The following is a 255,441-nucleotide window of genomic DNA, read 5'->3' on the forward strand; positions in this document are numbered from 1 at the left end:
AGTGGAGTCCCTCTTGGGGAAGGTTTCTTAAGAGAAGACACAAGGAAGTCATACTTTCTTCCTCTGCTTCTTAGTGTCTGAGCATGTGAGCTGGGAATTTCTTCCACCATTGGGCAGCCATGTGGAGAGATCCACTTGAGATACAGAAAAGACGGATGAAAGAAACCTGGGTCTTTGAGGATGTAGTTGATCTGGTGAATTAGCCAGATAGGAACCTCCCTACCTCTAGACTCTGGTTATCAATCAATAAATCCCTTAGGATTTAGGCCATCAGGTCAGTTGTCTTTTATTTGCAGACAAGAGCACTTTCTCTAATGCACCATGCTATTTTTGTTCCCCTGTGTTTTTTTCACACTTGGTCCTAACCATCACTGGGGTGACACAGAGAAACAGGCCAGGTCCCTCTTTCATTTGACCCTAATTTAGATTGGTCAGATCTTCTTTCCTCAAGGCTGAACATCTTCAGGCCCTTCAACTGGACTCATGCGCCATGGTTTTGAGACCTTTATCTACCCCTAACGTGCATGTCTATCCAGATCTCAAACCTTAGCATGCTTCAGAATCATGCTAACATTTGTTAACATTAGCTTGTTAAAGCACACATTTCCAGGTCCTACTCCCAGAGTTTCAGGTTCAGCAGGGCTTGAGTAGGTCCCAATAATTTGTATTTTCCAGCAAATTCCTAGGTGATGCTGATGCTGCTGGCCTTGAAAACCACTGGTCAATGTCGCTACAAAAACACAGCTTTAAAAAATGAAACCACTACTCAAGATGGGGTCTGACTAGTGCTGAGCAGAGCAGGACTGTCGCCTGCCTCAGTATGAATAGCATGCTCCTATTACTGCAGCCCAAATTGCAGACTGCTTTTTCATACTACTGAACTGCCTGTCACCAAAACTTTAAAACCGGTGTCATACGTGTGGCTCCTAAACAATCTCCCTGTTTTTTATTGCATGCTTATTATGTGCCAAGTGCTTTAAGGAGTTAATCTCATTTAATTCTCATGGCAACCCTTGAAATGGGCAGCTATCTCTTTTGGGAAAACTGATGTCTAGAGAAATAAAGAAAAACAATTCCCAAGGTCAGCTAGCTGGTAAATAAATGAAGGACCCAAGATTTGAACCTGGGCTATAGGACTCTACAATTAAGAACTCTGCTCCTGCTTAACAGCATCAATTAATCAGCTGCCCTTCGGGGCCCAAGACAAATTTACCTAATTGTGCCTCATCCAGCTCATTTCTTTGTCTTATCTACAAGGTCATCAAATGTGATTTTTGTCAAATGCCCCAGATTCTTGAGCCTCTTATATCTCCTTCACCCACAACTCAGTCCTTTCACTGCCCCCACTGCTGCCCCTGAGAGGAGGAGGTTAGGCTTGCTGAGCTGCACTCACGGCCACAAGAGTTTGGTTCCTGAAAGCGTTAACTGTGTGCACGTTTTAATAAAGGCCATTTTCTAGGCTACAGCTATAAAAATGTTCCAATTTAATATGCAAATGTACCACAAGTGATTTAGGATGTGCTAAGCCTTTACTGTCCTAGTTGCAGTTATGTTGATTTAGCCCATAGCTTTATAGTTAATAATTTAGTGAGCAACCTTATTTTTTAATCTCCCTTTGTCCTCATGCCTCATCCTTTTTTACATTAAAGGACTTAGGCCTGAGTGAAGATTCAGTTTAATGAACGATCAATCCTTGAGTAAGTGTAGTGGCAAAAGGACTCCCTTGAAATGCTATGAAAAGCTTTTAAGTTCATGAGTTTTCATCTTCTTGGTGAGATTCTTGGTTTCATCATAAATATGATGACTCAGTTTATCCCTAATACTTTTTGTATTATATTCTATTTTGCTTGATGTTAACAATGTTAGGTGAATTTTCTTTGGTTAGTATTTGCCTGGGGTATCTTTTTCTGTTTTCAACACTGCTGTGTCATTGTCTTGGTTATATCTGTTATACACAGCTTATAGAGGGACTTCGATTAAAAAAAAAATCTCATCTGGTAGTCTCTGTCTTTAATAGGTAAGTTTAATCCACTTACATTTATTGTGATCACTGATTTATGTGGACTTATTTTTTACCATCTTATTTTGAATGTATGTGTGTTTTCTGTTACCATGAGTTATTTTTTGTTTTTTTTTTTTTAAGGGGGGATAGCACAGGTGGTTACTTTATGCTTTTTCTTCTTTCTTGACTTTTGATGGATAGCATTCTTTAGCATTCCAAATTCTTTTTGCTCCCCACTGATTTGAAAGCTTTGTATAACATTTCTTTTAGTGGTTTCATTTTACTTTTTAACATACTTAAGTATATATTTTCCTAACAACATAAAGTTTTTCTGTATCTCTACTTTCTTTTCGACAAGGCAATCCCTCGAATGCCATGTAACTACCAACTGAATTGCCTTCTTCTCCATCATATTTGGTTTTAGAATTTTAGTTCCATTGTTTATCACAACATTTAGTATTTATATGTTCAGAAATTAATTAGATTCACCAATGTACTTGACCAATTTCTGTACTTAATATATTCCTTCTTTTATTTTTCCCTTTTGCTGAAGTATTTGCTTTAGTAATCCTTTCAGCGAGGGTACAGGTGGTAAATTCTCTTAGTCTATGAAAGTCTGAAAATACCTGTTATTTGATTTCCTTTGTCAGTGTTCATCCAGCTGTTTGTTGAGGTAGGCTGGTCATATTTTCCCCTTTGCATGATCAGGATATTATTTCTCTGTCTCTGTCATCCATTGCACATTGATGAGAAATCTGCTGTCAGTTCAACTGGATTTCCTTTGTTGTCTTTATTCTCTGTAACTCTTAAGATTTTTCTCTTTATCTTTGACATTCTATTCTATCATTACAATGTGTTTGGTTGAGATTTATTTTTAACTGTTCTATTTAGCACATGGTATATGTGTTTTTCATCTGAGGATTTTCTTTTTGATTCTGAAATATTCTCAGTCACCATTTCTTAAATATTATGTCTCCATTACATCCTTTTCTATCCTTCTGGAATTCCTATTACACATATGTTGGAGTCTTTCTGTCTCCTTGCTGTGTCTAAACTGCTTTTTCATATTTTCTATTTCTTTATCTCTCTGTGCTACTTTCTGGGTAAATTACTCAGAAATATCTTTCAATTCACTAATTGTCTCTTCAACTATGTTTTATTTAGAATTTACCCCATTTGAATTCACTTCAGTAATGATACTTTTCATTTTTAGGATTCCTAATTATTTCTTTTTCACATCAATGGTTAATTCTGCTTGTTTTTGTTTCATAACTTTTTTTTTCTTTTTACAAGTTATTCTTTCCTTTACCTTTGTTAGGATCCTAAAGCTTTAACATAATTTTCATAAGCTCTATTATTTGCACTTACCATGAGCAAATTCATCTGTTAAGAATTGAGTTTGTTGGCTGTCTCTCTGTCAGTTTTCTGCAAGTGATTTAGAATTTTGGTTTCAAGCTTATTTTCAAGAGAAATCTTTCTGTCCATTTTCTTTCTCTGCACTTGTCTAAATACAGATCCTCAGTGCCCTAGTCCCAAACTGGGCTTCCTGTTGGCAGCTCGGGATCCCCAGCTTTGGGTACAATCAGAGATGTCACAGATGCAGTTAGTGAGTCAAGGTGGCATGGTTCAGGTCCCCAGTTACCAGACCTCCATCTACTCCTCTCTGTTACCTGAGATATGGTTTCAAGCAATAAGTCTGATGCTAGACCTCTGCTTCTCGAGGAATCCTTTTGGTCTTGAATTCCTAGTCACTCCTGCCTGTTTCCAGACCCAGAGCTTGGCAGGTCTGAGGCTTCAGCTTCCATTTATCTCTGTGTTTCTGTTTCCTTAAGTTATCGTATTTGTAGGTGTGGCTATTGAGTTTAATCATTTAAAAATACAATTAATCTATTGTTGCAGTGTATAAACAGAGGTTATTTTTCCCCACTAATTCATGGATGGTGTGGTTAAATTTTCTTACATCAGTTTTACTGAGGCACATGTGATTTATAGACAATAAAAGCACTCATTTAAAGTGTATAATTTGATAAAGTCTCGTATAATCACCACTACAATCAAGAAAAGAATACTTTCATCACCCTCCAAACTTCTTTTGTACCCCTTTGCTATCAAGTCCCTTCCCCAAACCCCAGCCACTGGTCTATACTTTCCATAGATTAGTTCTGCCTTTCCTAGAATTTCATATAAATTGAATCAGACAATATATACTCTTTTGTGTTTGGCTTCTCTCACTAAGCATGGTGATTCTGAGATTCACCCATGTTACATGCACCAGTACTTCATTCTTTTGTACTGTTGAGTAGTATTCTGTTGTTTGGATGCATCACAACTTGCTTATCCATTCTGCTATTGGTGGGCATTTAGGCTGTTTCTAGTTGGGGCTATTTTATATAAATCTGCCATGAACATTCCTACGCAAATCTTTGTATGGACATATTTTCATTTCTCTTACATAAATACCTAAGAGTGGGATTGCTGGGCAGCATGGTAAATGTATGTTTAACTTTATAAGAAACTTCCAAACTGTTTTTCAAAGTGGCTACAGCATTTTGCATTTCCATCTGCAATGTATGAGAGTTCTGGTTGAGGAACAGGTTATTTTTAAAGCATGAACTCAACGCCATCTTCACTGTGGGTAACTGTAAAAACACTTTAGAATGCACACTGAGCTATAAAATGCCAGGGATGGTAATGAAGGCTGGGGGAAGGCACAGACTTTCAGGGTCCTGTGTACTGCTGTATCTCCAATGCCGAGCACAGGTCTTGAATCATGGCAAGCACTCAATAAATGAATCAATGAATAAAGATTTGTCACTGACAGGCATTAACAGCTTTTAAGGGTTGGGTCAAAGTTTGGACCTACTGCATCTTATTTAAGCAAAGGAAGTTTTTTAGAGTCCTGTTTTCTCCCTCCCTACATTTCACAAGATGCTTGTTTTGAACCAGTTGGCATTCTACCCCATTACTATGAGATCTACTGTCCCCTTTAGCCAGACTTCTCTTCTCAGCCCAAAACGGCCACTCTGCCTCCCATCACTGGGTCTGCATTCAGCCAGGAGGATGGAGGAAAAGGGAGAGAAGGGCATACACTCTCTTTTTAAGGATACTTGCTTGAAGTTGAAGATTATTTCTGCTTATCTATCATGAGCCAGAATTTAGTCACATAGCCGCATCTAGCGACAAGGGACATGGGAAAGTGTGGCCTTTATTCTGAGCAGCCGTATGCCTAGATAAGCAGCAGTGTTATTTTACTTAGAAGAAGGGGAGAGTAGATATTTATGACTTCTGGCAGGCTCTACCCTGAGCTTGACTTTGTCCTGAACTTTAGGCACTTTGATTTTAATAAACTATATTATTTGAAAAACATGGTTGCTCCTAAACTCCAGGGAGAACCTTTCAACTCACTATACACAAAAAAAGCCAGGCTGGTGGGTAAGGAGGTGTCTCACTCAGCATCTCCAGGCACCAGCTCCTACCACTTAGACCAGCCACCCTGGATTCTCCCTGAAGGTTGTTTGTTACAGCTACAGGGAATGGGGAGCAGTTGAAGGATGATGCATTCAGAGAAGGGGAAGTTAATGATGGAATGTGTAGATGGGTCCACACTGCTGACCTTCCAAGGACCCAAGTGACTGCATTCTGGTGACCTACCTGAGGAAGCTCTGATGGGCCCGATAGCTGAGCTGGCTGCAGAGAGCTGGGTCCACTCAGCTGCCCCTCCCATGGTCCATCAGGCTTAGTGTCCAGGAAACTTGGCAGCCTACAGAGGGCAGGGAATGTCCCAGAGCTGTGTATCCAATACAGTAGCCATTAGCTACATGTATTTTTAAATATAAACTAATAAAATTAAATGTTCCCAAGTTCCCAAGTTGTACTGGCCACATTGCAAGTGCTCAACAGACATCTGTGGCTAGTGGCCACCATATAGAATAAAGCAGACAAAAACACTTCCATCACTGAAGAAAGTTCTATCGGATAGCTGCCCTAGAGAAAAGACATCTCAGGTTGAATTACAGAGGTAGAGCAAGAAAGAGGCAGGTGATGGGGCTGATCTACACTGTGCCAGGCAGACCCCAGCTGGGACCATGGGCCCCACACCCTGCAAAGGAAGCAAATGAGAGAGGAAGGTGTTCAGGCAAGGGGCCAGAGTGGGCAGGAAACGTATCCGTGTCTTGTTTAAAGGATGTTTTAGTAAGGGCTCCTTCAGAAGCAGGTGCTGGGATGAAGATTTAAGGGTAAGTGGTTTACTTGGGAGGTGATCCCAGAAAGCACTAGTAGGGGAGTGGGAAATGAGACAGGGGAAGTGTGCACAGTCGGGCAAGTGTCCACAGTGAGCAGATGGGGCTCCATCCTACTCGGGAACTCTGGCAGCCACTGTAGAGCACACAACTTAAAGCTCCCCAGGGCTCCCAAGGGCTGAGGGAGCTGTGGATTTTATGCATTAACTTCCATCAGTCATTGGCTGAAGGCTGCTCCCAGGGTGTTAACTGGCCAGGACTTCGGGCCTACTAAGTATGGAGACAGAAGGCCTTCCTTACCTGTATAAAGTCCTCAGGCAGAGATGCAAACATGGGGCAGCTGGAAGTTGGTTGGAGAACATTGAGGTGGTAAGATCTGAGGGATGTGGTCTAGGCACTCAGCATGTCTGGTACAAAGAAGACCAAATCCTTAACCTCCAGCCTCATCATACACACACACACACACTCCTTGCACACCTGTCATGCTGGCCTCACCCTTTCCCCTAGAATCACCCTGTTACCTCCCACCACAGTACCTTTGCACATGCTGTAGTGGGAATGTCTGAAGCACTCTTCTACTATTTCCCATCCCTCTTCATCTAGTCAAGTCCTACTTATTCTTCAGATCTTGGCTCAAATGTCCCTTCCTCTAGGTAGCCTTTTCTGAGGGACCCCAGCTTAGCCCAGGACAAGAACAAGTCCTCCTGTTGCACACTGTCCCAGCTCCCTGTCCTTTAAGTGTGTTGTTATATATTTGTGAGGTTAGTTGATCAGCACTGTCTTCCAATCAGACTTAAAGGAAGACTGCTTGCTTTGTTCACAGTGACACATAGTAGGTCCCCAAGAAACATATGTTGAGTGAATGAATGAAAAATGAATGAATGAATTCCAGTCCAATCAACTAAGACTCCCAGTAGCCAGAGAATTTACCAGCTAAAGACCCCAGGAAGAGGAGGCTAATTAGCAATTCATTAGGATCCATTTTCACTTCTGTAGTCAATGCTAATCACTTGTTTGTTTAAAACAGGAAGTTTTGCACTCATTAAATCCATTAGTAAATGAAAATGCTTCTCAGGAAAGTCTGGCCTCCCACACTGGAGTGTAAATTCTAAGGCTGCACCCCCTACTTTGTCTAGACTTCCCAGAAGTTAGGAAAGCAGGTGCTCACAAGCTGGAATTACTCTGGACGAGGATCTGAGTCCCCCTTCACAGTGGGACTTTAGGTACCTACTTCTTCGGCCTTCTAACCTCTGAGTTTCTGCCCCTCTAAAATGGACACAACATTCAATCTCAGGACTAGTTGTGAAGATTAGAGGGAGCTATGTACCAGGAGTGTCAGCTCACAGCTTGGCATTATCCTCCTTGATGGCTGGTAGAGGGTCTAGTTTGAGAATGTAGCCCCACTGTCATGAACTCTTGTTAACAACCAGGCTCCTCTCTACTCCCAAGCAACCCAGCTTAAAGGCTCACAGTCCATGCTGTGCTCACCCTGAGCTTGCATTAGCTCATTTCATCTTCACTGCAAGACCATTATTACCTGCATTTGTGGATGTGGAAACTGAGGCGTGGAGAGAAGAGGCACTTGCCCGTGGCCTTTGCTCCTCCCCTGAGCTGTCTCCTCCAGGAAGCTGTCGCTGATCCTCGAGGCAGAAATGTGGTCTCCCCAGTCTGTGCTCCATCAGGTGGGGCTGCCGGTCCTGGGTCTTACTCATCCTCCAGTTCCCAGGGACCTGGTGCCCTGTAGAAATGGAACAGCTACCTGTGTCCAAGAGTTAACTACATACTAGTCTCAGTGCTCTCCCTGCGTTAAATCACTGAGTCCTCACAAAAATTCTATAGGGGGAGCTATTAACTATTATTCCCACCTTACAGATAAGGAAATTGACGTGTCCAAGGTCACACAGCTGGAAAGTGTCTGCCTTCCGAGCCCACACACAACACCCCTGGAGAAACAGTTCTGCCCCCAAAACAGGCCCCAGGAACGGTGGAGGGGAGGGCTTGGGGTGGCCTGGCAAGGGTGAGCGCTGCCCCTCATCCAGTTAGAGCCCTGCAGAAAGTCACAGAACAACTTCCCTGGGGCCATGCTACCAACTCGGTCCTCAGGCACCTACTGAGTGCCTACTGGTGGGAGAGTCAGGTCTGCCTCTGGGGTATTGAACAGACCAGCCTCCCTTCCTGAAGCTTCACCCTTGCATTCAGCCTTATTGCCTACTGTTCCCACCTCCCATTCACATGAGCCACACTCTGCATTTTCCACACTTACTGTACCCTCTACCCAGAGGGGCCCTTCTCTTTGTGTCTGAGGGACAAGTACTACAAAGCCACCTTGGATGTCCTCTCCTCCATGAAGCCTCCCAATTTCCTTTCAGTTCATCCTCTGTGCTGCCATTAATTCCTCTAAGGTGTCATCATCACCGTGACAACCAACTCCCACAGGACACTGCCGGGGGCCAGGCCCTGACTCTAGCACTTTATTCTCACCATGCTCTATTCTCACCATGCTCTCAGGGAGGTATTATTTCTATTCATCAAGGCCCAAAGTAATGAAGAGACTTACCTAAGGCAGCAGGGTCAGGATTCAAACCCAGGCTGTCTGTGTCCAGAGGCCATGCTCTTAACTGCTGCTCCAGACCGCCTCCCAATCCAGACTTTATCTCTGCCTTTTCATGATGACTGTCTTGTTTAGCTCTCCTCTGAGCCTGGCTCCTAGGAGACAGCACTTATGTCTTTTTGTCTCTGGACCTGGCACATAAAGAGCCTCGAAAAATGCTTATTGAACTGAAGTTTCCAACCTGCAGATTTTGAATTCTGTTGCATAAACCTAATGTAACTGATCATGTAACTCATCAGGTGATGTTAGCAGCCTCAGGTTTGAATCCATCCTTGCCCTTTATTTGGTGCCTTTGGGCCCATCTCTGGATAGCTGTCAACCTAACAATGAGAGGAAGGCACAAACCACAGCCCTGTCCAAGGTGCTGAAGATGCAGTTATGAATGCGATGGGAAATGGCTGCAAGCCAGAGCTGCAGTGGGGGCTGGGGCAGAGGGCAACATGCAATACCCAGAGAGCACCGAGTGTGAGCTCTAAATTCTACCTGGGCAGTCAGGAAAGCTTCTGAGGCTCGACTTCCTTCTCTTGGGGTCCTGGGGGGCTCAGACGGGCTGGGGCGCGGAATGGCAGATGGTCTTCCTACAAGCAAACCTCCTTGCCTCGGGGCACACAATCCATCCATCCCCTGAAGGGATCCTCTCCAAGATCCCTTTGCTTATTTGGCCTGAGCAATACCTCCTCTCCCCCAAGCCTGCTTCCCCATGAGAAATGCAAAGCACAGGAGAGGGAACCCAGATGATGTTAGGCTCCTATCACCAAAATGTGAGTTTACCATAGAATTATAGACTCATAAGTGTCTTTAATTTTAACAACAGATTTTTTTTTTTTTCTGAGTGAGTAAGCTACACATGTATATGGTTAAAAAATGTGAAGAGTATAAAGGGTATAACGTGAAAAGACATGTCATCACTGATCCTGCTACCCTAGAGGCTGCCACTTGGGTGTTCTTGAAGGGAAATTCCACAAAGTACCCCTGTCCCCCATAAATAGTAGCATTGTTCTGCTTGTCTTTTTCTTTAATAATATATCTTGGAGAGGGGAGGGTGTAGCTCAGTGGAAGAGTGCGTGTTTTGCATGCATGAGGTCCTGGGTTCAATCTGCAGTACTCTGTTAAAATAAATAAGTAAAATAATAAACAAATAAAACAAACCTAATTACCTACCCCCCTCTAAAAAAATAAAGTCTTTTAAAATATATATATATATATATCTTGGAGATATACACAGAGAACTAGCTCTTTCTTTCAGTAAGACACTTAGTTAACCAGGGCTCTCTGGATGGACCTTTAGGTTGTTTCCAACCTTTTATAACTGCAAACAATGCTTCATCATCTTTGCATACAGACAAGGAAATTCCTAAAAGCAGGATTGCTGAGTCAAAGGGTATGTGCATTTAAAATTCTGATAGCCATTGCTGTTTTATTCATTTTGTTATATGGATGTACCATAATTCATTTACCCAGTTCATCCCTCCCTGCTTCCCTCCCTCCTTCCTTCCCTCCCTCCCCAACCCCTTGTCCCGCTTTCTTTTCCATTCCATATTTACTTTTAGGAAATAGTTAAGAGTAACATTTCATGACTTCTGATATACCATTGTTCAGTAGAGCTCACTAGAATTTCTGTGTTGGGGGGGTGACGAGGGGGCGTTTCTGTCTCTTCTGGATGGATGTTTAAATCCTATGATTAGGTTATTTCCTATCTTTTGCTCCCAGTCTCTTGAGATATTAATGTAAAGCATTAGGCGTAATGTTTGGTACATACTGGGCATTCAACATTTCTGAGTTTCTATAAGCTAGGAACAACCTTGCAGTGACTTGCCTATGCACGTACACCTTTGTGCAGATGCGTATTAAATTCTTAGAGGCAGAATCACTGGTCAAAAGGTGTGCACATTTAAGTTTCTGAGATACAGCCACAATGACCTCCAGAGAGCTTGTACCATCTTACATACCCGTTTCCCCACATCCTTACCAACACTTTACTATCAAATTGTGATCTGTTTAGGAAGTGGAGCAATGCTGGGAGACTGACTGGTTTAAACCCTTTACCTAACACACAGGGAAACTGAGGCCCTGGGGAGGAGGAGGGACTGCCAAGGTCACCTGTGAACTGGGGCACAGTTCGTTTTTCATTTCTGGACTCTCTGCCATCTTCTAGGGAACTGGGCAGTGGAGTGTGTGAATGGCAGGTGGGGTCCACGAGGTGAGAAATGGGGCAAAGGAGAGATGGGATGCACCAAGGTCGGTGTCCATTCCACACCTCCACCTTGGGAAATGCAACATGTTTTATTTCTTGAAGAGACTTCTGGCTCTACTCCATCACTTCTCCCTGTCCCCACCCCCTCCCCCCAGCATCTTTTCCCTTGGAAATGCCTCAGAGATTCTGAAAGGTGCTTTCCTTCCTTCTGAGCCTGCCTGTGTGGGAGGAAGATGAGGACGTGAGGGTACTGATTGAGAGAGCAGGTTGAGACCCAGGAGCTGTTGTGCAAAAAGAATGGCAAATTATATAAGGAGGGAAAACAGAAGGGGGTGGTGGAGGCAGCCATTCATCTGTGCTTTTTAACCCTTTCCTGCTGCAAAAGCAGGCGGTCCCAGACGCTGGGAGATGGCTGCGGTGAGAGACATTTTCATAAATGGCTTGATCTGAAGGCTTTGAAGGGAGGACAACACCGCTCCCTCCTCGCCCTTTGCAGACGGGTTTTGTACGCTGGGTTAAACTGTTGGAAAAGGTAGAACAGCTCCTAATCTAGCAGATGATTCCTGTGGGAAATCAGGCTGCTTTTCAAGCGTAATTTGAAAAGCCGCTGCCTCCAAACTTCAGTGGTGGTGGGGGGGCAGGGGGGTGGTGCGGAGAGAAGAAGGCCATTTATAAAGCAATCAACGCTTCGACAGAGTCAGCCATCACTCAGAATTATTTTCTGAAATTTGGCCTCTATTCCTTACTCTGGGGGAAAGGCGATACGGGCACTTTGCTTCCAATCAAGCCCAACACAGGGGCTGGGGTGAATCACACAAAGGGAGAGGAGCCCTGCACTGTTCATCACAGCTGGAGCCGTGGAAAATCATTTCTAGGGCTTCTCAACTCTTCCGAACAAGCCGGAGGAAGCCTCATCAGAGGTCCCATTCATCTCACTTCTTACTTTTAAACTTTAAAGCACATATTTATGTGCCTCAAGTTGCCCATGAACCACGGCATGTCAAACAGTTTGGGGTTGATGGAAAAGGTGCATTTTCTCGTCCTGGGACTTTCAGAAACACAATTTCATCGCCAGTCTCTCTCCCTTCCAATTTCTCCTGTATGCTGCTGCGAGATGAATATTCCTAAAACGCTGCTTCTAGTACATTACTCATCCGTTCAAGAACCGTCCAAGGCTGCCTCTTGATCTCTTAAGGCTGGGATCCTCAAGTTGGCAGTCAAGGGCCTTCATAAATGTGGCCTCGGTGACCACAGCCTCCTTGCACACCCCCTCCCCGACTGCCAAGCCACTCCTGTCACCTGCCACAAATGTGGGGCGGTGAATGCCTGTCATTTTTGCCCCCTCCCCACCCCGTATCTCTTTTCCTGGTAACCAAATGCAGCACTTCCTTCTAGGGGGAACCACTCCACTCCAGCTCTCTCCTCATATGGTTTGGGTGAGCTGACCTGACACCTGCCTCCAGGTCTGCCCATGACAAGGTAGATCAGGGGTTGGCAAAATTAGGTCCCAGGGAAAAACAAACAAACAAACAAAAAACCCGGCCTATTCTGAAAGGCTCCTGAGCTAAGACTAATTTTGACATTTGTAAAAGGTTGTAAAAAAAAAAATCAAAGAAGAAGATGCCATAGAGAATATATGCCTGCAAAGTCTAAAATATTCGCCATCTGGCCCTTTACAGAGAAAGTCTGCTGACACCTGCTGGATGCACAATGCTTGGTTTGGGGTGCGGTGGCGGACGGACAGGTGAGCTGAGAAGAGCAGATCCTTGAACTTGAGCTGGATCTGTCAGAAGGAGGTGCACGCTCTTCTAGGTTCGTCCAATGGAAAGAACATAAGCCTGGAACTACCTGCCATCTCTGACACTTGACAGAGAGAGGCTGCTAGAGAAGGAAAGCAACACTGGGGACAGCACTGTGGGGTGGGATCTGGAGCCCAGATCTGGGATCTGTGGGATCTGGGCTTGGTCACGTGAGCCCAGGCATTTCTTTTTGCTCAAGCCAGTTTGAGTTGGGTCTCCTACTAACCGCAATGGAAGGAGTTTTATGATGAGTACATTGGCAGGCACGCCCCGATGCCCTTGGGCGTGGCATTTCCTTGTCTGGAATGCCCTGCATCCTGTCTGCCTGCCAAGTCTGCTTGTCTTACCAGGATCTTACCTCCTCCTCTGCTGTGGTCCCTGGAAGTTCCTGGGTGGTTCTCTCTGAGATACAACCATCTACTTCCTCAGCTATAATCGTCTCTGAGGAGCAGATACTGCATTTCTCACAAAGCCAGGCGCAAAGGGGTGGGGAGAAGGGGAAGGAGAGCACGTTGTCAAGCCCCGGGCACTAAACACCATAAACACAACAGCACTTACTCCTCCTCCACCAAAAGACACAGAGGGAGCAACTCCATTGTAGAGACGGGAAAATGAGGTAAAGGACGCCCCTGAGGTCACACAGTTACTAAGAGAATCAGAAAATCAACCCCACCTCTGATGAACTCAAGATCCATGTTCTTTCCACAATATGGTGCCCCGCAAGGACCACATTCAGCCCTTCACAGGATCCCCTGGATCCAGCTCTACACGTCCCTGAATCCTCCAAGAGCCTCCCACTGCCTGCAGGTCAGAGCTCAAACATCTCAACCCAAAATGCAAGGCCTTTCAGTATCTGCCTATTAACCCCTGACCCACCCCCAACTCCAGCCACCCCAATACTCAAGAGTACTCAGGGTGCACCCTGAATGAGAGGAGAAATCCTCATTGCACCAGCAAGTTTTAACGGGGGGAAGTGATCACTCTGCAAAGCCTCCGTTAACGAGGGCTAGATTGAGTCAGCTGGATGGGTTCAAAATTAAAGTTGCCTGAATTAATAATAACTGGAGAGGCACTCTAATTAGTTTTTTTTTAATCAAATGCAACAATCTGCCTGCAGGAATCCGAAAGCAACTCAGGATGTCTTAACTCCTTGAGGAAGAGGTGGGTTTTTGCAACATCACCACAAATGGTCCTATGCAGAGGGAGGACTACCCTCTGGAGGGCTTCCCCAGGGCCTGAGTTTTATCACGGCACAGATGTGCACGTTCCCCCGCGTGTCAGTGCACTATCACGACTTGCCACACTTGGGTGCTCGGGGAAGGAGGGCAGGCCACTTTAATCTCACTGGGAGCCAGGTCATGCTCAACAAGTCACGCCACCTCTCTGACCTGTTTTCTCATTTGTCAGGACCTACAGATTGAATTAGCCTGTCACTTTGTGTCCCCAGTGGAATTAGGAACAATGCTCTGTGAATCCTTCTACAATCCCCTCAATTAGAGGGCATTTCCTCCCTTTCCCAAAGGAAATCATCCCAGAACTTTAAAACCGGAAGAGAGTTAAATGATTATCTCTCGCTTTCAGTGGTTCTTAACTTGGAGTCCCTGTGGGGTCATAGGTGAAGTCTGAAATTGTAGACAGAATTTGCAAGGTCAGCTAAGCAGACCCAGCGGGAGATAGAGATGTGTGTGACTGCTGTCTTGGAGGATGCAGCGCCCTCCTGTGAGTGACAGGAGAGGAGGACAAACATTTCAGGGGAGAGTGGGTCCTCAGATTTCATCTGATTCCTGGAAGAGTCCAGAATCCCCAGAGATTACGAGCTCGCTCTCTGGCCCATTCCCTCCACTTTACAGGTGGGAAAACTGAGGCCCAAAGGGTGGGGGGGCTCAATGACTCATGGACAGAGCCAGACCAGAAGCCAGGCTGCTGCCACCTAGACCCGAGCTGGACACCCTCTGCCCTTGCAGGGAAGGCCCTAAAAGGAAATGAGTGGGGCCTCTCCAGAACTGGCTGCAGACCCTTGCTCCAACAGGTCCCCATGCCACCCACCTTCTGGGATTCTTCTTAGAGCTTGGGGATTATTTATGTCACTGAAGGAGCTGGAGCCTCACCATGCATCTGGTGAGGAAGCATTTATCACTCCTGGGGTCCTTCAGCACAGGTGCATGCACATGTGTGTGGCTGTGTACCAAAATTTACATAGTCTGTGGGTTGTAAATCCCCCAGCTAGGAAAATCAAGTGTTTATCCTGCCCTTTCTACACACAAACTCCCTCAAGGTTACCACATGGTTGATGAAGGGACGCAAGTCTCTAGCTAAAAGCAAGCCAGCACTGGGGCTGGAACGGCCCTGCTTTGCCATCCCTGATGAGTGGATTCAGGGGAGGCTCACCTATGGCTGCCAACATCACAGGAAGAGATCAGACGTCACATGGAAGGAAAGAATTATCACCGATGGAGGAGTGCTGCCCAAAACAAAAACAAACAAAATCATACCCGATCAAGCCTCTTGTTCTTGCCTCATTTACAGGAAATACAGGTGACAGGAGGAGACCGTGAAATGACCCCCACAGGGATGGAATCAGTAGTAATCCCGACTGTGGGAAATGCTGTAGAATAAATGACCTTGTTTCCTCAATAAGCAACTTACCTGGAAAAGAAAAGAGAAGTGGAGGGGGGAATCTATAAATTAGAAGAGATTTATTAAAGGATGTATCGATAATGGCAATGTGCATACCTTATTTGCATCCTGATTCACACACACTGGGAAAATTTAAACACTGGCCCAATGCAATATTAAAGGAGCATTGTTAAATTTTTTAGGTGTGAAAATACTATTCTGGCTGTACGTTTTTATAAAAAAAAGTTTGGATACGGTACTGGAATTTGCTTCAAAATAATTCAAGGGCCCGGTGGGGGTGCGCGGAGGGAAGGGGCAGTGATGAAGCAATGCTGGTCACGGCTGGTAACTAGTGCGGCTGGGTGATGGGCACATGGGGCTTCAGGATACCATTATCCACGACAGGAAGTTTAAACATACTTAAAAGGTACCCCTTGTCATGAGTGTTTGCCTTCGGAGAGGGAAACCAGGTGTCTGGGGAACGAGGAAGGGGAGACTGACTTTTCACTGTTTGTACTGCTTGGATTTTATACCATGACTGTATTACCCACTCACGAACATAAACTCATTTTTAAAAAAATCACCCAATTTAAATAACAAACTTCAAAGTGAGGTCTTGATCATACTCTTCATCTGAGAAGTGCCTTTATTTCACTTTCTTCCAAAGAACAGGTTAGGTGCAAAGAGTTCATTCCTTATTGGAGATGGAGGCATGTAAATCTGCGTTCCAGGCCAGTGTTCTGAAAACTCTTGGATGCAGGACACTTCCACGCGGTCCTCAGGCACTCAGGACACACACGATGCGTAGTACAGGCCTCTGTCAGAAGTGTCCTCAAGCTCCCCCTCGGGTGTGGGTGTGTGTCAGTCAGAGAGCCGCAGGTGTGTGAGGGGTGGCCTGTGAGGCAGCTGGGCAGCAGAGATGGTAAACTAAGGAGTTAAGCCCTTAGAGCTGCCAGACAATGTCATTTGAAAACACCAGGTATGAAATATAAATAACAGTCAGCCACTTTCCTTCAACCCAATTTCTAAGCAGTTGTGTGATCGATCAATTTATAAATTGATTGGCTGTCTAATCCACCTTTGCAGTCTTCTCTGCTGCTGCTGCCACCGCCCTTGGCCAGGGTGGGGTTGGTCCCAGGTCCTCGTCCTTGGCAGGGGAGGAAGGGGACCTCCTCTGGCATCCACTGCCCACCGGTGGGGGCGGGGGTCACTGTAGCTCCTGGAGCAGGTGGAGCACACTGGCCGTGTATGGGTTCTGCTGCCCAGTGGCCCCCCGCAGCTGCACAGGGTGGAGGCTGGGGTGGGGAGGTATGAAGTCCTCTGGGCAGTAAAGTTCGTTCAGGAGGAACCAGGTGCCGTCTGGGTCTACCTTCATCAAGTGGAGGAAAACGCTGTGGAGAGATGGAAAAGGAGTGTGGGGGGCATGAGGGAGGGATGCTGGTGTTCTACCTGAAAGGCTGCTCACTGGCCTGTTTGAGAAAAAACTGGTACTCACATCACATCACTTTGCACAGCAGAACAAAACCCAGTTTACTTCATAAACAGGGCCATTAGAATGGTCCCAAGACCTAACAGAGATAGAGGAAAGGAGTCTCATATCCGTTGACATAGAGAAGGAAAGTAATTAGTCTGAGCAGAACAATATTGACATCAAGTAAGCTCTTGGCAAAGACACGTGGTTAAGTTCTGGGGTATAAAGCAGGAGTTTTCAGAAGGAAGAAAACAGACAGGGCCCACCCCTCTTGACAGGCTCCATTCAGCTCACAGGACAAGCCCCAGAGCAGGGGCTCCCCGTCCCACTTGGGGAGCCTCAGCAAACCCTTAACTCCCAAGACTCACTCAGTCCTTATCTCTGGCCCTCCAGCTCACTGCTGAACTCGGCAGCCGGCCCCCTTCTGGCCCCCGAGAGCCACGATTCTCGGTGGTCTGGACAGGGATCAGATACAGTTATTCTTCTGTGAAAGGACTGGTGGAGCCCTGCCCCGTGACCTTCAGCAGAGGCAGAGCACAGGTGCCCCACACGCAACATGAAGAGAACTGAAGGGCCTGGACGCTGTACACCCACCATGGCTGACGTTCTTTTTCTTGGTCTGAGCCGTAGGGTCACAACCCTCGCCTCTTGTCTGCTTATATCCCGTTTCTGAATGATGTCCAGGGCCACTGCACTGGGCAATCCAAGTGTACACTTCATACACCCGACTGGCCCAGGGACTCGAAGTCTGGCTTCTCAATCTCAGGAAGGACAAGGCCCTCCCTGAGCTGGGCGGCTCTCTCGCAGTCCCCCTGTCACCTGCACAGAGAGGTCGGCCTTCCCAAACCATCTTGCCTAGGTGGTTGCCCCTTATTTTTCTCTTTCAGGACACCCTTCCCAGCACTTACCAACCGCCTGTTTACTGACCACCTCCCTTCCTCGCAGCACAAGCCCCTGATGGCTGGGACCGTATTTGTTTGGTTCACTCCTGTACCTCAGGCACCTAGCACAGCACTCGGTCAACAACCGATACCTGATCGAACAGGTTCTCATGTTTAATAAGTGACCTACTTCACTGCACACTAATGACTTCAGAAATATTTATATTCTGTAAAATGATCTGAAGGAGAAGTCAGCTGCTTACCACCAAGGGCTGAGGCACGTTACTAACAGGAGTCACGTTACTGCAGATGTCACTAGCTGTGTGGCCCATCTCTGTCTCAGTTTCCTGATTTTTAAAAACTGGGGACGTACTTCACCCAGGGTTCTGCTGAGGTTTCAGTGAGAAGACACAGATACAGCCCTGCACAGGGCCTAGGACAGGCGGTCCCTGCCTACCAACTGACAGCAGATGGAAGCTGTTTGATGGATCAAATTTTCTTCTTGAGGACCATTCCTAGGAGCCTCTCCTGTACTGCTGGGCATCAAATATGAACTTAAATGTTAGCCAAACGGAGCTAAATTCTGGTTTTTAATTTTGTTAATCCGAAAAGCCTGTGCTCTCAGGGGGTTTGGGTTTTACCCTGGCAAAGTCAGTTTTGCTTTCTTCTTTCAGTTTAACAGACATGTATGCTAAGGAGGCAAGGGGGGGCAGGTGGAGTGGGGCACTCTGAAAAATGTTCTGGCCTGTTTCGTGCCTAAACAATTAGAGTTTTCTTTACTTAGGGTAATCTCGAGTTTATAACCTCAGTGGTGGTTCCTGGAGAAGTGATTAGAATACTCTAATTCACTGTTACCACTTCACCGCAGAAAGGAGATGGGGCCTGCGTGGGAGACAATTTTTGTTTAAAAACAAAAATATCTTTGATAATTAGAGTGGCAAGGGAAATTATGGAAAAAAATGCACCAAAAATGGGAAGCGGATTTCTGTTTACACGTGACACAGTTGACAGTTTTCCCTGGTGCCAAAGACTGTTAGAATGCAAATGGTTTCATTTGATTTTTTTTTCCCCCTTCAAGTACTGGAACAATTCCTCAAGCTACAGCATGGGCGCTCTCTCAGCTTCAAGGAGTATTCTGATCTGGGTGACACCCACCAAAGTAGTGTCACAGCCCAGTTCAGTCCTAGCTCTGTTCTGACTTCCATGGCACAGAAACGTTGCAATGTTCATTTTCGAAGCCCTTTTTAACTTGCTAAATGCGGGTGTTGTACTCTTTGGCAGGAGAGGAAAAGGAAGGAAGCCACTCTCTCTGTGCTTTGAGATCCCAAATGAAATGCTAACAGGGAGGCGAAGTTCGCCTTCTTTTATTAAGCAAGAGCCAAACTCTTGGGAGAATTATTTTGGGTCTTTTTAGCTCTTAAAGGGGTTGACCCCCCAGAACGGCAGGTGGCAATGCAATTTATTCTCCCACCTCTGTGGCGGGGAGCAAATTATTTTGCCTCCGTGAACCCGCTTCCTCTTTCTCCAAAGGAAAATGATCATCACACCCTCCCCACCCATCTCACAGGTTTGTTCCAAGGCCCTAAGGAGATGAGGTGCAGGAAAACACTTTGAAGTGTATAATGAAAACACCGTTTCTTCCAGAAAGAGTGTGTGTGTCTGAGGAATAATTATCACTACCAACCTTGGCAGCACCGTCACATCATGAAAAATTCTTAGATATTCTGGAAAGGGCAGAACATTTGTCTTTTGTTTCACTCATAATTTCCTTCATACTGACTAGGTAGGGGTCTCAATTCTGCCCATTATTTTCAGGAAGAAACAAATGCGATACACTCTGCCCTCTGCGTGCCCGAGGTCGGGAGCAACTGCTGTGCCACGCGGCCAGGTGGCTGGCAGGCACAGCTGTGCTTTTGCCTGGCAGAAGGCATGCGACCCGCTGAACTCTAAACACCGACAAATTCTGAACCTGGACTTTTGTTCACTTTGAGGCTCTAGGAGCTGAGCCTGAGACCCAGGAGGTCTTGTCTGAGTATTCGGTGGCCCAGCCCTGCTCCAAACTCTGATACCACTTCATCTTGTGACCAGTTCCTGCCCATCCTGAGCTGGGGAGAGGGGCTCCCAGAAAAGGGGCTCCTTCTTCCCAGCTGAAGACGTCGAAAGCACCCTTTTGCATAATCAAAAGGCAGAAGACAAAGATGGGACCTCTGCTTTGAAGTCATTAGAGTAACTGCCTGGAAAATGTTCCTAATACATCTTGAGACACGGCCGAGATGGCTGTTGAACATGCCAAATGGCCAGCTCCCTTTTTTCAAACCCAACCGAAGAGAAACACTTGAAAAAATATATACGTACACCATTTAACTTCTGAACAGAAATTTCTTTCTCCTTCCCCCAGGCCCAAATCAGTGGCTCCAGGGAGCACAGTTATCAAGAGATGATCTGGTCCCCAGAGTTTTGGGAGGCACTCAGTTGTGCCTCATGCCTCTGAGTGTCCTGAGGCGAGTGATTATCTCTCAATAACCTGTAGGGCCGTGTAGCTTAAATGATAACTTGACTTTAAAAAATTTAGAACTCGCCGTTAGGCAGTTTCTAAGCAACCTCTGTTTCCATGGCAAAGAAGCCTGGTGTTTATACTGATTTTTCACTTAAAATGCGGTTTTATTGAATTTCACTTCATGCAGGCAGCCATTCCCCTGCACTTCAGCCCTATCTACAGTTGACGGGTATCAGTAAGTACCTAATAAACTCCAGACACCAAACCAACAGAAGTGACTCATTCCTTTACGATCAATATCAGGTGCTCCGAGTGACAAAGCTAGGGGTGAGGCAGCCTGGGGTGGGGGGTGGGGGTGGGAAATGTGCTGCTAGAATCCAGCTGGCTGGGTCTGAGTCCCTCTCTGTGTGGTTCACCAAGCATTTGCTAGCACCAGGCCCTGTGTTAGGTGTGTGGGACACAAAGGGACAGAGGCTCTGGCCTCGGGGCTCCCTGTCTGGTGGGGAGGACAGACTGATCAGAGGTGCACAATGCAATGTGGAGAGGGCCAGGCTCAGATCACATGCGGGCCCGAGCCAGGGAAGGATTCCTGGGGAGGGGACGTGGCAAGTCACTTCTCTGTACATCAGATCCAGCCCAAACACTCCCCAGCAGTTCTCAGGCATGGGGGCTGGATCATAGGCCCTTCCACCCCAAAGGTGGCAAAACCAAAAAGACCCTCCTCGGTTGAAGACACAAATATGCCAGAGTACGTCCTCACCATCTCGGGCTAGACAACATCTGCTCAAGGGGAGCTCTAGAAAACTGCTGGCCAACCAAGGCCCAGCAGAGCTAAATAAACTGTAACTGAAATTCAGAACTTCCAGTTCTCCTGGGTGACAGGCTATTCTTTCTCTGTCAATTACTTGCTTGAGGGATCTGCTGCTCCTGGTCTCTATGGATTTATAAAATGCTCTCATGAGCTGTCTGCGTAAATGCCAGTGGTAAAGAGCTTGTGGCTTTGTGATCCATTTATTTATTTATTTATTTATTTATTTATTTATTTATTTATTTATTTAGGGAGTCTAAAGAAGTTATTCAGGGTGTCTTCTTAGGAAAACGACACAGGCTGTCTATACGTTGAGCACGACTAAATGCAATCGGAAAATAAACTCACTTGTTGGAAAGTGAGGCACATCTGCAAAGTTATTTTGGCTTCCCTGTTATTCCCTTTCTGGCAGAACAGCCTCCACGCTCCTCCTTCCTCCAGCCACCTCTTCTCCTGTGGCTCCGAACATGCTGATGCTACAAATGAGGCTGTGTTTCCTTTTAAATAAACGGATGCTCAAGGTGTCGACGTGTCCGAGCCAGCAAGCATTGGGGCGATGCTTCCACACTCGGTAATTCACACTAATGGGCCTCGGTTCATTGGTTAACCAGTATTTCAAGCCTGTCCTTTCTTGCTTTTCAATTTAGCTATCTTCCCCTGCACGGAGGCCGTTTTTTGTTTCTAAATGTTGGAAATGGAGGATTATGACTTGAAGCAACGATTCACTCTCCAAATAAATACCACCAATTACCTCTGCAGCTGTACATACTCGTTCGGCTGTATTTACCTGTTCACAGTCGTTCATCTATCGATCACCAACCCGCACACTCACACAGAGACTGACATTGAGAATATTTAAATGCAACGGGGACAGGATTTAAAACCATAAACACCAGAAGAAGCTTATGATGCTAATCGAGTCCCTAAAGTACCACAAGACAAAGTATCATAGATGCAGTGGAATGACTCCATTGTTTTGTGCATATTTAAAAAGATATGGCACTGAGAGGCCCAATTTGCTACCGACAATACAAAAATAAGCCAGAGCCGAGAAGGGTTTAAATCCCACTGGGGCAAGATTTAAAAGCAGCCCCTTCCATCCAGCCAGCTCTCCCCAATGCAGGCCCCAGCACCGGCCTAGAGCCCACCACCACCACAGCGCTGCCGGCCACACTGTGCCTCCTGGTCCCCCCTGGAAGACTGACACCCTTGAAGATAGACACATTTTCGTGGCAGACTACCTGTTTTGCGTCCCCCTCCCGGCCACCCCGAACTGTTTTCCTGTAACTCACGCTTTGGCACTAAGCCAGCAGCCTCCACTGATGTTGCTGTAAGAAACAGCTCAAGGAAATATACTTCTGCATTTACTGCAAGGACATTAGGGATAATCGGTCACAGTGGTATCCAGTGTTCTAAGATGACCCACAAGGAAATTTTCTTAGGCTTCAGTACCAAGGGAATTTCAGAGCTGTGCTTCCTTCTGAAAAGCTTTCCTTTCTTATTCCAGAAATGACTGGAATTTGCACAGCAGATGCGCTTCCCTCTTTGCCTTGTCTGTTAGGAAACCCAGAGCCGTACTGAAGTTCATCTCCAGCAGGGGTGCAGAGTTCAAAGTCTGCGTTTCATATATCAACCTTAACCCTGGCTTCCCCTTGTTTTCCCTCTGATTTATTTTTCCCTTAAAAAATGTCCTCACTTCCTATTTACTTTGTATACACTTAAGGTTATAAGATTCCCTAGGTCTTTTTTGGAATAAGGAGGAAGTTTAAATAATGATAACTACCACTTATTGACTTTTTACTCTGGGCTGACATTTTGTGCTAAAGACTAATACATATGACTTTACTAAATCTTTGTAATAATTGTATTCGGTGGAAAAAAATAGATATGCTTATTCTAGTCTTGTAGATGAGGAAACTGAGACTTTGAGAAGGAAATTAATTTGCCCAAGACTACAGCGCTCCTAAGCAGTGATGTGAGGCCAACTCTACCCTGGACTTTGAACTGTCAACACCTTTGTTGATATCAACACAGTACCAGGCTTATAGTAAGAGGCTCCAAAAGATCTTTTAAATATATACAGATATAACAAGGCAACTGAAACCATGTCCTTGGCTACTGTACTTGGTACAGAGATCATCACATTCACTCTTGCCTCTTAGGTGTTCAGCACAGACTACAGACCCTGCAAAGGGATGAAATGGCCACCCTGTGGTTGGCCAAGGCTTTTGATATCTGAAATCCACTTTGTGCAGGCGGTCCAGCTACCAGGCTCCATCTCCTGTCAAGAGTATCCTGGTTCCCGACCCAGCACAACATGTACAAGTGCAATGCACATCCCACACTTGGCTTTCCCACTGGGTGGTGAAACGGATGACCCTGGCAGATTATCAATCACATGACAACACCAAGGAAGCAGGGGCAGGATTGGCAGCATTTGATTTAAGTAGCACAGAGGTCCCTGCCTTGAGATCTGAAACCCAGCAACCCACTTTGTTTGTAATCTGCACAGCAGATATCTCTTATCTTTGACACCAGGAAATCATGCCTATATATGCACAGTGAACAGCTTCAGATCTGAGTGTATTTTTAGAACAATCAGCCTTGAAAAGAAAAGCAGCAATGCCTGTCAAAAGATGGATAATAGGAAAGCTAACTACTTGGGTCTGGATTTGTCAACTATTAATCAAATGTCAAAAGGGAAAATATTAAGAGTGCCCTCATTTCCATGCTGGGTGCAATCTGAGGGTTAACAGCTTTGCTTCCCCAGCTCAAACCAACTGCCCACACCATTTGAGAGGATGAGCTACTAATTTCAAGCTCAGCTGAACTAACGGATCACCTCTGTGGCTCCTGATCCATTCAAATATAATAGGCCCACATGTGGGTAAAGAGAGGAGCTGGGGCTCTGACGGGGATGAAATGAATGAGCCTATGCCAGTCTGAGTTTGTCTAGGGTTTGAAAGCAGCGGCTGGGTCTTTGATGGGCTGGGATCCTACTGCTGGAAAGCAAGCAGGGAAGTCAGTCAGTAAATGAACCTTCCAACTTGGTCCTGACTTCCCCTGCAAAAGGCGGTAGGGGGAGGTGGTACAATTAACATGAAAAAGATCCTTCCCTGGTGAAAAGCCCTGCTCAGATTTCAGTAAAGATGAAGCAGGCTTCCAACAAGAAATGCCATGCCCAAGTGTATATGTGTATGTGTAACATATGTACAATACATCATATATTTGGCAGATTTATGTATCTCCCACGTGGGTTTGTATACACACAACTATACCTCCAGAATGGAAGCACCAGGAAGGCAGAGGCCCTCTTGCTCCCCTCTATTTTCAGTGCCTAGAACAGTGCCGGGCATGCAGCAGCCCCTCAGCCAACCAGCAGGATGAATGAACGCCAAGCAGACTCTCTTACATATTAAGGCAATTCACCTGCATGAAGATTCTGGAGGAAGGTGTTAGCACCAAACCCAGTTTATAGAGGAAGGAAACGAGGCGCAAGGAAACTAAGTCATTTGTTCAAGGTCACAGAGCCAGTAAGATGTGAACCTAGGCTTGCCCACCTCCAAGACTGTGCCCTTACCCGTATGTACAATGGCTAGGAGAGGAAGAGTCAAGGGCACTCTCCCTTCCCCGCCACACACATCAAGAACCACAGCATCCAGCATCTACACAACCAGGAGGCGCACGGCCAGTCACTACTACGGGCGCCCTGCATCCCCACCTGGGTTCTGGGGTTGGCAGGTGGAGGTAGGAGTAGGGGGCAGAGACTGAAAGGCCTAAATGCATTGTTCCTCCTTTGTTGGGCATGGACTTCAACTTTTTAAAAATAGGTATTGCCTAGTTTTGTTCCTTTTAGCCCCAGGGTGGAAGACTCATTGAATGATTTAAGACCTCCACGCTAAAGACAGGGTGCCTCAGAGCTGCTCAGAGAAGCTCAAGGAGTGTGGTTTTCATGGAGTTGAGTTGAACCAGGCCGAGCGCATGTAGGAAAAACAGATTTCAGGGCATGTGCTCTCATCTCAAATTCCTTTCATGTGTAGGAAGGAAAAGCTCCATGGCCAGTAAGGCACAGAGCTGCGGAGGCCCACTGCATGCTGGGAGGTATCTCAGAGGCTTCCAGGGCCACTGGAGAATTTACACCAGTTAAGTTTGCCAAGGTGAGATGGGGGTGTGGCTGATATAACCTGTTATTTTGTAATCCAGTGCTTACTCTCAGGAACTCAGCCTTATTTACAACTCATGATATGCTGATCCCTCCTCCCACACCCCAAATATAGATTTCTCACTTGCTTTCCATTGAAGTTATTTAATTGGTGGAACTTGGGGGAGTTGATATTTTTTCTTGCACAGCCAGATAATAGTGACACCTGGTGGTAACAAACAGCAAGGTTATACCCTGCTCTTACCCTCCTCCCCGCACCCCCCCAACCAAGTTGCAAGATTTATGTCCCTCCTTACAAGGCACATTCGCTAGATAAAAGCATTAAACTGGAATGGCATCTCCGTTCTCAGCATTTACAGCCTTGGTTATATCAACCACCCCCTGATCAATTTCCATTTCTAGAGTTTACAGCCTGGATGTAAAAGCCTGCCACAAAGGCTATATTTAATATGACAAATTAAAAAAGCAAACACACGCCTGGTCATTCTTTGGAGCCAGGAAAAGCAAACAGGAGGAAGGAAATACCCGACCGTGATGCACACACAAAGAGGAACTTTTAAGGAGCAGCCAGGTTTGCCTCTATTCCAACCTGAGGGAGGCTGCCCCTCTGAGGTCCCAGCCCCCACCTGCCAGACCTACAGACACAGCTGCTCGTCTACCACCTTTCAGAATGCGGGAGACCTCAAAACAGCCGCGTGCCCTCACAGGTTCCTCACCAGCCCCACCACATCCAAAGCAAGCAGGTTATTGGAAACTCACGACCTCTTAGGGAGTCGGCGGGGAATCTCTGGATGGCTCTGGCTTTTACTGGTTCTTTTGAATACAGAGCTGAAGCTTGAGTTTTTGTAACCCTCCAGCTATAGAACTCCTCCTGGGGCCCCGGCAAAGAACACAGAGCCTTCTCTTCCCCATGAGTGGGTAGCGGGGTGTCACTGACGGGTTGTGTGGGGCACACTGAGGGGCAGGAGTGGAAGCAGGGGGCTGGGGAGGAGGCTCCTGCAGTGATTCAGGTAAGAGATGAGGGTGGCCTGGCCTGGCAGCTTGGAGGTGAGGAGAAACACAGTTTTAAGAGAGATTTCACAGGTTAGGTAGACAGGCTTCACTTCTGGAATGGATGTTGGGGGGATGAAGGAAAGAAAATTAATGACAAACAACTGGATGGATGTACGGCCATTTGCAGAGCTGGGCACTCTGTCTCACTCAGGGAACCTCATTCACTGCTTCCTGTAGGTCTGACTGTTTTAATATTAATCAGCCCACCCATCTCCCTTTCCTCACTTGGTAATGAGACTCACAAAGAGACCAGGTTTCCTACTGTCTCAGGATTCTTCTCCCATTTAGGGAGCTTATTAATTTCTGAATCAAGATGCCAAATCAGCTCCTGATCAAGGACAACTGAATTCTTTTCCCCCTGACTTCAAAATAAGTTTGCAGATGATATGTCTGTGAAGCAATCAACCCTGCACTTCCTCCCCGCCTGCCTGGCAGAGGGAGGTCATCTGATTCAACCCTGAATGGAATGCGGTAGAGCAAACAAAGGCGCTGCAGTCTGGCCATATTCTCCTCCTTCAGAGGCCCCTGGAATTCCAACTCAAGAGTCAGCAATGTCTGATTTGAGTTTAACTGCTTTCAGCGGCAAAAAGGAAAATTAGAAATGAAAAGATAACGTATTGTGACTATTAGCTTGTTTCACGGGTCTCAATTTGAAAGATGGGTATGGGGCGGGTGTGGGAAAAGTAGGAGAGGGCAGGGAATGTGAAAATAAGATCTTTGTGACTCCTGGTTGTTACAGGCACCCAGAAGAATCTGATTCTAGATGGATTCATCATGTTCAAGAGTTGTACTTTAAATCCTGGCACAATTAGCTTCAGGGACACTGCCTGGGGGAGGACCCTTTTCATCCTAAGTTGGTCCTTCAAGGAATAAAAATGTCTGGGGACAAGAAGCTGGTTGGGATGCGCTCCTGTGCTTGAGAAACCATGACTGATTCTGGGCCTAGGGGATGTGACAGGAAAGGGGCAGAAAGAAAAAAGGGACCTGGGGAAATCAACAGTAAAAAATTGCAAAGGATAATAAATCAATTCAAAGAGATACTTCCATCACTCCCAGAGAGCACAGGTTTATAGGGGAGCAAGTCGGCTTTCCTCATTTCTCGGTCGGAGCAGCCTTTCAGTCCTTCAGGGAATGAGATGATTCCTACCCGACCAAGAAAGATCAGGGACACATTCCCAGAAGCCAATGAAGTGGGAGGGACTGTTTCTTTGCCTGGGGATGCGGAGCCGCAGGGTCCAGGGCAGCAGGCAGTGCCAGGCTGGACAGGCCGGCTTCCGCCCTGGCTGCACATGTCCAGGGCTGGCAGTTCCAGGGCGCAAGCTGCTCCCGGCCAGGAGAGCTGGGGGAAGGGGGCTGGGGTGCATTCTGGGTCTCAAGTCTGGGGAGCGCTGCTGTGCTCAGAATTTTAGCTTTTGAGACAAATCCTTTAGGACTCACAGAACCAGACACAGCTTTTTCTGTTAGAGGTCGTACAGCTATTCTCTAATAAGCAGAACTCTTGGAAATTAGAATCATGTAATTTCAGAGTTGGGAAAAGGCCCTTCAAACCATTAGCCCGGTGGTTCTGAACGTTTCTTGGTTCAAAGACTCCTATCATAATCAGATGAATGATATGGACTCTGTCTAGAAAAAGACACCTACGTGTCTGCTTGCACACACGCAATTCTGCATACAATTTGTGAGGGTTCACGGCACCTGACGCCCAGGGTCACTTGGCCACCAGAAGAATAAGGCACAGAAGCAGATCACCCGCCGACCCGGCGAGTGCTTTGTCCCCTCCGGGACACCGTCTTTCCGCTTTTTGCCCCTATGGAATTGTTGCTGACACTGAGGCAGAAGAAAAGGTTACTTGCAAAGAGAAATGCATCTAGTGAAAATACCATCTCTAGATGTTGGCACAGTTAAAGAAATCATCTTAACCTGGCAAGAAGAGAGAGAAGAGAAAAGAGCAGAGATGCCTCGACTCTGCTCGCCATTAGCAAATCATCTATAATTTAGGACAAACGTAAAGAGATGTGGGTGATCAAGCAGACGTACCTCCTGGCAGCCTCTTGTAATTTCACGGGCTGTTTGGCGCTGAGGTAAATCAAGCAGGCATCAGCCACTTTATTCAGGTCACCCTCACCTGCAGAGAGGAAAAACAAAACAAGCACTGGCCCTCAGACTTCACTGGGGACGAGCAGTAACCAACTGCTGTCTGCTGAAACTGGAATGGCTAGGCAAGATGCCGTGGGCTCTATACTCCACCCCCAGGTCTAAAACCACAGCAAGGTAAACTAAGGTTAAATGAGGCCAGAGTAAGATGGAAGGATGTGCACATGGAGAGAGATGAGGAGAGCATGGCTGAGTGAAAAGGAAAACAGTAGGGGTGACAGAACGCACAGTCTGTGTCTGGGTGAGAATGGCTGGTACCTACCTAGGTCCAGTCTCTCACAGAGAGGGCCCAGGCCCTGCAAGACGGCCAGCTGCAACTTGAATGCCAGTGTGTGGGAGTAAACTGGTCCAGCCCTGGCACTGACGGGAGCCTGGCTGACTAAGGAGCCAGCCAGCTTTGGCAAGACATCTTTGCAGAACCGGCTCCTTAGAAAATCGCCACACTTGCCTCCCAGGGTACCCAAAACCTGCGGAGATAGACCCCAACCTGGTGAATGAACATCGCCAAGGCAGCCAGAGTGCTAAAAGAATGACTGGTAATTCAATTTCATCTAGGTCTCTGTTTGGAAAAAAAATTGAATTACTGCTGTTAATCCCCTGCCCACAGTTTGTGATTCTGACAGTTATGAATTTGGAGATCTCAGCTCCCAAGGCATGGCTGTTTTTATCCATAAATACAGATTATATGGAGAATAATTCAAAGGAATCTTGGGTTGGATGAATAATATGGTTTCCCTCCCTTTTTTGTTAAAAAAAAAAATAGAAGAGCTTAAAGCAGTTTGTACAGACCATCTCTTGAATCTTCCTAACATCTCTGAGGAAAGACTTGTGCTTTTAACTCTAGTTAGCTGAACAAAGAGAAACAAGTCCAGCAGCCAAGGCCCAGCTCAGCAGCTGCCACGTATGGGCACTGGGAAGGCAGGGGCTGGCCGAGGTCCCTGGCCTGGGTCAGGGTGGGGCCCCCAGTGGGCAGAGCCGAGTCAGAGTTCCTTCTATCCTACGGCACAATCTCTTATGTGTATCCATCTTCAGTCTTTCACAACAGGCAGTTTCTTTGCATGTCTCGTTTTAAACTTTCTCTAGCAGAACATATTGAAATGTTTTGCCCCGCTGCACAAGACTGAGTATACAGGATAATAGGAATTTCTTTAAAAATTGGTAAGCAAGCCATATCCAGCACAGAGAGTGCTGGTCAACTTTGCGGAGAACAGGGCACTTATTTCAGGGCTCTCAGCTGGACTGCATGAGGCCATACGGACCTCAAGGGTCATCCACATGTCTGGGAGTGGGAAAGCAGCTTGTTACGGTGCACAGATCTTTATATTTTTTCATTTTTCAACACTTGCTGTCATTTCAGATAACCTATTAATTTTCATAAAGGAAAACACATCTGAACAGGACTTAGCAAGACCTCCTCCTTCTCCTCGACCCTAGCTTCCTTCCTTCCCTTTCTCTCTCTCCACACACACGTGTATGTGTGTCATTTTGTGTATTTTGCTCTGGAAAAACAATTAACAATTTTATATGTTTTAAATGTAAGCTTGCATTTTGGTCCAGTGTATGCTGAAGAATCTCACAGAAACCCAAAACACTTTTGCCAAGTAAGATTAGCTGCATTCCTGGCTTCATTTTATATCCCTACACATCTTTTTCCTTTGCCTCATCTTGCTCACCCACATCTAATTTATGTTAGCTTGCCACGGTAAATGTATCTCCATAAGTTGCTTTAAATGTTTTTTAGAGTAAGGAAGGATATAAATAAACAAGCCAAAATATGTGTGCTAATACAAGCCAAACTAAATCAGGGAGAAGAATAGATACACAGAGGGCTTTTAACTTTTCAAAGCATTTCACCAAATAGTCCCATTTTATCCTTGACAATGCAACTATGAAAAAGATGGGAGAGGTGGTCATGGGCCTTGCCCAGAGTTGCTCGGCTGGGCAGAAGATGCCTGTTGCTAGAACCTTGGCCTCTTCACCTTGACTCTTGTGCAGTGCACAGAACATGGGCGTGAACTCACAGATTTGGGTTCTATCACTTACTAGCTGTGTGACCTTGAGAAAGTTCCTTAACTTCTCTGGGGTTGTTTCCTCCTCCTCTGTCAAACATGGGGATAATAGTATCTTCCTTGAAAGGTTGTGGCAAGGAGACGAGCACAGTGTGGGGAAGTGCCAAGCATGCTACCCAGTGCATAGTAGGTGCTCAAAAAATATTGGTGGCTCTCTTCATCTAGTTCACTCTGCTTCAAATTCAAAAGGAAACTGACTTTTATTTCCTTCTTTGTGCTTTTCTTATTTTTCTATACTTTCTTCAGGATGTAGTACATCGCAATCAGATAGAAAGAGAACCAATTCCCAAAGACACTGCTGAGCTCTGTGCTTACTCCCCGCCATCGCCACGACTGACCGTGGTGGGGCATCAGTGTGGTACCTTGAAGGCTCTGAGCACTGCTAGGGGGTCATCATTTGTGAGTCGGTGCACGAGTGAGGGCCAGGCCCGATGAGCCAAGGGAAGGAGCCGGTTCTTGTGGGATTGCAGAACCACTACACACAGATCCAGCACATCCAAGACCTGAAAGGAAAGAGGACATGATTTTGGCAGACAGATACCTGGGACCAAGTCACTGTTTTAAAAGAATAAAACTTAGAAACTCACTAGTGAAATAAGTATTTATGGAGTCCTGACTACATGCCAAGCCCTAGCTAGGTACTGGGTAGGGGGGCACACAGGGACAAAATACATGTTTCCTTGTCTCCATGGGGTTCATGGTCACCTCGGGAAAGTCCGTGGAGAACACTCATGTAAAGGGATGATTACCAGCTGTGACAAGTGCTAGGAAGGAAAGCAAAGGGAAAAATGCACAGAAACTCAAGGGAGGGATCTATACCATACCAGCTCTTGGGAGGGCTTTTCTGAGGAAGCAATTCCTGTAAGGAGACACAAAGGATGAGTAGGAGTTAGTCACTCCTCCTCAGAGTAGAAGAGGGTTCCGAGACCTGGAAACGGTAAGGAGGAAGACCCAGAGGAGGGAGAGCTTGTGGTGCTTAGGAAACTAAAGCAGGGCGGTGTGGAGTGTGACAGACGAAGGGGAAGATGGGGCTGGACCTCAAGGGTGTGACATGAAGGCTTTTTATGTTGTACTCAATGCGGTGGGGAGCCATTGAAATGTTCAGGACAGTAATATGATACAATTCATATTTTTAGAAGGTCATTTTGGCTGCTGAGTGGAGAAGGGACCTGAAGTGAGAAAGAAAAAGTGAGGAGGTCCTTGAGGAAGCCACGGAACACGTCCACGTGAGGGGGAAGAGTTTACACGGCCACACGATGGGGGCAGAGGCAGAGAAGTGAAGGATTTGAGATCTGTTTTGGAGATGAAATGGCTTAAATTGCTGAAGGACTCGCTTTTGGGGAAATGAAGAGAGGCATCAAAAAGAGCTGCTTGGGTTCAGGCTTAGCAACTGAATGGGTGCGGGTGCTGCTTAACGAGACAGAAACGATGAAGAGGAGACTGGGAGGGTGGATGAGGGCAACTTCTGCCACTTCTCAATGGAGAGGTCAAGTGGGCAGCTGGGGTGCAGGTCAATCTCAGAGGAAAGGTCTGGGGTAGCCTACATGTAAATTGGGTTTTTTTTTTAACCTTCCCTGAGAATACATTTCCTGATCTCTCCTGTTTCAATGCTTACTGAAAACAGACAGCCTGCTTCAGTGTCCCAGGCACTGGTCACCACGACGACGCACTGACGGGCCAGCCTTCCCAGGTGAGGGGGCACGTCTGAGTCAGGAAGACAGAGCGAGGTCTGCAGTAAACCTTTACTGGATGCCTACAATGTGCCGGTCACACGGAGACTGGTACAGAAATAAAGAACAGGCCCCGCCCTTGCAGGCTGAAGAGGAAACTCAGCTACGGCGGAGAGCAGAGTCCTAGGGTAGAAATGGTGCTGGTATAGCTGACGGGCTTTGGATTTGAGTTCTGTCACTGATGGGGCAAGTGACGTCATACTTCACTGAATCAAAGACGCACGTTTTCCTCCTCTGCCTGGAATGTTCTCCTCCCTGCCTCTCCCCCCTTCATGGCTGGCTCTTTAAGACTCGGCTTAAACCTTACCACCTGATGACCTGGTCTAAAGCAGAAAGTAAGCTCCCTCTTGTGCAACAGGGTTTGGTGGAGTAGGTCCCCAGTACGTGTTTACCATGTGGGTGAACTGCTATCTTCTACCACAGAACCTGCTGACTCCCTTCACAGCGCTTCCTCCATGTGTATGTGTGTCCTTGTGTGTCACCTCTTTCCTCTCAAGAGACAGGAAGTTCCATGAAGACAGGAATCGTGTCTGCTTTGTTCCTTCAGTGTACCTCTGCCTGACCTGCAGCAGTCCTCAATAAGCATTTAGTGAATAAGTGAAGAAATGAGTGAGTGTGAACACCATACCTGATGCTGTTTTATATTTATAATCAACAACCCAGTGAGGAGGTACCATCATCTCCATTTTACAGATGAAGAAGCTGATGCTCAGAAAGGTGAACTGACTTACTCCAGGTGACATAGCTAGTCAGGGGCAGAGCCAGGATTCGAACCCAGGTATGTAGGTCTGACGCCAGCGTGGATGCTCTCAGTAGCTACAGTGTGTACACAGCTGCTACACAGCTTCGCGAGAGGAAGACACTTCTCTAATGTATCAACCAGATGCCAACAAAAGGCGCCTGAAAAGTGCCTCCAGCATGGAACAACAGATGAACGCAAAGTATCTCTGGGAAGGCTAAACAAATTGCCCAAAACCCAGACGCTGAGGTTTGCGGTCACCAGTGGATCGGGGTTTCCCAGCCCTCCACCCTGCTCAGGGCAAAATGTTCTCATCACTGTCAGTAATTCACGGAGGCAGCTGTGTGTCTCCTGCCTGCTTGTGGGTAGAGAGGGGTAGGCCGTGCTGGGTTTTCCTTTGGGTGTAAGATCTTCCTCCGGGTGAATTCTGAAAGTTGTGTCCCCTGTGCCCTCCCCACCCCACCCCACCGTCCTGCTATTGGAGTCACTACTGTAAAGTTTAGGTCCTGGCTGATGGGGATGCTGCTTGGGAAACAGCCAGCAAATGAGGATGTGAGATTAAGAAAAGCGTTGGAGTTTGGTCCCGGATGAAAATGGGAACAGAGACAGAGATAAGGGCTAGCGTCAGGCTTGGAAGAATGACTACTTTAAAGTATTAAAACCTGTGTCCCGCATGAAGTCAGCTCAGAAAATGATATCCTTTCCAAAGCATGACTTTTTACCCCCTTGGAGATTCAGTGAATTTCCAAAACTTGTGGTTTTTAATTCCACAAAGGGGACTCAGGTCTTTTTTGGCATCTGGGCTGATACAGGAAGACATGAGACCGGCATCCCACGGATAATTCCTCTGATGTCTCCCCTTGGCCACCACGCATGGACCAGGAGATTAGGGCAGCTACTTGCTTGTCCATGTAGTCACAGACCAAACCTCAGTCCTGCCGCCCTGTGAGTGCTGGGAAAGGGCCGCACTGACCTTCAAGCGGATTTTCAGATTTTTATCTGACATCAAGTGGATGCAGCGCTCCATCACGTCCACGGCTATTTGGATCTGCACGGGCAGTGGTGGCTCCACATCGGGACCCGTGTCATCCTCATTCACTCTGGGAGGGTCTGACTGCTCCTCTGGAAAAAGAACGTAACTGGGGCAGTGTTTTATGAGAGATGCCCCATCTCAATTTGATCTCCCAAACTCAGTTCAGGAACAGGGCTTATGAGGGAAAGTGTCTAAGAACTGAACCTAAGGAAACCATGTAAAACTGGGGTCAAGCAGTGAGTCAAAATATTCACCAAAGCATTACCTGTAATAGCTAAAAACTGGGGGAAAGCCCTCCATGTCTACTCAAAGGGGAATGGTTACAGAAACCACGGTACATCCACACAACGAGTGGCACCTTATGAGAACCCGAAAATCTGTGTTTACCAAGGGCTTTAACGACAAGGGAAAATGCTTATAAAATAACATTGTGTTAAAAAGAGAAAAGCAGGAGAGGAAGCTGCAAGCACAGTGTGAACACTATTATATTCAGCTTTATGTAAAGATGGAAGTACAATAAAACATTAACGGAGATGAGGTCATGACACAATAGATGATTTAAATTTTTTTCCCTATACCTTTGGTCTTTTCTAAGTTTCCACTAATAAACATTTGAAATAAAAACATAGGAAGGCAGGTTCTAATTTGGAGCCCTGAGGCTGGGCAGTTCCCTGGCTGGCCTCCGCCCTTTACTCGCCTTTCCTCTTGGTTCATCCTTTGACTAAAGCAGGTACATGTCTGCCTTCTCTACCAGCCTGTAAGCTCTTTTGAAGGCCAAGATCAAGCCTTACTCATTTTGATGAGAAATAATACCAAGACAGCCTGGTGCACAGGGATGGGGTTTGGTCAGAGGACCAGAGTCTGGCCTCTACATCCTATTAGTAACTCCTCTCATCCCATGTTATCTCATCTGAAAAAAAGGGGATAAAGCATGTATATCTCTTTTGCTTGTTGAGAGAATTAAGTGAGATGAATGTCACCAGCTATTATTATCATTCTTTCACTGACTGGAGTGCTGCATTGCATGAGGTAGGGGTTAAGTTTATAAATTTAAACAACAAAAAGACTTGAGAGTTACATAAAACCCAGGCCAAAATCCCTACCCTGAAATTTTTCCTCTATTTGCTTATAGCCTCAGCCTCCCCTCCCCTCCCCCTCAATACCAGCTGTGCTCATTTCCATTGAGCTGAGCACTGCTCCCCTTTTTTCCCATTTCAGTTTCCTTTGCTGGAAAAGCAGAATCTTATAGTAGAGGCCACACCTGTCTCTAACAGATGCTGAAAAGATAAATGAAAATGCACTTATAGAATGCTTGGATTTCTTGGAAAAAGGGACCTCAGATAAACAAGGCACTTTTCTTGTGGTTAAAGTAAAAAACCCAAGTCAAATCAGTATCAATCCAAACATTCCTTATAATGCCAAGTACGTGGTGTGTACTTGATGAACGATAATTATACGAATGATAAGGCTATGCTTTTCTTTCCAGAGGAGGATTTGTTGTTTGAAATTTACCCATTGTAGAATCATTATCTGAAGGATGTGGATTTTTGTTAGCAGAAGAAAGATTTGATTCATACAATCTGCTCCTCGCGAACATTGACTAGAACCAAAAGATCGTAATCGTGAAAGAATGGATTCACTGACAATGCTAGAATTCCAAGCAAGAATGTCAAATCTGGATTACGAGGGATCAAGATGCCTCCTCTTCTTCGGGGTTTCCAGGTTTGGGTGAGGGGTGTAGTTTACAAGAAGGATTGGGTTGGCTCAAGAAACAAAACTGAGAAGAAAAAGCCTGATTGGTTTCTGATCAGAAAATTCTGTTCTTGGGGAGAGTAACAACTCAACTCTACATAAATCGATATTTGGGCCCTGTGATGCTTCCCTGCTCTTTAGAAGGAATTTGTTGCAGTTAGTTGCATTTAACTACTATTTCCTGTTATCCTGAAGTATTGGCTTCAGTTCACAAGAGTCTCAGAGTAGAGACTGCCAAAAAAAAAAAAAAAATCTGCTCAATTCCAACCTAACAAACTAATTTGGGACTAAGTTCGATTTAGGATAGTTCTGAGACCACCAAGCTCATTATGACTTGGCATTTTATATTTGCCGAGGAGATTCTAATAATTTATTAATCCTTCCGTGACCTGAAGCTCCAGATTGAGCTTGTGAATAAAACAACAGGCCAGAGCTTCAACTAGCCTGAACTCCCTTGTCCTTCATCATATAAATTGGTAAGAAAAACAGTGAAATCTCCTCCTACCAATAAACAAAATAAATGGACAAACCATATAGAGTAGACAATGGGCATAAGAAAAAAACTGTTAGGAAAGACGCATATAGAAAGATGTTCAACCTTTCTAGTAATCAAAGAAATGCAAAGTCAAATACCAAGAACCATTTTAATTTAGCGGGAAGTAAAACTGGTAACAGCCAGTGTCGGCAAGGTTGTAGGGAAACCGGTATTAATCCCGTACTGCTGAAGGCAAGGTGGAAACTGACACAGTCTTCCTGGGAGGCAATTTGGCAAACATAAAATAATGTTCATATCCTTGACCCAGAAATCTGGGATTTATAAAGAAATATGCAAAAAGGAGAAGGTCACAAGCACAGAATCATCCACTGCAGACTGTTTATTAGAGTGAAAAGCCAGAAGCAACCTATACTTCCCACAGGGGAATGGATACTTAGCAGCAGCTATTAAAACATTAATTATGAAAACTCCATAGCAACAAGAAGAGCTCCTTATTATGTAACTAAATGCAGAAAGGGTCTAATGCATTTCAGCTGTGGCTGCAACCATATTAAAAACAGGTTTGCAACAGAGAAGAATGGAAAAAGACAACACACAAAGTGAGAAAGTCTGTGTTAGCATGGCGGCGTTATGAGTGGCTTTTCTTATTTCCAAACTTTCTATTATGACGTTTCATCATTTTTATAATAATCTGCTCCAAAAAGAAGAAACAACCAAAACCAAAGTAAATAATAGTTACCTTCTTCACTATCAAAATCTGAGACATTTCCATCTGCCACATCCTTTTCCTTGAGGTAGTTCAGCACAAACTGTTCGATGTCTTCAGCTGTTGTGGTATTCTCAAGTCCTTTCTCAAGAGCTGCTGGTCTTCGGCTCAAATGACTTTCCTTTTCCCCTACACTCTGCTCTTGTAGTTGCCCGAGATTATCTGCATCTGGGAACCATTGGGCTGTAAATAAAATGTCATCATTATAACATTCACCTTGGTCACTGACAACAGGCATTAGTACTTTATAAGTAGAATAAGCTCTTTGCCATGGCCTGAACGGCCCCCACATGATCCAGTCCCTACCTGCCTCTCCAGCATCCTCTTCTAACCACTCCCCACTGCCTGTCAACTGACCATCTTCCAGTTCCTCTAATGCGCCAGGTTATCCTCCTGCCTTAGAAGGTTTGCACATGCTGCTCTTGCTGTCTGGAATGCTCTGGCCCCCAATGTCAAATCTGGCTAATTCTATCTCACTTTTCTTGTCTCAATACAAAGACTCCTTGCCAAGTAAAGCCATCCCTTGACCCCCTAATCTAACTTAGTTCCCTTACATGCTGTCTTACACAGGACCATCTTCTTTCCTTTCATTTCAACTCATCACGATTTGTAATTGCTGTATTTACTTTGTATGTACTGTTTAGTGTCTGTACCTCCCACTAGACACTGTGCTCCACTGATCACCGCTGGAAAGTCAATACGCCCAGCATCAAGTGGCCGCTCGAAACATATGCTGAGTGAATAAATATGCTACAAGTGACAAAATTCTGAGTGTAGGATACACTCACTACTCATTAGCAGAAGAGGGGCACTGCAGAGCCTTGAGCACAGACAGTCTCACATAGGCATTTGATATACAATGCTTCAGAAGGCTGGCATTTTCTCTCTGAAGATTTTCCCTTCTTCAGTGATGTTCCAATACGTCTGATATGTCACCACAGAATAAGTTTTAAACATTACCGAACCAGGGGTTTTCAAACTTGAGAAGCCCTAGGGCTCTGCAGAAATGTCTCGGGTCACAATAGGGAGGGCACCGAGAGACAGCCGGCAAAGGGTGGGAACAGGGTTTCCGTGCCGTCTTTAACCAGCACTGCTCTACTAGCTCTTTCTGTATACTGGGGGTCCCCTAGGGCTTCCTTTCAAAAAATGCTCTTAAAGAATGAAACAACAAGAAAACCTCACAGCCTGAATTTTTGCCTTCCTTCTGCAGACAGCAGGGAAAACAGTGTCTGATGACCTCTGGCACCTGCTAATCTATCTATCACAGAGCATCTGCACCTCCCAACAGACGTGGGCTGTGCTGGGGCCGGGAAATGGGGGGCAGCAGAGAGCAAATGCTGGACATGAGAGCCTTCAGTCGGCTACCTGGAGGTTTCCACATGAAGGGATCAATTATGCCATTTCTTGAACGCCCCATCCTAGACAGAAATCTGTCCTAGTGTACTTTAAGGGACTGCATTCCTTAATGCAGGACCCAGAATTTACAATGCTGTAAGTAGACACGCTGCAAAGATTATTTTCGAGATTTAAGGCTAGTGCCAGACACTAAAAAGTCTTTGCTCACAAATGGCTTTTAAACATATGAAAAGAACCTCACTCTTAACGCAAATTAAACTATAATAGTGTGCAATTTTTCTCCTACTGGATTAGAAAGATCAAAAAGCTAGTTAATACACAGTGTGGGTGAGGGTGTGGCAAAATGGGCAGTCTCTTACATTGCTGACAGGAGTTTAAATTGATACAACCTCTTTCCAGAGCAATTTGAAACTCTCTATCAAAAATTTAAATGTTAACATCCTCTAAGCCAGCAACTGTTTTAGCAATCTACCCTACTGCTATACTTAGACATGTTCAAAATGACCTACAAAGATACTCGCTGCAGCATACTTTGTGGTGGCAAAGGTCAGAAACAACCAAAATGTCCACCAAAAAAGGACTGCTTAAATCATGGTGCAGCCATATCATAGAACACTATGCAGCCATCAAAACAACAAGGCAGCCCTACACGGATGGATGTGGTACCATCTCCAAGTGCTGAGGGATGTGGCATGGATACTTCCTCATTTTCAAAGCTACCAGATTTTTTTGTTGTTATGAATAATCAGCCAGCCAGTAGCTGGTGCTAAGCAGTAATTTAACTAATGGTTCTTGCTTTCACTGTGCTACCTAATGCTTTTTTAGTCAATGATTGTGAAACACCATGTTATGGTAACTCAATTTCCTAAAACACATAGTGGGCTCTCTTAAAACCTTCTAGAAGTTCTCTAAGACTACACTTCCACTCCCATCTTAAGAGTGACCATTAGTTATGCAATTCGATGACAAAAGGAAATGCCAGCATACTTTGGTTCATGCAGGACTGATCCACTCCCCACAGCACTGCTCACCATTCAAAACGCAAGTATACATTCTGAGCTATTTCAAAACTTTTAGAAAAAGCTATCCCTAATTCTGCTTCTTTTCGTAGGGTGCTGTCAAGTCAAGCTTAACCACCCTTATTTTCCTCTCTGCAATTTAAAAAAAAGGTGCTACACAGGATTTCCCCTTTGGAGATGACCAAGAACATCGGCAATCCAAGGCAATTCAATTTTCAAGGCCCAAACTGAGGTATCTCCTGAGAGGTTATATTTAATAGTCCTTTTCTTAATATATTTTTTTAAAACTCAAATCGACATGTAATAGAATAAACAAGTTCATACTGTATAGCATAGGGAACTATATTCAATACTTTGTAGTAACCTATGATGAAAAAAGAATATGAAAAGGAATATATATGTATACGTATGACTGAAACATTATCCCATACACCAGAAATTGATACACTGTAAACTGACTATACCTCAACTAAAATAAATAAATAAATAAATAAACAATTAATTCTGAAACAACAAAAAAAATGACATGTAATAATAGAGTTCCCCAAAGCACTAAAGGTAGAAGTCTGGGGTATATCTGGACCACGGAAGCCACTCATAGTCTAAAATAGAAACACTGTCAGCCAGTCTTAGGGAGTTTCCATAAGGGCAGGGACCAGGTTCTTCTTGGTCACTGCTGGCGTCCCAGAGATTAGTTCAGTACACAGGCTTCCGAGTGGTTGCAAAATACACCCCCAACTCCTTCCCTTGGTCTACAAGGCCCTGTGGGATTCATCTTCACCCACCCTTCCAATTCCATCTGTATCACTCTCTCCACAATGATCTCTCTTTCATTCTCCAAAGACCCCAAATCCTTTCTTCCCTCCAGACCTTTGCACGTGCTGTTCCCTTTGCCTGAATATTCTTAGAAACCATAAAAAGGATGTGACAGGTCAACTTGTACTGATAGGCCCTTCTCAGCCTTCAGGTCTCAGCTCTAGTGTCGCTACTACAGAGGCCCTCCCTGACCACTCTGCTGCTGTCCTGGTCACTCTCCTTGAGTTTATTCGTCTTGTTCACTGCTATATCCTGATTACTTAGCACGGTGTCTGACATTCGGCAGGCATTCCTCATTGAATGAATGAGTAAAAGAACATTTACACTATACGTGAATGTTCATGAATGAATGAATGAATGAACGAACACTGGAAGTGGCATCAGTTACAGGGCAGAGGACTGTCCCCGTTCAGTCATCTTCCGTGAGAAACTTCCTGACACGGTCTTAGCTTTTTCAGCTGGCAAAACAAGGTCAGAGACCCTTCTACCTCTTTTGGCGGCCCATTAGCAGTACTGAAATGAATACTGGAGATATGCTCACCGGATAAAAGGAACTCAGATCTATAGTTCATATATTTCTTTTTTCATTCAAAGAGTGACTACCCAGTTGAGGGATTCTTTTTCTATAGTCTAAAACTTTGCCATTTTACTGGTGGCTGACACCTCTGACAGATACCCAACAGGGTCAAGGGGAAAGAGAAAGATTCAAACCCCCTCATACAATTAAAAGGTTAAAAGAAAGTTTCTAGACCTGCTTGGTCCAATACGACAGTCACTAGTTACACGTGGCTATTTAAACAAAAATGAAAAAGTTCAGTTTCTCAGTTGTACTAGCCACACGTAGCTATTGTTGGACAGAACAGATAAAGACCATTTCCGTCATCACAGAAAGTTCTGTTGTATAGTACTGTTCCGGATTATCTGTGGACTGAATAATTTGTTAGTCTTATTCTCCATTAGCATGAATACTGCTGACAGTAAGTATCATCAGAAGCAGTGTGGTGTATTGAAATTTTGTCATAAATCCTGACTTGACTCCTTATTAATTATGTGACCCTGGCTAAGTATGAACTCATTGAGCCTTAGTTCCCCATATCTGTAAAATAAAAATAATATTTACATTCAGTCTGCAGGGTTTATGTCCCTGGCACAGAAGAGGAGCTCAGCAGATGGCAGAGATTATTAAAAACCATAAAAAAAAATAAGCAATGGAACCCTACCATAACATCTGGGACCAGATAGACAATTACATTGTCCATAGCATAACCACACACAAAGAAAAAAAATAAGGTTAAGCAAACAAGCATACTAGTCCTTCCCCCAAATCAGCATTAAAAAAAGGCTCTCAAAGTACCTAATGCTACCAGCAGGGCGTGCAGTACACTGACAAAGGAAGTAGCTCTCTTATCGTAAAACTGGTCCAGGGTGGCCAAGACGTCTTGAACCACATCTGCCACCAACGGAAGTAGGCTAGCATCTGAGTTCTGCAGCATGACTTCCAAGACCTTTGGCGTATGGGGGTGGAGAGACAGATGACGCAGATTTAAAGAGATCCCATTCACCAAATAGTCTGAGTTTTGATTGATCAGGTGCTGCAGGGACTCGTAGCCACAAGCGTGGCAAATGTCCATCATGGCGCCGGTGGCCGCCTGACTGATGAGCAGTGTCTGGTCTCCAGCTTTCTCCAGTACTGGATAGAGGGCTGACATCAAGAGCAAACGGAAGTCTGTTCCTAGTGCGCGTGCAAAGTGGCCAACCCCTTCCAACTGGATGCATATTTGCCAGATGTTGCTGTTCATGGAGCAGATAGTGGGACTTGGCTGTGAGAAGGCAGGAGAAGAGAGGAGCTGGCGGGTGTGTGCACCAGATGTGAGGGCCTGCAGGCCTGACTGCCTCACCGTCAGCTCCTCTCCCACTTCTTCAGCTTCGATACAAGTGACCAAATACCAGTTTTCTTGGCTTATGTATTCCTCAAGTATAGATGTCACGATCTCTCGCAGGTCCTCCAGGCTTGTTTTAATGTGTCTTTCATGAAGATTCTCCACCTCTAGCCCAGCAGCCCCTACAATCAGTTCATTAAGGATCATGGCAGCCTGCTTCCGGTAAGCCACAGATTCGCGGTACAGTTCCATAAAGTGATCCACAAGCAAATAGAGGTTCCCATAAAAACCAAGGAGCCGACACACCTGCCTCAAGAGCAGGAAAATCCTCTCGTCGGTGAAGAAGCGGAAATACCTCCTCTGGATGCGACTCCACGGCTGGGAGGCTAGAGTCTCTGCAGAAGCACTCAGATGGTCGGAGTTCCAACGCCGCTCTTCAACAATTTTGATGTCGGCCACATCTAATTCCAGGACTTGGGTAAGCGCTTTGGAAAGGCGCTGGAGATGGGCCACAGAGTTGAGGACAAAGTTCACTTTGGGGCCCAAGAGTTTCAGGTACCCGAGTAACAAGGAGAGAGTAGAGAATCTGCCTTGGTCGTCTTGGGAGTTCATCAGGCGGGGAAGGGACGTGGTGAGGGAGTGCAGGTTTTCAGACAAGACGTCGGCAATGGCTCTACTGCCCACCACTACTTTCTCGTCTGCAAAATGTCTCAGGACTTCATTGCACTGGGCTTGGACTTCAGGGCTCTCATCATTTACCAGACTCACCAAAGCCTTCAGAAGGGGACCTGCCGATCCGACCAGTGACTGACTGCACTTCAAAAGGAGGGCCTTGACAAGTTCTATCAGCTCCAGCCTCACCTTCCAGTGTGGGTGAACTGAAACACACTCAATTATCTTTTTAATAAGGACAGTCACCTTGTCACTGGTATTTTTTACCCAATTGGCTTCCCTGTGAACCATCAGCTCCGCTACTCGGTGCTCCACGGCAGGCTTTGCTTGGACCTCTGAGACTCTTCTGAGCTGTTCATCAGCCATAACGAAGCTCACTGTCTCATAAAAGATCTTTAGGGACGTCACGACAATGCTGTGCCCCTGTTTAAAGTCTCCTGTGATGACCCTGGTCAGTGCAGTTGAGATTCCAGGTAAAAAAGAGGCAAACAAGTCCCCCAGCTGCTTCTGCTCAAGCTCATCCAAGGACCTCGGATGGTCTTGACAATCACATTGAAAGAGTAGAACCTGTAAACATTTTAAGGCAGCTGTTTTAATTTGTTTTGATTTTTCCTGTTCTGCTAGGCCTAATAGTAAAGATACAGCAAATCCTAAACGAGGCAGAATGGAGGGCTCATAAAAAGCCAGAACGATGTCCCCATAAGCCGAGTGCATTAATGTGCTGAGGCCCCGGATCACAGCCAACTTCATCTCCTCTGACACAGCTGCAGGTTTTTGGGAGGTGGGTGAATACAGGCAGGCAGAGAGCTCTGAAAAGAGCTCCTGGAGAAGTTCTTGTTCCTTCACGCATGTTGAAGAGAGGACAAACGTGAGGCATTCCACCACACTCTGGATCAAGCGCTCTCTTTTGGGACCCGGGGTCTTCAGGGTAAATCGCAAAGGGAAGAGGATGTACTGCTGAAGCTCCTGCAGGGCAGAGTCACTCACGGCCTGTAACTGTGCCTGCAGACGCTCCACGTTCTCCACTGTCTGGGCCTTGGTGAGTTGAACACAGACAGGACGCAAGACGCCAAAGGCCTCCTCCGGGGTGTCAAAAACTGCCATTGTGCAACAGCCTTCCTCTCACTGAGAAAACATCCTGCTGGCTGGAGGAAGGAAACTTCTGTAAAGAAGGTCAAGCTCAAAGAAAATACAAAGTGAACTTTTACTGATTCATTCAACAGACACTTAGCAGGGGCCCATGTGCCAGTCACCGCACAGAACACTAGGGGAGCAATGGGACGAAGAGCTGGTTCTGAGTCTTAGGGAGCCCCTAGTCCAGGGAGGGAAGCACAGTTAAAACACAGTCTGTTAAGGATGAGAACAGGTCTGTGCTTCCGGTGTGCAAGACCTAGGTGTCAGCACCCTGGAAAAGCCAGGGTGGGTTTCACAGGAGGAGGAGGCTTGAGCCAAGACTCAAGGGAGGAGTGAATAGGAATCTGCGAGCTATTCTAAGGAGTACGGATTTTTAACCTGTGAGAGTGATGGAGACAGAGAGCCACTGAAGGATTTGTGTTTTGTAACCTAAGGTATAACATACATAGAGTGAAATGCACAAGTCTTAACGTACAACTCAGTGAACGTTAATGTATGCAGAGATCCATGGAACCACTACCCAAAACAAGATATAGGGTATTTCCAGCACCCTGGAAGGCTCCCTCACGCCCTTTTGCAATCAGCTCTTCTTTCTCCTGCCCAGAGGTAACAGCTACTCTGACTTCTGTCACCATGGACTAGTTTTGCCTATTCTTGTCATGGAGGGATTTTAAGCAATGGGTGATAGGATCAACCTCATGCATTGAAAACACCCCTGGCAGCCAGTCATATGGGAGAAAAAAATCAGAGCCTAGTAAGACCAAAAGCAAAACAAAATGAAAGGGAATGGCCAGAGAAACAGGAAAACCTGGAGCACACGCTATCACAGAAATCATGGGAGAAGAGAGATTCGAGCCAGACGGAGAGGTGGACAGCAGGCAAGCAGGCAGGCAGGCAGGCAGGCAAGCAGTGAAAGGAGACAGGTTTATAAGTAAGCAAAGGAGCTGAGCAACTTTACATAAGAGAGGTTCTTTTCTCTGTGAGGGGAAATGCAAAGTCACGGGCTGACAGTGAACAAGAAGGAGGGTAAACAGAGGGCTTGAGGAGAGAAATAAAAGTCTCAAATATTCCCTTTGGGAAAGCAGAGCATGCCGGGAAGACATAAAAGTATGGTCCAATAGAGTACTGAGGACTGAGCCAAAGCTGGAGACCATAAATGTGCACAACTGTAAAACGCTGGCACTGGATGGAGGCTTTAAGATCATGTAGTCTGGTAACTGTCAATCTCAATCTCCCTCTCTCTCAGCTCTCCTTGCTGGGGGCTTCGAAACAGATAACAACAAGAAAGTGCCTGCTGCTTCTCCCTGTCCCCAACAGGGCTGGCAGGCAAGTGGTACCTGGTGGGTGTGGGCAAGACCTCCGAGTCCAGTGACAGAGCTGGTGCTGGATTTTTCCCCTCATCAGGAGAGGCCTCCAGGGCAACAATCAGGCTCTAGTACACGGGACAGAGTCCAGACCACAGAGCTCAATGAGAAGGGCAATGCTGATCTGTGAGGTTCTGTGGAGAGATATCGCCTGGTCTCTGTGACCTGCCAAGAAGCCAGGGAAGGGAAGAAGCTCAAATCTTCCTGCTCCAGGCTAGCAAAATGCCAGGTGTGGATGGCAGAAAGCTGGGCCAGGGATGACTGTCACCCCAGCAGCACCGGCTCACACACTGATGACCCGGAGGCTGCTGTGCCATCCTTCCCCTGCCTGAGATACTAGCAGTTGGAACAAAAGAAGGAAAGGAAGTAACCACTTAATAGGACCCAGCAGTCAGAAGTAGGAAAAGCAAACAGAGCTCCCTTGAGGTAGTGAATCTTAGATTAACAGAACCACGAAAGGAGATAGATTAGAATTTGAAAAATAATTAGACTAATAAGGAAATTCAATTACAAGACAAAAGATATTTCTTAGAATTTTAAAAACATGTCTTTCCACTCCAAAAAAGCTCAATTGATGGGGAAAAAAAAAAAGACAGTTAATTGCTTAGACCCCAATTAGTGGCCTGGAAGATCAAGCAGGGCTGTCTTAAAACTCTGAACAGAAATACAAAGAGATGGAAAACATGAGACCTGGAGGACAGATCTGGGAGAAACCACATATAAATAGCTGGGAATTCTGGAAGGAAAACGAGGAACAGATGGAGGAGCTAAAATAAATAAATAACTGAAACATCCCCCTAAGCTGCAAGAAGATTCATCTGGAGGTTGAGAAGACTGAAGGATACATACCTGTCACATTCTGGTAAAATTCCTGTACACTAAAAGATAAAGGGGGATTTACGGTCAACATGGCAGAGTAGTAGGACCAGGAGCTCACCTCTCCTCACGACTACAACAAAACCACAACTGACTGCTAAACAACCATCAAAAACAAAGACCAGAACCTTGCAAAAAAGATCTTCAACTGGAAACATAAAGAGGGAACCACAGCAGGATGGTAGGAGGGGCGTGCTCGCAATATAATCAGGCCCTATACCCACCCCCCAACAGAAAGCTAATGAAGTGGGAACACACAATGTCCCAAACTGAACTTATCTGCCCTTTCTTCTGTATTCCCTCTGTGATTTATGGTCCTCACACCTGACAAAGGTGACACTGAAATGAAGTAGGGGAAAGAATGGTCTTTTCAATGAAAGGTACTGTGTCACTTGGCTATCCATATGAGAAAATATAGGTCTTGCTTATATCTCACACTAGATTTAAAATGTGAGATGTCAAACAATAAAGCTTTCTGAAGAAAACAAAGAACATCTTTGAAATCTTGGAGTAGACAAAGACTTTTTAAACAGGACACAGAAAAGAGCTAACGATAAAAAAAATTGATTAGCTGGACTATATTAAAATTAAGAATTTCTATTCAGCAAAAGATACCATTAAGACAGTGAAGACAACCCACAAAGTGAGAAAAGACACTTGCTATATATCTGACAACACACCCATATTTCTAATATAAGGGATTTTCTATAAATCATTAGCAAAAAGACAATCCAACAGAAACATGGAAAAGAATCTGAACAAGCACACCACAATAAAGGATATCCAAATGGCGAATAAACATACTGAAAGACATTAATCATTTATCAGGAAAATGCTACATAAAACCACAATAAAATACTGTTACACCCTCACCAGAAGTGCTAAGCTGAAAAAAAAGGACAAAAAAAAAAAAAAAAAAAAAGAAGAAAGATAGAAAGAAAAAAAGAAAGAAAGAAAGAAAATACTAGGTGTTGGTCAGGATATGAAGCAACTAGAACTCTCACCCAGTGCTGCGAGGTGCAACCACTTTGAAAAACTTAGGCAGTATCTCTTATTCTAAAGGTAAATACACATATGCTCTATGATGTAGAAATTCCATTCTTGATATATACCCAATAGAAATGCATACATAAATTTACCAACAGATGTGTTTTAGAATACACTAGCCACAAATGCCCCCACATAGAAACTACCCAAATACACATCTACAGTAGAATGAATAAACTGTAGTATATTCTCCCAGTGGAATACTATACAGATGAAGGCTTACCACAACTGGAGACCTTCAAAACAATGTGTTATGGGCTAAGAAATATAGAAACCAGCTTTCTGTAAGGAAGACAGTGTAACAAATTGCTACTTTGGCATGCCTATAAAAGGCAATCATATACCTTTATGGGATAGCCATGAAATCACACTTGTGTGACAATATGTCAATTACCGAAGGAATTGTTTAGAGATTTAGAAGCTTAGGAGTCCTAGATTCTATTCCTATAAAATGCAACCTTGATTATTTAAAGTGTCACTGCCAAGTTTGATGTTTATATAACTGATAGCAACAGGGGCATTCTGGCCCAGAAAGTGGTACTGGGATGAGGTATTCAGAATGAGGTGATTCTCTGGGTGAGCAGGGAAAACAACCCAGAGTTCAACTGTGGCAGACAGTGACTGCATAAACCAGTTCTTGACTCTAAACCTTTCCTGGTTCAGTGTATTCCTACTGCGGTCGTGGAAAGCAGTCACTGGGGGAGGGGGGAGAAGAGATCTGCAATCAAAGTGTCTGAGTGAACCCACTCCCCTGGCAGCCTCTTCTCCTCCTCCCCATCTCCTTCTGCCTTGCCGCAGGGATGGGCTATGTAAGATCCCTGGGCCATGGCGCACAGGTGGTGAAGACAAATGGGATAATCTGTACAGAATAAGGCGCTACACTTTGCAGACACTGAAAGGACAAGATGGTGGACCACAAGGTACTTACTGTATCATACAATCAAGATGTGAAAAAGGGAAGGAAAAAAAGTACAAAAAAAAAGTTGAAAAAGAATGAACACCAACAGGGAAATGTTCATGGAGGGAGGACTTGTGTTGAGGTGAGGGGATTACACACTTGGGGCTACGTGTTCAAGGTACAATGCCCATCACAAGCAAAGGCCGTAAGGCAGAGAAGTTACAGCACCTGATGAAGGCAGAAACAAGACAGAGATGCCATCACGGCAAGTGCGCCATGCCTCACACAGGGGTGACATTCTGATGAGATCACCTGCTTGGGGCCTTTGTGCTTGTGGTTCCATGACATAGCCTCATGGCTTCCTCTCTTACCTTTCAGGGCTTTACTCAAATGTGAATTCTGAGTGAGGCCTTCCCTGATCACCCCTATTTAAAACTGCAACCCATCTTTACTCCTCCTCTGCCTTGCACTCTCTACCTCCTTCCCCTCCCTTTAAAATATTCCTCCATGGCAATCAGTACCATTGGACAACCAGGTGATCTACCTATTTGTTTATTGTCCCTCTCCTCTCACTAGAATACAGGCTCTATAAGGGCAGTGACATTTGACAGGTTTGTTTATCGCTTCTAGCAAAGTGCAGGTATTCAGTAGATGCGTGCTGAGCCAACAGCCGCAGACCAAGGTCTGGCTCTCTCATTGGTAGAGCTTTCATATCAGCTATGTCTGAACTGGATTCTGGGTAAAAAGCATCATATTCTTCTCTTGGGGTGAGTAATTCCTACAGATACTTGGTCTCATCCATTAGGGAAGGATCTTGCTTGATTTATTCTCAGGTGGCAATCACAGTTCTAGATTTCGGCTGTATGCCAGCCCATTTTTAGGCTGTTTCCAGGTAAGGGACGGAATGAGTATGAAAACAGGAATCTGACAATCTGGCTGCTAGTCTTGGCTCTGACAGTTCCTGGCTATATGGTTTCCATGAATTTCAGTTTCTTCAACATAAAATTAACTTGGTGGATGATGATCTCCAAAACTTCTAACTGAATAGCTAGCATATGGTAGGAAGACTGGGTTTAGATCCCAGAGATAGGAGTTTACATGTAAGAATTGCCAACACAAGTTCTTGAATATTAGGAAGAGAATTATTTATTGGAAAAACCCACCATAAGCCAGGCAATGTGCTAGGTATATTATGGACATAAATTCCTCATCCACAGCTGAGTAACAACATAAAACTCAGGGAGATTAAGTGATGCCCAGGGTCCCACAACAAACAGTGCCAGACCTGGGATTCATCTCAAGCCTGTGTGATCCAAAGACCGTATGCACTCTTTCCACTATACCAGAGATTCCCAACCCAAATGTTTATCAGAATCAAGGGGAAACAGCATTAAGTACAGATTCCTGGGCCCCACACCAAATGTACTGAATCAGAATCTATATTGAGGGTGGGGTGGGACAGGTATGCGTGAGAATCTATTTCAAAAGCTCGCAAAATCAGTCTGATGATCCATGAAATTGCTAAGAGTTTAGAGTAGATCTCAAATGTTCTTACCACACTCACAAAAAAGGGTAATTTTGTGAGGTGGTGGAAGTGTTAACTAACCCTATTGTGGTAATCATTTCTCCATGTATATGTGATACATATGTATCAAATAATTGCATTGTACATCTTAAACTTTCACAATGTTGTATGTGAATTCTCTCTCAGTAAAAGACGGGACAAAAAAAAGAGAGAAGGCTAAGCAGGAGCAGGGAGCCAGAACTCCCCTCCTACCCGGCAGCAATGAGGAGCCCTCCCTCAAGCACATCAAAGGAGGCTGAGTGAGGAATGCGGACTTCTACCTGCACTTGGCAGTAACAAGGTGGGTCCCCCAGCCTCCCTTATACTGCCAGAGTGGCTTCAGAGGAAGCCAGCTAGAAAGAAGATTTAAATAAGGTCCAGAGTCTTTGAACAGAATACAAAATGTCCAATCAAAAATCATTCATCATACCCAAGAACCAGGAAGAACTCCAAATTAATAAAAAAAGAAAATCAGTCAATACATGTTAACATTGAGATGATACAGATGTTAGAATTATCGGACAGTTCTTTAAACAGCCATGATGAAAATGCTTCAATGAGCAATTATGAATTTGCTTAAAACAAATGAAAGAACAGAAAACCAAAGCAAAGAAATAGAAGAAATAAATGGAAATCTTAGAACTAAAAAATTCAACAACAAATAAAAAGCTCAGCAGATGAGCTAAACAGTAGAATGGAGGGGATAGAGGAAAGAATCTGTAAACTAGAAGCAAAAATAAGAGAAATTACCCAATTGGAACAACAGAGAGAAAATAGACTGAAAAGAGCCTCAGGGGCCTGTGGGACTATAACAGAAGATTTAAGAGTCCCAGAATGAGAGGAGAAAAAGAGCAGGGCTGAAAAAGTACTCAAAGAACTGAAAAGTCCCCAAATTTGGCAAGAGTCATTAATCTATATACTCAAGAAGCTGAGCGAGCCCCAAATAGGATAAATCCAAAGAAATTTACACCAACTATAATTACATCATAATTAAACTTCTGAAAACTAATGACAAAAAATCTTGAAAGCAGCCAGAGAAAAACAATACCTTGCTGTGGGGAAAAACTATTTGAATGACATTGGATTTTTCATCAGAAACCATCTAGGCCAGAAGGAAGCAGCACAATAATTTTTAGGTTCTGGAAGAAAAGAAAAGAACTGTCAACACAGAATCCTATACCTGGTAAAAATGTCCATTAGGAAAGAAGTAGAAATTAAGACATTCTCAGATGAAGGAAAACTAAAAGAATTTGTCACCAGCAGGCCTACTCTAAAAGAATGACTGAAGGAAATTCTCTAAACAGAAGGGAAATGTTAAAAAAAGGAATCTTGGAACATCAAGGAGGAAGAAAACATGGTAAACAAAAATATGTCTAAATACAATAGGCTTTTCTTATTCTTTTAAATTCTCTAAGTTGTGTTTGACAGTTGAAGCAAATTGTAACACTGACTGATGTGGTTTGAAATGTATCTAGATGAAATTTTTAAGACATTTATGTTATAAACAGGAGAGGGTAAAGAGATAAAGGAAGTAAGGTTCACATACTTCACTAAAACTGGTAAAAATAAGTTACATACATATAATATGACACCTATAAGAACCACTGAAATGGTTATACAAAGAGATACACTCAGAAACACTACAGATAAATCAAATGGTATTCTAAAAAACATTCACGTAACCCATTGGAAGGCTGGAAAAAGAAAATGGAGACCCAAAAAACAGAACAAATAGAAAACAAGAAGTAAAGTGGCAGACTTAAGCACTAACATATCGATAATTATATTAAATGTAAAAGGTCTATTATACCAATGAAAAGACAGAGATTGTCAGAGTAGATGAGAAAGTATGACCTAACTATATACTGTCTACGAGAAACTCACTTCAAACATAACAATACAGGCAAGGGGAAAGTAAACAGATGGAAAAAAACATTATCATGCAAACATTAATCAAAGGAAAGCAAGAGTGGCTATATTTAATATCAGATAAAATAGACTTCAGAGCAAAGAAACTTACCAGGAACAGAGTGGGACATTATATAATGATTAAAGGGTAAATCTATTAAGAAGACATAGCAATTCAAAGTGTGTATGCACAAAATAAGAGATGCGAAATGTGTGAAGCAAAAATGGGTGAAAGGAAAAGTACAGGTGGTCACAAGTAAACGTGATGACTTCAACATTCCTCTTTCAACAACTGATAGAACAACTGTTCAGAAAATAAGCAAGGATAACAGAACTCAACAACATCAACTAATATTTACATAGTCAACATTTACAGAATACTACAAGCCACAACAGCAGGATATACATTCTTTTCAAGTGTCCACTGAACATATGTCAAGACAGACCATATCCTAGGCCATAAATCAAACTTCAACAAGTTTAAAAGAACTGAAATCATACAGAGTGTGTTCCTCAACAACAACAGAATCAAACTAGAAATCACTAACAAGAGAGAGAAAAGCAAGAATCTCCAAACACCTGGAAATTAAGCAACACATTTGTAAGTAATTCATTGATCAAGGAGGAAATATGAAGGGAAATTTTTAAAAAATACATGGAAATGAATGAAAACGAAAATTTAACATACCAAACTTTGTAGCACACAGGTACAGCCATGCTGAGAGAGAAACTTTTACAAAAACTTAGAGGAAACTGAATTCATGTATTAGAAAAAAGGAAAGCTCTCAAATCAGTATCAGTAATCTAGAAGCCCACAAGAACCTAAAAGAAGATGAGCAAAATAAATCCAAAGCAAGCAGAAGGGTAAGGACAGATAAAGCTTATTAAAACTAAGTTACCTCAGTGATAGAATCACATTGATTTAAAATTTTTCTTCTTTATATGTTTTTGTATTTTAGAAGTTTTAACACTGAACATGTATCTAATGCCAATAAAATTTATTATTTAAAAAAAACAAAGCAAGCAGAAGGAAAAAATAATGAGGATCAGAGTAGAAACTGAATTTGAATACAGAAAACAGTAGAGAAAAGTCGCTGAAACAAAGAACTGGTTCTCTGGGAATATCAATAAAATTGTGACTTTCTTTTAAGACTGACAGGGGTGATGAGGGGGAGGGAGAGATAAAGAAATTATTAATTATTGAACAGCCTCATAGAGAAATGGAATTTATCATTTAAAAACTCACAAAATTTAAAAAATAAAAATAAGAGAAAGAAGTAAGAAACCTTCAGGCCCAGATGGTTTCACTGCAAACTTCTACCAACCATTTAAAGGAAGTTAACATCAATTCTATGCAATCTTCTGGAAATGGAAGAGGAAGAAACACTTTCCAATCCATTTTATGAAGCTACTATTATCCTAATACAAAAACCCAACAAAGATGATACTAAAATTTTTTTAAACTGCAGACCAATCTCCCTAATGAATACAGATACCAAAATCCTAAACAAAATATTAGGAAATAAAATTCAGCAGTTTATAAAAAAAATTATACATCATGGCAAAATAGGATTGATTCCAGGGATGTAAGGCTGGTCCAGTATTTGAAAATCAATCAGCATAATTAATATTAACAAGCTAAAGAAGAAAAATCATATGATTATATATCATCCTCATCTTTCTGATCTCTGAATGTATGAAGTGTCCTAGGACTCAGTCACTGGGTTCCTTTTCTCTCTACACCTATTCCCCCTTATGACTCTCCCTTATGACGTATATCTCTACTCCAGATCTCTCCCATGAACTCCAGACCCATAAATCTAATCGCCTATGAGACATCTCTACTTGGATAGGACATATACAAATCAGCTGTTCTCACACTCCAAACCATCTCTTCCCACAATTAAGTACATAAATGCAAATTCCATTCTTATGGTTGCTTAGGCTAAAATCCTTAGGGCCATACAAATTCTTGTTTCCTTTACACCTCCTATCTACTCTGTCAGCAAATCCTGCGATCTCTTCCTCTAAAGATCCCCAGAATCTGACCCTTTCTCTCTACCTGGTCTGAGTATTCCTTTCACCTGGGTTATCACAAGGGCAGCTGAACTGGTTTTCCTGCTCCCACTCTTCTGCTTACCATTTTCTACTTAACAGCCACATGTTCCTCCTTTGCTTAAAACCATCCAGTGGACTTATCTCATTGTAATACCCAGTCCTTACTATTGCCTACAAGTTCCCATGTGATGTGGCCCCTGAGAACTTAGTTTCTGAGCTCATTTCCAGCCTTCCAGTTCACATCTCTCCAGCTGTCCTGGCTGTTCCTTGAAAATGCCAACAATGGTCTAATCTTAGGACTCTGTACTTGGTTTTCCCTCTGCCTGGAACAACATTCCAACACACAGCATAGGGCTTTCTCTCTCATTTCTTTCAAAGCTCTGATCAAATGTCACTGTATCAGTGAGGCCTTCTCTGACCAGACACCTATCTGCCCATACATGCATTCCTCATCCCTCTTACCTTCTTTTATTTTTATTTTTATTCAAGAAAGACCCATAACTTTCCAACTCATTTTACAGTTTGTTTATCTTCCCCTGCAGAAGGTAAGCCTCCAAGAACACAGATTCTGTCTGCTTGCCTAGAATAGTGCTTCGGACATAAGCACTCAAAAATTACTGGCTAAATGAATAAATGAACCACTGGCATGGGAATAAAGGATTTGGACTAAAATAATCTTGATTTGAGTCCTGTTTCTGTCATTTCCTGTGTCCAAGTGACATTTAACAGATCACGAAATCTGAAATACCATGAAATACTGATAATAACCTCCACCCCCATAGGACTGCTGTAAGGATTAAATAAACGAATATATGTAATGTGCTTAATACACAGTGACTTGGTATAAAAGTGCTCAGTATGACACTGTTACTTAATACAGAAAGATGGCCTCAATTTGGACTCAAAGGCCCTAGGTTATAATTATGACTAGATATTTACTAGTGTGATTTTAGGCCATTCACCTCTTTCATATTAATTCAATCAGTTATGAATCAAGTGCTGGAGTAAAAAAGATGGGTAAATAGCCTCTTCTCTCTAACCTTAGTTATGTGATCTTGGGTAGGTCACCTAAGCCTCTCGGCCTGTTTCCTCATTTGCCAAATGGGAATAACATTAATACCTATCTCATAGCTTTGTTGTGAGGATTAAATGAGTTCCTATGTGAAAACAGTGTCTAGCCCATTGTAACTACTCACTACACTGGCTATGATTATGATGATTCTAGTCTGGAGGAGGAGTAAAAGCATCTAAGCAAAGAAAAATAACACAGCGCAGTAAGAGCAAAAATAGGCGTTCTACCACTATGTCTCCTGACTGGAATCTGCTCACAACTGGTCAGTTCCACTATGGTCGGGACATTTTAATTCTGTTAGGTCTACAATAACCTAACTCCCCACCACAACTTAATAGCAGTTAGAAGGACAAATTTCTCTGCTGATTTGATAACTGGAATTTAACTTTTTTTAAAAAACAGGAAAAAGGGAACAGCTTCTCAAATAGTGTTTCTTGACGGTCAATAAACTCATTGACTTCCTTGCCCCCACCCCTCACAAAGCTGACATATTCCTTAAATTTGAGCAACAGTCAAATGGACCCCCGGCGAGCAAGGGCTGCCCGTAATTCCCTGAATACAACAAGCAGGAGCTGAGAGCACAAAGTTTGTGTTTTATAGCGGTGCCGTCACAGACTGGACAGTAAAGGGTGGTCCTGGAGGCCGAGCGGGAGCCCACTCGGTGAAAAGGGGGGAGTGCGTCACCTTTGCAAAAAGAACAGCAAGAGCCAAGGCGTGAAAAGTGCATGTGGGTGGCTTGGCACAATTAAAAGCTTTCTCGGGGGAGGGTTGGGGGTGGACAGAAAGCAAGACATATACGGAGGAAAAGTGTGCCCTGGGGCCTGCCAGGTTGGGGAGAAAGGCCCTGTCCCATTCTCAGGTCAAAATCTCTCAGCCTCAGCGTTCCTTCCGGATCACCCTCTAGGGGCTCGCGGTTGCTGGACTCCCTCTTGCTCGCGCCACTCTTCCCTTACCTCGTCTTCCAGTCTTTCCCTCACTCTCCCGCCTTCTCCGCCCCGCCGGAAGTGACGTACTAACTCGCGCGTCGCACCGCGCCAGAAAGGTTCTGCGAGAGCGGGAGAAAGGGTTCCGGTGAGACTCATTGCGCTTGCGTGCGGGCGCGAGCGGTCAAAGCGCCTTCCGGAGGCCGCCGAACTGCGCTTTTTTCCAGGTTTGTCGCTTTCGGAGTGTCCCGAGCGAGGTTCAGAGAGGCCGCCGCCACTGGAGGGGCGTTTTTCTATAGCTCTGACATCTGGTGCCCCACCACTCCGGCCCTTGCCCTTTGACCCTGCTCTCGCGGCGGGGTGAGAGGTCGGTGGCCATCTTGTGGCGGCGGCGCGGGTGGCTGTTACTGCGGAGACCCATCCCCTCCCCCTCCTGGCCCCCTGGGCTGTCTGACAGTCAGTAGAGAGTCCTGCAGGCGGTCAGGTGAGGCCAGGCCTCGTGCCGACGCTCTTCCCGCCGCACTGGGCGGCCCAGGCCGCTCCCTGCCGGGCCTCACCGCTGCCACCATGTCCTCCTTCTCCGAGTCGGCGCTGGAGAAGAAGCTCTCGGAGCTGAGCAACTCTCAGCAGAGCGTGCAAACCCTCTCCCTGTGGCTCATCCACCACCGCAAGCACGCGGGACCCATCGTCTCGGTGTGGCACCGCGAGCTCCGCAAAGGTAAACACCCTCTCCCACCCCCTTGGTCCTCCTCCCGGTTGCCCTCTCCCACTGTCTATCGAGGCCCCTCTAGCTTCTTAGAAGAACCTTCCTTTCCAGGCCCGGGCCTCTGATTGATTGCACTTCTGTGGTTGGAGATAGTGTTATCCCCATTTCTCGGAGAAGGAAACCGAGGCCCGGGAAGGTTTAAGGTACTTGTCTGGGGTTCTACCGAGCAAAGCTCAGGTGCCTAGACTCCCAGATCATTCAGCCGTTTCCCCCTCCCTCTCCTCCTGATGCTTATGACTATTCTCTCGGAGGTGTTGAGCGCCTTGTGGAGGAGACAGGCCCTAGCCTGTTGTGTGCCAGGCGCCTACTGGGCATTAGGAGTGAGACTGCTGAGATCTAGTTCTGGCCCAACCAGTTGCTAGCTGAGTGATGTCGGCCAAGTTTCTTCTCTCTGTGCCTCTGTTTTTTCATCTGTATAATGAGGACAAGAGTAGCTGCCACTTACAGAGCCTTTATTCTGTACGGTCACCATGCTAAGACCTTATGTATATCCTCACAGTCAATTCTCAGCATTGCTCAGAGAGGAGGGTACAATTACTGTCGTTATAGAGAAGGTAAGGGGCCACATCATCTAGACCTTGCCTCTCAGGCTCCTGTTTTCATGCAACTTTCATTGGTTCTAGATCTTGCTCAGGATCTGACAGCCACTGATTGAGCTCAGCCTGTTATGTGCCAGGCACTGGGTTAGGAGCATGATAGCATGTTGGCTCCCGCGGCCAACTGCCAGGAATTTAAGCCTGACTGTGCCACTCCCTGACCCCCTGCAGCTTAACTTCTCTGTTCCTCAGTTTCCTGATCTGTAAAATGGAGATGATGCTGATATTTACTGTGCCTTTTTTCTGTGCCAAGTACAGTACTGATATCTTTACAGACATTGTCAGTTTTTAACTTTTCAGAGTCCTAAGTAGAAGCTTGGCAGATGAGAAAAAAACTGAGGCTCAAATGACTTATGGTGAAGAAGTAAGCAGGATGACACAAAAGATCGTCTAACATGGTGTCAGGTACAGTGCAGGCATTGGATAAGTAATGGTGAGGTCGAATACTGATTACTCAGTGTGGGGTGTGATCTTTACCTCAAGTTGCTTACAGTCTAATGGGGAAAAATGGGCACCTACCCAACTATCTGATAAACCAGTGCGCTCCATAGCAGAAAGCTGAAGAAATGAAGCTTAGTGCTGCTTTGGACAACCTGTGGGTAGTAGGCCCTTTATAGCATAGGAAGTGCCTTCACATGTATTCTCTGCTGAGGTCAGGATGTCACCTTGTTTTACAGATGAGGAAACTGAAGTGGCTAAATGGTATTTTCAAGGCCTTAGAACCAGTGAGGCTCAGAACATCAAGCTGGCAGACACCAAAATCCAGGATTCTCTCAGGAGACCCAGTTCTAGTCCTCTGGCAGAGACCCCCCAAATATCATGTGCTGTACTGAAATGGGGTCCCCTCAGCCCTCTAGGTAGTTAGGGGATTGAGCCTGGGGCTCCAGAGCCTCCTTCACATACCCCACTGAGCCATTCAGATACTATTTCTATCATTTGAAATGTGGAGGAGAAATCTGAATTGCGTCTACAGGATCCTGTCTGGTAGGATCTCAGAGGCAGGTCAAAATCCCTCTCAAATGTCACTTCTTTTGTGAAGCCTTCTTGATGCCCCACCTCGCCCTATTTGAGTTACCAGGAATAACAATTTAAAGGGTACTTCTATTTAGGAAGCTCCTTTAACCCTAATCTCTTATGATGGAACCTTATGCTGTAAGTAGGCCAGCATTATTATCCCCATTTTATAGATGAGAAGATAAAGGTGTGAAGAGATTAAGTGCTTTGTTAGGGAGTGTACAGTTGGGACATGAGCCCAGAGCTCTCTGTCACCAAAACTTGTTATCAAGTACCAAACTTGTTATCAAGTACCCAGTGCATCAGTGTACTTAATAAGTGAAGGTGATCATCTGACTCCAGCCAAATCTGTAGTGCTTTCATTTATTAGAATTAATCAGCAGTTATTTTATTTTTGCTAGTTCTGTCTCTTTCACTAGATTGTGTTTTGAGGGAGACACTAGGCCTTCTAGTTTGTAATGTCCACAGCATTTAGCATGGTGCCTGTTACACAGTTAAAACATAGTTTAGGAGTTAAATTGTGGTCTCTGGCATCATTTTTATGGCTGAGTAAGGGATCCAAGCAGCACTGTCTAACAGAGCTTTCTGTGATGATAGAAATATTTTATGTCTGTGCTGCCCAGCAAGGTAGCCTCTTGCATGAGCACTTGAAATGTGTGACTAAGGAACTAAAGTTTCAAATAAATACAACTGAAAATTCAGTTCCTGAATTTTGTTAGCCACAGATCAAGTGTCCAATAGCCACGTGTGGCCAGCAGCTGCCATACTGGACAGTGCAGAACTAGAGGATGCTCTTCCAGGCATCAGTGTACAGCTTCCTAATACCCAGACTTCCTTCATGATTTGAAAATGCCCCCATACTAAAGTGGGAAAAGATTTTGTGCCCTAATAATCAAGTTGACTAGCCCCTTAGGTTCTATCCACCCTCTCCAAGTCTTTAAAAGTGAACATTTCTATCTGCAGTCACTTCCCTGAGACATTCACAGTTGTCTCTGAGTTGCCTTCAAAGAATTTAATTTTAAATAAAAGTATTTAAAAGTACTTAAAAATTAAAGCCTTAATTTTTTCTTTTTCTTGCTTAAATACTACTTCTATTCCTGATATGTTACTTTCTTTCCATTTCCTAGGAGTAATTCTTAATTTATCCCTTTGGGCTCTGTTCCAGGTAGAACCTTTCTTTTTGGAGCAGTTTGGGGTAAAATGCTCTTAGATGAACGTTTTTTAGTAATGTTTTTGTACCTTGGCCTGGTTGCAGGTAAACAAGCCTTTTTTAAAAAGAAAAAAAAATTACTTTCTCTAGATGTCAAAACCAGCCAAACAAGTGAGAATTTTTGCTCAATAACTATTTCAGCCAATTTGGAATGGGCCTCTGTAGGGAGAAAAAGGATCTGTAGTGTCATACTGGAAAGACATCTGAACAAGTGAGTTATCACCCAGGGTTGGAGTAGAGGGTATGTGTGTTGTGTGTATTGTGTGATTGTGTGTGTTCAGGTACTTTAGGGCTTTGTTCTATTACCTTCGCACATATGGTGCTTATGTTGACTATGCAGGATGCTGGATGTGGAGGGATAAAGATTTATCCTAAATAAATCCCCATTGTTAAGTTTGAGGGTAATGAAGATTAATTGGCATTGTAGATAGTGAAAACTTTATGACTGTCCTCTTAGCTTGTAATACTGAAAAATGTATCTAGTCTTGAATGGCCAAACTGACGTTTTACAATATAGATTCTGGGTTTTTTAACATGAAGTATATCAAATTTGTAAAGCTTCACTTACTCCAATTTTCTTTGTCGAAGTTCTGTTTTACTTTTGAATCTGCTGACTTTCATAGTGATGTAGACTTGGCAGTTTTACCTGCTGCAACATCCTAGAACAAAATGTGCTTAAAAAAAAAAAAACTTTTGCCATAATTGTACCTTTGTAGCAACAGTGGGATATTGTAACTATTGACACTTTTGTTCTGCATTTGAATAATAACTGAAACAGTTAAAGATAGCTCCAGGTTTTTAATATTCTCATCAGTTGGCCATCTAAACTAGGTTATTACCAGAAGGTTTATACAGTTTAGGATATCCATATTTAATTTTATGAGCACTTTAAGTCATCAGTTTAAACTCTAACATGCTTTCAAAATCTTGTTTTTAACTTGGGTTATTCTCCTGTAGCTACATTTTAAAATGTTGTATCTTATGCCTGTGGTGTCAGAATTTATACATGTTGTGTACATTTCAAAAGAAACAAAAATGGTTTCTGAGCGCAGTGGAGTAAGGACTAGTAATTCAGGTGTGTAAAGGTTGACATAGGGCTTGCTTGAATTTTTCGGGTACTTTAGCATTGGAGAAAACTTAATGTTTTGAACTACCTGATTGTGTTCTTATTTATTTCTTTTAAAAGAAAGCTGAGACCAAAAACAGCAGTGATGTAACTTTACAGTTGAGAAGTTATGTGCATAGAAGCCAGGAAATTCACAAATATTCCCCCAAACAACTGTAACTCAGACATACTGCATGAGGTTTTTATGGTTTAATATGTGATACCGTATAGAGTAATACGAAGTACTACATTTAGAGGTATAAGAGAGAAGAATTATGGCTTTTGTGGGAGCCATAATTTTGCATATACAGATTTCAGACATGTAAATTTTCGATGATGATGTATCATTAATGTATATTTGTATTTGAGATAAATATCATTTGTGCATCTAGAGATTTGTCAGAATTGTAGAGTTGACATCATTGACTGATGATGGTTATTGGAATGTTCAAAGAGAAATTCTTGGTCTAGGAGCATAAATTGCAAGAAGCTATTTTAAAATTGAAACCTAACTCAGCCTTTCATTCTGTGGTATTTGGTAATTAACAGTGAGTTAGAAATGTTCATCTTTGCAATAGAATAAATGAAAACCTTGATTTTAACACATCTTCTATAGAATATTGACTGCTTTTCTTTAAGGAATTTTCTTTGGATTATCTTCATTTTTACTGCCACTTAATTTCCCTACTTAAAATAGCACAGAAATTAAGAGGGCTCATTCTTGTTTATTGTTTTTTATTTTCAAAATTGTATTCTTGAACCTGTTTTATTAGAGACCTCCAGGAGTTCCTTAAATTGTTTTTTCAAACACAGCAGTCTTGACCTCAAGTAGATAATGCTTGTCTTAGTGTTCTTTAGGAGTAGCTTAGGGCAAAAGAATTATGGATTGAGAATTTCCTTTGTGTAAGTTAAATTATCTTCTTTTCTTTTCTTCCAGCCAAATCAAATAGAAAGCTTACTTTTCTGTACTTAGCAAATGATGTCATTCAGAACAGTAAAAGGAAAGGACCTGAATTCACTAGAGAATTTGAATCTGTCCTTGTGGATGCTTTTTCTCATGTTGCCAGGTATGTTTTCTGTTTTTTTGTTTTGTTTTGCTTTGTTTTTAAATGAATTACCTTTTCCTCCTTTTCATTTTCTTTTTTTTGTGTGTGTGATAGCCTTTGTAACTTGACAACTTCATACCTTAAAGAGATGTGCTTTATAGAGAGTATTGCAGAGGCCAAATTATGGTTTTATATTTTGACTGGGCCTGTGAGAACTATCTCAGACATGTAAATATTTTTATGCATTGAAGGGACTCAGTCTAGCACTTAAAGCACATCTTTTGTCTGTGATGTATTCATTATTGAATTCATTGCTTGAATATGGTATTTTTCCTTGGTTTGACTGAGTTGTCTCTTTAGCTTATTGTCTCAAAAAAAAAAAAAAAAGCTAAATAGTACAAGGGAATTTTCCAGTAACAAAACCTTAACAGCAAGAAATTAGTTGCTTGTGCCTTCATTTTTATATACTTCCTTCTTGATGTCTAGATGTCTAACTTGACTTAAAATAGTAGTCATTACTGTAACTGCAAAGATAATAATTATTAATGTGGAAAGTAGAGATTTGCTCTGGCTCTGTCATGTTAAGTCCCTGCCACTGATGTGACACAGGGAGGACAGGGGTGTAGAATATACGTATAGCTGATGTCACAAAAAATATACTTTGGAATTAAGGTTTTATAGATCATTTTTATTGATTTAAAAACAAACTTTTTTGTGGACACAAGTTAGTTGCCCAGGAGGAGCAAAGGAAAACTATTTTTTCAGTAGAGTTTTACTAAGTTAGCATATGAAACTAAACATCTTTGCAAAAGGAAACTGGGAAGGGTGAGAAGGAGACTAGTGGGTTAAACAGAAATTGTTCTAGTGTCTAAAGTGTAAGTGAAAGACCTTAAGTGTGAAAATAAGTCCGACATTCCATGAAAGATTTGAAAAGTTTGAAGGAATGAAATGAAACATCCAAAAGAAAGAAATGACATTTAACTTTATAGAGATGGGAAAAAGACTTGTTTGTCAGCTGGCTCTTTTTTGTGTGTGTGTGAACATGGATACTGAAAAAGCAGAATGTGTTAGGAACTTGGAAAAATACTGAATCCTCATAGCCGAGAGTAAGTTTAGAACAGACGCTAGAGTAGCTGTCTGAAACTGGAGATAGGCATTTTCTTGTTTTGAGGAGATTTAGTTCACAGTTTCTTAGATGTTGGCTGTAGCTCCGCCTCCAGCACTGTCCGGGTGGCCTTGGACATGTTACTTAGCTTTTTGAGCCCAAGTTTCCTAGTTGGTTAAAAGGGGATGTCACCACCTATCTCACTAGAGTTGTTGTGAGGCTAAAGTAAGACAACAGTGCCCAATCCACGCTCTTTGCTTGTCCACGGGAGCATACTAAATTATAAACTTTGAAGAGAAGGACTGTTTCCTTTTGTTTTTTGCTGTATCCCAGGCACCTAGTGGAGTGTCTGGCACAGAGCTACTGGGTTACGTAGCTTAGGGAACACCATTTAGATAGTCTTGATGTGAATGGTGTTCCAGAAGCTGAGCAACATTGTGGTCTGCCCCATCACAGAGTATGGATTCAGTAAATAGTTGCTGAATAAGCTAATCAATTTAGAGTATAGGACATTGACTAAAATAATTTCCTATAGGGATAGTAAGCATAACATTTTTACTTAAAAATTGGACCGTTTGCCCCCAAACCAGAAAAGGGTAATGAGAAGGGGGAATGAGTGATACCAGGATTAAAAATTCCTTTTCTCCTTGATACCATCCTAAAACCTGCCTAGGAGGCATTGTAAAAATGTCTTAGCAAATTCTGTAGCACTGTGGAGAAAATAGACCTGGTCCTTTTAAATAAAAAAAGCCCTGTTACTTTTCTTTTTTGCGTTCTTCTAGTTCTTTTAAGGTCCTGTTTGGTTATTATATTCAAGGTCCCCATGTTTCTAAGCTCCCTCCCTACCCCCACCTCCATTATTAGAAAGTCCAGCCTCTCAACCTGGATCCTGATGCACCTTACCAACAGTAAGAAGTGTTCTCTGTACGGTTTTTTTGTGGCCAATTAATTAACAAAGATAGCGGGCCAGTTAATACTGACCAAAATTGATAAGAAATCTGTTTATGATAATTTCCTACCTCCTTCCTCCAAACCCCTGCCCTGTAGGGAAAAACCAACAAACTGCTCAAGTCAGAGAAAGCTGTCAAGCTCATAGGGTAGATTTAATTTGAGTATCAGGTTAAGTTAGCAGACTTTAAACTTATCTTCCACACAAATGCCTCATTTTTTCTCAGTTGGGAGATAGTTGTACACCTCATTTTTCCTTCAGAATATATTTGAGTGCCTTCTTTGTACAAAGTACTAATCCAGACACTAGGGGAGCAGTGGTGAACAAGGCAGGGAAGGACAGAATGAACAAGATACTTTCAGAGAGTCATATTAGGGACATAATAAAATAGAATGACACTGTGGAGTGATATCTCTTCTAGCGTGGTGAAGGAAGCCTCTCTAAGGAAATGACATTTGAGGTAATCATGCGAAGTAGGAACGGCTATTAAAAAGAACCTAAGGTAGAAATAATCTTGGCATATTAAGAGGGTCAGAATGAAGTCCATTATGGCTAGAACACAGTGAGCAAAGGGAAAGTGACATCCAGATGAGATCAGAGAGACAGGCAGGGGCCAGTCACATATGCCTTGTGAGCCTTGGGAGAGAGGATTTTGTTCTGATGGGATGTCAGTGAGTTTTAAGCAGGGGAATGATATATTTCAAATACCTTGTTAAAAGATTCTTCCAGCTTGGGGTGCAGAATTTGATTATAAAGGCCAAGGGAGGAGGGCCAGAGCCCTGAGTGTGGAGGGTATTGCTCTAGTATAGGCTGGAGATGACAATGGCCAGGACTCAGGAGCACGGAGAAGATAATAGCTTCTGTTTATTGAATGTTTACTTTATGGGTAATTTGTGTGTCCCTTCTCTCCACCCCCACTCCCCCATGTAAAACTGATAGAATTCGAAGAAGTTGAGTGGGAACTGGTAGTGAGGGAAAAGAGAAATCAAAGATTATTTCTGGGTTTTAGACATGAGTAAGAGAATGGCTGATAGTGCTGTTTACTGAAATGGAGATTGGGGGAATGATTTGGTAGAGGAAATCAAGTTTTGTCGTGGCTGTGTTAAGTTCAAGATGGCTAATAGATTTTTCAAGGGATGATGCCAGACAGGCAGATGGATGAAATAGTCTGAAGCTTAGTCGGAAATTAATTCCTCAAGACATGAATTTGAAATTATCACTATATACATATTTGTTTCCTGTTAGATCATGGGTCCCCAGGACCACTTCCACGTTCAGTGACTTGCTCGGAGGACTCACAGGTCTGTCTAGTTGTGTTCATGGCTATGATACAGGATACAAAACAAAATGAGCCAGGGGAAAAGTGCAAGGCATGAAGTCTAAAGGAGACCAGGCATAAGCTTCCAAGAGTCTTCTCACCGTGGAGTCACACAAGACATGCTTAATTCCTCCCACGTTGAATTGTGACAACACATGTGAAGTGTCTACCTGAGAAGCCCATTAGAGATTTAGTGTAGAGGTTTTATTGGGATTGGTCACAGGTACCCTTTGCCAAAATTCTAGACTCCCAGAAGGAAAGCCGGTGTTCAGCATAAATTGTATTTGTACAGACAGTCTAGGCACAGTACACCACCCCTATCAGTTAGGAAATGGTGGGAACACTCCTGAAATCCAGGTTCCCAGATGCCAGTCAAGGGCCAACCTTGTGAGCAGGTTTTTCTCAGGGCAGCAGTCTCAGACCTGCTATGTTAACTCTTTTCTGACAATTGCAAAGGATGGTTTCTGCTCCAGCTTTACATTAAGATGCTCTTGGAAGTGCTAAGGATACTTAGAATTTCTGCCGTGAGTAGGCCTTCCATAGGCCTCCTGTGCATGGGATAAGACAGAAACACACAAATTACAGTGGGTGCACCAAGGCGGTGCCATTAGAACTGCAGAAGGAAAGGCCCCCAGGCTGGCTGGGCACGCCCTCAAGTGTCCCGCTGACGCTTCAGGCATTGGTCCTACGTGTGTGTGATACAGTTTTCACTTCTCAGATCGAGTTTTCAGTGATTGAATTCATAATTAATTAGAATTAAGATACGTACTAAGTTATGTTCTACATAATAAGTTATGTATGTACTTATTTATCATCTTTCAGTTTATTCATTGAGAAGTGGCAAAGATTTTTTGGGGGTATTTTTTCTCTTAAAAGATTTCTCAATTTAGAATGGAGTTAGTGCAACTTGAAAAGGTATCTCCTTCTGTCATAAAATTACTGCTTTAGTTGTATCCAATTCCAGGTACTAAAGTGACTTCCACTTCATTGGAGCTCCTTATGGCAAAACCTCATCAGTAAAAAGATTTCTTGACTCTCGTGTCTGTATCTTTGGAACTTAACTGTCACAACCTTGATTTACTATAGTGCTATAAGAATTAGCCTATCATGGTTAATTACATTCACTAATTAAACTAGAACCCTCTTTTGGCTTTAGCCTTTAGTAGTGAAAACCTGTAGAAAAATGTCTTGGTTATAATGGGTTTGAGCATCAGTATCCACTGTTACAGTAATGTGGATGAGGCTGTTATCACAATCAGGCTTAATCGAGCCCCAGGTAGCCCCAGATAGCCCCAGAAATGGTGAATGGTGGGTGGGTGGGTGCTGTGTCTCTCCCATCCCTTTTAACTAAATCCTTTATAAGAATTTGTTGTCATGATTGATTTCTCTTTTAAGAGAATTTGCAGAGTTTTATGTTAAAAGTACCAACCAGTTGATTAAGTTCTGTGATTAGGTGTGATTTTGTTACAGTAGTTATAATGACTTATTTTTCTAAAGTGGTATGTTTGATCACATTAGAGCCTTCCCATTGCCTTCAGGATAAAGGCCACATGCTTAATATGGCATTCAGGGTCCTCTATCCTCTATAATCTATTTCCACTCTGTCGCTCCAGATTCTTCCCCTGTTTCCACACACTCCCCATATACTCTGGCCACCTTGTTCTGTTTGGGGGCCCCCATTCAAAGGAGAGGAGCTAGCATGAGCCCAGGCATGTGCACTGGTGGCAGCAAGCGCTGAGTAGGAAATACTTCCAGTAGAGCGTTTCTGGAATGTGGCACCTCAGGTAGGGTATGGAAAGGTGAAGGGCTGTGGGTCAAGCGCCAGAGGTCAGGACCTAGGCCTTGTTCTTTGTATTCCAAGCACAGTATTTTGTAAACCTCCGTGAATGAGCAGGTGAGTGCTTAGCTGATGTCTGACACGAATGACCTTGATGTAGTAAAATGATTGTTGAAAATTAACTAATTTGTTTGGCCTACTGAAACCTATCTAAAAATTTTCAAAAAGATTGCAATTAAATATTTGTTGTGCTTGTTCTAAGACATAGCAGTGGGGGAAAAAGACAAATCCCTGCGCTTGTGGAAGTTAAATTCAAGTGGAAAGAAAGTATAAACAGCAGGGAAACCATAGAGCATATCAGAAGACAAATTGTTTGGAGAAAAATTAAGTTGGAGTAGGGGGTGTAATTTTCAGTAGGGAAATTAGGGAAGGATGTGTGAATAACTATACATGTGATGAGGAGAGCAGAAGAGCCTGGCTTGAGCTTTCCTGAGCCTTGAGCCATCTGGGGAAATGTGGTTCCAGACAGTGAATTTTAAGTGCAAAGGCCCTGAGGCAGGAGGGCCAGGGAGCTATTGAGGAGGGAAGGAGAGTGAGGGTAGGAGGTGAGGTCAGAGAAATAATGAGAACTGCTTTGTAGGCTTTATTAGGATTTTCATTCTAAGGGAGAACGAAAAGAACCCTTGGAAGTTTTGAGCAAAGGAGCAATGATCTGCCATGACACAGCAGTTAGAATTGTATTTTTAAAACTTGATAAATAAGTTGTCGGAGGACAGGGAGAAAGCAGGGAGACTAGTAATGAGGCTGTGGCAGTCATCAGGCACGAGATGGTAGCGGCTTGGATCAGGCTGACAGCAGAGAAAGAGGTGAGAAGTAATTTGTTTCTAGGTGTATTTTGAAGGGGGAGTAAAGGTGTTTTTATCACAAATATCAAGCTCATATCTAAACTATCAGTGGAAATTTTTTTCCCTGTTTTTCCTCACCCTTATCTCTGACAAAAAAAAAGCTTTAGCAAAAGAATAATTAGTTTGTATATATCTGGATTTAGTACACTGACTCCAGTTTAGTGAAATTTGCCACTAATAATTCATAAGTAATATAATCTGACAGATAAGGCTGAAACCTCAGCTCACCTTCAGTGTTAACGTAAGTTTTAGAAAAGAGCTGGCAGGGCTGGGAGTGGATGAAATTCCCATCTGAGTTGAATTTGGTGTGGTTTCTTCTTGAGAAACCTATTAAAGATCCTGACTTAGATACTAAGGTGTCAGGGTATCCCTTTGTTTAAAGTTGCTCTGTAAAATCACTGACATCCGGACAGCCCCACAAAACAGAACAATTCATAGTAACACAGTGGATGGTGAGGAAATTTGTTTCTTTTTGGAAAGTCTTTCCCCCACACTTCCACTTGCTGTCTGACGTTCTGTGGTAAGCAACTGGTTCACAATGAGTGCGAATTATAGTCACATCATTGGAAAATACTCTTGTTTTAAGAAAGTAATACGTCAGGGAAAAAACCATCTAGCTTCTTTCAGGTGTAAATTACAAAGGATTGTATCATGCTCGGTGTGTTCTAAGATTATCTACTAGACACCTTTGTTTGAACCTGGAACACAGACCTAGCCCAGAATTAAGATGATTATGAAGTAGTAAATTTAAAGTTGAGATCAGTCTTGGCATATATGTGTGTACAATTGTGTTTATGCATGTTAGAGGTGTTGGTATGTTAGCACCGATGAGTTATTGGGAATTTATTACCCATTTAAACATTTGGTTTTAATCATTCTTTCCCTATCTTTAAAAAGTTTTGGCCTGCTTCAATTTCTGGCAGTATGTCTGGCACTAGATTTCAATTAGTGCCTTCTAAAAAGCAAGCTGTCGCAATTAATATGATTGATTTTTGATAATTCTCTGTAGGTAAAAATCAGCCTTTGGCTTTTTGCTCTGTTTGCCCCATTTTTCAAAGAGGTTAAAAGACACAGATTACTTCCGTAACATAATCCCTCTCTGTTTCCTACACACCACAGGAAGAATGTAGTTTTTGGTCAAATTTTGGTTATCTATTAATTACAATATGTACCTTAATCTTCCTTCTGTTTTTAAATATGTAAACCATTTAGTCAGTTGTTGATTTTTTTTTTTAAAGTAAATCTGTCCTAATTAAAACCAAAAAATCTTAAGCTTATATATATCTTTTCGTCTTTTCTGGGCAGAGAGGCAGATGAAGGCTGTAAAAAACCTTTAGAAAGATTGCTGAACATCTGGCAAGAAAGAAGTGTGTATGGCGGCGAGTTCATACAGCAGCTGAAGCTGTCTATGGAGGACTCCAAGAGCCCTCCCCCCAAAGGTAGAAACATCACCACATGTTTACAGCTCTTGGTCTTTGCCTACTTTCGAATCAAATGTGAAAAGCTGCAGTGGGGGTTGCTGTGAACCACCAGCGATTATATGATTCTTCAGAGAGAGATGATCGTAAATGATGGTGAGAATTTATGTAGTGCTTGCAGCGTGTAAGCCTGGTTCTAGTATTCATGCTGTTCATCATCTCATACCCTACCTTTTGCTCTGTATTCTCCTTGGCTCTTTTCTGCCTTTTGGAGACTTTCCTTGCACAAGGGAAAGGAACAACAAAATTGTTTAGAGTTGTAGGGGACTGGGAAATACCGGGACTAAGATTTTTGTCCCAGCCCTGCCCCTAACTATTATAGGATCTTGGATAAGTCCTTTAGCCCTTATAGAACTTGGTTTCATTAAATATTGATGTGGTCTGGGGACATACTTTTGATGGTTGTCAGCTTGCTGACTGAAATTGATACTGGTCTTTACTAAACCCAGAATCTCCTCAGGTAGTGTGTACGTGTTATGTGTGTGAATTTTACCAAGTCCTTAAGAGCCGTTATTTTTTTTCTTTAAAGAGGAGTAAGATTGAATGTTACTTGGTTCCTTGGCTTCTGGTTAGTTGTGGTTTAATTCGAGTTGGCATGACATGTTTCTAAGCTACAGGTCTGATCTGGCTGCCCACATACTCATTGCCTGGAGGATCAAGTCCAGGTACTAACATAGTATTTAGGACCCTTTATAATGTGAACTAGTTTACTTTTCCAGATTCTTCTGCCATTTCCTCCCATGAACCATATTCTTTGGCCATACCCAACAATTTCCCCTTTGGATGCTCTGCTTTTACTCCATCCTCTGCATCTACTGTTACCTCTGCCTAAAACATCCTTCTGCCCCTTTCACTGTGCACTGAACTCATTCTTCAAGAATGCTGCTCTCATTCTGACATCTTCACTAGCTTGTCTGGGCACATGTAGCCATTCCTTCTATGTTCCTCTGGTACTTGTACATGCCTCTGCTGCAGACTTTAACCATGATTAGCATACGTGATAATATTATTCATTCAGCAGCTCTTTATTATGTAGCTTTCATGGTCTCTTCCAGGTCTAAATTTATATGCATTTTAAGGTGAGGCAACTTTGCTGTGAAACTAGAGGTTAGAGGCTTTCTAAGAATGAATGACATGAGTGCTTTCAGGCTGCAGGTCGTTATTTTACTTGGAGTTGATAGAAAACAATCTTGGGATCACTCTGGTGGTGGCTTCTGAGAAAAAAGGAAGATGTTTCCTACTTTTGATTCTAGCAGTGTTTGTATTGTGTCCTTTGGAGGAATTCTGCACAGTGTTGGGGAATTAGCCAGCATTCTTTTCTCTCTGACTTCAAGTTCATTGGTAAATAGTCCTTATTTTTTAAAAACACCTTTGGGTAAGTAGGAGAGCACTGAAAGATGATGTTTGAAGCCAAGTGCTGAATTTCAGTTCCTTAGGCATTTGCCAGACATGTGCTTTGAGTAAACAGATATGCTAGATGGCACATGAAAGACCAAGAGAGGAGTGAGGAACAGTTCCGCACTCGGAGCAGTTGGACAAATTGGGGGATTTGTGGCGGTGGTAGGTTGGAAAATAGCTCTGTTGTGTTTCTTATTTTTTTTGAGTGTCCAGACATTAACAACAATAGAGGCGGTATTCCTCTAATGTGCAGGATAATGCGGATATAAAGATAATTTCTCTTTCATTCGTCTGGAAAGATGAAAACACGTATTGAAAGTTTCTAGTGTGTGTAGATAGTCTCAGCTAACTCACTCTGTCTTCTGTCTTCTTTGTACCTGATATCAGAATATTTTATACAATCCTTTCAAAATATTGATGAGTTTTCCAGAAGCTTATTTCCAAATTTAAATTGTCCTTTTATACTCCAGCCTTAATTTATGGATAATTCTCTGTTTTCAGACAACTTTATTACCTCTGGAATGAAAATTTTCCTGTGGAACTTAAACAGTTCTAACATTGGAGAATGTGTGAGCTTAGGGATTTTGTTTTAGAACTAGAGTTTGCTTGAGTTTATATACCTGTCTCCCCAGGTACAGGAGCCAGGTATTGTGTGAGGAAACAAAAAAGGGAGTAAAATTAAGACTTATTTAGCATTCTTTAATATAAATTAGAAACATCGTGAATTAAAGTTTTTATTTCTAACAAACTTATCAAGAGTAGTTTGAACAGTTTGTCTTCTTGGATAACTTATGACCTGGAGCAAGCATCTTTTCCATCTCTGGCATACTGCTCCCTAAGTTTGGATTAGCTTCCAACATTTTTCCTTTGTGCTTTTAGGGTAGCGCAGTATCTCTGAGAGTGCTGTTAATATGAAGTTTTGTCAGCTTCACTTCCTCGGGGACATTGTCATCCTTTTCATCACAACCACAACCTTTCTTCACGTCTTTCATTTCTGTTGATGGATTGGCCTTCACTACCGTCTTCTGGCTGTGAGTCCATAGTCTCTGGAAAGGCAGGGCAGCGCCAGCATCCCCGGTGCCAGCTGTTCTTCCACAGCTCCATTTATGTTCCATTTGGATTTCACTTCCAGCATTAGTTTTAAGTTCTTCGTGGCTCTCATTTTTTGTCAGTCATTTCCGTGTTTTGATTATTCGTTTTTATTAAATATCATGTGGGTTTTGTCACTAGCAGACAACACAGCCAAACACTTTGCTATCTGTGTGTGAACTGAATAACAGATGTGCAGTGACCAGTTACTGACCTTGAAAGAAGTGATGTGGTCGCTAATCACGATGCACTTCGATTATTTATGTAGTGATTTGTGGACTGAAGTTAGCAGGGAGGTTTGTTCTTTATGCAATTACTCAGCGTAAATATGCGGTGGTAACTGAAATTTGAACTCTGTTGTTGGGGGAATGATGTCATTTAACCAAACCGAGGTAATAAATCTGTGCATAGTAGAATAGGGCAAAGCCAGGACTGCCAGTAATGCAAATGTTGCTGTTTCTTTTCTTTAGAACAGACAAACAAAAAACAATTAAGAGAAAATAAAACCCACGGTATTGACTTGGCTTTCACGTCAAACGTAGTGTGGTGAGTTAATGTGTAAGGTAGAGAACAGGAACTACATCCTTGGTTACAGAAGAAAACATTTAAGTAAGCAGGAGGAGTACATTATTCTGTTTATAACAGAGTTCTGAGGCAGGTGCATGGTGTCCCCTCATCTGACAGATGAGAGGGAAACTGTGTGGTGCGGTGGAAAGAGCACAGATTTTGAAGTCATACCTTAACATGGGTTACTTAGCCTCTCTGGGTCTTCATTTTCTCACCTGTAAAATGGAGCTACTGCTTCTTAGGATTGTTGGAAGGATGAAATGAAAAGAAACTATTGCAATGCTTGGCACATGTTAGGTGACCAATAGTTTCTTTAAAGTCTTTTAATACTTTCCAAACCTGAATTTGTCATTTAGATTTATGTCTCTCAGTTGTTTGGCATTTATTTTGTATTGTCCAATTTAATGCAAAAGGAATGATTTTGGAATTAACACATCTATCGTAACAATTTAAAAGCATGTGGTACAGATAATAAAAAATGTAACCTGTTAGCCTCAAAAGTGGTTAATTTAAAAATATTGACTTAAGTAATTTCTCTCGGTAGTATCAGTCACATTGTTCAGCAATGGTTATTTAAAATTTTAAAGTAAAACTAAGTGTTTTATTTTTAAAAGGATAGTTTAAAGGATATTTGCTTTATCAATTTTATTGATGGGTTTCTTGCTACTACTTATTTTCTGAAATTATCCTGAAAAGCGTTAAAATATCTCATTTTATACATAATATATCCTCTGCAGACCCTCTCACACACTGGCTTGCTTCATTATATTGGCTGATAAGGTCTCTTACCGTATTACCTTTTGTGTTAACTTTTTTTAAGATAATGAAGTTTTAAATGAAATATGCTGGTTTGGTAAGTTACACTTAAAAATTTTTTTTTTCAGTAGTGTTTTTCCAATGAGTCAATCAGAGATGACAGACCAAGGCGATTTTGACTCTTTTCAGTCATGTAGGGAGTGACCACCAATTGAAAATAGCTGGTGTAAAGGTTAATGTTAAGCCGTTTCTGGAAATGTACACCCCTTTGCCGGTTTTTACATGTGACCCATTGTACATAGCATTTGACTCTCACCTATACAGGCTATGGTGACCCAAGTTTGTCACTTTTTTCTTTCCTCTAGCAACAGAGGAGAAGAAATCTCTGAAGCGAACTTTTCAACAAATACAAGAGGAGGAGGATGACGACTACCCTGGAAGCTACTCTCCCCAAGATCCTTCCGCAGGACCCCTCTTGGTATGTTTTGACCCCCAGAGTGACTTTCATGACCTTTAGTTGAAGATTCTGGCCACAAGGTGGCGCCGATGACCAATAGTATGGACTCACCAGAGGGTTGCTCATGGTACTGGGTGCAAGATCCACCTGGTGGAGCTTGCTAGTCAGCAGGCTTGGTTTTGTCTTTGCATGTCCCGACTCTGGGATAAATTCGTGTTTTACAGAGTACTTGGCTTTGGCTTTTTTTCACTCTAGAAGTTGAAAATGTTCTTTAAAAATACACTTTTGTAAAGAAGTAAATAATGTTACAAAGACATTCAGAAGTCCTCTACTATGGCTTATATCCAATACATGCTTGTTTCTGATAAGTAAACAACGTATTAGCTTCTAAGGACAGTCTGTAACAATAGCAAATTTGCTACAGTATAACCTATTTAAATATTAAAACAGGGAGCTAGCATTTACTAAGTTTTTAGACATATGTTTGCATTGTTTGACCCTTTATGTTAAGTTAGCTCATGAACTCTGTGTGGTTGGTTCATTTTAGCTGTTTGTTTTTTTATTTATTTCTTCATTTACAGTCAAAGCAAGGCTCGAGACACATTAAGTAACTTGTCCAATGTCTTAATTACATCTGTGTCTGACTGACCTCAGAGCCCCATGCTCTTTTCACTGAGTTGGACTCCCTCTCATTTTGCCTAAAATAGCTTTACTTTATTGCGCATGGGTGTGTTTAAGGCCTGTATAAATAGGAAGCATATCTGATTTGTGTTATGTTAAAATGTTGAGTTAGAATGAAAGCAGTGCTAGACCGTGTATCTTTGCATTTAAAAACACAAGAGAACAGCCTGAATTATCAACATTTTCATGCAAGAATATGTATTCTTGGTTTGCTCTTCTTGATTTTCTTCCCTCTTTGTAATTAATGAGTTTGACACATTTCATTTTGGGAGTGGCTGTGAGAATTGAAAATGTCATCTTTGTGACATTCGTTTTGTAGAGCAAATCCAAGGAAGAACCGAAGTAGGTGGTGTCATTTCGTTTAGTCTGTAAACAATTGCCTAGCGTCTGGTATGTGTATCTTTATTTTATACTGGAGGCCATTCTATACTAGAAATCATGCATCCTTTGAAACTAAGCAATATGAACCAGACTCCATTGTCTTAAGTCACCAGAAACATGCTCTTAAAAAAATTTTCTTTCAATAGTTATATAAATTTCATTTTTGTTCTTCTGTGGACATAGAAAAATTAACTATGTACGTTCTTTTAAAATCTGTATCATTGACTTCAGTATATGCTCTAGGGCTAAGACCAATGATTTTTTTTAAATCTCGGGAAAGATCATTTTTAGAATTTACTTCCATCTCATTTAACTCCAACTAATTTTCTTTAAATCCCATAGGTCTTAATGAATAGTGTTGTTTGTGTTTTTACTGTGCAGACTGAGGAACTAATCAAAGCTTTGCAGGACCTGGAAAATGCTGCATCAGGGGATGCTACTGTTCGACAGAAAATTGCTTCTTTACCCCAAGAAGTGCAAGATGTTTCTCTTTTGGAAAAAATAACAGGTGAGAAGGTAGAGTTTGGGTGAAAGATGAGGGAAGAGGGACCTATCTCTAATGCATCAAACACCAGGACATGCTTATGTCTGCAGGTCCAGACTTTCCACGTAGTGTTGGGTTCTCTGTCATCTTGAAATTTGCAAACATAACTCACATACTGAACAATGAAGCTGCTGGAATAGTCCGAGCTTGAATAGTGGCTCTAGGAACTAGTGTAGAAATGCTAGCATGCCACGACCTGTGGGACTCAGTACAAATAAGGTTTGTTGAAAACTGCCAGTTGTGTGTGAGGGGGACCGGGGTTGGGGGACTGGGGAGGCATTTAAACTCATGACCCTCTTATAAAAAGATTATGATTCAGTGCTGTGACTTACACACCACACACTGACACACCTCACAGATGATGGTGTCTTCAGTGCCGGGAACTCCAGGTTTGTGCTGTCAGTCGTGTGATTTGCGCTCTTGATGACCAAACCCAATTAAACAGGGAGGGGCGGTCGGCTCTGTCCCTGCTTTATGCGTGGGCAGTGGAAGGAGTAAAGTGTGAACTTGCATAGAGCGCGCTGTGCTGGGTGCTGCTTCCAGCCCCGGCACGGAGCCTGTGTTCTTTCCATTAGAAAAGCTCAGATTTCTCATTCCATTCTCTTCCGAGGGCCCCTGCTTCCTCCTCCAGTCCGTTGACTTGGCTGCTTCACTAGCTTCCTCCATTTCCGTTTAAAGGAAATCAAGTTTGTCCATTAAATAGTTCCTTCATTCAACTGATAGTTGAAATGCACTGTGTAGTATCTGCTCTTGGTACCCCACCCACATCCCCTCACCCACATCCTCTCTCAGGTTAGATGCCCAATAGAAAAAGAAAGCAGAGGTGTTGTAGGGGTGGAGAGTGACTGAGGGAGATGTGTTATAAAGGTGCGCAAGGCCGGTCTTCCTGATGAGATGGTCTTTGACCAGGGGCCCCCAAAAATTAGGAAGCAAGCTGTGAGGAGCCGTGAGGGAGGGCAGTGTCTCCAGGCAGAGGGAGCAGTACAGGGAAAGACCTTCAGGCAGGGGTAGGCTTAGTTGGAGAACACAACACAGAGGCCTTATTTAAATCGTACAGGAAGCATTTTGGCTCACTCTCTCTACTACCCTCCCCCAGCAGTTAAATCCACTGGATTTATCAGCCTATTGATCTCACAGTCCATTGATCCTCCCACCTTTTCCCAGCCTGTACTCTCCTTACGGCCTTGTCTTCTTTACTCAGCTTAGGGTCTTTATGATCAATCACTCTCTCACATACACCCTCCGTCCCTTTTACTCCCCTTCCCCTTCACTGTAGTCTCCTGGCAAAAACCCATCTTTTCTCCAGGTTAACTCCAATGTTGTTGTTCTTATAAGAACCACCTCATTTATTCTTACTGTCAGAGTCTTAATTTTCAAAATTGGAAGCAAATTAATATAAAACTAGCAGTGTAAGTGATTTCATTTATCTGTTTTCACTCGCCTAAAGGACTTATAGAGCTGTTAAAAATTATTTGTTTATTTTGATTTTTAGTTACAGTGAAATACACCTAACAGTTTACCATCTGAACCATTTTTAAGTGTGCCATTCGGAAGTAACGGGTATATTCACATTGTACAGCTGATTTCCAGAACTCTTTTCATCTTGCAACACTGAAGCTTTATACTATTAAATAACAAAAACTCATTTCCCCCACTTCCCACCTCCTGGCAGCCACCATTCTTAAATCCAGCCTTTTAATCTATTTTTTTCCTGGATCTGCACAGCTGAACGTGCTGGGAAAAACAAACAACAAACAGTGGCTGACTTTTCTTCCTATTTCTGTGGATGAACATGCTGTTTCCTTGACCAGCCTCTCTGTCTGTTAGACCTTTGCCTCCTGACCTGCTGGACGATGCTGCTCTAGCAGGTCTCCCCTCTTCCCCTGCATCTCTGATTTCTTCCCCTTTGCTGGGTCACTCTCCATTGCATAAACACATGTATTATTTTCCCATGTGAGAAAATTTTTTCTTCTTGACCTATATCTTCCTCTAGCTCCTGTCTCATTTCTCTGTTCTTTATAGAAGAACATTCAGAATAGATTGCCTGTGCTCGGCTCTCTCCACACCCAATCCCCCATTCTGTTGCTTCCACTTCACCGACGCCGCTCTCATCAGTGTTGCTGATGACTTCCATGTTGCTCAATTCAGCGGTGAAGTTTTTTTGCCCAATCTTACCTTGAGGTCTTCTTAACTTGATTTCAGTAACATCTGGCCCGATTGGTCATTTCTTCTTCCTGAAAATACTTTCTCACTTGGTGTGGTAGACAGACCCTCCCAAAATGTCCATGTCTTAATCCCCAAAGCCTGGGAATATATTATCTTACGTGGGAAAGGGGACCTTGCGGATGTGATTAAGTTAAGAATCTTGAGATGGGGAGATTATTGTGGATGAGTCAAGTGGGCCCAGTCCTCAGAAGAGAGACATAGCAGGGCAAGAGTCAGAGAGGAGGTGTGACTATGGAAGCAGAAATTGGAGAGATGCATTTGAAGATGGAGGAAGAGGCCATCATAGTAAATAGTAAGAGAATACATTTGTGGTGTTTTATGCCACCAGGTTTGTGGTGATTTGTTACAGCAGCGGGAGGAAACTAGGACCCCATATTCTAGCGTTCCTCTTCTCTCTCGGGCCATGTCTTTTCAGTCTCCTTTTCTGGTTTCTTCCCTTCTCCGTGGCCTCCTAATTTTGAGTACTTAGCCCTCCTCCTTAGTTGGTGTCACTGATAGTTCCTCTCATCCTTTTTGATGGCTTTAAATAATAATCTTAATGATTCCCTAATTCACATCTCTAGTGTTGACCTCTCCCTTGAATTGGAGACCCACACATCGAGCCTCCTGCTCAGTGTTAACTGGTTGGTTATCTTAAAAGGCATTTCAGACTTCACCTGTCCCAAACCAAACTTCTCATCTTCCCTCCAGAATCTCTCTCATGGCCTTCCCCATCTCAGTAAATGACCCCTCGTATTCCTGTGATCTGGGCTAACACCCTGTATCTGATACCTTGTTAGCATCTCTACTGCCGCCACTTGGTGCGAGTCACACCACCTTCACTTGGCTTATTGCAGTAGCTTCCCATGTGTTCTCCCTGCTTCCTCCTTGTCCCCCAGCCATCATCCTGTCCTCAGCATAGTAACCAGAGAGGACCATTAAAATGGAAGTGGATCATTTCCCCCTCTTCTCAGAGCACTTATCATATGGGCTCCTTGCCAGACACTTTCACCTCCAAGGGCCTTTGTCCTTGCCTGTTTCCTCTGCCTGGAATGACCTTCCCCAGATAGTTACATGCGTTGTTCTCACAACCTCCAGCCCTTGGTTTTCATGTCACCTCAGGGAAGCCTACCCTGGCTACCTTATTTGAAATTGCCTTCCTCCCTTGAGTGCCCTATTTTTAATCCTTTGCCCTATTTTTGTCTTGAGTTCTTATCTTCAGCTAATAAATAAGTGAAGTATGGTATATTGTTTTTCTTCCTCCCTGATAATGCAAAGTTGGGGGCAGAGAGTTTTTGTCCTTTGTGTTAACTTGTTGGCCCAAAGCCTAGAAGAGTGTTGGACACACGATAGGAGTCAGGCTAACTGGAAGGCTTGGGGTATAAAAGTCTGATTGGAGTGGGTTTGGTGACAGTGGTGGGAGGGGAGGTGAGTATGCAGAGGACAGACAGCTCTCTTGAGAATTCCTGCTGTGAAGGGAGCCGGGACAAGGGGCCATAGCTGGAGAGGGACACGCTAGAAGACAGGGTGGCATGTGTGGATGCAGGTGGGAGTGCTTCTGGAGGGAGAGAGACATCGATGAGGTGTGGAGAAACACAGGGGACAGTCCCAGAAACTGAATCTTGGAGTAAGCAGGAGGGGTGGGGTGCCCATGCACAAGTGAGGGGTTGGCCGAAGGGGCACACAACCACTCGTCTGCGTAACAGGGAGGGCAGAGCTGTGAGGACAGCCACAGGTCAGTTCTCTAAGTGAGCATCTCACTGCTACATTCTGACTGCATTTTTTCTATTGCTCATGAAACTGTTACAGGGTCTTTTTGTGTAATGTTTTACAGAAATTGTAATTGTGAATGAATTACCTCCCTTATACAATTTCTTAGAATGTGAGAATTGATTTTTTAAAAAATCTCAAAAATTAGTGTTTTCCTTGTCATTTTTTGCACTTAAACATCTTAATGAATTAACCGTTTAAAAACCAGTTAAAAAAATGGTTAAGCAGTGACAAAGCTAAACCAGCCTAAGCACCCCAGCAGCGTGTTCCCAGACTGCACCTCCAAGGTAGAATACGTTTTCCTGTCCTCTTCATCCTTGGCAACTGACATTGTCTCTTTCCTTTGTGTTCTCTTTGGTGCATTCCTCCTCCTCCGCCAAGAACATCCTTTTGTTTCCCTATCCCCAAGGAGCGTAGAAGTACCTGATCTTTGGCATGAGACCTAATTTGGAATCCCTCAACAGTTCATCTTCCAGTATTCATACTAAGAAGGCATCTGAAAGTCAGACAGACTGTTTGCCAGAGAGACTGCGTTGGGAATTCTTAAATTGCAGTGACCTGTGACAGCGCCGGGGTCTCCCACCTCGGATGACCTGTGTGCACAGGAAGCAACATACTGACTTCTAGTTTGTCCCCTAGAACGACTGGAGTCTCCAGTGCTTGGTTTCAAAGCACCGATCTACCCTTTGGATCCTTGAAGGCCTTTTTAAAATGAGGTGTATATATGTAACTTCTAATCTCACCACACCCACATGTAATTAATTATGTCAATTCTTTGAAGTACAAATCATCCTGTCCTTTCTTTCATTTCCTAACTTTGGGCCTTGTCCACTGCTTCTTTCCAAGCCTACCCTTTCTCATAATTGATTCTTCAGCACAGTTTTTCCCCAAACACTGAGTTGCAGCCCATTAATTAGACCTGAAATCAGTCCGGGAGGTAATGACTAACTTTTTTTTTTAATAGAACAGAGGACACTCTGCACAGACTGAGGAAAGCATTGTTTTACGAAATTTCTGTTTCTTTTACTTTTATGTTTATATAAAGTATATTTCTTAGTGTAGATCATATTTAAAAGCATCTGAAAGTGTCTCTTCTTCTCAGACCCTGTGTTTTGCTGAGCAGAAGAGAGCTCATTCCAAGGTTCAAGGCTGGCACAGTTTAAGAGCCGGGTCCTGTGGGTCCAGTTCAGAGACCTGATTTTGAGTCCCAGCTCCTCAGTGAAGCGCATGATACCACACCTATCGTGTAGCTTTTATTTACAAGTCTTAGTTTCCACACCCAAGAAATTAGTGCTTGCTTTTGTATTTCAGAGGAATGTGCAGAGAATATTTGGTGAAATAATATGAATGAAAGCACTTTTGAAATTCTCTTTCTGTTTATTTGTAGGGCTTTTGCAGGAATAGGCATTTCGACATCCTTTGCCAGATTCCCCTCTTTGTACAGCTGCCTCACTTTGGGTAATTCAGAAATGTCCCATCTTGTTGACAGGAGTCAGTACCGTTGGATTTCTTTGTCCATCAGTCCATTGTTTATCTACAGGTTCTGGCGTACTCTTGGACTTAGATGTTAGGGGATAAGCTGCTAACCTCCCCCAGAAATGTTTGCAATCATGCCTGTGTGATTTGTATATCATCTCTCTTTTTTGGTCTCATTTGTACTTAGACAAAGAGGCAGCTGAACGTCTTTCTAAAACAGTAGATGAAGCATGTCTGTTACTCGCGGAATATAACGGGCGCCTGGCAGCAGAACTGGAAGACCGCCGCCAGCTGGCTCGGATGTTGGTGGAGTACACCCAGAACCAGAAAGATGTTTTGTCAGAAAAGGAGAAAAAACTAGAAGTGAGTACATTGCAAGACAGGCCCAGGCTTCCCAAGTTTCCCTTTCTATAGCCCACATTTGGAGGTTCTTATTATGCTTTAATTAATATATTTTTTTCTTTAAAAAAATTCATGGAATGAGAACATCCATCAGATACTGTAATTATTTGAACCTAGTTGAAAATTGAAGTCATGTTTTTATATGTCCAGGAAAGAACAAGTGGGAATGCAGAAAGCAATGAAGTGTTAAATCACAGCATTTAGGGTCATACTGTTGCTTTAGTTTGTACTCACATTTTAAAAAAGAGCAAAAAAACCAGTTGTAATTTGAGGTCCAAGAACAGGTGTTCAGCAAAACCAAAGAATGATTGGTAATATTTGGGAAATGCATAAAATTTTCTTTCTTCTGGGTTATATTGAGATTTATTTCCAACTTGTATCCATGCTAAGGCTAGTAAGTAGTCTGCCTCCAAGCTCTGTCTACAGTCTGTTCTGAAATTTCACATAAGCATAGTCACGTTTATGGAGCCCAGTTCTCAAACCATTGAGAAGGAACTGATTTCTACCCTGAGTTGATGTTGTCTGAGTGCCCTTCGGAAGAGGCTTCAAAACTAGTTTCCTTTCCTGTTTGGTGTCTTCATTAAGTACTTGGTGGTTTAACCTCAGTGCTTAGTCCTTTCGGGTAACAGAACCAACAGTGTGGACATTTGGGAACTTTTACTTGCTTCAAGCTGCTAGGCTTCCTTTTCAGGAATGTCTGCCTTTCTTTTTTTCAAAGAGACATGATGCAAAAGAGTGGCAGCCAGTGGTTTGGGAAGGAAAGACAGTTTTGAGTTGGAGAATCAGTTACATATGACAAGAAACAGCAGAGTAGATCAGAGCAGACCAGCCCTGCACTCAGAAACATGTTTCTCTGGCACAGAGGGAGGGAACGTGAGCCAGCCCTGTGGCTGACATTCCTGCGTTTGCCTTTCAGCACAGTCGTCTGACTTGTGTGGGGAAGTGAAGGATGGGCACTCTTTACCATGTCATTACCTGCAATGATTACGGGAACTGTGATGGGTAGTGGTAGTGAGAACTTCATATTCCTAACCAGCTTGAAAGTGGAAGATAGGAAACAGCTGTAAAAATGGTATGACTTGGATTTAGAAATCGACACTGACCAGAAATCCTGAAGGGAGTTTCACAGGCAGTACCAGACGGTCATTTATCTGAAATGCTCATCTTTCACTGAGGAAGCATTTTCAGCACTGTGCCCCGGGACTAATAAGAGAGTGTAATTAATGATTCTGGTTGTAAGTCACCATGCCATCTGTTGAACTGCCCCTTGGCGACACATTAAGGGCTTTCTCTGATCTGTCAGACATTGATTATCATGAGCAGCTGCTGTTGGGTGGAACGTGGCAAGCTCCCATAGAGGACAGAGTCTTTGAGAAGGAGATTGGGTTGGTAGAGTGGATTAACTCTTTGGTCGTCTCCCTGCCTCATAGTGGTACTTCCCTCCCTCTATTTCTTGGGGGATCATTCTGCTTTCTGTAGAACCAGTGGTTTGCTAGATGCCACAAGAGGTCATTAAGGCAGAAAGATGGATCAGAGATTTGAGTCTGTTCTGTAGCTTTCCAGCCCAAATGTCTTTACTCATCTGGGTATTGGAATTGCATTGCTTAAGAATCAGACCAGGAATGTCCCACCACTGGAAATACATTTTCTGAACTAACAGTTCTTACTCCAAACCATTCCTCTCAGCCACTTGAGAAAACTATTTGTTGTAAAAGTGGAGCTAAATTTGCTGCATTTAAAAAACCAAACTACTGCATACAACGTAAAATATTGAGAGATGGCTTTAATTCTCTCTTTAACCATGTTTGCTAAAAATATGAACGGTCTGCTCCCTAGAATCGGGGATTTTTTCTCACATCCTATAATAGACTGGTCTTAATTCCATTATATCTTTATGGCGATGACAAAACTTGCTAAGTATGTGCCACTTGAAAGATCCATTAGTACTGTGACTTCTGAATCTTCTCACAGTCTCTTATTGATGGAGGACAATACATAAAGTATATGTATCTTTCTAACATTCTTATTTTTTTTTTAATGCTACTGGCCACATCAGAATGCTAATGAAGTCTGCTTTTATTTTTCATTCGTTTCATTGCCTTCAATGTATAAACATGAAATTCTTAGAACTCTGGAAATGTAATTATTTGCTTGAGAGTCTCTTCTTAAAGTTCTCATTTGTTAACGTGTAAGCTTTTTCTTTGAATTTGTATCTTCTTATATAATAAGTATACCTTCTTTTCCTTGAACTTGAGAATTTTATTTTAGATTTCTCAGTGTCTCCTAAACTTTGGGATAAGAGTGTAATGATTCAGACTCTGGGATGTAGAGGACAGAGTTACAGCTCACAGAGAGATTGTGTTTCTGCCCTCAAGGAAATTGTATTCTTGCATAAACAGCGTGGGTGAACATAAAACCAAAGCGAGGGACGATGTGTAATATAGATCAGAGAGACAATTGGCAACTGTGATTGTGGCTTAAGGTTAAGTCCAAACTTCTGGCAGGCAATAAAGGCTGTTTGTAAAAGAAGTCAAAGAAGGGGAATTTATAAGAGCAGACAGATGTGTGAACGAAGACAAAAGACAGAAGGTGTGGGACGGGGTGCCGGAGCCCACCTGTGGGGATTAGGCTGTGTACTCTGTAAGGAGCTACTTATTCACTGGTGACGTCACCAAAGCCCACACCAGCAGGAGGGGTATACGAAGATGAGCAGGAGGTGCTTTCTCCCCTCAACGAGCTCACACTCCAGTCGGGGAGAAACGGCAGCAAACAAGGAGTTAAAGTAGAATGTGAGGGCGGTTATAAGTGAGGGGAACAGCCTACCTCATTGTGCCTAAGCTGAAACAGACCAAGAAAAAACGAAAATGTTACTAATAATATATTAATTTGATTAGAAGTTTATTAAAAATATAAGAGAATTATAAAACGCACAGGCAGTCTCTGAACACCGTAATGCCTTCAGTGGGTCTTCCGAATCCACTAGACTTTGCTCTTTGGCTGCTCGTACAATGTCAGGACCATAATTGTTTCTCAATGTATATTTGTCCTGTGACTGAAATTCATCACCTGATGTAACCTTATTCTATAAAGAGGATGACTTTTGAGATTGCATTAAAAGTGGTTTAACAAATCTGATTAAATTTTGTTGTAAAGAACATATTAGTAAAGAAAGGTGACTATTAGATAGAAAATCCTGTGGGCTTTCTTTTTGTAGTACTTTCCTTTTTTCCTTTAAGTAGAATCATGATTCATTTTGAGATGGTGTTTTTTTTTTTAATCTGTTTTTATGTTTGTTTTGCTTTTGCTTTGGGTGTTACGGTTGACTTTGGCCTCCCACCTTTCCCTTAACCTCTAAGCAAGGTTAGAAGGAAAGCTGCTTAGGGGATGGGTATGGCTCAGTGGTAGAGGGCATGCTTAGCATGCATGAGGTCCTGGGTTTAATCCCCAGTGCCTCCATTTAAAAATAAAAAAGGAGAACTATTCTTGTCGTGCTCTTGTCCTGAACATGAGGAAACATAGAAATGGGAAAGAAGGCATGTAGAAGGAAGCACAGGTAGCAGCCCAGAGGTAAGGTTAAGGAATTTGGAAGATAGAGAAGAAGGTTGATTCAAAAAAGAAAAAGCCAAAGGTACCAGAAAAGCCTCTTAACTTCAGTTCTTAGAGCACAGGGAAGGTCTGTTTCTGGGTGACAGAGGTGACCATTACCCCATGTGACTGGTAGGAGCTGACAAGCCATAGAGTAGAATGGACAGAGTTCCTGTCCTGTCAGTTTGGAGAAAGCACGATGTGGGTGTGTTCCATCTGACTGATCAGGGCGGGTCGCCATAATTCTACCACCTTAATGTGTCAGTTATTTTCATATTTCATGATTTTACATCATGGTGTTTGACTAGCGGTGCTCTAGAATTGAAAGCAGACCGTTCTGTGTGACATACGTGCCACTTGGTGCACACACCGATGATCCACCACACAGGAGGGGACTCTGGGGCAGTGTGTTCCTATCTGCAGGGTTTTTGTTTTTAAATTGAGGTGAAATTTATAGAACATAAAAGTAAATAACGATTTTTTTAACATTTTTTATTGATTTATAATCATTTTACAATGTTGTGTCAAATTCCAGTGTTCAGCGCAATTTTTCAGTCATTCATGGACATATACACACTCATTGTCACATTTTTTTCCTCTGTGAGTTATCATAACATTTTGTGTATATTTCCCTGTGCTATACAGTGTAACCTTGTTTATCTATTCTACAATTTTGAAATCCCAGTCTATCCCTTCCCACCCTCCACCCAATGTTCATAGCAGCACTATTTACAATAGCCAAAACATGGAAACAGCCTAAATGTCCATCAACAGGTGACTGGACAAAGAAGATGTGGTATATTTATACAATGGAATACTACTCAGCCATAAAAACCGAAAACATAATGCCATTTGCAGCAACATGGATGCTCCTGGAGAATGTCATTCTAAGTGAAGTAAGCCAGAAAGAGAAAGAAAAATACAATATGAGATCGCTCATATGTGGAATCTAAAAAACAAAAACAAAAACAAACAAACAAAAACCAAGTGTAAATACAGGACAGAAATAGACTCACAGACAGAGAATAACGATTTTAAGGTGTATGCATTTCAGTGACATTTTTTGTACATCCACAGTATGTGCAGCCACCACCTGTACCAGAGTCCACAGCATTGCACATTTCATCATACCCGAAGGAATCCCTCCCTGTTCCCGTTAGCCAGTCCCTCTCTGTGGGCCCCTCCTCCCAGCTCAGCAACCACCAGTCTGCTTTCTGTCCCTGTGGATTTGCCTGTGCCCATTATTTCATGTAGTTGTGCCTGGCCTCTTTCACTTAGCATGTTTTTGAGGTTCATCCACATTGTAGCATATATTAGTGCTTCATTTCTTTTTATAGCTGAGTTATCTACTGTATGGTTATGCAACAACTTGTCTACCCATCAGTTAATTTGTTGATGGACTTTTGGGTTGTTTCTACCTTTTGGCAAAGTAATGCTGCTATAAACACTTGTGTACAAGTTTTTGTGTTGGACATATGTTTTTACTTCTCTTGGGTTTATGTATACCTACGAGTGGAATTGCTGGGTCATATGGTAATTCTATGTTTAACTTTTTGAGGAGCCATCAAAACTGTTTCCCACAGAGGCTGTACCATTTTACATTCCTACCAGCAGTGTATGAGAGTTCCAGTTTCTCTACATTTCTTGTCAACGCTGTTATTGTCTGACCTTTTGAAAGTTCTAGCCATCCCAGTAGATGGGAAGTGATATCTTGTGGTTTTGATTTGCATTTCCCTGTGAACTAATGGTGATGAGCATCTTAGCATGTGCTTGTTGGCCACGTGTATATTTTTTTGAGCAGTGTTTGTTCAAGTCCTGTGCCTATTTTTGAATTGGGTTGTTTGGTTTTCTTGTTCTTGAATTGTAAGTGTTCTTTGTATGTTCTGGGTATTAGACTCTTATCAGATAACATGGTTTGCAGATATTTTCTTCACTTTCTTTTGCAAATTGTCTTCACTTTCTTCATAATGTCCTTTGAAGCATGTACATTTTTAATTTTGATGAATTCTAATTATTTTTTCTTGTATTGCTTGTGTTTTCATGTCACATTTAAGAATTCATTGGCAAGTCCCAGGTCATAAAGATTTACTCCTGTGTTTTCTAATAGAAATTTTTATATTTTCAGCTGTTACATTTAGGTCATTGATGGAGTTAATTTTTGTATGTGGCCGGAGTGGGGGGCAGCTTCATTATTTGCATATAGATATCCAGTTGTCACAGCACCATTTGTTGAAGAGGTGATTCTTTCCTTCTTGGCACTTTTGTCAAAAATCACTTGGTCATAGATGTATGGGTTTATTTCTGGACTCTATTCTATTCCATTGATATGTCTGTCTATCCTGTGCCAATATCACAACTATTTTGATCACTATAGTTTCATAGTTAAGTTTTAAGATCAGAAAATGTGTCCTCGAACTTTGTTCTTCTTTTTCAATATTGTTTTGGCTGTTTGGGGCTTCTTGCAGTTCTGTGTGAATTGAGGATCAGCTTTTTCATTTCTGCAAAAAAGGCTGTTGGAATTTTAAAAGGAGTTGTATTGAATCTGGAGATTGCTTTGGGGACTATTGCCATCTTAACAGTCTTAAGTCTTTTAAGCCATGAACACAGGATGTCTTTCCATTTATTTAGATATTCTTTCGTTTCTGTTGCAGAATTTTAAAAGGCATACTCGAGTATCACTGATGCATTTGACATTACAGAGGCCCTGTTTAGGTGCCATTGGTGTTGGGGACCACGGTAGAGGTCAGTATGTGCCTCCTTTCAATAGGTAGTGTGTACCCACCTCTAGCAGGTATGCGTATATGTGTGTGTTTGCTCACCAGAATCACCAGGGCACAGTCATGACAGCCAGCTTCCCTCTGCAGAGTAAAGTGGCACATAAGGCCTGGCGGTCTGGGTAAGGTCGTTAAGGATTATTGAGCTGGACAGAACCTTAGAGATCGTGCAGTCTGACTTATGGATTGGTAAAGAAACTCAGGCCCAGAGTGGGGAGTTAGCCTCAGACCAGGCATACAGTTTAAGGCAGACATCTTATAATTTTCCATCCAAAAATTTGTGTTTTTGTTTGTTTGCTGTGGGCTTTTGGTGGTTTATTTCATAAGTTCAAGTGAACAGCACAAAGACATCCTTACACAAGAGAGTAGCCAGAGTTGAATCATTTCAACAATCCCAAGAATCTTGTTTTAGAGGTATGACATCTTATGTAGGGGGATTAAAATGGTTGCATGAAAGTGTTCTAGAGTGGCCCCTGAGAAAATCTTTCTGAGTTTGGGAGAGCCCACTCTGCCACCAAGGTTCTAAGCGCCCTCCTGCCGTAACTGCCTGCTCTTGCTCTGAGGGGAAGGAAGAAGTCAGCTCATTGAACTTGGGCCTGCTGCTCTTTCTCCCTAGCTTGGCACCTCCCCCTTGGCTGTAATGAATACTCAGGAGTACAGCTTTCTGCTTCAGACAGCACAGCTGGGAAGGGGGAAATGGCCCAGGATCCGGCATTGCCTTATGACTCTTCATATATCTGTTTGTAATTTGGTTATAACAACTTGAGAAATTCTTTGGCTATAGCTGAGGGGGTACTAAACCAAACTGATGGCCGTCTGTTGTTTTTGGCAGCATCCCCCACCTCCTACAGGGTGCAGATGGTTAAAAGTGTTCACTTCAGTAATAGGGCAGGCAATAGGTGGGGATAGAGAGCTCCTTTTTTGTCAGCTTTGGAGTAAATTCTCCCCATTCCCCATGGTGATGAAAGCCGGCATCTCATTGTCCATTACAGTAAGGGCAGATGGGAACAGGTAATCTAATCCTCATTTTTAGATGAGAAAACAGTTTAGCGTTTATATGAGCAGTTCAGGGTCGCAGAGGAAGTCAGTGAGAACCAGAACCCCAGTCTCCAGACTCCAGTGATCATCTGCTGTGTTCCCATGGGAGCTGAGAGGCCCTGTCTGAGGCCGCCCCTCACAGCCCTGTCTGGCCCCCTGCCGACTGGTCCTTAGCCTCACTGCCCTTCTTTAGCGTGTAATTCCCTCCTCCCTAGGCTGGCAGCGCTATCAGCACTGCAGGCCATTCTAATGGTTGTTGAAGTGGGTCAGTCTGCTCACACCAAAGAAGTCGTCTCCTTCTTACGGCAGGCCTTGGCTTGTCCGCTGCTTTTCATCCTTGCTTTGATGTCAGAGCCTTTTTTTTTTTTTAAATAGGTTTCCCCCTGGTAGCTGGGGGCTTTTCTTGAGCTGTGTGGTTCTGTGAAGTAATTTGGAGTTTGGAGGCTGTGCGTTAGGTCTTTGGATTCCTTCCATTCATTTCAGGCACTACTGACCCTTATAGCTCATGCTGGATTTGGAGCTTTTATCTGTCAGGATATGTGTGCAGGTGCGTGTGTGTTCTTTCTTTATTAATCTCTTTTCACTCCAGGAAGAAAAAAAAAAGCCACATATAAGGTACTTCACGTACTTGGTGGCCTAAGGGCGTGTTCATCAACAGTTGAGACTTCACTCTGAAAAAGGCAACATGATTTCAAAGCTCCCCAGCTTGAATTCCATACTTTCAGCCATAGCGTTTTTTTCATATTAATAGTTCAACTTTTGATAATTCCTCCTGCTTCCTGAAGCAGCTCCATAGATTTTAGCTAGTGTATGTAGCGCTAACTTTTCATACTTATTTATAAAGTGCATGTACATGTTAAGTCAAACAGCATCTGGGCGCCGTGTCACTGCTTGTCTGCCATTCTTACTCAGCTAAAATTCAGTTCTTTTTCTTTTTCTCTGATTATAAAGGAAGCATGTCATAGGAAACTTAGAAAATAAATGTAAAGAAAAAAATCATAATCTCATTACCCAGAGATAACTACTTTTAATTTTGGTATAGTTCTTTTATTTTTTCCTCCTGTTCTAAAATTAAAATTATCGTAATGTCATGCTTTTTTTAACTTTATGTGATCTCATTTTTCCTTATTAACAAAAACTTTATAAACATTTTGAAAGGCTACTTGAATACCTGTGGTTGAATATTCAGTGATTATTTTTATTGAGCATTTATGTTTCCTTTTCCTCCTTCCTTCGCTTCCTACTTTTCTTTCCTTTGGGCTAACTTTCTGTATTTGGATTATTGTCTTCCTATGAATTTCTAAAAATGGATTCTGTTATGCTACAGATGTCTGCTTATCTTGAAGTATGCTGAAGGTCATATACATTACAAGGCCTTTGCCACCACTGTGCATTTCTGTCTTAGAAGTTCTTGCTCTTTTTCAAAGCATTCTTAAGCAGTCTAGAACTTCATTGAGCTTTATTTACAGTCAGAAGACATATATATCGACAAGTTAAGGATTAATCTATGTTTAATGAAGGAATGAACATTGAATAGTTTAATTAGACAAATGGAGTTCTTGTCTGGGTTTTAAGTTACCCGTTTACATTTGAAACAGCTGTGGGAAAATAGCTACTTCTAACATTGACTTGAGGGAGCATAACTGAGGGCAGAGTTCAGATTACAGAAATTTGAGCACTTGTGTCTAAGTGCCTGTTTGACCCAATGGGTGCATGTTATTTTGAGCAAAGTTCTATTTTAGTCTTTATGAATGTTCCTACTCCTGTTAAGGTGGACTTTCTTCAAGTTGTGATTTTTGAAGAAAGGAAAATTGGATTGTGGCATACTCTGCAACCTTGGAAGTTACACCTTTGACTTCATTTTTCTCTATTAAAATGTAGAACTTGAAATAAGGTCAGAGTGAGTCTTTTTCCATGGTTAGAGCAAAAATGTGCATGATTATAATCAGGAGTTAAAATGAAACCTTTTCAAACAAAGACCCTCATCTCCGAAGGCTTTGTGTGAAGATGTGGTACCAGCCAACTGTCTTTATGACTTGGCAAGCGTCCTTATTTATTCTATTCCTTTTTCAGATTCTTTAGGGAAAAGTGTGGACAATTCCCTTGCTTAATCCTGTCATTGGGTACTTCGAGAATTTTAAGCAAAGTAACTTTGCAAATTTCAGCTCAACAGAAACTTGCCAGCGGCTTTCTGAGCATTCTTGGGGTTTGGCTAATGATTATAAATACACACATCCCATTTTTTCTTCATGATGTCTGGTATGGTGTATTTGGTGCTTTTCCAAGTCCCTTTATTTTACCCACAGTGTTCCTGTTCTGTGGGACATGGGCTTTATTCCCAGAAAGATACCATTTACCCCCGTTAGGATTTTGTGATGAGGATCTTCAGTTTCCATTCTGGGCTCTTTCTGGCTTTCTCTGTTGCGGCCAGTGGTCTTTGTAGCCTCTTATCTTTGGTGTGGTTTTTCATTTATAAAATAACAATTTTACCTTCACCTGGGGCAAACAGGTTCCAACACAGTCAAACCTGAGTTGTTAGTATCTGCCCTTCCTCATCACACAGGACACCCACCTCCACCCCAAAAAGCCAGGTCTCTCCCCCACCCCCCATATACTGTGATAGCTCCCTATCATTTGGCTTCATAGTTTGTCATTCTATTTATGGATTGTTTGGTTATTTCTCTGAGCAGTTTGCAGAATCCTGTCTGTATTGTCACTCTTTCATCTCCAACCCTATCCTGATGCTTGTCTCGGCATCTGACAGCTCAGGTGGCAGGTACGGTTGCAGCTCAGTTCACCTCCAGGCTAGGTCAGAGCATATATTTGATGGGGACTCCTTCTGGTTGAGGATGTTCTCACAAGATCTAGCTTTACTCCTGAGACAAAAGCTTTCCCCTCTGTCAGTCCTTAGATTGATAAGGTAGGACTGTGGTGCCACCTGATTATAAAATTCTGTGACTTTTTTGCCCAAAGTCTTGGAAGTCGAGGGCGCTTTCATTTTCTCAAGCCAGCTTCTAGTAAATATGCTGAAGTTTCAGGACATGCTCAAATGGTTTGTGGGAAGAAGGATTTTGTATTCCATTAATAATTCTCTTTTTCTTCAGTTTTGCACATCTTTTCTTAACATGTAAATCCAGGAGGATTAACTATTGCTTGTAAAATAATAAACATGGGAGAGGGTGATTGTTCTTTTCCCCCTCAAATCTGCTTAATTGACTTTGAGCGATTTAACAAGTGCCTAGTCTTCTTCATATCTTACCATTACCCCAGGACATAGGCACTATTTCCATTCCTATCTGAGCTAGAAGGACACTTAGCCCAGCCAGGTGAAGTCATATATCACACCACAGGCAAGGGATAGAGTAGGATTTTCTGACTCAGTTTTTTCTGTTCTGCCAGAGACCTTCCTCCCTTGGGAGGGATACGACACACCCTCAGTCTTTTGGAGGAGCTAGGAAATGCATTTTCTTCCTTTTTTTGTTTTTAATGGGAAGGAATTGGTCTTTTTATTGCTTGTAGAGAGAACTGTATCCAAACACAGTGCAGTAGCCTACGGGTTGCCTTGTTCCAGGCAGACCTCTTAGTACTTAAAAATGTAATACACATTGCTTAAAATTATTTTCTGTGAAAAATATTCTTTTCCTTTCTACCCTTTGCTTCTCATCTGCCCTCCAGGAATGCTTGACTCCACCAGTATTTGGCTCAAAAGGAGAAACGGTTTAAAGTTCTGCGCCTTTGATGTTTGCACAACATCAGCGACCTGGTTTTTTATTAAAATGGTTGTTAAGGAAGCTTGTGGGGGCTTTGTTATTTGCATAAGGCTTGCATTTTTGATGGTTAACTTAAAAAAAAAGAATTCATTATAAAGAATTCTTCTTGTACATTAGTATTTTGGTTTTACCTGGTTTTATATAATGAGGGACCCATTGCATAAATGGTGTAAGCATTTTTGAAGGTCCAGGTGCATTTTTTAATGTCTCTTTTAAAAGTACTTTTATGGACATCTGTTAAGTTGTAAATTTGAACTTTATAACTACATTAAGGTTTGCAAATTCACCTGCTCCTAAAATTGATTTTATTTTTATTAGTTTCTTTTGTATTAGTTTAGCTACATGGAGACACTAACTTTTCATTCTTCTTCCCTTGCTTTTGCAAATCCCTGCTAGAATGGGGGGTTTTGTTATGGTGGTAGAAGCTCCTAAGCCCTTTGTGTAGAGGGCCCTCTGAGGAGAAAAAAATAACACCGAAAACACTTTGAGGTATGGTTTCAGGCTTCAGAAGACTTCCCATTTGATTCCTCCAGTGGATCGTTGAATTGCTCTGAGACTGTTTCTCTGTGCTCATTTTGTCATTTTCCCTTCTGGGAAGCACTTTGTGTGTCCTGTTGGTGGGAGGCATGAGGAGTTTCCCCCTCAGCCCCTCTTGGGCTCTTGTGGCTGGACAGATAATAAAATTGACAGAAGGCAGATAAATAGGAGAGAAAGAAACAAATTTTAATCATGCACAGGGAGGTCTCACAGAAATGAGACCAAAGAAGTGTCCAAAGCAGGCAGCTTTTATACTTTTTACACAAGCAATAAATTTGTGAGGAATTGACAGAACAAAGAAACTTAGGCTTTGGGTGCTTAACTAGTAAAAAATCTGAACAGAGTTTGGGTTTGGGGTAGTAAATTAAAGAAGCAACAAGGTTTGTTTACACAGGCTTCTCCACTCTGAATTCTCTGACTCTGACAGTAAGGGTGTTCGGCCTCCACGTGCAGGGAGTGAGTCTTTCACATGAGAAATTTATTTCCTGCTTTTCAGAGGAGGGTCGGAGTTTTTTTCTTGCATTGGCTGCTTTGCAGGCAGCTTTAATTCAAAATAATCAATATGTCATTGTGGCATATTTTGGGGTGACCCACTCAGCCCCAGCAGTACCTTTGTTAACTGGCTTTGGTAATGGAGCTCAGAGGCCCTGAGCACTGGGATTGGAGCCACAACTTCCTCTTTTCCTGTATCTTCCCCAGCGTCTTACTCAGCAGCTCCAGCCCTGCTGTGACATCCCAGAATGTATCATTTTGAAATGTGGCAGCTGCCACTAAGTCATATGGATCACGGAGCTGGCTAGGAGAGAGATGCAGGTCAGTGATGGTTTTTTTAACGTTCCTGCATAGATCCTCGAAGAAAAAAGCTGCATTCTTATTTTTAGTCCAAAGATTTATATATTGTGTTTTCCCTTTAAAAAAATAAATGAAAGAAAAATTTAATCAATTAATTAATTGTGGTTTGAGTAGAAGCTGTGATTTCTAAGTGTAGATCTCGTAAGCCTCCTGGCAGGAGGAGGGGGGCTGAGTGGGTGTGTTAAGTAACATTAGGGCGAGGATCAGCTTCCCCTTTGTGCCTGGCTCTCACCCTTCGTGCGATGAAGCCACTCTTTGACTTAAATTCAGTCAAAGAGTGTGACAGGTCACCTTTAAAACGGGGCCCTTTGTAAACCTCTTCGTGCATAATAACCCTGTATGATTCTTAATTAGGAGTAGCTGAGCAGTGAGTGTTTTTTATATACCAGGTCCTATAGCACAACAGGGCAGGGTAAAAGGAAGACGAGAGTCTTGTTACTGGAGAGCTTATCAAATCAAGCCCCTGCCTGTGGTGTTATTTCTAACATAAATTTTTCTTACGTAAATACTTCTTAGCAAGAAAAAAAAGTAGGTTTGACAGTGTTTACATTTTGATTGGTATTTCTTACATGAGTTGCTAGAGGAAATACTTACAATTTTGTTTGTTTTGAAATTGAAATTCCTGTGAAAGGTCATTGCAGTGTCAGCCCCTGTCACTTCTAAGCGCCTTATCCCCGAGCTGGTCTGCAGCATGTCAGGTCTGGCTTACTGCTCTCACCAAAAAAGGCAAAGAATGTGTCGGCCTTGCTTCCTTCAGCCAGTTGTCTCGGTGCTCCATACTGATCTGTGTTCCCACAGCGTCAGCTGGATCCACAGGAAGCAGGGGGATGTTGAACACGTTTTCTCCTGAAGTTCAGAGAGAGTGTGAGGCAAGATTCCAGAGCTTTGCCAGGAGCATAAATCCTGGGCATTATCTCAGAACTACACATTGGGCCTTGAGCCTCCACATGTTACACACTTCTTGGCAGTCAAGTAAACCTAGGCAGTTCATCACAGGAGCCCGCTCTCCCCTCCGTCTCCTCTCCTCAAGGATCCTGACACCGGGCAGCAGTAGCAGCAAGTCTGGTAGAACGCTTACCTGTTCCATGGCTCCCCACGGCCTCTCTGGGGTGAGGTGGGGCTTGCTGCAGTAGGTGCCTGGAGCTGAATGGAGGATTCATCTCAACCCCTCACCTCTGCCACCGCCCTGATAGAAATTACGCATCAGCGGGGAAGGAAAAGGAACAGAACTACCTGGGTTTGCCTTGTCTTTTCTTGTCTAAGATTGGTAGTGGAGGAAAAGGCAAGTGCCTGAAGACGAGAGTGCAGAAAAGAGCCACGTGCAGCGTGGGTGAGGTGAGTCAGCCAGCAGGGAGAGAGGAGTGATGAGCAGGTGCCGTGCAGCGGTGTCATCTGCTGGTACAGACAAGGCGGGATTCCGTACCAGGCAGGGTAGCGTGCGCACTAGATTAAAGGCTAAGCCCTCTCTTACACACGAGAGTAAGGTATTTTAAACAAGGAGCACGTGACTGTCTTGTCACATCATTTCTCTGAGTGGTACTTGGTGTAGGGAAAAGACTGTGGGATGCAGCACACTTAAATGAGTCAAAAGGATCTGAGCGGGTCGCACCAGTTTGAAGTTGGTTTTCATGTTATGAAAAGGAGAAGCCTGGATTCCTGCCGAGCGCGGGAGCAGCTGAGGTTAGGAACCTGACAGCAGCAGAGCTTGGGGCCTGCACTTGACAGAAGGCAGTCTAGTAGATTGAGAGAAAAGATTCTTGGATTCTCCTGAGCTCTGTCTCCTTTGCCCATCCAGACCTAAGAGAATAGCTGGAAAGACAGCTGTGAGGGAGTGACCCGAACGAGGGAGTGTAAAAGGGGGGGGGGGAATTGGAGGCAAGTGAAGGCTGGATTTTGATTTGGGAGAGAGTTTTATTTGGATTCACTCTTAATTTTTTTTGTTGGTCTGTGGCAACATTATAATGACTGTATTTGGGAAAAGACTAAATTTAATTTTTAAAAGTGGGGGAGAAGAGGGGATCACAGGGGCACTGCTGAATCTATTTAGGGGACTCTAAAGTTACTGTAGCTTCAGTTTGACTCAATCAGAACTTGCTGTGAATTCTAACCTGCTCATCTCTCCTCAAGGCATTAAGGTAGGTCATTCAACTGTCCTGGTTAAGCAGGTACGTGTTTTAACAGTTTTAGAGGCAGTCTTTATCTGTATTTGGATATTGAGAGTATGTACCTAGTCACAGATTGAAATGTCTTGGTCCATAGGTCATTTTTTAAAAAAGCTATCTTTAGAGCAGTTTTAGGTTCATAGCAAAATTAAGAGGAAGGTGCAGAGATTTGCCGTATACCCCCATCCCTACACATTATACTGTACATCTCCCCCACTAGCAACACCCTGCAGGTGTGGTACATTTGTTACTGTTGATGAACCCACAGTGACACATCATAATCACCCAGAGTCTAAAGTTTACATTAGGGTTCACTTTGGTGGTGTACATTCTGTGGGTTTGGGCAGATGTATCAGTCTGAGGATCACCCGAGAGCGAGGCGCCTGGGATTCTGATCCCAGGTCAGCTCATTAGAGACTCAGTACTATTTTCAGACTGCTCTTGAGGAATTCCTTCAGCTGAAGTGCTCTGTGGCTGCCAAGAGTGGATGGCTCCAAGTTCAGGTGGCTTTCATTTGTCAGCTTTGGTCAGAGGATTTGGGCGGAGAGCATGGGGGTAATTATTCAGTAATTATTTCACCCTTTTTGTACCTAGAATTCAGAAGAAGTTAGATGAATCCATGTCCTGTAATAGAGAATTGATCTCCTCTATTAATTTCCCATGAGGTCTATAAAGCCAAAGAAGAAAACTGTTTGTAGAGAGGACAGGGAACCTTGAGATTTCAGACCCTCAGATTTGAAATGAGTTTTCAGTTTCAAGAATGAAAGGTGACTACTTCATGTGGTGTACCTGTATGTGATGTTACATTTTATATATTGTTAATTCATCAGGCAGCTGCGTCACACCCACTGTTTACAGGGCACTGCTGGGCATGGTGGATGCTGGGTGAAGCAGATGGGCCTGGGCCTGGCCTCCTCAAGCTTACTAGTTTGATGGGAAGTCACTATTAATGATTTACTTAAGTCATTATTTTAGTTTTATTACATCTACAAATGAAAGAAATGGGATACTAAGAGAGCTTATTACTTTCTTAACTTGTGCCTTGTATCTTCATTTGATGGCTTTTGTGAGCAGCTCTCATTTCAAGTGGAAGGGTGACTGCCTGCAGTGATGTGGGGCAGAGCCTCCCTGCCCATTTCCCTGATACCCCCTCTCCCACTCCTTGCTTGGAATTTTTGTTTACAACTCAGATTAAGTGTTCTTCATTTAACCTATTTCCTCACTTATCACTCTTCCTAGGAGTGCTAAAGCTTGTGCCCTCAAACCCTTTGCCTCCCCAAATATGCATAAGGTATCTGGCATGAGGGAATCTGGAACTTGAAGAAAAATCTTACAGGAGGTCTAATTCCTTCATTTGCAGATAAGGATGGATGAAGGAGGAGAGGGAGCACGTCCACAGTCACACAGCAGCTCAGAGTCAGAGCCAGAACTAAACCCAGAGCTTTGAGAATCAGCCCCGTGCTTTCAGCTACATTCCTGCAGGAGAGGCTATAGTCAGCGAGGGCCCAGCCTCAGAAACCTCCCTGTCTTTGCAGAAACCCCTGCGGGGATGGGGGGTAACAGCGAGAGGAAAAAAAGTCAAACCCCAAGAGAGCCATATACCACAGAACTGACAGGGCCAGGATTATTATTCCATACATTTACCAAGAGGACCTTTAGTTGTGAGCTGAGGAAAGAAAATAGTATATTTATTCCTGTCACCAGGGGAGTCATATTTCAGAGGAACATAGAAATCTAACCTGTATGGAGAGAGCACCTCAGAGCAGCCTGTCAGGGGCGCAGATGCACACTCAGTGTACAGGAGGGCTCCGGGGCCAGCGGAGATGGGGACAGATCTCCTGGATGAGCAGGAAGGACTTTTCTTGAGATGTGGGACTCAGCAGGTAGGCAGAGGAGTGGAGTCAAGACTTTGCTGGGACCAGAAGAAAGACATCCCTCGGGCTTGAGGGGAATTCTGTACAAACGGCCCGTGCAGGCTCTGGCCCTGGGAAGGCTGTGAGAATGCATGTGGGCAGGAGCTAATTTTAGAAGACCTGGACTTCTGAGCAGTGGTGGAGGTAGTGCTGCCATGCCCCACGTTCTCAGAGCAGTGACTTGATGATAGCTGGGCTTGTGGAAGGTAAGTCTGGCACGTTGAGGGGAGACCACTAGAGGGCCTCATCAGGGACTTGCAGTTACTCAGGTGTGGAGTGAGGAGGTTCTGGACACAGGCGGGGATGGTGGGAATTTGAGCTTCCATAGTCCTTGACTGCGAAAACAATAAATCTGGGCTAATCTAAGTTTAACACACAAAATATAACTTCATAGTCATTTTTCTAGCCCTGTCTAGGTAGAGCCTTCAAAATAATTGTAAAGCCTGAGCTTTGCAGTTTTATTTTATAAAGCATTTTGAAATAGATAAGAACCAAAGACACTGCAAATACAAAACGTCACTTTTTTTACTTCCAGATCTCAAGTGCTAAGTTATATACCGTTTAATTCACTGTTGCCGGTATTGAACTCTCGAGTTTCCTTTTTTATATAAAGTTTTGCCTTTTGAGTGTTTGAAAACCCATGGATTATAGTGTAGCTGAATGGGGGAGGGCGATCTGGTGAGGAGCATGTAGGGCAAGAGGGTGAAAGTATCTGTGTTGGCTCCTTAAACCTGACCATCAGCACACGCAGACTTAACTGCATTGTCTTCTCTTTGTCTCCTTAGGAATATAAACAGAAGCTTGCTCGGGTAACCCAGGTCCGCAAGGAACTGAAGTCCCATATTCAGAGCTTGCCAGACCTCTCATTGCTGCCCAACGTCACAGGAGGCTTGGCCCCCCTGCCCTCTGCTGGTGACCTGTTTTCAACTGACTAGGGCAGGTGTCATGCCCCAGATTCCCATCTGTACCAGCAGAAAGAGGGCAAGTCATGGTTGGAAATAACCTAGTAGCCCCTGGTTGTATCACTCTTTCCGCCTGCCCCCCGAGCCTCAAGAAAGAACCACAGATTCTGATTCTCCTCTCCGGCCTCTCCTCTTGAGCACAATTCATAGCAGTGGCAAGTGGAATCCAGTTTAGATTTATATTTGGAAAGAACTGTCTCACTTCATGTTTCCTTGCCCCTGTTGGTTTTCCATTCTTTTCCATTCTCTGTCTACACCCAAGAAGTTATGAAAATCATGTGTACTTCTGGAAGCTTTCAGAAGAATCTTGTCCCTTATGACAACACTGTGTCATGCAAGCAGCCTCTCCTTTCTGAGTGGGGCTTGTTCAAGTTCAGTACAGGCTTCCACTGAGGGACTCAGTCTGGAGCCGTTGGCTTTCCTGGCTGCCACCCCAAAGGTTGGAGTCATGACTGATAAGCAGCTTCGCCAGAAAGACTTTGCCAGGTCTCTGCTTCTCTCTTACCAGGACTTCTAGCAATGCGTAGACGAAGGTTAGGTGCATTTGCTTTGTGAGCAGACTAGAGAATCCAGCGAAAAGATTCAAAGCTGATCTGGGACATCAAGTCACAGTTCAGAGACAGACTAACAGGGATCACAAGCATGAGTTAAACATGAGTTACTTGCTTTGGGTTCCTACTGATGACCCTCCCAGGCTGCACTTATCTAGGGTTCCACCCACTGTCAGAGAGCGCCTTCCTTGAAACATGGTCTTTGCCCAAGTTGGTTGTGAAGGCTGTTGTTAGAAATGGTGCTGGTGGGCCCCCAAAGCTAAAGGCATACTGGGAGCCCGGGCTCTGCATGGGTGTTGCTTTGACCCTTTCCTTTGGGGAGTAGGGTGCACACTAACGTTTAATTTGCGGTGTGGGCACATGTCCACGGCATGGTGACTACACTTGAATCTCCCCTGCAAGTATGACACTGCGCATATGTGTCCTTCAGTTCACACCACTGCACGTGTCCTTGTGCCCACAGCAGGAGGAAAACTTTGCATCAGGTGTTACTGAATGTTCATCTCGGGAAGGGGGAAAGTGAAGGATATTAATTGGGGGTTTTAATTCCATTATCATGCCAGCTGACATTATGACTGTATAAGGTAGTTAGAGAGGATTTTTACCTTGCTTTTAGTAAAGGTTAGACCTGCTGACTATAAATCATTCTAACTGGGCAGGCTTATTTTTGACATTGGAAAGGGCAGAAAACAATTTGCCCCAATAGTGTAATAGGAATTGTAGCCCAGAGGCTGAAGTCCAAAAGCTATAAAAAGGAATTCAGAGGAGGGGGCTTCAGAACTCCATTATTTTGAGTTGCTATTTTCAGGATTACCAATTGGAAAGCCAATTACATGGAATTTTACATATTCAACGTGTTAGAATGGAATGTATGTTTTTAAAAGTGTAACAGACTTCCCTTCAAAAAGCTCTCCTGCCTGCCATGAAGTGAAAATGCTGGAAAGCCCTAGCAGGTATGCAGTTTAACTCTGTGTAGAACCTAGTAGCATTTAAGCTATTTTTCAGATTGAATACAGACTGTGTTTTTTGCGTATTGACACTGCCTATTGTCCTGCCATTATTAAATTAACGAGTCTGGAAGTTTTTCTCCCAGAGGCCATAGGGCAGTAAGTGACTTTACTCAAATTGCAAAATAAATTCCAGTCTTTGCTGTTTCTGTGCAAAAGCCCCCTCCCCACATGGTGTGCTGCTTCAGTCCTGTGAATGAGCTTGCTTCTGAACAGACCCATCCTGGACATTCTCTATGCTTTCTTTCAGCAAGAAAGCAAAATTTTACCAGCCACAAACCAACCAAAAAGGTATACTGGTTATTTGCTCTGATCAGCTAGATGAAAATGTTACATAACATAATGGATTTTGCCCACTGCTGTGTTTTACCTGATTGAGTCTCTGACCAGCAATTGGTGCATAATTATTACAGCAGGAGCAAGAAATGAAACCGTAGCAATTATGTAAATGAATGTGTTGGCTTCTTAACACCTGTTACTTGTGGACTTCCTGTGAGGAAGTTAGTTCTATTTTTGTTTTTCAATGAAATGCTCTTGTTTTTTAGATCTTAATTCTCCCACATCGTCCCCAAGTGTGCTTATTACTTCATTTGTTTAATTTAAATGAACCTTTCTCCTTGTACGTATGAGGCGATCTGGCGGGGTGGGGTGGGTGGTTTTTGTCTTGTGTTTTTTCCTTTATTTAGGGCATCCGTTGGCCTCAAAGACCTTTCCTTTAGGTCATGTTCCTCAGAGAGTCTTCACTCTTCCTTTGTTTTTTGTTTTGTTTTGTTTTCTTAAAGAATATTTTTAAAGCTTAAATTTGTATATTAATTTAGGACTTTATTTAGAAGTATAGGCTGCCATTGGCGGTAGCAGTATATTCTGAAATGTCTCATAGATATATATTTTTGAATAAAGATGGTGTTGCTGAACGACAGCGTGTGCTGTTTCTTTTTCCTCCTGTGTTAGGGAACACCCAGCGCTTTCTTTGTAAGCTGTGGGTAAAGTGACACCCGCAGAGATTGTGCTGTCTGTACAGAATCTCTTAGGAGTTTCTGTGACTGTTAGTGGCCCATAAATAGTATTTTTGGATACTTTCCAGGGGGTTAATTAGCTTAATTGGCCAGTCCACACAGTACTCATAGTTTACCTTATTGTACAGAACTGGGACAAATGGAGAGAGGTTAAATGACTCTTTCCCGAGTACCACACAGTCTCTGACAGATTAAAACTGGGAAGTTCTTTGATTCCAGTGCTTTTGTTCACACCACTAGGCCTTCTGAGAGAGATTTGATTTTGGCAGTACAGTGAAAGCCACTCCGATCAGTAAAAAGAAAAATGTGAGATAATTGCAAACTCAAGTAGTATGTCTTTTAAAAACATTTTTGTGGGTTTCTTTTCTACTTTCTTTTTACCTTTAAATTCAGTTGGTTGCAACTGAGTATTATTGATTACAACTCAAAATAATAGGAAAATGGTTTGAAGTAGCTTCCTTTGAAGCAACTGATGGATTTAGAAGGATGGTTTTAATCTTTCTACTGGGTGAGGGCAGCATTTCTGAGAAGTAGGGTTACCCGTTTATCCTGTTTATCTCATGATGCGAACTGCAGCAGCCGTAGTCCTTCAAGGCTAAATGCAACTCAAGTCAAAGTCCAGATTTGGGAAGTTGAGACTGCATTAAACCAACTTCAGTCTTAAAATATAAAGGTTGAATATAATATGTGAGTCTCAGGAGACTAGTTCTCCTTCTGTGTCCCCAGGTTTCGTGGCCTAGTTAATGTCTTGCCTCCTTCCTATCAATAGTAACTCCGTAACTCCTCTGGTTTAATTAGCACTTCAGGCTACAAAATGTGACTCTGAGGTCCTCAGAGCAGAAGCTAGAACTGCCCAAGGGTTCATGAATCTGTCAAAATGCTTAACTTTTGTGACTAGAGCCATGAACTCTCTGTGTGCCCCTCCTGGGTGAGGTACTTTCTTCTCTGGGCCTCAGTTTGCTTATCTCTGAAATGTGCTGGTCTGAGTTATTTCTAGACACCCTGCCAGCCCTAAAGCATATGGTAGTTGTGTTGCAGAAGAATGCAGGACTGAAATCAGAGTGCTGGATGGCATGTCCTAGGTTCCCAGGAGTGTTTGTTAGATAGATTCATAACGTCATCATTGTGCTGTGTACACTCAACTTTCTTAAAAATATATATGAAATCCTGAAGACTGTAGACCACAAGGATCAGAACGTAAGAGACAGTGCCAAGACTAGGAAGATGAAAGTAAACGCGGTAGTTCACTGTCTGGGCACAGACAATCTACATGTGGTTTAGTTGAACTCAACGAAAAAGCTACTCTTCAGCCTGGCTTGCTATCTTACTTTCTCCTAAGATCATTCATCTAGCTAAACTCATTTCTCATCGCCACCTCCGTGGGATTTTCCATTTAAAAATCATTCTTCCACTCTGAAGCACAGATACAATTAAGAATCCATTCTTCTCCTGTACAGTAGATTGGGACTCACACAGCTTTATCTAGTGTTGAAAGCCCAGTTTGTTCAATTTTTTAAGACTCTGAAATAATTATTTTGCATTAAGAATTCATTTCTACCACTGGTTTGATAAATATTAAAATGAGCAATATGAATCAGAACTTAATACTTTTTATGAATAAGAGGCAGCTGTGGAAAGTGATAACCCCCATCTTCTGATCTCTCACTGTGATGACCTTGGTCAAGTCCCTCAGCCTCTCGGGACCTCAGCTGCTGCTTGAAGGAAATGAGTGAGGTTAACTCACCTCTGAAGTCCTTTCCAGATCGAAAGTTCTGCAACTAGGCTTTCAGAGTGTTTCTTGCTCCTGAGAATCAATAATACTGTACTCTGTAGATTTTTAAATGACAGTCATCTGTATGAACTCTTAAGAAATTGATAAATCAGAGTCGTTACAAACATACCTATTAATAACTTTAAATGATGTTTGTTAAAAGGGCCTAATGCCATGTCTGGGACAGATCGGGCTCAGCAGTAGCTGTTACTATATTCAGTAATGATTGCAGGTATTTAAATGTACATTTAATGAGGTTAAAATGGATGTTTTGGAGAAAGGCGATAATAGATACCACATATCTATATGGTATGCTGTATTTATAATGGAGATGGTCAGAAACCTGTAGCCCTCTTACACTCCCTTACCCACACTGAGGGTATAAAAAAAGTTGAAGGAGAGTTTTGGGTGGGGATTTCTTTAAAGAGAGCCGTTTGTGTGTTTGGAATCTCCTAAGGGAGAGTAGTGGCTGCCAGCTGCCCCTCACCTCACAGATAGAGAAAGGGCCTCAGTGGAGCTTAATTTGCATCCTCTAGAGGGTGACAGTTCCATGGATTAACCAGACCTTGGCCTGGAAAAATCGAAAGGGTGAGATACCAGTGGCTGTCTGCGTACTTTGATGATGGAGCAAAGGAGTGGTGTCTCAGCTGAGTGCAGCCTTCACTTCTGGAGCTGATTGGGGCAGGGGATGCACGCGCACCTCCCGAGGACCAGATGGGGGCTGTGTGCAAGAGAGCTGGCACAGGGTCATCTCAGAGCCTGACCAAGAGGCGAAGTTTTCCTCCAGGAGGTGGACTTAGACTTCCGACTCACAGTGCTGACAGTGGAGCAGAAAGCAGAGCCATGGGGGAAGGCGTCACCCCTGAGATCCCTGGGGGATGAAGGTGGGATGACTGGGAGAAGGGAGAGGATGGATGAGCCATCCTGGGGAGCATCGGAGGAGCCCATGTCGGAGGAGAAAGATGCAGTTAAACTCTTGCCAAGCTAGTGCCCAGTCACCACGTCTCAGCTAAGCATTTTTTTCTTGCTTTGCCTTCCTTTCCTCACTCCCATGTCCCGGTTCCCATGGAACCATCAGAAACCTTAATACACAAGGAAGATCTCACTTCCCTGATGCTGGCTTCCCGTCTGCAGGAGGCCCAGAGAAGCCTCAGCTTCAGATGATAAGCCATTTTGATCATAACCAGGATTGGACATTTAAATTTTTGAACTGAGACTACTGTTTTGCACCTTAACTGTTACCACAGAGTGATATTATTGTTGTTGTTGTTGTTATTAAATAAGATTGACTAGAGAAGTTGTAGAGGCCTGAGTTTGCTTCTAGAGTTAAGGGATACACTTACAAGTTGGATTGCAAGGGACAGTACGAGACAAAAATACAGTTGCTTTGTGATTATAATTCCACAAGCCTCCTTGTTTATCGTAATGGTTACACACATGATTTGTTTTATGGCCTTTAATTCTTGATTCATTGTTTCATTTTTGTTAAAAAGTGCATTTCCACAAGTTCAATTTGTTTCTTAATTAATAGGTTCAAGAATTATGTGTGTATTGAGCACAGTTTTTTAAGTTGTCATAAAATGCATGATATGAATTTACCATTTTAGCCATTTTAAAAGTGTATGACTAGGGGGTCAGTATAACTCGGTGGTAGAGCACATACTTAGCATGAACGAGGTCTTGAGTTTAATCCCTAGTACCTCCACACAAAAAAAGAGAAAAGGGGGAAAAGTGTATGATTCAGTGGTATTTAATACATTTACAGTGTTGTGCAACCATCACAAGCTAGTTTTAGAATATTTTCATCCCCTTAAAAGGAAAAGGAAACCCCATAGTCATTAAGCAATCACTCCTACTCCCACGCCCCTGGGAACCACTAATCTGCTTTGTGTCTTTATGAAATTGCCTATTCTGGATATTTAATATAAATGGAATTATACAATATGTGACTTTTTGTGTCTTTTTGTCCACTCACCATAATGTTATCAATGTTCATTAATGTTGTAGCATTTATCAGGATTTTATTTTTTAATGGTTGAATAATATTCCATTGTATGGATATGCCTTATATCCACCAATATTTATCAGTCAGCTGATGGACATTTGAGTGGCTTTTGCCTTTTTGGCTATTGTCAGTAGTGTTGTTATGAACATTCTTTTTTTTTTTTTTGAACCTAGCCTTAACTACGCACCTAGCCCTAACCCTGAACCTAGCTATGAACATTCTCATACAAATTTTTGTTTGAACACCTGTTTTTTGTTTTTAACAGAGGCACTGGGGATTGAACCCAGGACCTTGTGCATGCCAAGCACACACACTACCACAGAGCTATACCCCACAACCCCAAACACCTGTTTTCAGTTGTTTTAGATATATGCCTTGGAGTGGAAATGCTGGGTCGTATGTTAACTCTATGTTTAACTGATTGTGGAACCACCAAATGATTTTCCACAGTGGCTGCACCATTTACATTTCCATCAGCAATGTACGAGGGTACTAAATTCTCCACTTCTTTCCTCTATTAGTCAGGGCTTTCCAGAGAAACAGAATCAACAAGAGGTTTAGATAGATAGATAGATAGCTAGATAGATGATAGATAGATAATTTCTTTTACAGAATTTGCTCACACAATTGTGGAAGCTTAGTAAGTGTAAAGTCTGCAGAGTAAACAAGCACCTGGAGACCCAAGAAAGACATACAGTTTAAATCCAGAGGCAGTCTGCTGGCAGAATTCTTTCTTACTCAAGAGGAGTATCAGTCTTTGTTTCATTAAGATCGTTGACTGATTAGATGAGACCCACCCACATTGTGGAAGGTAATCTGATCTTCTCAAAAGTCCATCAATTTAAATGTTAATCTCATACTAAAAACAACTTCACAGAAAAATCCAAATTAATGTCTGACCAAATATATGGGCACTGTGGCCCAGCCAAGTAGACACATAAAATTAACCGTCACATTTGCCAACATTTGTTATTTTCCATATCTAAAATTACAGCTGTATTGCTGTCCTAGGGCTCCATAAGAAAGTACCACAAACTCGGTAGCTAAAAACAGCAAATGTATTGTCTCATAGTTCTGGAGGCTAGAAATCCAAAATGACGGTGTTCACAGGGCCACGGTCCCTCCAGATCCCTAGGAGAGGATCCTTCATTGCCTCTTCCAGCTTCTGGTAGCCCCAGGCATTCCTTGGTTTATGGTATCGTAACTCTAATCTCTGCCTCCATCTTCACATGGCCATCTTCCCTCTGTGCCTTTGTCCAAATCTCGCCCTTTTATATGTACCCAGGTCATATTGGATTAAGGTCCACCTTAATGACCTCATCCTCGCTTGATTACATCTGTAAAGATTGTATTTCCAAATAAGTTCACATTCACAGATACTGGAGGTCAGGAACATTTTGGTGGGGAGGGGGACACAATTCAATCCATAACAATAGCTATCCTAGGGGATATGAAGTGATAGCTCATTGTGGTTTTGATTTGCATTTTCCTAATGACATTGAGCATCTTTTCATGTGCTTACTGCCCATTTATAGATCTTCTCTGGAGAAATGTCTATTCAAGTCCTTTGCCCATTTTTGAATTGGGTTACCTCTGTTGTTGTTGAATTGTAAGAGTTCTTTATGTATTTTGGATACTAGATCCTTACCAGATACATAATTTGCAGATATTTTCTCCTATGATATAGGTGTCTTTTCACTCTCTTGATGGTGTCCTTTGATGTACATAAATTTTAATTTTTGATGAATTCTATTACCTGTTTTTTTTCTTGTGCTGCTGGTGCTTTTGTGTCATATCTAAGTAAACACTGCCAAATCCAATGCCATGAAAGTTTATCCCTATGTTTTCTTCTAGGATTTTATAATTTTAGCTCTTACACTGAGGTAACTGGTACATTTTTAAGTTAAGTTTTGCATACGGTGTGATGTAAGGGTTCAGCCTCATGCTTGCACGTGGATATGCAGTTATCTCACCCAGCACCATCTGCTGAAGAGATTACTCTTTCCCCTTGAATGGTCTTGGCACCACTGTCAAAATCTTGAACACTTTTAAAGGTGAATTTAAAGATTAAGTAATGGATTGTGTCTTGATCAATTCGGGTCAACCTTTTCCCAGTTCGACTTTTCATAAAATCTTGACAGAGCCTGACTTCCTGGTAGAACTATAAAACTCAAAAATACTCATGAACTAACGCCAAACACAATTTTCTTAAACTGTCTCTAACAACTTTTAATGAAGTCACCGTCTATTAGTTAAATGATATTTTGAAGTATAAACCAATGGTGAAAACAACTAGGGTAGGGATTTTCAGTTCCACCCAGGAAGGATTAAGTGCTATGGAACTTGCCCTCCATCATAAACAACTAGAAAAGCAGACAAAATATATAAAACAAGTATTTTCAGACATTGGATGTCAGGAAGCACAGGGCTGTGAATCCCTGAGAGAAGGAAACACAGGTAGAGGTGATTGCTCACCTTATTCATTTAGGATGTTTCAAATCTTCAGCACAGAGATGTGGAACCAGAGGCCCACTGTATCACCGAATTGAGGACACAGGGATCAGAGTTCAGGAAGGCTGAGGCAGCTAAAATTTACAGGGAAAAACAACAGAGAGGAGGTAGCTGCACAGAGACAGAGCTCAGAAAATCCGCGAGGGTGCCCTTGACCCTTAGGTGAGTTCTGATCAGGACATGTGTGGGATGAAACTCCATGCAACCAGAGAAAGGAAAAATAGAAAGAAGCAGGTCAAGTAATTCCAAGGGCTCACAGAGGTCTAGGGATAGTTGAAGTGTCTGCTAGCCAGGCTAAAGAGGCCTTGTAACACAGTGTGTTGGATAAAATCTTAAGAAGGTTATGCCTTTGTAGTGACAGGCAGACTAGTCCTAGAGTAAAGACTGCTTTTAGCTTGCCGTAAAACAAGCTTAATATTAATCCTGAAACTGATCTGCAAGTGATGTAACTGCTTGGCAGAACAAAGTCCAGCATCATTTAAAAAAAATACACAAAACTCAGCACTAAACAACATAAAATCTATTATGTTTGGCATCCAACAACAACCACAAAATCACCAGGCATGAAAAGAAGTAGAAAAATATGATCAGAACCAGGAGAAAAATAATTCAATAGATCCAGAATGACACAAACGATAGAATTAGTTGAAAAGACCTTAAATAATATTATAAATACTTAAGGATATAAAGGAAGCCATGAATATAATGAGGAAAGACACATGATACATATTTTTTTTTAAATCCAAATCAAATTTTTGGAGAGGATGCATAGAAATTAAACTGAATGGGATTACCAGCAGAAGAAATGAGAATTTGCAGCAGAACAGATCAGTGAAATTACAGGCATAGAAATAAAACATGATTCAAAATGAAGCACAAAGAGAAAGTGTCAGAAAAGGAATGAACGGTATAGCCTATGAAACAATACCAAGTGTAAAAAATACGTACCAGGAGAGGAAAGAAAGAGACGGAAAAAATATTTGAAGAAATAATGGCCATTCCTCAAATATGATGAAAATGATAGAGGCATGGGTCCAAGAAACTCAGTGTCCTCAAGCAGAATAAACATGGAAAAAAAATTACATCCCAAGACACATCATAGTCAAAATGCTAAACCACTGATAATGAATAAAAAGAAACACATACAGAAGAATACAGATCAGAGTAGCAGCAGACTTCTTGTCATAAACTGTGCAAGCCAAAAAGGAATGGCATAACATCTTTACAGTGTTGAATGGGAAAAGAAAAATATTTAGAATTCTATATTTATCAAAAATGTCTTTCAAAAATGGATAGGGGTGTGGCCAAGATGGCAGAGTAGGAAGACCCTGAGCTCACCTCCTCCCACAGGCAACAAGATGGGTAGGATGGGGTGAAGATGCAGTATAGTCAGGACCCACACCCCCAGGTAGGTGACCCACAATTGGGAGGATAATCACATTTGCAGGGGCTCTTCCTTAGGAGCGAGGGGTCTGAGCCTCACATCAGGCTCCCCAGTCTAGGGGTCCAGCACCAAGAAGATAAGCCACCAGAATGTGTGATTTTGAAGGCCAGCAGGCTTGCATACAGGAGAGCTGGAGGGCTATAGGAAATAGAGTCCTCTCTTAAATGGCTAAACTAAATGAACCCAAAAATTTCCACAAGACACATTATGATTAAACTGGCAAAAAATTAAAGACAAAGAGAGACTCTTAAAAGCAGCAACAGAAAAGCAACAAGTTACATAGAAGGGAACTCCCATTAGACTATCAGCTGACTTTTCAGCAGAAACTTTGCAGGTCAAAAAGAAGTACCATGATATATTTAAAGTGATGAAAGGAAAAAACCTACAAGGAAGAATACTCTACCCAGCAAGGCTGTCATTCAGATTTGAAAGAGCGACCAAGAGTTTCACAGACAAGCAAAAGCTAAAATAGTCCAGCACCACTAAACTGACTTTACAAGAAGTGTTAAAGGGACTTCTCCAAGCAGAAGAGATAATACTACAACTAGACATATGAAAATTACAAAAGGAAAAATCTCATTGGTACAGGAAAACATTCAGTAAAGGTGGTAGATTGATCACTTATAAAGCTAGTGGGAAGGTTAAAAGTCAAAAGTAGTAAATCATCTATATCTACAATAAGTAGTTCAGGGATGCACAAAACAAAAAGGTGTAAAATATGTCAAAAACATTTAACATGGGCTGGGGGAATAAAAATGCTTGGTTGTTAGAATGTGTTTGAACTTAAGAGATCATCAACTTAAAATATACAATATATATGTGTGTGTATATATAGGTATATATAGTTATAAATGAACCACATGGTAGCCACAAGCCAAAAAGCTGTAATAGATACACACACACACACAAAGAGAAAGGAATCCAAACATAGCACTAAAGATAGTCATTAAATCACTAAGGAAGAGAGCAAAAGAAGAAAGGAACAGAAAGGAACTACAGAAACAACCAGAAGACAATGAACAAAATGGCCTCAAGTACATACCTATCAATTACTTTAAATGTAAATGGACTAAATGCTCCAATGAAAAACATAGAGTAGCTGAATGAATTAAAAAAAAAAAAAAGACCCATGTATATACCACCTACAAGACTCACTTTAGATCTAAAGACTCAACACTACTGAAAGTGAGAGGATGAAAAAATGGATTCTATGCAAACAGAAAGTAAAAGAAAGCTTGGGTAGCAATGCTTAGATAAAATAGCCTTTAAAACAAAGTCTGTAACAAGAGACAAAGGACATTATATAATGAAAAAAGGAACAATGAAAAGATATAATGATTTTAAATACATATGCACCTAACATAGGAGTACCTAAATACATACAGCAAATCATAGCAAACAGAAAGGGAGAAATTGACAGTAACACAATAATAGTAGGGGACATTAACACCCCACTTACATCCACGGACAGATCATCCAGACAGAAAATCAGTAAGACACTGTCCTTGACCGACACATTAGACCAGATTAACTTAATAGATATACATAGAGAGAGAATATTCCATCTAAAAGCAGCAAAATAGACATTCTTTTCAAGTGCATATGGAACATTCTTCAGAAGAGAACACATGCTGGGTCACAAACAAGTCTCAGTAAATTTAAATAGATTGAAATCATACCAGGCATCTTTGCTGACCATGATTATGAGACTAGAAATGAACTATAAGGAAAAAGAAAACAACATAAAACACAAACACATGGAGGCTAAACAATATGCTACTAAACAACCAGTGGATTGCTGAGGACATTTTTAAAAATACCTGAATGGAAGAAGATATTTGCAAACATTAGCAAAAAGGGGGTTAATATCCAAAATATACAGCTCAATATAAAAAAAAAACCTATTATAAAATGGGCAGCGGACCTGAATAGATCTTTTTTCCAAAGAAGACACACAATTGGCCAACAGACACATGAAAGACGCTCAACATCACTAATCATCAGGGAAATGCAAATCAAACCACAAGGAGATGTCACCTCACACCTGTCAGAATGGCTGTCATCAAAAGAAAAACAACAACAACAATAAATAACAAAAGTTGGTGAGGAGTCGGAGAAAACAGAACCCTTGTGCCCGGTTGGTGAGAATGTAAACTGGTGCAGCCACCATGGAAAACAGTATGAAGTTTCCTCAAGAAAATAAAGATAGAACTGCCACGTGATCCAGCAATTCTACTTCTGGGTATTTTTCTGAAGAAAACAAAAACACTAATTTGAAAAGATACATGGACCCCTATGCTCATTGCAGCATTATTTACAATAGCCAAGATATAGAAGTAACCTAAGTGACCATCAATGGGTGAATGGATAAAGAAGATGGGATATAGATGTACAATGAAATATTACTCAGCTCTAAAAAAGAACGAGATCTTGCCATTTGTGACAACATGGGTGGACCTAGAGGGTATTATGCTAAGTGAAATAAGTCAGACAGAGAAAGACAAACACATATGATTTCACTTATATGTGGAATTTAAAAAACAAAGCAAGCATAACAAAACAGAAACAGACTCATAGATACAGAGGTCAAACTGGTGGTTGCCAGACGGAAAGGTGGTTGGGGGAATGGATGAAATAGGTGAGGGAGATTAAGAGGAACAAACTTCCAATTATAAATAAGCCATGGGATGTATTGTACAGCATAGGGAGTATAGTCAATAATATCGGAATAACTGTGTGTGGTGACAGGTGGTAACTAGACTTATTGTGATGATCATTTTATAATGTTTAAAAATATTGTCACTATGCTGAAACTAATTTAATTTTGTAAGTCAATTTTACTTTAATTTAAAAAGAGAAGAAGAAAAAAATGAAGGTGAAAGAAAAACTTTCTCAAAGCAACAAAAGCTGAACTAATTCATCACCACTAGACCTGAATTATAAAAAATATTAAAGGAAGTTTTTTAGACTGAAGAAAAATGATATCAAATAGAAATCTGGATCTACACGAAGGAATGGAGAGCACTAAAAATGACTCCACAGGGAAGTATATAATTTTTTCTTATAATTTAAGTGTCTGTAAAAGATTATTGGCTGTTTAAACAAAAATAATAATGTACTGGGGTTTTATAACATACAAAAAAGCAAAATGTATGACAACAATAACAAAGTCAGAAGGGAGAAAAATGGAAGTATTTTATTAAAAGGATCTTATAGTATTTATGAAGTTATAATGTCACTTGAGGGTATAATGTGATAAGGGATAAGGTAAAGATATACACTAAAAAAACTAAAACAACCACTGAAATAACAGAGTTGTAGCTAGTAAGTAAACAATGGAGATGCAATGAAATCATAAAAATTATTCAATTATTCCAAAAGAAGGGAGGAAAAAAATGGAGCCAAGAATAGTTGATGCATGTAGAAAGCAAACAGCAAGATGATACACTAATATCCGATCGTATCAGTCATCACATTAAATATGAATTGTCTAAATGCCTCAATTAAAAGGCAGAGATAGTAAGAAATTTAAAGTGCGTGGTTTCAGGTGTCAGAGTCACCAAGAAAGACATGGGTCACCTAGGCAACTAGGTAGAAAGATGCTTCACTCACAGGGAGAAGAGACCACACAAGATCTGCTTTAATAGTGAGCATTGGTTCCCCAGGGCCAGCAGGTCCTGTCCTGTAGCTGATGCAGGAAGATGATCTGCACGCGCCCCTCTTGTTCTGCAGGAGGAGGACCTCCCACCAGGAGTAGATACAAGCAGTGGGGTTGGCCACGTGCCTTATGATGCACATGCTTAAGCAGAACAAAGACATGCACATCAAGCCTGTTAGCAGGGGAAAGACATTTGCAAACAAGGTGGTATGTCCAGCGTTGGCTGTGAGCATCCTTATCTTCCTGTAAGAAAATGTTTCAGTCTCCGGGACCACCGCCTTTCCCAACATATTTACTATCTGACCCTTTACAAAAGTTTGCCCATCCCCGAATTAATGTAATATACACTTCAGCCCAACAGAGACCATGATGACTTGCACATTATTGGGCTATGAATTAATGTGGTCTCCATGTATCTCCTAACATATGCACTTTCAAACTATCAGATGCCTAGGTTGGGTGGTTCTCTCTCCCTGGCCAGGAACCCAGTGGGTAATTGTGGCCTGTTAGATAAACATGTGGGCTCAAAGCCAGGTTAGAATCCATTTCACTTCCCTGGATAGAATCTTTGTGATGCCACCCTGGAGGATTCCGCTTCAATTAAATCTGATTAGTTCACTTGGCATGCTCTAGGTTAGAGCAAAGAGCCCTAAATTTGGAACCCTGTTGAAGTCCCAACTCCGTCAGTGATGAATGGAGTGACTTCAGACAAGTCTCTTCACATCTCAGGGTGAGGCTGACATATCGGGAACACTTGGTATTTCCAGATCTCCCTGGAGATCTTCATCCTTGTGTTTAACGTTAACAACTGCATGGAGAGGCAGCACGGGGTGGTTGCGAGCACTAGTTCCAGTCTCCAATGATCTGAGTTTAAGTCCCGATCTCCCCACTTAACTGACACTTTGGCCAAGTAACTTTCTTCCCTGTGTCTTGGTTTCATCATCTGTACACCCTGGATGATAATAGGCTCTTAATGCTGAGCATTATGGGGATTTGATAAATATTGCTAAAGTAAGCTGAGCTACATGAGTATTTGTTAAATAAATAAAAGCTGTTTACTGATATGGAGCAATCCGTGCAAACTCTGGGCATGTGAGCCTGGGATGTGGGACAGCTGTCTGGACTCGGCTGTTCTTCTCCGGGAGTCATAGAGCAAGAACTGTGTCCTCTTACAGTCACAGCTGTTGTGAGAAGATACTGAGGAGGGACACCGGCCAGTTGCAGGAGAGTGGCCAAGCCTCAAGATCAAGGCCTCCCAGGAAGGATGACCTGGAACAGTTTAGTCTGCAGACGAGAGAGTAAATGTGGTGGTGCTCAGTGTAGGTAGATGAAGACAGGCAGGAAAAACGGTCCTTAAGTTGAGGATAAAACAGAGGGCGGGAGTTGAAAATGGGGAGAGCTTCTGACCCATTATCCAGAAGACACTGCCCCACCAAGGCTGGCTGACTCTCCTTGTCTGGGGTGCCTTTGGGAGCTTCTTAGTTAAGGCAGAGAGTTAGAGGAGATGAAGTATACAAGGGCCCTCCCAGAAGGAACAGTCCTGGACTCCAATGTTTCCATTGGCTTTGAGATTTGACTACTGATAAGTGTGGTAGGAACAAAGCCATTGCTTTCAAAGTTCCAAAGCCTGAAGCTCGCCAAGAACTCTATAAGAGTGTCTACCCAGATTCCCTGGGTGACCTCCTGATGAGGTACTCAGCGGCCTGAGACGCCTGTAAGACCCCCCACCCCAATGGATGATGAAACATGGGTTGGTGGTGACAGCTCCTGGCAAGGTCATAGGAAGGCAATTTAACTGACAGCTATCATTGCTCAAGAACCTGAAGACAGACCTCCAAACCCTCGTTGGATATCAGCACGGGTTGCCTTTGAAACTTCAAAAGGACCATCCAGACCTGGCCCCTAGTCTGCCTGGAATGCAATGGCATCTGGATTTCATTCTGATGGCCTGGAAATCTATGAAGTCATTCCCAAGAGTGGCTTTCTTATCTGCCTCAGCCAAAACAAGCATGGAGAGTCCTCATTCCAAGGTAATTAAAGTTCATTAGACAGCATGACTTGTTATACATGGATTCAGATAAGCCATGGTTCAAATCAAGCTCTCCCTCCCCACCACCATCCACTTGACCAGCCATGTAACAGACTGGAAGCAAACTCCCTGCCCCTGGAGGCAACAAACAGTGCCTATGCTACCCCTCATCTGGGGAATAGTTACAGAGGGGATTCTCAAATCCAATAGAACAGGGGTGCAAACTCAAATGCCTTCAAGACCTGGGAAGGCAATAGAAAGGACGTAACTTGGCCAGCTGCGGACAGGCGAGTGTGTGACAGCACTGTGCAGTTCAGCCAAGTGTCGCATGCCGTAAGGGAGAATCAGTATTGCCAGGTTGTCCAATTTTTCTAAGAGAATGTGGAAAACTGGATTTGCAAATAAAATATTTTAGTTTTTAAACATTGGCAACTGATTTGGATCCCAATTTTGAATTATTTTTCAATATCAGTTTGTCCTTAGAATGCCACTTTATTTTGGAATGCTATATTGTCATTTTCGCACGTAGAAAATCAGTCTCTGCTGAGGACTTGCAACAGGAGTCTGCAAAGCTGACTATAGTCCGAGGATGAATCCCTGTTCTTAGAAGAATCTTAGCCTCAGACCAGAACTTGCAGGAACCTTGAGGTTAATTCAGTCTGGCTACTTGCAGCCTGCTGTAGAGACAGGAGCACTGGCCAGAGAGTGGAGGGGGCCCAGGTTCTGGTCCCAGCCCTGTCTCTGATTCCCTGGGTGACCTTGGGAAATTCCCTGTCCTTCTCTGGCCTCAGTTTCCCCTTCTGGAATTGGCCCAGAATATCTCAGGGCCCTGCCATCTCAGATGGTCTAGGGCTCTGTTTGGAGGAACCCCAAACGGAGAATTTTCAAAAGCAAGCCTTATTCTTGATATGGGCGAAATGGCTGTTTTCAGAACTGTCTCTGCATTTTTGGAACTGGTAGTTCCAGAGCTAAGAAAAGAGTTTACCTGAAGGGAGGCTTTGCAGCTTCTGGAGTTTTTGTGCCAAGGTTTTAGGGCTGATGGAGATAATCTGTTAGCGTTCATCAGGTGCCAGTGGTGAAGTTTCGGTGGTGACAGAAGGTAAGTGAGTCTTATGACAGATGGGAAATGGCAGGTGAGGGGGTCACACAGGAGACTGGCTCTTGCCCTGTTCCCACTCACTCTGCAGCCCGGACAGTTCTCCCCTTTCTCTGGGCCTCAGTGTCCTCTGAGGAGGTTGGCTGGCTGGTTTCTGAGCCCTTTGCAGCCCTGGAGGTCTGTGATTCTAAAGAATTATGTTTCAAAGTTGTGGTTGTATCATCTGCCCAAGGACTTTAATTTTTTTCTTAATTCAGTATGTGTTTCTTAAACACCCACTGGTGATAGGCACTGTGGATGCAGCTGGCAAAGCCAGATACAGTCCCTGCCATCAAGCATTTAGAATCTCAGGGGAGACAGACAGTGACCAGTCAGGTGAAGGCGCAGTGGGCCTGGCAAAGTGCTGTGACACGAGGATGTGTTTTCAACAGGTGAATTGAACCTAGTTAGGCTTGGATGGGGACAGCTTCTTCAAGGAAGTGACTCTTGAGCCGAGATCCCAAGGGTGATGAGGAGTTAACTAAGTGAAGGGGATGAGAAAAATGTTTCCACAGGAAGCACGTCACATGTGAAGGCCGTGCCGGGAGGGCACAAGGCATGTTCGAGGCACTGAAAGGGGCCAGCACTGCTGTGTGGTGGGGCCGCTGAGGGTCAGGGCGAGCCAGACCCTGCAGAATCTTGTCATCCACGGAGAAGACTTGGGTCTTCATGCTAAGAATCTTGGAAAGCCTCCAAAGGATTCTCAGCAAGGCAAAACCGTGTCAGATCTGTGTTTTGAAAAGACTCCTCTGAATACTATTGGGAAGCAGCAGGTGATGGTGGGAGGGATGGGGGGTACCAAGGGGAGCAGAATAGATGCGAGGGGGACCAGCAAGCAGGTGGTGACGAGTGAGGACATCCTGGTGAGACTTGATGGGGGCCTGGGAGGAGCCATGATGGTCAAGAGATGGCGAGTGCTGAGACTTGAGAGCTAGTTAGGACTTTGAATCAGCAGGGTTTGGCGATAGATGGAATGAGGAGTTGAGGCCAACGCCTGGCTCTCTGGGCAGGAGCACCAGGCCTCTAATCTATGTGTGTGTCCTGGCAGCAGCCCCCTGACATGGGCAGCCTCTGAGATGACCCCCAGGGATCCCCTGCTTCCCGGTTCCCACCCTTGTGTAATTCCCTCCTGAGTGTGGGCTGGACTTACTGACTGACAACTAACAAATTGAAAATGTCAGAAGTGACAGGTAAAAATGTGGGGTTCTGAAAGGACTGTGCCTCCCATCTTGGCTGCTTTCTCCTGCTTCCTCTTCATCGCTTGCCTGGGGAAAGCCAGCTGCCTTGACGTGAGGCAGCTTTGTGGACAGGCCCGTGTGAGTGAGCTTGGACACAGCTGTTTGGAGGCCGGCCAACAGCTGTGCGAGTGAGTTTGGAATCTGATCCTCCCCAAGTCAAGCCTTGACCTGACTGCCACCAAGGCTGACAGCTGGATTGCCACTATCTGGAAAATCTTGAGTTAAGTTAAGCCATTTTCAGACTCCTGAGCCACAGAAACTGAGAGTTAATAGTTATTTTTTATTTCCAGCTGCTGAATTTTGGGGTAACTTGTTAGGCAGCAATAGGTAATCCTATAGCCCTCCCTCACACAAGATGTGCTTTCAGCTTCCCTGGGCCTGGAAAGGGAAGGGTTAACCCCAGGGGCCATGCAGCACGGTTAATGCCTCCCACTTGAGGGACAGTTCATTACAGAGTTATGTAGCAGCTCTGCCAACAGTTGGGTCTGCTGCCAGCTGGGCCTCAGCCCTCCTGCAGTGCCTGTCAGAGCAGGGGCCCCGGACTGTGGATGGAGCGGGATCCTGGAAACTGACAGATTTATTAACAGCCTCATTTCCCGGCATCTGCCCCTGATCCTCCAGCGGCAGGTAGAGCCAATGAGGTTCTATGGCCATGTCCCTGCAGGGGTCAGGGCTGCCTCATTTCCTGGGTGGCAGCACCTTCTGGAGTTCATGGCCCCTAATCTGCTGTGTTGAGAGTCCAGAGAGAGGTGCTGAGGGGCTACCCCAAACCCCAGAGGCTGCCAGTAACCACAGACAACATGTTTGCAGCACCTCCTGGGTGACGAGCCCTACATTCACCGTCTCATTTAATCCTCAAAATAACCCTGCAAAAGTAGGAAAGCCCATGAGCCCCATTTTGCAGGTGAGGAAACTGAGGCCCTAGGTCAGGTAGCTGGAAAGCACAGGGCCGTCTGACGCTAACATCTGCACGCTTATGTGCTCTGCCTCCTGGGCCCCTCTGGTGAGGATTGGGGATCTGGTGGCTTAGTGGTTTGGGAGGAGCTACTTTAGGGGATCAACTGGGAGAGTTGAGGAGTCCAGGCCCCCCTGTAAAAGCATTCCCACTCTTCCATGTTGTGCCTTTAGGGGAGCATGTCAAATTTGACTTGGAAAACAAAGCTACAAAAATCAAACCAAACCAGACCAGGTAGCATGGTGTTTCAGAATATGTGGGCTGAACTGAGAATGTTCCAATCCCAAATCCCCATTTAGTGTGTGACCTGGGGAGCTAATAATAGGTCCTACCTCATGGCAATCATGGGTGTTCAATGAAGTTAAGCCTGTAAAGCCATAGCAGAGGGCTGGGCACATAGTAGATACTCCAGGGTGCTGTTAGCAAGAAGGATTTGCCTTTCTCCAAGGGGTCTGTGTGTTGGAAAAAAACACAAAAAACAAACAAACATCATTCTAGGCAGTAGGGAGCCTTTGAAGGCTTTGAACAGGGTGAACCCTCTCAAGTTTGTTCCTGAAGCTCCAAGGCTAACACCCACCACACTCAGGGGAGCTGTGCGCTCTACCACAGAGCTTGAACTTGGAAGATAAGTTGGTGGGGTGGAGTAGGACAGGAGAGGGCAAGAGAAATACCATTGTGGGTTTTCTCTGAAAGGAGCGCCTAGGAGATAGGGGTGGACAGAGATAAGATTAGGGATTATTACAAACATGTTCCAGAACCTTAAATCCTGGCTTATTTTACCCACTTGACCAGGATTAAATTGATTTTGAGAGGCGCCGAAAGAAAGAAAAGAGGCTGCCTCCCAGGGCTAACTGTGAGAAGAGCTGAGGTCCAGCCTGGGGAGAACAAGCCTCTCACCATGAGTCCAGTTTCCTTCTCCAGCACCGCTGTATGCAGCCCATCCTGTCCTGCCCCTGCTTGAACCCTTCCAGTTATGGGAAGCTCACTCACACACAGAGTAACCCCTTTGCACCCACTGACCTCTGAACGCTCAGAAGATCTTCTTGCCTCTCAAGTGCAAATCTTCCCGGCTTCCCACTGCAGCTTCATTCGATAATTCAGTAGGTCGTTATGTAGAAACATATTTTTAATACGTTTATTTTGTAGTTAATAAAAATGCTAAATTTTCTTGTTAATTTAAATAACACAGTTGTAGATCATTTTGACGTTTCTCTATACATGCTAATCATAGCACCTTTGAAAGATGACTTTTATTTCTTTTCCAAATACAACTTTTCCAAATACAATTTTTCCAGGGATGACTGTTATTTCTTATTTCGCCTCACTACAATGAATAAGACTGCCAGTAAAATGTTGAATAAAATGGGTGCAGTGGGCGTCCTTAACTTCCTGATCTCAAAAGGAAAGCCTGCAATATTTTACCATTCATTATGTTAGCTGCAGACATAATCTTTATCAAAGTATGGAAATTCCTTTCTGTTCATAATTTTGTAGATTATAATTTTTTAGTTTTAAAATCGTGAGTAAATATTAATTTAAAAAAACTTGTTCTCATCACAAATTTTTTTTGCAAGGCCTTTTATTTATTTTTAATTTTTTGTGGGGGGATAGGTAACTAGGTTTATTTTTAATGGAGATACTGGGGACTGAACCCAGGACCTCATGCATGCTAATCATGTGTTCTACCACTGAGCTATACCCTCCCCTCTCCAATATTAATTTTTTTTATCAAGTGGTTTTCTCCATGTAGTTTTTGTCCTTTAATCAGTTTATGTGCTGAATTGCATGAATAGATTTTCTAATGTTAAACCAACCTTGTGTTCCTGGGAATAGCCCCACTTTGGTTGTGATAACCTTTTATATATTGATGGATTTTTATGGCTAATACTTTATTAAGGATTTTTCATTTAGCTTTACAAGTAAAATTGGCCTGTAATTTTCTTTTCTTGCTATGTCTTTGTGCTGTTTTGGTACGCGGGTTATGTTAGTCTTATGAAATGATCTGGGAATTGTTTACTGTTTTTCTATTCTCTGGAAGACCAAAATTGCTTCTTCTCTGAATATTGGATAGAACTTACCAGTGAAGCCATCTAGACTTGAAGTTTTCTTAATGAAAGGGGTTTTCAGTGTTCTTAATTGTTAGAGGATTCTCTAGATTTTCTTTTGTCTTGAGTGAAAATTGGTATATTACACCTTGCTAGGTTGTTGGTTGGTCTCATGTCACTGAAACTTTCAAATGTATTGACTGAAAGTTGTTCAGAATACCCTCTCTTTTCTTTAATATTGGCAGGATCTGCATTGATGTCCCAGTTTTTATTCGTAACTCTTTTTTTTTTTTTTTTTGATGCCAGTTCTGTTTTTCTCTAGAAGAATTTCATTGAAAGATTTGTCCATTTTGCTGTCTTTTCAAAGAACCATCTTCTGGCTCTGTTTTAATCTCTGCTTTCTTATTTTGTTAATTTCTCGTTTTGCCTTTATTGTTTACTTCCTGCTTTTACTGGGTTTGTTTTGACATTCTTTTTATAACTTCTTTGGATGGATATTGATTTTACCAATTTTCAGCTTCTTTTCCTCTCTGACATACGTCAGACTATAAATTTCCCTCTTCATACTGATGTATCTACACTTACAAATTTTGATATGAATTTTCTTTGTTATCAATTGATTCAAAAGATTTTCTAGCCTCCTTTGTCAGTTCTTCTTTAACCCATGGGTTATTTAGAAGTGTATTTTTAAATTTCCTAGCTTATGGAGATTTCTAATTATCTGTCATTATTGATTTATACCTTAGTTATAAGAACTAGATGGTTAGGTAATATGCTCCATATGATTTTAGTTCTTTGAAATTTGGTGAGACTGGCTTTATAGCCCAGGTTGTAGTTACATTCTGTAAATTGTCTTAGGTGTTTGAAAATAAGATGTTGGACACAGAATTAGCTATATGTGTCTATTAGGTCAAATTTGTTCATCGTTTGGTTTAAATCCCCTGCATAGAGACTATAAATGCTCATTCTTACCTGGTTTTCCTCTCTTTTCTGGAAACAAAGGCAGACTATACTTCTCAGTACCCTTAGAATAGGAGAGACCATGTGACCAGTTCTGGCTAAAGAGATATGAGTGGAAGTGATGTGTGTGTAACTTCTGGGCCAAGGCATTTAAGAGCCAGTGTGCTACCTCTACACTCAATCTTCTTGAGATACAGTTGTGGAAACCACACGTTGAGATGGCAGAGGCATGTGATGGGAAAAGACTGGTCTCCGGGCCACTGCCTGGAGGAGAACTGTCCTGAGAACTGCCTGACTCCACTGGACTTTGTGTAAGTGAGAAATAAACCTTTGTTGTACTGAGCCACTGAGACTGGATTTTTTTGTTATTGCAGCACAACCTATCCCTATCTGATAAATCCATCTTCTATATCCATGCTGACTTTTTGTCTCCATGTTCTGTCAAATACTGAGAGAGCTATATTAAAATCTTTCATTATGATTTAAATTTGTATTTTTCTCCTTATTGTTCTCTCAATTTTTGTTTTGTATAGTTTGAAACTGTGTCATTAGGTATATACAAAATTAAAACAGTTATATGCGTTTATAAATTAAAATTACTTTTACCCTTATACAGCACCCTTCTTATCTCTAGTAATATTTTTAATAATACATTTTATTTTATATTAATATAGTTACACCACCATTCTTTTATAAGTTACATAAATCTCTCCATCCTTTTATATCTCTATGTTTCCCATATGCCTCTTACAAACCACATATAGTTGGATTTTTCAAATCCAAGCTATACATCGATCTTTGTATTTTAACTGAAGCATTTAGCTTTTCGATATTTAATAACAATATTGATGTATATGGGTGTAAATCCACTAGCTTATTTTGTGCTTTATCTCACCCTTTCTATGTTATTTTTCTATTCTTTTTGTGCTATTTTAGATTGATTTTTAAAATTCTGTTTCCTCTCTCCACTAGTGTGGAGATTATACATTGTTTCTATTTTTTAAAATATTACCCCTGAAATTACAACATGATTATTTAACTTTATATAGTCAGTACCTTTAATTTTTTTCCAGCCACCAAAATGCTACCTCGATGTGTATGGCATATTTTTCTTGTATTATAAATCTGTCAAATAAAAAAGAGAGAAAGAAATTCTACAAGACATTAATATTACTGTTTGTATAGCTAATGGTCAAATATACCTGCAGATATATTTATCTATTTCTTTGCTCTTCATTCCTTCTTTTGTCTCAAGCCCTCTGTCAGGGTTCATATTCCTACTACATGAAATACATCCTTTAGGATTTTCTTGAATGAGGTTATATGAGCAGAAAGCTCTTATTTTGTTTATCTGAAAATGTCTTCCTTTAAGCCCTGTTCTTCAGGTACTTTTTGGTGAGTATAGAATTTTAGTTGGGTAGATATTTCCTCTTGGCACATCAAAGATACCATTTCACCATCACTTGGCTTCCACTGACTGTTGCTATTTGGAACTCAGCATCACTCAGTCATTCTTTTGAAGGTATTTCTCTTATTCTCTGGATGCTCATTAGATTTTTCTCTTTGTCTTTGATATTCTTTAGCTTTACCATTTTGTGTTTAGACATGGATTTATCTTTATTGTTTAGCTTGGGGTTTGTTGAGATTCCTGAATTTGTGGATTATTAGCTCTCAACAGTTTTGGAGAGCTCTCAGTCATTATCCCTTCAATTATTGTGTCTGCCTCTTATTCTCTTTTGTATCCTTCTGAAATTCCTAATAAAGCTGTTTTACACTTTCTCACCCTATCTTCCATGCCTTCTAATTTCTCTTTTATATTTTACATCTACATATTTCTCTGTGCTATATTCTAGATCATTTATCTTCTGCTTCACTAATTCTCTCTTCAGCTCTGTCTAATCCATGATCAAGCTTAATCATTGAGTTTTAAGATTCAGTTATTATATTTTTATTTCTAGAACTTTTGTTTCATTCTCATTTTAATTCTTCTAGGTATCTCTTATGGTTTCCTGTTCCATGCAGATATTTGCAAGATCACATCCCTTCCTTCCTACTGTTTCCCATTTGGATTTAAAATCCTCACTTATCCCTACACATCCTCCATACATGGATGTAAGTCTCACCTCCTTTCAAAACCTTTCACTGGACAGTTATGATGGAAACTAAAGCCATCTTCATCACTTAGTCATTTTGTGTTTACTAAAAAATATCTACTAAGTACTGGGCTGTTCCTATGGGGAATACAAGGATGCATCAGGCCTGGAACCTTCCATTGAGAAGCTATGTCCTGGAAGGAGGCTGATATGAGAAAAAGGAAATGTAGAAGGAATTCTACATACCTTCCTTGAATGCCTTTTGTGTGCCAGTCACATGGCTGGGTTCTGAGTACACAGAATGGAACAAGATATAATCTCCTCCCTCCAAAAGCTTACAATATAGTAGCAGAGATGAAATCAGGTCTTAAATAATCATGTGAAATATAATAAGTGCCAGCCAGACACATGATAGATGTCTTATAAATCACCTCTGAGTGAATGACTTGAATTAATGTGGGAGTTCAGAGGAGAGAGAAATTGCTTCTAATGAGAATGGATCAAGGAAATCATTGTAATGCACTTGAGTTGGGCCTTAGAAATTGTCTTTTTTGGGGGGCATTCAGATAACTAGAAGGTAGGGGCAATCCAGGAATTGGAACAGCGTGAAAAAAGGCATGGAGTATCTTTTTATTTTTTAACAGCTTTATTGAGATATAATTTACATACCACAAAGTTCATTTATTTAAAGTGTAAAATTCAATGGTTTTTAAGTATATTTACAAGTTATGCAACCATTATCATAATATTATTTTAGAACATTTTCATCATTCCTCCAAAGAAAATACTCATTAGCAGTCACCCCTTGGAGAAGGTGTGGAGAAAAAGGAACTCTCCTACACTCTTGGTGGGAATGTAAATTGATGCAGCCACTATGGAAAACAGTATGGAAGTTCTTTAAAAACTAAAAATAGAGCTACCATATGGTCAAGCAATCCCAATCCTGGGCATATATCTGGAGAAAACTCTAATTTGAAAAGCCATACACACTCCAATGTTCATAGCACATTTTACAATAGCCAAGACATGGAAGCAACCTAAATGTCCATCAACAAATGAATGGATAAAGAAAAGGTGGTATACACACACACACACACACACACACACACACACACACACACACACACAATGGAACACTACTCAGCCATAAAAAAGGATGAAATAATGTCATTTGCAGCAACATGGGTGGATCTAGAGATTATCATACTAAGTGAAGTAAGTCAGTCAGAAGAAAATGACATCACTTATAAGTGGAATCTAAAAAATGACACAAATGAACTTATTTACAAAACAGATAGAGACTCATAGACATAGAAAACAAACATATGGTTACCAGGATGGAAAGGGGGTTAAATTGGGAGTTTGGGATTGGCTGATACAAACTACTATGTACACAGTAGATAAACAACAAGGTCCTACTGTATAGTACAAGGAACTATATTCAATAGCTTATAGTACCCCATAATGAAAAAGAATATATACATGTGTGTGTGTATATACATATATCTATCTATCTATCTATCTATCTATCTATCTATCTATCTATCTATCTATCTATCTATATCTGAATCACTGTGCTGTTCACCAGAAACTAATACAACACCATAAATCAACTATACTTCAATTAAAAATTTTTTTAATAAAAAAAAAGGAAAAGAAAAAAAAGTCACCCTAATCCTCTTGACCTCACCTTCACCCTCCCTCATCTCCTGACTCTAGGTAACCACTAATCTATTTTCTATTTGTTTATTCTGGACATGTCATAAAATTGGAATCATGGAATATGTAGCCTTTTCATTTAGGAAAATGTTTTCAGGTTTCATCCATGTTGTAGCATGTATCAATACTTTATTGCTTTTTAATGCTAAATAATATTCCATTGTACGGATATACCACATTTTATTTATCCATTCATAAGTTGGTGGACATTTAAGTTGTTTCTACTTTTTAGCTACTATGAATAATGCTTCTGTGAGTATTTGTGTTCAACTTTTTGTGTGGACATAATGTGTTTTTTCTCTGATTCCGCTAGGAGTGGAACTGATGAATCAAACAGTAACTCTGTGTTTAACTCTGTGTTTTTGAAGAGCTGTCAAACTGTTTTCCGAAGCAGCTGTATACCATTTTATGTTTCCAGCAGCAATATATGAGGGTTCCAATTTTTCCATATCCTCACCCACACTTGTTATCTGTCTTACTGATCGTAGCTATCTGGTTGCTGGGAAGTGGCATCTCTCTGTGGTTTCTATTTTCATTTCTTAATGGCTAAATATGTTGACCATATCTTCATTTGTTTATTAGCATCTGTATATCTTTTTTGGAGAAATGTATATTCAAGTCCTTTGCCTATTTTAAACTTGGTTACTTGCCTTTTTATTATTGAATTGTAAAGGATCTTTATAGATTCTGGACTTATCAGAGAGATGATTTCAAATATTTTCCCCGTGCTGTGTGTTGTCTTTTCACTTTCTGGATGGTACCCTTTGAAACACAGAAGTAGTAAATGTTTATGAAGCCCAATTTATCAGTCTTCTCTTTTATCACTTATGCTTTTGGTGTTGTATCAATTGTTCTATTTTTTTGAACCTGAGTGCAGGTTTCTTGGGTGAATTCAGTTTGTGGAAACTCATCAGGCTGTTATTTGTGGACTTTTCTGCACAGGCCTGTAAGGCTTCAATAAACAGGTTTTTTTTTAAGGGAGTGATAATAATTGAAGCTCCCTTCCCTGGGTCACAGCGGGGGACCGAATGAACCAATGCATGCACTGCTGCACTGGTTTTGGCACTGCACTGGCACCCCTGCGTGCGAGTACATGGCAGCTATCATTGGCATTATTGCTGACATCTAGCTCTGCCCCCTATTGAGTGGGTAATCTTGGCCCCAAGTCACTTCAGCTTGTCAGAACTCACTTTCCTCATCTGTAAAATGGGTGCCTCCAGGCACCTCAATGAGACAAGATACAACATTGTCAGTCCTGAAGTCTGCCCCAAAGAGGCCCTCACGAAGGCTTGGGTCAATAAAACCAGAAAGAGGAAAAAAAAAAAAAAAAAACCAGTCATGACTGAGGAGAGATAAATTGTCAGCGCTGTGAGGGTCTGGGTGGCCGCCAAGAGCTGGCTGTGGGCCCCTCAAAGTTTCCATTAGAGGGCCTGGCAGGGCCTGGAAAGGGATGAAAAGGGAGTTGGCTGAGAGAGAGTTGGCTTCCGGGTGGTGCCAGGGCTAGAGCTCAAGGCCTGGCTAGGCGGAGGGCAACCAAGCACTTGTGGAATAATCAGAGACCAGACCTCCCTCTGCTCCTCGGACCCCCACACTGGCTGCTCCTGTTGTATTTCAGTCTCCCCCTCTTTGCCCAAACAATCCTCCTCACTCACCTCCACCTCTTCCATGCCAGGCGTGCCCTTGAGGTTCCCCCCCAGGAAGACTTCTCTGCCCCTCTCCCTTCAGTGGCCACCTCTGCAGCCCCTCCCAAGTCTCCCCACTGCCACCCTGGCGCTATCACGCCCTCCCTGGGGTGGCTGGAGGGAGCTTCCTAAAGCATCAAGGAGATTATATCACCTGCTGCTCACAACCCTTCAGTGGGAACCACTGCATGATAATAAATTTCAAACCCTCCTCTAGTCTCAAGGGCGAGGTTTCAAGGGGCTTAAAGCTTATATCGTTAGAGTGGGGGTTCCTTAGAGTACAACATGCATACGGCTGGATGAATTCCCCCAAACTGAACACACCCATACAAACCAGCTCCCAGCTAAAGGATCAGCCCATCATCAGCTCCCCAGACACCTCCCTGGTGCCCCTTTCCAGTTACTACCCATCCCCTAAAAGTTAGCACAATTTGACTTCAAACATCACACATGAGTTTTGCCAAGGTTTGAACTTCACCTGAATAAAATCATTCAGTGTGTACTGTGTGATTGGCATCTTTTGCTTAACATGCTTGTGAGATTCAATTAAGTTGTTGCATGTAGCTGTCATTTATTCTTCCTCATTCATTCCGTTACTTGGAATGACTATACCAATTTGTAACCCGTTCTGCTAGTGTTGGACTTTAAGGCTGTTTTCAGCTTTGGAATACTAGGGGAAAAAAAAGGCTGCTTAGAACATTCTTGCACATGTCTTTCGGGGAATATATGGATTCATTCCTGTTGGGTAAACATCCATGAGAGGAATTGCTGCCTCACAAAGATAAATGAACTTCCATTTAGATACTGCAAATAGTTTTCCAAAGGGGTCATACATATTTACAGGCCCTCACATAGAAAAGTTCCCATTGTTCCATATCTTCACCGACAATTTGAGATAGATATATATATATATTGCATTTTAGCCATTCTGGTGAGAAGCATGTGTTATCACGTTGTGGATTTAGATTTGGGGGTGAAGTGGGTGGGTAATTACGTTTATTCATTCATTTATTTATTTATTTAATGGAGGTACTGGGGATTGAACCCAGAACCATGTGCGTGCTAAGCATGTGCTGTACCACTGAGCTATACCCTCCCCCTGATTTAGTTTTAATTTGGGAGAGTTATCTTTAATAAAAAGAATACAAAATAAAATTATAAATATAAAATTGGGTACAAAAGTGAAAATTTCTGAGCAATGTGAGAAGAAATCATAACAAATTGCTGGAGACTTACAAGCTGCAGATTCCCTTCTTCTGAGTGAGAGTTTTTGAGGCTGTTTCCCAGAAATGTTTACACTGAAATGCTTCCTGATAGCAACCTGGCTTCCCTCCCTGCCTGGAATACTCCACAGCTGCCTGCCATCCTGGTGTCAGCAAGGCCCCACACAAGTGAGGGGCCCAGAACCTAGAGCATCAGCTGTCTGGGGAACGGCCTCTGCCCCGCCCACCCCAACCCTTCCCTGGCCGAGCTCCTCTTCCCTAGGGTCTCAGCTTCTGCATCAGATTCTCAGAAGGTCTTCTCTGACCTCCTTGTCAAAGAAGACCCTCTCGTTTTCTAAGTCTGCATCCCCAGACAGATGATGACAAAGCAAGGGGTTAGGAAAAGTTGCTGTGGACCCAACCTGCCTGGTTGGCATCCTGTCTCCACCGTTTGCTAGCTGTGTGACCTTGGACAAGTCACATAACCACTCTGGGCCTCAGTTTCCTCACCTGTAGAGCAGAGAAAGTAATGCTAGCTCCCACCTCATGGGGTGTTGTGAGGACCCAGCAAGTTAATGCGTGTAATGCTCGGCCCCCTCGCTTCTATCATGGTCCTGGTGGCCCTGTTGTCCCGAGCCTTAGACTATTTTTCTGACACACGTCACTTTACGCTGGTGAGCTGCTTAACTGCTCTGTAGGACAGGCCTGCCGCGCTGACCACTGTCTCCCCAGGGCCTAATGCAGCACCTGGCCCACAGTAGGAGCCAAAAAAGATGTTGAATGAGTGAATCTCCTCTGCATGCCTCAGATCCATTCAGATGACTCCAAGGCAGCCACACCCTGGTCCAGGCCACCAGCATCCCTTCCTGACCCGTAGCAGGCACGGGTTAAACAAATGAGCCTCAGCCAAGACCAGAATTTCTGTTGGCTTCCATGTCTACAGCCCTTTACAATTTACAAGTCCCGTTCCCTTCCATCATTACATCCCTGGGTTGGGTAACAGGGCAGTAATTGAAAGCACCAATGTGACAAAGGCCTCCAGAGGGAGAGTGGCTTCCTCAAAGTCAAACAGCAAGAGAGAAGGGAGAGGGGACACAGGCCCAGGCCTCCCAGGGAGGGGCTGCCCACCCTTGGTCATGGCACCTCTCTCACCATTTCTGGACAACAGCCAGGCTGAGCACATAGTCCGCACTTAGGCTTGTTTGAGACAAGTGGAAAGAGGAAAGTCCTTGGATTCAGCCTTGGCTCTGGGATCGTGGCCCTGCCCCTGCCCCACCAGTGCTGTTTCCCCTTCTGAATGGGGTGAATGGGGTTAACTTACCAAGTGAAGCCAGATCCCTGTCTTACTTGGTCTGGCTGGCATTTCTCCCCGGGCCCTCATCTGTCTGTCTGTCTGTCTACTCCAGATGACTTTGGAATGAGCTAATGGGGAGTTGGGAGCTGACTAAGGGCCTGGAGAGAAACTGGGGTTTTCACCTGTGCCTCTGGTATCCTTGACATGGAGCAGTGGCCGGGAACAATGTTTGGAAAAGCGTCTCTTCTGCCACTTTTAAAGGCCACTGATGAAATGTGGCCTGTTGACTGTGAGTGCAAAGACCTCGATGAACAACTAGGGGTTTACCAGCCCCCGGACGACCCCCGGACTTCACAGGCTGGGCAAGGAGCAGACGTGGTCATGGACAACATGCCCACATCGGTGGCCTTTCTGCTGCAACTCCCTTGTCTCCCCTTTGACAGCAGGGCCAACTAAGGCCCAGAGAAGGGAAGAGCTTTACCCAAGGTCATGCGCACACCCAGGCAGACTTCCTAAGCCTAAATCAAGTCTGAGATTCTGGGGCTCAGCCTTCCTTTTTTTTCCCTGTTGAGTATTATTTATTTTCAAATTGCTTTAATGAGCTATAATACACATTCCTTGCAACTTACCCTTTAAAGATTTTTTTAAACTTTTTTTCAGGGGAGAGTTAATTAGGCTTATTTATTTATTTATTTGGTTTTTCAAATGGAGGTACTAGGGATTGAACCCAAGACCTTGTGCATGCTAAGCATGCACTCTACCACTGAGCTATACCCTACTTGCTGCAACTCACCCTTTTAAAGTGTATAATTCTATGGCTTTTTGGAAAGAATTGTGCATCACAATCAAATTTAGAACATTTTCATTACCCCAAAAAGAAACCCCATGCTTTTGAGCTGTCCCCGTCTCCCAGTCCCTACAACCCCACCCCAGCCCCAGATAATCACTCCATACATTTGCCTTTTCTGGATATTTCATAGAAATGAACTCACAATATGTGGTCTTTTGTAACTGCCTTCTTTTCACTGAGTATGTTTTCAAGGTCCATCCATGTGGAACGTGTATCAGTACCTCATTCCTTTTCATTGCTGAATAATATTCCACTGTGTGGATAGGCCATATTTTGTTTAAACATTCATTGGTTGATGGACATTTAGTTTGTTTCCACTTTTTGGCTATTATGAATAAGGCTGCTATGAACATGTATATGCAACTTCCTGTGTGGTTGTATGTTCTCAGTTCTCTTGGGTTTATACCCAGGTGTGGAAATGCTGGGTCACATGGTAACTACGTTTTTGAGCCCAACCTTCTAGCTCTTGGCTTTCTCTTGACCTTTCCCTGTTGAGGGGAGACATACTACTCCCATTGTCCTAGGTCTATGGATCAAGTTTCCACCCCACTTTGGACTTAATTCTAGAACATTCCAGAACTACATTTTTGAACTTTTATTGAAGTCAACCCTACATATACAAAGAGCACCACTATATGTGTATAGAAGATACATTTTCACAGGCTGATGTACTTGGTAACCCAGCACCCAGATGAAGAAAACCAAAGCCATCCCAAAGCCCCCAAGCCTCCTCGTGCTCCTGTCCAGTCTCTCCCCTGCAGGAAAAACAGCCTTAACTCCTTTTTTTTTCAAAGTGTTAGAAATTTTACTAAAGTCACATTCCACAAGGTCATACTCATTCAAATCCAACTGCAAAAAATTCCAGGCATACAAACTTTCATCTGTTAATGTGCCATCTTTCTTTTCCAACATCAAAAATGTTCTTGTTTTAATGATACAAAAAGTCTTTAGAAAGTCAAATCCACTGTCCATTTGTGTTGAATAAGAAACCTATATCTTCATTCATTTCGTAAAATCCATTTTAAAAGAACCCTGTCTTGGTTGTGTGTTATCACAGCACTTTTGTCTTAATCCATTTTTCTCCATTCACAACACCAGCTTCTGATACTGTCGATGAGTTCATGAACTTCACACAGGTGGAATTATGTGGATCGTGGTCTTTGGTGTCTGCTTCTCTTGCTCAGCTTCGGTCGTTAGGGATCCCTGTTCTCAAGCGTGCATCACCATTGTTTCATTTCTTCTGCTTTTAATGGAACACTTTTGACTTTGCCTCTTGAAACAAAACACAGGGCTTCACGATCTTGTGGGCGGGTGTCTCTGTGCATCTGCTCAGGCCTGTCAGGGAGGGAGGTGGGGAGGCTGGGAAGTGTATGTGCCGACCCAGTCCTGGCCCCAGGGTGCATGTGTTTCTAGGAGGCCCCTGCCTGGCCCTCCCTCTTAAGCCTCGCCTCTAGGACTTGGTCAACATTCTGTTATTCTGGGCTTGGCTTGAGGCCAAGGGGTGAGCTGGCAGGCATCCTAGGTAAACAAGAGCAGCTGGAGAGGAGAGGGACTTTTAGGGGTGGAAAGATGGACCTGATCAGACCTCCCCTCCCCCCTCCACGAGGGCTTTTGTGGAAGCCTCTGCCTTGTGCACCTGGGGACATGGTGGGAAGGGAGGGTCCAGGTAGAAATCAGACCTCCTCTGGGCTAGGCCATGCACTGGAGAGGGCAGGCTGCCTGGGTTCAAATCCCCGCTCTGCACCTTACTGGCTGTGTGACTATCAAATCTGTAAAATGGGGGGGACAGCCTGATAAGATTGTTTGAGGAGTCAGTAACTCAGTGCATGTAAAAGTTCCTGACCTGGAGGAAAGTTGGCTGTTACGATTAGAATGTGCCAAGAGCCAGCTAAATATGTTATGTGCACTGCTTTACTGAACTTGTGCATTGGTCATGAAAGTAAACACCAAATCATCCTTATTCTACAGGTAAGGATGCAAAGGCACAGAGAGGTTGAGAATCTGCCTGAAGCCACACTGTGAATCCGTGGCAGAGCCAGAATTTGATCCAGGGTCTGTTGGACATCAGAACCCAGCATTGGCAGACCTGGCTGGGCCAGCCCTGTCCCTGTTCTTTAGAGGGGAGGCAGTCAGGCTTGGGAGCTAGAGGTGCCAGTCCTGAGTCCACCTGGGGGTCGCCCTGTGGGAGGGGTGCCCTGACCCAGCTCTTGGAGTGCTCCAGAGCGTGAGCCAGGAGTACACCCAGCTGGTCCTGATCCAGGCCAACCTGAGTGTTGCAAAAGTTTCTCTATAATATGCGGAGAGGAGCCAGAGGTTGAAGCAGTTGGCTGTAGTCCAGGAAGGCTTAGCAGAGGAGATGTCTTTGGAGCAGGGTTTTGGAGGCTGAGGAAGAGTTCCTTAGGTGGAGGTGAGGGTAAGTGTGTTCTTCGCAGAGAGAGCAGCAGGTATCAGCTACTCAGCTCCATTCCCCCTGGACCCTTGCCTTGTCATCTCTGTTTTTCAGGGACTGGAAGCCTGAAAATGATATTTGCCAGAGCCCCCGACCAGCTAGTTTCTGGTTAGGGTCTGCCGGGGGGGAGAAGGCAGAACCATGAGAGATACCCCTCTCCCTCTGGCTCCTGCCGGGACCAACTTCAGCAGGATTCATAGATTCAGCAGCATTTTGGTTCCAGGGGTGCAGTGGCAGTGCCTCCAGCAGCTGGATGGTGGGTACCGGCTCCTGGGCTCCTGACCATCCCAGGCAGCAGCTGCTTCCCAATTTCTGGGCAACACTCCTGCTCCCTCTGCTCTTAGCACTTCAGATGCCTTTGGCATCAATTTCCCTTATGAACTCCCTCTCCACCTGAAATAACCAAGTGGTTTTTATTTCCTTGCTGGCCACTAATTGATAAAATGTTCAGGCCATCTAAGCCAGAGTAGTTTTCAAGGGACAGAAGGATTCGGCCCCCAGAAAATGTGATGTCGCACTTTGATTTTGATTTATTTTTTAGGTGCATGTCAGATGTTTCAACATGATTCCCTGAGGGCAGGGATTGCCCTCCATCATCTATTCAATCAACAAACATTTATCTGTGCTTCACTGGTGGGGAATGAGATGAATGACCAAGTCCCCACACTCCTGGAATCAATCTAGACCTGGTGCCGTCCAACTGAAACTGAGTCCCCCTGCCAAGTTTATGATTAACCTCTCCATCCCAAACTTTATTCCCTTCCTTGTCCCACCTCTGTTCCCCTCAGGATTGAGGAATATCAGAGACAAGTGGGGATTGAAACCAAGCAGGACCCTGTGGAGGCTTCTCAGGTAGCCTGTGTCTCCCGTTTCTTGTTTGTTTAAAAAAAGAAAGGCTTTTGTCTCCTAGGCCTTCCTGAGTTCCAAAGAGCAGAATCAAGCAGTTAGTAATGAGGACAACAGAGTCACAGGACACTCCTAGTTCCTCCTGAAGGGATGTAGATAACAATCTGATGTGTATCTTTCAGTCGTTTTGCAGAAACTAAGACCCCCCGCCCAGGTGAAGGAGGGTGACTATGGGCTGACCACAAGCACGTAGACCCCAGACTGGTTGGAACCAGAAGGTTGAGATTCCTGAAACATCACCTGTTACTACACCGCCAACCAGTCCGAAGAAGGTCCATGAGCGGATCGTGCATCCTACAACTTTTAAAACCCTTGTCTGAAAGCCATCGGGGAGTTTGGGTCTTTGGAGACTGAGCTGCCTGTTCTCTTTGCTTGGTGCCCTACAAATAAACCCTTTGCTGCAAACACCCACAGGCAAAGTTTGACTTTCTACACTGTGGGTGCACGAGTCCTTGTTCAGTAACAATGTGGTAGCCAGAGCCCGCCGTGGCCACGGAGCACTTGAAAAGCAGCTAGTCTGAATTGAAACAGGCTGTCAGTGCAAAATATACACCACATTTCAAAGACTTTGTATGAAAACAAGAATGTAAAATATCTCACTAATAATTTTTATGCTAATTCTGTTACAGTAACAGTATTTCAGTCATACTAGGTTAAATGCATTTTACCTGTTTTTTTTTCTCTTTGTAATATGGCCACTGGAATAATTTAAATTTACATATGTGGCTTGCATTTGTGGTTCAAGTTATATTTCTACTGGACAGCACTGGTCTTATGCGAGCTGATTTGAAACACAATGATTTACCAATTCAGCATTTATTAGCATCTGTTTAAGAGATACTTGGTCCCTGGCCTTGAGGACTTCAGACAGGATGGGGAAGGGGATAGATATATCAACATGGAACTGAAAGTCACGGGGATAAATGTTTGAGTTGGTCTGTGTTCCAGAGCTCTAGGGGCCTGAGAAGAAATCTGGGCAGGCTTCCCAGAAGAGGTGACTTTGGTGTTAAGCATTATAGGATGAGTAGGTATTCACAAGATGAGTAAGAAGAGGGGTACTCTAAGCTCAGGGAATTACATACATGCAAAAGCCAAAAGGTTGACGAGTGCACAGGATGTTAGAAGGGAAACAGGAAGTTCATTCAGGCACAAACATGGCTTGTTCAAAGAAGGGGATGAGGATGGAGCTGGACAGTGTAGAGCCTTAAATGCTAGTAAAGTTTAGATCTGAGGGAGGTGCTGAGGCTGGGGAAAGGCTTTAGGCAGGAGGTGGCTGGTCCAATGTAAGTGAGCTCACCCACCCATGCTCCTCAAAAGCATGCAGAGGAATGGACCAGACCTTGTTTGAATGTGAAAAATAAACTCTTTATTTCAGTGCTCGCTCCTTATGGCTCAAAAGCATATCTACTGTTTGGAACCCCAAAGTGTTTATAAAACCATAGAGAAATTGAGCAATATTTATATAGAACATATACACGTCGGCTCATTTTGTGCTTCATCCTGTGCAAAGCAGATAGTTCTAAGTGCATCAGCGTGACTCTCCCCACGTCCCCTTCTGGGATTCTGGGGGCCCAGGAGGCTGTGACCCCTCTCCAGATACAGAACTCTCCCCGCTTCCCTCTTCCAGGCTGAGGGAAGCCCAGGCACATGGAGACAGAGAGGGTTAAAGCCAGAAAAGGCAACTCGTGGGATCCCCGCGCTTGGTTGGGGCAAGGGCTGTGTTCCAGGGCCCTGGCTCCTCAAAGAGGGCGTTGCTGAGATGCAGTCTTGTTGGTGAGTGACCAGCACAGGCAGCTAAGGCTCTTGTGACGTCTAGGCATTGCGGTGGGCAGGCTCATGGGTAGGACAGGGGCCCCTGGGGCTCTTTTCTCCTGAATGGGGCTCTGAAGCAAGGTGCCTGGGCACAGGTGAGGGACTCAGGGTTGGGGCAGGAGGGTGCTCATGGTCATAGTTTCGCACTCAGAATCCGTGGGCCTGTGACCCAAGGCTCTGCGAAGACAGGGAGTAGGACTCCCTGTCACTGGCAAGGCTGGGCCACATAAGGCACTGGAAGTGCAGGGCTGAGAGGGCCTTGGGGATGCGCTTGTGTTCAAGCACTCCTGTGACCAATGAAGAGACCGAGGCCCAGTGAGGGGAAGGCAGTGGCTGGCTGGACTTGGGGCTCCAACCTAGGGCTCTGACCCCTCCGATCCCCGCCCCCACCTCCTCACTGGATCCTTTTCTATCAGGTCGCAAATGGCCTCTCTGACATTCTCAGCTCTGGGCGCCTTAACAGGGCAGTGGACTCAGAGTCAAAAGGCCCGGGCTCCACGCTGGCCCCTTCACATTACCCAGGCCTTGCAAACATCCAGGAGCCCACGGGTGCAGAGTGGGCCTCCTCCCTTCTTCCAGCCACAGTCTCCTCATTGGGAAAGCAGCCCCTCCTCTGCAGTTTCTTGTCATGATGACATGGGCTGGTGGTTGTGTGAGTACCAGTGAGCACAGGAAGCACCTGGCACTTAGTAGGTGCCTCATAACTAGAGGTGGGGGTGGCAGGGAGGACTATGGGGCCAGGGTTGCTGGGATGTTGTGGGGAGCATGGGTCTGGCCTATTCCCGGGACCCTTCCCATCCGCACCTGCTCTGGCTCTGCCAAGGGGCCCTAGGGCCCGGGCACAGTCTGGGGAAGGGGTTCAGGACACTCTAAAGAGTTGCGTTCCTTGATCTGGCTATTGGGCATAATTTTTTTTTGTCTACTCCAAGGGGCCCTGGGGTAGATCAAACAATATGGCGATTGGTCGGTTGGTTTCCAGCAGGCATCTGGGCTGGAAAGGGAGGCAGGAGGCCTGCCTCCCCAGCCCCTCTAACCTCCCCCTGCCCCAGGCCCAGTCAGCCAAGATCAGGACTCCCACGGAGGAAGCACAAAACATCCCTCACAGATGAGGGGGTGGGGAGCCAGGTTCAGGGGAACAAGATAGGAGAGAAAGACATTCCATTCCAAAGACCCCTACCAGCATCCCACCCCTGCCCTGGGGTCTGAGGCCCAGGAAGGGGCAAATTTTGCTCATTAGCTTGGGATAAAGATTGGGGTCAATTTGGGGCCCTCAGCTGGCTGAGGTGGGGCTGGCACGGGGGCCCGTTAGGAAGGGCCGACGATGACGTTCCTGAAGCCCTTCACTGCCTTCAGCCTGTCGCTCTCAAAGTTCACCACCAGCTTGTGGCGGCCCACATTCATGGGCAGCAGGTCCACCCTCACCTTGACTTCCTCCCCTGCCTCCACAGGGTCCGGGCTGTAGGGAGAGAGAGAAAGAACATGAGGAGAGGGGCCCTAGTCTGGTCTGGTCCTCGTGTTGGGGACAGGCCAGGATGACATGTGACTACTGAGATCTTAGCCCACAGCCTCCAGGGATGTATAGCTTAATGCTGACAAGAATAAAATGGGCCCTGCTCACCACTCTCCGCTCTCTGAGGGCCTGGGCAACCTGCCCTTCTATGTGCAGAGGAGCCAGGGTGTGTGTATGTGGGAGTGTGTGTGTGTAAGTGGATGGTGTGCTTGGGGGTAAGAGTGTGGATGCTCACGGGATCACATGCATGACCTTGGACTGTACCTCCGTGATTTTTTACTGTATGTAAATTGCATTACAATGACAAAATGAAAAATAAGAAATGTGTATATAAACATGTACCCACGAGGGAACATCACACGGGCACACAGGGAGACATTCAGTTGTGGACACCTGTGTGTTTGTGAAGACCTCTGTATCCGGAGGTAGTGCTTGGTGATTAAAAGTGTAACTGTTCGGGTTTGTGAAGATGTGTGCACAGAATGCAGTTAACGTGTGGGTATTTGGGAATAGACTCGGGGATATTAGGCAGATGTGCGGGTGGGTGAGTGAGCGATGAGAGGAGGGGGTTACAGACATGGATTTGGGGCCTGAGGGCACCCTACCCCGCACGAGCCTCTGCCCTCTGCTCCCAGGGCCCCCACGCTGGAGGGCCCAGCACTTACATCTCCACCACCTTCTGCTCCTCGGTCAGGCCTGCCCCCTCCACAGTGAAGGCGCAGCCAGATAGGGGCACCGTAAGTGGGTTCCGCAGCGACACCTCAGCCACCAGCTTGCGGTTCTGCTTGGGCTCTCCCAGGATCTGGAAGAGGCACAGGGCAGATGTCAGGGGCAGCATTGAAGGAGAGGGGCCCAGAGCCCCTCGAGGGCAGGCAGGGTCCCGACTGGGCCATCTCTGTCTTTGCTGCACTTTGGCCCAGTGTTTGCCGAGCTCTGCCACAATCACTCCTGCCTCATCCAGGAACACAGATAAGGATACCTGCCCAGGCCTCCTTCATGCAGTGATGCTCTATGCCACCCACGGGATGTGTAAAGTACCTCCTTTGTTCTGGAGTCTGGAGTGGAAAGAGCAAAGGATTTGGAGCCAGGCCGATCTCTTCCCTTTCCTCGCTGTGTGACCTTGGCAAAGTTACTACCCTCTCTGAGCCTCGGTTTCTTCATAGAAGAGAAATGCCTGACTGCAGGGTTCTCATGAGGATTAACTGAGCAAGTTCCCAGCAGACAGTATGGCACACAGCACTCCCTCCCTCCCCCTCCACTCTTTACCAGTTATTTGTAACTGTTGCCTTTGGGGTTCTGGGGCTGTGGCTCTTCCAAGTGAATCACTGTGATGACCATGAAGATGGTGATAAGAATAGTTAGTTTATATTGAGCCCTTAAAATGCACTGGATATGGGTCTATGTGCTTCCTATAGATGCATATTTAATCCTTACAACACCCATTTTCCAGATGAATAAACTGAGGCACTGGGGGCAAAGTAACATGCTAGGGCCACCCAGGCATAAATCCAAGCAGTCAGACTCCAGAGTCCATGCCCTTAACTCTCCCACCGTTTCCTGACCCACCAGGGCCTCAGGGCTTGGGGCTCTAGGCTCAGGAGCTTAGGGTTTAAGAGTCCATGATTCTGAGATCCTTAAATGCCATGACCCTAGCACTCTGGGACTTTAGGATTCATTCCTAGGGGCTTTGAGTCCCAAGTTCTGTCTGCTTCACGATGCTTTTCTTCGGTGAAGCTAGGATCTGAGGAAGTCTGGAGCATCTTGAGGTTGCAGGGATGCAGTGGGGACGTGTCCTGGGATGTGGCCCTTACCCGGATCTTGATTTCTGGATTCTCCAGGTAGATGTCTCTCTCGGCCAGCAGGTAGCTGTTGGCAGCTGGCTCGATGAGAAGGCCCCGCACCTTGATGAGATTTGACTCGGTCAGGCAGTCACAGTACTTTTCGTAGAGGATGCGAAGGGGAATGCTCTTCTCTGCAGGAGGGGAGAAGGGAGAACACTCATGATGTCTGAATCATGGCCCCCACCTCTCCGATGGAATTTCCACGAGGCACAGAGAGGGCAAGGAATGAGCTTGAGGTCACACAGCTGGGGAATGGATGGGCAGGTCCCAAGACTTTCCCTTACCTGCCCTGGCTTCAGGGGTCCCAGGGAGGAAGTGGGGAGGGGAGGCTGGAGCTCTGACAGGCCTTGGCTTTAATCCTACCCCTGCCCTTTGCTAGCCGGTGATACCTAACAAGTCATTCCACCTGTCAGAACCTCCATTTCCCTCCATTAAGTTAGTGGAATTGTACCCATTTTACAGATGAAGAAATACTTCTGCCAGTAAGTGTTCAAATCGGGAAAGCTGGCCCTGCATGGCCACTGACTGGCTGTGCGAGCCTGGGAAGGTGACCTCCCCTCTCTGTTTCTCCTCTGTTCTCCACATCTGGCACCTGCTAGGCAGAGCTAAGACCAGAGGTCATTTCAAAGCAAAAGTGACACAGCAATGGGGTGAGAAAGAGGCCGGGAGAGCCCACTCCTCCCACTGCAGAGAAGCACAGTGTGGATTTTAGCCCCATTTTCCTGACAAGAACACTGAAGCCCTAGGGCACCAGAGGTCAGCTTATAGGAGGCAGAGAGCAATGAAAAGGTCACAGCGCTGAGAATCCACAGGCCTGGGCCAGGCCCTGCTTGTCCACTGGGTCACAGAGAAACCTGGGCAAATTCCTTCTGCTCCTCAGGCCTCCCTGTCAAACGAGAATGTTGGAGGGATGGTCTTGGGGCTCCGTGGAGCCCAGCCAACCTCTCCTTGCCATCCCAGTGCCATGACGGGAGATGCTGGTGCCTCTTTTTTGCCACCCGTCCTCCCTCCCCCAACCAGACCAGCATTTCCCAAACTCCAGCCATTCATGGGATTTTTTAGACATCGGAAAAAATCCTCACGATTTGCTCATTATTTTTCTTTCCGTCCACTCGCTGTGTACTTTTTAACCTTTTTTGCTTAGAGAACCTTTTCATCATTATTTGCTGTAAGTGGAGCTGATAAAAGCAAACATCAGCAAACAAAGTCAAGTTTATTCAGTTTGGGCTGCATATTCTTGTCTGCTGAGGGGCTCCGAGTTTGAGACCCACGCTGACTATGAAACAGGGAGGGTAGCAAGGGTCAGGGGTTCCTAGACCAGTTAGCGCCCACTGAGAGGTCATCTATAAGACCTGGGTAGACAGACAACTTCTCCGTGTGAGTCAAGGTCTAGGTCCTGGACGTGCATGCTGATGTCCCCATCCCGCTCTCTGGAAAATGCGTGCCCACCCTCCTAGCCATTCATTCCCAGGTTGGATCTGCCCCACCTCTGCTCAGAAGACGTGGTGGCGAGGGGAGGGGGGAGGCAAACCAAAGCTTCTGCCAAAGAGGACAAAAAGGAGTGAAAATTCCTAGGTCAGGACCTGGTGGCGCAGAGTGGAAACACTGACCAGCTCCACAGGAAAGAAGGGAAACATTGTCCTCCCGGAGCTGGAGGAGGTGGCCCCAACTGTTCACTTTTCCAAGAGGCTGAGGCCAGGATGGGGCTGGACCTTTGAGAACTGCCATCCACAGCAGGGACCTTGGCCTTCGCCTCGGGCCAGATGCTGGCCGAGAGAAGAAAACGTGTACAGTTGGTCTCACTCATTCCTTAGATGTTTCCTTAAGTAATCACAGAGATGGAGCTGGCTGCCTTCCCAGGGACCCACCTGGAGAGGGGAGGGCACAGAGAAAGCGAAAGGGTGGGGGCAGGAAGGTAGAGAGCAGGACAGCTTGGAGGCAGCGGTGGTTGCGCCTGGATTCCGATCAGCTGTCCTGGGCCTGCCTTCCTGTCGACTAACATGTGGAAATTCCCCAGATCTTATCATCAAAGAATAACTGGCAACTCAGCCAAAGCGCAGGATCTCCAAGGGTGGGAGACTCTGTCTCAGGTTGACCTTGGCCTTGGGGGCCTCAATAGGACATCTGGACTAGCTCCCCTTTCCAGCCTGAGGGCGACACATAGGATCTCTGCCCTCCTCTGGCCTCTCCTGGCAGGCAGGCTGTGCCCCTCCTGGGTCTCCTCAACAGGAGGGACCCCTCTGCTGTGAACACATCCCCGGGGAGATGAGAAACGCTGGTGGGCATGACTGAAGCAAAACAAAGCTCCAAAGAGCCCCCACGCATCTGAGAGGCAAAGGGTGACTCAACCGAGGCCTGGGAGGAAGTTACTCTGGCATCCGAGGCTCAGGGCTAGAGTTCACCTTCTTATCCAGATTCCAGGAAAGACACGTCTTCCCTTTCAAGCAGTTCTGAGCATGAGAAGGAACTGACATGTGTGCATTCGCACAAAGGAGCTGGGAGGGCTCTTCAAAGATGAACCAGCCTTTGTACGAATGGGGAACCCGACGCCTGCAATGGAGAAGAGAAGTAGCCAGGAGCCCACAGCCTCTCGGCAGAATTGCAGGAACTGGGAACTGGGTGTCCCGGCCACTCCACACACCTGTAGGGACAGACCCCCGCCCCTGACTCGGGGCCTGGATGCAGAGGTGAGGGCCGGGGCCTCTGTGTGCCATCAAGATTAGCAGGGTATCAGGATCCACTGAGCCCAGCCCTGAGACCACTGTCTGGGGAGGCAGGTGCTCAGGAAAGGCCCACGGCGCTTCTCAGTCTCCCCACGCTTGTCTGCACTGCTGCTCAGTGAGGAGCGAAGGGCCCCACCCTATCAGTTTCACACTCTCCAGATATTTCCTGAGCACGTATCTCCTTCAGTCCTCACAGCGGCCCATCAGGGGCGTGCTATTGCCCCATTTGAGGGGCGAGATGATTCGAGGCCCAAGTTTGTATATCTAGAAGGTGGGAGAGGCCAGATTTAAAGCCAAGTCTGGCCTCCAAACATGCCTTTTAACAGCTTAAGTGTTGGGGCCCCTGCCCTGGTGTCAAATGGCTCTGTCATGAGAGCTTCACCCCTGCTCAGAGACCCTGACAGAGGGCCTGAGCTGGGCGTGTGGCTCCGGGAGTGCCCATGGTGGCTGAGACAGAGGCCCAGGGTGGACTGATGTTTTATTCACATCACACTGTCCCTGGGTCCTCTCCCAACTCCAAGACCCCTCCGCCCCCCTCACGCCTGCAGGCTCCAAACACAAGAAACAGGATCAGGCTGCTGGGGGGTAGGGACAGGAGACCAAGCTCAATGTGGCCTCACTGAGTGACCTCGGCAGCCACAACCCCTCTCAGGGCCTCCGGCTTAGTTTTAGGGAGGTAACCAGGCATGGAGACAATGCCGGCGGTGAAAGGGATCAAGCGGACAATGACCAGGAAGCTGGGGCGACAGAGGCTCTGCCCAGGGCTGAGGGCTGAGTTAAGTACTTACATTCTTTCAGCCCCAAACAGGGAAGGGGATCTGCTCACAGGGAGGCCAGGCCAGTCGCCGGAGCCATTTAAGAGGAGGCGATCAGGGCTGGATGGAAAGCACTCTCCTCTCCCATCGCTGTTAGAGCTACACGGTCCAACAGGGCAGCTTCTGGCTACGTGCGGCTGTTCAACTTTGTTATTTAATTAAGTTAAGAAATTAGAACTTTAGTTCAGCTGTGGCACTAGCCACATTTCAAGTGCTCAACAGCCACACTGGGCTAGTGGGCACCGCACCAGACAACGCAGACCCAGAACATCTTCACCATCACAGAAAGTTCTCTGGGCAGCGCTGGTCTCGAACCTCTTCTGCCTGAGCCTGAGACCCTCTATAGGAACAGGAGAGGTTCTCAAAGGGGCTCTGGGGAGAGGCTCCTGTGCTGTGAGTTGCTGGAGACAGAGAAAAGGAACTCTCTGGAAGGGGCAGCAGAGAGTCTGGGAAAGCAGTCAGGGGTCACGCGAAGATGAGATGGAACAAATAGTATAGCTGCTAAGCGTACAGATTCAAGTCTCAGTCCTGTCACTCCATGACTGTGTGGCCTTGGGAAAGTTACTTAACCTCTCTATGATCACTCTTTTCATTTGGAAAGTGGGGGCCATAAAAGAATCCACCTCCTACTTTCGTTATAAGAATTAACCGGTTGCTGTTTATAAAGTGCTGAGGACAGGGCCTGACCCAGAGTGAGGGGGATGGACTGTACACGTTCAGTGCTCAGGGCACTACCTTGCACGTCGTCAGTGTGGTCAACAGCTGCCCCAGGAACACAGGGCCTTACCGGAGAAGGGCTCCAGGGAAAAGTTGAGCAGGTCTTTGGTGCCACACTCGGGGCCCAGGATCCCGTTGTAGCTGACAGTGCGGGCACAGAGCAGGAGGCGGCCTGTGTGCTCCTCGGTGGTGTTGTTGGTGACGTGGGCAAAGACGTCAAAGTCGCTGCCCAAGTTCATGTCCTGGCCCACACGGATTCGCATGGCTACCCCCGTCTCCTCTTTATCAGCACGCTTGTTCAGGTGGTTGGCCCTGGTGAAGGCTTCCCTCTCCTCTGGGGATCCTGTGGGGACAGGGAAGAGAGCTTCAGCAGAGCTGGAAGGGGGATCAGCGAGAAGGAGACTGGGGCAGGGCAAGCTGGCTTCTCAGAGTCCTGGTGACTCAGAGCAGCCCTGAAGGAGCCCCTTCTTTACATCACTGTGCCAGGAAGAGGAGAGTATTTGATTTACTTCCCATGCGCAAACTCCTATCATCCTTCAAGACCCAGCCCCAAAGGACCCCTAGTCCAGGAAGCCTTCTGACTCCTCCTTCCCCAAGATGAATGAGTCACAATGTCTTCCGGAGTTTCACAGCTGCCTATTGCCTAACATGTTTGGTTTTTTTTTTTAGCCTACCAGGTTGTTTTCTGTTCATGTGCTTACACTCTGGAATCTTGAGGACTAAGTCATATCCAATGCCTACAACAGTTCTTGGTGCATAGTAGGCACTACTACAATGGAGACTTCATCACCTCCAAGCATTTGCACGGGGACTACTTCTACCTGAAATCCTTTCCCTCCCTTCTCCCTGTTATGCCCTCCAGTAGGAATGGCTGTCCCTTCCTTTACCTTCCGTTTACCTCTCCCCTATGCTCCTTTTTTTTCCCCAGTGTTGTTGGGTACACAGCTATTTTTTCTATCAAACCATCAGCTCTCAGCCTTTCAGGGAATGCACCTTTTCCTTCCGTTTTATCCCTTCCATCTAGAGTATGACCACTTAATACCCAACCCCAGTCAGCCCTGGAAAGTCAGTGGGGGTCAGATGAGGCAGGGGCTCTGGTTTCTTAGTCCCTTCTCTGAATCCCACTGTGCCTGGCACATAGTAGATGCTTAGAAAATAACTGTCATCTTGAATTGGCCATTGGATGTGCTAAAATCCAATTTTTAAAATAAACCACGTCCTTTCCCCCTACTGATTTAACGCTGGTAGCAGAAAGAAGCTTCATCTTTATGTCTGATTGAGCCCATCTTAGTATGAGTTTCTTTTGGCCCATTTCTCTTTAATTTAAACCTTCCCCATCTATCTTCATGCCCGTTTTCCCAGCTGTACATGAAATACTGCAACAATAAACGCTACAGGGTTCCAGGAACCTCTCTTCCATGGCCCTTCTGAACTTTCAAGCCTCTCCACCACAAACACATCACAATAAAAAAGCACAGATGTGCCCATCTATCGCTGTAGCCCCCACTACTGATAAGTTCTGTTAACAAACAACATGGACATTATAATTCTTCTGTCGAGATGCATGCCCCTCGTATGTAACAGCCGTCCCTTTTGGTTTTATTAAGAGTCAAACCCACCAAGAAAGTGAGGCTTAAAAACCAAACGGAATCCTTTTATGGAATACAGAATTCTTTTCCTAAATGAATCATCCTTCACCACTGTCCTCACAGTATGTTTGTCAAGTTTGCACTTGGTTTCCAAAAAATTCCTTAAAATGGAGCGTGATCTACAGGTCGCTGTTGTATGCAGGCTGCTAGATAAAACACACACGCGCCCACGAGCACGTACACACAAGCCCGACGGGCTGGTGAAATCGGCTGCTTATCTGCAAGGCAGAGCTGATGGGCGGCTCTGAGCCTGCAGGCACCTACCCTCCGGGTACTTGTAGGTGTGGGTGATGTCCTCCCTGTCGTCTCTGCCCACACTCTTCGTGCTGATCTTCAGCCCCACGACCAGAGAGTGGTTGATGGACTTGTGCACAGACCCATCATCCTGCCGGATCCAGTCTATCACGTCAGCGTTGACCTCAGCAAAGACGAAAGGGGCGTCGTATTTGGTGCTCAGGTCGCCCTCCTTGATGGCACGAACGGGAACAGGGCCGCAGCAGTATGTCCCTGGTCGGGGGAGGAGGAGGGAGAGATGGACCTGGGCTTTAGGGAGGATGACACCCTCCAAAACCTTCCACAGTTCAACCACACGTAGCAGGAAACCTCGAGATCATTCAGCCCTTCGACTCAGGGACTCCATTTCTAAGAAGGCGACATGGGGCAAGAATTAAGAATGGGGACTCTGGAATGCAGCTTCTGGGGTTCAAATCTGAGCCCAGCCTCTTATGAGCTGTGTGACCTCGGGGAGGCTACTTCACTTCTCTAAGTCCTAGCTTCACATGGGGATATTTGTATCCACCTAATAGAGGATGCACAAAATGCTATCTGTTTGATAGATAAAAAAGTTATCCCAAGGCACTTAAGGAAATGAGGGCGCCAAGCGTTCGCAATACTTTGCAAGGGCGTGTGTCTGTCTGGTTTCCTGCCCAGACTGAGTAGCAGTCAGTGCCCAACACATCGTCAGGGAGTGTGCGCTGACTGCAGGACAGGAGAGCTAGATGTTTATCTTGGTGTGGTTTACGACTGCCTCAAACTGGTCACAGATTTAAATGTTGAGGACTAGCCACTTGGTAGCTCTATTACGGTGCATCCATTTGATGGAATGAGGTAACATTAAATTAAAACGTAAATCACAGAAAAGTATCTGATAAAGACATGCTCGTACTATATGGAGGAGTGACAGGGCCAGAATAAAAGGCCACGTGCGGCCAGAGTTCCTCGCCCGGGGTCCATGGACCGCCCCCGCCCAGGGCGCAGGAAATGGAATTCAAGAGTTCATGAACTCAGATGAGAAAAAAAATGACATCTTTATTTTCACTATATTTTGATAACACTTCCTTTGATTGTGAAAGCAGACCACAAACCACAGTCTTAGGTGCCCTGTTGACGTGTCACTCATAAGAACCACAGATATTTTCGTATCACTCCATAGTGTCACAGATAACCGGAAATAAATAAATAAACAACTGTTCATCTCTACCAGCAAACGAGGGGACTTGTTGACTCCACGACTAGATCTTGTTCTATAAAACATGTATTATTATATCACAAAGTGATTTTTAAAAAGTTCTAATAACAAGATCTCAACATCATTAGAGCCTAGCTATTATATTCTGTGTATATTTAAACTATTATTCTGAGAAAGGATTCATTTGAAATTATTGGAAGCTGTGTGTGAGCATTAATGATACGGACGAGGACAAAGATGTTTGATTTTGGTCTTTATGCTTCTCCATATTTTCTGCTGTGTGTGAATTATTTTTCAAATCATCAAAGAGGCGTATTATAAAATATCAGTGAGGTCCACCTGGCACTCATGTGGACCAGTCGATAGCCTTTGGGTTAGAATCCCAGCTCTGCCCCCTCTCCAGCCGAGGGACCCTGGGTGAGCCTCTGTTTCCTCCTCTGGGTAACGGGGCCATGCCCACCACCCACCTTCACTCTTCTCCTGGGGCGTGGGGTCGAGGGCCTGCCATCCTTCATATCCCGGCTTTAGGTCTGGCCTGTCCATCCACGACTCCACCCAGCAGTGGAAGTTCCTGTCGGGGAGACGAAGCAGAACACGGGTAAGGACTCACACTCTGACTTCCACTGTCACCTCCTGCAGCCAGTCCGTCCACACTTGCCGTGTCCTAAGCTGAGCCCAGCATGTCCCTCGACACCCCTCTTCCCACTTCCCTCCTCTTTGCTCCTCCTCAACTGCTCTCCCCACCTCCCTTCCTCTCTCAGTGGCTCTCAAGTCCAGCTGACCTGACCTTGTAATTTTCTTGACTGTTCTGTCTTTTCCAGCCCACAGGTTCTGTCTGGATTTGGGCCCCATCATCATCCACCTGGACCACACCCCAGCCCCCTTCTTCCAATCTGTTCCCACCAGACCTCCTGCTCCACAGTTGTCAGCATGCCCCTCTCCAGTCGGAAGCCTTTAGAATTAAGCCCAGTCTCCCAGGTTGGCTGTCCAGACTCCGGACAAGGTGCTCTCCCTGACACCCTTTTCAGCACTGTGCCTTGACCTCCCTTCTTCTTAGCCTCCGTTCATGCTCTTCCCATCCCGGCGAGCCTTCCCAGGCACTGTTTCCTTTGGTCTAAACACTGTTCAACTTTGAAACCCAATTCAAATGTGGCCTCCTCTGAGAAATCAACCCACGTGTCCTCTGCAGGGGACCCTCCCCGGGGCCCCGCCTCACCAGATCATCTCGCTCTTGTCACTCTCGATCTCCCCGAACTCGTTGCGGAAGTACTCGATGAGCAGGTTGCTGTTCTGGTCATGGGCCGAGTTATAGTTGGTCACGACGCGAGTCGGGATGCCGAGGCACCGGAGCACTGGGGGCGGTGGGGGAACGTGATGGAGAGAGCTTAGGGGACTGGCTGAGGCCCTAGAGATACCTGTCCTGCTTGGGCCTCCACGTGCCCATCTGTACACCAGGGAGCACTGCACCCATTGTCCAGGTGGTGTGCAAATCCCCTTGCCAAGACAATGGCGTCCACCTCTCTAGCTGCCCCATGTCCACTCTTTCCCCTTCACATCACAGTGAACAGAAGAAGACTCTCAAATGCAAATCTGACATTAACACCCCTCTGCAATGGCTCCCCATGGCCCTCGAAGTCAAGGCCAGACCTCCACTGTGCCCCTTGACCCTGCGGGGTCTGTCCCTTAACCACCTCCTGCACACTTTGCTCCAGCCACATGGCTTCAGTGCTCCTCCAGGACTCCATGCTCCCACCTGCCCCAGGACATTGGCACATGCTGTTCCCACAGCCATGAAGCCAGGTTTAGATTATTCCATCATTTGCATTCATAGCAAGACTGAGGATTCATCCTCATTCTCAATGGATGGGTATGTGAGAGATTCTTTAATTAGTCCTCTGAAGGCAGCAAGGGCTCTGTCTTATTTTAAATCCCCAGAGTCCAGCACAGGCCTGGCACAGACGATTTTGTCAAATGGGGTGAAGGAGTGAGTGAAGTAGAAAGAGAAGAAGGAAGAAAGGAAGAGAAGGAGGAAGGGAAGAAGTGAAGAAATGACAGATTCAGAGGGAGAAGTAAATAGCAGAGCTGGCAGAAGAGGAAACAAGTCAGGACACCTTCTGTTCCAGCCCCAGCTGCTTCAGGCTGGGGCCAGTCCCTTCACCTCTCTGGGCCTTGTTTCCACCTCCTTAGCACGGGGACGGCACAGGTGCAGGGTCCTCGGGTGTGCTGGGACTCCATCGTGAACAAGGAGGACCTGCACTCGTGCTGCAGCCCAGTTTACAGAGAGACCACACTCACTGGGAAAGGGACAGGTGTTGCAGTGATAAGTGACAAAGAAGCAGGATGTCAAGTGGCATCTGCAGCCACAGAGGAGGGACGAAGAGCCCGGGCAAATCCTGCCCGAATGGTGGTGCTGGGTGCTCCTGACAGAGGGGATGCCACTTTTTTTGTGTACTGTAAAAGTAACACATTCTCGGGGTAAGACAGAGGAAGTAAAACCAAAAAAAAAGAAAAGAAAAAAGTGAAACAGAAAGCCCTACTAACTGTAACCTGTAGGAATTTTTTTTACTTTCAGTTTTGACTGAAGTTGAGTCTCAGAGATGAGGGAGGGGCAGGGATGTGACCTTTGCCCCGTGCCCGCCATCAACCAGGGAAGGGATTCCCGGATGGCCCTGGATTCTGGCCAAGAGATGTGAGAGCCAGATGAAGAAACAGCTGTGACCCTCCACCTCCTGCCTGGTGTTCCTGTGCCCTTTGGCCTGGGTAGGGGTCAGATGCTCTGCTGCCCGTGGGAGAGGCTGGTGTCCCAATCCCAGGCCCCATCCCACCGTCCCACCACGTGACAGGCTTCGGAGTAGACACCTGAGGCTTGGGGAGTTCTGTCCCCGCTGTGCAAGAAGCAAGGCTGCACTCCTGTCCCAGGAATGCTGTCCCAGGAGGCCTCATTATCACAGTCCAAGGTCAGGAGGCTGCACCAGATCGGGCCTACCTGGTTCCGAGCCTGGCTGTGCCACACACCAGCTGTGTGACCTTGGGCAAGCCACTTCCCTCTCTGAGCCTCCATTTCCTCCTCCAAGAAGCACTAATAATAGCAGCTTGTCGGGATGCTGTGATGATTCAGAAGGTGGTGGGTGCGGGCAGTCTGGCAGAACAGCAAAGTGTGTCACCATGCCCGTCACTGCCAATGTCCATCCGGTCACTGTCGACTGACTCGTAGACACAGAGAAAATACCCTGCGATCCAGCTGAAGAATCCCAGCTGCCCTCAGAATCCCACAAACCCAGCCTACCCTGAACCAGAGGCCGTGCTAAGTGGCATCACCCCGGGTCCCCAGAGCTCCCTGTGACTCCGGTCAGTCTACACTGTCTCCATGTTACAGGTGACAAAACTGAGGCTTGGAGACACTGGCTCTGTAGCCCAAGTTCACCCAGGGGTTAGCGGCAGAACTGGGATTCAGACCAGGTAGTTCAGCTCGAGTCCCTGGGCCGACCCACCACTTAGCTCCCTGCAGAAACCCTGTGGCCATCGGGGTCTGACGCCGCCTTAATTGACCAAGTTTTTTCCCTGGCTGTGTTACACATCAGGCCTGGGAGAAGGCTGCAGGGACCGGACTCAGCCCCGGGCCTGGAGGGAGGACAACTGAGGGCAGCTTCTGAAACTAAACCTTCAGACGGTCACAGCCCAGAGTGAAGAAGGCATCTGCAAGCGAGTCTGGGGCCATGGGCGGTGAGGTTTCTCCAGAAAACCCACGGGGCTTTAGGCCCATCAGAGGGAAGGGTCTGAGGTGAGGCAGTTTCCATAAGAAAGGGGAATTCAGAGGTCACAGGGAGAGCAGAGAAAGCCCAGCTGGGAACCTCGGCCAGGCTGCCCCCACCCCCAGACTGCTGGTGTGGAGCATAGGTCGACAGGCTCCCCGGGACCCTGCTCTGGGCCTGAGCGCTGGTCTTGGAGTCAAAAAAGCTAGGAACCCAAGATCAGCCTGTTAGATTTCCTGAGCTGAGGGATAATAATAATAACAATAATAGTAGTAACAGTAATAATAGTAAGTGGCAGCACTATACATTTGCTGCTACGCACCTGAAACCATTTTAAGCACTTCACACATGGTAACTCACAACCATCCCAGGATAAAGGCACTGTTATCATGCCCATTTTACATATAACAGCACTGAGGCTCTGAAGAGTTAAGTAACTTCCTCAAAAACACACAGCGAAGACACAGTGGTAAGAAACAGAGCTGGAATTTGAATTCAGGCCTTGATTCCAAAGTCTTTGCTTTTAACGAGCGTATGATACTAGCCTGTTCTCATAAGGGAATTCTCTTCAACGTCTTCTGGGCTCAAATATTCAAGGTTTTTTTTAAAGAAACTTGGTTTGTAGTTTACTTTTTTGGTTTAAAATAGCTTTAGCTTTCCTCCTTTACATTTCAGAAAGCGCCTTCTCTTTCTTGACATCAATAGATATTACTGTTATTATCAAGTTATGAACAGCTAATGTTTCCTGAGAGCTAGCCTGGGGCCAAGTTCTGTGTTGAGCGGCTTTATGTCATCACCCTAGGAGGCAGGTCATGTTGTTGTCCCCATTTTACAGATGCGGAAACTGAGGTTCCAAGAGAAGTCATTTGCACAGGGTCACAGAGCAAGTGAGCGTAACTGGGGATTTTAAATTTAGGTCTGCCTGGCTCTAAAGCCCATATTCTCAACCCTAAGCTTGTGCTGCCTCCTAACATCTCTGGATCTGAACAACCACCTGGTGGGTGGAGGAGGGGAGTTGTTGGAAAAAGGACCAGAGAAGGGCAGCCACCGACTCCAGGCCACACAGTACGTGGGTGGCACTGAACTGGGGTCTCCCAGTTCCCACTCCAGTACTCTCTGGGCCCCACTCCCAGGGTTCCCAGAGCAGGCTCCAGACCTTCCCACAGCCCAGTGCGCAGCTCACCAGTGCAGGCCACGGCAGCGAAGACCCAGCACTGGCCATACTTGACACGCTGGCAGCCGTAGTTCTTCCAGCGCCGCAGGATGTCCACACTGCCAATCCAGAACATGGGGCTGACGCCGTCCCCATAGTTGTTGTCCCAGCGTCCTAGCAGCACACCCTGGTCATCGTTGCAGTTGACCTGCAACCAGTGGGGCATCAGAGGGACCGAGCCTGGGGAGAGGGTGACGACTGGGCTAGGGTGAGTGAGAGTTCAGCATGTGGTGAAAGGCAGGGAAGGGTGTTCCAGGATGAGGGAACAACAGGTGCAAAGATACCAAGGTGTGGCCGACTGGGATGTTGGAGATGGCTGGGGCTGGAGGCTGGGGTGCAGGAGGGAGAAACAGGAAGGAGGTGGAGAGGGGTCAAGGTTGCGAAGGAGATTATGCTGGGGATGTGGATTTGTCCCAGGGTGGCAGGCGAGTGACATGGCGTGATCTGTTTTACAGAGACCCATCCAGATTGTGTCATTCCCCCTATACACCCATAACCTGGAGAACACAAGGCAGCCTCAAGAACCATGGCCCAGGAGACCTGCACAGTCTGGCCCCAGCCCCCTCCACAGCCCGCCCCTCCTGCTTGCGTTTTGCTTCAGCCACACCAGCGTCCCTTCTGCTCCTCCAACTTGCAATAGTCATCCCTCCTGAGAGAGCCTTTGCGCAGGCTGTCCCCTCTGCCTGAGACACTCCTCTCCTCCCAGTTACTACATCAACTCATGAATCATAACTTAGGGAGGTCCCTCAGCCCCACGCTGGGGTTAGTCCTGTAGGAGACACTCATATGCCTGGTTCCTTCGGCGCGTCCATCATGACCTATGACTGTGTGCTCCCATGATATGGTGGTTAATGTCTGTCTCCTCCCATGCATCCACTAGAACGGAAGCTCTAGGAAGTTGGAGACCATTCATGTCTTACACCTGCTTTTCCCTCAGGCCTAGCCCATGGGTACACTTGATAAAAACTTGCTGGATGAGTGAGTGAGTGAATGAATGGATGAATGAATGAACTGCTTTGAGGGACCACATGGCATTACTCTCATTTGTGTAAATCTTGTCTTTCCAAATATAAGCTCTCGTAGCTGAGACTAGCCCAGCTCCTAGGTCCCCTCATTGTACCCAGAACAGGCCCTGACCCCCATCATCACAGGAAGGGAGGGACCCTGGGGTGGGCCTTCCACTCACTCACCATGCCGCTCACCACCCGGCCCACATAGACCGGGCTGCTGCGGCGGGAGCAGTCGCGGCCGGCGTCCTTCAGGAACTTGGGGTTGATGTCCAGGAGCATCAGGCAGATGTCCAGGATCCCGTCTTCAAACTGTGTCAGAGGAAACAAGAGGAGGATGAGGGAGATGAGATGTCACCTCCTCCAGGAAGGCTAACTTGAAGTCCAGCAGCTGTGGGACCTCTCTATTCTGTCTTACACACCAGACCTGGGGGCTCAGGCTGGGTCTGTCACCTCTCTGGGGTGCCAGCTTCACAGGGTGGGATGGGATAATGACAGTGTGAGAGAAAATGGGGGAGGGTGTGCCTGCATCCAGGCTGGGTGTGCCTGCATCCAGGCTGCGGTCCTGGGAATTTGTAGTGGAGACCACAGAGTGAAAGCTCAGCATCCCTGGGGTGTCCCTCAGGAGCCTCAGGGTCACCTCAAGCCATGCCACTGCCCCTTCCCTCTCTGCTCAGCCAAACCTCCACTTCTCTAAAGCCTGACTCATCCTGCAGAGCTGATAAGTGTCCCTCTTCCCCCCACCCCACCCACACACACTGCTCAGATTGGAACCCAAGTAGATTATAAAGATACAAATCTAACCTTATCACTCCTGTTTCACTGCACCCAGAGTAACCTCCAGACGTCTCCCTGTGGCCTGCAGGGCCATTGTGATCTGTGTCCCACCCCCAATTTGACCTCATCTCTCACCACTCTCACTCATACTCATCCTGCCCCAGGCTCATGGCCTCAGAGCCTTTGCACTTGCTATTTCCTTTGCTTAGAATGCTCTTCCTGCCTCTCCCTGTATGACTCACACCTTCTCATCCTTGCAACTCAGAAGTTATCTTTATCAAAATCCGTCCTTGTCACCTTCCATTGGGCCACCCATCTGTCGTGTTCAAAGGCTCTCCTGTCTGCCCCCTGCTCCCCATCTCTGTGGTCTTGTCCCAAACCAGGCCTTGTCTCCATGCTGCAGAACAGTCCTCCCTGGCTTGAACCATTCTGTGGCTCCCTATTGCCATCAGCCTGACATTCAGGGCTGTTCACAACCTAAACACTGCTGACTTCTCCCGCTGTCATCTCCTGGGGCCCCTTCTCTTATAAAGTGCTCCCCAAGCTACAACATACTTCTTAGGTATAATGTAAACTTTCCCACCTCTGAGCTTCTGTACACGCAATTCCCTTTGCCTAGAATACTGTGCACCCACCTTCAAAGCCCAGATGCCTATTTCAGGACCTGCCCTGATGCCCACAGGCAGTCATTCCCCTCCTTCCTTTAGGTCTTATCATCTTGGGTCATGATGACTTCCAGAAGCTTTGCAAAGCCATGTCCCAAGGCTGTGCAGAGACTGGACACAGATCAGGAACTCAGGAAATGAAAGGGAGACTCTTTCCTCAGAAAGGTTTTGTTCTGTTTCTCAGGGGAGAATACAGAGCCCCGGGGAACATGAGCCAATTCCTTTTTGATATATTGCAGTCATGTCACCATTTCATTTACAGCCCACAGCTGGCTCCAGGGTTTTGGCAATTATTTGGGGGAAGATATTTTTGCAATGATTATACCCAATATTCAGAAGAGGAAACTGAGGCCAGAGCCCCAGATCTTAGGGAGGACTTTCCTGTGGTCCCAGGGCAGGATTCCTTAGTCCTGAACACGGACCCTGATCCGGGGGCTGCTGGGAAGTGTCCCAAGGAGAACCTGACCCCCAGGAGGCCAACATCCACTAAAACACCCGGAGGTTGAGAGGCCAAGGGTGTGATGGTTCTTGCTTCATGAGTTTTCTCAGCAATATCTCAAGAATTCTTATGGGATGCTGGATAGTAGAGGAAATAAAAGCACTGGTTTAGAGACCCAGTTCAGGCTGGCCCGCTGGACAAGGAGGAACCATGTGGAACAGAGATGAGCCGTCCAGCTGAGATCAGCCAAGCCCAGCCTAGACAGCCATGTCCTGGCTGCCCCATAGATTTAGGAGAAATAATAAATGATTTTTTTTAAGCCTCCACAGTTTGGGTTTGTTTGTTAGTCAGCAGTAGCTAGCTGATACACCAGACCAGGGATTCTCAAAGTATGGACACTGGATCAGTAGCATCAGCATCAGTTGAGACCTCGCTAAAAATGTAAATTCTCAGCCCACACCCAGATCTACTTCTGATTTAGATCAGAAACTAGGGGCTGGACCCAGTGACCTGTGTTTTAACACTTTTCCAGTGATTCTGATGTATATTTAAGTTTGAGACCACTGATCTAGATAATGTTTTAAAGCCCCTCTCAGCACATGCCTAGCACACAGTAAGCATTCTCCAAGTGCTGCCTATGATTTTGATATATGGCCTTGAATGTTCCCATTCTCCCTCTTAGAGTACCTGTCAGCCCCACAAATCTCAAAGGCTCTCCTGATTCCTTCCCACCCTGAATCCAGAGCTGATGCTCCCATGGTGGGTAGGGCCACCCTTTGCTGTGTGACTTCAGGCCTGGACTGGGCCCTCTCTGAGCCTCCAGCCATTTTGGGGCCCTTGAATCCTTGACAGCATGGGATGGGTGACTCTGCTCACACTTTTGACTTTGACTGCGTCAGACTCAGGGCCCAGCACGCAGTGGGCCCAAGAGGGTTGGAGGGGCAGGGCATGGCCCTACCTGCCCAAAATTCCAAGGTATGTTCTTGATGAACTTGGCTGAGCCCTGGTAGATGAAGCCCTGCTGGGTAAGGACGTACTCCCGCCGCTCCTCTTCCAAGTCCAGGTACACAGCGTCCGCTGCAGGTGGAAAGGAAAGGGCCTCAGCTCTGGGTCTGGCGAGGGGCCAGCTCCCCAGGGCCAGGCTGGCTTCTCAGCAGCCTTTCTCTCTTTTAATCAGAAATACTAATCATTAATTAATAATCCTTTGTCAATGAGACAAGGTGTTATTGGTTAGTGACAACAACAGCTGTCTTTTATCCCATATTTACCCCATGTGGGACCTGTGATAAATGTATGACATACATTAACTTGTTTAATCTCCACAAAAACCCTGTGTGGGAGGGATTCTTGGAGGCCCCATTTCACAGATGGCAAAACTGAGGCTCAGGAAGATTTCACAGATGGGAAAGCTGATGCCAGAACAGGAGACAGAGGCACTCTAGGCCAGAAGTTAGGTAGCCCTGGCTCTGATTCTCTTTTGCTGTGTGACCCTGGGCAGTTCCCTTCTCCTGTCACCTGATTGTCTTCCCTGGGAGTAAAATGTGACCACAGATCTGAACAATGCTTTGCAAAGTGAAGTCCTGAGTCAGCTCAAGGAAGGAGCATGACTCAGGGTGGAGGGAAAGCCGAGAAAGGGTCAGGTGGGGTCCTGTCCAGCTTGGGGGCCAGGTTGTATCTGAAGGTGGCCTTGATGACATTCTAAGCAGAGGACCAGAGAGCACAGAGATGAGGCTGGAAAATGCAGGGCACTTAGTTCTCTGTGACTGATGAGGACAGAAAAGGGCCTGGGGTAGTCAGGCCAGAGGGCAGGAGGTCAAAGGTCAGGCTGGCCTTTCCTGTCCCACTTCACAGGGGAAGAAATTGAAGCTGGGAAGGGGAAATCTAGAGCCACATTCTGACTTTGGGGAGCCCTGGGCATTGTTGCCTCTATGGGACCCTTCCTCCATTTAAAAAAAATTAAAAATGTATTTTATGACTGCGTTGGTATAATGATGATATATGAATATCACATGTTAAAATACATTCTCTAGCCTAAAAGTTCATTTTTTCTCTCTTGATTTTAAAAGAAATGAACACATTTTCATAGGTCCTTAAAAGTACAGCAGGTCCCAGGTGGTGTGCCTACTGAAGTCAGCCCGGGGAAGGAGGTCCAGTGCCTGGTGGAGCGGGGCCCGGATGCAGAGGCCCTGGCCCCTTGGATCCCTGGGGACATCTGCAGCGACCAGCAACCCCCACTCTTGCCGCTCACTTGAAGGAAGCAAATGTGAAAGGTGCCAAGTGCCTTATGCATCTTGCCCTTTGGCTCTGAGACCGTGCGATGAAAATCAGCCTTGAGATCAATGAACTACGTGGCTGTCAATCAGCTGGCAGAGCAGGAGAAAGAATTTAAGAGAAAGAAAAGCCCTTGGTGTTTTCCTTTCGAATGGGAGTGTCAGGACATACGGAACTGTCCCCCCCGCAGCCCAGGAAGCCCAGAATATGATGTCCCTGCTCAAGTCTCTGTCTGGTAAGGGTGGAGGCTCTGGGCATAAGAAGCCTCAAAACTGGCTGTCGATCCTGTCCATGTTGGAGCTCAGAGGCACCTGAAGGACAGGAGGCGCCCCTATCAAGGGCGGATCCGCCCTCTCCCCTCAGAGGGAGAGCCATATACCTCCCCCCCGCACCTCAACCCCCACTGAGCCCAACTCCTCCCTCTGCATCACCAGCTCCCACCCTGGGATGTAGGTCCCTTTAGTCACTGTGCTGCTTGGCTCACCACCACCTCAACCCGCCAGGCAGGGAAGGGGCAGGACTAGAGGACCGGAGAGTCCCCCAACCTCGCTCCCCGTTCCCTGAACTCTGTAACCTTGAGGTGTTGGGGTGGGGGAGGCACACTGCCATGTTCCTGCTTCGTGGTGAAGGTCACCAACTAGCTGTAAGTTCAGATTGACTAAAATCAACATGAATGTACAGCGGGTCCAGCAAGGCCACTTCTGTCCTGAGAAACCATTCCGTGTGGCAATGGGGCCTGTGAGCAAGGGGGCTCCTCCCTGTGATGGGCCACGGGGGACCACCTCATGTCCATGGGTGGGAGCCAAATGAATGAACGGTCCACCTGGCAAGACCCGGCCACTCCCAGCTCTTAAAAAAGATGAGCAGACGTATGCAGACTGATGTGGAAAGAATGTTAAGCTGTACAGAAGAGGTAAGAAAAAAACAACCCAAGATGTCGGCTGCTGTACACCATGGGATCCTTTGATGTTTAAGACAGACAGAGAGACCTGTAATACGCCGATGTCTCATACAACATGATAAATATAATTAAAACTGCTGTATGAACGTTGTTAAGAGAGTATATCCTAAGAGTTCTCACAAGGAGAAAAACTTCTTTTCTATTTCTTAAATTTTGTATCTGTATGAGATGATCTAAGCTTGTAGTCATAATGATTTCATGATGCATGTAAGTCAAATCATGATGCTGTACACTTAACACTTTTGCAGGGCTGTGCGTCAATTACATCTCAATAAAACTGGAAGAAAAAGAAGCACAGCAACGTCTCCAGGCACATACACTCGAATCTACGGAGATGAGCCCCCCAAAGACGGCAAATAATGGGGATTCCCAAGGAGGAAAGCCAAAGAGGGGCTGTGTCTCTGCAGAACTTGAAGGTTTTATAAAGAAGATGTTCTCACGTCTTGCTGTTATAATGAGAAATAGAAGCCAAAGTGTGTAAGAGAGAAAATTAAAAAAAATCTTTCTGTTCAAATATGACATAAAATGTTCCAAAATGGAGAAGAGAATAAACAAATAAAGCATTGGCCCAGGAGGAAACTAGTTGTCCGATGCTGGAGTGGCCAGAATTTCTGCTCTGGGCCTAGGCTTTGAGGAGCAACGCCCATTCCCAGACTGGGCCTGCCCACATGGCCTCTCTCTCTGCCTTGCTGCGTAGGCAGAGAGATTCCACTGGCTTGTGAGTCAGATGGGGAAACTGAGGCCAGGGAAGGAGTGTGGCAGCCCCCGCCTCCTCCCTCCTGCTCCAGACACACTCAGCTCTTTCTTAACCCTCTAGTTTTGTCCCGCACGGTCCACTTGCTTCTTGAAGGAGCTGCCAAAAGTCATTTATCTCTGAGCCTCAGTTTCCTGCCTGTAAAACTAGGATGCCGACCCCCACCAACCCCGGGGACTGCTGAGAGGAATCATGGAGAGCGTGTATAAGGAGGCACTAAGGGGACCCAGCTGCTCCTGCCCACCTCCCCTGGCTACCCACCCCACCACCTCCCTCAGTTTCCCTTCCCCGAGCCAGCCTGGTGAGATTAGAATAGAGCCCTGCAGAACAGAGCCCAGAGTGAAGGTATGGCCCTGGGTGTCTGCTGGGCTGCCCTTTCTTGAATGGGGCTTCTGAACCCACCTCCATGCCCAGCTCACAGTGCCCGGGGCACCTACGGGCCTCAGACAGGGGTGGGGTGGGGGGTGAGATCCCTTGGTCGCTGTGTGACCTGGGGCAAGTCATTTTGCTTCTGTGAGCCTGTCTCTCCTCCGTAAATAGGCATAATGAGAGTCCTGACGTCATGAGGTTTGGCGGAGGAGGCTGGGGCCCGGAGCTGTACGGAGCGGGCCTCACTCAATCCACTTGGAGGTCTCTCCCGCCCCACTCCCCCACCCTAGTGGTTCCCACGGGTGGGTCCTGCCCATCTCCCCACCCTGCCCATAGATGAAGCGCAGCTCACCTGGGCACCAGGTGTTGAAGAGCAGGGTGAAGTGACCTAGCACGAAGCTGGAGCCCTGGTAGCCGGTGGAGGCCTCCAGGCTGAGACGGTACAGACCGATGGGGGCATTGGCCGGGGTGCTGAGCTGCAGCGAGAGGGCGCCGTCTTGCTGGTCCACCACCGCGGCCGCCCAGGCACCCTCTTCTACAGCATCAGACAGCCCGAAGCGGGCCTTGGTCCCGGCCTCCTCGCTGGGGGCTGGGCCTGCAGAGAGAGCAAGCAGGGGCTGTGAGTCAGGGTGGTGAGGGAGGGTGAGAGCCAGGGCTGGCAGGGGCAGAGCACACACCCGGAGGGTCCCTTCGGCCTGGGTTTGAGGCTTCGTTCTGCCACTGACCATTGAGGGAACATTGATGAGAGCTTTCTACTCTCTGAGCCTCAGCTGTCTCATCTGTAAAATGGAAATCAGGGTGGTTTTGTGGGAATGCACAAAAAACTGCAGGCATACAGCACGTCTTCAGTCTCCTGGGAGAGTCCTCTTGGGAGGAGGAACAGCGTGGCCTGGGGCAGGGTCACTGTCACACTGCTTTGGACTGGCGTGACTTTGGCCAAGACCATCCTCCTCTCTCGGCTCAGTCTTCCCATCTGTAGCATGGACAGGAATTAGGCAAGACACTCCCCAAGGGTCCTCTTTTCAGCCTAAATCCTTTACCTGTTAGTATCCTCCACCTGTTAGTATCCTCCTTTCCCTTTCAGTAAAAGAAGCCCAGACTCTGAGTAAAATGGGAACTTGGTCCTCTGATGTCCAGTAGGGCCAGTCTGAAAGCCCGCACGCTGTTGGCTAGCAGAGATGCTGAACAATGCAGGTCTAGGTGTCTGTCTCTCCAGGCCCCCTCCAACATTTGACCTGGGTATCTCCATCGGCAGCTCCAGTGAGATGGTCTGAACCATCTCTCACCTCCCTACAGCCTTTTACACTTCACAAAGTGGCGTGGCACTTCCCCCTTCCCTCAAGACCCCTTATACAGGAGGGAAAACTGAGGCTCCGAGAGAAGGGCTCTCCCAGAATCCCCCAGGGATCTGTGGCAAAGCTAGCATCTGAGTCCAGGTCTCTAGGCTCCGGCTGTCCCCACAGTGCATCTCATTCCCAAAGAGGACGCTCCCTAGCAGGGGTCTCAGGGCTCGGTGTGCTGAAAGCCTGCCCTGAACTGGCTCCTTTTCAGGTGGAGGGGAGGGCCCAGCCCATGCAGGCAGGGCTGAGTCATGGGGAGGGCATGGGTGGGGGCTGTCACTCTTTCTGGACTGGGTGGCGGAGAGAAGAAACAGAAACTTCTCTGCTTGGCTGGGCGGCTGCCCGGGAGGGCTTATGTTTATTCTTCCATCTCCCTCCCTGCAGCTCTGCCCGCCCACTGCTGACAATATGGGGGCCTGCTCACCGAGGGGCTACCTGCCAGCCCCACCCACACCCACACCCAGGCCCAAATATAACCATGAGCTAACAGGCATGACACAGGCTTCTGGGGCCCTGTCTGGGTGCCAGGAGACAGTTGTAAGCCTTTAAACACTGTCTTCCAGAGTCAGTATTTCGAGGAGTTGGACAGCACTGGGGCCCAAGAACCAGCCTGGGTCCGGCTCCTCCACTCAGGCCCTGAGAGATGTGTGACCCGGGCTAAGTCCCCAGGCCTCTCTGATCTGCAGCTTTCTCATCAAAGAAGAAAATAGGCTTAGATCACATGCCTGGAAAGGTCCGATTCTGGGTCCAAAACTGGCTCTGTGACCCTGGACAAGCTATTTGGCTTCTCTGTGCCTCAGTTTCCTCATGTGTAGAATGGAATTGATTGTAGTCCCTCCTCATAAGGTTATCTCGAGGCTTAAAGAAGGTGAGGCTTGTAAAGCACATTACAAAGTGCCTGGCACGTTGTAAGTGCTCAGTAAATGATAGTTACTGTTTATTACTGTCATGACCACCTCCTAATGCTGATCAGAGGAATTAGTGAGAGTTCACAGAAAGCATTTCAGTGACAAGGACGTCGTAATAATGCAGCGAACATGCGCTATCCTCAGTGTCATCAAAAAGGACCATCACAAATCAGAATTCTCAGGGGGGTGGTATAGCTCAGTGGTAGAGCATGTGCTTAGTATGCACGAGGTCCTGGGTTCTATCCCCAGTACCTCCATCAAAAAAAAAAAAAATCAGAATTCTCAGGCCAAATAACAGGTTTTGAGGACTGGAGTGAAATGTAGAAATTGTCTAGTTCAATTGAATCACTTCACAGATATGGGAACTGAGGGCAAGAGGGGTAAAGTTGGCGTGACCGGTATGTCCCAGTTTTCCTAGGACAGTCCTATTTTATGCCTATGGTCCCAGCATAATTCTTAACAGCACCCTTTTCATTCTCAGAAAAGACTATTTGGATGATCAATGATCTGGTCACCATGGTAACAGCCTGGGCCAGGTCCCATAGCCACTGTCACTGTTGACACACCACCCTCGGGGGCAGGTCAGGAAACACATTTCCCTTTCTCTCTGTCCCGGGGCAGCTGTGTACACACACACACACACACACACACACACACCCCTTTCTTCTGAGGGGTCCTGATGGGTGGAATGAGGACAGGCTGTTCCCCTGGCCCCACCACTGCTCACGTAAGCTGGTTTAGAAAATTCCTTGGCTGTGATTCCACACGGTACTCTTTGTGGGGCCAGAGGCACCGCAGAGACCCCTCTAAGACCTAAATGACCCTGGAGATCTGAGGGGTCCTGGCCACTATCCCGACCACAGCAGTGAGGGGCCGGGTGGGGTGGATGAGGGGAACCTTCCAAGGTTAAGCCCTCTATTAGCTGTATAAGGGCTCTTTTCACCGCTTCAGGCTGACCTCATTCTCACCTCACCCACCCTCCAAACCCTTGCCCCCCTTTGGGGAAGCAGAGCTTTATTCTATAACAAGGAGGGTGCTTGTCTGCTGTGGCCTGTACCCCACAACAGAGCCTGTCCGGTCTCCAACTGCCTGGGTAAAATGCACAGCATCCGGATAGGGCTGGGACCAGGCCATTCGGTGAGTGACCTTTGCCAGCTCTCTCCCCTCTCTGGGCCTCAGTTTCCCTGAAGAGATAGGACAGGCTGACTGTAAGCTAGAATGTCCTGACAAGAGCAGTATGCTCAGGCCAGGCCCAGGGCTGGAAGCTGACCCAAGCCAGGCCTTGAGTGGGGGAAGCCTGGCTTCCTGGTATTGTCCCTTAGCTTCCCCAGCCTGCGGGAGGGTCTTGGTAACTCAGGGAAGCCGTGTGCACCCAGAGATACAGTGCCTTCCGTGGCTGCCCCGGGGGCTGTGGGAGTCACCCGGGTGGTTGGCAATGGTTTGAGATAAGTCGGTCGGAGACTGGAGAACAGAGATTAGTTGCTGCCCACTTCCCTTGTGGCCTCAACCCTGAACTTGGGGCCTTATTACCTAGTGCCAGGCGGCCTAGACAAATGGAGAAGAAGGGGGAACACCCTGAGAATGAAAGAAGGAAAAAGAAGGTGAGAAATCCCAAGCTGCCCAGGCCAGCAGCTCATCTACCACCCATTTCACGGAGGAACAAACTGAAGCCCAGCAGGTGGTAAAGAGATAAATGTCCCTGCTGTCAGGTCACAGCACCAGAAAACCTCAACTCTGGGGTCAGGGTTTGAATCTTGCCATGTCCCTAACTCACTGTGTGACCTAGGCAAGTAACTTGACCATTCCGCACCTCAGTGCTCCCATCTGTAAAATGGGGGCTCATTATGCCTCTACAACAGCAGGATTCAGAATGAGCTTGCACACGGTGGGTGCTCAAAGACATTGTAATTTTCTTCAGCCCAAGCCTGGCTCTTCTCAGGGTACCACACCCAGCCCTTCACTGCCATGGATCCAGCCTTCCACTTTACAGAGGGGGAAACTGAGGCTGGAAAGATTAGAGACTTGCTGGAGGCCCTTCAGGGACCACAGGGGTGCTGGGTATGTGTGTGTGTGGGGGTGCCCCTGGCTAGTAGGTGTGCCCCTGCCTGAAGGGAAGCGGTGGGGAGGAGAGGGATGGAGGGGATATCCGGGGCCAGTCTGCAGGCTCTGTGATAAGCCTTATCAAACGGCTTCCCAGGTAAATACGGACCTCAGCCCACTCGCTGCTCTCTCTGACCTCGCAGCCCTCAGAAAGAGCTGGCCTTTCCCACCCTCGGGCCAGAGTCCCAGCCAGGTGGCCCCTCATTGACCTCGAGGGAGTGGTTCCCACCAGAAGCCAAACCCAGAGATTTGGCATTCAAGGCCACTTTCCTGAGAATGGCAAACAAAGAAGATGAGATTTTGGACATCTAGGGATGGGGTGGCTGGGCCCTCATTGTCCCTCCTCCATCACTGGAGTCCCTGGAACAAGACCAGCAACAGCTGCTCACGTTGGCCGGGCACCCTCCCGTGTCAGGCCCTTCTCACCTAACAACCCTGAGCCAGAAGTGCCTTAGCTCAGAAAGGCTAAGCAACTTATCCAAGGTCACACAGCGGGTATGCAGTCTGGGCCACACCAGAACCCAGGTCCATCTGTCCAGCCCCTGAACCTGAGGCAGCCTCCCAAGGCTTAGAGAAGGAACCATGGGAACACAAAACTGCTCACTCAGCAGGCTGGAGCCAGCTGAGTTCTCTCTGCCACCCAGACGCCATTTGGGTCTGATCCCAGAGGACTTGTCAGGTTGTGTGGGCTTGGGGAAGCAGCTGTTGATAAGAACTGTAAAGTTGTTTTGATGTGGGAAAGGGCGGGCAGGGTCTTGATGCATCTGCGAGGAAGGAAACTTCCCCCAGCCCTGGTGCTAACAGGTTGTCAGAAACCCAGGTGTCCAGGAGCACAGCCGTGTCTACAAAGCTGAGTGGCTCACGGTGACATCACTCCACTTCCTGGGCCTCAGGTCCCTCATCTGTAACATGGGGTATTGACTACTGGGAATTTCTCAGGGGGCAAAGAGGAATGGCGTACCCTGTCCCATGGTCCATCAGGGGACCACGAAATCACAGAACAGGGAGGTCGAGAGGAGGGAGGCGGGGGAGGGACTCACCGGTCACAGCACTGAAGGTGAGGCTGTCCACGCTGGCCTCATAGCTCCGGCCCTCGAAGTGCAGCGTCAGCCGGAAGAGCTGGCCACGCCGCACCACCAGCCTCTCCCTGCACAGTTCGGCTGTGTGGTGATCACGGCCATTGGCCTCTAGCTCCAGGTCGCATCTCTCCAGAACCAGATCTGTGGGGACAGTGAGGGGCTTGAGCTGTGGTCCATCCCTCAGCCAGCTGTGAGCCCTGGGATCCCTGAACTTGGGGCATCAGGGCCTCCTGGGAGCCAGTCCTTCCAACCCCTACCCGCCCGGTCACCCAGGGGCTGATGGCCTGACTCAATCACGGGTGGTGCACTGAGGCATGTCGGGAAGGCTCTGCTGCCTCTCAGCCGTGGGACCTCGGGCAGCTCACTTCCCCCATCTGTATCCACAGGTAGGGGACAGCAGGACCCACCTCGCAGGGCTGTGGTGAGTTATTTAGCCTCATGTCTGGTGCATAATAAATGCTCACTAAACACAAGCTAGGCTGTCATGACTGACTTTGCCTTGTACATTCAATTTCCAATTTCCAGGAAATGCAGAGGACTGAGGAACACGTTAAACACAGAACCAGGACGTGATCAACGACATTCCTACTCTGGGAAACTCTAGGTCAAGCATTTGGTTCTTTTAACCAGTAAATTGCAAGAAAAAAAATTGAAAAAAAAGCTGAAGGGAGAACCTAGAGACTAAGAGAAACCGAAGAGACATTTCAGCCCACAGAGCTGTGTGAGCCTTATTTGGATTCTGATTTTAAAAACTATTTTAAACATTTATTACATGCACGAGACCATTGGAAATTTGAAGACTGATGGAATAATGGTGATATTGAGGACTTTTTAATTTGTTTATGTCTAAAAAAAGACCATCTCTTTGGAGAGATACATTGAAATATTTACAGATGAAATGAGGTGATGTCTGGGATTTGCTCCCAAAGAGTGGGTAGGGAGTGGTGAGAGGGGCAGGAGGCAGCAGTAACCGTATGCTGGTGGTGGTCGGGACTGGGTGATGAAAACATAGGCATTTATTATATTATTCTCTCTACTTTTATGTATGTTCAGTATTCTCCATAATAAAGGTTTTTCAAGTGACAGGGGTTTGGAGTCTTCTGGATTTTAGTTCTGCTGTGCTGCTGTGTGATCCTGGGTAGGTGTCTCTCCCTCTCTGTGCCTCCTTTTTTGAAGCTTCAAAGGGCGGCTGTAAGGGCTAGGAGAGGGCACCCTGTCCTCAGGGCCTAACTTAGGGCGAAGAGTTTGATATGGGAAAGTTCTCTTTATAGTTTCAGAGGGAGCTGAAGACCAGGGCAGGAGTGGGGGCGAAGGGAGAGTGAGGGTTTAAGGGAAGCACAAATCTCATAAACCTTGGCAAGCTCAATCTGACCTACTCTAGGTCAAGATTAGTGGGACTGTAGGGTAGGAGGAGCGGGCAAGGCAGACTCTCAGAGTTGTAGGACCTTTGAGAGTATGTGGTCCCCCTGAGGCCCAGGGGCAGGGACTTGCCAAAGTCACCCAGCAAGTAGGTCCTTTCATGGGGACATCCATGCAGGTCTCCTACCTCCTACATGGAACATCTCCCAAATGAGGGGCAAATACATTGCCTAGTGTCTGCCGAGGGCATCTATGTGGATTATCTCTGCCAAACCTCACAACTACCCCGCTTACACAGCTACTCTCGCTATCCCCGTTTTGTAGAAAGACAGCACGCAGCCCTGGGTCTCACAGCCAGCGCCAGCCACGGCTTTGGGGTTTGAATCCAGGGCTGCAGATGCTGGAGCCCACACTGGACACCACCTCATTCACAGTTCAGGATTTGTTCTCCATCCCCTGCCTCCCCCTCCACTCCTCCCCCCGCCCCCCCCCCCCCGCCCAAGTCCTTTGTTGTTTCAAGCCTGGAAGGAGACATGGGGGAAGTTGAGGCCCCTGCAATCATAGCAGGGGAGACCTCCGCTAGCCACAAGGAAGAACTTCCTGCTGACCTGCTGGGGTGAAGAAACAGTCTGGGGAAACTTCAACTCCAGAGAGCTCAGGCAGGAAAGAGGCCACTGTTGTCCCTCTGGGAGACCTTAGAGAGATGGTCAATTCCTGCTCTGGGACAGATGGGGCGCTTTCTCATGCTATTGTCTAAAAAAGGATTTCCAGAAATCTTGCCCAACCCTGGAGGTGCACAAATACTGGGGTCTAGGATCATCAGATTTCTGCACTGAGAAAGGACCGGAGGTCTTCCAGGCCACTGGGACCCTTGTAGGAAGTAGCCACTCTGGCAGTGGGGCAGGGGGTTTATCATAACTGGCATCTCCAGGGTCCTCCAGCCCTACTGAGCCCCACTCTTGGGGATAGGGGTGGGAAACTGCATCGGGCACAAGTGGCCACCTAGGTGACAAGCCACAGCCAGCCTTGAGCTGGTTTTTGATTGCATGTGTTGGGGCACTGGGTCCCAGAGAGGGACAAAGGTGGCCTGAGGTCACACAGCAGGCAGGCAGGGCCACGGTCCCCCTTTCTCGTTCCTGCTCCACCTGCCGCATATCCCTGTCCACATTCCCTCTGCCCACTGTCCTTCCTCGGCGGTGTGTTGCAGGGGCCATCTCTAAATGGACTTGACCCAAAAGTCAGCCAGGATGCTGAGTCCAGAAGTGTTAGTGCAGCGCATCCCCCATCACAGAAATTCCTCCTCCCAGATGGTATCCCTGCCCGTGTGTGTGTGTGTGTGTGTGTGTGTGTGTGTGTGTGTGTGTGTGTGTGTAGGGGGCAAGTAGGAAATGAATTCAGCCCTTCTCCCCTCCTCACAGCCCTCACAGATGTACCAAGGGCTGGCTTGACTGTCCATGTTTTACAGGAGGGGAAACTGACACTCAACAAGCCACCAAGGACGAGGGTTGCAGAACTTGAGGGCAGGGAGGGACCTAGAAGAACAAGCCTGCTCTCAGCGCACTCCCCCATAAGATGCTAGAAGCTCCTCTCCGGCCCCTACAGCCGAGGAATCAGACAGACTTGGTGTACACAGCACCAGGGACAAACCAAAGCTAAGTATCTGAGGCCAGGCCGGCACCCTCTGCACAGCTTCACGTGGGGCGCACAGCAGGGAGCCAGCCCCCACTCACTGACTGAGGACGAGGTGACAGTGGTCCACTAACACGGTGCCTTACAATTACGACACACCTTTGTGTTTCATTGCCTCATCTGATCCAGGGAGTCAGGGGTTAATCATTGTGCCCTGAGGATAGGGAAACTGAGGCCCCAGGCAGAGCCAGCACCCGGAGCCAGAGACCTCTCACCCAGCCCAACCATCTTTCTGTGCTCCAAACGGGGGACTTAGGGATTGGGTCCCAGCCCAGTCCTGACCCCCAGTGCACCAGTGGGACCACTGAAACCAGGGAGGGATGGCCAGACACGGGACCCTGTAAGCGGCAGTGGCGCTGACTCTGATACTCACCCTCGGCCATGGTGAGGTGGTGGCTGTACCTCAGACTGGTGGCAGGACCCTCCAAGTGCGGAACTGCTGGCAGCCGGCAATGCAGAAGCCGAGAGCCACGAGAACTTATAGCTCGTTTAGGGGCGGGCCAGGGGCGGGGCCTCACGGGAAGGCGGGGACCTGGTGAGACCAGCATTGCCCAGTCCGGGGCAGCTCGCTGGGGCGCAGCCGTGGGGGCAGGAGCTCAAGGGAGGAAGTGGCGGCTAGGTAAGGGCGCCCCCTGGGGGAGCGGACAGAGCTCAGGGCTGGGACAGCAGCCATGGAACGCACAGACTAGGATACCCAGACACACCTGGATACACAGAGTTGGATCTTGGGTAACAGAGACACCTGGACACAGAAACACACACACAATTGCACCAGGACACACAGGCGTAATTGGATACATAGATGTGGAGCCATAGTCAGGTCAGACCTGGGAGACAGGTCACACACACACACACACGGAAACAGATACACATGGAGCAGACATAGACACACAACCAGAGACACAGACACACTTTGACAGATACAGGAGATAAACCTGGACACAGAGACATGGTGACATGGACACAAAATCAGATTAAAATCAGAGACGTGCCAGTACATAGACACAACCAGCCATATATGGACAGGTACCACCAAAAGCCACATACAAATATGCAGGTATCCAGATGCACACAGCTCACAGACACACACAGACAACACATCCTCAGATGTGGACATTTACAGATTGGGGCACCTACAGACACACAAAGATGCAGATACTGGAAGACGGACACACATACCAACACAGCCTCACGTACAGACATGCAGACACACCCACAAAGACAGACACATCACACCTGTCGCTGTAGCAAAACTCAGACAATCTTCCTGTCTCATCCGTCCTTTTAGCCATCTAATCATCATCCATCTAATCATTCATCCATCCATCCACTCGCCACCCATCCACTTACTCCCCTTCCCCTTCCTCCTTGCATTGATGAAGTTCCTTGCAGACCCACTGTGTGCCAGAAAGAAACAAAGCCCACCTCCCAGGGACTCAACCTCTGACTTCTTGCTCCTAGCACCGTGGGTGGGGATTCTTACCCACCATGAGTTCAGAGCAGGGAGGGTTCTTGGCGATACAGGGGCCTGTGAGCCTCCCCCCAGCCCTTTTTTTCCAGGATAAGTTCCATATTTAGGATGGATTTGGGCTACAAAATGGGTCCCAGTTTCCATTCCTATGTGACTCAGCACAGGGAATAAACCTGTATTGCTTTAGTGGATGTTTATCCGTGAGTCAAATGGACCCTGCCTGGCATCTTATTGAATAAGCTCACAACAGTTTGGGGCCCTGCTGACCCATAAAAGGGCCCCATGGGTGAACCTTGTAATGGCCCCGTTTTACAGATTTTTTTTTTTAATAGAAACTGTTCCCTGAAGCTGGTGAGAGCTGAGAGGGAGAAGCAGGGGGAGGGGATGGGAGTCAAGAAGCCAGGGTTTGAGTTCCCACTGTGGAGCCATGGGCAGGTATTTTGGCTCTCCGGACCTTAGTTTCCCCATCTGCAAAATGGGAGCAAGAATTTCCTCCCTCATAGGCCTGGGGATAGACTCAACCAGAATGACTCAGGGTGGGCACCGAGGACGTAGTGAGCACTTGGTAACTGGGGTCTCTGAGTTTTGGAGCAAAAATGCCATGTGTCCCAGAACCTGGCCCTGGGGTACAGGGACCTCAAAGAGAAACAGGAGGCCCCAGGGGACAGTCAGGCTTTGCAGAAGGAAGGCTGCAGGCTCTCTGTTTCTACAAGTGTCAGCCCTGCCCCAAAAGAAAGGATGGCTTGGCCTTTGTCCATTCTTCTCCATTTGAAAACTACACATTCTCCTCCACTTGGTACTAATCCCCCATTACAACCCTCGTCTGAGAGCTCCCTGGAGCGCAGGAATCCAGTGGATCTCTGTAGAATACCCCTCAGGGTGCTCCTCACACCCAGCATTGGGCTTGGCCCAGAGTCCCAAACCCTGACTCAGCCAGTGGCCTCCTCTTCCTTTCTCTCCCCGCTTCTGTGGTACTGGAACCACCTAAGGTGACGCAGTGCCTTGAGCAATCCCAAGACAGGACCAGCTGGGACAGGACTACCTTCCAAGAAGTGGCGGATAGAGAACAGACCCCAGGCTGGGCCCAAAAACCAGGCTTCTGGCTGGGTGACCAGGGAGCCCTGGCCTCACTCCGGGCCTCAGTTTTCCCATCTGTTCATAGGGGCCGGGAAACCCTGCCTTGTCTTACCTCTTTGTGCTAGTAAAGACTCAAAATTCTGTTTTGTTGAGGGTGAAACTGAGGCCCAGGGAGGGGAGTCATGGGCTCAAGGTCCCCAGACAGTACAGGAAGGGGCCCTTCCTCACCCCATGCAGGGGGATGATGCGCAGGGCCCAGCTGAGGCCACTCTTGGCTGTGTGATCCTGGGCAAGTTAGTAGACTCCTCCAGGCTTCAATTTCCTTCTCTCTAAAATGGGTATTGTAAGAGTTACCACCTCTGGGAATCAGAGATCATGTCGTGCAGTGGGGGGCACACAGTAAGTGCTCATAAATGTCACCTAAAATCTTTTATAATGATGCTATCAAGTCAGGATTCCCTTTCCCCCACAAAAGGGAAATTTTTACATGAAGGTGAAGCAGGTTGCAAACAATTTAAAATATTTGTTAGGGGGTTGCTTAGAAGAAACACTTGCCTCCCAATAAGTCTTGTACCCAGGGTCATTGACTGATGCCTGAACCCCCCCACCCCCACCCCGCCATCAGAGGGATCTGTCTTTCACTCCATTAGGGCTTCCAGGCCTCAAGGTGGAAATAAAGACGAATTTTTAGAACTTTAGAATGACCCATTACCAGCCAGATAGCCCATTTAAATCTTATAATATGATTTTTGTCGTTTATTAAGTGAGGAACTGGGGTCAGAGAGGTAAAGTGATTTGCCCAAGGTCACACAGTAAGTGGGAACATGGAACCCAGAATTGGTTCAAAAGCCTGTGCTGGCTCTTCCATGGTTCAGAGGTTAGTCCTGTGCTCCTCCTCTCCCCCGCTCCCATCCACCCAGGGTCCTGTCTAGTCATGTAGCCCTTGGCGAGTAAGACCTCCAGGGGCAGTGGTCCATGCTTGTGACCCATGGTGCCTGGTGCACTGTAGACATTCAATAAATGTCTATGGCATGAGAGGGAGGGATGAGTCAGAGAGAGTTAAAGGAAGACTGGAAAAAAGGAAGGAAGGGAGGAAAAGGAGAAGGTTTAAGGTTCAGAGATGTTAGGGAAACTGAGGTCACACAGCACAGCTGGGCTCCCAGGCCCTGACTCGGCTCAGGTATTCCCCAAGGACAAGGGACCCCCACCCCCCAACCAGAGATGGCACCGGATGGCTGAGCTGGGAGGGGAGGGAGGTCTGGGCAGTAGTGGGTGGGACCACGATAGGATTTGGTCTCAGCTTTTCTACCAGCTGGTGACTAATGGCAGATGAGCAGCGTCTAGCATGAAGCCCAGGGAAAGCAGGGCCAGACTCCCCTGAGGTGGGAGTGGCTGAGGTAGGGGGGTTAGGACAGGAGACTTGGGGAAAATGTCAAGGAGTAAGTGTGACCTTTCAGGCCCTTTGAGAGGGGAGTGTGGGTGGTGAGTGGCCTGTCCCAGGCAAGATCTGGGTGTCCCAGGCCACGGGGAGCAGAGAGCAGGGCACCTGATTGGGGAGGGCCCTCCTAATGTGTCCATTTTGCAGATAGGAAAACTGATCTGGCCAGTGTCCTTAGCTCTGCCCTTACAATGTGTCGCTCTCTCCACTGCCCTTTCCCCCAGCATGGGGTCTCTGCCCCAACTCTGCCAGTTAAGCTCTGAGGACTGTGGACACTTGAGTTTACTTCTCCGAAACTTCAGTTTCTGTTTCTGTAAAAGCAGGAATCATGACCCAGACTTCACAGGGCTGCTGTGAGGATAAGAGGAGGAGTGGGGCCGAGAGGAGCCTTCTGAGAAGAGTCTGAGCTTGTCCCTCTTCTGCTGAAACCCCTCAGAGGAAAATTTGAGCTCTTCAGCCACAAATTTTAGGCCCTGCTGGTCTGATCCAACTTCCCTGTTTACTGTGCCTCCCACGTTTGCACCCTTCAGCCTCACTAGACACTCTACCAGCCCCCAAATGCACCTTGCAGTTAGCTACCTCCAGGCTTTTGCTCAAGCTGTGCCCTCTAAGATACCCTCCTGTATTAACCTATCAAAGTTTCACCCAGGCTTTGGGACCCTCCAAAGGCCACCTCCTCCCAGAGGCCATCCAGAGCAGGATTTCCATTCCCTTCCACCCAACACCCACAGGACACAGTCACAGTCTGCCTTGTATAAGGACCAATGTGTGTGTGTCTCTGTCTCTGACCACCTACCTGGCTCTTAGTCACTGCTCAATAAATGTTTGTTGAATGAATAAGTGATGTGACAGAGAGAGACAGAAACAGAGAGATACATTTGTTCAAGCCTTGAGGGAAAAGCCCAGAGCCTTGGTTGGCAGGATCTGTGTGCTGGTTGCCTGGGGCAGGACCAAGAGCCAGGGCATGGTACTGGGGCATCTCTTGTTACCTCCATCAGAGATGAGAGGTCTGGGCCCAATTTACTGCCCAGTCACATCCCAGAGGTAGGAAGAGCCACTGGTGAGCCTCAGAGAGCGCAAACAACTTTCTCCAGATCACACAGCAAGTTCGGGCAGACTCAGGATGGGACCTCCAAACCCCACAGAAAAGTAAGTACTGGCCTGTACCTCTACTCCCAACTTTGAAAAGGTAGAAAGATGCTTTGATTTAACTTGCAGTTGGGCACAGCATTGTAGCAGAGAACGGAGTAGAATATGAGACTTGCATGATGGAACCAGGGTGAGTTGTGGTGGGGGCTGACACGGGGTCTGACAGCTCCTGGCCCCTCTCTCACTGGCTGTGTGGCCTCAAGTCTTAATCTCTTATAAAAAAGGACCCACTGGGCTCAGAGGAGGAGACGCAAAGAAGAAGTGGAAATCCCTCCCAAGGAGAATGAGTTGATTCTATTACTGTTGTCACCAGTAAGTGGTTACTGTTCTTGACTCTCCAGACACCCCAGGGAATGGAGAGCTTTAGGATTTTTGAGAGTAGCGTCCTGACCATTTCAGGCAGTAAGATTTGCTTTACTCATAGGAAAACCCACTTCAGACCCTTACTCACAACCAATGATCACTTACTTGGCATACAGTCCTAAGAAAGATGTAACACCCTAACTGATGTAACAGCCCCTAAAGGTTAGAAGCTGACATTAGGACTGGGGAGAAGAAACGCTAGAGGTGGGAAATGCCGAGAGAGAGAAAGACAGACAGACAGACAGACAGAGAAATGTCAGAAAAACAGCACAAGCAGGCCCAGGGGCTCTGACGTTGGTAAGATGTGGGACCATTTCGAGTTGGGTAAATAGTCCTGCTCACTCTAACCAGCCTTCACAGGGCCGTCATCAGCGGTCATGACAGGGACCCAGAGGCATCCTATGAGTAAAAGGGACTTTGTGATCTGCACATTGAGCCCCTGAGACACTTTTCACTCCCCGCCTGCTTCCTCTAAGCAGTGTAGTTCAGCTATAAGGACACAGTTCAGCTCAACAGATCTGGGTTTAAATCCAGCTCTGCCATTTACTTTCCTGGGTGATCTTGGCAAAGCCCCAGCACTTCCAAGCCCCAGTTTCCTCATCTGTAGAATGAATATGATAATAATAGTGCCTACTGTCTCAGGCTTTTTGTGAGGATTAACAGCATGCCTGGTAGAGAATAAGCATTCAAAAAGAGTGGTTGATTATTTGACAATGGAAAGGAATGAAGTAGTGGGGAGGGTGTAGCTCAATGGTAGAGTGCATGCTTAGCATGCACGAAGTCCTGGGTTCAATCCCCAGTACCTCCATTAAAAAAAAAAAAATGCTACAACATGGATGAATTTCCAAAGAATCCAAGAAGCCAAACACAGAAGACTACTTATAGTATTATTGGATTTATATGAAATGCCCAGAATAGGCAAATCCATAGAGACAGAAAGTAGATTAGTGATTGTCAGGAACTAAAGGGAGAGGCAATGAAAAGTGACTGCTAATGGGTACAGGGTTTCTCTGTGAGGAGAAGAAAATGTTCTGATAGTAGGTTGTGAAGATGGTTGCACAAATCTGTGAATATACTAAAAACTGTTGAATTGTGCATTATACATGGATGAATTCTATGGTGTGTAAGTTATATCTCAATAGCACGGTTTTTGCAATAGTTTTTAAAAATGGCAGTTAACAAAACAAACAAAAAGCCGAGAAATACAGCTCTGAAAGCCTTTGCAAATATGGTCCCATCCTCAAATCAAAAACCTAAAAGAAATACTTGCACTTGTGCCTGAGGGGTGTGTACAGGGAGAGTCTTTAGAGCATTATTTATTACGGCAAAAATTGGCCACAACCTAAGTGCCCAGGAAAGAGGGATGGATAAATAAACCATGCCTGAAAATGTTACACAGCAGTTAAAAAGCAGAAGAGGTCATCCTTTGTGTATGGACATGGAAACAATTCCAAGTCATAATGTTGAGCTAAGAAAGCAAATTGCAGGACATTATGTAAGGGATGATTCCACAAGACTGTTCATTTCCTATGAGAACAAGTAAGTAATTATATGTAAAATGTTTAAATGAACGTATATAGAAGAAGCTTTGGAAAAATCCACTCCAAATTGCTAACAGTGATGGGAGGAGTACTGGGGCCATAATCAGAGGGTGAGTATTGGTGATTAAAGGCGGTTTCAGTATTCCCTAGGTGAGAAAAAAATATTTTTAATTGAAGTATAGTCAATTTACAATGTTGTGTTAATTGCTGGTGTACAACATAGTGATTCATTTTTATATATATATATATATGTATATATATATATATATATACTTTTCATATTCTTTTTCATGAAGGCCGTTACAAGGTATTGAATATAGTTCCCTGTGCTATACAGTAAGACCTTGCTGTTTATCTATTTTATATATAGTAGTTAGTATCCACAAATCTCTGGCTCTCAATTTATCCCTCCCCACCCGTTTTCCCCCCAGTAACCACAAGTTTGTGTTCTATGTCTGTGAGTCTGTCTCTGTTTTGTAAATAAGTTAATCTGTGTTGATTTTTTTTAAGATTCCACATATAAGTGATATCATACGGTATTTTTCTTTCTCTTCCTGGTTTACTTCACTTAGTGTGACAATCTCTGGGTCCACCCATCTTGCTGCAAATGGAATTATTTTATTCTTTTTTATGACTGAGTAGTATTCCATTGTTTATATATACCACAACTTCTTTATCCAGTCATCCATCGATGGACATTTAGGTTGTTTCCAGGTCTTGGCTATCATAAATAGTACTGCTATGAACATTGGAGTGCATGTATCTTTTTGAATTAGAGTTTCCTCTGGATATATGCCCAGGAGTGGGATTGCTGCATTATAGGATAAGTCTATTTTCAGTTTTTTGAGGAATCTCCATACTGTTTTCCATAATGGCTGCAGAGAAAATTTTTAAGTGGGAAAATGTTTTTATGGACCACTTTGATTATTAATGATGAATATTTCAAGAGAAAAAGAATAATCTATTTATATTTAGAATTGGGCTTTTATGAAAATGGAAATACTCCAAAATAAAGAATTTCTGGTGAAGTGGGTAGAAAAAATATAGATGGAGATAAAAGAGAAAATAAATCTACCAAAAAAATCCACAATCATCCCATAAAAAACTTTTGTCAATATTGGCACAATTTTACAAAACCAAACCCACAAGCACTGCACATGAATAAAGAGGAAATTTATGAGCTTTCCTACATCTGAGATTCGGAACTTTGCCAATGGTACACTGAGTTTCTGTTTACTTCACAATCCTATTTTTGCCTTTAAATGCTTCTGGAGCACTTTATTCCAGTAAAATCCAAGGAAGTGCTTGAAAAATCTTTTATTGTGTTAAAAGGATGATCAGAGAGGTGAAGTGACTTGCCCAAGGTCACAAAGCTCAGAAGGGGCAGAGCCAGTGTTCTGAAGTCCATAGTTGTAATTGATCTGCTGGAACTTCATGCCAGGGGAGTTCAGCCTTGAAGTGGGGGCCTGGATAAGCCCCCACGGTCAGTTGGGGCTGCCAGCGACATGGGGGATGAACCATGGATTCTGGATCATTGCCCTGTATCTCCCCCACTTTGGCTGAGTCATTGGTTGGGTCTGCCTGACACACCTCATTCAGTCAATAAGAGTAAAACCCACTTTCTTTCATGGAAATAAATGACCCTCTAGGGCAGTGGCTGAGCACGTCCAGCTAAATTGAACACTTATGTGGCTGTACTAACCACTTGTTTCTTCTGCCTGTTTGATGAACCAGTCGGGCGACTGTCTGAACCCATTATTTGTAGGTCTGAAGCAGCACTCTGCTTGACTCAGTTAGTCTGAAACCCAATTTTCACATTTGAGGGGACTCTGCAGTCAACATGTCCCGTTGTCACAGGAGCTGGAAGGTTTGGCCTCATTCCTGCAAAGGCACAACTCGGTGTCCAGGATAATAAACCCCAAGGCTACAGTCCTCTGCAGTTGATGGTGCCCTCTTTGTTAGACACAGCTGGTCCACCAATTTACTTCTGGGTAAACTGCCCTTTCCTACAGGCTTGATGGGGCTGTCAATCAAATGGCCCTGCCCAACTCTAGTTAAGGGTGGGCCTGGGGCCCAAACTCAGCCAGTCAGGTGCTCTCCTGGGACTTTGAATCTTCCAGCTCCAACACAAGTTCTAAATGATGGCTAAAGTTCACTGGTTCATTCCTAAAATTTCTTTACTTCTTGTCTTTTCTAAAGCTAGGCTTTTCAGCTTTTATTTGACTTTTTAAAAAGTCATATTTATTGAGTTACGATTTATATGCAATTCATTTCACCCTTTTGAGGTGTACAGTTCAGTGAGCTGGCAAACATATACTGTCCTGTCGCTACATCACAATCATGATATAGAACGTTTCCATCACCCCTCAAATTTCCCCCCTGCCCTTTTCCTGGTAATTCTTTCCCCACTCCCTCTGTCCCTGGCAACTGCTGACTGATTACTGTTCCTACTGTTTTGTCTTTTCCAGAATGTCATATAAATGGAATCATATAATAGATAGCATTTTGAGTCTGGCTTCTCTCATTTAGCATTAAAGCATTTGAGAGTCATCCAATTGTTGCAAGTGTCGGCAGTTCCTTCCTTTGTGTTGCTGAGTAGTAAGTATTCCATCGAATGAATACATTACTGTCGTTATTTCTACATTAACCAGTTGAAGGACATTTGGGTTGTTCTGGGCGATTATGGCTAGAGCTGCTATGAACGCAGAGGTACGGCTCTTTGTGTGGACATATTTTTTCATTTCTTTCGAGTAAATACCTGTGAGCCATCCCCATGTCCTTCCAATTGATTTTTTGGGGAATTGTTAAGCTGCCCTGAGTCTGTGCCTGTTCACGTAACCAAAGACTGGAACAGACATTTCTCTCATTTAATTCTCCCAATGACTCTGTGGGGTTCAGGGATTATTGTTCTCATTTTACAGAGGAAATTGAGGCTCAGAGAGCCTCAATAACCTGCCCTGGACCACACAGCAGGGACCTGAATCCAAATCAAAGTCATGAAGGGAGCCACAGCTGCCTTTCTAAAGCCCTGGTCATCTTGGTGGGAGGAGAGTGGCTTCAAAATTTGGGTTCTAATAAATGTTGATTGACTGATGGTTGGTAGAATGCTTTACTCCCTTTCCTGGTCTCAGTTTGCTCATTTGAGAAATGACAAGGTTGTGATTTCAACATCCTGTGACTAAGATGGAGTCCACTGATCTACAATTCCTGGGAAATGTAGCTGGTGGGGGAGGGGCGCCAGCGCTCACCCGACAGCAGCCCCCACAGATGGCTTCCTGAGCTTGCACCCTAGTTGGTTGACCCCCAGAGGAGCAATTTGCACCCTCTGACTTTCTGGCTTAAGAAAAAAAAATACCCCTGTCACATTGGATTATCATCACCCCTTTCACTGAGAATCTTCTCATGAATGCAGCCCCCTTTCTTCATCAATATTTTCAGAATATTCAGGTTTCTAAATAAGACCTGACAGGTCGAGTTCTCTCTCTTTCTTTTTTTTTTTTTTTTAAGCTTTTTAAAATAAAATGAATCACCTTGTGCACATTCTAGAGGCTCAAATTAGATTAACCCTGTCCTTTCCTAAGCGGCAGTCGGGCTGTTGGCTTTGTTTGAGGATGGAGAGATGGGAAGAGGGAAGTGACTGATGCTCCATTTCAGATCAGGACAAGTCCTGCATCAGGACCCACCTTCTTCCCAGGTCACAACCCTCCCTGGGTGGTATTCAGGCTTATCAGGAAGCCGGGAGGCAGAGTGATGGGGAGCTCCGGGGTTCAACAGCTCCCAGCTGTCCAATCTTATGCCAAGCTCGAGAATAAATGAGTAGTTGCATGGGGTAGGGTAGGGCACAGCCAAAGCTGCATAAATGTTGGCAGTTTTGATGAATCTTAATATTTTCAAGAGCCTCAACCACCTTGATTTCCTTTGCTCCCTCAACGCTCTGGGGCTTGGGTGAGAGGGGACACTATCTTCCCGGACACCTACTGTGTGCCAGCTCTGTGTGGAGATTTATGCACATTCTTTGTTCTATGCTTTTCATTGTTTTTTGGTTTTTTTTGTTTTTAAATAGCTCCATCTGGCCCCTTGAAGACCCTAAGTTGTCATTGTCTCTGTCTGCATGATGAACGGCTCTATTGGCCAATTTCCAGATAAGAAGAGTGAGGTCCAGAGAGATCAAGAAGATTGCCCACAGTCACGGGGTGGAACTTTCAGAGCTGGGATGGGCTCTGGGGTCCCTCAGAGTGGGTTCTTTCTTGGTCTGCCCCTTCCCTGTGGGTCCCAGTCCTGTGTTCTGACCCATCTCTCCAGCTGAACCCAAAGGGCCACCTTCACTTGCCTTCCTTACTCCTGCCCTTTCCTGGCTGCCATCAGACAGTCCCGGGAAAAGTGCATCTTTCTAGACCAGTAGCTCCAAGACTCACTGGGATTGCCTTGCTAGAGCTCAGACAGGCCATCCATTGTGGTGCCCCAAGGAGGCAGAGGCCAACAGGTCTTTGGCCTTCATGAATTTTCCCTCCCAGGTTCACAGGGAGTAGCAAACACCAGCTCAGCCACCTCCAGTGGCTTTTGTTAAAGCGTTTTCAGGACCCCTCTCCCTTTAACAGATGGGAAACTGACACACTTGCCCAGGACCAAGGCTGCTCAGCTCCAAAACCCATGCTTTTTACCAATATCTTTCCCCTGTCAATGGGCTAATTGCTCACTAGGGTGGGAGTAAAGACGTGCAGAGAACAGGCAAGAGGTTGGTGTCAGAGTCCAGGTGGGAGGAGACGGAGGCTCACGCTAGGGAGGTGGTGGGCCCTGTCCACCCCTTGGTACCTTTGCCCTCTGTTCTTTGTACTTGTCTGTCCTTCTCATATTAACCCCAAGGTCACATGTCCTGCCAACAGCCGCCACATCAGCAGCTGCATGGCCATCATTCCCTAAGCACTCACTGCGTGCGGGGACCTGTGTTTTTCATCCATCATCTCTGTTCTCTCCCTGCTTCTGCAGCTCCCGCCATGCTGGTCTCCCTGACGCTCCTTCAGCTCCCTAGGCACCTTCCCAGTTAAGAGCTTTTGGACTGGCTGTCCCCTCTGCCTGAGATGCTTTTCCCTGATGTGGTGATGTGGGTACAGCGTGAGTGCCCGAGAAGCGTATGCTGCATCTGAATAGTGGGCTGCATTCAGCTTGGAGGAAACTCAGTGAAAGAAGGGGTGAAGGGTTGGTCCCTGTGCATTAGATGCTGGGTGACCTTAGAGATTGCAGAACTGCCTTCTGTCTCGATTTCCTCTTTAGCTCTTTTTAAAAAAAATTGATTCCTTTAGCTCTTAATTGAGCTGACATCATCCCTGGTGTCTCTGGGTCATCACAGCTTGTGGGAAGAGAGAGTTCACGCCCTCTGAAGCCAACCGGTTCAGCCTTGCCATTTTCTAGTTAGGGCACTAAGGCGCACGTTGTCTCGAGACTACAAAGGGTTAGAGACAAAGCTGTTTGTTTTTTTTTTTTTCTTTTTTAAAGAGATTATTTTACTTACTGAATAATTTACTTATTGAGCACTTACTGTGGGTTGAATCACGAGTGAGACAGTTCTTGCTGTCAAGGAACTCTCAGATCAGTGGAGGAAACAGGTTACAAGGACTCACTATGTAAATATTAATTTCCATGTACTGTGTTCAAGGTTGTGATGGAGAAAAGCTTGGGTTCTGAGGGAACCCAGATGGGAGAGAGACTCTCTGTGTGTCAGATCAGGGCAGGCTTCACGGAAGAGGTAATACTTAATCTGGGTTTTGCAGTATGAGTAGGAGTTTGTTGGGTAGCTACTACCGAGAGGAGCATTTCATGCAAAGGGATCTCTCTGCATACAGAGGCAAAGGCAGAGGGATGAGGAAGAGTGTTGCGAATTCATGAGAAGGGGGTGTCTTATAGTGTGGCTGGAGTTTAGGGGTACTTGGAAGGAATGTTAAGGTTGGAAAAAATGGTGGTGCCCAGACCACAAAGGGTCTTGAATTCCAGTCTAAGTTCAGGCCATAGGAAGCAGTGGGAAAAATTTTAAATGAGGGAGTAGCGTAGTTGGGGCTAAGGTTTAGGAAGATAACGGTGTAGTCATTAACCATGGAATTTTAGAGCTTCAGTTTAGTGATTATCATGTTCCCTGGGCCCTATTTTAAAGATGAGCAATTTGAGGCCCAAATATGGCAGCCACAGCTGGTCAGGGGCAGAAACGTTTTCCCCCAGCTGGGCGCTGCAGACAGGCTGATCTCAAGGCTGGGATATGTTTGCATGTCCTGTGAGGTTCCAAATAGGAACTGTTCCCATCCTCTTTGATGTCCCTCTCTCCGCTTCTCTTCTTTGGTCCAGCCCTAGAGTCTCCAAAGGCTGCGGTAGATATGGGAGTCCTCTGCTTCTACGTTCCTTTTTGGTTGTGTGACCCTGACCATGTCCCTTCCCTTCTGTAGCTTCGGTTTTTCCAACTGGCTGATGGATGTAATAAATGAAGTGATGGCTGGTGCTGACTATCAAACATCCTGGGGCCTCCCCAGCCCTCACTAAGGCCCCAAGGAGGAAGAAGACCAGGCAGAAGACCACGTTTCCTGTCCACTGGCAGGAGGTGTCAGGCAGAGGGTTGCTCTTAGTGAGATGGGGAAACAAGGTCAATGATTTACCTGATAACCCTGAGTGTGGCTCTGGGTGGCACAGAGCCAATTGGACATTCACTTTTCTCATTCTGGTCCCTATACTCTTCTTAATGGAGCTGTGTAAGTGAAGGTGATAAAAGCCATCCACTGAGAGATTACTTACAATATCAAGGGGCATCCTTGGAGAAGGACAGATACGGCTCTTCCAGTCCCCCCAGAGCCTTTGCCTAGCTAACCCCAGCTGGTAGCGGTGACGTCAGCCTCGGCAGGCCAAAGCATCAGTGGGTCCAGGGACTGATGGGTGCATGGGAAGGGCAGGACTGAGTCGTTGATCTAGCACTTCAAGACCCTTGAGCATGACCTTGTCCTGGCACAGCCTCTGCAACACTCAAGACTGGCACTTGGGGAAAGTCACATGACTTTGGCACTTGACCAGTTTTAGCTGGGACAAGCATGCTGTGTTAGAGTCAGGATTATCCTGGAAGCTCAACTCTATCTCAGTCTGCTTGAGAAAGACCCAGAAATCCCTCAAGCAGCAAGTGGAGATGCAGTCACTTGGTCACCCTACATGGATTGGGGTCCACACCTGTGCCAGGCCCTATGGGAGACAGAAAAATGGGGCAGGCATGTTTTCTTCCTGTGACTTTAACAGAACATCTGTGGGGGATTTTTCTAATTGATTGAATGCATGTTCACTGTTCAAAAGTTGTAAAAGCCAAGAGGGGGAAGTAGAAGTCACTCCAAATATCATCATCAGAGAGAAAAACTATTAACATTTTTCTGTCTTTCAGGCTTGCTATATCATATTTAAGTATATGTATGTGTAAATACGTATAAGTATGTATTTAACTTCTAAGGATGGAATTACTTTCCATTATCCAAGAAATGTATTTTGAGCACCTACTGTATGCCAACCATATACCAGTCTGTGGGATACACAGGTGGACAAGACAGATGTGGTTCCTAATGTCATGAAAACTGCCTATAAATACTACTCTGTCACCAGCCTTCTTTTCATTGTCTAACATGTTTCAAGTCACAACATGTGTTTCTACAATGCCTTTTTTGTTTGTCTAGAATTTCATCAAAAAGATGAAGCCTAATTTATCAAACCCCTTTTGTTGCACATTTGTTTCCTATGTTTTCACTACTTCAAACAGTGGTCACCCCTGCAACCATTGGTTATAGTGCCTTGGCTCATTCAACATCCATTTCAACTTCTTTCGATGTTCCTTCCAGTATTGCAGGGGCTGGAAAGGTGAAGAAGGGTTTGAGACCAATTCGGTCATGCCCATTAAATGCGTGTGTGAGATTTAAAGGCAAAGTAAGGTGGAGGAAGTAAGATGTCTTCTTGCTTTGGCTGTTTCCTGCCAACTGTGAATGCATTAAGATTTTCTGCAGCCATGATCTCAGTGTCCAGTCACCAGCTCATGGGTATCCAAAAATGTGAATGGGGGCATCAGCAACATCTGACCCCTAGGTGAAAGCTAAAGTGACAAATTTCTAAAGACAGCTGTTACCAAGCTTCCAGGAAGTGGTAGAGGCAGCAGCTCCCATGCATAGCCAGTGTAGTGGTGATGTTATGAGAGTCATTCCTGGAGATGCATCCCACTCTCCAAGACTTTCAACAATTTCGCAAGAACCCAACTTCCTTTCTGTTTAAAGTCATAAATGTGGTTTCTGCTTCCTGCAACTTAACTCTGAATAATATAAACTACAATTTTGAGCCTGTTGACAATTATTGTCTCAGAATGAATTTTCTAACCATACAATCAAGGATTCATTCTTTGTTTAAATGATTTTATTGAGATATAATTAACATACTGTAAAATTCATCCATTTAAAGTGCACAATTTCATGGTTTTTAATATACTCAGAGTTGTGGATCCATCACTACAATCTAATATCAGGACATTTTCTTCACTCCCCCCCAAAAAAACTCCATACCCACTAGCAGTCACTCTCCACTCTCCTTCCCATTCCTAGGCAACCACTAATCTACTTTCTGTCTCTATGGATTTGCCTATTCTGGGCACTTTATATAAATACAGTCATGCAATACATGGTCTTTTGTGACTGGCCTTTTTCACTTGGCATAACCATTTCAAAGTTTGTCCATGTTGTAGCAAAAATCAGAATTTCACTGCTTTTTATTGCCAGATAATATTCCTTAACTGATTATTATGGTTAGAACCTCCAGTACTATATGGAACATAACTGGCAAGAGCAGATGTCATTGGTTTGTTTCTGAGCTCAGAAAACATCTCATCTTTCTCCAGGAAGTATGATGTTAGCCTTTTATCAGGTTGAGGACTCACCCATTTTTTGACTTTTGCTTTGTTACATGAATCATGTCCCTTTGACGTCCCAGTTATTTTCCTTTGGTCACTCTCTTGGCCACATCATTCCAGTGACAACCTGTGTCACTATGAACGGGTAACCTCTAGAAATGACCAAAACTCTCCAGGTGATGACTGATCAACAGAGAGAGAGAGAAAGATGGAATGAATCATCTCCCCTGATCTAGTTAAAATACTCCTACTTATGCAACTTAATGTAGAATAGGCTCTATGACGACTGATCATAATGTAGATTTCCTTATAAGCTTCAGCTAAATTAGTAGTTCTCAACCCTGTCAGTCCAAAGCCCCTCCTCCCCCTCTAATAGCTTTTTATTGAGATAAAGCATTGCTATGTGTCAACTCGGCTAGGCCAGTGTCCAGATATTTGGCCAAACAGTATTCTACATGTTTCTGTGGGGATATTTTTTAAGATGCGATTAACATTTACATCAGTAACCCTTGAGTAAAGCAGATTATTCTCCATAATGTGGGTGAGCCTCATTTAATCAGTTGAAGGATATATATATATATATATCACCTATTGGTTCTCTTTTTCAGGAAAACTTTAATACAAGCATATATACAGGAAGTGGACAAAAAGGTAGAGTGTGATGAATTTTCACAAACTGAACATGCTAAACAAGAAACAGGACTTAACCATCATTTTCCCTGTGCTTTCATCCCATCACTAACCCCCCTGAAGTAACCGCTATCCTGACTTCTAATAGCATAGATTAGTCTATACTAACATATATATGTGTGTGTGTGTGTGTATGTGTGTGTATACACATACGTATATATAATATGCCAACTTCTAACAGCATGGATTAGTGCTGGTTTTAGGATTTTATGGAAATGGTGTGGGAGGGTATAACTCAGTGGCAGAACACGTGCTTAGCATGCATGAGGTCCTGGGCTCAGTCCCCAGTACCTCTGTGTACAACAAACAAACAAACAAACAATTAGAAATGGCATTGTTTCGGATGACCTCTTTTGTGTCTGGCTTCTTTCATCCAAATGCGCGTTCAGGTAAGATTTATCTGCATTGTTGCATATACTTGCAAATAGCTCATTCTTTTTTCTCTGGAAGATTCCGTCGTGTGGCTCACCTCAGTTTATGCATCCATCCACCCATCCATCCATCTTTGACAGCTATTCTGTTGTTTCCAGTTTAGATTTTTACAAATGTGCTGTCACCAGCATTCTTGCCCATGTCTTTTGATGATACCTAACATTCTCGTCAGATATAAACCTCAAGGTATAATTTTGCCAAAGCCCCTTTTTCATAGTGAAGATTTTATACTTCCTTTCAACTTAATTTTCTGAAATGAAATTCGTGAGTGATAATCTACTGAAATACATATATGTCAAGATGATGCCCAGTCTGTAATATAAAGGAGGTATAAAAGGAAGTCATTTATAATAAAACCATGTGTATCGCCATATGTTCTTGGGCACAACTACCCAAAAAGACATAACAACCCCTATCTACTCGTAATGAATAAGTTTGGATTCCAGAGATGTAAGCAGATCAGACACCATTATACACAAGAAATGCAGAGAAATGACAGGGCAGGAGGTGCAGGTGAAAATTAAAACAAAAACTATCGTTAGGACAAGACACAGCAGACCTGACCCATTTGTGTATGATAAGAGAAAGAGAGAAAGAATCTTAATTGAAGTAGGGAGAACACACCGAGACATATCACAGCCTGTCATTTGGAGAGAATGAGGAAGATGAGCATCTGAGTGTAGTGATAATAACTCCCCTCTTAGGGCACCGGACAGGGGAAGGGTGTGGCCACGCAGAAACACGTCCTCCTTAGAATCTCACTCCTCAACAGAAGGTGCATTCTGCCTTCGGAAATTTAAAAAAAAGGGGAAAAAAAGCCCTTTGCGACCACATCCCTCATTAGGAATGAACAGATGGATCACAAAAGAAAGTTTTCCATCTGATGCTATCGAGAAATCATGTGGTGCATCCCTGGGGACAATTCCTGAGTAAGACTGAAAAACAAAAGGTAACCCCCGAATAAATCATCTCAACATGTAATTTTCACAACATCGATTTGAAACAACTATTCTTAAAGAAATTCAGTGAGGTTTCTTGCATTTCTAATTTATTAATATCTGGCCCTAAACCCCCCCCCCAAAAAATAAAAGAAAAAAGCTATAGATCTCCTCTATTAAATATTTACAGTTGGTTTCACCATTTTTGCAGTAACTGCATCCATGCCCTGGAACCTTTTTCTTGTGGGTATGTAGTTGGTGACAGACTTCAGAAAGAGAAAATTATTCGATAGTTGTCAGTAATTGAGTTACTGTCCTTACATCATTTTTGTGTCCCTGTCAATAACAAACTTCTCCTAAGTCATTGGGTTTTCTTCATGACGTCTCATGAAAACCTTTCAGTATTATGATGCACTAAAGCCCGACCTGTTTATATTTGTCCCGAGTTTTCACTGGGTGGACATTTGAAAGTTGTGAAGGAAGCAGGGCAATTTTCAATAGTGTGAGACTGTTCTGTGCATGTGAGTTGGCCAGGATCCCTGGTCCTTGCCCCGTAAATGTCACTGGGGTCCCCCAATTGTAGTGACAGCCCAAAATGACATCATGAATTTGTAAAATGCTCCCAAGAGAACTACTGGCTTAAATCAGCTTCATCTCAATCCTGTTCTCTACATCCCAAACTCAGTTGTTGGGGTTTGGGTTCAATTACAGGGATTGACATTCACTCTTATTAAATTTCATCTTCTTATAGTTAGCCCATTGGTCCTGCTGGTCAAGGTCTTTGGACACCCTGGTTCGGATATCCAATGTCTCATTTGCCCCTCCCAGCCACACTGCAAAAAGCCATTTTTCCACCTTAAAATGATGGATAGACACTTGAACAGGATGGGACTGGGACAGAATCCTGGGACAGTCCACCCTAGACCTTTCCTTGGGCCAACAGTGAGCTGGTATTTGACCTCTTCTGGCTTCTGGTTATTTGTCGGTCTCACAGGATGCACCCCATGTTACATCAGCTTATTCTTAGAATGCTTAAACATCAGAACTTCATTAGAGTGGAAAAATTGCCACTCAGAACAGAGAAGTGACTTGCGCAAGGTCACTCTGCAAAGGAGAGTCAGAGTGAGGTACAGCCGGCTGCCCCAGGGCTCTCCCACTCCAGGCCCCAGGAGATTTACATTCCTCTGATGGCTACTCCACAGCCCGGTGTGGACAGTGCACTGCTCTGATCTGGCCTAAAAAGGGGTGGAATCCAGGGGCCTCTCCCAGCCAAGGGCATCATGTCCTCAAGTCTGTTTTGTCATCTGGCTTGTCTCTGAAGAGTGGGCAGGACGCCAGCACTCTGTGGAGAGGACGGGCTGGGCGGCCCAACAGACTGGACACTAGCAGCCGCTTGCTCAGGCATCCAGAACAGAGTGGTGGACAGAGCCCCGGAATGGGTGGCCCAAGCACCGAGTTTCCATCCTCCAGGCCTCTGTTTCCCTATCTGTACAGTGAGAGCAATCCCTCCTCCCTTGCTTACCTCCCAGGGTTATTTACTGGAAGGAGCCAGCAAGGAGGAGCAGACTGTTTAGGCCTTCTAGAACATTCCAAAGTCACTGTCTTTTACTCTGGGTGAGATGGAAGCCATTGCCCAGTCCAGGGCATCACCCTCACCCCCGTCCTACCCTCCCCACATGCACACGCCCTTAGGTGTGTAAAAGCAAACTGATCTATCCTCCCAGCCAAAGATCCCCTCCACCTACCCCATGTTCTGCCCTGCCTGGGAGCCTCCCTCTCCTCCCCTCCCTCCCTGCACACTCTGTCTGTCCTGCTGCCCATCTGTTTGGTGTTGCTTAGGTCCCCATGAACCAGATTTTCAGAGAAGGGTCTGGACTTCTGGTCTCCCACAGGTCCCTGAACCTGAGTACGGACTTACTATAAAGCATTGGCTGTGTGCCAAGCGAATATAATATCACTTATCCAATCCTTTTAGCCACGCCAAAAGGTGGATGCTATTCGACAGATGAGTAAACCGAGGCCCAGCAAAGTAAGAAGGCAGAGCTGGGATTTTAAAAAGCAGCCATCAGAAGGGGGAGGGTATAGGTCAGTGGTAGAGTGTGTGCCTAGCAGGCACGAGGTCCTGCATTCAATCCCTTTACCTCCCCCGGCAAAAATTTAAAAACAGTCATCAGGCCCTTCACCGCCATGCTATGCTGGTCCAGAAATCTCGCCCTGGTGGATCCCTCTGGTCACTGCTACAGGCAGCCCCCTTGGTCCTCACCACTGCTGGTCCCTGATCTAGGAGATCCAGGCCCCTGTGGGTGGCCTCCAGGGAAGATATATCTAGGCTGAAAAGCAGGAAATGCCAAAGTGGGGCCAGGCCAGGATCACCCCCTGGTACCTCCCATCCCAGCTGAGGCCTGGCTGTAACGGGGGCTGGGCCAAGCCCTGAGGCTAAGGAGGGGCTGCCCCCAGAGAAGGTCAGGTTCTGAAAAACAAGACTCCTCCCTCTGCCAGCTCAGCCTGCCCAGCCATGCTGGGAGCCTGGTAACAAGGCCGCCCTCCCCGGGACCCAGGCTGCACTTGGCAGGACGGTCAGCTCCAAGAGTGTGAGGCTCCCAGCCCGGTCCCGGGCTCCAGCCTACCCTTCGGAAAACAGACTCCTGTTTGCTCTCTGAGCACATGTTTTGGTCCTTCATTTCCCCCAAGGCCAAGAGACAAGAAGAGGAGCCCCGGAGTGCCTACAAGGACTTCGAAGATGCTCGTTTATCAGGTGGGGAGATCGAGGCAGTGATCAGGGAAGTGACTCATCCAAGGTCAATTAGCCAGCAGAGAAACAAGCCTGAGACTCAAACTCAGATCTGTCTGACTCCCAAGTCCAGCTCTCCACACCCTGCAAGGCCTCCCAGAGGAGGTGGGAAGAGGCTCAAAGAGAGTGCAGTGTGTGCTGGGAAAACCCCAAAGGGGAGGGTGTCAGTAGCTTCCCCAGGACCAGCCACATGTTCCCATGATGCCAGGGCCCATGATTTCCTGGTAATGAGAGAGCTACGACAGGGCCCCTGGGGACTGAAACCATTTCCTTAGAAAAAGAAAAACCGAAAATGAAATGAAACCCCCAACCAGATAAACCTACAATGAGCAGTTGTATCCCCACCCCGCTGACATCTGAGCTACCAACTTAGATGGTAAATCTGAGGGTGGCTTGATGTCTTCATTCATTCATTTGTTCACCAAACATTTGTTCGCCCACCTACTATATCCCAGGCCCGGGTATCAGTGAGGGTTTCCTGGAGGAAGTGACATCTAAGGAGGCTCTGGAGGAGGAAGGAATGCAACACAGGCAGTGGGAACAGTGCCCGAAGCTTCCTCAATCAAGGCCTCTCCACCCAGGAGCTCTTTTAGGAGGTGAATCCTGCTCAGGACACTCAGACAAGCCAATTCCCTGGGCTAAGCCTCAGTTTCCTCATCTGTACAATGGTACAGAGGAGGCTTGAATTTCCAGCTCTGATTCTCGGCTCAAAATATCCACTGAGAAGAGGAAACAGCAATCTTCTCAGGAATCTCAGTGACCTCTGTTCCTGTGACCCAGAGCCTTCCTTCTCGTGCCCTTTGTGGTCAGAGTGGGACCTCGGGGCTTATCAGTCTGACCGCTGAGTTTTGCCACAGATGACACTCGGGTTGCAAAACAACTGCCCAGTTCCCCAGAAGGCTGCTAGTACAGACTCCCTCGGCCCAAACCCCAGACGGCTGTTCTTGCCTGCCCAGGACATGTCAGCCCCCAGGGGGAGGCTGACCTGGGGTCAGGGTTTCGAGAGCACTTCCAGAAACAACTCCACTTCTGGAGAAAGCCTGGCCTCACTGGTAGCAAACCTGAGTCCTGGACTCGGCTGACAGTGCCTCAGGGTGTGTCCTTGGGCAACTGTGACTGTGCAGTCATCATATCTTATCCTTTTGGGGCCTTTGAGCCTTCGATGTGTGTTCATTAATTTGACAAACATTTACTGCGTATCTACTATGTGCCAAGCACTGTTCTAGGCACTAGGAGAGACAAGAGTAAACAAAAAACCAGCAAAGTAACACAAAAACAGACCCTGCCCTTGTGAAGCTCGAATTCTGTTAAGAGCATTGACAAGGGAAAAACAGACAAATGTACAATGTCGAGTGGTGACAAGTGCTTTACAGGAAGATGCAAAAAGGATAGAAGCTACTAAATAAGACAAGGAGGTCAAGGAAGTATTTATTCCCTGAAGAGGTGATATTCAGTAAACACCTGAATAAAGTGAGAGAGGGAACTGTGTGGATATCTGGAGAAAGGGTATACCAAGCCGAGGAGAAGGCAAGTGCAAAGGTCCTGAGGCAGGGGTGTGCTTGAGGCAGTGTGGCTGGAGTCCAGTATTGGAGATGGAGAGCGTGTTGAACATCGGGGTTGCATTTGGGAGTGCATTTACAGTCTCCTGTCTTTCTTTCACCTCCCCCTCCTCATCTTGGCATCTCAAGATTAAGAGGGGGAAAACACAGATGATTAAATGATTTAAATGTGCAAGTGAAATAACACCTCAGTGAGCACATTATGCAAATCTATGCAATTAACATCACAAATGAGGTGAAGCCACGGGGCCCAGGAATTAATTTCTCTGAAGGCTCCAGCTCAGTTCTTGCCCCTCCCTGCAAGCCAGAAACTCCTCAAGGAGGGAAGGGAAGGGGCTGGGCAGGTGCTCACAGGACTGAGGGCCCCGCCACGTGCCAGGGCTTATAGGCAGAGGGCTTTTACCCTCATTACTTGCTCCATCCGCCCTGCACCTGGCAGAAGCAGGACCAGCTATTGCTCTATTTTATGGAAGGAGGTCTGGAGAGAAGGAGGAGATTAGAACCCAGGTCTCCCAGGGTTGAACTTAGAGCTTTTTGCTGCAAATTTTCCAACTAGTCCCCTGGGGAGGTTTGAGCTTCCTGGAGAGGCTGCAGCTTCCACAAGTCTTTAAGGAAGGCAAACTTTCAGTAAAGGGCCCAGTAGTAAACGTTTTAGCCTTTGTGGACCATTCACAACTGTGCTCTTGCAGTATGAAAGCAGCCACAAGAGCTATGTAAATGAGTAAGGAAGGCTGTTACAATAAAACTTTATTCACAAAAACAGGCAGTGGGCCAACCCCATGGCCAAGTTGGTGGATTGCTCTAAGAGATCTGGTTTAATCAGAGCTTCCCCTGCAACAGGGTAGCTAGCCCCTGAAGGCTGTGGGACACCAGGTAAGTCCCTGGTCCCCCTGAAACTGTTTCTTTACCTAAATAAAAAGATGTTCTGGGTAAGGTTCTGAGTGAAGTTCAGCGAGGAGAAGGGGCTGAGACCCACAACAGTGAGGGCAGGGCTCAGAACTTTGGGTAGGGCAGCCCCCAGCAAGGCCACTGTTCTGGTGCTATCCCTGCATCGCAAACCACCCCAAACTTCCTGGTATAAGACAACCAATTTATGATGCTCCCTGATTCTGTGGGCCAGAAATTTGGACATGGCACAGCTCAGGACAGTTTGTCCTGATCCATGTTGTCGGCTGGGAACACTTAAAGGGTGATTCAGTGGCTGGAGGCCGGAGTCATGCAGGAGCATCCTCACTTGCAGGTCTGGAGTTTGATGCTGGCTGTCAGCTAGGAGCTCAGTGGGGCCCGTCGCCTACACAGGGCCCCTCCCGGTGGTCCCTCTCCATGTGGACTATTTTGGGCTGCCTTATAGCATGGTGGCTGGGTTCCAAGATATTAGCGAGACAGTAATAAAGAAAGGGTGGGGTTAAACCAGACTACGTCATATCTTGCTGAAATAAAATATCAGGCAATAAGAGAAGTTGTAACACGTGCTGGACAAGCTTCAGGTAAGAACCAGAGCATGAATTTCAGAACCCTTCTGTGTTCTCTTTACTGATGATCGGGAGAAGGGTGACCAGTAGCCTCTTAAGTCTTCATGTGGAAACAAAGAATAGGTCTCAGTAATTAATGATTTTAAAAAGAATAAAGTGCAGGAACAAATGACTGTTATCAGGCAAAAGAAGTAACCATAGCCAAGATAATAAATCAATCCTAAAGACTCCCAGTTCTGTTTCAAAAATAAAGATCAGCTTGAAGCACATTCTTGAGCCTTCAGCAGGATCCAGACCCCCTTGAGCACTCAACCACCAGACTAACTGGAGCCTAAGGAATGGTGATGCTGAACTTTGCTGACCCTCGTGGCTTCACTCAGATACTGTCTGGCGTTTGTCAACCTAAAGTAAGTGCTGCATCATTTTGACGCTAAAATCTCCACCCCGAGGGTGGAGATGGCCACCATTTTTGAACAGGCAAAGTATGTTTGAACCTGTTGTCTGACTGCACAATCTCATCTAGAGCTCCACCTCTGCGTGGAAGACCACACTCACCCTTCCATGCATATGCATGCACCCTTAGCTTAAAACTTCCCTGATCTTGCTATGTGGGGAGACAGTGCTTTGAGAGCTAATTCCCTGTCTCTTTACTTATCACAAGTAATAAATGCTTCTGCTTTAATCGAAAATACTTGGTGTGTTCGTTGGCTAAGCACCCCAAGCAACAGACCCATTGCTTCCAGTAACAAAGAGAGTCAAGTAGATTTGCATTTTTATGACCTAGTTTTGGAAGCTGCTTTGGCCACGCTCTGTTGGTCAAAGCAGTCACAAAAGGGAGGAAACAGACCTCATTGCTCAACAGAAGGAAAGTCAGGGTCACACTGTAAAAAAAGCAGGTGAGATGGTAGATGCTGTCGCGGCCACCCAGGGAAGTTACAGTTTGCCCCATGTGATGATGTGAGGGCCCCCGAGTGGGGTCTGGGCCCTGGATCTTCTGGTTCAAGGCCTCATTGGCCCTGTCACTGGGAGACCATGTGGCTCAGACCCCTCCCTCAGACCCAGTTGTGCCTGTTCTGGTCAAACCCAGCTCATGCTCAGTCTCCTTCCAGAGCTAATCCCAGGGCCATTCCTGCAGCAAGAATGTATTAACAGTCAGAGTTGTTAAGCCTTTTCCTTATAAATATTGAAGGAAACAAAAGCAAAACCCCCACCCAAGCATCTGTCAGCCCTGGTGACCCCAGCTTTCGCAGGACAGTTGGTTAAGCAGATGGGGAAATGTTGAGACAAAACCAGCTGGGAAATGCTTCCTTGAGTCCCAGGATGTGGTTATGGATTGAGGGCTGGAGGGTGGGGCTGGGATTCTGGACTGGATCCACAGAGCAGAGACCCTCAGAGAGCAGGTGATTGAAATACGGCGCCTGAAGGGCACCCCCAGGGTCACATGGCCATGAGCAGAGTGGAAAGAATCATTGAGATCAGGGTTGCTGAGATTCTGGGGGGAGATACAAGAGCCGGACCAGCCCCCAGGTACATTAACAGTTCCCTGATCCAGATGAGTCCAGACTTCCACCTCCTCCACCATCTGATACCCTCCCCAGCAATGAGAGGAGAATCTGGGGCTTAGAGAATGAGAGGGGCTTGCCTGGGGTCACAGTAAACCAGTGGCCCAGCTGGGACTCAAACCCTAGTCCTTGCCTCGTTCCACTGAAGGGTCCTGCAGAGGCCTCTTAGGGTTCTGAATCCCCTGTAAATGAGTTGTTAATGACAATGCCACCTCCCACTCACAGCCCTCCAATGCTGAGCATCACGTGCATCTCCAACCCCACGACAGCCCTGAAGGGTAGGAACTCTTACTGGCAACCCCACTTTCCAAAGGAGGAAATGTGACTTACAGGGATTAACGGATTGAGTGAGATGAGATCCTAAACCCAGCCCTCATGCTCAGGTGCACGTTTACAGGGAGGGAACTGGCCCATCCTGAGAGCGCTGGAAATGCTGGGATATTCCCAGCCCTTGCTCAGGTGCACTGGAGCTTCCTATCTCAGGCCACTGGCAACTAGAACTTCCAGGAGCCCCAGGCAGATGTGACTATGTCAGTAAGAGTTCATGGGGTTGGGGGAGAGGTATATGGACGCAGTGGGCCCTACAGGCATCCCAGCCCCCAGCCATCCTATCCCAGCTTCCTAGCAGTTAGAGCCAGTAACTTCCCCCATTGTAACAGATGGGCAAACTGAAGTCCAGAGAGAAAACCAGGTCACCTCCTTTCTGGAGGAGTTGAGGGTGGAGAGCAGAAGCTGCAGCTGGACCCTGGCTAACATCCTCCCACGGCTCCTTCCCCAGGGTGAGCAGGATGTGTGGGAATGATGGAGGAACAGGGATGAGCCAGCAGCTCCCTCCCTGCAGACCTCAGCTGGTCAGATGGTCCCCATGACTCATCCCCACATCCCAGTGGCCCTGACGCTGCCCTACCCTCTGCCTCCCTGCTCCAGCCTTGTTCTTCAGCAGTGAGGGGGGCACAACACTGCCATCCCCACCCTCTGTTCCCAGAGGGGCATTGTTCTTCAGTGAAATGCACCAGATAGGTATGGTGACCTTGTAATTTATTGTCCAAACTAGAACATTTTGGGGTGCTATTAATAATTATATGGGGACAGCAGGTACTGAGACTGTCCGAGTCAGATATCTGGGTACCCTACTGATGGGTCATTGCTTAACTCAAAGTATTAGAAGCACAAATGTCAGACACTCAGGCACGAGCCACAAGCTAGGACAGAAGACTTCTGGGGCAGGTGTATTTTTGAGAACTCCTCAAATCATAGGGGACCCCTGGGAGGGAGGATCAAATCTATGTGTAGAGGGTCAGAGCACATACTCTGAAATGAGACTGCCTGGGTTTGCGTCCTGTTTCTATGGGCTGTGTGAGCTCAGGCCTATTACCTAACCTCTCTGACCCTCGGTTTTCTCCTTTATAAAACCAACCTACCCGCAAAGGACTGTTGTGAGGGATGAAATGATATAACCCAGGTAAAGCATCCACAACAATGCTGGCACAGAAGAAATGCTCAATAAATAAAAGGTCATTGTTATTTTGTATTCATTTTATTATTATTAATTAACAGTGTCAGGTAGCAAGGTGGGCAGACCTCCTGGCCTCAGATGGGGCCCTGTCCTCTGGTCACACACAGTCCCTTGGGAATGAAGGCCAGGTTCAGGGAGTGAGTGCTAGGCATGAAGGGACAGACAGAGGGCTGTGGGGTTTAGAGATGTGGGAGGGTCTTTCTGACTTGAATGGGGGTATCAGAGTGAGCATCCTGGCGGAGGTAGCCTCTGGAAGGGTCATGGCCCAGGCTCTTTGGAAGATTAAGATCTTAGCTTCTGTTTCTCAAAGGAAATGAAAACATTAATTCAAAAGGATATACGTACCCCAATATTCATAGCAGCATCATTTACAGTAGCTAAGATATGGAAGCAACTCAAGTGTCCATCAACAGGTGAATAAATAAAAAAAAGTTTCACACACACACACGCACACACACACACACAATGGAATACTACTCAATGATAAAAAAAATGAAATTTGGCATTTGCAGCAACTTGGATGACTTAGAAGGTATCATGCTTAGGGAAATAATTCAGACAAAGAAAGACAAATACTGTATGATATCACTTATATGTGGAATCCAAAAAAATACATAAACTAGTGAGCATAATAAAGCAGAAGCAGACTCACAGATGTAGAGAACAAACTAGTGGTTACCAGTGGGGAGAGGGAACGAGAGAGGGCAAGATAAGGGGAAGGGATTAAGAGGAACTAACTACTGCGTATAAAATAAATAAGCTACAAGGATGTATTGTACAGCACAGGGACTATAGCCAATATTTTATAATAATTACTAGTGGAATGTAACATTTAAAAATTGTGAATCACTATGTTGTACACCTGAAACTTATATAATATTGTAAATCAAGTCTACCTCAACAAAATTTTTTTAAAAAGAAAGAAAAAATCATAGCTCCTGTTTGTAAAGAACTTATGATGCCGGCTTTTCTCGGTATAAACACCAAAAAAGAAAGTTCTTCTATGTTCTGCTTTCTCTTTTCATGACAACTTCCATGTTCTTTTGGAGATGTCAAATATCAAATTCGTTTGCCACAAAACTTCCTTTTGGGGTCCCTGAGCTCACGTTCCATCCTATTGTTTCATCCCAGTCACAAGGAACACAAGGCGCTAGAGCTTGCTGAAGCATGAAAGCAGGCGGGGGTCGGGGGTGCTGGGTGTTGGAACCAATTATAGGCAGGGTGGTCTGACTGTGGGGCTGAGGCTTGGGGATGGGGGCTGGACCGGGAACCAGGAACTTTGCTGCCTCTGTCTCTTGAACCTGGCTCTCAGCCCATCAGTTTTGGTCCTCCCCAACCAAGAACTACTTTCCCGCTTTCTATGGCACAGCTGGACACAGTGGCCCTTTGAACTCAAGTTTACACTCTCAGTTCAGAAAATGCCTAGCATCTGTGATTCCCAAATCCAAATCTGGGGGAAGAAACCTTATTGATGAGCTTGGGTCACGTGTCTATCTCTTCATCCACCCTGTTTATGACCAAGAGGCTGTGACATGGTATGAGCAGAGAGCTAAAGAATGAGACGTGGGACATTCACCCTATAGAAAAGGGAGAAGGCTTTTCCAGGATAAGGGCACAGCATGGTCAAAGGCTTAAAGGTGGGAAATCAGAAGCTTCACGTAGAGAGCCCTGAGTGGCTGTTTGTGGCATCCGTCCTGTGGCTGCTTAAAGGGCAGCTCCCATAGGACCAGCCCTGTCCCTGTTCCCAGTAGCACGGATGCAGCCCAGAGAGGGAAGTCACAAGTGAATCAGCAGCAGAACCAGAGCTCAAATCCATTTCCTTCTTCCAGCCCAGGCTTGAGTATCTGGGGCTTAGGAGGGAGTCGGGGTAGAGGAGCAGGGAGAATGAAATCAAGAAATAACAGGCTTCACAGGAGTGATAATGACATTTTAGCTTGAAAATTGCAAGGAGCCAAAGCTGTGGAGGCGTATGCAAATTTCCATGTAGATGAGATGCAAATGAGCCCGCTTGCTCCTGCCTGGTGCACCTGGATGTGGCTCAGTGACAAATTCTAATGGGCACCGTGTGTCTGTGTGATTGATTATCAAGGCTAGGTGGAATGACAACAGCACTCCCCTCCTGGGAACTGAGGGAGATGAGACTGCTTTTAGAGCGCCCTCTGATGGGGGACCCTGGGGCATGGCCCTGTGTAGCTCAGGGATGGCAAATTTAGGACACATCTATTACCTCTACCCCTGCCCTCATCCATGGCAGACATCATTAATCAGTCATAGAATGTCTTCTTCCTGAGCCAACCAGGTGCTCTAAGCAGTCCCTACTAATTGATCAAAGTTGGCATTCATTCATTAATCCACTCATCTAGCAAATTGTGTTGAGTTTCTTCACTGTGCCAAGGATACATTGAACAGGCAGGTTCAGTTCCTGCTCTCATGAAACTCAGAGTTCAGTGGAGAATATGAGCATTAATAAAATATTGCAAAATGGCAATGGAGATAAGTGCTCTGAAGGAGAACTACAAGGTTTTTATAAAGGGGGATTTTGACTCTTTCAAAGCAGCCAGGAAAGCCTGACCCTGTTGCTGATATCTGAAATGAGAAGGGAGCTTAACTAACTGAAAAGTGGGAGACAAGAAAGCGAGTATAAGTAGACATTGTCAGTGCTTCACCCAGATTAACTAGGATCATTTTTTTGCTTCTGTGCATCCCTCCCCTGGCTTCTGTCTACTTTTTTTTTTAAAGGAAAAGATTTATTGAGATATAGTTCATATGTCATACAATTCACTTATTTAAAATATACAAATCAATACTTTTTGTATATTCACAGATACATGCAACCTTTACTGTAGTCAATTTTGGAACATTTTCATAACCTCAAAAAAAACCTGCTTTGCTTTATTGAAGTATAGTCAGCTTACAATATTGTGTCAATGTCTGGTGTACAGCGTAATGCTTCAGTCACACATGAACATACACATATTCGTTTTCATATTCTTTTTCACCATAAGTTACCACAAGATACCGAATATAGCTCCCTGCGCGATACAGCATGAACTTCTTGTTTATAAACCGCTTTGCTCTTTATGGATTCATACCCTCCCATTCCACACTCCCAGCCCTAAGCAACCACTAATCAAATTCCATTTCTCTAGATTTGCCTTTTCCAGACATTTCATATAAATTGAAGCATACAATATGTAGTGTCTCATAACTGGCTTCTTCCATTTGGCCTAAAATTTGCAAGGTTCATCCATGTTGTGACAAATATCAGTACTTCTTTCCTTAAAAAGATTTTTATTCTGGTAAAATATATATAACATAAAATCTGCCAGGTTGTTGATCTATGTTGAGTTAATTTTCATAGGTGGTGTGAAGCAGAGGTCCAACTTCATTATTTTACATGTAGAAACCCAGTTGTTCCAGCACCATTTAAGAGCTTTTTCTTTCCCCCATTGAATGGACTTGGCACCCTTGTTGAAAATCAATTGACCGTAGATGTGTGGGTTTATTCTGATTCCATTTGTCTTGCCGTCTGTTCTTCTGACAGTAGCACACTCTTGATTACTGTAAGTTTGTAGTAAGTTTTGAAATTGGAAACTGAGACTCCTCCAAGTTCTTCTTTTTCAAGTTATTTTGGCTACTTGGGGCCTCTTGCAATCCTGCATGAATTTGAGAGTCAGCTTTTCTATTTCTGCAAAAGAGGCTGTTGGAATTTGGATAGAGATTATGTTGAATCGGGATTGCTTTGGGTAGCATTGACATTTTAACAATGTTAAGTCTTCCTACCCATGGACACAATGTTTTTCCAATAATTTAGGTCTTGCTTAATTTCATTCAGCAATGTTTTATAGTTCGTGTTGTATCAGTCTCTTACCTCCTTGGTTAAATTTATTCCTAAGTATTTTATTCTTTTAGATGCTTTTGGAAATGAAATTGCATTCTTAATTCCTTTTTCAGATTGTCCATTGCTGATGTGTAAAAACACAACTTTTGTGTGTTGATTGCAAAGTTGACCGCAACTTTGCTGAATCTATTAGCTCTAGTAGCTTTCTTGTGGATTATTTGGCATTATCTATGCACAGAATCATGTCATCTGTGAGTATAAACAACTTTATTTCTTCCTTTCCATTTTGGATACCTTTTCTTTCTTTGAGTGGGGGCGGCTAATTGTTCTTTTTCTTGTCTAATTGGATGATTTCTATTTCTTTTTCTTGCCTAATTTTCTTGTCTAGAACTTCAGTACAATGTTGAATAGCAGTGGTGAAAAGGCATCCTGTGTGGCTCCTGATCCTAGGGGGAGAGCTTGCAGTCTTCCACCACTGAGTTTGATCTTAGTTGTGGGTTTTTCATAAATGTCATTGATCACGTTAAGTTCCCTTTTAGTCCTAGTTTTTCTTGTTCTTGTTTTTGTTCTTTTCTGTTTGTTTTTAATCATGAAAGGCTGTTATACTTTGTCAAATGTCTTTTCTGCAATTGAGATGATCCTGTTTTTCTCCCTTCATTCTATTAATATGATTGATTTTCTTGTGTTTAACTGCCTTTGCATTCTCAGGAGAAATCCCACTTGGTTACACTGTATAATTCTTTTAATGCTATTGTGTTTGGTTTGCTAGTATTTTGTTGAGGATTTTTGCATCTAGATTCATAAGGTATATTGGTCTATAATTTTCTTTTTGTGAAAAATTTATCTGGCTTTGGTATCAGGATAATGCTTACTTCACAGAATAAGTTAGAAGGTGACTTAATTCTTTTTCATGGCTGAATAATATCCCATTGTGTGGATATACTACAGTTTGTTTATCCATTCACTGGTTGACCATTATTTGGGTTGCTTCTACCTTTGCACTATGATGCATAATTCTACTACAAACCTTATGTAGAAATTTTTATGGACATATGTTTGCATTTCTCTGGGGTATATAGCTAGGAGTGGAATTGCTGGGTCATATGGTAACTTGGATGTTTAACCATTTGAAGACCTACCAAACTGTTTTCCAGAGCAGCTGCATTATTTTACATTCCCACCAGCAATGCATGAGGGTTCCAATTTCTCCACCTTCTTGTCAATACTTATTACTGGACTTTTAAAATTCTAGCCATCCTAGGATATGTGAAGTGGTATCTCGTTGCGGTTTTCATTTGCATTTCCTTGATGATTAATGATGTTGAGCATCTTTTCAAAAGCTTATTGGCATGCTGTGTACTTTCTTTGGAGAAATGCCTATTCACATCCTTTACCTATTAAAGTTTAGTGGTGAGAGCTTGCTGTATACTTGTATTCAGAATATTATCTTCTTCAGTCCACACCTGCAACCCTTCTCCAAACACTGCCCTAGAGTTCCTGGACTCTGCTTTGGGAGGTAGGACTTTGTGCAGCGCCTCGGAGGAGTAAAAATACCCTCCAGAGCTCCTCTTGTGATCAGGCGAGGTTGAGCCTTGGTCTGGAATTACACCTTGGCTTCCTTCGTTTCTCCATCCTGTTTCCCTCTTCCCATGGTTTCTCTCATGATCGCCTCTTCAGCAAATCACCTGCACCTGAATCCTCATTGCCAGGTCCGCTTCTAGGGGAACTAGACCTCAGAAAGGGCTTGGAATGGCTGAGGAACTAAAAGGCAGTCCGTGTTGCTGGAACTCAGAGAACCTGGAGATTGGGGTAAGGAGAGGCTACAGTGGTCTGACCACAGAGACCTGACCACACAGAGCTTTGTAGATCACAGCCATGGACGGGGTGGGGGTCATTTGGAGAGCCATGGGGTCCACTGGGCTGTGTTAAGTGGGGACTGTCATCATTTTACATTTTGCAAAGGTCCCTCTCTGTGTGGAGGATGGATAAAAGGGCCCACGTGGCTACAAGAAGACCCTCAAGGATGCTGTTACAATGGTCCAGGGGAGAGGGGATGGAGGGTGGGATAAGGGTGGGAAGCTGGAGGGAGAGAGAAATACATTAAGGAGAGATTAGAGGGCATGGATTTAGGAGCTGTGGGGAAGTTCAAGGACAACTTGTAGGTTTCCAGCCTGGGCGCCTGGATGGATGGTCAGTGCATAGAGAGGGAGGCAGAACTGGGAGGGTAGATCAGGAGTTCCACAGGCCAGACCACATCAGTTTGCCATCCCTGGTCATGCCCAATCCCCCCATTTCACAGAAGGAGAAAATGAGGCCTAAGGAAGTGCAGTGATTCTTCCAGGTCCCCATCATGCCCCAGACCTGAGGGGATGGGATCCAAGGGTCCTGCTGCCCAGCCAGAGGACTTGTTTATTCTCTAGGGGGCCCACTGGCTTGGCCTCAGAGAGCTATTTTGCAACTGGGAGAGGGTGGGGTTTCAGGCCTAATGGTTTTGTTCTGGGCTGGAAGCCAGTTCACAGCTCACAGAGAACAGAATATCTCAGTTTCATGAGGGCAGCCTATGCCCTGACCCTGGCCAGCTTCCCTGTCTGGGTTTGGTGTGGGTGACTTGAAGGCATGAGGATGTGGGGTGCCCACCTCAGAATGGCCGACATCTGCTCTCCAGGATTTGGCATGGACCAGAATGAGGCCCGGATCTGAGGTTTCCCCTTCTCTAGGCCTTTTCCTGCTGTGTGACCTTGGGCACATCACCTCTCTCTCCAGTCTTCAATCTTCTCAGCTGTAAAATGGAGACATCCTAGAGTATGACTTCTGTGCCCTCAGGGTTGTAGGGAATACCAGGTGAAGAAATGAATGGACAAAAAAGTACTTTGTAAACTGTAAACTGCAAACTGCCTAAACTTTTATTTGGGCTCAGTCCTATCTCTGCCCCAAGCTATTGCCCAGTGGACTTCTCAGACTTCACATGATGGCCACCCCTCTGGAGAGGAAAAGGCCTGTGTAGAGCTCAGGGATCCTTTCTTATCCTGGCCCAGTATCCTTAACAAACCCATTAGATAGATGGGGAAAACTGAGAGTCAGCCATCTGCTCAGGGTCACCAGGCTGTTAGGATTCGAAGGCCGGTTTCTCTGATTCCAAAGATGAGAAAGATCCTTAACCATTCAATGACCTGTTTGGACAGATAAGATAAACTGAGAGCCAGAAAGGGGAAGCAACCTGCCTGGGGTCACACAGGCAGTCAGCAACAGGGCAGAAGTGTCACAAAAGGTCCCTGGCTCCCAGGCCATACTCCTCCTAACAACACCCCTTGCCCACCAACCCCTGGAGCTTGAAAAGGGGGCTCCCATCACTGTGGGCTATTCCCAGTCATGTCACTGGCAGACGTGGGGTCCCCTATCAGCCCCAAATTCTTCCCACCAGAACAGGCTGCAAACTTTCTTAAAAGATCCGACGAAGAGACACACCGCCATCTCCTCAGCGCAGCCTCTGGGGGTCAGTGGGAATCTTTTGCGGAGGCCACGCCATGCCCCCTCCATGGGCAGGTCAGGGCAAAAGTCAATCAGTTGGGTTTCTTTGGCCTTTGAGAGACAACTGGGGAATCCTGAAAGCTAATGAGGTAATCTACATGATTCAAAGAGCGAAAAACTCTTTGGGAATTCATTGGTGGCCTCTGGAGAAATGTCTTCCTTGATTTGTTGGATAATGAAAGCACAGGCTGGCTGGGCTGGAGCCAAAGTATAATACTACATACCATTTAATGAGCACTTACTGTGGTCCAGGGGCCTTTTTAAGGCTTTCCGCATATTAACTCATTTAATACTCACAGCAAGCCTCTGGGGTCTGATGATTCTCATTTTACAGGTGAGGGAACCAAGGCACAGGGACGGGGCATATCTTGGCCAAGAACTCAGCCTGTAAGTCACGGAGCCTGGGCTGGGGACCTGTCCATCCGACTCCAGAACCATGTGACTGACCTCTGCGCCACACTGCCTTGGGTACAGGAGGCCAGGGTAAACACTGCCCAAAGGGCCAAGCCCTGCCCAGCCCAAGCCCCTGGGCACAGTCCAGGCATAGCAGGACTGCTGAGGGGACAAAGCCCGTGGCCACTGCAGAACCAGTGATTAGCCCAGGTTTGTCTGAGGGTGAGTCCAGAGCATCAGTGTTGTATCAAGTACTAGCTTGGCCACTCGCTACATAACACTAGGCAAGGTATCACCTTGACTTCTCTGAGTGTCAGTTTCCTCCTCAGTAAAATGGGGTGAAATTAGTATTGGTTTCATCAGATTGTTGTGAAAAATGCAACAAGCCCTACCAAGTTTATAAAGGGCTTAGCACCAAGCCAGGCACAAAGAAAATGTAGAGTAAATGTTCGCTATTAATATTATTATATTTCATTTCTGCATCCCCTCCTCCTCCATGGGCTCCTGTGAGTAGACAGGTTGTTGAGGCTTGGCTCTTTTGGAGACAGAGAGATGCATAAGATGGCTTCAGGGACCCCTCCCTCCCAAGGATTCTTGGATTATCCACACTGTGCTTGAACCCCCCTTATCCCTAGATGTAGCTGTAGTCTCTTAGAAGTCAGTTTTCATACTTGCACCCCAGGTACCCTGGCTCCCTGCCTGTGGTCCCCACTGGCTGGATGCTGTTGCTACAGCAACAGCATTTTAAGAGACTTTGGCCCCCCTCTGAGGCAATAGGCATGGCTGGAGATGGGCTGATCAAATGCCTCCTGCATCCTCAGGCCTGTGTGGACAGAAGGCAGGAGAGTGGAACGGGAGCATCAGAGCTGGCTCCGGGCGGGGGGCCGGCTCAGACCTCAGCCCCAAGCGTTTCCCAACGGCACCCCCACCTCACTGTGTTGCATGGGTTATACCCGAGTAGTTGGTTACAGATGCAGATTCTAGCCACCCCTGTCCCCAAGGGTCTGATTTTAATTATCTGGGGTGGGATCTCCTAGGAAGCTACCTTTGATGAGCTCTGCCTGTGGTTCTGAGACAGACAGGCCCCAGACCACTCTTGACGAAATATTCAGTCTTGGAAGATTCCTGAAGACATTTTGGGCGTTGAGGTTTGTGCGGCTCTCTCTGCCAAGGAGCCTCCTGAGAAACCCTCTTTGTCCTCCCTGGCCCGCTCTGGTCCTGCCTCCCTCTCCTTCTGCCTCCTCATTTTGTGGGAGGATGTGTGCCCCACCCTCTCCCCGGAGCCAGGAAAATTCTAGGGCTAGGCTGCCAGAAGTCATCTTGGTCTCATCCTAAGGCAGAGGCAGGGGGCGCACACTCTCAGGATGATGACATTCAGGGGAGGCGCTAGCCAGGGTCACTCTGGGCAGTGGGAAAGGCTCTCTGTCTTCCAAATGCTCTGAGATCAGAGGTGGAAAGGCCTTTTCCCACTGTCTCCCCACACCACCTGCTGGATGGAGACTGCCCCCACTCCCAGTCTCAACCACAGCAGAACCCGATGACACTGGGCCCCAGAGACTGTGCCTAAATTGAGAGGGGGCTTGAGGGTGGGGAGAGTGGATGGAGGCTCTAAGGAGCCGTGGTGAGGAGGAGGAGAAGACAGAGATCATGGGAGAGGGAGGGGGTCCTCTCTGGGGTTCCTTGAACTCACGACTGATGGCCCATGGCAGTTGGAGGAGCCAAATGACACAGCAGAGACGCAGCAGACAGTCCACCGCCCTTCCCCATCCCTTGCGTACTCACTGGCCTCCAGCAGGTGATTCGCTTTGCCCGAGGCCAGTGGTGACAGCGAAAAAATTACATGCGGTAATCTGCTTGACAGCACACCCTTTACATCCTTCCCAGCCTCGCCTCCCTGCTCCTTCACCAGTGGCTCCTGGGATCCCTGCCAAATAAATGCACACTCGAATCCTTGTCTAGGGTCTGTTTCGTGGGACCTTAAGACAAGAAGCCACTGTCCAGTCTGCCCACTTGGTGTTCCGTATGAGGGCAACCTGCCCCTCGTGCCCCAAAAGCAAGCTCGCAAATCCCTGAATTCCAGGTGGGCGTCTGGCCTGCACACATCCGAGACCTCTGGAAGGGTCTGTACCATAGCTCTTTCCACAGTGAGAGTTTGGGGTTTTGGAGCCAATCCCACACTCTACCGCATCCTGCGCCAACCTCCACTCTCACTCTTCTGAATGTGTGGAGTCAGGTCTTCCTGGAGGTTCCGGGGGCCGGGAGCAGGTGCGGGACTTGTCTTCCCAGCACAGGCCAAACTCAGTGGCCAAGTCTCGATGGATCGTCCAGGGCTCCCCAGCTTTCTCTGTAGCTGGGCCCCACCCCAGCCACCCCTGACCTGGGAGCCTGGTGTGATTGACAGGCGCTCCCAGCTAGAGGGACGCGGGAGGACTTGTCTGTGGTGAGTCTTCCAGAGACGTCTGTGAGTCTGTCCCCTCCGAGGAGAAGCTGCCCCCAGGGGGACGGGGGATCTGACTCTGCCTGGGGAGCCGCTGCCAGGAGAAGAGGGTGGCCAGAAAACGCTCGGGGGCAGAATCGAGGGGCCTGGGGATGCTTTTACCTTCACCAGCCTCAACAGCCTGGCCAGCTTCCTGGGGTGGAGGGTCTGCCCGGAAATTTCTGTTCTGTCCCCGTCTGGGCGCCCAAGGAGGCCAACAGGATTTTGGTGAATGATCCAGGCCCGATGAGTTCTGGAGTGGCAGGTCCCGTCTTCCCTTGCAAGTGACTTCTCCTTCCAGCCCCTGGCCCTTGATGGCCACCCCTCTGAGTTCCAGGCATGCCAGGTGGGCAGTGGGGCCTGCTGGGCATGGACAGTGGGCCAGTGCCTTCTTCAGGAGTGTCTGGATCTCCTCATGTCTCACCCGGGCCTCCTCCCACAGGTCCCGGCCCACGCCCTCCTGGCTCAGAGAGGCCACCTGCAGCCCCACGGCTGTGAGCTTCTCAGCAGGGAACTCAGACGCCAGGCGCTGCAGGTAACGGTGGAGGCGGCGCTGGTCCCCAGGGCTGGCCTTTTGGGCCTTGCCAAGCCTGAGTTGGGCCATCAGGTCCTGACAGTCCATGTGGAACCAGGTCACCTGGGAGACAAAAAGAGAGGGAGGTGGGGGCTCTGTGGGGACAGCAATGTGCCTCTCCAAGCAGATCGGTGGGGGCGGGGCTTGGAGAATAAGCATTGGGAGGCTGAATTGATAATAAACGCCCAATCAACGTGGTCGCGATTTTCTGCGCTGACGATGATGACACTATTTCCCTCTCTTCCCCAGGCAATACCGCCCTCCAGCGCCCACCAGGATACAGGCCCAACATCCTTGAGATCTTCAGGCACAGTCTCATAGAATTCTGGGCCAGCAAGGACCTCTTTAGGGGTGTTTCTCCCTCGGTAAATTGTGCTAGATAATCAGGAAAATTTGAGAGCTGAAAACTTGGATTCTCAGACTGTAGGAATTCCTTTATACGTGGTGCACAGGGAGGAGTCCAGCTGCTGTGTATGGAGTACTGACTGTTTGCTAGGCTCTGTGCGTCTCATATATGATCACACTGAACCAGCAGCCCATTTTGCAGAGGAGGAAACTGAGGCTCAGAAACATGACATCACTTGCCCCAGGTCACACTGCAAGTTGAGGAGGAGCTGGGATTTGAACTCAGCTCTGTCCAGCCTCCAAGAGGGTATCTTCCAAGCATCACCTTGCACAGGAGAAACTGGCCCAGGCAGGGCAGTGCCCTTGCAGTCACACAGCGAGACTGTCAGCCAGCCCAGGCCCGGAGGCCTCCTCACTCCGGCCTGGCCTCTGCCCCATTTGGGGAATACTGCCTGTCCCCACTTCACCCACAAAATGTCTGTAGGCTGCAAAGGAGCCAACACGTTCCCAGCAGCTCGTGAAAAACATAATCTTTCTCTCCATTAATTTAGAAGCCGACAGCGAGCTGTTAGGCGGTGAGGATTGGAGAACCATTTTCTCCGAGGAAACCATCTTTCCGCGGATTAAAGGAACTTGTCTTTAGATAAATGGCTTCATATTCGCGGAAGCACACTGAGCTCACGGCTGGGAAAGGGCTCTATAAATCTCCGTTAGCGGCACAGTCGGGTTATTATTATTTAGTGCCAAAGCTGCCGCCAGCCGCTGGGGCTGAGCCCAGCACTGAGCCGTCCTGTCTGTCTGTCTGGGACTGGATCTTCCAGGCTGAGCTGGTCAGAGGCTCGTCGGAAATCATCTTGCCCAACCCCTTGTTGTGCGGATTACAATTCAGGGCCAGAGAGGAGAAGGGGCCGGTGGAATAGCAAGAGATGGCCAAGGTGGGACTCAGGGTCAAGGCCGCCCCCTCCTGTCCTGTAAGGCCTGCGACAGACTCCGCCCTGGCACACGTACCCCAGCCTTCCTTCCTCCTGGGCCTCCTCACTCCTCCTCCATTCACTGGGCCGGTTACCCAGCTCCTCTGGAGGCTGACCCTGTGCTGGGTGCTGCAGTAGAACAGGACCCAGTCAGACCCCTTCCCTGCCTCGGGGAGCCCAGCTCACAGGTGACAGATAAGGGACAGGTGAGCAGGTGATGAAGCAACAGGATAATCTTGGATTACAAAGAGCATCATGCAGTCATCAGCACAGGGTGAAGGCAGATAAGGGGCAGGTGCTCGGAGGTCAGGAAGGGCCTCTGTGAAGAAGGGACTTGTGAGCTGAGTCATACAAAAGGCAAGAAGCCAGCCCCTCGAGGGGAAGAGTTTTCCAGGCTGAGGGAACAGCCTGTGCAAAGGCCTCAGAGCTGCAGCTGGTTTGGTTTCTCCAGGGAAGGCCAAGGGGGCTGAAATTGGCTAAAATTAGTAAACAAGGGAGAGAAGCTTCCAGATACTCTTAACCCATGAGGCATGACTCCTCCTCCTCTTAATGGTAATAATAATGTGGGTGTTAAAAATAATAATTTCCAATTTGAACAAAGCCCGGGATAGGGGCAGGAGGGTGCCCACACTGAATTTAATTCTCTCACTACCTTGCAAGGCCAGCACTAGAGCCAGATGACCTGGGTCTGAATCTCAGCAATGCCGCTTCCTAGTTGTGTGACCCTGGGTGGGTTACTTGACTTCTCTGTGTTTCCTGCCTCACAGGGTTGGTGTGACAATAAAATTGTATGAAATGGCTAGAACAGGGCCTGGTATATAATAAGAACTCTGTACATAAGCATTGGTTGCTATTGTTGTTGTTGTTGTTGTTGTTATTACTACTACTACTACTATTATTATTATTATTATCATCATCATCATCATCATCATCATCACTATCATTACCAGTGACGAGGAACTGAGGCCCAGAGCAGTGAAGACGGCTGTTGAGGTCACACAGCCTGGGCAGGCACAGCCCTGACTCTACGTCTCAGATCCTGCTACTGTCTCTCTCTCTAATCTCTGAATAGGTAGGAGCCGGGGAACTGTCACTGCCTCTGCCCACATCTGCCTCCCTTGCCAGCCGCCCCAGGGAGACAGAGAGCAGCCTGGGCCTGTCCTCCCAGCGCCCCAGGCGGGAGTTGACCGGCATTCCTCTCGCTGCCACCGAAGCATACTGTGTTCTCGTCCCCTGTGTGCTGGCTGGCCTGACAGCTGGGAGGCTGGGGTCAGGCTCTTCCCACACTCCGGGGCAGCTGAGGGCAGAGGGCCCAGGCCAGCAGTGTGTGCTCTCATCTCATCTGGGTACAGCTCCCGCCGGCTGCTCCCTGGCCCACCTAGGCCTCAGTTTCCCCAGCAGGAAAAATGCAGGATTTGGCCAAAGGGATTTAGGAGGTGTGGGGGGTGGGACTCTTAAGTCAAATCCTGCCCGACCACCGGCCCTCTGGGGGACCTTGAGCAAGCCACTTTCCTCTTTGGGCCTTAGTTTCTTCATCTGTAAAATAGAAACAACGCTGGTGCTCCTCCCTCAGAAAGAGATGGTGAGAATTAAATCAGGCAGGGTTTGGAGGGTCTGGCGTGGAGTACAGTGTCAGTAACATGGGCTACCCCCTAATAGTCACCTAATCTCTGTCACCATCATCAGCTTGCCTGCTTGGACATGGGAACTGTCACTCCCCGCTCCCCTTTGGCGAAGAACATAACATATGGATGCATCTGGGTTCAAATTCTAGCTGTTCTTTCCTCTAACTGTGTGGCCTTGGGCAAGGTACTTCCCCTGTGGGCCTCAGCTTCCTCATCTGTGAAATGAGGCAGATCAACCTTGCCACACTGAGTTGCCAAGGGACAACAGATGCAAAGTGATGGCCTTCTTCTTGCCTCCTACCTCACCTCTGCCCACCCTCCCCTGAACCGTTGTCCCAGAAACCTGACCCTCTCCTCCTCCCTCGTGGCCAAACTCTGAATTCATGGTGAGGACTGAGGCCTCTGTTCTGAAGGGGCTCAGAGCAGCCTCAGGGCCCGTCCTCAGCCAGCTGTCCCTCCTTTCCCAGCTGCGTCCCACCCCCCCCCCCATCTGCACGGCTCAAGGTGGGGCATGGGAAAGCGTACAAGAATGGTGCTTGGCTTGCTGTGTGCCCTTGGCTAAGTGATGGCCCTTCTCTGAACCTGTTTTCCCAACTCTGCAACAGAGGAGTGGGACAAGATCAAGGTTCTTAGCCTGGTCTGGACCCCGTGAAGTTGTCTGCAAAGGTCTGTGTATAGAGGAAAAGTCTATAGGTTTGACCCAACTTATGGAAATCCCCAGGCTCTGCCCTTAATCCCAACATTTAAGAAGCAGGTGATTTTTGAGAGTCCTTTGAGAGTTTATGTCCAGGTCACGGGGAGGCTGCCTGGTATTGCGGGACAAGCTGGGGACAGGGATCAGCCAGGCCTGGTTTAGGAGGGTAACTTAACCTCTCAAACCTTGTTTCGCTTCTGGAAAATGCAGGTCATGCTTTCTCCCCATCGTGGGGCTGGGGTGTGAATCAGGCAAAGAGCCTGGGGCTGCGTCTTCGCCACTCCCTGTCCCCACCCTACCTCCTAGGTGCTGATGGCAGGGGCGGGGGAATCTATGCGGGTGGGACCTGGGACGCCCGGGCTCACCTTCTTACAGAAGTGGTGGAGGTGGAGCAGGGTCTCCAGGTCGGTGCGTTGCCGCTCAGCCGCCATGTAGAAGTGGGTCAGCTTAGCCTGGAAGGCCCGCTGGGTGAAGGAGAAGGCTACCAGCTCCGGAAGCTCCGTCCCTCCTGCCTCCCCGGACCCTCGGGCTGCAGCTCCCAGCTGGGCCGCCTCCTTGGACAGCTCCAGGCCATGGCGGTACTGGGCCTGAGCAGGGAGGGAGGGGGTGTCTACTCAGCTCACAGCTAGGCTGAGGTCTCCCCAAGAGGTCAAGAACCTCCTGCTGCCCCGCTGCTGAGTTATGAGACTTCCTGAGCCTCAGTTTTTTCATCTATAAAATGGGAGCCCTGGGTTCACTTTGCCCAGCTGGGACTCTGCTTGGTGTCACCTCCTTCCGGAAAAACTCCCCAACCTTAGGGTCTGAATTAGAGGCTCCTCATCTGTGTCCCCACAGTTCTCCCTTTCTGGTTATTTCCCTGTTGGTCCCCCACCTATACCCATCACTGGCCTGGGAGTTCCCAGAGGGCTGTAACAGAGGCTGAATCACCCTGTGTCCCAGGACCCAGCACATCCAGGATGCAGATTCCTGCCCCTGCTCTCTGACGCTGATTCAGCAGGACTAGAATAGGATTCTGGAATGTGTATTTTAAGAAATCCTCCAGGGATTCTGAGATTGATCATCTTTGGACTTGGTAGTCAGGAAGACTTCTGGAGGAAATGATATCTAAGCTGAACACTTTGTGATCCAAGCTGCTCTCCTCCCTGTCTTGGGAAAATTTCTTGCACTCTCCCACCCCCTCACCTGTGCCCAGCAGTGCCACCCCCTGCCCTGTCCTCTCCATCTGCTCCCATCCTGCTTCTCGTTTCAGGAACGCACCGCAGCCTGAAGGAAGAAGTCCTCAAACTCTGCATGGGCTTTCTCCACTGTCTCCAAGCTTCCGTCCTTGGGGGTCAGCACCTGCAGGCACCGGTTTCCTTCCTGCTCTATCCAGTTGCCGACCTGGGGCAGGGGAGGGAGGTTTGCGCATGAGGGGCTACTGCAGAGACATCCATTGGCCAGCTACCCGCCTTCCTGGGAGGCTGAGGTCTTCCTGTCCTCAGTCATTCAGGGGCTAGACCTGTGCCCACTGGCCTGGACTGAAGTGCTCCCAGTTCTGGGGAGGAGAAAAGAGACAGCTGGGGGAGGGTGTGCACTGTCATGTTCTTCAAATAACTCAAGGAGAGAGGGTTCCCTAAGTGGGACCCTAGAAAGCCAGAGCCATGTGCATAGTAGGCCCTCCATGCATACTTGTCAGAATGAAGTCACAGGATGGTAAATTCAGGCTGACTCTAACCACTGAGTGCTGCCCAGCCATAAGAGGGGCAGCCTCAGGAGTGATGAGCTCCCTGTCCCTAGGGGCATGCAAACAGCAAGAGGGAGAAAGCTGCTTGCTGTAGAGGAAGGTGCATGGGCCTGCAGTGAACTCACCGAGCGAACTGGGCAAACCACTCCCCTTTTCTGGGCTTCAGTCTATTCTGTGGCAAAATGAAGTAGGTGTGAGGATTCGAAGAGGGACAGAGAGGGTAAGATGGCTCTTGCCCCCACAAACAGAAGTTCTCTTCATATTCTGGGGTGTCTCGAGGAGCATCACCCAGCTTATCCTCACAAAGCCCATGTAGTGGGCACTAACATTATTCCCCATTTAACAGATGAGGAGACTGAGGTTTAATAACCCATTTAGATTCACACCACTAGTAAGTGCTGGAGCCGGGACTGGAACCCAGGCCATCTGGCTCCGGCACGCTGGGCTCCACGGCCCAGCCCGTGAAGAGATGTGTTGGTTCCAGGCACTGGCCATTGGACAGAGTGGTCGCCAGGTGTGCGACCACGGGCAGGTGACATCATGTCTGCCAGCCTGTTTCCTTATCAGTGAGTAGGAGAAACCCTAGCATCATTCCCACATCACTGGTCAGGGGTGAGGTTGGAAGGCAGTGATGTAAGCAAAGGCTCTGACCCAGGGCCTGGCACAAAGCTGGCATTTAATAAATACAGCTTCTGGAGCTCTGTCTTCACCCACTAAGCTTACGGGGTGCATGTCCGGGGCCAGGTCCTGAGAATGACTGCCTGGCTCTCGCACAGCCTGGTGTCCTTATACCAGAGCAAAGCCCCTGGCTGGGGCAGGGTCCAGAGCAGGCAGAAGCCCCCACGTCCCTGGGCCAGCCTCCTCTCTCACCTGGTGGATGGCAGCCTCCAGGCGGCCCAGGCGGACCCGGAGCTCCAGCCTCCTCAGGAGATGGTTGGACGCGGTGACAAGGACATGCAGCTGCTCATCCACGAGGCTGTACAGAGCAGCAGCTTCAGCCAGGTGGCTCCTGGGAGGCCAAGGAGGATGAGAGAAAACCCAGGTGCTTGCCCCCATCCCCCACCCCCAGTGCTCCTGCTCAGCATAGACCTGCCTCCCTGACGCCCAACAACTCTGTGGCCCTGGCCTGCATGTTACAGCTGCTGACTTGCTGTGTGGACTTGCAGGTCCTTACACCTCTCTGGGCCTCAGTCTTGGCCTTCCATGGGACTGGGAAGACCAGAGGACACAGCAAGAAACCAAATGACCCTCCCTTTCCCTGGGAAGATGTGAGCCAAGCTGGACAGATCTAGGTTCAAATTCCAGCCCTGCTACCTTCTAGTACTAGGAGCTCGTGCAAACTTCTCACCCTTTCTGTATCCCCGTTTTCTCAGCTATGAACAGTGGGGATAACAGAACCCCTTCATAGGGTGCTTGTGAGAATTAAATGATCTAACCCTCTGGCTCTCAACCCTGGCTACACATTAGAACTTGCTCTGGGAGCTTCAAAAATCTCAAAGCCCAGGCCCCTCCCCAACCCAGGCCAACCAAGCCTGTCTCTGAGTGCAGCCTGGACATCAGTGCAAACCTGCCCTCATGCACTCAAAATATTTAACATAGTGTCCAGCCCAAAATGTTGTTAGTGCTTGTTATTTCTGTTACAATGATGGTGAGTGGTTGTAACACACCTCTCCACTCTGGTCTCCATTTTACAGATGGAAAAACTGAGGTCTGGAGAGAGGAACTGACTCGCATGCATAAGTCTGCATTGGAACCCAGTTCATGGCCTCTTCTGCACATTATTTTTTAAAATGGTCAAAGCCAGTAAGACATAAATGAAGGGGTGCAGATGGGGTTTCAGGTGTGGTGACACTTGGGTGAAGGGAGGAACCTCGGGGTCTTCTCAATACTGCTCAAATCCCACCCCACCCACCTCTGCCCTATGGGTCCTTTAGACGGAAAAGGGAAAAGAGGAGATGGAAGGAGAGTCTGTTTTCCTGGAGGGAGCCTTGCTCTGAGCCTCTTTGTCTGCAGCTTCCCATGGGTCACTGCCTTTCCAGGGAAAGGGTGAGCAGCCAGGGTACGTGAACGGGATGGACAATGCCAGGCAGAGGGAGGGAGGAAGGGGCCGACAGGCAGGAGCTGCAAAGCAAACACGTAGAGTGGCTCACATGGGACAACAGCGCCCCCTGGTGGAGCTGCTGGTGGCCAGCGGTCTGGAGGGGCCCACGGTGGACCAGAGGGGCCCAGTGCCAGCCGCCTCCAGGCCGTATGAGGGGCAGGAGGACAACTCCACATCCAGCATCCCCCACTGCTCACATTAGTGCGAATCTGTCTGCGGGCACAGCTCCAAGTGATGTATTCGAGATTTTGGGCCAGCCTGCATGGATTCAAGTCCTGGCCCCAACCACGTCCAAGCTGTGCGACCCTGGGCAAGTCACTTAATCTCTCTCTAAGCCTCAGGCTCCTCCACTCGAGGAAAATACGAGGATCCACTTCAGCAGGGGTGGGGAAATAAACAAGTTAATATTGGTAAAGTCCTTAGAACAATGCTCTGTTCATACTAAGTGCTATTTAAGGTTGGTTAAATAGACAAAATGTTCTTGGAAGCTTATGCAAACCTTGCAGTTGTGTTCGTCCTAATAGAAATAAAATATTTACAATTACTGGCTGATTTAATTATTGATTTGACTCCCCTCGCCCTTAAATTTAAGAAAATTGGTACTTTCTAGGAATGTGTATTGTTTGTTCTGTGGTTCGGAGACCCCGACACACCATGAGGTTCTCCCGGCCCTGCCAGGGAAGGCAGGACAGTGCAGAGGTTAGTGCTCTGATGGCCTGGCTGTTACTTCTCTTCACTCAGCCTCAGGTGTCCATCAGTCAAATAGGAAGATGTGAGCCTCACATGGTCTTATGAGGAATAAAAGAGGTGGGTCCTTGAAAGGGCTCAGCCCGGTGTCTGGGTCAGAGAGAGTGCTTGGTCCACGAGGGTGACCAGAAATGGTCAAGAGTGGTCCTCTGATTCCCACCCCAGGCTGAAGATGGCTGGGGCTGAGGACAGGCAGAGAAGGGAATGGAAATTTGCCAAGACACAGGGGCCTGTGACCAGGCCTCAGCCCAGGATATGGGCCTTGCAAACACCACACTCTGGGCATCCGTGGTGCCTACCCTGTGTGTCCCCAGTCCAAGCCCCAGCTGGGGGAACAGGATGGATTGGGGGTGGAAAAGCCTGATGTCCGTACCTGACGTCCGGGTTGAAGTCCAGCCTGCTGCCTTCCTGCCGCAGCCTGGCCAGCGTGGCTCCACCTTCCCGCTGGAGGCCCAGGAGGCCTGGGTCCCTCAGCACGGCCTCCATCAGCTCCTTGGATTTGCTCAGACACCTAGAGGCCTCCTGCCAGGGTAGGGAGGTGGCCTGAGGCCCATTCCCATTCTCTCCCTACAATCTTCTGGCACTCCCCACCTGACTCCCCCAGTTTGACATTCAAGGTCCTACAGAAAGTGTATCCTTTCTATCTCTAAAAACATCTCAAGCTGAGCCTCCTCTTATCTCCATGGCAACCTCACTGGTCCAAGGCCAAAATCTCTTGCTGGAAACCCATCCCAGCCTCTTCATGGATCTCCCCACAGCACTGTGACTCCCCCTGCAGTCTATTCTCTGCATGACAACTGGAAGGATTTCTAAGTACCAAGCTGATCACTCCGTTGCTGCTTAGAACTTCCCAGTGGTTTCTTTGCCCATTTAGAATCAAATCCCAACCTACCTACTCCTTGATACAGCCCCATGGGTCCAGAAGAGCTGAATGTATGAAGCACAAAGTGCCTTCCCATGGCAGGTTCCGTCTCACCCTTCAAGGCTGAACTTCAACACCACCTTGTCAGGCAGGTTCTCCCTCCTTCCCCATTAGTCTCAATCTTACTTTTGTAGCATTCAGTACAACTTGTAACTACACATCTATTTCTTTTTTTCTTCCTTTTTAAAATTATTTTTTAATGGAGGTGCTATGGATTGAACCCAGGACCTCGTGCATACTAAGCATAGGCTTCTACCACTGAGCTATTATCCTCCCCTGCTAAACGTCCATTTATTTGTTTGCTTTTTTAATGGCAACTTCTACCGCTGCACCAGGAGCCCCATGAGGACAGGGACAAGTCGATTTGCCCCAGGCTGGGTCTCCAGGGCGTGACACCTAGTGACTGTCATATCAGTCAAATGAATGAATGAAAACAAGTCCCCTTCACCGAGCCCTTTCCTGCGGAAGCCAGGGTGTGGTGCGGCTTCCCCGCCTCGTGCTTCTGGCTCACCTGCACCCCTCCAGGGGGGTCGCACTTCTCAAACTCCTTGATGGAAGCCTTTAGCAGGGAGGAAGCCTGGCGGAGGTCAGCAAGGAAAGGGTCCAGCTTCTGCAGGACAGGAGGCCAGAGTAGGGGTGTCAGCCTGGGCCAGTGAGGAGGGTCCCTTCCCTCCCTCATCAGGAGGACATGTGGTGACATTAGATGGTGGTCCTCAAACTTTAGCTGCATCAGAATCACCTGGAAAGCTGGTTAAAACCCAGGCCGCAGAGCCCTCCTCCTGAGTCTCTGGTTTAGTTCCTCTGGGGCAGGGCCTGTGACTGTGCATTTCTCACCAGTTCCCAGGCGATGCTGATGCTGCTGGTCCTGGGACCACAGTTTGAGAAGCACTCATGCTAGGAATGAGGGAGAAAAAGAAAGAAGGTAGGCCTGACCTACTCCCAGGCCAGCGGGGCTGCCCTTGTGGGAGGGAGAGGGCAGGGTAGGAAGACATCCTCTGCTGGGTCCCGCTTCAGCCCAGCTTACAAGCTGGGAGGCCTTGGGCAAGTTTCCTAACTTCTCTGTGCCTCTGCTTTCTCCTCTGCAAAATTCAGTCAGAGTAGTTCCTGCCCCAGAGGCTGGTATGAGGATTAAATGGGATCAATGTGTGCCAGGCACTCAGCACCACAGTCATCATCACGATCAGTCTCATATTCTGGGACTATAGGTAAGAGTTCATTTAAAAAGCAAAAATACAGTTCAAAAGACACCGGATAAACTGGAGAAGGGACAAGTAGGAAAAGAGATTTTTCAATATCTACCCTTCTGGACCACGTGAATTTTGAACATATAGTCTACTCAAAAATAGACACAATCTTTAAAAGAAGAACAGCAGGCCAAAAGCAAATAAACAAATGGTCACATTAGACTGGAGACCAGTGGTTCTCAGTAGGGGGTGGTTTTGCCCCCCAGGGGAATTTGCCAACGTCTAGAGACATCTGTGGTTGTCATAATTTGTAGGGTGCACCAGGCATGGTGCTAATCATGCAACAGTGCACAAGACAGCTCCCCGAAAACAGGTTTATCTGGCCCCAAATGTGAATAGCGCTGAGGTCGAGCAGCCTGGTCCAGAGAAAGCCCCGGGCAGGCATTTATGGGCACTGGTCCTGGTGCAGTTTAAGCCTGTAATCTCCTGTGTGCGGTGCACAAGTCATGCCCATCCTGTGGGTCCGTGGGTGTTAAACTGGGCATGAGATGCCCCCTTGAGAGGTTGTGGTGCGGAGGGATTGAGGTCACACAGGAAAGGAGCCCAGCCCTGGCCGCGTCCCTACTTCCTCCCTCTCACAGGAGGGAGCACATCTGCTTCCTCCACCAGCCCCCAAGCTCTGTGAGTTGTATGAATCCACAGCACAGATGTCTGTAAATTTTTTTTCAGCTAAGATTAACATAGCTCTGAGCTGTACCAGACACTCTTCTAAGTGCTTTAACCCCCTTCACTCGATCCTCACATCAGCCCCCATGAGGAGGTACTATCATTACCCCTCATTTTGTAGTTGAGGAAAAGGGCTCAGAGAAGGTATATAATTTACCCAAGGTCACACAGCAGAGCTGGGATTGGAACCCAGGAAGCCGGGCCCCAGAGCCTAAGTTCTCAATCACTCCACTCAACAACACTTAAGTGTTTGTTGAATGACTATTTTTGAACCCAACAAACTCAATAGATCTGTGAGGCAGGACAGTGAGGGGAGAAAGAGAAAGGGTGAAGGTGAGGGGTAAAGGCTGTGATGGTAGACACCTGGAAGAATTGCACCCACTCGCCATGGCAGTAGGGGAAGGGGCCTTCCAGGGCCGTGGGCAGCTGGCTGGGGTCCACGTGGTGACTGAGGGCCTTCAGTGAGGTCAGCACCTCTACCTGCAGACAAAAGAAGCAAGTTAGAAGGACCAGAGGACTCAATGTAGAGACAGATGTTTGAGAAAGTCCTACCCAGACCCGTGGCCCAGCATCACTCCACCTCCCACAAGTAAGGTTAGTCCTGGCTTTAAGAGTTGCTTTCTGGACAAAGGATCTTCTCTGGAAACTCTGACAAATCAAATTTCAGAACCAGGTCCTGTAAGGAATGGCAAATAAACAGCATTCATACTGCAACTGTCCTAGCCTGTGCCCATGGCAGACATCACTAATCAACAGCAGCACTCCTTCCCTCTGAGCTGGGCCCTTACCCAGCACAGTTGTGCTCAGCTCAAGCTCAACTCCTCTTCCCCTCAGCCAATGCTGCCCCCTGCCTCACCTGGATGTCAGGTAATGCCTCCAGCTGGAGAGCAGCCTCCTTCTCCCCCAGGAATAGCATAGCACGGATGGAGGCTGGAACCAGAGCCTGTCAGAGAGAACCGTTTTAGGGCTGATCTGCCTAGGCCTTCACTGAGCATCTCTGCTAAGATGTAGGCAAATGGGCCACAGGGACACGAGTGGAGATTCCCCATGGCTGGGATCCTTATGTGGTATGGAGGGCTGGGATCCTTATTTGGAGAGTGAGTCAAATAAATGACTTATTGGGAGTCATTGGAAGTCAAGAGAACAGCAGGTCCAAGCTGGGTTGCAAACTTCCTAGAGTCCCGCCCCCTCTGGGTCTCAGTTTCCCAATCTATAAAGGGAGAAGGAGGAGGAAGAGGAGGTGGAGGTCAGACTACGATGTGAGCATACGCCAAACTTCCACTGATTCTGCTACCCATAGTGGTTAGTTAGGAATCCCTTCCCTCCCTCATTCTTAGTTCATGAGGTTTACTTGTGCTCAGCCTAAGCCAATCATTGTGTCACATTTCTCTGACCACGGAGATTGGGTGATGGATGGACACCTGAGCCAACTGGGGCTAAAGAGACACAAAGAAACTTTTGCTGGGACCTCAGGGAAAGGAATCGCTGGACTTAAATGGAAAACCATATGAAGTTAGAGCTGCTAGAACCAGACTGCCACCAAGAGGGGGACCTGGCTGCAAATGGCTCTCTCCCATGAGAACGGGCCAGAAATGGAAAGAGAGGAACTAGATCTTGGTGACAATATTTGAGCCCCTGAATCAAACCATACTTAGGCAGCTGGCTGGGGTCCACGTGGTGGATTTAACTCCTGGACTGCTGAGTCACATGAACCAATGGACACCCTTTGTCTTTAAGCATGTTTGGCTGGGGTTTCTGTTATCTGCAACTAAGAGTCCTTGCTTGGGGTTCTGGTCCCAGCTCTGAGCCCCTCCAGGATCCGTGAATATCTGGTGCTCCCAAGACTTGCTAGGCTGAGGCTGTCTACCTCCCACTCACCTGGGTGGCCTGCAGGGCACTGACCAGACCAGGATGTGGGGGCTGTTTCCTGGCATCAATCACAACCGCCAGCCCCTTGGTTTTATCTTCAGGCCTGTGGGTGGTAAATAGAATTGGCAGTCTTGCTGGATAAACCAGGGTTCTCCAGCAGAAGGACCTAGCAGACAGCGAGGGAAATTGGCCGCTAGAAGCCTGGATTTACTGGTGAACTCTTTATCCTGCAAGACAAAGTTGCAGTATTCACCCTGCCCCCAGCAACACACACCATTTCCAGGAGGCCCTCCATGATTCTTCTCCAGGCATAATACATTGCTCTCTCTTCAGTACTCCCACAGTACCTCACACAGCCCTCTCTTTCAAACCAATAATCACAAACTATAAGCCACTATCCCAGGTGCGGTAGGTAAGTCACCCAACCTTCATCCACCCCTTTTGTGTGGGCAGAAGGCTCACTTTGTTCAAGAACCCAACTCCCTCCATATAATCATCTTCCTTGCCCCTCAAGGGCTGGTCTCTGATTGGTTGAGGCCAAAAGTTGTGACCCAATTCCCCTGGCCAATGATTGGTTTAGATAGGGGCCATGTGACATTCTCTGGCCAATAAGATGTGAGGGGAAGTTTGACAGGAACTTCTGGGAAAGCCATTCTCTCCTTTAAAAAGTTCTTACAAAGAAATATAAGTCAGAGACATAGTATGATACATTTTCTTATCAGATAAGACATTTTGAATTGGAATTTTTTACTTGTAGCCAAAACACACTCCCTGGTTCATGGTGCACTTTTCAGTGATTACCTTAAGATTTTTCAAACTGGCCCAATTGTCAGGACTTGTTAAAATACCGATTCCTCACCCACCCCGATTCTGTCCCCCAAGAAATCTGTCCAGCAGGTAGGGGGTGGAGCCAGGGGGTCTGCGGTTCCTAGTGCCCTGGCTATTCAGCCAGGTTGGGAAAATAACCCCCAACTGCCTTCAAGCCTTACAACCAGCCAGTTCACAGACAAAACCAGAGGTGGCCAGCGTGGGGGTGGAGCTGTGACACTGCCACAGTGTCTAGTCACTTGCAGGCATTGTTTCATCTCTCGGGGAGTCAATTTCCCGTCTGTAAATAGGGATAATAATAGGCGGGCTGCAGGGGGCTGTGGTGAGGACTGATGGGTTCATTACAGCGAGGTCCTCAGTGACTGCGCGGAGTAACGGGGATGTAAATGTGTGCTGTTACCACTATCCTAGGAGGGGAAACAAGCACAGGGTGGTCACATGGTGGACAGTGAGGAGGCTCTTGGAGGTGAGGCCGGGTCTTTGACTTTGTGTCCCACTCTTCACCTGCCTCTGGCTATGCCCAGGCTAGGAGAGAGGTTTGTTTCCACACCTGCCTCCATCACCAGCCTGGAGGCCCCTAGAGGGCAGGGCCCAGTGGAGGAGCATCTGGGTCCTTAGCATAGCCCAACACGAAGCTGGGACCAAGGCAGCTGCCCAAGAATGGTGGTTCAAAGCAGGGGTGGAGAAGCAAGCCCAGCCCACGAGAACCCCACGTACAGTTCACACTGCACCTCACCCCCACCTCTAGTGACCATCCTTGGTCCTAAGAGCCCACTTGGTCATCCCCCTTTTTCAAGTGAGCCTCAGAGAGGGGGGGTTAGCTGCCCCAGTTCATACGGCAAGTTGGTGGGATTCCAGCATTCTGTCTACCACTCTGGCCACTTAGCACAAAAAGGTGGGCTCCGTCTTCCCCTAGGGCCAGAAAAGCCAGTCCACCTTGGACAAGAGGAAGAAAAATCTCAATGGCCAGCAGGTGGCAGTGGTGGCTCCCACAGGGTGGAGTGCATGGAGAAGGTTCCAAAGGGTTCCATAAGTCCCTTCACCCCCTACCCCTAGCATAGAACCTCTAGGTTGGCATCTATAGCCAAAGTCCTGAGCCACATCACCTCTGAGACCACCCTGGCTGGGGGCTGGGACTCAGAGGGAAGATGGCGTCTCTTACCCAGCCAGTCCAACGTAAAGTCTGAATGGGGGCCAGAGGGGAAGAGCGGTATTAGAAATCAGCCTGGTCACTCATCATTCACTCATACTTTCACTCTCTCACTCATTCACTCTTTCCTTAATTTATTCAACAAATATTTAGAATTCAGTTGCCAGCTCAATTATCATCTCCTCAGGGAAGCCTTCCCTGATTTCTCAATTGAAACTAGTCCCCCACTGTTCTCACTCTACAACAGTGGCTCTCAAAATGTGTCCCCAGCCCAGCAGCATCAGTATTCCAGGAAACATGTTAGACATGTAAATTCTCAGGCCCCAGCCCAGACCTACTGAATCAGAAACTCTGAGGGGTGGGGCCCAGAGAACATTTTTAAGAACCTTCCATGAGATTCTGATGCACATTTGAGTTTGCAAACCACAGATATATGTTCCACTATTTCCTTCACCACACTAACATTCCTGAGAGATGCTTGTCCACTTCTGTTTCTTGCATGCTGTCTATCTCCCCCGCCAGCCTGGGAATGCCCTGAGGTCAGGGACTAAGAATATGGTGTCTCTCCATCTGGTACCTGGTCCTGGACTCTGGGCTGAGAGGTTGAGGGGGGATGGAGCAGTTAGACTGGCCCAGCCCCTTACCTGGGGACGGTGCACAGGTAGGAGAACAGCTTGGTGACCTCTGAGGCCGTGCACCATGGCGCCTCCCAGGGGCCCTTGGTGGTGGACACCAGAAGCAGGGGCCGCCCCGCCCTGTCCCGACCGCCTGGAGAAGAGAGGGCACAAGCGAGCAGTGAGAACCTCGGTGGAGCCCCACTATGGGAACCTGCTCTGTGGCCTCAGGCCTTTGCCCACACTGCTCCCTCTGCCCGGAATGCCCTTTCTCTCCCCTGTGAACTCTGAACCATTCATTCTTCAAGACCCAGCTCAAAAGCCACTTCCTCAGAAAAGTCATTCCAGAGACTGTCCTCCATGCAGAGGCAGCCTCACCCTCCTCTGGAGTCCCTCTGTACTGGGCACCTGGGAAGCGAAGCCCATGGAATGAGTTTTGGGGTCACACAAACAGGGGTTTAAGTCCCAGCTTTGCACTGACTTGCTGTGTTTCCTTGGGCAAGTGAGTGTGTCTCTGAGTCTCAGTTTCCCCATCTGTTAAATGGGGAAGATAAAATACTGAGCTTATTAGGTTGTTTGGAGGATTAAATTTTACAGTTCCCGAGGAGCACATAACACATGGCAAAGGCCTAATAAACAGCACTTGTTACAATGATCATCATCTCTGTCCCGGCCTCTGGCCTCCCACGTGGTGAGTGTGCAGCCTTTGCCGCCGGCTGACTATTTATTCTTGCCCACCTCCAGCCGTGAGCTCTCCACTGACTACTTCCTGCTCCAGGAATCAGGGCTGTGTGCCCCTCTCTCTCCACAGGGGCCCACAGCCTGGCTACAGCTGAGGGGAAGAGGCCCAGGCCTCTGGAAACAGGGCCAGCCCTGCAGCCTGGGCTTGGAGCCCTGCCCTCCAGAGGCACTTCTCTCAGGGCTACCCTGCAAGGACCACCACCTACGCCTTGTGGGCACAACCCTCCACAGTGTGTAAGCATGTAAGACCCTTTGTAGCTCATGAAGCCTGAGACAAACTTAACCACCTTCACAAGTGCTGCCTTACACAGGGGTGCAACCATCTAGAACATTCTTTGTTTCACACAGGTTTGGAAATTTCACATAATTTAAAAAATTTTTAAATCTACATTTGCATATATATTTTTATACAAAACGTATACATTAATATATATAACTGTATGTTACACAAATATATATATTTGTGTATGTGTGTGTAGACAGATAAACTTTGTATCTTCTTGATATCATGCATTTGATTTTTCCTAATATTCATTTATAAATTCCAAAAGGGAAACATTTTGCTGGGAACAATATGGGAAATTTGAATATGAGCTGGGTATTGAATAGTATTTGGAATTATTTTTAATTTTGTTAGGTGTATTGAATAACACTGTGGTTATAAGGGAAATGTCCTCTAGTTAAGGGATGCTCACTGAAATATTTACAGGTAAAATATGAAAATCTGTAATTTACTTTAAAATGCTTCAGGAAAAAAAAAGGTGAAACATGCCAAAAGGTTTAGATTTATTAAATCTGAGGACTGGATATATGAGTGTTCATTATACTGTAGTCTCTACTTCTCTGTATGTTTGAAATTGTTCATGAAAGAAAGTTTTTAAAATGTGAAATAATTAAAATATTTTTTTTAAATGAAAAAATAATTGCATAAGTTGCAAAGTTAGAGATGTTTGTCTAGACCCTTCTGAAATCCTCTTAGAACCATTGGGTTCCTCAGGTCAAGAAATGTTACCTCATGTCCCTGGGCCCATTTTACTGATGAGGAAACTGAGGCCTGGAGTGGGGAAGCAGCTTTCCAATCCCACAGATCCAAATGCCAATTTGCCAACAAATGTGGGGGTCGTGACGGATTCAGCCCTTGACCCTGCGCCACACAGAGAGATTTTGTCTGCTGTACCCGTGGTGCCACTCCCCTGCTCTATAACCTTCCATGGATCCTCGAGGCCTCATGCAGAAAGGACAAACTTCTCAACCTGGTACTTAAGTCTCCCCAAGATCTGTAAGCTCTACTCACCTCATTTCCTACATTTTGGGTTATAGGCTGTCCTCTCCCCACTCAAAATTCCTATGTTGAAGCTCGAACCCCTCAGTACCTCAAAATGTGGTTGCATTTGGAGATAGGGTCTTTAAAGAGGTGATTAAATTAAAATGAGGCCATGAGGGTGGGCCCTAACCTAATATGACGTGGGTCCTTAAAAGAAGAGGACATTTTCCTCCCTCCCCTTCCCCTGAGAGCCACCTTCCGTGAAACAGATCACTTTCCCAAATATCCCTGTCTTAGGCTCTGCTTCTAGGGAGCCTGACCTAAGACATCTATCTTGATGCCCTCACTGAAGGTAGGATGAACGAATGGATGGATGCATGGATGGATGGATGGATGGATAAATGGATGGATGGAAGGTTGAATGGATGAATACCTAGACATTGCTCTCATATAAGCCAACTCCTTCATTGAAAAGATGAGGAATCTGAGTCCCAGGGAGGCTTGGTCCAGAACACAGGCCTCCCGGACTTTCCCTACCTCCCTTCCACCCACCAGCATCTAAGGATGCTCAGGGACTCCCACCCCCACCCCCACTGCTCCTCCTCTCCCCCTCCCCCTGCCCCTACAATCCCTGAGAACCTGGCAGGCATGCTATCCTGGAACGGAAGATCTCAACACTCAGAGTCCCAATCCTGGGCTCAGGCCCTGGGGGGTCCTCTGTCAGAGTGGGGCCTTTCTCTGGAGGGCCTGCCAAAGCTTCTGGGAAGCCAGCCTTTTGCTCAGTCAGTGGGTCTGAGTCAGCGTCTGGGCCAGATGTTTTGGTCTGAGTTGTTCCAGCTGGGGAAAAGCAACAACAACAACAAAAAAGGGTGTTAAGCAAAAGATGGATTTTCCCAGAGAAAATGTTTTCTCTTGAGTAATATGACTAGCTGACAATACTGGTCTCCTTCTATGTGGCAGGCATTGTGCTAAGCTCCTTATTTCTGTGTCTCTGAACCTCAAAACAACTCCAGGAGGCAGGCAGGATCGACACTGCACAGGGAGGGAGACATGGACTTAGGAAGGTTAAGTCCTTGATCAAGGTCACCCAGCCAGCATGTGGCCAAGCTGGGGTATAGACTCAGGCTGTCTCAACATGGTCACAGCACCTTGCTCAATTCCAAGCCCATGAAACTTCAAGCTTCTTGACATGCCACCCTGTGCTCTAAACCTCTGAGACTGAGTCAGCTCAGGTGTGTTTCTGTCCCCAACAGCCTGTACCACCTTGTCACCTGAAAACATCCAGAGAACAGTTCCCCAGTCCAGCTGAGTGAGTGGGCATCTTACCTTTCCCCAAGCACTTGGCTCGGCTGGGTTTGGGAGAGTAGAGCGAACACAAGACCTTCCAGGGCCCATCATGCTGGAGTGAGACTTTTTCCGGGGGTGCACGGGCTTGCCTCTGCCCCTTTAAGAGTGAGAGTTTGAGCCCAGGAGCGGGGGAACTGAAAGAGGAAGTGTTTCGACTGGGGCTGGACACAGGCTTGGGAAGTCTCCCATCTCCCTGTTTGGTCCTCTCTTCCATCTTGGTTTCAGGGGCTGGAGCAGCAGGAGGAGAAGATGGGCGCAGCCGGGGAGAGGATGCTTGTTTTGGTCCAAGACTGAACTGGACCATACTCTCTGGGTTTCCCAGAGGTCCCTGTGTCTTGGACGCAGCAGGCTCTTCTGAGACACCCACCCTGAGGCCAGAGGCACAATGCAGTGGGTTTACAAGGATGCTGAGGTAGGGCTCTTGGGGTTGGTGTTCTGAGTCTTGGGTGGGGACTTTATGATTAACCTTTGTCCTCAAGCCCAAAACACAGAGTTCCTCCTCTGAGCTTGCTGGCTTCTCACAAGCCCATTTTTCCAAGGAATGCCCTCCACTGGCCCCTGAGAGAGGCAGAATCCTTTGCGGGAAAGGGATTTCCTTTGCTCCAGATAGCTCTACCAGTGCCCCCAAACGACACCCATTGGATGTCTCCATCTCCTTCCTAGGAGACACTCCTCTGCTCTCTTGGGAAAAGTCCAGGAGAGCCACGTAATCTCCCTCCAAGTCCTGACTGGTCACGTCATCCATCCTAAAGGCCACCTCCCCAGGCCCAGTTTGCTCCACCTTGATGAGTCCTGGATACTTGTTCCCATATGTCCTGCCCTTGCCCTTGGCCAAACTCTGGGTGAGCAGCACCTGGCTGCCAGGGGACCTGGCCTGGTGCAGCTCTTGAGGGCTGCTCAAATCCAGTGCTTCTAATTGAAGGGATCTCCAAGCAGAGGAGAGGACATTTACTGCTTGGGGTCTGTCATCCACAAACTCTGGACTGGTTATCTTGGTCCAGGGCACGGGGGCAATCCCATCTCCTGAAGCTACCAGGCAGTTGTGTAGGGGACTTCCCTCAAAGTCACTGTTGATGGCCTCCAGCCATGCTTGGGTGAAAAGTACAGGGTAGGATGCCATGGGAACAGGCTTCGTGTCCACTGTGCGGAGGTCCACAGAGAGGCACTTGATCATGATGCAGACAGACTGCTCCTCCTGGGGCTCAACTTGGAGGTAGAAGTCCCCCTGGCGCAGTAAGAGGGGATTGAGGGGTGCCAGGTGGACCACAACCTCATTCCGCAGGCACAGCGGCCAGCCCTCGTGCAGGAAGACGCGGTGTGAGTAGGGGGCCTGCGGAGAGAAGGGGATGGCTTTAGAGAATCTGGCCCTGAAAGCCCCCCGCCAGTGGGTTTGCTTCTTTCCCTCTCCTGAAAGGAACCTTGAATAGGTCGAGGACTCCGGTGAGGCAAGAGAGATGCCTAGGACACAGCATCCCAGGACGCCCCCCTCTCAGCATCCTGCAAGTCGCACAGCCCAAGAGCGAGCACCCCTCTTAAATGTTGTGCCTTCGGTGCTTCTTGCCTCACCCTAGTCTTGGCCCTGACCTTGTAAATACTTGTTGGCCTACTGGGTCGGGGGAGAAAAGCTCTGAGCACCAGGCGCCAGTTAGCATGCGCCTTTCCCATGAAGATGGTCCTGCTGCCTCCCTTCTCTCCATCCATCAAAGCTTCTGTTAACCCAGCTCAAGCTGAGCCTTCCACTGTTGGGCCAGGAAGACAAGGTCCCTAAGGTCTGAATAACAGTTCATTTGTGCAAACAACGTAACACCTTTGAGCTTCAGCTTCCCTATTTGCAAACAAGAATAATGATACGTACTGGTATTATTGGGTTGGGATGAGGATTGAGTTAATAAATACATATATTTTTTAAGTGGGGGAGGGTAAAGTTCAGGGGTAGAGTGCATGTCTAGCATGCACGAGGTCCTGGGTCCAATCTCCAGTACTGTCATTAAAAAAAAAAAAAAAAAAGACTTAAATAAATAAATAAAACAAAATTACCTCCCCCCCAAAAAATTTTTAAAAATTAATACATCTATTTTTTAAAACCAACACAGTGCATAACCTATAATAAATAGAAGTTCAATAAATATTTAATTTTCTTTCCCTTTGGCAATATTTTGAAAAATTCTCAGATTTCCCATTTTAAAAAAAAAAAGGCTATTTACTGCCTTCATGCCATTCTCTAATTTGTAAAGTAGAGAGATTAGGGAGTGAAGCAGAAACATTATGAAGTGGGAAGTTAGGAAATCTGACCCTGCCACTGACATGCTAGATGACCCTGAAAAAGCCATTCCACTCTTCTGGGTCTGAACGTCAACCTTTTAAACAGAAGATGCCAGCAATTCTCTGTATAGGTAGACGCAGTCAGTCATCCCCGGCCAGCCTCCTTCCACGCAGTGATTCCTCCCGATGGTGCTGCAAGGGCTGTGCAGGCCCAGTGTTCAACAGTGACACCATGTGGCAACAAAAGAAACAACAGCTCCAGCGGACTGTCAACAGGTCTATCTCTACCTGACTTTTGGAAGAGTCTAGTCCGATTCCTGCAGATGGAATAAGTCCTGGATAATCTTATAAAATTTGGATGTGGATGTGGTGTATGTGGGAGACCCCCACAGAGTGACACTGAAATTCCTGCTAATTAAGCAGGTGTTTCCTAGAATTATTAATTGGGGAAATAATGAGGTCCGACCATACTTGTACTGATCACGCTGATAAACCAGTTCATTTCAGTTACACTGCAGATCTGGCTGTCTCCAAGGGACTTCATATCTATACATCTCACGAGTCTGTGAGTGAGTCCCTCCTTTTCACTTAGCCCTCTGCTGTTTACAACATCCTTTCCCTCACTTTCTCAGTGAATAAGATGAAACGGCCCAGCGGTATTTTGCAAATAGCAAAGCACCATAGGAATGACTGTTATGATCATCCTTTTTGACTCACAGTAACTCAGTGGGGTGGGCAGCTTGGGAATTATTATTCTCTGTTTACAGATGAGGAAACTGGGGCTCAGAGAGGTGCAAGCTTTGGCTCATAGTCACCCAGCTGAAAAGCAGCAAAAGCAGGACTGTGCCTAGACCTTCACATTTGGAGTTGGCTGTGTCTGTCCCCAGCCCCCACTAGACTTCATTGATGGTGGCTGACTGTCTGGGTGCTGGCGGTTACAAAGACACACTTTGAGGCTGGCACATTCTTGCTTCAGAGAGAGAAAAGAGACAGTAACAGGCAGCAGCTACTAAGCAATTACTTCATGCCAGGCTCCGTGCTGAGCTGTGTATATTATCTCGGCGAGGTACGTCCTGGGTTACTAACATTCCCACTTCCCATATGAGGAAACTGAAGCTCAGAGAGGTGACATGGATCCCACAAGTTCACAGTGATGGAGACTGGATTTGACCCTGGGGCATCTGACCTCTGAGGGCATATATTAATCCCATGCTACTACCCCTTGCTCTGAAGTGACGTGAATTCACCTATAATTACAATTAAAGTTGCCTATAATTAAAAATAGAGAAATCAAAATGTTGTGACCCTTGTCTCTGGAAGAAATGTGGAAAGGAACAGTGCAAATGCAGTTTTAATGGCCAAATAAAGGAAGCAGGTGGTTGCATAGCTTGTCAGGGAAAAGAAATAAGGATAGGGAAGGGATATGGCTTAAATAGTGTTAACGTGGATACATGGAAATTGGCAGCAGTGTTTCAATGAGACTCACCCTTCTCCTACAAAAACAGTGAATGGGTAAGGAGCTATTTCAATGTGCCAGGCACTGTGCTAAGCACATTAAATGAATGATCTGTTTCCTTCTGGTTCCAATCATCTCTAATTCTGGCTCCCAAGCCTGAACTTTTAGCTACTACATTCAATTTCTTTCTATCACTGAAATGACACACATGGTCCCCTCCTCTTACTTTGTGCTCCTTTTGGGCCATGTCCCTGACAAGCACGAGCAACTCAGGAAAAGCTGGTGGAGCCTAAGATGCTCCTAGTGATTTTTGAGGCAGGGGCAGCAGTGGGTGAGCACTGAACAACAGCAGAGCAGGGCACAGTCAGCAACTGTGTGAAGGGTGTGGGAAAGCTCCAGCAGTGGGCATCTGAGGCTTTGGTCTCCAAAGGCCTCTCCCCCCCCCTTTTCCTCAAAACAATCTCCACCCTCTGACCGTAGAGGTAGGCATATGACTCAAGCCTGGCCAGTCCTATTACCTTCCTCTCACTGCAGTGATTGGTCCAGGGATGGGCACAGGACCCAAGCCCAGCCAATCAGGATCCTTCCTTGTAATTTTCAATCTGCAACTAATGGGAAAGTGTTCATTTTCCTCTCCAGGGTAGGATTTAATCCCAGTGCTGCCCTGGGCTCCAGCCTTGTGGGAACACTCAGCCTATAAGAATGATGCTGGCAAGTTCTAGAAGTGGAGACAAGAGACAGAAAGTCCTCAAGGGGTTTGATCAGTAGATCAGCTTGGGTCTGGGTCCAGATCACCTTGTCCTGGTCTGACTAAGGCTTTATCATTTGCAGCCAATGAGTCCTGCCTGAAACACTTTTCTTTCCACTTTGCCTCAGGAGAGGTCTCCCTGAGCTCTGGGTTTGAAGGAGTCTCCAGGGAAGAAAGCAAGATTCCTGACGCTACAGGGGCTCCAGAGAAGGTCTGGGACTTTCTCTGCTGTTTCCATCGAAGCTGCTCCACTTCAGCCAAGGCAGCCTGGCAATGCCCACAGTGGCAGCTCCCAGGGGCTGGGGAACCCACAAGGGCGCTTTATCCAAGCCTCCCTCCCTACTAGACAAAGTGCAAACATGATTGACTCCTCGATGTCAGAGGGTAAAGGGCCAAGTGACCTTCCTGTCCATTTGTGGTGCTGAAGTCTCTTTTTGGGGAAGCAGTTATACCTAAGAACTCACGTCCTCAGTTCTTGCTCTGAGACAAGACACACACCAGCCCACTTCCTTCCCTGCTCGCCTTCAGCCCCTGGCCTTCTGGGAGAGCTTGTCCCCTGGCCCCACGCCCCTTCAGACTTACACAGGCTGCTTCGCGCACTTGTTCACACAGGCGCTTGGCAGGGATCAGGAAGTCCAGGAGGAAGCTCAGCCCATCGCCCCGGAAGTCAGAATCCAGGAGACGGAACACTTGACCCAAGATGGTGGGTGCTGTGGCCTCAAAAGGGGGATAGAGACCTGCCAGCGCGTGCTGGATGGCTGTGTCCAGGGATGGGGGGTCCTGTGGGGACAGGAGGAGAGGATAAAAAGTGATAGCAACAATAATAATAAGGGTAGTGGCCATTCCCCATGACCTTCCTGGTCCCATTTGACTGAGGACTCTGTTAACTTCTTGACTTCCTCTCCAACCCCCTCCGGCTCACACACTCCCTCCAGCCATAATGGCCTTCTTTCCTGTTCTTCAAACATACCAGGCACAATCCCACCTCAGGGCTTTTGCACTAGCTGTCCCCTCTGCATACAACATTCCTCCTTAAGACTTCCTCATTCCCTCATCTCCTGCAGATCTTGGCTCACATATCATCTGCTGGTCCAAGGTGGAGTAGAAGAATTGGGGAAGGCACCCAGGTCAGGACCAGAGGGGAAAAGGGAGGTCAGCATCCCCAAATCCCACCACCTGGCTGACCTGCAGACCTGCAGTTTGAAGCTAAGCCGCCAGTGAAGCCCAACCTAGATCAGACAAGCCCCAAACCACATGCAGATGTATGAGTGATAATAAGTGACTGCTCTTCTATACCACACAGTTGGGTTGGTTTGTTACACAGCAATAACTAACTTATACAAGTTGATATAATTGATATATGAGCTCCATATTCATCTCTCCAGGATGCTCCCCCTAGATGTTTATCAGGCACAGAACACCAACACATAAACCCAATGCAATACCTCCCTAAGTCTACTCCTCTCTGCTGCATCCTTACCTTAGTGATGGCCCCACCATCCAAACTCCTAGGTCAAAAATCTGCTTATCATCCTGCCCCCTCCTCCTGCCTCCCCTGCCCACAAACAACCCTCAGCCATGTTCTACATAGTCTTCTCACCTACAAAATCTCACCAACCTATTCCCTCTGCTCTGTTCGCTTGCCCTGCCCTGATCCAGGACCCCATCACCTCTTCCACTGAATCCCTTCCTCACTGTTTTCCAATCTAGTCTTCCTCACTTCCAGCCATGTCTCTCTACCAAGGCCCCAGAGTGACCTTTCTCAAATGCAAATCTGGCCTGGTCAGCCTCCTGCTCAAAACCTGCTCAAGGGTGTGTCACCACCTTCAGAAAGCATCCAGCCTTGCCTCTAGCCTCACTGCTCTCCCCAGGTTTCCCCCACAGTGACCCATGCAGTCATACAGTCTCTCCCTCACCTCCGTGACTCTGTACAGGCTGTTCCTTCCCCCGGGAATGCCTTCCCCTTCCACTCCCTTGTCACCTGCTGACTCCTTCTCTTTTTGCAAGATTCAGATCAACCTTCCTCTCTTCCGGGAGACTTTCTCTGATCTCCCACTCCCGTCCGACCTGGGTCAGATGTCCCCTTTTCTAAGCTTCCCTGGTGGTTCCCACACTGATTTTATCCCCCTCCGTGGATCCCGGGCTCCCTGAGGACACGGGTGGTAAGCAGAATAATGCACCCCACCACCACCACCAAATGCCCACGTCCTACTCTGTGGCACCCAGGACTCTGTCCTGTTACAAGGCAAAGAGGAATTAAGGTTGCAGATGGAATAAAAGTTGCTAATCAGCTGGCCTTAAACAGGGAGATTATTCTGGATTATTCAGGTGGGCCCAATCCAGTCACAAGAGTCCTCAAAAGTGGAAGAGAATGCAGAAGAGATGAGAGTTGGAAGGAAATGTGACCATGGAAGAATCATCAGAGAGCGGCGATGCTGCAGGCTTTGAAAACGGAGGCAGAGCCAAGGAATCTGGGCGGTTCCTAGAAGCTGGAAAAGGCAAACAGATTCTCCCTGAGAGTCTCCAGAAAAGAACACAGCCTGCCAAGGCCTTGATGTGAGCCCAGAGAGACCCGTGTTGGACTTCTGATCTACAGAGCTGCAAGATGACAAATTGATGTTGCTGTCAGCTACTAAATTGGGGATCATTTCTTCCAGCAGCAATGGAAACTAACACAGCAGGCACTGGCTCCTTCTCCTCCAAGGTCTCAGTTCCTGGCACAAAATAGATGCTCAAGAAACATAAAAGGATGAATAAAGTGGCTCTGCCTGAATCACACTTTTTCCATCTGAAAAATTGGCAAGTGGGACAAGACCTGAGGTTCCCAACCAGGGATGGTAATAGAATCCCTGGGGAATGATTTTCAACTCTTCAAAAGCCTGATGAAAGCCACTCTGGTTGCCCCAGACTGGTTGCAAGCTCTGGGTCCATCTAACACTGAGGGAGGTAAAGTAAGATGAGCATAAATAAGATGGGTGCCTCGTCCGCCTTGGGGCCACCAGCAGCCACCAGCCTTGGGGGCCACCTTCCCCGCTGCCTGTCCTGCGCTGTTTCAAGTGAGGCCTAATGATGCTGTTTACCTCTCACAGACCAAGGCTCACATACTGGGACGCCTTGGCTTTTGCAAACTGGCTCGGCCGGCTGCACACTGTAACCATATAAGGGGCAGCCAGGAAAAAGGAAGAATGTTCCGAGTTAACGGGTCTCGGAGCTCTTGGCCAGAGCATTACCTGCTGTGGGCCTGAACCCCAGGAGCTCAAAAGCTGTCCAAGTATGGGGGGAAGCACAGGGTGACGGCTGCAGGGAGGAGAGCTGGCCACTCTCCACTCCAAATCAACCGGGCAGCCCAGCCTGGGACCACAGGAACCCAAACACCGTCGGCCAGACGTGGGCCCCTCAAAATGATTTCCGTGAAACTTAATCAACGTGTTTCCATTCTTCCCCAGTGAGCACAGCCTGTCTGGGCCTTTAACTGTTCCTGGGCGGGAGCTGAGGCAGGAGACATCATGAAGTTGAAAAGGAAAAGGATGTCACAGGCCAGAGCCAGTCTACAGCCCTCCAGCCCCCTCCCCTGCAATCCAGAGAAGGAGGCCACCAAGGGGGCTGACAAGACCAGCTTGCAGGACTGGCCCGCAGGGCTGGGGCCTAAACGATGCTCACAGACCTTCTGGACCGATCCAAGGAAACATGTACGGTGCCAAAGGACATAGAAAAGTGTCTGTTCCCAGCAGTCCTATCTGGGCATGGGCGGGGCGGGAAGGACGGGGGTTTGTCAACTTCTGTTTCAATGTCTTTGCAATGAGCCTCTATTCATATTACAATTTTAAGTCTTATCTTTATGAAGCAAAACAAATATAAAGTGCATAGATTGATGCATTTTTACCTCTGTACATCCCGCCTGTAAGCACCACCCAGACTGAAATACAAGATTTCCACCACCCCAGAAAGAGGCCCCCTCCCAGACCACTCCCCACCCCAGCGGTAACTACTCTTCTGACCACTGTAATTTTTTTTTTTAAAGAAAAATTCCTATATGGTATGATCCCCATCATGTAAAAATGTTAAGCCAAGAGGCCATGAAATAAAGTGTTAACTGCAGTTACCCCTGAGGGCTGCGAGGGGCAGGGGCCTTGTAAGTCACAGTTTTAATTATCTTCATAGTTGCTGGATTTTCCAAACTCTGTAACCAGCCTACAGAGCTTTTATAATTGGGGGTGGGCGGGGGGGAGGGTGGAATAAAAGTGTGATTGTGCATGGTTTTTTTAAGTCTGGTTCCCTTTTAAATGGTCTCACCAGATGTTGTTAGTTGGGCCTTCTGAGATGTGGGCTGAGCTCTTCTTAAAGGTTCAGATTGATCCATTTACTCCAACAGGCAAAAATGTTAGCATCACCAAGTATCACACCTCCTAGCTTGGGAAGAGAGAGGATTAAGGAAAGTCGAGGCAGGCAGGGTCCTAGGGCTACTGCCTTCAACCCCTGCGCTCCTCCATGGCAGGAATGCCCGGGTAAGGGGAGATTCCACCCTTGATGCATTGCATCATATTGGCCTCAGTTTCCTCATCTATAAAATAGGGGCACTGGGCTTATCTATCTCTAAGGGCCCGTCCAGTGGGGTCTTTCTAGAATTCAAGGCACAATCAGGTTCAGGAAGGTTTGAACCTGGGAGGTGGTTCCCAAATGAAATCAGTTAACCCTCAGTTGGTGAGAAAGTTTACAAAGATCTGTCTCATCCATCTCCTTACTCAGGCCCAGGGAGGGTCTAAACTGGCAGCCACAAAGGCAAGTGCTACAGGGGCCTGAAAGTTGACATGGAAGACAGAACTGGTCCAGGTGTGAGGAATTAGCTCCCGAGCCCTTCGTTGAGTGGCCCCTGATAGTCAGCCTCAATGTCAGAGAAGCAACAGGGAGCAGTGGGGCCTGGGTGCACACCCCATCTCATCAGCTCCTGTCAAGTGTTGCCTTTGGCCAGCATTGCCAGGCCTATTGATATTTTAGTTGAACCTCCCAATATGTTAAAGGTGGGTCAAAGCAAACACATCTGTGAGCCAAATGCAGCCCAGTGGGTGTTAGACTGTGACCACTAGGCTCAACTACCCAGACTCTCCTCTTGAACTTCTCCAGGCTGGAGAGTCCAAACCCAGTGTTTTGTTGCTCTGGCTGCCAGGAAGTTGTTGCTCACATCCAACTAAAGCATCTCCCTCTTTAAATCCTTATTAGTTTTGTGTGGGTGGAGGTATGAGTGAGAATTGGCTCCTTGTTTAAAAAAAAAAAAAAACTTTCAGAAACTGGAAAAACAACCCAGACGCAGTGAACTGAGAAGCGAGTGGGCATTAGAAGACCCACGTTCAAGTCCAGCTTTGTTATATGTCATCTGTGTGAGCTTGAGCAAGTTAGTTCACCTCTTTGGGCCTTAGACTTGGGTTTGTTCCTTCCTAACAATTCTATGGGATGGGTATATTTATTCCCATTTTACAGGTTAAGAAACTGAGCCCAAGGTTCTCCCACCAGTGAATGGTAGAGCTGGGGTACGAACCTGCACACACAACTACCCGCTCTTCTGCCCCTTCCTCAGGCTCCCTGTCACCAGGCCAGGCTCCCCTCTGGCCACCACAATGGCCTTTCTAACACACAGATCCAACTTGGACCCTCCACTACTCAACGATCTTGAGTGGTTCCCCACTGCCCGAGCAACTCAGTCTGGCATTAGCAGCCTATCAGTCTACACCTAGCACACCCTTCCTGTGTCTAATACACTTTCCACTCCAGCTCCGGGCTTCTCAATGTCCCGTGCACTGCATTCATGAGTTTTTCTTGCTGTTCACCTCACCTATTGTTTCCTTACTGTTAATTATTTATTTCATATTCATCTTTTTGTCAATTCATTTTCAACTTAAATTTATTTGTATTTATTATCATGCATTTGTGCTGTTTAAATCACTTCCTAACACTCAATAAGATGAAAAGCTGTAAAAAAAAAATTGTAAAAAAAAAGTGCCATTGAAAGTCTCCCCTCCTAGGACCCATGGTGGGTTCCCCACTTTGGGAAGCACTACCGGAACTTCTCTGCACCCCTCCCCAGATGGGATGAGCTCCTTCCCACCCTTGAGAGCCCTGCCCGACCTGCTTCTCTTCTCTTTTCATGATGCATGTGCTTCCAGGCAAAGGGGTCCAGGAGAGAGTCCTCAGTGAGTGGTCTGCCTTTCCCATGGACTGCCAGCCCCCAGGGCAGGGACCAGAGCTTACTTATCTCCATGCCCCGGTCCTTACACAGGGCCTGGCACACAGTAGGTATTTTGGGGGACCACCATGAGATAGGTACTTCGGCAACGTTGAATGAATTGAATTGGACTCAATCAGTTTTTCTCAAAACATGGGAAGGGATCACAGAACGATTTGGGGGAGGAAGCGAACTTGGTGTGAAATCACAGTAAGAAAGGCGCTCCAGTTCTCTCCCAGTCCTCTTGATGACACCAAAGGGATAGTCCAGTGCCAGTTTTCCTCGAACCCCTCTCCGACATTTAGCTATTACTCCTTTGAAGAAAAAGAAAGTAGTCCTTGTGCTCAGAATCACCCACTTCCAACTAGATTCAGCCAGGATTTTCTGATGTAGATTTGCCTTCATAGTATATATTTTTACAGTTACTTTCTGTTTATGACAATGAATACTGATTTTCACGGTCATGATGTGACATTTCCTATTTAAACGTATTCTTCAGTTTATAAAGTAAGTTGATTTAAAGAAAAATATTAAGCAAATAATAAGTAGCCAATTTTATCGTTTCTTTGTAATACCTTATCCAGTAAGGTGATACTCAAAAATTGTTATGATGATAATGAAATTCCAGAAACGAGGGACTGGATAAACTCTAAGGCCCTGTCATAAGATGCTCTGACATTGGGCTGCCCCAGAACACTAAACAGCCACTAATCAAATCAGCCCACAAAATTACAGCATGATTAGGAATTCAGTAGGGGAAGGTGTTCCACCCAGGAAGAACAGCATGTGCAGAGGCCCTGTGGCAGGAGGCAGCACGAAACATACGAGGTTCTGAATGAAAGTCAGAGTGACTTTGGTACCCGGGGCCAGCCTGCTCTGCCCGCTCCAGGGCTGGGCGGGGGCCAGTACAGACCAGTTTGTGGCGCCTGAGTACTAATTACCGAGATGAGGCCAGAGAGGCAGGCAGATGACAACCTTTAATAGTTAAAGACAAAGGTGGGAGGAAAATCTGTCCATCACTCCCGTTCAGGAAAGAATTGTTCACTCTTTGAGAGGAGCCACCAAGCACCTGACCCTTGATCTACGGGTCTAAGCCTCAGTGAGAAATTCCTGGATTCTAAAACTAGTAACTGGGATAGGTCTGAAACTGGGCGAAGATTGGCAAATATTGCTTGGGGCAGGTGGTTCTGAGTGCAGGTTCAGAATTCAGGCTGTCCGAACTGCCACCTCCTGGCAGAGTGACCTTGGGCAGCCACTTAAGCCCCCAGAGCTCTGGGTCTCCATCTGTGGGGTGGAGACACCAGCAGGTTTATTATTAGAATTGACGTGAGTTACAAAATCTCCTGCATGTAAATAGCTTAGTTCAGGGCCTTGCCTGCGGCGAGAGGTGAATAATCATTAGCTTATGATTATTGTCAAACAGCTCCAAGAGCAACGTGTGTGTACACCTGCCCTGTGGGGTATGGATTTAGAAGCCTGTTTTGTAATGTGTCTGTGGTGTGTATGCAGGTGTATGCTCGTATGTTAGTGGTCTGGGAGATCAGGTGGACAAGGCTTGTGTGTGTGAGAGGGTATGTGTGTGCAGCCATGTGAGTTAGTAGGAGCATGTTTTGATGCTCTGTGTGTGTGTGTGTGTGTGTGTGTGAACATGTCTATGTAGAATTCAACATGTGCATATTCACATAGTGAAAACCCACACAAATTCAACGTGTGGATCACAGTCAAGGGGTTAAAGCCATGGCCTGTCCTCACAGCCCTTTTCCAAATCCCCACCGCTCCTATGAATCCACCCGGGGCTCCTGTCTGGAGCTGGGCTGGGATTCCCTGAAAACAGACTTTCCTTTCATTCTCTGTTTCCAGATCTTGGCGCACACACACACACACACACACACAGCACCTCAACCTTCTCGAGGTGCCAGCCCAGGAAACCACGGGGTGGGGATATTGCCCTCCCACTCCCCACTCCCCTAGGTCTACCTCCCCACCCAATTCCCATGGAGCATCTCACGCAGGGACAATGTGCACATTTGACTTTGGTGCCCTGAGTTTAAAGTAGAACTACCACAAGTTTTGGTGAGCAACTCCCTCCCCTCCATTCTGCACCCTTAACCTTCCTTGACTGTGCTGCCAGACTGGGCTGAAGAGATTTTATCCCCATCCTCACCAAGCCCCTGTGGCAACAGTGGACATATCTGACCCTAAGCCCAAGTCTGAAATGCAACACCAACCCAAGTTTGTCCACGGCCCATAGCTAGGATTCCAGCTCTGACCTGTGTGATGGGATGGGACAGGATCAAAGCCTATCAGACATCCTGTCTTACTCCATCCACTTCACACGTGGACAGATGGAGGCCCGGAGAGGAGAGAGGAGATGGGATCCTGCACCCTCCACCCGACCCTTGCTGGTGGGGGCAGTTAGGCACAGACCCCTGGCCAGGAACTTAAGGTTGTCTCAGTGTAAAAGGTAAGGGTCTGCCCTGGACACCCCCTTGGGGGCTGTGTCCCACCAGAAGGGGAAAAAGCAAGGTGGTCCAAGCCTTGGCAGGCATTACCATGGTGACGGGGCACGGCTGGCGCGTGTTCCTCTCCCCGGCTAGGCTCCGGCTTAGTTGGTCGGTGCAGCTGTCCAGTGCAGTCTGTCCAGTGCAGCTCCCCGCCCCGGCCTATCCCTGGAGAGGGCTGAGCGGGCTGGCCTGGGGTGCCGACCCCGGCCTCATCTCCGAGGGGAGCGAGGGAGACGGAGAGAAAGAGAGGCGGAGAGAAGGGGTGTGGGATAGACTCGTGGAGACCGAGACTGGAGACAGGGAGAGAAGGGGAGAGCCGCGGGCGGGCTGGCCAGGCCACCACCGAAGGCGGCGGCAGGGGCGGGGCGGGCGCGGCGGGGGCTGCTCCCCGCGTGGGACCCGGCGGCGGCCGGCGGCGGCCCCTCTGAGCCGGCGCCGCGCCCCCGCCCCGCCCGCCGCAGCGCGTGATGAGAACCAGGCGCCCCCCTCCCGGCCCAGGGCCGCGCCGGCTGCCAAGGGGAGCTGAGCCGGCCCCGCTCCTCCCTCTTCCCCCGCGCTCCAGCCTCCGTCTCGCAGCTTGCCGGTCCCAGCAGCCCCCACCGTACAGGCTGGCAGAGAGAGGCTCCCGCGCCACCGTCCAGGCGCTGCGTGGAGCCCATACTGACTTCGGAGCCAGAGCTGGGGTGGCGCCTCTTCCTCGTCCACTTGCCAGTTGAAGGATTCTGACAAGTCACGAACTCATAAGTCTCAGTTTCCTCACCTGTAAGAGTGGGATGACGGTGATGATGATGGTGGTGATGATGGTGGTGGTGATGACAGTACCTGGCTCTTAGATTTGGTGGTGAGGAGTAAGCATATGTCCCAACCCCCTTCCTCTGTGAAGCCCACCCCACGCTCCACCATGGCCACCTGAGATGATGTTGGCTGTTTGCAAGTTCTGGTCTTGTTTCTTTCAGATAGTGACTGGCTGTGTGACTGTGGCCAAGCCATTGTTCTCTGCTAGGACTCAGCTTTGGGGAGAAACTGGGAAACCAGATGACAACTGAAGTTAGTTCTGGTTAGATGACTCTGGGATTCATCCATTTCTTTGTCGAAACATTGTGTAAAGCACTGACCCAGAACAAGTCAGAGCCCCTGCCCTCAGGTAATGTACGGTCTAGTAGGGAAGATAGGCAAGAAGCAGAAAAACGAAAAAAAAAAAACCAAACCTGAGTGTGGAAACTGTTACGAAGGAAACAGACAGATGTTAACACTGGGCACAGTAGGGAGATCAACTTACAGCTGGTGGTCTAGGAAGTGGGAGAGAAGCCTAGATCTGAAAGGGGAGAAGGAATAAATGAAGAGTGGGGGGTGGGGGGTGCGGTAGGGGAAACAGAGTTCCAGGCAAAAGGAACAGAATGTACAAAGGCCCTGAGGTAGTGTATTAAGCTTAAGGAAATTGAGAGTAAGTGAAGAACTGAAAACAGACGCGTATAGTAGGAAGGGTTTAAGTTCAAAGTCCAAGCATCATTCACAGTCCATCTCCCAACCCACAAAGGTGAATTAGTCTTTTAGTAGAAAGAACGTGAACTAGGAGCCATCTCATCTTGCTATGTAACTTATAACAAGTTCCTTCACATCCTTGGACCGCCGTTTGCTCATTGTTAATTCAGGACTAACAATAGCTCCACCATGCCATCCAGCCCAGAGGATCCCTCAGTGGTATGTATTCAGCAGTCAAATAAACCCTCTCCAACCCGCAGGAGCCAGTCTGGATGGTTTTGGTGGGAGTTGGGGGATCATGGCTTGGGGGTTCTAGAGTTCCAACTTTGCAGTGAGACAGCATTGACATGACATTTAGTGTTCTCGGTTTGCAGACAGCACAGACTGACTCTGTGTTAGTTAAGCAGAGAAGTGGAGGATTGGTAGAGTATCAGAATCAATGAGAAGGCTGGGGTCCATCCTCTGAAAAGCACAAGATAAGCAAGATGCTCCAGGGGTCTCCTTGGCAGGAATGAGTTGTAAACACTTGAAGACTAAAGGAATTACATCAAGACAATCAAACACACCAAAGTAGAACTTTCCATGTGCCAGGCACTTCTGTAAGCATGTGACAATTATGAAGTAGATTCTATTACTGTCCTCATTTTACAGAGGAAGAAACTGAGGCACAGAGAAGTTATGCAGCTTGCCCATTGTTGGACAGCTAGGTAACTGTGGAGTCCGGAATTAGACAAGGCTATCCATTTCCAGAAATTATGCTGTGAGCTACCTTCCTATGCTACCAGAATGAATCTCAAGCCGAGTGCTCTCCTCAAAAGGTTCAAAGACTTAAAAGAGAGATTCTCATTGGGCCACGTGCCCAAGGTCCCACTAACACTGAACATTTCAGGAATAGTTGGTCATGCAAAGGGAAATTTGGTTGTATATGAGGGGTGGGAATGGATCTGAAATGGCTTATAAACCACAAGTGCTCATTTTAAAGTTCATTGCTTGGGCCTCTTGACATCCTTTGCAAGTTTATTCCCATCACATGTACTTCCAAAAATACTTCCTACTTATATGGTACAATTCCACATGAAACCAAAAAGTACACGCACTTATCCATATAGCCTTGGCCTCATATTGTGTGTGACCTCAAGTAGGTTCACCTTCCTGAGCCTCCGATTCATCCTTTGTAAGGCAGAATAATATTTAATTCCTCACAGGACTACGGAGGAGATTAAATAAGTTAATGAGTGTAAGGTGCTTTGCACTGTGTCTGGTACCCTGTAGAATTAATATACAACACTTAAAATGGTGTTGTTTATGTTAGGGGCCAATGGTTGTGAAATCAGCCTCTAAATACACAGCCTTAACTTGGACTTGGTTCATCTCTCAGGAACTTTCCAGAGGGTTTTCCAAGGACTATTCAAGTATTCATTTCCTCTCTCGTTGGTAAATGAATAACCGAATCTTGCTCCAATTGCTGCACTGAATTTGGAGAAATAACAAAATCCATCACCGGTCTTACATATGGTGGAGTAGAGAAAACGGGGAAGTGATGAGGGGATGGACTTTACCCCTGGTTTGCTGTGTAGCCCTGCACAGATTGAGGCCATGGTATCCTCGGCAGAAAACGGAGGTTAGAAGCCTCTCTTCACGAGACTTTTGTGAGAATTCAGTGAGATAATGCATTGAAAGGGCTTAACATAGTGCTTGGCATATAATAGGTCCCTGGCAGCTCTCCCTAAGATTCTGAGATTCCTAGGGCCAGGTGCCAGAACATCTCAGCAGAGGACAGTCTTACTTGGGGGAAGAGAGTAGCCTAATTTAAAAGAATGTCATGGGATTCAGAATTCATTCATTCAACAAATGTGTATTTTTTTCTACTATCAGGATAGTAAATACTTGGCACACATGTGTACGTGCACACTTCTACCCACAACCCCCAGTAGACATCACTAATCGATCATGGAACTTGCTGCTGAACCTAGAAGGCAGCCTCAGAATCCTCCTCAACACAGAGCCCCAGCAGCTGCTACCAATCAGTATGAGTTGGCATTAGAGACAATGCTTTTTTTTTTTTTGAACTGTCTGGGGTCCCTAGTGTATAAGGAAGATTGATATCGGAGAAGACACAGACTCTGGAGGTCGAAGACTTGGGTTTGAATCTTGCCTTAGGAGCCCCTATATACCCTTACAAAATGAGTAGGTACCGAGACATTGTGTCAGCCGTGGAGCTTGCCTCTCACATCTCCCTTCATGAGAGAGCCCGCTGCAGGGAGTTCAGTGAGCTGGGGATGCCTCAGGATACAGCTTGTGGCTGAGAACACATACTTGCTGGGCAGCCCTCGACTGAGCACACCGTGTGTGAGGGTTCCCCACTTCTGCCAGATGTGGGGTTCTTCCATAAACAGCCTCTGCGCCAGAGCTCCCCACTGGGCTGGCAGAGACGTCTTCAGTGCTGCACCTCAGTCTGAAGTTCTTTCTACCCAATCCTCCTTTCTTCCCCCTTTCCTTTCACAGATGTCGGACCTGTGGTCTGAAGGCTCTTCCTTGCCTGCTTCCTCTCCCCTTTATCCTCACGGGCATCACCCCCAATGAATCTCTTGTACTTCTAACTCTGTCTTTGGCTTCTGTTTCTCAGAGGCTGCAACTAACACAGCACTGAGTTGTGTAAGTCTGGGTTGGAAAGGAGTGGCTTGCTCCACCTCTCTGATGGTGACAGTAGTGGTTGGCACAGAGATTACTGTGAGTGCTGGGGGCCAAAAGCGACCCAGAACAGGGAGGCTGAAGGGCACAGTAACATAACCCATGGCCTCCCCTGAATGAAATTGGCCTCACCCATCAAGGATTCTTGATTGTAAGTGACAGAAGTTCAACTCAACCTAGCTTAAGTAAAAAGGGACTTTAAGGTCTTAAAAGTAATAAGAACTGGTGCCAGAGCCCTGTCATCATTCTTCTGGCAGTTTCTCCTCTGTGGCCAGGGAAGACGGCCTCCAGGAACTCCAGGCTTACATGGTCTCAGCTCTGCAGTCCTGGTACAATGACAACATTTTCCCCCTACATCTATATACTAATTCTAGAGAAGACCCTGATTGGCCTTGCATGGGTCACGTGTCTATTCCTGAACCAATCAGTATAGTCAGGGTAACAAGGATACTCTGATTGACCAGAAGAGATTCTATGCTCACCCCTAGGTGGGAACACATGATCGTAGCTCTACCAGGACTCCATGGAGTCAGGAGAAGTTCTTGAAAGAAACCAGAAAGAAGATGGAAACACAGGTTAAGCTAACAAAAGCTCTGATGATCATGGCCCACTTCATAAATACTGGGATGAAAAAAGATGGAAATGACATGGTTTTCTCCCTCAATGAATTTCTGTTCTTGCAGGAGAAAATATGGTGCCTCACTCAGGTCCCTGATACCAGGTGTTGGGACGGAAGTGGAGGACTCCCATGGATACACAGTTACCTCAGACACCGTCCCACCCTCTCCTAGGATGCCTACAATCTGGTGGCAGGGACAGAGATTTGGGAAGGCTGCCCAAACCCGTGAGAACAAAACCTCTTATCACCCCTGAGACTTAAACCCTAACTTGTTCAACTGTCCTAATTTACAGCAGGGAGATCTACCCAGAGAGGGGTGACTCGCACTGTGTCACACTGCCCAGCCAGGACAACTACCTGGCAAGATGCACATGCAGTCCCCTGCTAATAAATATTTTTATATTGTGGGGGAAAAAATATGCTTCCTGGTAGAGAAGCCCGTGATATATATGTAGGGGCCCTGAGTTCAAGTCCCTGTCTGCCCACCACCTCCCTGGGAGATCACGGGGTTTTGCCTAAATTCTCTGAACCTCAATTTTCTCAGCTGTACAATGGAACTAATAACTTCGTCTGCTTTGGCTTCCTTCCCTGCTTGCTGTGAGGCAATAGCCATGAGCAGTTGTCACGTCCAGCATGGGGTAGCAGTTCCTGAGATGCACTGATTGATGGCCCACTCTCTTCCAGGCACAGCTTGTGTGCTGGGTGCTGGAATAGCAGGGTGAACATGACTGGCAGCCCTTGTGTAGCTCACAGTGTGGTAAGGAAGGGACCGAATCTTAATAATGAGTGCATCATATAAATGGTGATACAGTTGTCAAAAGGGAAAAAGTATACCTATTAAGGAATAGGAAGATTCTAGGCTGCCCTGAAGGCTTAAGCTGAGATCTGACCTTAGAGGAAGAATCAACTGGTGAAGGAAGTCAAGGAAGAGCATTACATTCAGAGGGAACAGCACATGCAAAAGTCCTGTGGCAGGAGAGCAGGTTGATGGCACAAAAGAGGCAGAGTGAGAGGGGCAGGGAAAAGAGGCAGAGTGAGAAGGACAGGGACACGAGAAGAAGTGGGAGAGGTGGACCAGGTTCTGCAGATCACAGAGAGCTTGAATTTTCTCCTTAGAACCATGAAAAGCCATGGAGGGAAGGAATTAAAGAGGAAGTAATATGATCACTTTTTTTTTTTCCAGATTCCTCTAGCTCTGGGTGGAGGACACAGTAGAGGGAAGGCAGAGGCTGCAAGGAGACCAACCCACCAGCAAAGGGTCTCTTGAGGGCTAGGGAAGAGTTGAGCTCCAAGAGCAATAGAAACCAGGAGCCAAGGCCCCAGGGGAACTTGGGGCTGGAGGTCCCGAGGCAGCGGGCACTGAGGGCCATGGCTTCCCTTGTTCCATCCCTTAGCCCCCACCCGTCTGTGCCCTCTCTTTTCCTCCTGGTCCAGCCCTCCCTTGTTATTGTGGGACGGACTCCATGGATGACTCATCCAGGAGTTGGGTTTCTTATTCCAGCCGTCTCCCCTTCCCCGGCTACTTTGAGCTCCTCGGGGCCTGTAGACCTCGCCCCTCATCATCTGGGGAGGCCGCCAAGAGCCTGCCGGCTGCTGGGAGGTCCAAGGAGGAAAGAGCTGGTCCTCTGCCAGCCTCAGGCACGACCCACGCTTTCCTGCCTCTGGGGTTTGCTCATCCTCTTCCGCGTGCCAAGAGATCCCCTTTGTGCAAATCCTGTTCATCCTCCCAGGACCGCCACCTCCTGGAAGCCCTGCCCAGTGGCCCCAGGTGATCTTCCCCAGCTCTGCTCAGCAGCACCTGTTTTTTCATTCATCCCTCAGGAGCCCAGGAAACAGGAAAGTGCTATAATGGAGCTGTGGACACAAACCTGATGGGAGCCTAGAGGGGGGAACCAGTAACACCCTCTAGAGTGGGGTCCAAGGGGCTTTCCCAGAGGCAGGGACGCAGGCCTGGGCTGTGAAGGAGGAATAGAAGTTCACTATGGGGAGAAGGATGAGAAGGCCCTCCAGGCCAAGGAAACAGAGTGTGCAGGGCGTGACTGCAGGGCGTTGCTGTAGTGTGAAAGGGGCTCAGTGCATACAGATGTTTGTGGAATGAATGAATGAATATTTGGGGGGAACGTTGAGAAATTTCGTGTGGCTGCAAACTGGTGGCATATGGGCCAAACCCATACAGAAGTTTTAAAAGAAACCCAAAACCACATTAGTTGTCAGTGTCTAAAAATAAGGATGCATCACATAAACTTCTGAAGCAGGGCATCAACTTCTCCCTGCATCCAGGCATGTGGTAGCCAGCTCACCAGTGTCCCTGCTTGGTTCAGTTTACTTGTTCGTGCTACTTCCGGGACCCTGCAGACATCTGAGTTTGCATCCCTGATCTAAATGCTATGCTTTTAAAGGTTCTAGACTATGAGCTGCTCACAAGGCCAGGCACACAACAGGTGCTCAACTAACGTTTGTTGGCTAAGTGGATGGATAGCATGGTGATTCTAAAACATGTCCACAGATTTCTTCACACTCACCCCTTCCCAAAGTGGAGCCGCCTTCAGTGTGGGTTGGATCTAGAGACTCACTTTAAAAGAATCAAATGTGGAGGCAGTGATAGTGTGTGACTTGTAAGACTAGGTCATAAAAGACATTGTGGCTTCCACCTTGCTGTCTCTTGGATCAATCAGTGAGGGGGAAGCCAGCCGCCGTGTTGTTAGGACACTCGAGTAGCTCTGTGGAAACGCTCATGTGTCAAGGAACAGAGGTCTTCTGCCAACAGCCATGTTGCTCAACTTGGTGGCTGTGTGAGCAAGCCATCTTGCAAGTGGACCCTCCAGCCCAGTCAAGGCTTTGGGGCTTTGCAGCCCCGGCTAACAACTTGATTGCAACCTCATGAGAGACCCTAAGCCAGACCCACCTAGCTAAGCTGCTTCCAAACACCTGATCCCCAGAAATTGTAAAAAAATAAGTGTTTGTTTTCATTTCAAATGCTGAGCTAGAGGTAATTTGTTGTGCATCTAACTAATATGGATGGATGAGTGGACAGATGGATGAAAGGATGGATGAATATGGGATAAGAAGGGAAGGAGGGAGCTTCTATTCAGAAAATGAGTAGAGGTCAGATCCCAACTGGAAGCCAAAAGAAGTCTGTAATACACGAGTGCCTTGGTCACCTCTAAGTTGTAGGCATGTCATGCAGGCAGCCAGGTAGGGGAGGATGGACTTGATGAGCCTTAGGTCTGAGAGGTAAGCAAGAGACTGTGTCAGTCATCCCGGGGAGACTGGGTGCCCTGTGTCTCCAAATCCAGCTTCCTCAAGCAGCAGTCCCACCCCAATCCTTTGCACCCTGTGGTCCTGACTTCGTCATTCCTCGGCCCAGCTGGCTCTCTGAGCTGTGGGGGAGGTCAAGACTTCAGCATTTCTCAGAGGCCAAGTCATTCTCCTCACTCAGAGTCTTCTTTGTGTGGAGGAGGCGGTTGGCGTGGTGGGGGGCTGAGGGAAGGGTTAGTGGCTGTGAGGAACCAGAGAAGGGGAGTGAGGAACTACAATTCTCTGTGGAGACCCCACTGGCCCCTGAGCCACCAACCAGCCTGAAATCTATCTACTGGGATGTGGCCCTTCTCCTGGGGAAATGTATATCCGAATGGGACTGAGACATATGAGAAGTTTTAATGCAAATCCCACTGCACTGAAATGCCATTTCTCATCTGTCAAATCGGCAGACATTCTAAAGCTTGGCAACACACATTGAGGAGCCTTTGAGTGACCAGCACTCCCATACATTTTTGGTGGGAATTTTGTAATATTTAGCAGTGACATATGCTGTACCCTCTGACCCAGGATTTTCACTTCTAGGATTTATTCTAAAAATATAATTACACAAATATTTAAAAACTTATATACAAGATTATTCATTGAGGTATTGTTTGTAAATACAAAATGTTAGAAATACCATAGGGAACTGGATGAATGAACTTTGGTACCTTACAAGAGGATGTTATGCAGCCATGAAAGCGAGGAGGAAGATCTCTATGAACCTGTATGGAGTGACTGACAACATACATTGTTAAACCAAAAAAATAAAATAAAAACAAAATGAGAGGGAGGGTATAGCTCAAGTGGTAGAGCACATGCTTAGCATGCAGGAGGTCCTGGGTTCTAATCCCCAGTGTCTCCTTTAAAAATAAACAAACATAGTTACCTTCCCTCCCAAAATAAAAAATAATTAAGTAATATAATAAATAAAAAAAATTTAAAAAACCCAAAATATAAAGAATAGTGTACAGTATGCTACCTTTCATGCAAGAAAATTTTTTAAAAATTATTTCCAGTGGGGAGGGTATAGCTCAGTGACAGAGCATGTGCTTAGCATGCACAAGGTCTTAGGTTCAATCCCTAACACTTCCATTAAAATAAATAAAGAAATAAACCTAATTACCTCCCCCTAAATAGACAAACAAGTAACTAATTATTTCCACATGTACCTTTTTATTTGATTGTGCAAGAGAAATGCAGGAAGGACAAATAAGAAACTTACTAAAAATGGCGACTCCTAAGGAGAAGTAGCAATGCAATGGAGAAGAAAGAGATGGGAGTAAAATTTCTCTAAATGTATTTTCGTACGTTCTGACTTCTTAACTATATAAACATTTTACATTTTCAAAAATAAAATTAGATGAAAAGGTGAAAACCTAAACCCTAAACTTGAAAACAAAGAGAAAAAAATGAGCTTAATTGTATGTCAAACTCATGATATAACCACACAAAGAAGACAATTAATTTAAGTAATTTTGGCCACAGGACTTCGATCCCTAACCTCTTAGTGGGATATATTCTAAGGACAAAGAGAGAACTACAAAGAAATCTTGAACTTTAATTAGTAGTACTTGGCAGAGGTAGTGGTGTTATGATTCTGAAACTATTGTCTATATTATCTGACAGAAGAAGTGAATAAATATATTGATTTGGGAACCTGTGTTCTCAGCACGGGAAAGGAAAGGAGATGGAACATAACTCCTCTCCCCTAAAGTGTGGGCTGCACATAGTGACTTCCTTCCAAAGAGCACAACATGGAAAGGAGGGAAAAAGAGTAACTCCACAGTGGAGAAACCTGACAAATACTACCTTGGCCAGGTGATCAAGGTCAACATCAATCGTGATAAAATCCTGTTGGTAGTAAATGTTTTTGATGTGTGTGCAAGGCTAAGGTAATTGAGTTATAAGTTGCCTTAGAGACCCTCCATTCTGCTGTCACCTACCTTGCAAAGAGGCTCAGAGAGGGCAATAGTCTTTTCCAAGGCCACACAGTGTGTCCATGGCAGAAACAGGATTCAAATTCACTATCCTGACTTCTAGCCCAGGGATCTCCCCACAAATTCCAGGGTGCTGGAAATGGGAGGCACTCAACAGGCTTATTTACAGCATGATCAGCACTACTACTGTGGGGATACCCATTTCACAGAGAAGGTAAGTGGGGCTCAGAGGGCTGGTAGAATTTCTCCTGCACCACTTTGGAGTGGCAGGGCTGCAAAAACAAAACAAAACAAAAAAACAGGAAAGGGGGCTCCCCAAGACACATATGCCCTCAGCAGCCACAGTTTAACCTGATTTACCCCCATTCCTTGGATTCTCAGCACTGAAATATTTCCTTCCCCCAGATTCTAGCTCCCTCTCCCTCTTTTCTCATGAGGATGGCCCCTCCATCTCTGTGGGCCCACTTCAAGGCCCTAGGGTCTCTCAAGGACATCCCAGACCCCTTCCTGGGGTGAAAAGGCTTGGACATTGTGAAAAAACTAGGCAGATGTTGCTAGGCAGTGGAGACAGGGAGGGGGCCAGGGTCATACTGAGGCCTCTCCCCGCCAGCCAGCCAAGAGCTTGCTCGTAATGAAAGGGCTAAATTGTCCTGTGCAGCTGTGTTACTTTCTCCCCCTTTCAATCTGCAGCTCTGATTTGGGGGGGTAGGGGGGGTGGTCCGCTTTCTTCCTGCCTGTGTTCCATACCATTCCCCACCTCCACTCTTCAGGAATCCCCTGGGACTGTCCTCCAGGGCCATCAAGTGCCACTTCTGGTTTCTTGTCAAAGCAGAATCTCAGGTCTGCAGAGCGAGAAGGGGCCTCAGAAGCTATGATGTCCAGCTGTTGCCACATCAGAATGACCCACAGGGGTGCATTGCACGCAGACGTCCCCTTCTCCAGAATCAGAACCCCCAGGGCTAGGACCGGAAATTGTATTTTTAATAAATGCAGCTGGTTGGCGAGACACCTGGTTACACAGACTGAGAAAAAATGCGGTCCACAGAGGGGAGTGGACTTGCTCAGTGTCACAGAGCTAGTTTTATGGCTAGACCCAAGCCAACTCATTCATTCATTCAGTCATAAAAACATTCACTCAGCACTGATTATATCCAGCTATATGTTAAGGATTTACTAGAAGGAGGATTTGCTAACAAGATGCTCACAAGAAACAAACAAACAACAAATAATTCCTTCAAAAGCACAGTGATAAGTCCTACCATTGAAATGTCCAAGATACTACAGGAGCCTAGGAAAGGCTACTTAACCAGACAGACGGGCAGTAATTAGGGAAGGCTGCCTGGAGGAGGTGATAATCCAAGCAAAATCTTGGCCTCATATGAACTATCTATGCAAAAATCTATGCATATAACATAAGAAATATCTACGCAAAGGAGGAAGGCCCCACCAGAAAGTGGATCGGCATGAGCAAGGGCGTGGAGGTGATAAAGAGCATGGTATGTGAGGACAGCCAAAAGCAGTACAGTGTCACTAGAGTCCAAAAAGGAAGAAGTTCACTCACTAATTACATCTGTTGAGTGCTTACTGTATGCTGGACCTTATCCAGGTGCTGGTTTTGGGCACAGTGAACAAAGCAGACAAAACCTCTGCCCTCATGGACCTCACATTCTAGTGGGAAAGAGAGAAAAACACAAACTGACAACCAAATAAGTGCATAACATGCACGAGGTGATAAGTGCTGAGGAGGACTAATAAAGCTGGCTAAGAGGTTGGGGGTTCCTATTTCATGAAGGGCTACCAGGAAGGCTTCTGGGAGAAAATGGCCATTAGCGGAGACTTAAAGGAAGCAAGGCAGTGAGTCATAAAGAATCTGAGTGGAGCATGTCCTGGGAAGAGGAAGCAAGTGCAAAGGTCCTGAGGCAGAAGTGAGATGGAGAAAGTCTGGCAGGGGCCAACTCAAGGAGGAACTTAGGCGACATGCTAAGAATTTTGTTTTTCTTCTTTTTGGAAAGTATGAGAAGTCCGCAAAAGGTTTAAGCAGAGGAGGGAGCATAGTCAAATGTAGATTTTAAAGGGCCTTCCAACTGCCATTCAGAGAATGGAGCAGACAGCATCAGGAAGACCGGTGAGGAGGCTGCTGTGGTGGTCCAGGTGGGAGGAGATGGTGACTGGACAGATGAGGAGGAGGAAAGAAATGCTAAACTAACTTTCCAAGAGGCAAAATCCACAGGGCTAGATGGGTGGCTATTGTTGGGTAGAAGGAAGTGTCTGGGATGGAATCAGGTTATAGGTGGGAGGCAGGGCCATCTCTTAGTTAGAGGTATACTTGCATGTGGATGAGCAAGACTGGGGAAAAGATACATTTAGTTTTTAACTCCTGAGCCTGGGGTTCCTGTGGGATGCCCCTGTCCAGGGAGATGATTATCTGGGGCTCTAGAGAGATCTGAGATGGAGTAAGGGGTTGGGAGTTGGCAGCATAATGAGGGGCTGGGGAGAGGCTGGACCCACTGGTCATTTGAGATGGCTCATGATTGTTGAGAGGGAAGGGAAGGGGTCCCAGGATAGAACTCCAGGAAGCCCCAGGGCTTAAAGGGTGGAATAGAAACCCACAGGGAATATGAACCAGGGAGCTGGGCCTCAAGGAAGTGAGGAGAGAGTCTTTTGGGTGAAGCCAAGGGATGCTTCAGTGGGAGACAGGTTGTGTTCAGGCTGCTCAGAGACCCATTCAATCAAGGACTAAAATACGCCCATGGGATCTTTGTCCAGCATTAAACAGAATGACACTGCTCTCAATGGACTGATGTGGAGCTGTCTTCCAGGGTGTATTCATTATCTACCGCTGGGTAACAAATGACTAACAACTCAGCAGCTTAAAGCAACAGCGAACATTCATTGTTTCTAGCAGTTTCTGTGGATCTGGAATTTGGAAGGCTTAGCTGCTCTGTTCTGGCTCAGAGTCTCTCATGAGGTTGCAGTCAAGATGTTGACCAGGGCTACAGTCACCTAAAGGCTTGACTGGGGCTGAAAGACCCAGTTACAAAATGGCACACTTACGTGGCTGACGAACTGGTCCTGGCTGTGGGCAGGAGGCCTCAGTTCTTCATCCTGCGGGCCTCTCCACAGGGCTGCTTGAGTGGCCTCGCAACATGGCGACTGGTTCCCCCCTGAGCAAGTGAGCCAAGAGAGCATGTGGAAGCCACACTGTCTTATGACCTGACATCAGAAGTCACACATTTATTTCCACAATTTCCTGTCATAGTCATATTCAGTGTGGGAGGGGACTATTCATGGAAGCAGAAGTCACTGGGAATCATCTTGGAGGCTGGCTTGGAGACATCAAGTGCCCAGGAGCATGTTCGGTATGCAGTGATTTGTAGGAGTCTTTAAAAGGCCACCTGCCTACATAAGCATTCGAATTCAAAAAGACACCTGCGGCAGGTTCTCTCACATCGACCACTTAAGAGTCACGCTGTAAGATGCAACAACCTCTCCTCCTCCTCTCCGCCATCTCCTCGGCAGCCGCAAAAGAGCAACTATGTGTGAGTGCATCTCCATCCATGTTGGCCAGGCTGGTGTCCAGATCGGCAATGCCTGCTGGGAGCTCTACTGCCTGGAACATGGCATCCAGCCCGATGGCCAGATGCCAAGTGACAAGAGCATTAGGGGAGGAGACGACTCCTTCAGCACCTTCTTCAGTGAGACAGGTGCTGGCAAGCAGGTGCCCAGGGCAGGAACCTACAGTCATTGATAAAGTTCGCACAGGCAGCTACCGCCAACTTTTCCACCCTGAGCAGCTCATCACAGGCAAAGAAGATGCTGCCAATAACTACGCCCATGGTCACTACACCATTGGCAAGGAGATCATCGACCTCGTCTTGGACCAAATTCGGGAACTGGCTGACCAGTGCACAGGTCTTCTTGGTTTTCCACAGCTTTGGTGGGGGAACTGATTCTGGGTTTACCTCCCTGCTGATGGAACGTCTCTCTGTTGATTATGGCAAGAAGTCCAAGCTGGAGTTCTCCATTTACCCAGCCCCCCAGGTTTCCACAGCTGTAGTTGAGCCCTACAACTCCATCCTCACCACCCACACCAGCCTGGAGCACTCTGATTGTGCCTTCATGGTAGACAACGAAGCCATCTGTGACATCTGTCATAGAAACCTCGATATTGAGTGCCCAACCTACACAAACCTGAATAGGTTGATAGGTCAAATTGTGTCCTCCATCACTGCTTCCCTGAGGTCTGATGGAGCCCTGAATGTCAACTTGACAGAATTCCAAACCAACTTGGTACCCTATCCTCGTATCCACTTCCCTCTGGCCACATATGCTCCTGTCATCTCTGCTGAGAAAGCCTACCATGAACAGCTTTCTGTAGCAGAGATCACCAACACTTGCTTTGAGCCAACCAACCAGATAGTGAAATGTGACCCTCACCATGGTAGATACATGGCTTGCTGCCTGTTGTACCGTGGTGACGTGGTCCTCAAAGATGTCAATGCTGCCATTGCCACCATCAAGATCAAGCATACCATCCAGTTTGTGGACTGGTGCCCCACTGGCTTCAGAGTTGGCATTAATTACCAGCCTCCCACGGTGGTACCTGGTGGAGACCTAGCCAAAGTACAGCGAGCTGTGTGCATGCTGAGCAACACCACAGCCATTGCTGAGGCCTGGGCTGGCCTGGACCACAAGTTTGACCTGATGTATGCCAAGCGTGCCTTTGTTCACTGGTACGTGGGTGAGGGTGTGGAGGAAGGAGAGTTTTCTGAAGCCCGTGAGGACATGGCTGCCCTTGAGGAGGATTATGAGGAGGTCGGTGTAGATTCTGTTGAAGGAGAGGGAGAGGAAGGAGAGGAATACTCAAGTTAAAATGTCACAAAGGTGCTGCTTTTACAGAGAAGCTTATTCTGTTTTAAACATTGAAAAGTTGTGGTCTGGTCAGTTAATTTGTATGTAGCAGTGTATACTCTCATATACAATTACTGACCTATGCTTTAAAACACAACACTTTGTTACAGGCCCAAGCTATCCATTTCTCTGATGGATTTGAATAAAGTATTCCCTGTCTTAAATGAAAAAAAAAAAAAGGACACCTGCACCCCAGTGTTCATAGCAGCACTATTTACAATAGCCAAGACACGGAATCAACCTAAATGCCCATTGACAGATGACTGGATAAAGAAGTTGTGGTATATTTATACAATGGAATATTACTCAGCCATAAAAAATGATAAACATAATGCCATTTGCAGCAACATGGATGGCCCTGGAGAATCTTATTCTAAGTGAAGTAAGCCAGAAAGAGAAAGAAAAATACCATATGCTATCACTCATATGTGGAATCTTAAAAAAAAAAAAAGACAAATGAACTTAATATAAAACAGAAACAGACTCACAGACATAGAAAACAGACTTGTGGTTGCCAGGGGGGAGGTGGGTGGGAAGGGATAAACTGGGAGTTTGAGATTTGCAGATACTGACTGGTATATATAAAATAGATAAACAAGTTTATACTGTATAGCTCAGGGAAATATATTCAATATCTTGTAGTAGCTCACGGTGAAAAAGAATATGAAAATGAATATATGTATATTCATATATGACTGAAAAATTGTGCTGTACACCAGAAATTGACTCAGCATCGTAAACTGATTATGCCTCAATTAAAAAAGATTTAAAAAAATAAATGCAGTTTGAGTTGTAAAAAAAAAACCCAGAAATTCCTTCATATGGTGAACAAACTGTGGTACATCCATACAATGGAATATTACTCAGCAATAAAAAGAAACATTATAGATAGATGGATATACCTCAGTGCTCTGTGCTGTGAAGAAGCTAAACTCGAAAGGCAATGTACTCCATGACTCCACTTGTATGACTTTCAGGAAAAGGCAAATTTACAGGAAAAGAAAACATCATTGGTTGCCAGGGGCTGGGGTGGTGGGAGGGACCGACTGCAAAGGGGACAAAGGAACTTTGCGGGGTCAAGGAACTGTTCTGTATGTTGATTAGGTGGTGATGAGATGACTATGGGTTTGTTAAAACTCCGACATAAACGCTAGAGCGGGTGACTTTGTATGCAAATTACAGCTCAACAACAACAACAAAAATGCAAACTACAAAAGTTACTGCATATAGTATCTTTATAAATGAAAATAAGCCAACCACATGAAAGCCAGAGAAAAATATGCTGTGTAAGAACATTTAGTGATGTGCAAAAACATCCCCAATCTTGTCAAGTGAATATCCATGGCACACAACGATGTCATGGACTTCCCTCTGCTTGTGTGTATCTGTGTGTATACACAAGTGTGTGTATACACACAAATACCCACAGACGATGTATACACTGGTAGGAAGACATACTGTGAGTTAAACACCAAAAATGGTGTCCATGTCTCTCTGAGTGAAGGAGTCACAGCTGATCTTTATTTTCTTCTGCTCCTCTTTGTGCTGATTTTCCCACGATGACCACGCTTTGTCCTGACTCCTTGGAACCGCTGGATTCCAGGGCTGGCTCCAGGAGGCCGGGAGGAGGCGGTCACTTCACAGCTGGGAAAACAGCAGCCCCCAGATGAACCCTGAGCCCCGTCCTGTCAATGTTTATTTTTCCTCCCTGAGCAGACGAGGCAGGAGATGGGCAGAAATTCAGATCCAGAAGCCCCCTTCGGTTGCCACAAGGCAGCCTGATCATCTCAGAGGTAATGACCCCATTTGCTCCTTCCTCCCCCACTGCCTGGGCCCTAGTAGATGAATGTTAAGGTCAAGAAGGGGGACTCTGGTGTCCCCCAGCATGGACTCCCAGTTAATCATTTATCCACTGTGTGTTCCTGGGCGAGGTACTCAACCTCTCTGTGCCTCCGTGTCCTCCTCTGTAACATAAGGATAAAGATGGTGCCTGCCACACCAGGATGCTGTGTGTGTGTATGTGCACGCATACACACGCAAAGGGCTTAGAAGGGTGTCTGGTACCATTTAAGTGCTTGGCAAATGATTAGGAGGATGGCTGTGAAAATCCAGCTGATAGGTGTAGGAGCCTCCTGTCCCATCTCAGGGCACGTAGCAGTCACAGGGTCGCAGTTCTGACATTCCCAAATAACTGTTAGTATTATTTTTTTGGTGGGGGGGGCAATTAGGTTTATCTATTTTTAGAGGAGGTACTGGGGATTAAATCCAGGACCTCATGCATGCTAACCATGTGATCTACCACTTAAGCTATACCCTCCACCCTTCCCCAAGTAACTTTTAAACAACTCAAGTTCTTCACTTGACAGGAATGTACACAACCTCCAGAGATATTTCCTTCTCTTAATATTTCCTTCTCTTCAACTGTCCACATCTCTCACCACCATCACTACCATTTCTTTGGAGGTCCCCCTTCTACAAACTCCCTTAATTCGGCCAACAAGCACCTGCTATGTGCCAGGAGCCAGTCTATGTACTTGGGAACAACACAGGTAAGAATCCTTCCATCCACAGGCAGATTACAGAGCTAGCCCCCCGCGCTAGCCCCAGAACCTTGGCTTTTCCCCTCTTTGTTTCCCTCCCCGCCTCTCCCTCATCATCCAAAATCCAGGAAAACCCTGCAGCCGCCTCCTCAAAGGGAGGGGACAGGAAAAGCTGAGCCCGACCATCTTTAGCAGACAGGGCTCAAGCAAAGACTGGGCACCTCCAGTCATCAACAGCCATGCCTGTTACATATGGAGAGTGCCAGCCCTGGCTGGGCACACAGTAGGAGCTCAGTGATGGTGGCCTCGTATTACAGTGGTCATTCTCAACCCCAGTTAGATGGGCAGTGACTTCCGGGTAGAGCCCCACTGTTGGTCACTCCTCGGGGAAGGTACTGAGGTATTCCTCAGTGCAAGGCACGTCGTAGGCTCTTGGTGGCCAGTGGGACCCACTGGATTGCCCTATGGACAGATCTCTTTTTCAGAGGCCAAGGATGGCCCGTGTCAGAACCTACTGATGTGCTGGGGAGGCACGTGGGGCAGGGAGTGGTAATCACCAGCCCAGCCAGGGTTTTTGGTGGGCTTGTAGAAACCACAGCACCCCTTGCTGGCAAACACTTGCCCCTTTTGAAGACCTCCCTGGGCCAGTCTCCCACCTTGAGTCCTCAAGGTACCTCCGGGAGCTCGCTGGGACCGGCAGTGGGTATGGTGGGAGGACGCCAGAGTTTGGATGTGTCCTTAGTTCTACCTACTCCTTAGTAGCTCTGAGGCCTTGGCAACCTTCCTGACTCTCAGTGTCTTCATCTGTAAAAACACAATCGTTAACCTCTTCCTAGGTAGACAGGATTCAATGAAATGCGACACCTGGAAGCATTTTGTAAATGCTTGTCTGCCCTCTTCTCTCAGAAAAGAGGCCTCTACCTTCAGACTATTAGACACCCGAGAACAGAACCCAGTACACTGTGGTTCTTACTACTGTGGTCACCGCAGATCCACATGTGCACCACACACACACACACAATTATGCGTATTGTTCTAATCAGGGTTCCTAATGGCAAGCAACAGAAAGCTGCGGGTGATTTAAGCTGCAAAAGGAATTTATGGAAAGGATAAAAGTTTGACCTAAGGAATCACAGGAAATTCTCCGGGCCTTTACACTGAAGGCAGAGTGAACGTCATTAAAATTAATTGAGGTACATGTAGCATCGTGCCTTTCGCAGAGTTAGTGCCTGATACATCCCATCTAAGATAAAAATAATATTATCATGTGACACCTCTGCTCAAAATCCTTTAATAGCTCCAACTGTCACCAAGATAGTCTTGGCCTCGGGCTGTGGTAGGGGTGGGGATGGAGGCTCTGAATTCTTTCAAAGGATTTGCAAAAGCGAATAGTCTGGAAGCCTTGTCTGGAGGCCAGAACACGTCCCTAAGGAGGGTAAGACACACTCTCAGCCCCACCTGCTTCCCCGCCCTCACCATCCTTCCCTCTCCCACTAGGAATTTGGAATTGCTCCCCAGATTGGCTGGATTCTAGAACAGTGCCAGGCTCTTGGTTTTTTGGTGGGCAGGATCTCTTGGCTACAGGGACTCACACCCAAATACCCTTTCTCAGTTCTTCTACTCTGTGCCACATGACCAGTAAGCCACTCAAGCTCATTCTGGCTTTCTTCCCATCTCTCCCTCCACCCGAAACAGCCAAGAGCTAGGAGGGGACAAGATGAGCCTTGGGAAGAGACCTGGCTCCCTGCCTTGTGTGCTCCGGCCCAGCCTCAGCCATTGGCCCCTGGCCCAGCTGACGGTGAATCACTACTTTGTTTCTGAGCACGACAGTCTCTGAGTTCAGCTCCCCAGGTGTACGGGGGGTGGGGTGGGGGAGCAGGGATCTGGCAGGGCAAGTTTTAGGCTTGTGAGGCCCCTTAGCCCAACTATCAAATATCATCAGAACATGTCCCTGGCCCCTCATGTCAAATGTTCCTACAACCTGAGCTCGAAAAATGCAAATTCACTTAAAAGAGTCACTAAATTGCAGTGGCTTTTCTCAACCTACTGGTTGCAAACCTGACTCTCATCACGGGAGGACCTCCATACTTGAAAGCTTGGGAGTGGTCACCTGGCTCTGACCACAGCGTGACCACATGGCTCAGTCCCCGTCTCTTCCTCCCCGCCTTGCGATCTCACACTGCAGTCCCCTATGGATTTTTGCCCAGTTCCTTTGCTTACCTG

At 46.2% G+C, this 255,441-nt stretch overlaps 4 protein-coding genes, 1 non-coding gene and 1 pseudogene across 8 annotated transcripts; 3 read left to right on the forward strand and 3 right to left on the reverse strand.

Moving 5' to 3' along the window:
• Positions 1-16,083: 16,083 nt before the first annotated feature.
• TTI1 (TELO2 interacting protein 1) lies at positions 16,084-55,817 on the reverse strand. The gene is made up of 8 exons (XM_010960746.3): positions 55,689-55,817; positions 41,617-43,959; positions 37,045-37,254; positions 33,998-34,146; positions 30,918-31,058; positions 28,749-28,953; positions 28,370-28,457; positions 16,084-16,851 (listed from the first exon to the last, which is right to left on the reverse strand). Exons 2-8 carry the CDS (start codon positions 43,916-43,918, stop codon positions 16,668-16,670), a joined length of 3,279 nt encoding a protein of 1,092 aa, XP_010959048.2. The 5' UTR covers positions 43,919-43,959; positions 55,689-55,817; the 3' UTR covers positions 16,084-16,667.
• A 27-nt stretch (positions 55,818-55,844) lies between these two features.
• Positions 55,845-133,173, forward strand: RPRD1B (regulation of nuclear pre-mRNA domain containing 1B). 4 transcript variants are annotated; one of them, XM_074347262.1, is made up of 8 exons: positions 55,845-56,376; positions 61,287-61,416; positions 68,755-68,888; positions 73,103-73,215; positions 74,638-74,764; positions 80,439-80,614; positions 93,057-93,170; positions 98,070-98,203. In XM_074347262.1, exons 1-7 carry the CDS (start codon positions 56,226-56,228, stop codon positions 93,129-93,131), a joined length of 906 nt encoding a protein of 301 aa, XP_074203363.1. In that variant the 5' UTR covers positions 55,845-56,225; the 3' UTR covers positions 93,132-93,170; positions 98,070-98,203. The 4 variants fall into 4 exon arrangements, with proteins under 4 accessions (XP_074203363.1, XP_074203364.1, XP_074203365.1 ...); XM_074347263.1 differs by lacking the exons at positions 93,057-93,170; positions 98,070-98,203 and adding an exon at positions 132,889-133,173 and having other exon boundaries at positions 55,847-56,376; XM_010960745.3 differs by lacking the exon at positions 93,057-93,170 and having other exon boundaries at positions 55,853-56,376; positions 98,070-100,718.
• Positions 133,174-134,106: 933 nt separating this feature from the next.
• On the reverse strand, positions 134,107-166,513 carry TGM2 (transglutaminase 2). The gene is made up of 13 exons (XM_010960743.3): positions 166,358-166,513; positions 162,898-163,077; positions 157,862-158,104; positions 154,113-154,231; positions 151,457-151,585; positions 150,237-150,414; positions 146,518-146,653; positions 145,769-145,872; positions 144,098-144,340; positions 142,255-142,527; positions 137,900-138,060; positions 136,754-136,890; positions 134,107-136,034 (listed from the first exon to the last, which is right to left on the reverse strand). Exons 1-13 carry the CDS (start codon positions 166,365-166,367, stop codon positions 135,884-135,886), a joined length of 2,064 nt encoding a protein of 687 aa, XP_010959045.2. The 5' UTR covers positions 166,368-166,513; the 3' UTR covers positions 134,107-135,883.
• TRNAT-AGU (transfer RNA threonine (anticodon AGU)) lies at positions 159,943-160,014 on the forward strand. Its single transcript has one exon. It is a non-coding gene; the product is annotated as a tRNA-Thr (tRNA).
• Positions 166,514-201,082: 34,569 nt separating the features above from the next.
• KIAA1755 (KIAA1755 ortholog) lies at positions 201,083-236,172 on the reverse strand. Its single transcript, XM_010960741.3, has 14 exons — positions 235,784-236,172; positions 227,597-227,794; positions 222,528-223,878; positions 221,841-222,038; positions 219,227-219,350; positions 216,614-216,707; positions 215,592-215,678; positions 215,099-215,215; positions 213,337-213,435; positions 212,277-212,425; positions 209,926-210,064; positions 208,590-208,712; positions 207,698-207,919; positions 201,083-203,760 (listed from the first exon to the last, which is right to left on the reverse strand). Exons 1-14 carry the CDS (start codon positions 235,784-235,786, stop codon positions 203,059-203,061), a joined length of 3,606 nt encoding a protein of 1,201 aa, XP_010959043.2. The 5' UTR covers positions 235,787-236,172; the 3' UTR covers positions 201,083-203,058.
• A 13,129-nt stretch (positions 236,173-249,301) lies between these two features.
• LOC105073483 (tubulin alpha-1A chain-like) lies at positions 249,302-250,775 on the forward strand (annotated as a pseudogene).
• Positions 250,776-255,441: the final 4,666 nt, after the last annotated feature.

Source organism: Camelus bactrianus, chromosome 19 (genome assembly GCF_048773025.1).
Source record: "Camelus bactrianus isolate YW-2024 breed Bactrian camel chromosome 19, ASM4877302v1, whole genome shotgun sequence".
Lineage (NCBI taxonomy): Eukaryota > Metazoa > Chordata > Mammalia > Artiodactyla > Camelidae > Camelus > Camelus bactrianus.

Coding starts and splice junctions, on each gene's coding strand:
- TTI1 (XM_010960746.3), bottom strand. CDS start 43,918: ATGGCAGTTTTTGACACCCCGGAGGAGGCCTTTGGCGTCTTGCGTCCT. Junction 34,147..37,044: donor AGATTTTGATAGTGAAGAAG/GTAACTATTATT, acceptor TTCTTTTTCCAG/AGGAGCAGTCAGACCCTCCC. Junction 16,852..28,369: donor TTACAAGAGGCTGCCAGGAG/GTACGTCTGCTT, acceptor ATCTCTCCACAG/CGTTTTCCTCCACTTGATGA.
- RPRD1B (XM_010960745.3), top strand. CDS start 56,226: ATGTCCTCCTTCTCCGAGTCGGCGCTGGAGAAGAAGCTCTCGGAGCTG. Junction 61,417..68,754: donor GCTTTTTCTCATGTTGCCAG/GTATGTTTTCTG, acceptor TTTTCTGGGCAG/AGAGGCAGATGAAGGCTGTA. Junction 74,765..80,438: donor TCTTTTGGAAAAAATAACAG/GTGAGAAGGTAG, acceptor ATTTGTACTTAG/ACAAAGAGGCAGCTGAACGT.
- TGM2 (XM_010960743.3), bottom strand. Junction 138,061..142,254: donor TTCCCTGGAGCCCTTCTCCG/GTAAGGCCCTGT, acceptor CCCCTCCTGCAG/AGAAGAGCATTCCCCTTCGC. Junction 136,891..137,899: donor ATCCAGAAATCAAGATCCGG/GTAAGGGCCACA, acceptor TGCCTCTTCCAG/ATCCTGGGAGAGCCCAAGCA.
- KIAA1755 (XM_010960741.3), bottom strand. Junction 222,039..222,527: donor AGCCAAGTGCTTGGGGAAAG/GTAAGATGCCCA, acceptor GCTTTTCCCCAG/CTGGAACAACTCAGACCAAA. Junction 216,708..219,226: donor TACCTGTGCACCGTCCCCAG/GTAAGGGGCTGG, acceptor TACCACCCACAG/GCCTGAAGATAAAACCAAGG.